General features: G+C 38.3%; 2 protein-coding genes and 1 pseudogene across 12 annotated transcripts; 1 reads left to right on the top strand and 2 right to left on the bottom strand.

Moving 5' to 3' along the window:
• Positions 1-7,517: 7,517 nt before the first annotated feature.
• Ptpn4 (protein tyrosine phosphatase non-receptor type 4) lies at positions 7,518-203,857 on the top strand. 11 transcript variants are annotated; one of them, XM_042257998.2, is made up of 27 exons: positions 7,518-7,656; positions 40,149-40,303; positions 83,125-83,232; positions 97,132-97,174; positions 97,272-97,350; positions 101,307-101,351; positions 101,687-101,739; positions 102,071-102,191; positions 106,000-106,087; positions 113,211-113,299; positions 126,042-126,105; positions 130,077-130,249; positions 141,094-141,162; positions 147,082-147,207; positions 149,162-149,320; positions 156,717-156,876; positions 158,643-158,726; positions 158,809-158,865; positions 164,529-164,685; positions 167,303-167,469; positions 169,178-169,268; positions 169,455-169,516; positions 173,625-173,771; positions 175,356-175,484; positions 178,620-178,768; positions 185,655-185,790; positions 203,764-203,857. In XM_042257998.2, exons 2-27 carry the CDS (start codon positions 40,166-40,168, stop codon positions 203,845-203,847), a joined length of 2,778 nt encoding a protein of 925 aa, XP_042113932.1. In that variant the 5' UTR covers positions 7,518-7,656; positions 40,149-40,165; the 3' UTR covers positions 203,848-203,857. The 11 variants fall into 11 exon arrangements, with proteins under 11 accessions (XP_042113932.1, XP_076403350.1, XP_042113930.1 ...); XM_076547235.1 differs by having other exon boundaries at positions 113,184-113,299; XM_042257996.2 differs by having other exon boundaries at positions 97,251-97,350.
• Positions 25,400-26,291, bottom strand: LOC102925693 (putative ribosomal protein uL10-like pseudogene; annotated as a pseudogene).
• LOC143267766 (N-alpha-acetyltransferase 10-like) lies at positions 80,085-81,237 on the bottom strand. The gene is made up of 3 exons (XM_076547243.1): positions 80,819-81,237; positions 80,476-80,608; positions 80,085-80,390 (listed from the first exon to the last, which is right to left on the bottom strand). Exons 1-3 carry the CDS (start codon positions 81,157-81,159, stop codon positions 80,157-80,159), a joined length of 708 nt encoding a protein of 235 aa, XP_076403358.1. The 5' UTR covers positions 81,160-81,237; the 3' UTR covers positions 80,085-80,156.
• Positions 203,858-214,364: the final 10,507 nt, after the last annotated feature.

The following is a 214,364-nucleotide window of genomic DNA, read 5'->3' as shown; positions in this document are numbered from 1 at the left end:
TCTCAGAAAACAAAAAGCAAACAAACAAAAAAGGAAAATATTTGCGTGGTGGTTTGAATAGGAATGGCCCCCATAAGGCTCACATATTTAAATATGTGGTCATCAGGGAGTGGTACTACTTGAGAGGGATTAGGAGGTGTGGTCTTGTTGGAGGAAATGTGTCACTGGGGATGGGCTTTGGAGTTTCAAAATCTCAAGCCAGGCCCATGTCTCTCTCTTCCTGCTGCCTGAGGCTCTAGGTATAGAACTCTCAAACTACTTCTTCAGCATCATGTCTGCCTAGGTGCTTCCATGCTTCCCAAAATGAAGGCAATGGACTAAACCTCTGAAACTGTAAGCCAGCCCCAATTAAATGCTTTCCTTTACAAGAGTTCCTGTGGTCATGGTGTCTCTTCACAACAATAGAACACTAAGACAACTTGTCTGGAGGACAGGGTCACCTCTTATCTATACTCCCAATATCTAGAAAGCAGTGAATAATATGGGATTTTTAAAATGAGCAGTGATTATGAGGACTATTTGTATTAATGTTTAATTATAAAGACTCAGATAAAGGTTAAGTGACTTATCATTAGCAAATTAGTGTCTAATGAATAAATGTATCTACACACATTGTATTTACATTTGGGGGCAGATAATAATCTTACACTAGGCTGTTGATGTTATTTAATTTTTCAGTCACAATCTGAGGTTCCCATATTTTAAAAATCATATAATTAAATATATGTTCATCTTGGAGCTCTGAGAAGGCTCAATGGTTAAGAGCATGTACTACTCTTAGAGAGGATCCAAGTTCATTTCCCAGCACCCACATCCAGCTGCTCACAACCCCCTGAAACTCCAACTCCAGAAGATATGACACCCTCTTCTGGACTCCACAGGCAACTGCACTGATGTGCACATACATACAGATACAGTCACATGATCGAAAATAATTTTATTATTATTGTTTTTTATTATTTTTTATTTTTTGTTTTGTTTTGGTGCCTGTCCTGGATCTTGCTCTGTAGACCAGGCTGGCCTCAAACACACAGAGATCCGCCTGGCTGTGCCTCCCAAGTGTTGGGATTAAAGGTATGCGCCACCACCACCCAGCTGAAAATAAGTTTACAATGTTTATCTTGGAAAGTCATTAACCTTCTCCAATATTTAAACTTACTATAATGGCCCCAAACTGACTGGCAGTGAAGACCCTGGCACACAAATTAACGGACACCAAAGTGCCTACTCATCAGAACCTGTGACTATGTGGCATTACACAGCAAAAAGGACTTTGTAGATGTAATTAAAGACTTTGAGATATGGGTCTTATCCTGGACCACCTGGCTGGACCCAATGCAATCAGAAGCTCAGCTTGTTCTCCTTTTTATCAGTTTGGCTCACCAGCCCATGGAGTGGTGCCACATATTCCTAGGATGGGTTTTCACAATTTAATTAATCCAGTATAGAAACCCCTCTCAAGCAAGTGTAGTGGGCCACACCTTTAATCCCACCACTGCGGGGAGAGGGGGGCAGAGGCAGGTAGATCTCTGAGTTCTAGATCAGCCTGTTCTACAGAGCGAGTTCCAAGACAGCCAGGGCTATGCAAAGAAATCCTGTCTCGAAAAACAGGCAAACAAACAAACAAACAAACAAAAACAAAAGCAACCAAAAAAAGAAAGGAAAAAAAAAAGTCTCTCACAGATCTGCCTAGAGGACTGTCTCTTAGGTGCAGCAGTCTTCCAACTGGACCCAAAGTCAGCTCATTTGGGCTAGTCTAGCTTGCCAGCTTGCCCGGATCCTGCCTCAGAGAGGGGCCTCCACACCCACCCAGAATTTACATGGATGTTGGGGGATCCAAAGTCTGCTTTTCATGCTCGCTTAGCAAGGGCGTTATCTACTGAGCCACTTCCTTGGCTCTCCCACACATCTAAAGAAATGAAATACAACATACGCAGTATGACCTCTTGTATCCACGGGAAAGAGATATACAATGTTTACCTCGTAGCAACACAAAACGCATTCTAGAAACTTGCACAAGAACTATTAATAGTGCTCATTTTTAAGGAGTGGCCCGGGTGTAAGAAATATATATGCGTGTAGAGTCCCGAGGCCTTTGGGTGTTTTTCCTTACAGCAGCTGTCAGCTTTCTTTGTGAGACAAGATCTTTCACTGGGGCCTGAGACTTGCCAAGTAGGCGAGGCTGGCCGGCCAGTGAGTCCCAGGGCTCCTGCTGTCTCCAGATCCCCAGAGCTGAGATTATCAGCACCCAACAACTGAGGTCCCTTGCCAGACTATGATTATGAGGTCCCCTACTCATAATCATTTGAAAGTCTGTATACCTTGCCGTGTGTGTGTGTGTGTGTGTGTGTGTGTGTGTGTGTGTGTGTGTGTTCATGTGACAACCATACTCAAGAAAGCCATCTGCCATAGTGCCTTTCGTTGGATCTGGCCAGCAAACCTTAGGGATCTGCCTGTCAATGCTAGGATTATAAGCATGGGCCACCATCCCTAGCATTTTTATGTGGGTTTTGGAGATCAAACTCAGGTCTTCACATTTGGAAGGAAAGTACTTTACTGAGGGCTTTACTCCAAGCCCTGAAAGTTCATGTACCTTGTATGCCTCACCTCAGAAGTTTAGACAAGAGAATTAAGTCATTCTTAACACGGGTATGTTTTAACGTTAAAACTCATGTCACCTTGAGCTGTTCCTAGCAAATGGAGTCTAATTTTCCTCGAGCATCACCTCCTTGGATGTCCTCATTGACCCCAAGGTGTTTCTGTCTTGTCTTTGTCTCTGCCTCTCCTGGTACTGGAAATCAAATCTAGGGCTCCGTTCATGCTAAGCAAGCACTTCAACATCAGCAGTGTTTTTATTACATGTATTTTGTGTGTGGTGCAATTTTGTGCCACAGCATGTGTAGAGGTCAGAGGGCAAGTTGTAAGAGTACGTTTTCTGCTTCTACCATGTGGCTTCTAGGCTAGAACTCAAGTCAGCAGACTTGGTGGCAAGCACCTTGACCCACGTAACCATGTCAGCAGCCCAGTCTTCTTTACACACACACACATATAATTTTTATTCTGAGATAGGGTCTCACTAAGTTTCTCAGCCTGGCCTTGAATTCACTCTGTAGTTCAGAAGTTAGGGCTTGAATTTGTGACGCAGTGTCGGGTTGCTCATTTATTTCAAAGGGATCCTTCCCAGTTATTGATGGTAGGGGAGCTTACGAGTCAGCTGTAATCAGTCAAAGTCTCTCCTGCCCTGTTGTTGCATGGAGCCACTGCCAAGGCCCGGGTGGCTGGGCTGGGCTGGGCTGTACAGGAGAGAACAAACGCCTGTTCCCTCCAGGGCCTGGCTACCCAGGGTTAGAAGTTCTGCCATCAGCCACTAAGTCTAAAAGGCCCAGTCATTCTTGCCTGCCAACCGCTTCCAAGTGCGGACAGAGCCCTTGCTCTTAACCCCTCGAAACAGAGCCAAGGGCAGACTGCAGACACAGGAAAACATCACAGTCAGGAGCGGTGGCTGCCAACATCCAGCAGTGTTTGCCAGTTCTAAGTTGAAAGGAAGAAGTCTTGCTAACTCCCAACTGTTTAATTACCTTAATTAAGTTTCTCAGGTGTATAGTATTAGATTAGGAATGAAATCCTTATTCACAAGGTTCCTATATCTGTAAAATGTAAGCAGTATACAAAATGAACCAAAAATGTAAAGTTTTATTAATATTATGTATGTAACATGATAGGTAATGTTTTCCTGAAATTAAATTGTCTCTTAGGGTTAAGAGTGTGAAACTCACTGCTGCGGTTGTAACTAGGGTCAGATGTAAAGTCAAGTGCAGCGTTTGGTTGCAAGGTTATCATTAGATGGGTCAGAATAGGCATTGAAATATATTAAATATTTTAAAGGATATAATTAAAATAAGAGCATAAATGTATTTTTTTTTTATAGAATTTGCAAGTACAGGAGCATTTCATCTGCCAAGTTCATACAGGGCCCTGGAGTCTCTGATCCCACCCCAAATATAGTGGATTAGAACCAGCTTCTTACTAATTGTTTTTGCACTTTAGAATGTGTTGTGTGTGCATGTTCCTGTACACATGTGCTGTGATGTGCATGTGTTGTGGCAGGCCCGTGGATGTCAGATGTCAACTGTCAGGAATCTGTTCTTTCCTTTCACCATGAGGCTCCTGGGACTGGACTCAGGTCATTAAGTTTGGTATCAAGTGTCTTTACCTGTTGAGGCATCTTGCCAGCCTAGAACCTCCACTTTAAACAAGATGTCTAGGTGATGGCTATTCAGATTAAATTCCTCATTGAGCAAATATAAACATGGGACATGGATGAAAGGTTTTTTTCTTTTTCTTTATTTTTTTTTTGTGTGTGGGGGTGGGAGACAGGGTCTTGTGTTGCCCAGGCTAGCCTCAGATTCATTATGTAGCTGAAAATCACTTTGAATTTCTGATCCTCCTACTTCCATTTCTTGAGTGCTGGAATTTCATGTGGGTTTTGGTTCTGTTTTGTTTCGGTTTTTTTTTTTTTTTTTTGCTGCTGAGGATCAAACCCAGGGTTTCATGAACGTAAGGCAAGCGCTCTACTGACTGAGCACACAGCCTGTAAAGCAACTCCGTTCTCCTCCTTTTCTTTTTCATCTCTTTGACAATTACTTGCTCCTTCTTTTCCAGGGCTGCAGGAAGGCAGTTTTAAGATGAACCTAGAATTCTCTAGGAATGCTTGTAAGTATTGGTAACTTCAAAAGGCCCATCTAGGTGACTTCCACTGCGGAGGCTCCCTTCAGGAAGTTCCTCTGTTTATGGGTAGGCAAATACATAAGAGACAGAGAACAGATTATGGCCTGGTAAAGGTTTGGGGAGGAGAAACTAGAGAATGAGCAGCAGGCATGGGATTCCTTTTGGGGGTAGCGATAATCAGTAGTGATAGTTCTGAGGTAGAGTCAGTGGTGAGGGCAGTACTCCTGGGAATGGCTAATGTGCCTGGATTTTTATGGGTGCCCTGGGGAATCTGAACACAGGGCCTTATGCTTGAACAGCAAGCATTTTACTGATTGGATTTTCTTTCCAGGCCCGATTTCTGTATTTCTTTGAAACTCTATCCACTAGTGATTCAAACATTTTGTTCTTTCCACCGACTTCTATTTCCCTGCCAGGCAGTGTCCTCGGGCATTCTGAGGGCTACGGAGATGACTAAGGATTTTGCCTTGGGTAGTTACAGTGATCAGATCATGGACTATGAAGTATTGTGCAGGAAAATGAACACGTGAAAAACACCAAAGGGATGTTTAAACCTACAGCTATCTGTGTCGCAGAAGGAAGGAATTATTTCTTACTGCTGAACTCTGGTGGATTCTCTTTGATCTTTTGTTGAAGGGATCCTGACAGAGGTGAGCTAAGGAGCATTTTAGCAATACCATGAACTAAGGATTTCAAAATGGAGAGCTGGAGGAAAGAACACATACTTAGGGAAGAATGAATGAGCACAGGCTAGAAGTGATATGGCTGTGTCCCTCCTGCATTCTGAGACAGGGTCTTACATAGCCCAGGCTGTCCGGGGACTTACTGTCTAGCTAATGATGTTCTTGAACTCCTGATCTTCTTGCCTCAGCTTTCCAAGTGTCCTAATGCTCATCACCAGTTGGACAAGAAAAAGTAGGAGCAGAGTGCTGTTTTCCGACGTTTTGCACACATTTTCCTGATTGGTAAAGTCATTTTGTTGACATGGAGAAAAGATAAGCTTTGCAGCATGTGGGTGCTGGGTACTGGGTGCTGGGGATGGAACCCAGGGCCTTGTGCGTATACTAGGCAAGTGCTCTTTCCTCAACCCCTGAAAAAACATCATCATCATCATCATCATCATCATCATCATTATTATTTTGGTTTTTTGAGATGAGGCTGTCCTGAAGCTTGTCCTGTAGACCAGGCTGGCCTCGAACTCACAAGAGATCTGTCTGCACCTGCCTTCCCAGTGCTGGGATTAAAGGCATGCACCACCACTACCCAGAGAAACAGTTTTTATAAAGATAGTCTCTGGGTGGGGGGGTACAAAGATTAAAATCAAGAACCAACAAGAAGCCTTGCCATAGAAAAGGGCATTGACACTGCCCCCTACCCTTGCAAAAAAAGAGTCAAGGACCTTCGAGATGGGTCAAAGGGTAAAGGAAAGGAATTTGCTACCAAGTCTTGGGTTCAATCCCTGGGACCCACATGGGATTACCAACTTCCAAACCTTGTCCTCTGACTTACACACACACACACACACACACACAATCATGTTTTGGGTATATACAAAATAAAGAAATGTGGAAAACTAAAAAAAAGAGGCCGAGGAAATGCGAGGGTACTCTCAAGCTCATGCTTTCCTCATTTCAGTGGGGGTCACCCAGTCCATAGGAATGTCCTTTCATCAGCAGGTTTGTGTCACCCAGAAAACATTAGAGTATACCCCCCTCAAAGCCCTGGCACGATAATACCAACTCTCCTTCTCAAAATGAATGACCGAAGTTGATTTTAAAAAGCAGTGTTCCTGGCACATGGAAAGCACCCATCCTTTGTTTTACCCAGGAACGCCTTTTGCTTAGGCTTTGTTTTCGAGAGCCTCTATTTAGGAGGAGAAATGATGGAAAACTGCACTTCAAAGCCTCTACCCTCTATCAGCACTCAGTTGGGACAACCTGAAGCCAAGAGGTCGAGTTTCCCCACTTTGCGCGGTCCCCTTCTTTTGTGTCCCTGGAGTCAGTAGGTACTCCGGGGAAGAGGGAGGAGGGACAGGGCTGACAGTCGAGGAGCCAATCCCGGCCTGGCTATGGGGTGTGGACACGGAGCCACGCCCTCCCCTCCCAGCCCGCTAAGCCCCGCCTCCCTCGCACCTGCGAGTGCCTGCGCTCCTAAGCAGGCGCCGGCGCTCCCAAGCCGGGTGGGAGGGGCGGGGGCGGGGGCGGGGGCGGGGCCTCACCTCTCGCGAGACCGCCTCCTGTTGCTGAGGCCGCCGTTCCGGGCCTCTGACTGGCCGGCGGCTGCGCAGCCGCCATGTTCGGTTGCTATGCTGCGGCCTAGGAGACGGGGTGTGCTTGCGGGAGGAGGAGGAGACGGAGGAGGAGGCGGTGGAGGCGAGGGAGGAGGAGGAGGAAGGAGAGGAGGAGACGAGGGAGGAGGGTGACCGAGCTTCTCCTTTGCACTCTCACACAGAGCCGCCTCCCCGGAGTCGCCCGCCGCCTCACGCCGCGCGCTTTCCTGCTCCGCGGACGCGACATTGTTCTTTAGGACTCCTGGGACCTGTCAGAGATCGGGGCTCCGGGACTTGAAAGAGACGTGACTCCGGCCCGCGGGCCGCGTGTTAGGGGGGACGACGGGACCGCGGCACTTTCGGGGCGCGTGTGAAGGGATTAGCTCATCTCGCCGCGAGGTGCGAGCGCGCGCCTCCCCGCGCACGCCGGCCCCGCCGCAGCCCCGCAGGATGACGGGGTGCTGGCGGCCCGCGGCCGTGGCGCGGCCCCTGTGGCGGCGGCTGTTCGCGGGGCGCTGAGGGGCGAGCACCCCGACGCGGACCACGCGCCTCTGCGCCCCCGCCGCCTCCCGGCTGGGCGCCCGGGGCCTCCTGGCTTTTTGTATTTGGATTTTTTTTTTTTTTTCTCCAGCCGAGAGGACGCGGCTGTGATAACGAAGGTAAGAGGGGCGCTTGGGGAGGTTCTTCGCTTGGCCTTCTTGGGTCCCCTTTGCAGACCGTGGGCGCGCACCTGAAGCTTGCAGAGCCAGGTAGCCGGAGCTACCCGACCGACTTCCCTTTTCTTATTGGGTCCGGGTACTCGGATCTCCCTGGGGGTTATAGTTGAAATCTCTGCTAGGGATGAGCGCACGGTGTAAGGGATGGAATAGATGTGAGATGGAATGTTCCAGTGTTCCTAAACTCAAGGTAAGGCTGGATTAGAATCTTCAGTATTCCATTTGTTCTAATAGTGTTTCGTTAATTGACTCTTACAAGCATTTTTTTTGCACGCTTCATGAGCACAAGATCCCTCCCATTGAACTTGAAAGTGTCTTGAGACTCTGCCAGTATCTACTTGTTTTTAGGAATTCTGTAGTTGGACCCCCAAAAAGTTGAGATGTAGAACAGATCCGAATCCTTCACTTAGATTTTCATGATGTTTTGGAATCTTCACTGCCTTCATAATGTTTAGATTCAGTGTGAGTCTGTAGTAAAGGACAGATCAGTGTTTGTGGCTTTTTGTAAACGTAAGCGCAGTGATCTTTGGCTTTCTGGCTTTAAAATTTTTGTTTCTGTGGCAGTGTTTGTTAATAGTTACTTACAGGAAAAATGGAGCATATGGATTGTTTTTTATGGTCAGGAACTCTTCTTACAAGATCTTAGTCACCTGAATTGTCCCAAGACAGACTTCTGAAAATCAATTCAATTCAGAGATTAAAGAGAAGCTGGATTTTTATTTTATTTTATTTTATTTTATTTTATTTTAAAGAAAGTTGAGATGCAGTTAAAATGCTTGTCTGGATGCATCTGCTGGGGTTACTTCAATAATAGAACAGCTTACAATTTCACTGATAATGCATATGAATGTTTCCCCGAAACTTAGGCTAGAGACTTTATGTCTGGCCTTGCATCACAGAGTGACATCAGTGTGTACAAGGACGATGTGTGGGGCTTTAAAAGCTGCTTGTTCCAGGAGGACCTGTCATTATCTACTAGCTACTTTTGGAATGAGCAGTTCAAGAAATATTGAGTGTGTGACCAGATCTTGGGTCCAGATGAAATAGCGCAGTTCATTGGTCACATTTAAAACATGGCTGTGGAGGAGAAACAAAAACAAAAAGCTGGTGTGTCTGACTCGGAAAGACAGCTGGGCTAGAAAGGAGGCTGGGGCGGTAAATGTCGCAGCCTTTTGAAAATCCTGCGTTTGTGAACGTTGTGTGTCAGAGGGGAAACAGGTTGTCCAGAAGGGGAGGGGGCTACCTTAAATAGTTATCCAGTATGCTTAATAGACTATAGCTAGATGAATTATGTAAATCTCGAATTTGAGGACACAAATTCGATGTTCTTTAAAAAAAAAGTCGGTTTGAAAGGAAAAGCTTATGAGTTAATATAGAACTACTTTTTTTCACTCATAATCTGAGATCAGTCATCTTGTGGACACCACCATTTTTTTTTTTTTTTTTTGCTGTTGTTTTCAGAATATATTTCTGCTCCAATTACCACAAAAGCTATTTTTGTGTCTTTTCACATTTTCTATGGTGTTCTTATCTTTGTTCATATTTTGTATTGACCATGTGCATGGATGGCCCCATAATATTGTGATCTTGTCTGATTTATAAGATCAACATAGTCATGTGTGTGTGTGTGTGTGTGTATTCATGTGTACATGACAATATAGACTGTTTCTAAACACAAGGAAGCATCACTGCATTATAGTTTTTCTTACTATTGAGTTGGTTAAAGTTTGTTAAGGTAGAGAATCAAATTCCTCAAAAGTAGTAACAGATGTGACTTACTCCAGGCTTCTAATAGCTTAGCTCCTGGGGGGGGCGGTAAATTATGTCAAGTCCTGTTTCCTCCTCCCCCACCGTGTCCTAATTGAGTATCTTTAAAATGTCCCTAGTAACATTGTTGCTTTAAATTTATGACACTAATTTCTAATTTAGGCTAGGCATAACACCAGCATCTATTGAACACATTTGCTAAAAATACTTTCTGGGTCAGATGTACTTAGAATGCAGCCTCAGGAAAATTCACTTGAACTGTTCTACTGTGACCAGTGTGGATATTATTATTTTTTTAAGTACTTTAATAAAAATTACAGAATCCTACAAATTAGTTTTTTATCAGTTTATGCATAGGTGCCACCTTTTTAATGTATAAAGTAAGACAGTAATAGAAAAAATGTGATCGCAATAGAAACTTTTTTCAGTTGTTAAGAAAACATAATGTGAACTCTTTTGACTCTTAAGTATTCTGGTTTGTTTACCAGAGTTTTAATTTAATAATCTTTGAAATGTTTTAATTTTATCTATTGTACATAGAATTGTAAAATGATGTACAGTTTGTATGGTTATTCATTTAGTATTTATGGCTTTTTCTCAGCTCTAAAAGAGAGAGGAGTGGTTATGTTTTTTAGTAAATTATCTTTAAGGAACAAAATAGGAGCTAGGTAACTTAAAGGAGACACTTATTCAGAGTACTTCTTTCCTCCTCTGAGAATTAGGTTGTTTGAAAAGTAAGAAATCCTTTTGTTATTGTTGTTGTTTGAGACAGAGTTTCTCTGTTGTAACAGCTCTGGCTGTCCTGGAACTCTGTTGACCAGGCTGTCCTGGAACTCTGTTGACCAGGCTGGCATCGAACTCAGAGATCTGTCTGCCTCTGCCTCCCCAGTGCTGGGATTAAAGGCATTCACCACCACTGCCTGACAAAAAGCAAGAAATCTTTCAAAAAAAAAAAAAAAAAAAGTAGGAATCTTGTTTGGTAGATGTTTAAGGGTAAGTGGTTTAAAGGTTTGTTTGAATTCTTCATATTAGGAATGCAAAAATGGTGAACTTGTTAGGAATGCAAGTCTATGTGACTTAATGGAGCTAAATATAAATTGTTGCTCATAAATGAAATTTGCTTATGTACTGGTTTACAACTGAACTGAGTTGTTTTGTTGTTTTTCTGGATTATTACATGCTACAGAGTTTTAAAATGATACAGTTCAGAGATGTTAAATTTACTGGCTTTGTAGAAGTACTATGAAGCCTTAAAGATTGATTTAGTTTCTGGAAGTTGGGTTTTTGGGGGATGGGGAGAGCAGTAAAGTAATGTAGAGGAACATATTATTATGTTTTCATATAATGTTCAATCACTACAGATAGTGAGAAGTAGTGTAGAATATTCTTTCCCAACATGGAACAGTTGTCTAGAAACTGTATGGTTTATTTTATATCCTTTGAATGACAACTCAGTATAGTCATATAAAATACAAGGGACATTTGTTACGTTCACAGTCATATTTTATTTCATGATTCCCAAATAGAAACATTGGAAGAGAGGTTACGAGTATTTGAAGAAATTGGTAAGAACAGAATGGGCTGTCTTCAGAGGAAGGCATTAATTTGGAAGGCTCACTTATTGTATCTTCTAACAGGATGTTCTGTAGACTAGTAGAAAGAAAAGGATCCTGGGGGGAAGAATGTTAATATTTATTATCTGTTAAGTTCCAGGCAGTGTACATAATCATCAAGTATACTTTGTGAGGTGTATGTTATGTCAATCTTGTGTCATCTGCTCCCCTCCAAGTGGAATTCAAACCATACCTGACTCTAAAGCTTATTCTTTAAAGCAGTGCAGTCCAATTACATTTTCTGTAGTGATGGAAATACTTTCCCTTCTTTCCCAGATTTATTGAAGTATAATTGACAAATATGAGGGAACTACTTTTTTTTTCCTACCCTGTTAGATATGGTAGCCATTAACTATGTATAAGTTATAGAACACTTGGACACATGACTCTGGTACATGTGAGAAATTGAGTTTGAAGTTGCATTTAGTTTTAATCATTTTAAATTTCTAGCCAAGCCGGGTGGTGGTGGCGGCGGTGGTGGCGGCGGTGCCGCACGCCTTTAATTCTAGCACTCGGGAGGCAGAGCCAGGTGGATCTCTGTGAGTTCGAGGCCAGCCTGGTCTACAGAGTAAGTTCCAGGACAGGCACCAAAACTATACAGAGAAACCCTGTCTCGAGGAAAAAAAACAAAATAAAACAAAACAAGAATATACATATATATATATGTATATATGTGTGTGTGTATATATATATATATGTATGTATGTATATGTATATGTTTGTAGCCAAATGTGGTTGATAGTTATGCAGTCTTGAGTAGCACAGTTTTTAGATCTTGCTTCCTAGAAAATCTGAGGTCTGGCATTCAGTCTTCCACAGGTTTAGTTATGACATCAAGGCAACTTACTTAGTTCTTGAGCTTCAGTTTAACCTGTTGAGAAGTGAAGGGATTACCACTGACCCCCATCTTGCTTTAAAGTTCAATAACTTCTTACAATGTGCAATGGCATTTAGTATTCATGAGCATTATTTCTGAAGGTGTTCTCCCTCTCCATTGTCCATTGTGTTCACTATTCATATAAGGAATTTATTTTTGAGAAGAATATAAACTGTACACAGAGGATAAAGGGTTATTTTCTGCGCATACTCCCATACACAGTTGTTTGGTGAAAGCATTGTGTGACCCAAACTATTCCTTTTTTTTTTTATTCCAACATAGAGCCAAGGTGATGCTAGGCAAGTTCTCATGCTACTGAACTACATGTTTTAATAAAAACTGAATCTTTAAAGATCCTATAACATTTTTGTTAAGATTAGCAACTTTAAAAAATAGATTTTCTGAACGTGGCACTGGACTCATGAAGCACAGGAAGGAAGCAGTCCTTGCCACCTCCCCATGTAAGATATATAGCAGCTCCTGGTACTCATCAAAGTGATTCTTAACCCGTTTGCTGGGCTTTGATGACTTTTCTCCCAGTTTGATCTTGCTGACTTGGGTTGTTAGTCTTGCTTAAAACAACAACATTGTGTTTCCCTTCACTCTTGCTTCCTCAATTGCAGGGTCTGCTGCTCTTAAGTCTTCCTCAGAACTCACCTTTTTGTTAGAAGGCTGCTAATTAATCCAGTCACAATGGTCTGGGTTTCAGACCCGGCAGTAAGTACCTTGGGGTTAATGTGTGATTATTTAGATAAAGCTTGTATATTCTTCGTTAATTAAAAAAAAGTTCATGTGTGTGTTCACAGCTGTGTGCTGGCCCATGCAGGCTCATGTAGAGGCCAGAAGGCGACACTGGGATGTCTTCCTCAGTCCTTTGTCTGCTGTAGTTTTACTTTTTTTTACACTAGGTTTCTCACCAAATCTGGATAGGAGTTTAGCTGTTCCAGCTAAACTGGCTGGCCAGTGAGCTTGTTTCTCTGCCTACTGCTTGAGTTACTGGTGCATGTCACCTTTTTCAGCTTTAGGTGTTAGGAATTCAAATTCAGCACCTTACCCACTGAGCGATCTCCCCAGACCCTCTTCTTATCTTTTGTAAGAATTTATCTAATAACATTTAAAACAAGGGTTGTTTCTTTTGTATTGCTCCATGAGTTTAACCCCTGTTTAGCATTTTTTTTAAAAAGAAAGTTTTATATAAAAAATTATTAACATTTACCCCAATGATATTTTTGTTTCTTTCTGGGCAACAGCACCCCCCCCCCCCCCCCCCCGTGCTGGTGTGTGTGTGTGTGTGTGTGTGTGTGTGTGTGTGTGTGTGTGTGTTTTAAAGTTTTGTGATCAAGATACAATTTTGAGTATAATATATTGGAAACATTGCATAGTGGAGACCTTTTAATATATGAAAAGGATCATGGTTGAAACCAGACAAATGAGTTTAAAAATCTGATCTTATAAACTGTGGCAAATTATATGACCTTTAAGCCAGTTGATTTTTTTTTTGTTTGTTTGTTAATTTGTTATTGAGACAAGGCCTCATATTGTAACTTAGACCTGAAACTTTTTATTAGCCCAGTCTAACCTTGAACAAATGCAATCTCTTTGTCTCTGTCTTCTGAGTGTTAGTGTGGCCTTCAATTGTAGTTGAGTACTAAGAATATATATATGAAGCATCTAGGACTATGCTTTAAGTACATAGCAGTTGGCATAGCAAAATTTTGTTTTATAGTTCCATATTCATGAACATAATTCAAATGATAAATGTTCAGATGACTTACTAAACTAAGTCATTTGCCTATTGTTAAACATTTTGTTTATGTTCTCAGTCTAAAACTAGAGGCCTGGGATAATGGTTCAGGGTTATCCCAAATATCTCTTTTATAAAAGTAGGAAAATAGTTGTACCTTCTTTTAATTATTGAAGTTTTGAAAAATTTGTCTTATTGGAGAACAATGGAGCAAGTTCCTTTACCTGTTAATCAAACATTTCAACTTCTGATATAATGGGAACAGTATTATGTATAAAGGTAAATGCAGTTTAATACTTTTCTTCGAGTTCCAATTCTAGGCTGATCATACCTAATCTACATACACAATTCAGAGTGACAGTGTATTAAGATCTGGGGGAAATGAGAATTGGCGTTTGGATATGGTCCTGAAGAATAAGTTGGAATTGATCAGGGTAGAACAGCATGTATAAAAGTCAGAAATGTGAAAGATTATGTAGTATGTTTAAAGAAACACAAGTTGTCTTACTGTGTATGTCCATCTCTAAGTGGGCATAGTTTTGTTCCTATGTGGGTTCTCTCTGGTAGGAGATGAAACCAGGTCAGATGACTCTTGTGCTTGGGCAAATTGGTCATAGCTACCTTTAGTATGCAGCTTCCTGTTGAGCATAGTAGAACCTTGAGGATGGTGTCTCTTGACTTTAAATCATCTCCTTGGATTATCCCAGTGTGATAAATGATTGTTTTATTTATTTAATGTCAAGTTGGGAAAAGTAGAGTTTTAGAAGTTCTAAATATTGGAACTTTTATCCACTCTACCTTGGCATCCCTACCATGTCATAAAAAATAAAATAAGCCGGGCGGTGGTGGCGCACGCCTTTAATCCCAGCACTCGGGAGGCAGAGGCAGGCGGATCTCTGTGAGTTCGAGGCCAGCCTGGGCTACCAAGTGAGTTCCAGGAAAAGGCGCAAAGCTACACAGAGAACTGTTTAGCTCAGTCTGATCCCAAACTTTAGTCCTCCTGCCTCAGCCTTATGGAGTGCTGAGGTTATAGGTTTGAGCTGCTATGCCTAGCTCCACTATCTCTTACTCTCCCTTCTCCATTCTCACTTCCCTTGGTACTTAATTTACTCATTGTTTTCTTTGTTAATGAATGTGGGAATGCATATATGAAATATCCTTTCATTTTTCTGCCTTGTAAATTGACATTAGCAGTAGGCAGCAGTTACAGATAATTTGGATAAGTAAATAAAATTAAGTATAAGTTTTAAAAGTATGGGTTCCTGATTTAGAGTTAATGGTGCAAAGTTTTATAAGGGTATCAAGACAAGAATTCTGTTACAGTGGTGCAGGTGAGGTATTATGATAAGGATTAGAGATGGGGAAGTAAAGAATGGGACTACATTTGGACCTGGGGGAAGGAGGAAAAACTACAAAGTTTGTGCTAAGATTTATCCTTTGGTAGTTCTCCTTTGGGGAGGAGGGCCAAATACTTCTGAGTATATTTAGTGAACCAGTTTTTTTTGCTGGCACCATGGTTGTCATAAGTTTACACTGAACTTTTGAAAATTGACACTTTGAAGCAATTTCGTACCTAATGAAAATTCTTAGACTATATATAAAGAACTCCTGAAACCCCTTCAACCACATTTTAATGTTGAACTAGCTATATACTATATGTGTATTCAAGATGAGCCTGGGACATCTTGTTGTTTTTGACTTAATAAAGTGGACTTGGTGATGTCCTTTCAGTGGGCCAGAGATTCTTCTGACATTGGAATTGATACTTTTTCTCTTTTACTGTATCTATTTTGTTGTTTTTTTGGAGACAGGATTTCATGTAGCTCAGGCTGATGTGAGATTTCTGTATAGCCAAGGACAACCTTGAAATTCTGATCCTCATGTCTGCACCTTCCAAATGTTGGGATTATAGCAATGTTCCACCATGCCAAATTTATGTGATGCTGAGGGTGGGACTAGGACTTTGTGTATGCTAGGTAAACATTCTACTGACCTAGTCATGTCCTCACCTCAGCCCCTCTTCCACTGTACCTAATTGGATTCTCATGGTTTGGTGAAACTACCTAATCTCTTTGCTGGTGCGTTCTCATCAATAGTTCCACATTTCTAATGAATGCACCATTTGTTTTTTTTTTTTTGTTGTTGTTGTTTGTTTTTTTTGTTGTTGTTGTTGTTTTTTTTTGGTTTTTCGAGACAGGGTTTCTTTGTGTAGCTTTGCGCCTTTCCTGGAACTCACTTGGTAGACCAGGCTGGCCTCGAACTCAGTTTTTTTTTTTTTTTTTTTTTTTTTTTTTTTTTTGGTTTTTTTTTTTTTTTTTTTTTGGTTTTTCGAGACAGGGTTTCTCTGTGTAGCTTTGCGCCTTTCCTAGAACTCACTCTGTAGCCCAGGCTGGCCTCGAACTCACAGAGATCCGCCTGCCTCTGCCTCCCAAGTGCTGAGATTACAGGTGTGCGCCACCACCGCCCGGCTTTGTTTGTTTTTTAAAGATTTATTTATTATGTATACAATGTTCTGCTTCTGCTTGCACATATCCCTTCAGACCAGAAGAGGGCACCAGATCTCATTCTAGATGGTTGTGAGCCAACATGTGGTTGCTGGGAATTGAACTCAGGACCTCTGGAAGAACAGCCAGTGCTCTTAACCTCTGAGCCATCTCTCCAGCCCCTGGATGCACCATTTGTAATCCGATTAGACTTTCCGAACCACTTGAGAGCAAGTTGTAGACAAAATTCGTAAATATCCTAGTCTCTGTTTACCAAAATATGGACAGTCTCCTACAGAATGCCTAATCAGGAAACAAGCACTCATAGAACACTAACTTCAGGTCCATAGATGCCAGTCATGTTTCCCCAGTGATCCAAATAGTATTTCTTTTTCCTTTCTAGTCCAGGAGCCAGTTTGGGACCATATATTGCATTTAATTGTCATGTCTCTTCACTCTTCTTTTTTAAACAAAACTTTTTTTGGCCTTTATTTTGTGTGTTTTACTATGTGCTAAGACAATTGTATAAAGGTCAGAAGACAACTTTTGGAAGTTGATTCTCTCCTTCCACCATGTGGGTGGATTGTTAGGCTTGGTGGCAGGCATTTTTCCCTTCTAAGTGATCTTGCTAGTCCCTCTTTACCCTTCTTGAATTTAGAGCAATTTTTCAGTAACCCTTCCTGTCTTTAATGACCTTGACAGTTTCAAATAGTACAGTCCTTTTATTCTGTAACATGTCCCTTTAGTAAAATGTTCCCAGTGGCTGCTCACATGCACACTGAGGACATTGTTGGCAATGTCCTCAGTGCACTACCCTGAGACAGTCTTGGCCCACCACTGTTTGTGTCTGACCTTGAACACTGTAAGCTCATGCTTGCTGACTGTTTCTACTCTGTAACTCATGTGAAGTCGTCATTTTCACCTTTTAGGTTTGGTTTTGTTTTTTCCTGTTCTCATACTGGACACCAAACCCAAAGCCTGTGCTTCCTAGGCAGGTGCTGTATTACTGAGCTAAATCTCTAACCCCTCTTTTGTGGTGGTGAGGATCAAACCTACGGCTTTTGCACACATTAAGGCCCACTGTTTTTAGGTGGAGAGACACCCAAGACTACCAATACCTCTCATCAGAGCTTAAACATTATCTCTTAGATTTACCCCCTGTCAGAGTAGACATTCTTTCACTCATTGATACAGATATATTCTCATGGCTCTGTTCCCGTTTGGTGGTTTTTTGTTTTTATTTTTTTTTGAGACAGGGTTTCTCTGTGTAGCTTTGCACCTTTCCTGGAACTCACTCTGTAGCCCAGGCTGGCCTTGAACTCACAGAAATCCGCCTGGCTCTGCCTCCCAAGTGCTGGGATTAAAGGTGTGTGCCACCATCGCCCGGCGCCCGTTTGGTGGTTTTTATTAGGTCCTGTGATTTGAAATTTTATTATTTCACTGTTGCAGATTTTGTAGTGGAACCCTTTGAAGTTGACTTGTCTCTTGGGCATGGCCCATCATTGGTGTACTTTCCAGTGTATTCCAAATCATCTTATATTTTCCTGTTCCAGCTGTGGGGTCATTCCTTCCTCCAAGGAGTCCTGATTTCTTTCAGTAGAGGAGGTGTTTGTTTAAACTGGTAAACCAGTAGTCTAGAACTCCAGAATTCTCTCCAGCCTTTTCTCTTGCTGTGTTTATGTTAGATTTTGTTTTAATTCTGTTAGTATGGGGGGTTTAGACCCAGGACTCAGGCATACTAGGCAAGAACCAATGACCTATGTCTCATTCTGTATTTATGACTCTTTTTTTCTCCATCAGCAAGAAATTGGTTCTTACCGTTCTTGAGTGTAACAACTCATTTGCTCAGTAATCTTGTGTGTGCTACTCTCCCAACCCCAGACTGGTGTCTTCCCTGCTAATGTCTCCTTCCTTGGTACTTCTGAGGCCCATAGTTCCTCAGGACATGCTGTCAGAGTAGAAACTTTCCATTTAATTTTTTTTCATTAATCATAACAAAAATTTGTAGAGAAGTTATACCTAGTTTGGAAGAGAACAAAGGTAGAATTCAGGAAGGTATATGTGTCAGTCTGATGAGACAGCTTAGTAAATTGCTTACTGTGGATATGTGAGGATCGAAGTTCAATTCCCAGCACCCCTGTAAAAAGTCAGGTGTAGTGGCACAAGTTTGTGATCTTAGCAGAGGTGATTCTTGGGGCTTTCTGTCCAGCCAGCCTAGACTAATTGGCAAATTTCAATTATCAGTGAGTGACCCTGCCTTAAAATACAAAGGGTAGACAGCTCCCAAAAATAACACCAAAAGTTGACCTTTGGCTTCTACATTCATGTGCAAACATCTGCATGACCTCTTGTGTATCAGCACACACATTCCTCCCAAACAGACACAAAAAGCAAATATACAAATAAATACATTTTAAAGTCACATGCCTTTTGGTCTGTAAGTGTAAATAGCAAGACAAATTTTTCAGATTCAGATTTGTTGCTACTAAAGTATCATTATACTCCTATACTGCAGTACCCTGACTACCCATGCAAGTCTGATTTGGAAGCCAGTGGATTTGAAGTTGCATAGGTTTTCTAGTTCATTGTTGAAATGTTGTTTTGTCAGTTTATGAAGGTGACCATTGTGGTCCTTACCCTCATCATTGAAAGATTAAGTGTTCTTAGATGGGAAGAGGACTGAATGAATGTAAAAGGTAGAGAATTTTGGGAAAGTGTCAAATGCTAAGTGAAAGATTAAGCCAGAAGTGCTGTGATTTGGACTATTGAGAAGTTATTGGTGACCTTAGCTAATTGGTTTTCAGGTAGATTTTGGCAAGCCAGCTGGTTGAGATATGGATTAAACATTAAGTTCTTTGGGTTTCATGTCAGGCTCTATAGATTTTTCAGAATAGGTGGGAATGTGGAGGTGGTAGTATAGCAGAGGAAGTCTTTTGAGATGTTGCTAAATTGATTCTGATTTACACTTATTAGAGACCTTTTGCTTTAGCAGAAGAGTTATAGAATAGGGCTTTATTAAGAAACAATTGAGGAAACTAGACATCATAAATACAAACCAGACAGTCCTTCAAGCAATTTGAGAAGAAGGACTGTCTGGACCAGTCTCTTAATCTTAAGAGACAGCATCAAGAAAAGCATCAGTTTTTAAGATTGCATGTATATAAACATTGTTGGGATTAAGGGAAAGAAAGGTTATTTGGAAGGCAGGTAAGCAGAACCTTATGGCAGTATCTACTATCAGAAACTGCTCTTGAGTTAACTTGGTAGATATCTGATCTTACAGGAATTTTGATCTCACTGTGACATTCAACTGTTAAATCAAGTTTTCCTTGAGTTGGGGTGGAGCTAGTGACTACTGACCTTGCTTTTTGTCTGGAGACCCAGTAAAGAGATGGGTCTCTTCACTGTACCAAAACCAAAAAGGAAGCGCCAAACTCAAGTCCCTGCCCTTTCCTTCCTGTGTCTCTTCTCTATCCAAATTGCTGGCTTCTCTATGGCCAATTAGGGTGGGCTAGTCTCTAGCTCCGCCCTCCATTCAAGGTAAACTTTGTTTAACAGTCTAGGATTATCAAGATCAAGTTTCCTGCAACAGTGTGGGATGGCTCCCTGCTCCCATTTCAGATGATTGTCATCTTAGTGAGTCTTTAGAATAATACAAGCATCATTTGTTAACTTTCTTTTTCTTTTTCTTTTTTTTGGTTTTTGAGACAGGGCTGTCCTGGAACTTGCTCTGTAGATCAAGGTGGCCTCAAGCTCAGAGTGCCTGCCTCTGCCTCTTGAGCTCTGAAATTAAAGGTGTGTGCCACCATGCCTGGCACTTTTTATTCCTACTCATTCTTAAGAAGCTTATATTGTCTTTCTTTAGATATAAATTAGAAATCTGTTGTACAGTTATAAGTGATATAGATCTGCTATTGTTATATGCAAATAATATAGTTAAAATATGTAGGTAAGTCACAGTTTCTAACTAACAGCTATACATCATCAGAACCCTCTCAGTTTATTTTATTCATTGTTTTCAGACAGATGTTTTATTTCTCAGGCTGGCTTGGAATTTATTATATAGTCTAACCCATGACTTGCCTAAATTCTGGGATTATAGGCACAAGTCACCATGCCTGGCTCCATTATTTTTAGAATCTCACTTCCTTTATTGAGTCAGTAATGTGGCTATTTGATTCAGATTTCAAAATAATATAAGAAGGTCTATGTAGAGGAGTTTGAACACTACTGCTTCTACCTTCCGTACTCTTCATAGTGTTCAAACTTTCCTTTTTGGACAGCATTTATGCAAATAAAAACAAAGATAGAGCCAGGCGGTGGTGGCACATGCCTTTAATCCCAGCACTCGGGAGGCAGAGGCAGGCGAATCTCTGTGAGTTCGAGGCCAGCCTGGTCTCCAAAGCGAGTTCCAGGAAAGGCACAAAGCTACACAGAGAAACCCTGTTTCAAAAAAACCAAGATAGATTGTAGTTCACTTGTTTGTGCGTGTAGAAACTAGCTTACTGTACAAGTGTTTTGTATTATATTTTTTTCTACACAAAATATACCTCGAAGATTATGATTTTAATATGTAGAGATTTCCTCTCTGTCCTTTCCAACAGAGTGGCATGCTTTATTAGCTAAATATAAAATGAAGGTAACTCATTCTGATTTCTTAAGCTCTTAAGGTTTTTGGCGCCGCCCTTCCGTATGAACTAGTGTTCCCACTGGCATTTTGCACTAACTGACTTTCTACATCTCAAATCCTCTAATGTTCACATAAACTAGCCTCTCAGATTTTGTGACCAAGTCTAAGCTTCTTCCTCATTTCCATAGCCACAGTGGAGTTTGGGTGTGTATGTAGAGGTCAGAGGACAACTAGGTGTTGAGTTGATTCGCCTCTTCCACAATGTGGATCCTGGGGGTTGAACTCAGGTTGCCAAGCTTGGTGGTAAGTGCCTATATCTGCTCAGCTATCTCATCAGCCCAGCTTGTGGTTGTTTCGTTTGTTTTTAATATATGTAACACATTTCTTTTTATACTTGAGTTTTCATCAGCATATTCTGTCACAGTTATGTAGTTATGAATTAAGCATAGTGTGGTGGCAGACTTTGATAGTGAGACAAGTCTGATCACCTATTTTGTATTACCTATGAATTGTAAGAAAGAAAGCTTTACAAAGTTTTTAATCTCTCTCTCTCTCTTGGTTTTTTCGAGACAGGGTTTCTCTGTGTAGCCCAGCTGTCCTGAAACTAGCTCTGTAGTAGACTAGGCTGCTTCTGCCTCCTGAGTGCTAGGATTAAAACCGTGCACCATCACTGCCCAGCAAGATAACTTTAACCTTTGAATTTTCTTTGTTTTGTTGTAGTGCTGAAATCAGAGCTTTGTCTTTGGTAGCCTCTTTAATTCTTGAAAAAAAAAATCAAAAGAGGAATAATATTTGGTGACCTTTGAAGATTATATGAAATTCAAACTTCAGTATCAGTAAAATTTTTTGGAACACAGCCACACTGATTTGTTTTTGTTATTTGTGGCTGATTTTATGCTATAATGCTAGAATTAAGTTGTTCCAATAAAGATCACTTACCTGTAAAACCTCAATTTTTAAAAATCTGGCTCAGGCTGGAGAGATGGCTCAGCAGTTAAGAGCATTGGCTCCTCTTCCAGAGGACCTGAGTTCAATTTCTAGCACCCACATGGTAGCTCACAACTGTTTGTAACTCCAGTTCCAGGGGATCTGATATCCTCACACAGAAATGCAGCAAAACACCAATACACATTAAACAAACAAACAAAAACAAAAACATTAATCTGGCTCCATACAGGAAAAGTTTTTAAAATTTTATTTTATGTACATATGAGTGTTTTGCCTATATGTATGTCTGTGCTACCATGTATATGCCTGATGCCTACAGAGGCCAGAAGTGGGCTTTGGATCCCTTGGAACTGGGGTTACAGAGAGTTGTGACCTGTCATGTGAGTGCTGGGAACTAGACATTAGTCCTGGAAGAGGAGCAAATGCTCTTAACCACTAAGCCATCTTTCCATCCCACTCCTTGCAGGACTGTTTTATCAGTTCTGGTCAAGAACATGCTTAACGGTTACTAGGATTGTATTATCCCCTTGTTGTGGTTGTATTTCCAATTATGTGATTAGATTTATTTACTTACTCAATTTTAGAGAGATTAGACTTTTAAATAATTAGGACTAGGAGGCTATGCAGAAATCTTGTAGTCTTGCAGTTAGTTCTTGTAGCCCTGTATTATGCAGTGGGAAAGCATTAACCAGAAGTGGCAACTTTAATTTAATTAAAAAACATTTGAGGCTGAAGGTAATTGTCTCAATGCTGGAGCCCTTGAGTACATATGTAAGGTCTGGGGTTCAGTCCTCAGTCCTCAGTAAAGACAATTCTTAAGCCATATAAATCACATTTTTAAGTGTTTAATCATATATGGCATGATTACCATAAAGGACAATATAGATTACAGAACACAAAACGTTCTATTCCTTTAACAGAAAAAGAAATCATAGTTCAGGAAAATGGAATGGCTACCTCAAGGAAGCTGTGGGTATTAAAATTTGGGATATTATCTCAGTGGCTTTCTAAGCATTCCAAATGTTGTTACTAAAAAGGCATGACCTCTGCTTTGCTTTGAAAACCCTCTTCTTCAACATAGTAACTTCAGAATACTTATTAACAGACCTAATAATTGGTGTAATAGATGCTCTGTTTTTGCTGCCTTGCTCATTCATTTGCATATACTCATTTTTGCATCAAAAACATTTTTCTGTTGTACAGCGACTTAGGAAGTCAATTTAGTAATTTTTTGTTGTTCTTTTTATTGTTGTTATTCTTTGAGAGGATAAGTGGGGGAAAGCTAAGTTAGATAAAATAGCAAAACTCTAATACTGATTGTCAACCTCCCTGGAAACCTCCCGCTCCCAACACATAGGAGCAGTGAGTTCTTGGATCTTAGTTTAACTTATTTTTGTGTTTGAGACAGGGTCTCACTGTGAAGCCCTGGCTGACCTAGAACTCTCTATGCTGGCCTTGAACTCAGCGATCTACCTAGTGCTGGGATTAAAGGTGTGTGCTAACATCTTAATATGTGACTTCATTCTATTTTCAGTTTTCTAGTAATGTTGAGGTAAATTATACAGTGGATCAAACCAAAGTTTTGGAAACCAGTGATGTCTCTTTTTCAATTAATTTAGACTCTTCCATGGGTGACAGAAAAACACAGTAAGAATTATTTTAGCTTGAAGAAGTAGAAGCCATTAAAATATGGTAGAAAGGGTGTCTTTGTGATTAAGTAGATCTGTTTTCAAGTGCTTCTAATTTTCTCCTAATTTTGCTTGTATAATCTTGGGCTAGTCATCTAATCCTTTTAGCCATGCTTTTGACATTTCAACACAGTATTCTCATTTGCAGAGTATGTGCTTGAGAACTGTGCACAAGTTAACACACACACACACACACACACACACACAGAGAGAGAGAGAGAGAGAGAGAGAGAGAGAACCCTCAATGTTTTCAGTTAGTTCACCGTTTTGTTTTGTTTTTCACATCTGTGTGCACAAATACCTTTTAAAAGAGTTCTCAGGAGAGCTATGGTCTGGAGCAAACCACTGCGGCCAAAGGGATGTTTTTTCTTCTGAGACTTGCTGCCAACCTAGTGAACACTATCAAGAACAACACTTTAGACCACTGTGGAGTCCGTAGTGGGGTACAGTCCTGGTAGCATGGTGTACATGGGGATCCCCAAGTAACCCTCAGGCCACATGAACCTACAGATCCATATAGCATCTGGATGACATCTGTACCATCATTCATAGCTGTCCTTGGTCAGCTGTTCCTGTGGGTTGCATGTTGGACATCTTTGCATCTTCAGAGACTATCGTTGTTTTAAGAATGAAGTGACAGACATGAGCTATTCAAGTTATTATTGGTACTTAACAAGCTATGCCAACACTTAGTGACATGATGCAATCACCATTTTAGTATTTGTAGATTCTGTGTGTGAGAAATTCCAATGTAACAGGGCCCAGGAGTGATTGTCGTTTTCTTTTCTACAACACAATATATGCTTACTAGGCTAGGAATGTCTGGGAGCCAGAATGTTTGGGGGCTGGAGAATCCATTTCTAGGCATCCTTGTTCAGATGTCTAGAAACTCAAACATAGGCTCAGCCAAGGCTGTAGATTAGAGACCTTATTTATAAACTCCCCATTGTGGCTGAGGGAGGGGGCCATGCTAGCTGAGTTTTGAGAGAAGTATTCTGAGAATGAGTATTCTCAGAAAATCAGATAGAAGGGAAAGCCTCTGATGGTCCTAGAGCTGATAAGGTTCCCCCCCCCCCAATATTAGCAACTAAACATCCTTCTACATGCTAGGCAAGCTTTATCCTTAACCCCTCCAAATTATTTCTAAAGTACTTCCTACTGCCTCAGTTAATATATGAGCTGTAGTAGATGCTGTGCTTTGAATAATTCCTGGACCACAGGGTGCTTAATTGACTAAACAAACACATTCATCTTTTGGGTCTGATACATTGATTTTAGCCTCAAATTGCTGGCATGCTAGATTTTATATTTTCTAGCAATGTAACACTGCCAGAGTTGTGCCCCTCTGTAAGCCTCTTTCTTCATCTTTAGAAATAAAGTTAATATCTCTCTATGCACCATTTATAAAAATAGGTTGACAGTATTAGGTATGCATTCCTAAGATATTGTATGTCTTCTACCTCTGGTTTTAAAGCTCAGTAGATTTAAGCAGAAGAAACTACTTGTGGGAAAGACTAGTATTGGATCTTAAATATTTATTTATTTGAGACAGTCTGTCATGTAGCTCTGGCTGGCCTTCAGCTGGCTTTGTAGTTCTAGATGACCCAGCATTTCTCATTCTCCTTCCTCTACTCCCATGTGTGGGGATTGGAGGTCCAGACTATCATGGCCAGCTCATAGTTTAGGTACTGAAGTTTTAAAAGTAGCATGCTGCCCCCTAGGGACAGCGATTGATTCATTCAATCAATCGTGGGAATTTCTGTTCTTCGGCCTGCAGCATAAGCTTGTATTTGGAATTAGTATGAGATGTTAAGCAGCATTTTTTTTTTGCTTGCTTTTATTTTCATTCCCCAACTTCCTTTTTAAAGAGAAGTAAGCCTTTATTTCTGTGTTTCTTAAATTAAGCTGGCTGAGTTGGTTGCCTCGAGGGGATTAGTCAAAGACCAAATCCCATATCCTCATCTGATTCCTCCAACTCTTCCTTGGCTTCAACCTTGTTTGGGGCTGCAGTAGCAGCAGAAGCAGCAGTGGTGGAGGCAGCCACAGGGGCAGCAGCCACAAAAGGGCTTGACCTTTTCAGCAAGTGGGAACGTGTACTCAGTCTCCACAGACAAAGCCAGGACCCACTTGTACCCATTGATAATAGAGTACATTGCACATCGCCAAGGAAGCAGTCAGGTAACCAGTCTGCAGACAAACACTGGCATCATTTCGGACGTCTTTCACGAAGCGGGAGTGCAGATTCTGCTCTGTGGTGTCAAGCACTTGGGGCTGTAAATGCTGCCATTGTCTAACACCTGTTGGATGATCAGCCCAAAGGAGGAGGAGATCTGGTCAGCTTATTCAGCAGTGTGGCTTCACTGGCTCCTACTTTGTCTCCAGTTTTTGTCATCTGCACATCACTCAGAATTTCAGTGGTCATTTTAGTGGTGACACCTAAGCCTGGAAGAAAAGGATATTCTGGGCTGGCACAGTTACCTCACACAGGGCAATGGCATCAGCACAGGTGGCAACCTGGTACCTTCTAATCGGCCAGCAGCATGCCCCTAATCACAGTGAGGTCCTCAAAGCCCACGTTCTCCCAGATATGGAGCAACAATTTCTTCAGAGCTGGGTTGTTTTCCAGATGCCCCGAATGACCTTGTGTATCATGTTGTTCTAGCCCATTAGCACCATAGCCTTCCCTCACAGAGACATGTGCATCTGCTGCATCTGTGTGGAGCCCGCGTTGTCTGCCCCCAAATGAAGCATTTTAGGTATTTATCCAAAAGTTGCATGCTTTTAAGGAAGTAGTTGGGCTTCTAGGCCATCCTGTCTTCCCTGGGCATCACAGTGGTGCGTCAGGGGTTGCCACCTAGGATTTAAAGGTGTCGTTCTAAAGAGGATGCCTGTTGATCCCCCTTTTTGTCTTTTTATTCTTCTTCTACTGGCACGTTCTAATAAATCTAGAATTCCCCTCTCCAAATTACCTGGGTAGTTTTATATTTTTATTAATTTTCCTTTTTGAAATTTTGCTAGTTTGCAAATTTCTTTTTTTAAAAGAGTAGGAACTCCAACTAAGTATTCATTCATAATAAAAGATTAGGTCAATGCCGGGCGGTGGTGGCTGGCGCACGCCTTTAATCCCAGCACTCGGGAGGCAGAGGCAGGCGGATCTCTGTGAGTTCGAGGCCAGCCTGGGCTACCGAGTGAGTTCCAGGAAAGGCGCAAAGCTACACAGAGAAACCCTGTCTCGAAAAACCAAAAAAAAAAAAAAAAAAAAAAAAAAAGATTAGGTCATAAATGATGAATTCTAATACTACAAATTCTATTAAATTAAAAAATATGGTAACATTTTTATCCACAAAACCAAGATCCCTGCTTCATGTTGTGGCATTTCAGAAGTTAAAGCGCACAGTTTTGTGGTAGTATGTGCTTTTGCTTCCTTGTGGGCTCACCACTGCCTCCCAGCTCCTGTTGGCTTTTTTCTCTTAAAGACACGGCAGGCAATTTCCAGTCCTCTTTCTTCTTTGATTGTCATACTTACTTTATTAAGTCAGTTGTTCTCAATCTTTGGGTCACTACCCCTTTGGGGGTCACCTATCTTATATCTTGCATATTAGATATTTATGATTCATAACAGTAGCAAAATTACAGTTATGAAGTAGCAACAAAATAATTTTATGATTGGAGGTCACCACAACATGAGGAAGGAACTGTATTAAAGGGTTGCATTGCAGCCTTAGGAAGGTTGAGAACCACTGATATAAGTGTATTTTACTCAGCATAACATCTCAAGGTTACTCTAAATTGTAGCTTGTGGCAGAATTTCCTTTCATCATGTAGATATAGATCATGTTTCACTTTATCCATTTACTGTGGACCCTTAGGTTGCTTCTTCTACCTTTTGACTGTTGTATAGTGCTGCCCTGAGCATTAGTGTCTAAACATCTCTTTAAGAGCTTTCAATTCTGTTAATATATTTATTTTTCATTGTTTTTGTTTGGTGGTAGTTGTTTTTCAATGCTGAAGCTCAAAATTAGTTACTTACTCTTGATAGATAGGTAGTCTACCATTGAGCTACATGTCTAGCTAGACCCCTATCCCCTTTTTAAGTAGTAGCTATCCAAATATGTGTGGAGGAAGATCTTGTCATGATTGTAGTTTGCATCTCCCCAATGATTGATTAGTCATAGTCATACTGAACATGTTTTGAGTGTGCTTATTGTCACTTGTATAGCTTTAGAGAAATGTTCATTTGAATGTAGTTGTGTATTTTAAATTAGATCTTTTGTTTTTTGATATGGCAGGGTTTGAAACCAGGGCTTCCTGCATGCTAAATATATTATCAGTGCACTACCCTCCCTGCCCTTCCTCCTTTTGTAGGCATCCTTTATATGTTCTGGACATCAGACCTATAAGAGATATGATTTACTAATCTTTTCTTATGTTGTGCTTTTTCTAATCATTTTCTTGATGCTATTCTTGATATGACGAAATTCATTTTTCCTATTTTTTATTGTCTGTCATTTTTGGTGTCATATCTAAGAAATGATTTCTTAGTCCATTATCATGAAACTTTTCCTATGTTTTCTTTTAAGAATTTTATAGTTTTAGGTCTCATATTTAGGTCTGTTTTAATTTTTATTTATGGTAAGGATGTAAGGATGAATCTTTTTTTTTTTTAAAGACTTTATTTATTTATTATGTATACAGCATGTATGACTGCAGGCCAGAAGAGGGCACCAGATCTCATTGCAGATGGTTGTGAGCCACCATGTGGTTGCTGGGAATTGAACTCAGAACCTCCGGAAGAACAGTCAGTGCTCTTAACCTCTGAGCCATCTCTCCAGCCCCGAATCTTTTCTTTTTAATAAGTGAATATTCAGGTTTTTCAGAACCATTTGTTGGAAAGATACATTTTCTTTATTGCTATCTTGTCATCTGCAGAGGTTTGTTCCTGCTAAGGTCATGTGCTAGAAGCTTGGTCCTCTATGTATTGTCGTTGTTAGGTATTTGGACCTTTAAGAGGTAAGGTCTGGTGGAAAGTAATTAGCCCCTTGGGGCACCATTGTCATGAATGGACTAATGTCTTTCTAGGTCAGTTCTTCAAGACTTTGGTCTTCTCGGAGTGAGGTAGGCTTCAAGACTGGGTAGTTAAGATGAGAGAGGGCTGCTCTGAGGCAGGCCAGGCTCCCTTCTTTATCTCTTTGCATGATGTTTTCTCTTTGCTACCTCTTTCACTCCACCATGTGGGGACATAGTATGAGGCCCTCCAGAAAATGAAGACATGTTGACACATGCTCCAGAATCTCCCTGCCTTCAGAATTGGGAGCCAAAATATTGCAGAGCGCTGTCCTCTGAGCCTAATAGCTGTCATTTTCATCAGAGCAGCTGTGGCTGCTGAGAAGAGACCACTGAGACTGGGAGTGCTGACAGTTAACATTCCCTCATAGAAGGAAGGAGTGGTGGGGAGAGTCTTTGAATCCTCACTTGAGATGCCAGCCTCCTGCCTGGTGGTATGAAATTCTACCCTAGTTGATGGCCTTGAGGTCTCAGGAGGTGTTAGAATATAGAGAGGATTGAAGGTTGACTAAAGGAGACTTGACCTGTGCAGCTGCCCGGAATCGTCATCTGTGCTAGGGGGAGACATTTCAGTGGTGCCGCTGCTTTGGAATCACGTGCTCCTGGAGGTCATTTGCCACCCACACTTGGTAAATAAGCCCAGTAAACTCATTGGTTCCCCACGCTGGACTTCTGTAGAATTGTACTTTGGTTTCTCTGAGGAGGCCTTTAAAGAAAAAGTAGAAGTTTATGTCTTCTCCAAAGGCAAATAAACTGCTCAACAAAGTATCCAAGGGCAGTGGTGGGCGGTGGTGGCGCATGCCTTTAATCTCAGCACTCAGCACTCAGGAGGCAGAGGCAGGTGGATTTCTGTGAGTTGGAGGCCAGCCTGATCTTCAGAGCGAGTTTCAGGATAGTCAGGGCTACACAGAGAAATCCGGTCTTAAACAAACAAACAAAAAAACAAACAAAAAAACAAAGAAAAAAGGTATCCAAGTGTAGTTTAGCAACACAAATAGACTGACACCTTTTCCTTATAGATAATGTGGGGTTCCTTTTGACCTTTATCCTTAAGTCTTCCTCCTAGTATTGCACTGTTTAGGCTGTGATAGCCTTTGTAATAACTTTTGAAATTAGGAATACTAGTTTTGTTCTTTTTCAAGATTTCTTAGCTCTTCGGAGTACCTTCTGAAGTCTGTATAAATTTTGGGATGGAAATTATTTTGTTTTTGCAAAACAGTGTCATTAGGACCTCAGTTGTAAAGACTGTATCAAGTGGTCCATAGATTACTTTGGGTGGATTTTTGAATGGTGTTATGAACAATTGTTTTAACAATTTTAGTACTGTTTTCGAATTCATTTGTACCTGTATTTCTTCTTTTTCTTGGTATTGTGTAGTGTTCCTATATAGTTTTACAGTTCTCTTTTTTAATTAAATTATTCGTATATACTCTTGGACACTTTGATAAACTGAATTGTTAATTTCCTTTTGGCATTATACATTGTTAATGCTTAGCAACCCAGCTGATTTTATTGCGTTTGTATCCAGTACCTTGCTAAATTTGTCTTTTTTGTGCGTGGTTTGTTAGGCTTTTCTCTGTGTAAGCTCATAGTTTCTGCAAATGAAGATACTTTTACCTCTTCCTCTCATTATTCTCTTGCATTGCATCTATGACTTTGATGCCTGTGTGAAACTACCACTAATAAGATGCTAATGGTGAGATTTCATTTATGCCCTTGGCTATATTGAATATAGAATATAATATATCCTTTTAGTCTTAGTCTGCTGAGATGAACAAAGTTCTGTACCTGCTGGCATCCTTCTCCATTTCCAGGAGTATGTGGGGAGCCTTTTAGCTTTTTATGGGTATCTTCTTCTCCAGTTTGCACTGTTTTTGTTTTGGTCATCTTCTTTTCCACCATACCAGTTACTGATATTTCTGGCTGCTATGTTATTAAATAATTACTACTGGTAATTTTTCAAAAAGTGCTCTTGATAAAAGGCTGTTTGTAGCAGTCAGGTTCTTAGATAAAATAAGCATGCTATGCAAGTAGGAATTTTTAGGTTTCTGTTAGAATGATTATAATGGTTTCTCCAAAAATGAGGACATGGAGGGAGCTTCATGACCTTACTTTTCTGATCCAGTATTGCAGGAATGTTTCTATAGCTTTCATACTACTGTTCTAAAACAAACAAATCATAGCAATGACTCCTGATGACATTCTGCAATACTCATAGATCCCTCCCTCCCATTCTTTTCCATTTTACCCCTTTTGTTGAAAATAGATTCTTTTTCCTCACATAATATAACCTGATTACAGTTTCCCCTCCTTCTACTCTTCCAAGTTCCTTTCCACCTCCCCTCCGGGAGCCCCCTCCTTTTCTGTCTCTTATTAGAAAACAAACAGACTTCTAAGGGATAAGACAAGACAAACAAAATAAAAGAGCCCAAGAGAAGGCACAGGAATCAGAGATCCATTTGTTAGAACACTCAGGAATCCCATTTAAAAAAAAAAAAAAAAAACAAGAGCTAGACTGGAAGCCATAATATATATACAGAGGACATGGTGCAGATCTGTGCAGGCCCTGTGCTTGCTGCCTCTGTCTCTAAGTTCATATGAGCCTTGACCATGTTGATTAGAGGGTGTTATTTTTCTTGGTGTCCTCTATTTCCTCTGGCTCTTAAACTCCACCACCTCTTCTGTGGTGTTCCCAAAGCCATGAGGAGAGGGATTTGATAGAGACATCTCACTTAGGGCTAAATGTTCCAAAGTCTCTTAATTGCATAATGTCTGGGTATGGATCTCTGTATTTGTTCCCATCTGCTGCAGGAGGAAGCTTTTCTGATGATGGCTGAGCAAGGCACTGATCTATGAGTATTGCAGAATGTCATCAGGAGTCATTGCTATGCTTTGTTTGTTTTAGAACAGTAGTATTTGGTTTTACCCTAGGTCCTGGGGCTATGTAGTCTCTGGTTCTTGGTTACTCAAGCATTGTCAGGTGTGGCTTCCATCTCATGGAGCAGGTCTTAAGTCCAATCAGACATTGATTGGTTATTCCCACAAGCTTTGTGTCACAATTGCCCTGCCATATAAGTCAGGATAGCATTATAGTTCAAAGAGTTTGTGGCTGGCTTGGTATTTATGTTTCTCTTTTGGTAGCATATTGAATGCCTTCTAGTACCAGAGACATTAGCTCGTAGGGGTGAAGGCTCTGTGTAGGCACCAGCTTGATTTCTCTGTGTTTAATGAGTTGTGAGGTATTATCTTCAGTGATGGGCCTTGTCATTTTGTGGAGAGCTCTTGGTAAGAGCCTGGGTTGAATGGGGATTCCCACAGGACTGACCCCATTGACCAACAACTCAATTAGATATAACCCAGCTCTGGTACTGGAAACTTCATTTGGTGACAAGAGATGGCCAACTGGGACTTTATCTCCCTTATTATTTGGCAATTTCATTTAGATCACAGTCTGTATTAGGTTTCCATACTACTACACAAATGGTCCTTAATTTTAGCTGTCTCTCCCTGTGTTCCCTCCCTCAGCTTCCTATTCCCTCCCCCCTCCCCCCTCCCTTCTTGATCTTCCCATTTCAGCACCCCCATCCATCCATAATTATCTATTCTATTTTCTTTTCCTATGTGTATTCCCTAGTCCTTTACTATATACATAACCTCTGTAGTTCTACAGATTGTAGCTTCATTATCATTGACTTAACAGCTAATATCCACGAATAAACAAATACACCATATTTATCCTTTAGGGTCTGGGATACCTCACTCAGGATGATGTTTTTCAGTTCCATCTATTATCTTCGAATTTTATGATTTTATTTTATTTTTTTAATGGCTGAGTAATATTCTATTATGTAAATGTGCACATTATCCATTCTTCTATTGAGGACATCTAGGTTGTTTCCAGTTTCTGGCTATTATGAATAGAGCAGCCATAAGCATGGTTGAGTGAAAGTCTCTGTGGTAGGATAAAACATCTTTTGAGTATGTGCCCAAGAGTGGGATAGCTGGATCTTGGGGTTGATTCCCACCTTCCTGAGGAACAGCCACACCGACTTCCATAGTGGCTGTACATGCTTGCACTCCTACTAGCAATGGGTGAGTGTTCCCCTTACACCACATCCTCACCAGCATCTTCAGACAGAGAAACCCTATCTTAAAAAACCAAAAAAAAAAAAAAAAAAAAAAAAAGAAAAGAAAAGAAAAAGAAAAAAAAAGTACCAACTCTTTGTTTCATTGATTCTTTCTATTGTTTTTTAGTTTTTTTCATTTTTTCAGTGCTCAGTTTGATTATTTTCTGCCATCTACTCCCTTGGGGTATGATTTCTTCTTTTTTGTTCTAGAACTTTCAGGTGTGCTGTTAAGTTGCTACTATGAGATCTTGCCGATTTTTTTTTATGTAGGCACTGAGTGCTGTGAACTTGGCCTCTTGTGTTCCGTAAGTTTGGGTATGCTGTGTATTTATTCATAGTCATTCAGTTCTATAAAGTTTTTAATTATTTTTATTAATTTCTCTTTCAACTCATTTATCATTCAGTAGAGAGTTGTTCAGTTTCCATGAGTTTGTAAGCTTTCTGTTGTTCCTGTTCTTGTTGATACCTGCTTTAATCTGTGGTGGTCTGGTAGGATGCAGGGGTTATTGTAGTTTTCTGTGTCTGTTGAGACTTGCTTTGTGTCCAAGTATGTAGTCAGTTTTGGAGAAAGTTCCCTGAGGTGCTGAGAAGAAGGTATAGTTTTTTGAATTTGGGTGGAATTGTCTGTAAGTATCTGTAAGGCTCATTTTGTTTATACGTCAGTTAGCTCCAGCATTTCTCTGTGTAGTTTTTGTCTAGATGACCTAGTTGTCTGTTGGTGGGAGTTGGGTATTGAAATCTCCCATTATCACTGTGTGAGGATTAATACCTTATTTAAGTTGTAGTAGGTTTTTGTTTTTTATTTTTTGATTTGAGTGACCTTGTGTTTGGTACCTAGATGTTAAGAATTGCAATGTCCTCTTAATATATTTTTCTCTTCGCTTTGAGTGTGTATTGCCCTTCTCTATCTTTTTTGATTAGTTTGGTTTGAAGTCTGTTTGTCAGATATTAAAATGGCTACACCAGCTTGCTTCTTATGCATTTATTTGGAATATCTTTTTCTATTATTTTATCCTGAGGTAATGTCTATCCTTGATTCCTTAATGTTAAGGTATGTTTCTTGGGTACAGAAGAAGGATGGACTCCATTTTTGTATCCCTTCTTGTAGTCTGTCTTTTTATTGGGCAGTTGTGACCATTGATGGTGAAAAGTATCAATGAGCTGTGTTTGTTGATTCTTGTTACTTTGGTTGGGTGTGTGTATGTGTGTTGTGTGCATGCTTTTGATTTGCTAGATTGGATTATTCCCTGTGTTTTCTTGAGTGTAGTTAACTTCTTTAGTTTAGAGCTTTCCATCTAATACCTTCTATAGGACTAGATTTATAGATAGATATCGCTTAAAGCCAACTATTGTAATTGAAAGTTTTGCTGGGTATAGTAGTCTGGGCTGGCAGCTGTGGTCTCTTAGAGACCGTAGCAATATATCCAGATGCTTCTCGCCTTTTGAGTCTCTGTTGGGAAGTCAGGTGTAGTTCTACTAAGGGAGTAGGAGAAGTTGGGAGGGGAAGATCGGTTTGATCCACTAGAGATTGGAGCTGGGCCTGGGGGGCTGCCACAAGTATTCTGCAGAGCTGGGATTGAGGCTGGGGGATTGGATTTGGAGGAACAGGGAGAAGTGAAGCTCTGCAGTCAGCCTATCTGTTTTTCTGGACAGTCTCCTTTGGTTTTTCAAAGGGCCTACATTATTGGAACGAGGGAATTGGGTAGAAATCCCATTAAAATGCTACAAAGCTCATGCTCAGTGAGGTTCAGTTGTTTGTTTTAAAATAAAGCTCTTCAGGGTGTAGCAAGCAACCTTCTTGCTAATTTCCAGACCTTTGAAAATGTTGATTTTTGACACTTTATCAGTGATCTTTGACTTTTGGAGGGCTGGGTTTCCAGCAGACTTACTTCCCCTTTTAGAAATGCTTCCTCCATCTTTTCTTTATTCTTTCCATATAAAGTTGGATGTACCAAATGTACTAAACTAAAGCCTTTCAGATGGCTACTTTTTGTATTTAAAAATTGGAAATTATAAAGATTAAGATTCAACAAATGGTAGCTTAATTACTTTCAAGTGATTGCTAAGATTTTTCATGTTCAAGTATATATTTATGTGGAACCTGAACTCAGCTCAGTGCTTTTTTTTATTGGATGAACATTTTATGTAGACTAATTAGTAAGTACTGTAACTAGGGTAAGTAACATTTATTAGTTACTAACATGAAAAAGGTTAGTCTTTCTTGGCATTTTTAAGAATCAAGAAGCTTGTTTCTAAGGTAATTATTTGTTTTCTTTTGTTGCTTTATACAAATGTTACTAATTTTCAGTGATACTCCATTTCTGCAAATATGATTATGGTGACAGTAATAGAAACTTGTGGGTTATTATTGTGGATATTGAAGAAAGTAGATGGAGAGAGTTGTCAGTGCTTTGCTAGATGCATTGTTTCATGGCTCTTTTTGAGCTTCTCCTTGCTCCAGTAATAAACTGTTAAACCCAAGCGATGTTAAATTATAACTCCATGTAACTTGTTGTTCTGGTACATAAGGTTGTTAGGAGCACTTAAGTGTCACCTTCTAGCTTCACATAATTACAAACTATGGTCATTTGATATTCCTTTATTGGTCTATACAGAGGTCAAATTACTAATTCTAATTTCTTTGTTAGCATTTTTGTTTTAGCTTTCTCAAATGAAACACAGAAAAGTAATAAAATGAGAAAATGGTTATTTAAATGACATTTGCTTTTTTAGTGTTTGGACATATTTTACTGACAAATTAGCAAGGAAATCCAGGGTTACCAGGCAAATTAGCCAGTAGAAGATCATTCTTTTAATTAATGATAAAGTTAATTTAGAATCCTTAGAAATAAGATGAATAATGGCAATACTTGTTAGAGTTGGTCATTTAAAGGAGAATAAACTAATAATTTGAAAGCTACATGTAAGAATGCAGGAAGAGTATTTGACTTTTAAGTCAGTGGACTCTCTTGAGTGAAATTGAAATCGTTGACCTCTTCAGCTTCTCCTCATGCTAAACTGTTCCTAATCCAAGCACTTCTATTGCCTCAGAACCCATCTTCCAGGAGATTGAAAGTAGGTATTGGAGATTTATAACCCTGGAAGCAAGAAAAGGAAGAGGCCAGAGGTAGTAACTAAGAAGGTTAGCTCAAGTTCTGGTTCTCCGTTCTTGTCTCTTCATTTCATGAAATTCAACTAGCAGTTGATTGTCTATTTTTAATGTAATTGATCATTTGCAAAGTCAAGAGATACACCATTTAGAAAAATGTTTTAGACCCAACCTAGTACTCCAGTTTTCAAATAAAGGTATATTGTTTTAATTATTAGGAAAGTAATGTAAACCAGAATTTCTTAGGGTAATTCTCAAGAAAAATTAAGAATCAACATAATATTCTTGTGAGAAAGAAGTACAACTTTATTAAAGGAAAGACATGATCATTTCATTCCTCTAGATTGTTTTAAAACCTTTGTTCTCTTGTATCCAAAGAGGATACAGTTGTTATTCTTAACATTTGGCCCTTATTTATACTAGGATATTTATTTGTGTTTGTGGTAAAAGTCTGTGGGTGTCTCAAGTTCTTTATATAAGATGATGAAATATTTGCATAAAGCCTGCACATATCTCTTTGTATACTTTTAAGTCTTCTGTATATTATTTATACCTAGTACAATGGAAATGTTTTTAAAGATTTATTTTTAAATTATATGTGCTTGTGTCTGTGTATCTGTGTAAGTTTTGTGGTATAGATTTTATATTTAAATCTGATTCATTGAGAACTTTTGAATATAAAACAACTATGGTATTGTCTGGTATTGGATAGCTTAGTAGGTGACAGTACACGCTGCCAAGTTTGATTACTCACCAGAATCCCCGTGGTGGAAGGAGAGCATCTGCTGCTGCAAATTGTTCTCTGACCTCTGCATGGGTGTCATGGCACACACACCCCATCCCCAAATAAAATTAGTTAAAAAGGGGGGGATGGCATTTCAACAATGATAGAAAGTTGTATATATACAAAATAACAAATGAGCCTCAGTCCACACTACCTCTCATTTTATATTCAAAAGTACTCTGAATCAGATTTAAACATAGAACCTAAACTGTAAAATTTTTAGAAGAAAACATAAGACAGTCTTTATTATCTAAGTTTGAGGATCTAGTCTTAGATGTGACACCAAAAGCATGGTTCATTAGAGTTGATGTGTATATTTGTTAAAAAACACAGCGTGGTGGTGCACACCTTTAATCCCAGCACTCTGTGGACACAGGCAGGCAGATCTCTATAATTTTTTTTAAAATTATTTTTATTTTATGTGCATTGGTGTTTTACCATGTGTGTCTAGTCCCCCAAAACTGGAGTTACAGACAGTTGTGAGCTGCCATGTGGGTGCTGGGAATTGAACCCAGGTTCTCTAGAAGAACAGTCAGTGCTCTTAACCACTGAGCCATCTCTTCAGCCCTAGATCTTTATGAGTTTAAGGCTGTCTTGGTCTACATAGAGAGGTCTAGGCCAGCTAGAGCTACAACAGTGAGAACCTGTCTCAAAAAAAAAAAAAAAAAGCAGAAAGAAAAGAAAACAAATTCCTAGCATGTTAATTTTTGACATTCCAGAACAGTAAATTGCTATTCCCAGGTATTCTCAGAGTTTTCAGAATTATATTTTAAACACACTTCAAACAATCTTTAGACTATATGATTTGAATGGCTAAAATTCTTGTTTGAAGAGTAAAATATACTAAGTTCAACAGTACTTACAGAGAAGTACATCCTACAGAAATATTCAATGAAAAACATAATTTAAAATTCATGTCTCCCAGTAAGATGACAGCCCTTCACATTGGCATGCTTGGTGGGGCACCTCACCACCCTGGGCATCTCTTCAGCTCACCTTTTGTAGTCTTTAGCATAACATTCTGTATGTATTTTGTTATATTTGTACATTTTAATTTTTGTTTAGTTTTTACACATGGGGTTATATTTGAAATTTAACATGTATTCTATCTATACATCAGGTAATTTGGTAACACGGCCTGTTTTAGTTCTTTTTGTATGCACCCTGCCATTCACCACTCTCACTTTCATGGAATTACTTGCCTTGTTCCTGATTTTAGGGTGAAAATGTTTAGACTCTAACTATTCAATTAATTAGGATAGGAGCCATATAGAATGCTGTAGCATGAATCTTAAAAGTTCTTATTAATAAAATCAAACCCAGAGCCAGGTATTGGGGTGAATGCTGGATGATCAGAGAAGCAGAACAAGCCACAGTCACCTCACCTTGCCAATTTCTTAGCTGATCCTCTTTCCTCAGACTGGAAGCCTCTGAGATCTCAGCTAAACTGCTGCTCAAAAGCCTAAAAGCTTAACCAGCTCTAGTTCCTGGTTTCCATGCTTCATATACCTTTCTGCTTTCTGACATCACTTCCTGGGATTAAAGGCTCATGTTGCCATGCCTGGCTGTTTCCAGTGTGGCTTTAAACTCAGAGATTCAGATGGAGCTCTGCCTCTGGAATGCTAGCATTAAAGTCGTGAGTGCCACCATTTTCTGGCCTCTATATCTAGTGTCTGTTCTGTTCTCTGACCCCAGATAAGTTTATTAGGGTACACAATATTTTGGGGAACACAACATCACCACACAATGCTTTTCTAGATACCCTTCCTTGAGGGTATCTAGAAAAGCATTGTGTGGTGATATTGTGCCCCTTTTCTTTGTTTGTTTTGAGAATTTTTATCATAAAAGTGTGATGTTTCAATCGATGCAGAAAAGCATTTCATTTCCCCCATTTGTTGTGGTTTCATTAGGTTTTTCTCTGTTCTCTGTTCTGAAGGAGGTTAGATTATTGGTTTGAGGCATGTCCCATTTTTCTGTTACATACATGCAGTCCTATAAATTTCCCTTATTAGTGCTGCTATATATGTAACCTGCAAGTTTTGCTGTATTATGTTTTCTGTTTTATTTAATTCTGTGTATCTTTTGTTCCCTTAAGATTTCTTGTTTGTCTAATGTGTACTTAGAAGTATGCTATTTACTTTCCTTGTGTTTGGAGACTTTTCTATTGTTAATTTGTAGTTTAATTCTCTTGTTCTCAGGGAACATACTTTGTGTAATTTCAGTTCCTTAAGTATATTTAGTTTTGTTTTGTGTCCCAAAGAGGCAAGAGGATCTCTGAGTGTGAGACCACCCTGGTCTACAGAGCAAGTTCCAGAACAGCCAGGACTATACGGAGAAATTTTGTCTTGAAAGAACCAAAATAGTAATATCTTAAATGTCTGTGTTTTTTCTTGCTCAGTATCCTTTATTGCATTGTCTTTAAGATGGAAGTTGTATGGATTTTAAATTTTGAGTCATGGAATGCCTGAAATGATTTTGTTTTTGTTTTTTTCTCTCTAATAATACTGTTAGTTTTCTGGGTATAGAATTCAGTGTTCCCGAATAAGTTTCTTTCAGAACTTTGAAAGTACAGTTTCATTGTCTTTTAATAGCTATCATTGACAAGTTTGTTCTTTTATAGGTGATCTATGTATTTCCTCCACTTATGTAAACATTGAAAATCTCAGAGAGGTACACATCTCACATGTCTGTAGTTCCAGCTATTTGGGAGGCTGAGGCAGGAGTTCCAGGCCAACCTGGGTACATAATGAGGCCCTGATACCTCCCTTTTCTCATAAAAAAAGATAGAGTGGTTGATTGAAATTGAAATAAAATAATCTTCACTATTGTTATTTGTGGGGCGTTTACCCACCACCCCCACAGCTTCCCAGAGTTTTCTTGAGTGCGATCAGCAGGAAATATTAGATAGAAGGATTTATAGCGGAGAATCTTGCGGAGATAAACAGATAGAAAATAAAGGATAGCCTCGAGAGGGCCTGGAACCTATTCCAACGGGCCCCGACTGTCTCTGGTCCAGGGTTTTTATAGAGACGCCAAGGGGTGGAGCAAAAGACCTCCTCCCCCAGCACAGCCAAGTGCAGACCATCTCAGACACCTGCACTCAGGCCCATGGTCCTGATCATCCTCTATTCGGACCTGCTGGGTAAAGCCACGAGGAACCCAAGAACGGGCTCCCACAGTTATTCTACAGTGTTTTTCTAAATAAAAAAAACAATAGTGATTGGAATGAAGCAGTCTTCTCCCTTGTTGTCCGTCTGCAGTATTTTTAGAACACATATCAGTGAGCGACACCCCACTTGCTGAGCTCTCCTGTGCCTTCCACCCTTTAAGCGCACGTATCTTGAATTGGAATATGACTTCCTGAAACTAACCCATTGAATCTTCTCAGTAGAATAGTGCAAGATAAAGTTCTTTAGGGTAGCTTGTGATTTTAGCTTTATATGTAATTTTATACTTAATTTTCTTAATCTTGACGTTTCAAAACGTGTAATTGTTTTCTGTCAATGTTTTAATTTAAAATACATATTAACTTTTTTTTTTAAAGCTATACTGTATCTTGTACCATTCCTTTTATTTAGTGATTCTTGTTTTTTAAACCTAGATCTTGTGTGGACAGTAATGACCGCACGTTTCCGATTGCCTGCTGGCAGAACCTACAATGTCCGAGCATCGGAGTTGGCCCGAGACAGACAGCATACAGAGGTGGTTTGCAACATTCTTCTTCTGGATAACACTGTACAGGCTTTCAGAGTTAATGTGAGTATTTTATTTTCTTCTCCTCCTTGCCTTAGCTTCTTCACCACCACCACCACCACCACCACCACCACCACCACCAACACCACCACCACCACCATCACCGTCTCTGGATATTAGTCTGAATTTAGATTTATTTTAAAACTAAAACCATTAAGTAATAGTACAGTTTGAACATTCTTAGTTAAGGAAGTCTTTTTGATACAAGTTTATATCCAGTATACCTGCTTATTCAAACTAGATCTTTCAAAAAGTGTGGCCCACTAACTGTTCACAAACAGCGGAGCATCCTAGTTCATGAACAGATCAGTAGTATGCAGGTGGTTTTATAATATGCATGAGGGTGTCTGAAAATAATTTGTCTTAAATACCTTCCTAATATGTTTCACTAAAGCCTTATTTGTACTGTCTGTGAATACAACTTTGGTTAAACAAAGATAAGTTATAAGACCGATCTTTCATAAGTATTGTCTGAAAAGCATTTATCCAACAAGTATTTGTTCTTGTTATTAATATCTAGCTTCAGCTGTTCCTCATTTGAGTTTCACCAGTGTGGTATGTTAGTATTAGTTCATTCATTTTCATTGCTGCATGCTATTCTTTTGTATGAGCATACCATAGTGTATCCATTTGCCAATCTCTGTTTAGTTACTCCATTTTTTTCCTTGTTTGTGTTTGGATTATTTCCACTATAGGCTCTTAAGTTCTTATACATGTCTTAGTAATAAATACAAGTATTGAGGTTCATAGAAGCTCCCTAGAAAGGCCTTATTCAAGGTCAGAAAGTCTGAGCTTGCTTTGCCAGCAGGACTGCATAATGAGATAATATGGCCAAGCGCATGGTTACCAGGTGTTTTGAAGGGTCTACACTTGTTGGTACTTAGTACCTGGACATTGAGAGGGGGAGATCTTTTGTTCCTCCCCTGGCTAATGTATAAAAAGCTCATCACGATTAAACTTGGGGCGACTGTGTATTAACCCAGGGCCTGTCCAAAGCTATCTTATGTCTCTATTTTCTTCATCTACTTCTATGATTCCTATCTAGCATTTCTTCCCTCTTCAAGGGACCCTTCGATAGGTTTGGGGCTGAACCCCAACACTGGGATGGACCCTGACATACAAGGATGCACATACCTTTTTTATTTTAAAAACTTCAAATCTGTAGTTGGAATGGAAGACTAGTATACTGAATATGGAGCTTCCTTTGCCCAGACTGAACTGGTGTTAACATTTTTACATTTACTTTCTCTTTTCTTCCTGAACTCCCTGAAAGTAAGTGGTAGACACACCAGTAAGTATTTAGCATCTTGAGAGTCTTCTAAATTTATACAATACCATTGTCATACCCCCAAAATTTAGCATTCTATATATGATACTATTTAATATATAGCCCATATTCATATCAAAGTCTATACAATGACATGTCATCTGTTTGTTTCCTGATTGTGTCTATCTGTACTTTGAAATCTGTGATTTAAAATTTTAATATTTACCAAGTACTTAAAAACAACCTTTATTTTACTTATTGTGTTCATGTATGATGTGCATGGGGGCTAGGGGGAGCACATGTGAATGTGGAAGTCAGAGGACTACTTTGTGGAGCTTGTTTTCTCTTTCTACCACTTCTACATGGGTTTTGGGGATCAAGCCCAGATTGTTAGACTTACAAGGCAAGCAAGTGCCTTTATCCAATCCAATGAACTATCTTGCCAGTCCTGTTTACTAGTTTTTTAAGCTTAAATTTTTTTTGTATGTTACTTAGTATGTAGCAGGATCACTAATTTACCTTTCAAAAAATCCTAAGTTTCATTTCACATTTGAAAACAAGTTGCAAAATAGTGGAAATACCATTATTTATGAGATTATTTAACCCAACAGCTCAGTGTACTTTCTAAAACTTAGATTTTAAATTTCTTGTTTCCTACTATATTAATAGATGAAGAGTAGATTGCCAAGTAGAAATTTAAAAAGTAAAGAGAATTCTCCTTCATAAAAAGTTCTGATTAATATACTTTCTGATTAATATAAACTATGTATCAGACAATTGACAAGGCTTTTTGCCCCTGTTATGGACTCATTAAGATTCTTTTGGAGGAACTGAGTGGTAGTGGTATACTCCTTTAATCCCAGCACTCGGGAGGCAGAGGCAGGTGGATGGATCTCTGTGAGTTCGAGGCCAGCCTGGTGTATAGAACTAATTCTAGGACAGCCAGGGCTGTTATACAGAGAAACCCTGTCTTGAAAAACCAAAAAAAAAAAAAAAAATGTCTTTTGGAGATATAAATTTAATAAATCTTATTTTAAGTTAATATGAACTTTATTTTTTAATTATAGGAAATATTTATTTAGAACTATTCTACAATCATAGTTTTATATTTGTTTATTTATGTTGTACTGTGGATTGAATCACGGCTTTGAACATGCAAGACAAACATTCTACCACTGGACTCTGTTCCCAACCCGTTTTCTATTTTTCATTTTGGGACAGACTTTCACAAAGTTGTGCTGAGCTGGCCTTGAACTTGCTTGCCCTTAGTTCACTCAAGCCTTGAACTTGGCTGCATTCCTGCCTTAATTTCCTGAGTTGGTGGTTGTCTTAGGGTTTCTATTGCTGTGAAGAGACACTATAACCATGGCAACTCTTATAAAGGAAAACATTTAATTGGGTAGCTCGCTTACAGCTCAGAGGTTTAGTCCATTATCATCATGGCAGGACATGGTAATGTGTGGTAGACATGGTGCTGGAGAAGGAACTGAGAGTTCTACATCTTGATCTGCAGGCAACAGGAAGTGAACTATTTGTCACACTGAGCATAGCTTGAACAAAGGAGACTTCAAAGTCCACCCCCACAGTGACACACTTCCTCTAACAAGGCCATACCTATTCTAACAAAGCCACACCTCCTAATAGTGCCACTCCCTATGAGCTGATGGGGGCCAATTACATTCAGAGTATAACAGTGGTTTTACAGGTCTCTATCACCAGCCTGGTTAGTCGTTTTTAAAGAGAAATTTGGGAATTTCTTTCTTCTAGTTATGATGCATTAATTAACAAGTTTAAAAATGGTATGAGTCGTTAGGCTACTTACAAAGAGACAGGACCCTCTTTCTTGCATATGCTCTCTCTCTCTTTCTTGCGCTCTCTTTCTTTCTCTCTTCCTTATTACAACATTGTTATATCATTAAATATTGAATAGTATTTATTAGGTGATTACTAACTCTTCTTCAATTTGACACATGAATTCCCTTAAAAAGTTTTTTGTGTGTGTGGGCATGCAGGAGACCTCAGAGGTCAGAAGAGACAGTGTCCCATAGAACTAGAGTGACAGACAGTTGTGAGCTGCCATGTAGGGAGCTGGGAACTTAACCTGGCTCCTCCGCAAAAGCCGCAAGTGCTCTTTACTGCTGAGGCATCTCTCCAGCACCACATAAATTCCTTTTTAAAATGTCTTTCACACATATTGTGTTACTTAAAAAAATTTAGTCAAGGACATAATTAACAAAACTAAAATTCAAAATTAGCAGATCCTTACTTTGTTGCTCCTTATGCATAATTGATGTTTATTTATTACTTACTGTTTATTGTTACATATGTTTTTAGTTTTGTGAGTTTTTTTTTCTTTCGTTTATTTGGAGAATGAGAATTTAGATCTCAACTCCATCCCCTTTCTGTATACAAACACTTCCCCTGTCCTCTTTCCAAAAACATAGTAGTTATGTAATAATATTAGGTTAGTTTAGTGTTTGTGTTCTCTAGAGGAAAAAAATCCCCAATTATCTGGTTTGAGTTTGGAGAGCCTAACTGCTTTGTCATCTTAGTGAGTAAGAGTAGGGGTCTGAGTGTTACCAACTATTCAGTGTGTAGACCTTCACTTACTACAATCTCACCTGTTTTCACTGTAGTAAAAATGAATTCTTCCTGATGTCCTTTAGCCCAGAGTTGAAGTTTATTTTCTTCAGAGCTTCCACCCCTAGCTCCTAATAACAAGGGGCAGTGGTTTGGTGGTGGTGTGTGAAGGGGAGTAGGAGTCTGGAGAATCTCTCATCAACAAACCTTCTCAAATCTTCTTCAAGTCTTCTCTGGACTTACTTTTTCAGAGATTATTTGTACTTGTGTTTTTAGAAAAATTGGCTTGCTCCTGGGCCTTTCTCACATTGTTAGCTTTGTTTTATCTACTTAGGTTGCTTTTAATTTTTGAAATTTTTGTTAATGTAGTCTCTTCCTTGCTTTGTTAATCCCAAAGATGCTAGGAGAAAAGATCACAAATTATCATGGCCAAAGTAATTAAAGCAAGACTTTTTATTCATGTACATAGTCTGTCTCTTCCTAAAATTGGGTTTCAGGAGATCAGCATTGGATGTGAAGAAGACATTTTTATAGCTCAGGGGTAGGGGGTTTCCAAATGGGGGATTTGGCCTGTAAAATAGATGGCATTACAGGAGCAGAACATAGCATAACAAGTTAGTCATAGCAACCTCCTGAAAGAAATACATGATTACAAGGTTGTCATAACAAGGAAGTCATAACAGGTAGTCATAACAACCTTTTGAAACAAAGGTAGGGTTGCAAGGTAGTTTCAAAACAAAGGCATGGTTGCTATTTCCAGGAACAAGCAGTACAGAACCATTTGTGGTTAAGTTTACAGGTGGGGGGCATAGACTAATCCTTGATAAACAGAAGTTTAATCATAAACAGGAATGACTCTATAATGTCTTTTAAGCTAATAATGGAGGCTTTTAAGCCTAAAATGGAGGCAGGCTGGTTCATCAGCTACTTTGTTATTTTAAGCAAACATTTTGTTTAGTCTCCCTCAGATTGATTTTCAACAGTGAGTGTCTCCCTTGAGAAGTTTATTGAATACAAAACTTTTAATAGTAAAATTAGCTGGTTGTAGTGGTGTATGCCTTTAATCCCAGTTCTTGTGAGGCAGAGGCAAGGTAGATCTCTGTAAATTCAAGGTCAGCCTGGTCTACATAGCAAGTTCTAGGAAAGCCAAACCCCATCTCAACCCTCCCCCACTAAAAAGTAAAATCAGGTATTAAAATAGAAATGGTCATTTTAGTGTAAAAACACATGGTAAATTGGTGAATTTTGGAATATATGAGAAATTGAACTTTGTATTATATGATAGAACTTACAGTCATGCTTTTAATTTGGAATGCCCTTTTCTCTAAAGTGTAATTGTATATTAAGCATGAGAAAACTATTAGTTAGATTTATAGTGTGAACAGTTGATCTAGTTGTTGCCTATTGCATTTTCATTGGGCAAGTGTAGTTCTTGGGTCTCATGTCGTATTTGAAATATATTGATTTGTTATTGAAAATGTCATTTCTGCTAAAAGGTAGGTAAAAATACCCTATCTAAGTTGGTTCACCTTTGTGTTAATGTTTGAAGAATTTTTTTCTTTCATCTTTTCTTTTTTCTTTCTGTATGCTGCCTGCCTTTCTCCCTTTCTCCTTCCCTTCCTCCCTCCTTTCCTGTTTTAAGTTTTAGAGACCCAGTTTCTCTGTGTAGCCCTGGCTGTCCTGGATCTCGGCCTGTACACCAATCTGGCTTCGAACTAAGAGATCCTTTTTGCCTCCCAAGTGCTGGTATGAAAGGTGTGTGCCACCACCGCCTAGCTTGCTTGCGCTTGCTTTCTTCTCCTTCTTCTTCTTCTTCTTCTTCTTCTTCTTCTTCTTCTTCTTCTTCTTCTTCTTCTTCTTCTTCTTCTTCTTCTTCTTCTTCTCCTCCTCCTCCTCCTCCTCCTCCTCCTCCTCCTCCTCCTCCTCCTCCTCCTCCTCCTCCTCCTTCTCTCCCCCCCCCCTCTCTCTTTCAGACAGGCTTGTTGGGTAGTGCTTGTTGGTTTGGTACTGACTATATAGCTTAGGATGGTCTTGAACTAATTGCAGTCCTTCCTCCTTCAAGACTCCCACAAGCTGTGACTATAGGTGTACACCACAACTTGTGGTATTATTTATGTGTATGTGTGGTATATGGGTGTGCACATGTATGGGTTCAACTTTGTATCTTTTAAATCTATAGTTCTCTACCATATTTTATTTACTTTTGAGATAAAGTCTTTCCCTGCACCATGAACTTGACATTTCAAGCTAGACTGACTGACCAACAAGCCCCTGCGATCTGCTTATCTCCCCTCCCTACTTCTTCAATATAAAGATTACAGGGACATGCCACAGTACCAATCCTTGAGGTGGCTGCTAGGTTTTCAAACTCAGTTTCTTTCTTTTTTTGGGGGTGGTGGTGGTTTTGAGACAGGGTTTTTCTGTAGCTTTGGAGCCTGTCCTGGACTAGCTCTGTAGCCCAGGCTGGCCTCGAACTCACAGAGATCCACCTGCCTCTGCCTCCTGAGTGCTGGAATTACAGGCGTGCGCCACCACCACCTGGCTCAAACTCAGTTTCTTATGCTTGTGTAGCAAGCACTTTACTCTCTGATTCATTTTCCCAGTTCCCATCTATCTATCTATCTATCTATCTATCTATCTATCTATCTATCTATCTACCTACCTACCTATCTACCTACCTATCTATCTATCTATGATGTGATAAAGGGATTCAAACTCAGGTTCTTATGCTTGTCTAGCAAGCATTTTAACTCTAAGTCGTCCTCCCAGTTCCTATTTATTTATTTATTTATTATCTATTTATTTTTAATGCAATAATGTAAGCTTGTATGGAGACTACAAGACAATCCTCAGTCATGCCGTCCACTTTCTTTGGGTCTATTCCAACTTTATTCTTACTCTGAGCATAGTAGTGTGTTTGAGTTCTCAACTCATGCCTCAGGTGCACATCAAAATCTCTTGACTCTGATTGAATCTGGAGTCCTCTGTCTTCCTAAAATCATGCAGCCTCTGAATCTCTTTCCTAGAATACAGATGAGGGCATTGCAGAATTTTGAAGTAGATCTTGGTAGCTTTTTCTCTTTGATCTTTCTTGTCTAATAATCCTACACAATTCACCTGCAATTATGCTTTTCATTCTATCACCCTAGCCAAGACTGCTTGCTACTCTCTTCTTGGTCAGTATTTTCTTAATATCATTGTTTAGGAAATGCCCATGAGAACAAAGCCAATGCAGAACTTAGCTCATCTGTTTTTTTTTTCCCCAAGGATCATAGGTTGTCTGATGTCTCTTTAAAAAAATACACATGGACACATTACACGTATGTATATATGTACACACCCCACACATATATCCAGCTTTTGTAGGTGTTTGTGACAGGACAGTATTTCAATACCAGCTACTCTGCCTAACCAAAAATGAAAGTCCTGATTGTGTTAAAATATAAGATTATGTCATTGTATGATGAGTTTTTCATTTGAAACATTTAATATATTTATGCATGTGTTCATAGATCTCTTCTTCATTTGATCAGGATAGATAATTGAGTGAAATAGGACTTGTGTCTCACTGATACATAAAACGTCTTGTAAAATCAAAATGGTCTGAAATATACTGATTTGATTAAGGGAATAAATGGTACTTGATTTCCAAAGATAGAACCCTGAGCAGCTGGGCCATTGATGAATTTGGTATTTTAGATTTCAAGTAAGCAGTCATTCACAGGATTTGAGATATAACTTAACCCTAGTTGAGCTAGGGTTAGTTTTTGTTAGAGAAACATCTTTCCGTGGCTAATCAATTGGTAACAATGAATTAGTTAACATTTTTTGTTTTTTCTTTATCTAGCCACCATTTTAAAACATTTCATCAGTATTTTATCCTATATTATTTGTTTCTCTATTATAGTTACAGTTTGTATGAAAATCTTAAGTGTAGTACCTTGTGACTTAACTCTGTAGTCTTCATGTCTATGAGCAGGTGTCTATATACATGTGTGTGCACGTTTATGTGTTTATGCATGTGGAGGCTAGAGATCATTCTTCAGTCCACCCTGTTTAGTAACATCTATCACTGGGACCTGGTTACAGCTCTCTTAGTGTTACATCTCTGAGCTCTTGAGCGCCAGTGGCTCTCATTTCTTAGGGTTCACATCTCTGCACTCTTAGGTAATAGCAGCTCTCAGCAGGTAGTGTTAAACAGCTTTCCCAGCTTCTCTTGGCAAATCTTGGAGCTTTTCTAGTAACTCTTTCTTTGCTCTGGGCAGCTCACTGGAGCACTTCAGCTGCCCTCTGGCTGCTAGGCATTTTCTGGACCAGCAGTCCTGGTGTTAGCTGCTCTTCTTGGTGCAACCAACTTAGTGTTTTCTATCAGCAGTAGAAGACATGATAAGCATAAATTCATCCGAGTGATGCTTTTATCAGGTAAATACAGTTGGTAATGCTAGGATGGAGGTCTCTACCTGACCCAATGAGAGTAAGAGGTAGACTGCATATATAGGAAATGGAGGAAGGCCCACATATTTACATTCCTTTTTCTGATGTCTGAAGTTTCTGCACTATCTTGCAGCCTGCAGGTTTACTGTTGCTAGCTGTCATGGGTTAGAGAGATTCTTCTTCTGACCAGAGTGGGAATATCTGAAGTGGTGGCTGCATGGCCCAGCCAAATCTTTTCCACACTGATGACAACTGGATTATGCAGCAGACAAAGAGAAGTCTTCTGGGATGGTCATGGGACACTTCAAAGCTGTAGTAGCAGATTTGAAGTCTCCTGGAGCTGTCATTGAGTATGTAGAATAGTAGGAGCTGTCAACAGCTTGGCCAGACCATTTAAAGTAATGACAGCTCCTGGAATTTCTGTGGCAGCTGTAGGCTGAAATTATAGCAGCTTCCTTAGATGAGACTTCAGGAGTAGTGGCAGTGCCTGTCATAGCCCAGCTGGGGTGGAGCTCCTGAGAGGTGTAAACAGTGGCTCTGAACTTAGCCCATTTTTGTACTGCCTGGAACAACTATATCCCAGTATAGGGTTTAGTGGCTGGTTTTGTGTGTCAACTTGACACAAGCTAGAGTCATCAGAGAGGAAGGAGCCTCCGTTGAGGAAATGGCTCCATGAGACCCAGCTGTAAGGTATTTTCTCAATTAGTGATCAGTTGGGTGGGGGGGCAGGCCATGGTAGGTGGTGCTGTCCCTGGGCTGGTGGTCCTGAGTTCTATAAGAAAGCAGGCTTACTTGATAACAGTGGTGAGGGGTTTCGTCCTGTGTCAACTTAGTGTGCCAGACTTTGTTGATTCCCTAAGGGAGGCCTTACCCTCTCTGAGGAGTGGATGGGGAATGGGATGAGGGAGTGGAGGGGGTGGGAGAAGGGGAGGGAAGGGGAACCAGGATTGGAATGTAAAATGGAAAAAAAAAACATAAAAAACAAACAAACAAAAATAAAGAAAGAAGGAAAGGAAGGAAGGAAGGAAGGAAGGAGGGAGGGAGGGAGGGAGGGAGGGAGGGAGGGAGGGAGGGAGGGAGGGAGGGAAGGAAGGAAGGAAGGAAGGAAGGAAGGAAGGAAGGAAGGAAGGAAGGAAGGAAGGAAGTAGGCTGAGCAAGCCAGGGGAAGCAAGCCAGTAAGCAGCACCCTCCCTGGCTTCTGCATCAGCTCCTGCCTCTGGGATCCTGCCCTGCTTGAGTTCCTGTCCTGACTTCCTCAGTGATGAATGGCAATGCTGAAGTGTAAGCCAAATAAACCCTTTCCTCTCCAACTTCCTTTTTTGGTTATGTTGTTTCATTGTAGCAATAGAAACCCTAAGTAAGTTGGTACCAGTGTAGTGGGGTATTGCTGTGATAGACCTGACCATGCTTTTGGGAGGATTATGGAAGGACTTTGGAACTTTGCACTAGAAGAGTCATTGAGTGTTGAGATCTCTGTGGGATGTTCTGTGGGAATTTGGAAGAATGTTGAAAGCAATATAGAGGATGAAGGCCTGGCTTGTGAAGTTTTAGAAGGAAGTTGAAAGACTCTACCAGGGCTGTTTGCTATTTTGATTTAAGATTCTGTGGTTCTGGTTAGCTGGGGCTGAGGAATCAGCTTTTTTAACAAGATACGAGAACTACTAAAGTGAAACTTTTGTATTATGGGACAATTGATGCTGGTTAGCTGGAGCTAATAAATTTTTAGTGATTAAGAAGAGACCAACATCACTGAGGTGAAATCTTCTGGGAAGTGTTTCCTGAGGGCACAGAGAAGCTGTATTCCATAATCAGCTAAGGTTGTTCCTCGTGCTGGCAACTGGACTTGGTAACGTGTAAGCATCACCTAGATTGTACTGTTTTGAAGACATGAACGGGTCATGGAGAGCAGCTGAGGCTCGGCACTGTTAGAAGTCAGGAGAGATCATTGGTAAAGGTGCAGCCTCAGTGGCGGTTGAAGCCCCAGGACTGAAGAGGTCATGCAAAGAAGTTGAGGCTTGATACCATGAAGATGGCCCATGAAAGGCTATTAGTGAAAGTGCAGCCCAGTTGCAGCAAGGGACCCCAGCATTTTGGAGATGCCGGTACCATGGGATGATCACCACCAAGAACAACAGCAGCAGTGGAGTGGGACCAGTTGGAGCCTAGAAGACAAACTATGTGTGCTGCAGAGGACAGAGCTGGAGAAGTGACCCAAGTCCTTTGGAGGAGTCCAGAAGATCATGAATCTCAGATAATTGGACATTGACGTATTTATTTATACTGTTGCAGTTTGTTTTTGCTTGGTTCAGATTGTAATGGTGCCCTAGTTCTTCCCCCTTGAAGAAAGTATTTAATTCAATTTTGATTTTTAAAGGAACCACAGATGAAAGACAACTTCTTTTAAAAGACATTAGATATTTTAAAGACTGAAATTTTGATGTGTTTGAATTTGTAAAGACGTGGGACTTTGAAAAGTATGATTTCAATGTAAGATATTGGGGATGAATAAGAAAGGAAGGGTTGTGGCTTAATAGTGATATGTTTGTGTGGGGGTAGCAGTCCAGTGGCCAAGTGTAAAGGAAGGACTCTATTCTTGTCATTGGAGGCCACTCTCCTCCCTCCAGCCAACCCCAATAGGTTCAGTTTTTTAGGTGAAGATAAGAACGTTCTAGAAATAACAATGCAAAGAATTTATCTGAATGCAAAGAATTCTTATGGATCACCCACAGAAAACAAAAACTAATTATTTAGAGGACCAAGACTGTATAGTCTACAGTTAGGTTTTCTTTCTAGTAAATGTAATCCATCGAGCACTTATTCTTGAGCTAATTCCCCTATAAATGTAAAGTACCCAGTTGGGGAAGATCATATGCATTGTATGCACATACATTACTTTTACAATCTTTGTCCTCACGTACATCATATACACACAGACACACACGTATATGTGCATTACAGAAATCTTACCTGGTAATTCTTTTTTCCTCCTCATTGGCAATTTGTTATAGTAATATACTTTCCTTTTAAATACTGTTCTTGGTACTGTTTTCTGACTATTTCATTAGTTCTTTGAAGTCTACATGTAATTAATTTTTAAAGTTTATTTTATGTGTGTGTTTTTGCTTGCATTTATGTCTGTGTACCACATTTATATCTTGTGTCCTTGGAGGCCGGAAAAGGGCATTGGATCCTCTAGGACTTGATGGTTATGAACTGCAGTGTGGGTGCTGGGAACAAATGCAGGTCCTCTGGAAAGCAGCCAGTGCTCTTCACTGCAGAGCCATCTTTTCAGTTCCCTAAATTTTAACATATTAATTTGTTTAATTTCCACAAAAGAAAGTAACAGCTGCTATATATGAAGAGTTAGTAATAGTATTGTGACATTTTTTTCTCAATGTGCAAACATTTCCTTTTGATTTGTTTATGATAAACATCAGAGCTGCTGGTTTTGGCTGCTGCTTTTTGCAACTTAAAAAGAAAATTCCCATGTAAAAAGAGATCTAGAAGAAGATAGACACTTTACATTGAATAACTACTTAATTTTAGCACTACGTTAGCTTCTATCCTGAACTCCTTATATATTTTTTTCTTTTTATAGTACTAGGTATCAAACCCTAGGTCTCGTTCATACTAAGCAAGTACTCTGTTACTGAGCAGTACCACCACCATGCTATCATGTATTTTATATGTCACTTAAAAATATTTTTAGATTTTTAAATTTTATGTATATGCGTATTTTGCTATGTGTTTATTTTTCTTTTTTATTTATTAATTTATTTTTCTATTATCAGCTTGATATAGTATAAATTCTTATCTTAATAGTGAAATGTTTCATTGAGGCTTGCTCAGTAACTGAGGTAAACCAAAACTTATTATAAGCCACAGTCATCCTAGGGCACCCCCTTCTATATATATAGCCTCCATGGTTCTGTGGGTTGCAGTCTGATTATTCTTTGCTTTATATCTAGAATCCACTTATGAGTGAGTACATGCCATGTTTGTCCTTCTGGGTTTGGGTTACCTCACTCAGGATGATTTTTTTCTAGTTCCATCCATTTGCCTGCAAATTTCATGCTGTCATTGTTTTTCTCTGCTGAGTAGTACTCCATTGTGTATATGTACCACATTTCCTTAAATCCATTCTTCAGTTGACGGGCATCTAGGTTGTTTCCAGGTTCTGGCTGTTAAAAATAGTGCTGCTATGAACATAGCTGAGCATGTATCTTTATGGTATGACTGAGCATTCCTTGAGTATATACCCAAGAGTGGGATAGCTGGGTCTTGAGGTATATCGATTCCCAATTTTCTGAGAAACCGCCATACTCATTCCCACAGTGGTTGTACAAGTTGCATTCCCACCAACAGCGGAGGAGTGTTCCCTTTGCTCCACATCCTCTCCAACATTGACTGTCATTAGTGCTTTTGATCATAGTCATTCTGACTGGTGTAAGGGGGTATCTCAGTCGTTTTGATTTGCATTTCTCTGATGATTAAGGATGTTGAGCATTTCTTTAAATGTCTTTCAGCCATTTGTGATTCTTGTTTTGTGAATTCTGTTTAGTTCTTTAGCCCATTTTTGTAAATTGGATTGTTCAGTATTTTGATGTCTAGTTTCTTGAGTTCTTTATATACTGTGGAGATCAGTTCTCTGTCAGATGTGGGCTTGGTGAAGGTCTTTTCCCATTCTGTTGGCTGTCTTTTTGTCTTATTGACTGTGTCTTTTGCCCTGTAAAAGCTTCTCAGTTTCAAGAGGTCCCATTTATTAATTGTTGTGCTCAGTGTCTGTGCTGTTGGTGTTATATTTAGGAAGTGATCTTAGGTGCCAATGCATTCAAGAGTGCTTCCTACTTTCTTTTCTATTAAGTTTAGTGTAACTGGATTTATGTTCAGGTCTTTGATCCACTTGGACTTGAGTTTTGTGCATGGTGACAGATATGGCTCTATTTGTAATCTTTTACATATTGAGATCCAGTTATGCCAGCACCATTTGTTGAAGATACTTTCTTTTTTCCATAGTTTTGGCTTCTTTGTCAACAATCAAGTGTTCATATGTGTGTGGATTAATGTCAGGGTCTTCAATTCGATTTCATTGAATCCAGTATGTTGGTTTTTATACCAGTACCAAGCTGTTTTTATTACTATAGCTCTATAGTACAGCTTGAGGTCAGGGATGGTGATGCCTCCAGAGGTTGCTTTATTATATGGGATTCTTTTAGCTATCCTGGGTCTTTTGTTTTTCCATATGAAGTTGAGTATTTTTCTTTCCAAGTCTGTGAAGAATTGTATTGGGATTTTGATGGGGATTGCATTGAATCTGTAGATTGCTTTAGGTAAGATTGCCATTTTTACTGTGTTAATCCTACCTATCCATGAGCATGAGAGATCCTTCCATTTTCTGATTTCTTTCTTGAGAGATTGAAAGTTCTTATCAAAAAGGTCCTTCACTTGTTTAGTTAGTGTTATCCCAAGGTATTATTTGTGGCTATTGTAAAGGGTGATGTTTCTCTGACTTCTTTCTCAGACCTTTTATCATTTGTGTATAGGAGGGCTACTGACTATTTTGAGTTGATCTTGTATCTTGCCACTTTACTGAAGGAGTTTATCAGCTGTAGGAGTTCCCTGGTAGAATTTTTGGGGTCACTTATGTATATTATCATATCATCTGCAAAATAGTGAAAGTTTGACTTCTTCCTTTCCAATTTGTAACCCTTTGATCTCCTTTTGTTGCTTATTGCTCTAGCTAGAACTTCAAGTACTCTGTTGAATAAATATGGGGAGAGTGGACAGCCTTGTCTTGTTCCTGATTTTAGTGGTATCACTTTGAGTTTCTCTCCGTTTAATTTGATGGTGGCTGTTGGCTTGTTGTAAATTGCCTTTATTATGTTTAGGAATGTTCCTTGTATTCCTGATCTCTCTAAGACCTTTATCATGAAGGGGTGTTGGATTTTTCAAAGGCTTTTTCAGCATCTAATAAGATGATCATGTGGTTTTTTTCTTTCAAATTGTTTATATGGTGTATTACATTGACAGATTTTCGTATGTTGAACCATCCTTGCATCCCTGGGATGAAACCTACTTGGTCATGGTGGATAATTTTTTTGATGTGTTCTTGGATTCAGTTTGCCAATATTTTGTTGAGTATTTTTGCATCAATGTTCATGAGAGGGATTGGTCTGTAATTCTCTTTCTTTGTTGCATCTTTGTGTGGTTTGGGTATCAGGGTAATTGTAGCCTCATAAAAAGAGTTTGGTAATGTTCCTTCTGTTTCTATTGTGTGGAACAATTTGAAGAGTATTGGAATTAGTTCTTCTTTGAAAATCTGGTAGAATTCTGTACTGAAACCATCTGGCCCTGGGCTTTTTTTGGTTGGGAGACTTTTGATGACTGTTTCTATTTCTTTAGGGGTTATTGGTCTATTTAAATAGTTTATGGTCTTGGTTTAACTTTGGTATGTGGTATCTATCCAGAAAATTGTCTATTTCTTCCAGATTTTCCAATTTTGTGGAGTATAGGTTTTTGAAGTATGACCTGATGATTCTCTGGATTTCCTCATTGTTTGTTGTTATGTCTCCCTTTTTGTTTCTGATTTTTTAATTTGTGTGCTTTCTCTTTGCCTTTTGGTTAATTTGGCTAGGGGTTTGTCTATCTTGTTGATTTTTTTTCAAAGAACCAACTCTTTGTTTCATTGATTTTTTTTTTTTTTTGTATTGTTCTCTTGGTTTCTATTTCATTGATTTCAGCCCTCAATTTGATTATTTCCTGGCGTCTATTTCTCCTGGGTGAGTTTGTTTTCTTTTGTTCTAGAGCTTTCAGTTGTGCTGTTAATTCATTGTTATGAGCTTTCTCCATCTTCTTTATGTGTGCATTTAGAGCTATGAATTTTCCTCTCAGCACTACTTTCATAGTGTCCCATAAGTTTTGGTGTGTTGTACTTTCATTTTCATTGAATTCTAGGAAATCTTTAATTTATTTCTTTATTTCTTCCTTGACCTATTGGTGTTTCAGGTGGCTGTTATTCAGTTTCCATGAGATTGTAGGCTTTCTATAATTTTTGTTGTTGTAATCTAACTTTAAGGCATGGTGGTCCTATAAGATACAGGAGGTTATTGCAATTTTTTTGTATCTGTTGAGATTTGCTTTGTGACCAAGCATGTGGTCGATTTTTGAGAAGGTTCCATGGGGTGCTGAGAAGAAGGTATATTCTTTTTTGTTAGGATGGAGTGTTCCATAGATATAAATTAAGTCCATTTGAGTCATAACATCAGTTAAGTTCTTTATTTCTCTGTTAAGTTTCAGTCTGGTAGATCTGTCTTTTTGGTGAGAGTGATGTGTTGAAATCTCCCACTACTAATGTGTGGGGTTTGATGTGCAATTTACGCTTTAGTAATGTTTCTTTTATGAATGTGTGTGCCTTTGTATTTGGGGCATAAATGTTCAGAATCCAGACTTCATCTTGGTGGATTTTTCCTGTGATAAATATGTAATGTCCTTCCTGATCTCTTTCGATTGATTTTAGTTTGAAGTCTATTTTATTAGATATTAGAATAGCTACACCAGCTTGCTTCTTAGGTCCATTTGATTGGAAAGCCTTTTCCCAGCCCTTTACTCTGAGTTAGTGTTTGTCTTTGAAGTTAAGGTGTGTTTCTTGTATGCAGCAGAAGGATGGATCCTGTTTTCTTATCCATTCTGTTAGTCTGTGTCTTTTTATAGGTGAGTTGAGACCATTGATATTGATGGATATTAATGACCAGTGATTGTTAATTCCTGTTATTTTTTTTTTTGTGTGTGTGTGTGTGTGTTAGTGTGAGATTATCTATTGGCTGAATTTTCATGGGTGTGTTTAGCTTCTTTAGGTTGGATTTTTCCTTCTAGTGCTTTCTGTAGGGCTGGGTTTGTGGACAGATATTGTTTAAATCTGGTTTTATCTGGAATATTTTGTTTACTCCATCTATGGTGATTGAGAGTTTTTCTGGGTATAATAGTCTGGGTTGGCATCTGTGGTCTCTTAGTGTCTGCATAAGATTTGTCCAGGACCTTCTAGCTTTCATAGTCTCTATTGAGAAGTCTGGTGTTATTCTGATGGGTTTGCCTTTATGTGTTACTTGTTTGTAGATGTAACCAATCGTATTATTAAAATAAGAAACACAGAGCCAAGGTAAAAGAGAAAAGCCGAGAGGTCAGAGCTCAGAGATAAAATCTTACCTCCTGCAGTGCTCCTAGCTTCCCCGAGAGAGGGAGGTACTTCCTGTGTCCCTGTTTAAATAATCTTTCTGTTCTGCCTTCTCATTGGTTGTAAACCCAACCACATGACTGCCTCATCACTGCCTGTAAGTACCGCCCTCCAGGTCTTAAAGGCGTATGTCTCCAATACTGGCTGTATCCCTGAACACACAGAAATCTACCTAGCTCTTCTAACCACCACGCTCTTACTATGGCTCTAATAGCTCTGACCCCAGGGCAACTTTATTTATTAACATAAAATTAAAATAACATTTCAGTACAAATAAAATATCACCACATTTCCCCTTTTCTATTTTAATAAAAAGAAAAAAGGCAAACGGTTATAACTAACAAAAGAAAAACTATATACAAAAGTACAATAACTATATACAATATATACAAGTAACAAATACCTAAACGATGTCTAGTCCATTTGTATTTGACAAATCAGAGAAAATAATTCCCTTATCTATCCTATTTTAGTAAGTCCAAAATGTATCTAATTCACTTTCTATCCTAATTAATCTTCAACTATAACTAACTAATCTTCAACTCCCTCAGAGACCCAAGAAGGAAATAATATTAGCTAACAAAAATAAAAACAGGAAGTGCACAAAAGCAACTTCCAAAAATTTTGTGAGTTGACAGAAACAGCCAGCTGCCTGGACAGTCACCTGAGGTTTCTCCACAGTGTTGGGGCATCATCTTCAGCCTATAGGCTTAGCGTATCTGACAGACTCATTTGTGAAGTAGGTTGTACACAAGGTCAACAGTTCAACCTCACACTGGGTGAGAGCAGTCCATGTACCAGAAACACCTGAATTCCACTAGTGTCATGTCATGATTCAGGATTTTAAATTCTGGAAATTGTTGATGGTTTTTGAATTCAGCTGTCCATTCTTCTTGGCTGTGTATATATGGCTTCATCTAAGCATGCCCTTCTCCACATCCCTCTATTAAATGCCAGTCTACTATTGAGAGGCGTGAGCTTTCAGTTGCTGTTCCATTGCACAACAGAAGCCATCGGCCCACTGCCTGTTCAGCTGTCTTCAAAGAAAAGGGCACTGTACCTTTTCCAGATTGTGAAGGCCACTTCAGGGATGGTGCCATATTGTCCTGGCCTCAGAAGATGCCTTCTGATAAAGCCATAACCATACTTGTTTTGGCAGGAATCGGTAGTCCTTTGTTTCGTGTTCTGTCTGTCCATTTTGTCCTGTTGATTTGAGGATACTTTGTTGTCCAGTGGCTAACTTTTGCCACAATGAAAATTAACTCCATATGCAGTTTCTTCAATGCCCATATTTTCTCTGAAGTAGATTGGTACTGCCAGGAGCTGACATGTCTCAAAAAAGAAAAATTTCTAAGTTATTAAAATATTTTAAATGCCATATTCGTTAGATCTCTGAAGGGTTTGAAGATGACCTGTCTAAAATATATCTGCTCAATTTTTAAAACATATCTAATATGATTACAATTTCTATTGTAATGTCTAACTACTAACTTTCATTTCTTTATATCCTAATAGTTGGTAATAATGTAAAGTATTTAAAACTAGTAATTGTCTTTTTCTTTTCTTTCTTTTTTTTTTTTTTTTAAACAAGAACCTTAAATCTAATCTCCTTTGCTTAGCCTTTTTCCTAACCCTTGACAACAACTTGTAACCAACCCCCCTAAACAATTGAAAATTATCCCAGACCCAAAACCCATTAAAAGAACCAAAAAACCACCTGCCCCACACCACTTCTTTGGCAATGTGGGTGTCATATTCTTAAAATTGCTTCCTGCTGGGTATGGGTGAAGTTATCTTTATCCTGAAAGAAAAATTTAGGTTAATTGTCAAATTCTAGGAAAGGTAACTATATCCTTCATTATTATCCAGTCTGTGTATAAAGCCAAAGTTCAGGGTTTATCTCAAGTCCTTATTCAAGTAGTCTTTGAGACTGGATCATCTCAGCTAGTCATCTCAAAATTGCTCTGAGCACCTTGTAGTTCAAAGCTGATCTGTAGATGATGTTTGTCAGCTTAGTGATATTATTATTGTCCACGTGGAATTGTTGTTGTTGTTGTTGTTGTGGGGCCCCATCTTCTTTCCGGAGACTTCAGTTGATGTTAGGCCTGGCCGTGATTTCCTGCAGAAAACTGATAAGAGACTCGAACACAAAGACATATATATGCAGCTAACTGAAGCCTTTTTTCTAGAATTAGTTAGTACTCTATATGACCATTCATATCTTAACAAAGTTTAAAATGTATATATATATTAATCTTGTAAATTTTGATATAAAATTTATACTTTAAGAAAAGTTTAAAGAATCAGAATAGAATCAAAGAGTTGAGATTAGTAATAGAATAGTCCCTTAATTAATTTGGCTTTTGTCCTGTCCCATAGCAGAAAATGGCTCTTTTATTCTGTCATGATACAGGGAGTTTGTATTTTCATTTTAACAACATGCTTGAGTTTAAAGAAGGAGAGAGCCATTCTCCAACTCCAAAGTCAGCTTTAAATTTTAATTGAACTGGGACTATTAGAAAACCAATAGTGTTAAATCTTTAGAGAAAAGCAGAAACAAACATTTAAGAAGACATAAAATTTTTTAGATAATATATACCCATATGCCATATACTCCAATATACTCTGTTTCCTGGGATAGATGATTTGTCCCTTTTCTTCAGTTGTCTCATTTGTCTTGTGTCCTTCAGATTCCTTAACCTTCATTCTCCTAAAAGACAAAAACAAAAACCTTCCCCCAAGACTAATTTTGGGGATGTTCCTTTTTGGCAAGTTATTATCTGATTAAATGAAAAGACATGTGTTACAGGTACAAGTTAGTTTAAATTGGATGTTCATGCTGGTTGATGAACTATCACCTCCTCTAATTAAGAGGTTTCTCTTGTTCAAATCGAACCTTTATCAATTTTGATGGTACCCACAGCTTATCTTCTCCTATAGAAACAAAAGCAAAACCTCGTCCCCAACGTAATACATACCCTGGCTTCCATTCTGAGGTCAGCACATCCTTAAAGTATATAGGCTGATTTAATTCTGTAGTTTTTTCTATTACCCAATGTCTCTCTGCAGCTGTTGTTCCTTTCTCATTGGCATTCAGAAAATTCAAAGTTAATAGAGCATTATGCAGTCTATTTCTGGGGGTTTTTGTTACTCCTTTCTGTTTATTTAGCATATCCTTTAGAGTTCTGTTTGACCTTTCTATAACTGCTTGACCTGTAGGATTATGTGGTATACCTGTAATATGCTTTATATTGTAATAAGCAAAAAACTGTTTCATTTTAACAGAGACATATGATGGAGCATTGTCAGTTTTGATTTGTGCAGGTATACCCATAATGGCCATAACTTCTAGCAAATGAGTGATTACAGAATCAGCTTTTTCAGAACTCAAAGCAGTTGCCCATTGAAATCCTGAATAAGTATCGATAGTGTGGTGTACATATTTCAGTTTTCCAAATTCTGCAAAGTGAAACATGTCCATCTGCCAGATTTCATTCCTCTGAGTACCCTTTGGGTTACATCCTGCTGGTAATGGTGTTTGATTATAGAAGGAACAAGTAGGACATTTCTTTACTATTTCTTTGGCTTGTTGCCAGGTTATGGGAAAATCCTTTTTTAAACCTTTACTATTGACATGATGTTTTTTATGAAATTCTGAGGCCTCCAGCACATTTCCTATCAATAATTTATCAATCTCATCATTGCCTTGTGCTAGAGGGCCTGGCAGACCAGTATGAGATCGGATGTGAGTTATATATAAAGGATGACTCCTTTTCCTGATTGTATCTTGTAATTGAATAAATAGTGAAGTTAATTCTGAAGCATCAGGGATAAATTCTGCAGTCTCAATATGTAATACCACTCTTTCAGCATACTGAGAGTCAGTTACTATGTTGAGAGGTTCTGAAAAATCCATTAATACCAACAGAATAGCATACAATTCTGATTTTTGCACTGAATTATAAGGACTTTGTACCACTTTACTTAAATTTTCTGATTTGTAACCTGCCTTTCCTTGTTTGTTGGCATCTGTATAAAATGTACGAACTCCAGATATGGGTTTTTGCCGTACAATTCGAGGCAAGATCCAATCAGCTCTCTTTATAAAATCAATTCTGTTGCTTTTGGGATATTTGCTGTTAATTTCTCCCAAAAAATTACTGCAAGCTCTTTGCCAAGGTTCACTTTCTGTCCATAATTTTTCAATGTCCTCCTTAGTTAAAGGTACGACAATTTCTGCTGGGTCTATTCCTGCTAATTGACGAAGTCTCAATTTTCCTTTCCAAATCAAGTCAGAGATTTTTTCCCCATAAGTTTTTAATTTTTTATTTGGTTTATTTGGTAAAAATATCCATTCCAATATAATATCTTCCCTCTGCATTAATATTCCAGTAGGGGAATGCCTAGAGGGTAAAATAACCAAAATGCAATCCAGCTTTGGATCAATACGATCCACGTGCCCTTCATGTACTTTCTTTTCTACCAAGGCCAATTCTTTCTCAGCTTCAGGTGATAATTCTCTTGGACTATTTAAGTCCTTGTCACCTTCTAAGGTTTTGAACAAATTAGTCAGTTCATCATTTTTTACCCCAACAATAGTTCGTAGATGAGAAATATCTCCAAATAATCTTTGAAAGTCATTAAGAGTCTGTAGTCTATCTCTCCTAATTTGCACCTTTTGGGGTCTAATTTTTTGTAGCTCTATTTTATATCCTAAATAATTAATAGAATCTCCTCTTTGTATTTTTTCAGGAGCAATTTGTAATCCCCAGCAAGGCAAAATTTTCTTTACTTCTTCAAACATTCTTTCTAAAGTATCTGCATTTGAGTCAGCTAATAAAATATCATCCATATAATGATAAATTATAGATTTAGGAAATTTTTTACGTATCACTTCCAATGGCTGTTGTACAAAATATTGGCACAGAGTTGGGCTATTTAACATTCCCTGTGGGAGGACCCTCCATTGAAATCTTTTAACCGGTTGAGAATTATTATAAGTAGGCACTGTGAAAGCAAATCTTTCTTTGTCCTTTTCTTGTAAGGGTATTGAAAAGAAACAGTCTTTTAAATCAATAACTATGAGAGGCCATCCTTTTGGTAACAGAGTAGGCAAAGGAATTCCAGATTGTAGAGAGCCCATCGGCTGAATTACTTTGTTAATTGCTCTAAGGTCTGTTACCATTCTCCATTTACCAGATTTCTTTTTAATAACAAATACAGGAGAATTCCAAGGGCTGGTTGACTGTTCAATATGCTGAGCATTTAGCTGTTCTTCTACCAGCTCTTCTAAAGCCTGGAGTTTCTCTGTTGTTAAAGGCCATTGCTGAACCCATACAGGCTTGTCTGTTAACCATTTTAAAGGTAGAGCTGTTGGTATTTTTGGAAGATTATCAGTTGTTGTGCCCTGTTCCTGTATAATATGGATGGCTGGTGACCACTCAAAATAATGCCTTCTAATATTTCTCTCAGAAACATGTGCTAGTTTATGATTTGTTTCTGAGATTGGAGGGATTTTAATCTGAGTATTCCATTGTTGCAACAAGTCTCGACCCCACAGGTTCATAGCTATGTTAGCGACATATGGTTTTAATTTTCCTCTCTGTCCTTCTGGACCTATACATTCCAGCCATCTTGCACTCTGTTTCACTCCAGATAATGTCCCAATTCCTAACAGTTGAACGTTTACCTCCTGAAGAGGCCAAGCTGGATGCCAAAATTCTGGTGCAATTATGGTAATGTCCGCACCTGTGTCTACCAGACCAGACAATAAAACACCATTTATTTTTATCGTTAATTTTGGTCTCTGTTCATTAATAGAAGTTTGCCAAAAAATTTTCTTTATGTTTTCTCCTGAATTTTCTATTCTCTCTTTTTCATCATCCTGACCAGCCTGATTTATTCCAATAGTCATTTGGTTATTTAATCGCTCAGAGCAGGGATTTCCTCTACAGCTGCAGGAAAGGTTTGAACTGGTTTTGCTATGGGGGCCTGCATGAGGCCCCTCCGGGAGTTTCCCGAAAACTGAGGCAAAGGATTACCCTGTCTGTCCTTTGTTGATCTACATTCGTTGGTCCAGTGTTTTCCCTTACCACACCTTCTGCATACTCCAGAAGGAAGGGGCATTCTGTTGCCATTGTTCCTTGAAGAAACATTGCTTCTAGGATTGACCTGTTTACAGTCCCTTTTAAAATGTCCTTGCTTTCCACACCCAAAACATCTAACACTCCTCAAACCTTTTGAAATTACTTCTCCTACCCACGTATCATGCTCATCAACCTCAACATTAATTGTTTCTCTAATCCAGTCTTCCAAAGGTGCAGATCTTGCCCTTAACGGCCTGATTATTCTTTTGCATGCTGCATTCGCATTCTCAAATGCCAAAGCTTCAATTATTGCCTTACTAGCTTCTGATCCTGAGACCATTCTGTTTACTGCTGAAGCCAGTCTTTCTAAAAAATCTGTGAAAGATTCTTTAGGGCCTTGCATAACCTTTGTGAATGACTCATGTTTTTTTCCTGGTTCATCAACTCTGTCCCATGCATTCAAGGCTGCCATTCGACATAAAATTACGGTTTGAACATCATATAAACATTGTGTTTGTATTGAAGCATATTGGCCTTCTCCAATAAGCTGATCCTGACAAACTTGTATTCCTTTATCCCTCCATTGTGTTTCTACGTTTCTAGCTTCCTCCTTAAACCAAGTCAGAAATTGAATTCTCTGGCTGGGTTCCAGAACAGCTTGTGCAAGGTCCCGCCAGTCCTGTGGTATAATCCTATTATATGTTGACCAAGAGTTTAACATTTGCTTTACATATGGGGAATGCATGCCATAAGATACTATTGCCTCCTTAAACCTTTTAAAATCCATCAGTTCAATTGGAGCCCAGATATTTTGTGTAGCCATTTGATCAGGCATCTGCTGTACGGTTACAGGATAAATTAAGGATGATTGTGTGAAAACAGGCTTTCTTTCTGTAACCTTATGATCCAAACTTGAACCAACTTCACTGTTAAAATTAACAGGTTTTTCTAAAGCTGTTATCCTGGCACTTAAATCGACTATCTTTTTAAATAGTAAAATGAGAATAAGCATGGTGATAAACTGCATAATTCCCATAATACTAATCTTTTCATATAGTTGTTCCATTGTCAGACTGCCTAAAATTTCAAACAAAACCCAATTTTCTTCCAATGTACACAGGAAACCCATTTTTTTAAATGTGGAAAAAATTTGTCTTTTAAATAGTTTCCTTTATGACTTACCAAATCTGCGTAGAACAGTAGAAATCCGAGCGAATTTCAAAACAGCCACCTAGAGTCCTAGGTGTAAATCCAGAGAGAGAGAGAGAGAGAGAGAGAGAGAGAGAGAGAGAGAGAGAGAGAGAGAGAGAGAAACAGAGAGACAGAGAGAAAGCAAGAGAGAAAGCAAAAGCGAAAGCGAAAGTGAAAGTGAAAGTGAAAGCGAAAGCGAAGGGGTAGCCGGCTAAAGCTTAAAGCCAGCCACTTGTTCCCTCTGAGCCGAGTCAAGGCTTGGCTTTACAGCCAGGGGCCCTGTTTAGCAGGGCAGGCCTGAGCTGTTTGTAGCACTGGCTTTAAGCAAGCAGCTCACAGTCCGGCCTGAGCCCAAGCAGACCTGGGCTGGGGCTAGGGAGCCGGCTGCTCCGGCTAGGGAGCCGGCCCCAAGCAGTTTTTAATGGATTCTTGTCACGTTGGGCGCCAGATGTAGATGTAACCAATCGTATTATTAAAATAAGAAACACAGAGCCAAGGTAAAAGAGAAAAGCCGAGAGGTCAGAGCTCAGAGATAAAATCTTACCTCCTGCAGTGCTCCTAGCTTCCCCGAGAGAGGGAGGTACTTCCTGTGTCCCTGTTTAAATAATCTTTCTGTTCTGCCTTCTCATTGGTTGTAAACCCAACCACATGACTGCCTCATCACTGCCTGTAAGTACCGCCCTCCAGGTCTTAAAGGCGTATGTCTCCAATACTGGCTGTATCCCTGAACACACAGAAATCTACCTAGCTCTTCTAACCACCACGCTCTTACTATGGCTCTAATAGCTCTGACCCCAGGGCAACTTTATTTATTAACATAAAATTAAAATAACATTTCAGTACAAATAAAATATCACCACACTTGTTTTTTTTCCTTTGCGGCTCTTAATATTTTTCTTTGTTCTCTGTGTTTAATGTTTTGATTATTATGTGGCGAGGGGACTTTTTTTGGATCCAGCCTATTTGGTGTTCTGTAAGCTTCTTGTATCTTCATATTTTTCTTTCTTTAGGTTAGGAAAGTTTTCTTCTATGATTTTGTTGAATATATTTTCTGTGCCTTTGAGTTGATATTCTTCTTCTTCTATCACTATTATTCTTAGGTTTGGTCTTTTCATGGTGTCTCAAATTTCTTGGAGATTTTGTATTATGACTTTTTTGTCTTTAGTGTTTTCTTTGACTGACGAATCTATTTTCTCTATTGTGTCTTCAGTGTCAGAGATTCTCTGTTCCATCCCTTGCATTCGGTTTGTTATGCTTGTTTCTGTAGCTCCTGTTCGTTTAGTCAGGATTTCTATTTCCAGCATTCCCTCAGTTTGTGTTTTCTTTATTGTGTCAATTTCTATTTTCAAATTTTGAATTTTTTCCTTCATCTATTTAATTACTTTTTCTTGACTTTCATTGATTTCTTCCAATTTTTTGTTTGTTTTTTCTTCCATTTCTGTAAGGGAATTTTTTATTTCCTCTTTAAGGGAGTTTTTATTTCTTCTTTAAGGGCCTCTGTCATCTTCTTAAAGTCATTTTTAGGGTTGACTTCTTCTGTTTCTTCTGCCTTGGTATGTTCAGGTCTTGCAGATGTAGAATCACCAGATTCTGATGTTGTCATATAGGTTTTTATGTTGTTGCCTGTATTTTTGCACTGGTGTCTACTCATCTCTTCCTCTGCTTGGTGCAGGCAGTGTCTGTGTCTGAAGGTTCCTCTCTTGTTCTAATTGTTAGTCTTGGTTCACTAGGAGTTCTTGGTTAAATTGGTGCTGTTGGGCTCTGTTTCTTCGGGGGCAGCTTAGTCCAATCAGTGTTAGTGGGTTCTGTCTCAGGGAGTAGTTGTTCTCAGTTGGTGTAGGGTATGCTTAAGATTTCAGTGGTTGTTAGGTTCGTAGGGGTTGGTTTTTTTGTTTGTTTTTTGTTTTTTTGGGTTTTTTTGGGTGGGGGAACAGGGAAAGGTAGTTGTCTGGTCCCTGGGACTCTGATGGGTAGGGCCTAGGGGCTAGAGACCTGACCTGCCGGTCTGGAGATGGGAGCTTACCTGTTCCCAGTCGGTGTAGTGTAGGCTTATGATTCTGGTGATCTGGTCTGGTAGCTGGCCAGTGCCTTCTTTTCTGTTCTCAGGTTACGTTTTGCTCATTTGTCAACTCCTCAGCTGATCTTGTTTCCTCAGACTGCAAACTGTAGGCTTCTGAATCCTCTCCCGGATGGATTTCATCTGAGCCTGGTAGTCTCACCAACACCTCCAAGTTGTTGGGTTTCGCAGGATCAGCAGCTGGTTCCTGGGTTGGCCTCAGACAGAGTGTTCAGATCCGTTCTGGTCTCGTCCCACGGAGATGGCTCCTTCCCTGGGTGTTGGGATTAAAGGTGTCCCCGTTCCAAGCTCTTGATTAAGAGCTTGTTTTCACTAACTCCTCAGCGGGTAATAGCTCAATTTCTGGTCTTTATTACAACTGCATCTGGGCTGCCGCTCCGCCTGCCTATGCCTGTTTATTTTTCAAATGTACGTACGCCTGTTGCCTGTGGTGTTTAGAAGTGGTCATTGAATTCCCTGTAACTAGAGTTAGGGATGGTTGTTAGCCACCATGTGAACTGAGCCCAGATTCCTGTAAGAGCAACAGCTGTTCTTAACCACTGAGCCACTTTCTAGCTCCAATGTCACTTATTTTTACTATTGTATAATTTTTTTTTATTTCACTTTCTTTTGAGACAGGGTCTTGCAGTGTAGCCCTAATTCACTGTATGCCAGATTGGCCTTGAATTTGTGGTGCTCTGTGAACTTAATATAATCTAGAATCTCCTAAAGATAGTCTTAGATTGTCTAGATCAGATTGAGCTGTGTAGCCAGAATTTCTGTGTCCCACCTGGCCCGCAACAGCTTATAAAATAAACACACAGAGGCTTATATTAATTACAAACTGTTTGGTCTATGGCTCATGCTTCTTGCTAGCTAGCTCTTACAATTTAATTCAACCCATTTCTATTAATCTATGTTTTGCCACATGGCTTTGTGACGTTACCTGTGTCCCATTACATCTTGCTTCCCTGGCTTTGTCAGGATGAGGTGGCTCAGATCCATAGGGTACATGAACAGCAGCTTGTCTTTCACTTCCAGTAAGCTTAGCTCCTTCTCTGTGGAATATGTTCCAGCCTGAGCTACTTTTGTCAGTGCTTGTGCTTGTTCAGTTATAGTGCCCCTGGAAGGTCTTCAGAAGTGTTACCGACCTTGACACCTCTGATCCCAGCAAGCCCACCCTTTTCATGGCTCCACCTTTTCCTTTCTTATTACATTTATTTAATTCTTTTGAGATGGGAGCACAAATACCTGGAGGTCAGAGAATAAATACCTCCTTTAACCATGTGGCTCCCAGTGATTGAACTTAGGCCATCAGGCTTGATGGCAAGGGCCTTTCTTTGCTAAGCATTGAGCCAGCCCCAGTCTCTTTTATTTTATTTAAAAATGTGTCCCGTAGCTTTATTTGACTGTTTTTCTGTCCTTTAATTTTTAATTATTTCATGAGTCTATTGCTACTTTGTATGTACTTGGAAAAATGCCTACTCATACATCTTGCTCATATTAACATTTTTTCCTACTGTTAAATAGTAAGAATTCTTTTTATATTCTGGGTGCAAATTACTAGTTACTAGCTTAGGTATGTGATTTCCAAATACTCCATTCTTTGTTCTCTGTGTTATCTCTTCATGGTTTTGGTGATATCTTTTAATAGAAAACTTGTAACCCTTGGATCCAGTTTGTCATATCTTTAAAAAAAAAAAAAAACCTGGTCCATGGTTGCTAGGATTTTAATTACTTTTTTTTTATATGATGTCAGGTATGTATCCAATTTTATTCCTCTGTACATGGACATCCACTTATCCTAGCATTATCATTGAAAGGACAGTTCATTCCTGTGTGAATGTTCTTGGCTCTTGTAACAGCAAATGCAGTAGTTGATTTCTGAACTCTCTGTTCTTTCATACTTAAATGTCTGTTGTTATAAGAGTATCACATCATCTTGGTTTCTGTAATTTCCTAGAAAATTTCAAAATTAGGAAATGTGAGTTCTCCAGCATCATTCTTTTCTGTATGTGTACATTTAAGATTGCTGTCTTGGGACTGGAGAGATGGTTCAAGTGATTAAGAACATACTGTTCTTGCAGAGAATCAGGTCCAGTTCCCAGGATCCATGTTGGGTGGCTTACAGCCTGCACTTAAATGCACACAAACACACCATACAAGTTGTTAAGAGATTGCTGTATTGGTGGATTGGCCACTTTGTTATTTATATTACCTCTTTGTCTTTTAAAAAGCTCTGAGGTCTTCTTTCTCTGATCTATTGTAGGCACACATATGACTTATGTTTGCATGGTTTATATTTTTCATTATTCATCATTTGCTTTCAACCTATGTGTATTATTATATGGTGTATCCAAGAAACTTAAAAATATATTTGAATTATGCTTGTGTGTTCAGCTAAAAATAAAATCTCCAGCACACAATAAAAATAAGTAAAACTTCAGTGTATATTGTCCTGGGGCTCATTAAAGAGCAAGCACTTTGGTTTTATCCCACATATGCAACACTGTGCAGGCTGGCAGTCCACATAAAGCGAAATACCTTATAAAAACGTGTTTCTATGAAAGCCTGCACTCTAGGTGGCAGCATTCTCAATGTAAGATAAAATAGGGGAAATAGGAGAATAAAGGCTTTTCTGCTAATTGTATGTGGAATCTAGATAAGTCATCTGAAAATTTGTAACTATGACACTGTCTTAATATGGGTCTGAAGTTTGAATTTTATACTATTTACTGTTTATAGAACCCCTAAATTGAAAATGTTAAAATTTAATGAGGTTAAAATAAAACAATAAAAGAACATACTCTTTTTTAATTTAAAAAAATTTAAAACTATATGTGTCTGAATATTTTGCCTAGATCATGTCTGTGCACCACATATATGGAATGCTTTCAGAGGTCAGAGGAGGGCGTAGGGATACCTGGAGCTGGAGTTACAGACAGTTCGGAAGCCACCATGTCGGTGCTGGGAATTGAACCTCCCTCTTCTGGAGCAGCAAGTGCTCTTAATCACCACTTTAGTCTTAATGAATGTAGTCTTAATCCTGACTAGAAATGATTCTCAGAGTTAATGTTTCTGGGAAGACAAGACCAGTCCAAATATTAAAGACACAAAAGCAGAATCAGTTCATTAATAGCAAGAGTTGGCAGAACTGTATTACAGCTATTTGACTTTCAAATAATACAACTATAGAAATTTAAAACCTAAATGATAAGAAGGGTACAAACGTAAGACAATAATATTTTATCCAGCACATCTAGATATTTTGTTGTAGGACTTCTTATTATCTAGTTTGCCATACTGCCTGAAAAGGAACTTGGTATTTTAGAGTAGCCTATCCTAAGTTATTATGAATTGCCAGCCTAAATACTGATTTTAAGTGGGAGGACTAAATATAATCAGCCTTCCATTTTTAACAAAAGAAAAACAACTATAAACAGTTCTGGAGTCAGTAACCTCAGATAGCTTATAACTCCTTCACTTACTACCTGCACGGTCTTGAAGTTTGCACTGTCTGTGCCCCAGCCTCTTCATCTCTAAAGCCTTAGAGCCATTAGGGTTATTCTGACAAGAACAGAATCTGACCGCATGCACTTATGCACTTAATAGGAGTATCTGGCAATAGTATTCAGTAAGTGTTAGCTATTGTTAATGTTATTATTAGGAATTTAGCTATATATAACTTCTTTATTAGGCCCTCCTTTTCTATATAGAAAAGTTTTGCATAGTTTCACTAGCCCTAAAACTATGAGAAAGTTTCATAATATATAGAAAATTTTAGTTTTAAATAGTATTTTGTATTACATCTTTTAATTTATTATGTATGTGTGTATATAGTATTTATTATGTAATATATATGAATGATTGTGCCTGTGGAGATAAGAAGACAACTGATGAGACTTGAATCTATCCTTCCACCATGGGCCCAAACTCGGGTCATCAGGCGTGGCAGCAAGAACCTCTTTGCCCTTTAAGCCATCTCACTGGTCTTTTATAAAAAGGTTCAATTTATTAAACTGAAAATTTTTTGCCCTAGCATTTTAATTCCACAGTGCTGACTCTTGCATCTTGTTGCTCATAAATACATAAGGATGTTTCTAGACCATCATTTGTGTTCTAAATCTAATATGAAAAGTTATTATTGAAGAAGTCATTTGAAGCATTGTCTGTGCAGGGAGGGGACTTTCTTTGTTCTTGCTTTCAAGTTCTATGGAAGAGACATTGGAGTATCCGCCCCATTCTTTCTTCTTTAAATCTCCATAGGAAGTGTTTGAAATGAAAACTAACACTTCACATATCCCTATAAACTTACCTCCTTGCTTATTATTGTGTGTGAATGTCTATGCAAATACATCTGATGGTCTTAATGAGCAAATTGTATGAAGTTTGAAGTTCTAGTGTTTGAAATCTCACTCATTGATCACCAATCATTGGAAGATTAAAAATAAAAATGTTGTGATTTTTTTTGTTATTTTCAGAAAAAATATAAATATTTTCATGATGAAGGCCAAAAAAAAAGGTTCAGTTTATGCTTTATTTTTTTTCTATTATTATTTTTTACTTCTATTTTATGAATGAGTTCAAGGTAAAAAAACTATTGCCACCGTGTGTGTGTGTGTGTGTGTGTGTGTATTCGTTTGTGTGCCTTTCTGTGTGTGCACATGGAGGCCAGAGGTAAACATTGAGTATCTTTCTCAATCATGTTCCACATTCCATATTTTGAAACTTTATCAAAACCACTATACATCTTTTGATGTTCCTATTGTCTGTTAGGAAGATCTGTTCCTGTAAGTGTTCTTCACTCAGAGGGTGATCAAACTCTATCTTCTGATAATGGCTGAAAAATTTCGGTCTTTTAAGAGCTATTATAATGTGTCATTGGGCTAAATATGGAGGGAACTCTCCCCAATATCTGCTGATCTTCAGGAGAGAATCTTTAGAAATAGGTACCTCAGGGACCATCTAGGTTAGATGATTACATTGTAAAATAAAAAATCCTTTTATTTTCCAGTGAAGATACACACATGAATATATGTATATTGGATCAAGTTATAGTTACTGCAAGGAGTCCCAATTTGGCTTTGGACTTTTCCTCTTTAGTACATCAGCCCCTAAGTACACTCATTCAGCCTTTGGTTCTATAAATCATAGCTCTGGTGTTGTTGAAGTAATAGTTTTCATAGTTTAGGATCAATGAAAACTGCTTTGTATAGGAACAAAAACTCATAAGAAACTAACCAGCCAATAAAGAATAGGTATAAATATTTTCTGTTTAACTTTTGCTATTCTGCATTCTAAAGAGTATAACTCTCTGTCTTTAGTTTGCAGAGCAGCTGCTCAATCTTCCCTTCCAGCCAGGTCTCAACACATCTCTCCTTGTTCTTGGCCTACCAACAAGAATCTTCATTTAGTTAGGCAGTTACTAGTAACAAAACTAAGTACATTCTGTCAAGGATAGACTTTACCTTTTTTTTTTTTTTTTTGGTTTTTCGAGACAGGGTTTCTCTGTGTAGCTTTGCGCCTTTCCTGGAACTTACTCTGTAGACCAGGCTGGCCTCGAACTCAGAGATCCGCCTGGTTCTGCCTCCCGAGTGCTGGGATTAAAGGCAAGTGCCACCACCGCCTGGCTAGCCTTTACTTTTTAAAGCACAATTTACTCTAAGTTATCTGTAGTGTTATCCTTTGAGCTTTAGTGATTCTCCCAAATGCCTTGTTTTTTTACTGGTCCTTATGTGAAATAAGAAGAACCGAAGGGCTGGTAATTCTTGCAGAGGGACTAAAAACCATACATAAACTTTAGAATTGTTTCAGTGTACTCTTTTGTCATTCACTGACTCAACTAATCAAATATTAATTAACTGGCTTTTTAAAACAGCCTACTGAGAATTGTTAGTTCATGATGAGTTTCTCCTGCAGCTGTTTTCTTTTTATTCTCATCTGAGCAATTTCATCTGCTCTATTTATCATCCTTTCAGTGGCAGCCTATAAGGAATATGACTATTCTGCACATTGCCTGGCCTTACAGGCTTTTCTTTGAAATGAGGGTAAAAACCTTTGTGACCTTGAAGCTCTGATGATCTGTGTGCCCACAAAACATTAATCCACATGCCTGAAAAGAAAAATTATATGGACAAAGCCAAGGTTTTGCTGCCAGCCTGAATGGTAGTTGGACTCCCTTGGACCATGGTTGATGTAGCCTTGTGCCTGATAGTGCTGGGTTCATGGAAAACGCTTCTTTAGGTGGTCATGTGCAGTCAAGGTGTCAGAAGCACTGTCTACTTGAGGGGAAATCTTTTCCAATGAGTTTATACTTATATATTCTTGGCTTTGACATGAATGGTAGGTAGTCTCACTGACATCTATGATGTCATCAAGGAATCTCTCTTATTTTCATGGTACAAAAACTTGGATATCTTTAGTGAATACAGTTTCTTTAACAACCATAGCCTTATTGCCAGCAAGTTTAAGTGCCAGACTACATAATTTTCTGACCAAAGTACATATTTTTCTAACATTTCTGTTTTGTTCCTTGCTTAAAAAAGAAAAGAAGAAGAAGAAGAAGAAAAAGAAAACCATCTCTCGATGACTGTTCCATAGCCTGAATGCTGGATTTCCTCCATCAGATTAATTAATGCATTGACTTTATATTTTGCTTCTCTGAAATTCTCAGGTCACAGACAAAATGCCAGCAAGTTCTTTGCCACACTGTACCATGAATGGCCTTTAGTCCATTTTTTTTATAGGTCTTTATTCTCATCCAAAACCTCATTAACCTGGTGTTCACTGTTTGTATTCCTGTTAGCCTTCTCCCACCTTTAAGTACTCCTGGCTTTGGCCTCTTCAGCTCTTGTCACCAAATTTTCTCACATTTCTCCCTTAAATAAATCCCACATGCTTTAGAAACCTATGGTTAGGTAATCACAGCATGTACTGCACTTTCCTGCTTCCAATTTCCCGTGTTAGTTTTTCACAGCTGTTACACCCGAAAAAAAATAAAGGACTTATTTTGGTTTCATTGTATCTTGGCTATGGTTAGGCAGAACATCATAATGGGGTCTGTAGTAGAACAAAGCTGCTTTCTTCATGGAAACCAAGAAGCAGAAAAACAGGAAGGATCTAAGGCAAGATGCAGCTCCTTGTGACATTATTTCTTTCACTGTCTGCAGTTACCACAACCTCCCCAAAGAGCACCCCCAGCTGAGTACCATCTCTTCAATATATGAGCCTGGGGAGAATGTTTCATATCTGAACCATAAAATCGACGTTTCTGTCTCTTGTGATGCCTACGTGACCTATGCACTCTACCAGCAAGAAGGCTGTCATTATATGTGGTCCCTTTACTTAAAACTTTCAGAACCATGAGTCAAAATAAAGGTCTTTTGAGTTAAACTTACCCAATTTGTTTTATTGTGGCATTGACAATAGAAAGTTAATGAAGCAAGGAACGAGCAGATTATTTTTTTCATTTGTATTTTTTAAATAAAGAGCTCCCACTTTTTCAGTGTGACCATATTAGGAAGAGGGACAAAGAGATCCAATGAACCCCTGAAGTCCAGCTTCCTCTTTCAAAGATTACTTTTATTTAATGTGTTTGAGTATTTTGCCTATATGTATCAATGTACAGCATGTGCATTAGTGCCCATGAGGGCCAGAATAAGACATCAAATTCCCTGGAACTGGTGTTACAAAGGGTTGTGAGCCATCATGTGAGTGTAGGGGACTGAACACAGGTTCTCTGCAAGAGCAGCCCATGAATGCTCTCAACTGCTGAACCATCTCAGTAGCCTCTCAGTTGTGTTTTTTAAATCTTCTTTCTTTGAAAGCTCATTGTTTTTGAAAATTAACTTCTCTCATGGACTGCAGTGTTTTTATATTGTTCCTTCTAAATCAGCAAGTGGCATGACCAGGAATCCATTTGCTAATCAAGACACACAAATACAACATTCTTGATGTCTCATTTTTTTTCTCACCCATAGTTACCTTTTTGCCAATCTGCTATTTTGGAATAGGTCCATTTTACTTTGTCATCTTTGATACTCTAATTTAGATCACTTAATATTACTATCAGGGCAATCATCTCTTAATTGAACTTTCTATCTTTATTATTAAATTTATTTTGTTTTGTTTTGTTTTATGTGTATTTGTTTTGCTGCATGTTTGTCTTTGTAACGTATGTGTGCCTAGTGCCCATAGAGGCCAGAACAGGGGTTCAGATCCCCTGGAACTAGAGTTATAGATGGGTGTGAGCCACCATGTGAACGTTAGAAACTGAACCCAGGTTCTCTACAACAGCAAGTACACTAAGCCATCTCCCCAGTCCCTTCTGTCTTATTCTTAACATCTCCATTTCCCTGTACAAAACCATATGGCAGTTTTTCTTTCAAGTATTGAAATCTTTTATGTGTTTTAATTAGTTCATTATTTGCATTTCAACTGAGGTATAGCAAGAAATGAGTCTACTCCATCTTGTTCAGAAGAGAAGAGTGCATTAGATTTACTGTAGTAGCTTTAAAAAGTAATGCCTAGACTTTTCCCTAGACCAATTAATCAGAATGAGAAAAGGGAAGAGGAGAGTATAGCAGTACTCAATTTTATTTTTAATGCAGATAGCCAAATGGACATTGAGTAGTATCATTTGAAGCACATACTTCCTTCCATTGGTTGTCAGTCTTAACACAGTTTTGACCAGTAAGACATGATGCATAGTCTTTTTGTGTGGTAACTTTACAAGTATGTTTGTTTTCTTAAACATTGTCATGTATGGGTATGCATCTTGGAGTTGATGATATTGCTGCTAAAGGCTCGCAAATACAGCCAGCACTGGAACACAAGCGAAGCAGAAGGGAGCGAACCTATTCTTGATTTCCTCTCATTGGCTGATTTAGCTCTGGAATCTGTTCTACCTTTATACTCTATATTATGAAAAAAATACGTCCTTTCAACTCTGAGATTGGTTCTAACTTTATTTAGAATCCTTCTGACTACTATAGTCAATGAGAGGAAATAATAGTGGTAAAATAATCATATTATGTTTTCTAGTGAACACATTTCTAGTGAACACACTGATGTGTTGAGCTATTTCTTTCAATATTAGACTTTATTTTGCTGTTCATGTATATCTGAAATAGTTGATACAGTTACTGTTTTTGTTTAATCCTTATAAATTTAGGCTGGGGAGATGGCTCTTGGGTGTCAAAGTATGCAAGTAGGAGAGCCTGAAATAAGATCCTCAATAAAATGCTAGCATAGCAGTACCTGTCCGTAACTCCATGCTAGGGTATTGAGACAGGAGGACCCTAGGGACTTACTGGCCATCCAGTCTATTCTAAATAGTGAGCTCCAGGTTCAGTGATAGACCCTGACTCAAAAATATGAGAGGGATAGGTGAGATGGCTCAGCATGTAGAGGTATTTGTTGACAATCTTGACCACCTGAGTTCAGTCACTGGCACTTACATGGTGGAAGGAGAGAATTGACTCCTGAAAGTTGAACTCTTACCCCCACATTTGTGCTATGGCATGTACATGTGCACTTGTATAGACACATGTAGATAAATGTAAAAATAATGTAAAGGATAAAAAGATACGGAGCACAAGAAAGGAGATATTTGACATCAACCTCTGACTTCCACATGCACACACTCAAATGGGTGATTCCGCATGCACACACAGAGATAGGTGCTTCCATATGCACACACACACAGAGATGGACACACAGATGGACACAGATGGGTGATTACACATGCACACACACATATGGGTAATTCTGCATGCCCATACAGATGGGTACTTCTTGCGTGAACACACACAGATGGGTGCTTGTGTATGCACACACACACAGATGGGTGATTCCACATGCACACACACAGATGGGTGCTTCTGCATGCGCACACAATTTTCTAATGGTGTCCCTACAAATTGTGTCATTTTATAGTTCTGTAGTTAAATAAGTATTTTTATCTTACTCATTGTTTTTTATATTTATTATCTACTCATGGAGTGTCATTATGATTTCTCATTTTTATTTCTATTATTATTGATAAACTTGTTAATTTCTGTTTCATCTATTAGGTTTTACTCATTATTTAGTAAATTATTCAATCATATCTTTTCTACCATACTTAGTGGATGTGGAACATGGGGATAATAATGTCTACATTACTGAATTAATAAGGTTAAAGTCAGATATTTTTAAAAATTCTGTACATAATTGTAAAGTTATGTTCTGTCAAATCAAAGGCCTTTCTCAAATTTCCTGCAAAGTTTTTCCATGTGCTGCCTTTTATGACTTCTACACAAAACTATTTTAAACTGTAGTCAACTTTCTAGTCATATTTGAGTATAAGAATTAAAGAGACACAGATACCATATATATATGTGTGTGTGTATATATATATACACATACATACATACATACATACATATATTAGTTATTTGTGGGGAGCCTACACATTTCTCTGTGGGAAGCCCACTCCCACTTTTTCCCCAGGGTACTCTTGAGGAGGGAGGAGTGAAAAATATTTAGATAGAAGGATAGAGGGAAGAGAAACAGATAGAAACACAGGATAGCCTTGGGAGGGCCTGGATCATTATTCACTAGCCCCTTCTGTCTCTTCTAAAGGGCTTTTTATAGAAATGCCAAGGGGTGGAGCAAAATGTCTCCTTCTAGCACAGCCAAGTGCAGACCCTTTCCAATTGCCTGGTAACTACACATGTGATCAAGCAATCCTCTTAATGCAACCCTATTGGGTAAAGCAAGCTCAGACCTCACTGGAAACCTTTGTGGGCCTCCACAATTCCCTCTTCTTGATATAATAAAGGGCCTCCCAGATCCCTCAGATAGACTGTGCTTGTTTTAGGTTGTCCTTATTGATTGATTTTTACATACATATATTCAGGAAGCTAACAAGAAGAAAGATGCCCGTCTTTGACCACCTCTGCCAAGAGGGGGTACAGAGCTTAACTCAGTTCTGACCCAGGTCCCGATTAAGAGCCTGGAAACATCCACAGTGATCTCCATAGCTGCCACACCTCCCAGTAAAGGAGTAGATGATAATAAAGATGGGATATCCTTTTGAAATGGGTCTAAGGTGACTACAGCAGTCTTAGCTGCACCAGGCCCTTTTCTAAATCAAAACTCTCTCCTAACAAATGTTCAATAAAATTTTCAAGAGACTATTTTGATTCCCAGGAGAAAACAGTCGTTTCAAAACACTTCAAAGTATCCACTTAACTAAACTAAAACCCATGCTAATTATAAAGACACTTTTTAGCTGTTTAAGTAGTTCATATATACATGTATTCCTAACACAGCAGTAGCTTTTCTGTACAAACTAACTCGATTGTGGGAGGCCTACCCCCTTGTGGGAGGCCTACTCCTTTATAAACAGAAACAGATGAGGAGTGGAAACTTCTAGGAAGAAGACAGAAAAGCTCCCCTAATTATGACACCATTGCTTAAGTTTTCCAGGGGCCATTGAGTCCATAAAATTATATTTTAAGCTATCATAGTGTTCAGATATATCTGAAGGTAAAAGAGTAATAAAAACTTTAAGATGCTTCTAATGTGATTGATTTGTTTTATCCTTTAAAAATTAATGTTACCTAATTTGTCTGGACTATAGAGATATTGAAGTAATAATAAAAAAACAATTCTAGTACGTATTTACACTTTTTTACAAACTTATATTGAACATTTACACTTTTTGCATATTTATAAGTAGCATGAACATCACTATACATATTTACACTTTTTACAAACTTACATTCAAAAGGAAACTCTACATAACTATTTTTGAAACTTATGCAAATATTTAGAAGGAATATATTAACAGCACCCTACATATTTACAACTAACATGAATATCACTATACTTACTTATACTTTTTACAAACTTATATTCAAAAGGAAACTCCATAGATCTATTTTACAAAATTTAGTAAATATCTAGAAGAATCTCTTAACTAACTTACATTCAAAAGCAAACTCTACAGGACTATTTTAAAAACTTTAGCAAACATCTGGAAGAGATCTCTTAACTGAACTATTATATTATCTTTCAACAAGACAGAGAGTTCACAAATCATGAATAATTACCATACTGAGCTGCTATAAAGCTCTTAGAAAAAACTTCCTGTGCAACTATTAGGCCTGTGGAGGAGTGTTTTTTGGAGCTGATATTCCTTTGTTGCACACTCCTCACCAAACTAACTAGCCAGCAAGCTTCTGAGGATACAATTTCCCCCTTTTTAATTTTTTAAAGCTGCTTCTTAAGATTGCCATGATGCCAGTGTTTCTCTCTTTCATTTCAAGTACAACCCAAGGTCGTTTTTTTTTTTTAATCTGCCTATAAGTTTTTTCCATACCTAAAGCAATTTCCCAGTGTATGGACCCCTTTCCCTTGCCTTCTTAAGGGTTTCAAAATGACTTGAGAAGCATCATTAGTGTCTTAATTGCCCCATGACAGGCATCACCTGTTTCTTGTTTCGGGAAGTAAAGGTAAGCTTTATAGCAGCGTTTGGGAAAAAAAACAAACAATGTTTTGAGCTGAAAAAGCAGAGTTTTTTGGGCAGCTTTTTGAAAGTTTTTGTCCCAGTCTATCTGCTTTTTCTCCAGGTCTGCTTGCCTATGCCCGCTTCATTTTTACAAACTACATTTCCCAAGCTGCCTTTTGGATCCAGGTGCAACCAATGGCGGGTGCGGCATTCCTGGTTCCTGTTTACACATCTGTGTTTGTACTGAAATCAGTATTTTGCTTTTTTGCCATGGAAGATTTTTGAGTAAAGATTAAGCTTTTCACCTGGCACTGTTCCCTGAGTGGGCATACACTCAGGTGCTTTTAGTGCCAGAAGCAAAAACACCTTGGGGCTTGCTCCTACCTTGCTGGGTCAGTGAAAGAAGATGAAAGTACTGGAAATAAAAGTTCCCCAGCCCCTCCAAAAAAGTAGCTTTAGCCTAGTGGTGGTGGTGCAAGCCTTTAATCCCAGCACTCGGGAGGCAGAGGCAGGCAGATCTCTGTGAGGTCCAGGCCAGCCTAGTCTACAGAGTGATTTCCAGAAAGGCGCAAAGCTGCACAGAGTAACCCTGTATCAAAAAAAAAAGAAAAAAAAAAGTTTTTTCAGCCTTTTCAGAGAGATTACCTCCAGGGTAGATTTTTATCTGCCTCCCCCAGATACAGAGTTCCTGCTCAGGCTCTGCTGACTGCTTTCTGTTCTGGGGGTAAGGACTTGCATCCCCATTTCTGTATGGTCAAACTTTGCTTCTGCTTTTTCCATGCTGCCATTGCAGCTAGGAGCTTAGACCCTGCTTTTTTTGCTGCAGGGAGGATCTCATAGCCTCCATGCTTCTTCCACGCCAGCAGCCCCTCACTGGGTCCCACACTGCTTCTGCTGCGGCTCCATCCTGGGGGCAGGCTCCCTCTGCTCGGTGGAAAACGGGCATAGCCTCTGGCCACGGGATTCTGGCTGCTGTTTTTCTAATACTGACTTGAAGGGGAGATTGCACTGGCAGAGAGCATTTGCTATGTTTCAAGAGGTTTTTTGTTTTTTCTAGGGTAATTATAGGTGATTTTTCCATTCTGATAGATGTTATTTCCAGGTAAATCTAATTTTTTTCCTTACAGAAAGAAAAAAAAAATCTGAAATGAAAAGACCTGAAGAGCTTTCAGAGGTTTTGTTTTTGATTTTATTTATTTATTTATCTATTTATTTATTTATTGTTTGTTTGTTTTTTTTTTTTTTTTTTTTTGGTTTTTCGAGACAGGGTTTCTCTGTGTAGCTTTGCGCCTTTCCTGGAGCTCACTTGGTAGCCCAGGCTGGCCTCGAACTCACAGAGATCCGCCTGGCTCTGCCTCCCGAGTGCTGGGATTAAAGGCGTGCGCCACCAACGCCCGGCTCTGTTTGTTTTTTTTTTTTTTTTTTTTTTTTTTTTTTTCACAAATTCCCCAAGGCCACAGGGTGACATTTATTGTAAAAGCACATGGGGTGAGGCTTGAACCAGGTGGGGCAGGGTCTAGGAGGCCGAGTCAGAGGCCTCTGAGCTGTCTTTGACATCTGTGCTCTCTGTGGTCTCACTGACCTCGCTGAGGTCCTTGCTGTCCCCACCACTATCCTCAGCAGCCAGGCCCTTCTCACGACAGGCCTCTCCCGAGCTCAGAAGCATGTTGCCTTTGCTCTCCGCCTTGTTCTCCATGGCCGCCAGCACCATGTGCCTGCCCTTTTCCTTCAGCTCCAGGTGCCGTCTCAGCTGCCGCCGGGAGCCCAGAGGGAAGCGGGTGGAAAGAGACAGGGCCTAAGTCTCCAGACAGGAGACAAGAGCCAGGCCCTGGGGCTGGCTCATCAGCCATCTGTGTAAGGTCCCGCTTCATTGCATATGCATCTTCCCCATCTGCATAGTATTTGGGCTCCACTTCACTGATCTGAAAGTTGAGAGTGTTGGAATAGAGATGCAGGGCAGCCCGGTTACTGCAGGGGAATAAGGCACTTCTGAGCTTCACAAACTTGGCCAGGCAGGTTGGCAGGCCATATCCAGGTCCTACCTTTCCCAGTCCTCCTTTCCCACTAATGCTACTTCCCATCTTCTTCTGAAGGTAGTAAACCCCAGAGCCCCTATCAATCGGGTACCTCTTCCTCCCCACTCCCCAACATTGCCCTTTCCCCCAGCTTGGCTTCCACCTCTTTCTGACATGCAGGGAGACATATTTGGCATTGAAGTTCTCTATCATGGCTCGAGAGGCCTGGTCCATCAGCTTCTGAGCAAGGCCAAGGCGCCGGTGGGAACGCTTCACAGCCAGTGAGGTGATATGTCCATGGGGTACATCATCTGGATCCTCTTCCATTTTGGCCAAGACGTACCCCACAATCTTCCCATTCTCATCCTCAGCAATGTAAGAGAGCTGGGGCCACGACAGGCCGTGGTAGAAGTAGTACTTCATCTGGTAGTTCTCCGGCAGGCAGAGCAGGTTGCAGTGCTGCATGTTCATCAGGTCCTCGGGCCTAGCATTGCGGATGTTCATCACGGCGGCGGAGCTCGCGGGTCCTCGTGGGTTGTGAACGCGCACGCTCAGCGGCCACTCAGAAGCACGGCACGGACGTTAGGGCTGTTTGTTTGTTTTTTGAGACAGGATTTCTCCACATACTTTTGGTGCCTGACCTGGATCTTGCTCTGTAGCCTAGGCTGGCTTCAATCTCACAGAGATCCGCCTGGCTCTGCCTCCTGAGGGCTGAGATTAAAGGCGTGTGCCACCACTGCCTGGCATTGTTTTGTTTTGTCTTTTAGAGAGTAATTGTTAAGTGTTTCCTAAAAATTTTGTTCCCCAAACTTGGCTTCATGGCCAAGAGGAAACTGAGTCTGATGGTGCAATGTTATCATACAGTGGCACTGTCAGCAGAGTGAAGGGTTTTATTTCACCTGCATTCGCCTCTGGGAAAATTCTTCCCTTACACTCAAGGTTTGCATCTAAGCTGTCCACAGGCCAAAAGCTTCCACAGGAATCTTTTTCTGCCTTTTTTCTTTAATAGTGTTTTCTTCATGGCTATGATTCTTTCCCAGAAGTCTGCGTTCATAGTCCTATAGTTGGAAAAATTAAGGATATAGCTCCTCTGTCTTGTTGCTATTTACCCTAAGTTTTTTCTACACTATATTCTTATATTCTGCCTTACTCTAAGCTATATTCTTATATTCTGCCTTACTCTAAGCTTCTTCCTACCCAATATTCCTAGTTCTACTCTTATTCTAAATTTCTTCTTACCCAATTCCTACACCTAATCCTATATTTTTACTTTTTATAGATAGAAATTAAGAGAGAGAGAGAGAGAGAGGGAGGGAGGGAGGGAGGGAGGGAGGGAGGGAGGGAGGGATTCACTGCAGCCTCACTTTTCACTTTGGCATTTCTTTCAGCTGCCTTACTTTACCTATACTGCCCAAAATAGAATACCCCTGTCTTCATTATACTACAAAACTGGACATGCCCACTGCTTCCTATGGCACCCCAACCCCCTTTCACCAAGTCCCTGGTCCCTGTTCCTGGTACCATCTGTTGGGGGGCTTACCCATTTCTATGTGGGAGGCCCCCTTTCACTTTTTCCCCAGGGTACTCTTCAGGTGGGAGGTATCAGAAATATTTAGATAGAACAATAGAGGGGAGAGAAACAGAAACACAGGATAGCCTCAAGAGGGCCGGGATCAGTATCTACTGGCCCCTTCTGTCTCTTCTAAAGGCTTTTTATAGGAATGCCAAGGGGTGGAGCAAAAGACCTCACCCTAGCATAGCCAAGTGCAGACCCTTTCCAGTTACCTGGTAGCCACACATGTGGTCAAGCAATCCTCTAATGTAGCCCTGCTGGGTAAAACAAGCTCAGATCTCACTAGGAAACCTTTGTGGGCCTCCATAGTTATTGTGGTAACAATATAAAATAACAAAAATACCATAATAATAGCCTGCAGGAGCCATTTTCAGTCCAGAGTTTTTCATCTTCATATTTATTACTTTTTCTATGAACAGTTTCCCTTAAAAGGTATTGACATATGAAGCTTTATTCTAAACCAAGTCATTGCTATATAAACAATGGCCATTGTAGTAGAAAAGGACAAAAAGTTATGCAAGGTTAAAAAACAAAGTGCATGGTGTGGTAGTGCACACCTTTAATCCTAACACTTGAGAGGAGGCAGAGGCAGGTGAATCTCTGTGATTTTCATGGCCAGCCAGGGCTTCTTTTTTTTTTTTTTTTTTGGTTTTTTTTCGAGACAGGGTTTCTCTGTGCAGTTTTGCGCCTTTCCTGGAACTCACTTGGTAGACCAGGCTGGCCTCGAACTCACAGAGATCCGCCTGCCTCTGCCTCCCGAGTGCTGGGACTAAAGGCGTGCGCCACCACCGCCCGGCTCAGCCAGGGCTTCTTAGTGAGACCCTGTTTCACAAAGACAAGGGCGAAAAAAGAATGTACAGCCTATTAAAGATGGTTTCGTATTATTTTTCTTGCAGAAACATGATCAGGGGCAAGTTCTGTTGGATATAGTCTTCAAGCATCTTGATTTGACTGAGAGAGACTATTTTGGTTTACAGTTGGCTGACGATTCCACAGATAACCCAGTAAGTTCAAGCAGTTGCCTTTCATTTCCTTGTAGTTTTTTTCTCTGTTCATTATATAAAGCCCTTTCTTATTTAGTGAGTTTTAACATCTTTAATTGAATAATTAGACTCAATTCCTTTGCCTGTTATGCTTGTTGTTTTAACATATCAGAATCTGTTCCTTTAAGGTATGTATAACTATAAGTCAACTTGTAAGTGTAGTATTAGTTTTATTGTGTCTCAGAGAACTAAAAAGTAAGACTAAGGCCTCTTGATCTAAAGAGAGAAAAAAAACCTTTAGATCAGCAGCTCTCAACCTGTGGGTCATGACCCCTTTGACAAGCTTCTGTCTCCAAAAATATTTACATTAAGATTCAAAACAGTAGCAAAATTACAGTTCAGAAATAGCAACAAAAATAACTTTATGGCTGTGGGTCACTACAGCATGAGGAACTGTATTAAGAGATTGCAGCATTGAATAGGTTGAGAACCACTGCTTTAGGTGTATATACATTTACTAAATTGAAATTGGAGTTGTTCAGTGATATTTCAGCTGTTGATGGATATTCTCTCAAAAGTCTTAATTTCTTACTGTAAATTGTTGAATTAAGAATATTTTATAAAGACACTTCTTACACAAGATACTCCATTTCAAAGCTGTGCAAATCCTCAATCTTAAGCTCCTTAGGTTTCTACCTACTTTTTAGTACTCCTGGTCATGGTTCTTCTGGTTAGAAACATTGGGTCAGAGAAATAGAGGATAAGACATGATGAATCATAGAGATGCTTTCTTTGACAATTAAGCATTATAAATTGCACTAAAGAAATATACTATTATGAACATAGCTGAAAGATACACTAACATATCTTAGTAGTTAGACTTGTGGTTAGACTATGACCGACTTAACAGAAACAGTCTATCCTTTTGATTAATGTAGTAGAGTTCTGTTTCTTTTCTTTCTCTGTTGAAACACAAAGTGTTTGTTATGTAGCCCACGTTGGCCTTATACTCAGTCCTCAGCCTCCCAGTGTAGAGATACAGGTGTGTACTACCACACTGGGTCAGGAGTATATTTTGCAAGAAATACTTGTACTATTTAGAAAATTTGTAGATTGAAGACCAGAGTTCTCTGAATCTGTGTTTTACTATTCTATTTATGGCGCTGGAAAGATGGCTCAGCTAGCTTAGTCCTCTTGCAGAGGATCTGGATTTGGTTTCCAGCACCAGCTCTGCAAACTCCTGTAACTCTAGTTCTAGGCGATCTGATACCCTTTTCTGGCCTGTATGGGTTCCTGTACACATAATACACAAACTCATGTGGGCAAACACAAAAATACATAAATAAATTCCAAATTCCATTATAAGGCTGTTTTAATAGAATGGTTATAGAATTTTAAATCCTAAAAGAGGCTTTGGAAATTTTCCAGCATAACACTCATATTTTTAGAAGTCATTAGTTGAATCTACGGAGTTAAAGCCCGAGTTACTTCTGACACTAATAAAACCAAGAATTTGTTTCTCCTAATTCCCTGTACTCATTTTTTACATGGAACTATTATTTCTACTACTGAGCTTTATATTTAAATATTCAGAAAGAGCTATCTATTGCCAGAATCTTTTCAAGGAAGAGACTTGAGTTCAGTTCTTATATTGTCCCACTATTAATTGGTATGTGTGCATGTGTGTTGCATGCATGCGAATGTGTGGGTGTGCAGGACAGAGCAGGAGATGTCTTTCTCTCTCATTCTGTACTTTGTTTTAAGATAGGATTTCTCACTGAACTGGAAACTTACTGTTGAGGCTAGGCTGGCTTACCAGCAAGCTTTCAGGATCTCTTTCTCCATCCTCTTAATGGGTTACAGGCAGAAGCTGCCATGCCTAACTTGTATGGCCTCATGCTTGCACAGCAAGCACCCTTGCCTACTGAGCCATCTCCCCAGCCTTTCTGATTGTCAATGTAAAGTTATCTGAAGGGTTTGAGGGTAATTTATATATTAAAAGAAAGGTTCAGAAATGATCTGAATGTAGATTTACAGTCTACGTGTACAGCTGGCTAAGTGAGATCGCTTTCACAGTTCTGCATGTATCCCATAGGCTCCCCATTAGTCACTGAACTCTTAAAACTGGTATTGTAACATTATTACAATGTTTTGCGCCAATTTTATAAACTTTACAGTACAATATGTGTTCCTTTTCTGAGACAAACCAAAGATATATTTCTCAAGGTTCTGCTGCTATCAGCAGTGTTGATGGAGGATTTTTTATACATTTGTAATAGATAGAAATAAACCTGAAAAAAAAGAAGAAAAAAAAAGTGGTGGAGGAAAAGGTGAACACTGCAAGAATACTCAAAAGGGCTGAGAGTTGCAAACGCCAAGATTGGCTTTGCATAGTAAATGGAATAGAACAGCTCTGAACTATAGCTTACTTTTCCTGGTTTGGTCTGACAGAATGATTGAATGCTTTTGTACAAAAATCAGAGCCTTAAAAACAAGGATTTGGTGAGATTGTAAAATGGTGTGCCACTTTGGCAAAACAGTCTGGTGGTTGGTCAAAATGCAAAACATTGTTACTCTGTTACTCAATAATTCTACCCTTAGGAATATAACCTCAAACTACTGAAAATGTGCACCTATGAAACATGTACATGAAGGTTTACAGCAGTGTGTTGCTAATAGTAAAAAAGTTAAAACAACTCAAATAGCTATCAAATACTGGAGAGAAATAAAATGTGGCTTATTCATACAATAGAATATTATTAAGACATAAAAATGAATGAGAAACTGACAAATTAAATGACTTTGGTGAACCTTCATAATTTCATTTGTAGATCTTTCCATTTCTAATTTATAAATACATTTGGGGTTATAAATTATAAATGTACTGCCTCCTGTCAACATTGTGTACTTCTATTTGATGATTTCTGTGTCAAATATTATATGGAAATGTTTCCAAGTATTTTCTGTATTAACTGTGAATGAATAGAACAAAATAAATTGCCTGTGATGGAAAAAAAAAAAAAGAAAGAAAGGAATAGAGTAACATTTATGAAGCTTGCATTGTGGTTAATCAACTGTTTTACATAATATCTCTTTTAGTTTTTACTATGATTAAAAAGAATCATTTAATTTTTAAGTGAAAAATAAATGCTTACAAGGCAGGCAGTAGGGGTGCACACCTTTAATCCCAGCACTCAGGCAAAGGTTGGTGGATCTCTGTGAGTTCAAGGCTAGCCTGGTCTACAGAGCTAGTTACAGGACAGCCAGAGCTACAGAGAAACCCTGTCTCGAAAACCCAAAATAAATACATACATACATACATACATACATACATACATACTACCTTATTCCTTTGTATAAATCCCAGAGCACCCAATTAATTAAGTCATAATCTTTTATCTTTATAAGCTCTTATTCTAGTAATTTGTTTCATTATTCCTAGTGTGCACTTTTATTTTTTTCCTGTCCAGTCTTTATTCTTTTGTTTGTTCATTTTTTTTTTTGTTCATTATTGCATGGCGAGGGATCACTAGGACAGTGCTGAATAGCAGTGATAGGGAGGTAACCTTGTCTTCCTCCCCATGAAGAAAGTATTGAATATTTCATTATCAATTATGCTATGAGCCCTAGATGCTTTTTTTAAAAACTAAATACGCATAATTGAAGCACCATTTATATAGAATAAAATTTAGTATCTATCATGAAAAACCATAAGAAATAGTACCCTTTTACTCTGAAAAAGAGTATTTGCTAAACACTGGCTGATATGCATTAGGAAACTGAAAGGCTAGTATATATCCACTGGAATCACTGAATTAAATATTCCTAATCAGCATGCTGGTGCAGATAAGAATTTCTAGGTGGTGGACTCAGCTACTTGAGAAACTGAGTTAGCTCATAGCTTCAGGGAACTACAGGGATACTGAAAGAGTTCAAGGCCAACCTTGATGAGATCCTATTCCAATATAAAAGTATAGAAAGGCTTGGGAATATAGTTCAGTGGTAATGCACTTGCCTAGCACATATAAAGCCTTCGATTCAATCCTTAAAACTACAGCATAGACAGATTGATGATTAATGATGGTTCTTATTTTTTTTAATTTTTTAAATTCATTTTACATACCAACCACAGATTCCCCTCTCATCCCTCCTCTCGCTCCTCTCCCCCCAGCCTCTCCCCCCTCGACCCACCCCCATCCACTCCTTCAAAAGGGTAAGGCCTCCCATTGGGAGTCAGCAAAGCCTGGTATATTTAGTTGAGGAAGGACCCACACACACACACAATCAAGGCCGAGCAAGACGTCTCATCATCGGTAATGCGCTCCAAAAAGCCAGCTCATGGACCAGGTATAGATCCTTATCCCACTTCCCGGGACCCCTTAAACAGACCAAGCTACACAACTGTCTCCCGTATGCAAGGGGCCTAGTCTGGTCCCATGCAGATTCCACAGCTGCTGGTCTAAAGTTCGTGAGTTCTTGTGAGCTTGGTTCAGTTGTCTCTGTAGATTTCCCCATCATGATCTTGACACCCCTTGATTCTCTTTGACTGGACTCCTGGAGCTTGGCCTGGTGCTTGGTTGTGGGTGTCTGCATCTGTTTCCATCAGTTACTGGATGAAGGCTCTATGATGACAGGGTATTCACCAATCTGATTCCTGGGTAGGCCATGTCAGGAACCCTCTCCACTATTGCTAGTAGTCTAATCTGGGGTCGTCTTTGAGAATTCCTGGGAAATTCCCTAGCACCCTTTACCCCGTAATGTCTCCCTCTATCCAGATATCTCTTTTCTTGCTCTCTCACTCCTTCGCTCCCACAGCTCGATTATCCCATTCCCCCATGTTTTCATCCCTTATACCCTCCCCTCTGTCACTCCACCCTCCATCCCCAGCTTACTCATGGAGAGCTTATCTGTTTCCCCTTCCCAGGGTAATCCATGCGTTCCTCTTAGGGTCCTCCTTGTTTCCTAGCTTCTCTGGAGCTGTGACTTGTAGTCTGGTTATCCTTTGTTTTACATATAGTATCCACTTATGAGTGAGTACATACCATATTTGTCTTTCTGAGGCTGGGTTACCTCACTTAGGATGATATTTTCTAGTTCCATTCACTTGCCTGCAAATTTCATAATGCCATTGTTTTTTACAGCTGAGTTATACTCCATTGTGTAATATGTACCACATTTTCTTTATCCATTCTTTGGTTGAGGGGCATCTAGGTTGTTTCCAGGTTCTGGCTATTACGAATAATGCTGCTAGGAATATAGTTGAGCCAAGTGTTCTTGTGGTATGATTGAGCATCCCTTGGGTGCTCAAGAGTGGTATCATTGGGTCTTGAGGTAGATTGATTTCCACTTTTCTGAGAAGTTGCCATACTGATTTCCAAAGTGGCTATGCAAGTTTGCACTCCAACCAACAGTGAAGGAGTATTCCCAAGCTCCACATCCTTCCCAACATAAGCTGTCATCAGTGTTTTTAATTTTAGCCATTCTGACAGGTGTAAGATGCTAACTCAGAGTTGTTTTGATTTGCATTTCCCTGCTGACTAAGGATGTTGAGCAATTTCTTAAATGTCTTTCGGCCATGTTGAGAATTCTCTGTTTAGATCTGTAGCCCATTCTTTTAATTGGATTGTTTGGTATTTTGATGTCTAGTTTCTTGAGTTCTTTATATATCTTGGAAATCAGTCCTCTGTCAAATGTGGGGTTGATGAAGATCTTTTCCCATTCTGTAGGCTGCCATTTTTGTCTTATTGACAGTATCCTTTGCCTTATAGAAGGTTCTCAGTTTTAGGAGGTCCCATTTATTAATTGTTGCTCTCAGTGTCTGTGCTACTGGTTTATATTTAGGAAGTAGTCTCCTGTGCCAATGCTTTCTAGGCTATTTCCTGCTTTCTCTTCTATCAGGTTCAGTGTAACTGGATTTGTGTTGAGGTCTTTGATCCACTTGGCCTTGAGTTTTGTGCATGGTGACTGATATGGATCTATTTGTAGCCTTCTACATGTTGACATCCAGCTATGCCAGCACCGTTTGTTGAAGATGCTTTCTTTTTTCCACTGTACAGTTTTGGCTTCTTTGTCAAAAGTCAGGTGTTCATAGGTATGTGGATTAATGTCCAAGAGTCTTCAATTTGATTCCATTGGTCCACATGTCGGTTTTTATGCCAATACCAAGCTGTTTTTATTACTGTAGCTCTATAGTAGAACTTGAGATCAAGAATGGTGATGCTTCCTGAAGTTGCTTTATTGTGAAGGATTGTTTTAGATATCCTAGGTTTTCTATTTTTTCTGTATGTAGTTGAATATTGTTCTTTCACGTTCTGTGAAGAATTGTGTTGGGATTTTGATGGGGATTGCATTGAACCTGTAGATTGCTTTTGGTAAGATTGCCATTTTTATTATGTTGGTCAAACACATCCATGAGCATGGAAGATCTTTCCATATTTTGATATCTTCAATTTCTTTCTTCAAGGACTTAAAGTTCTTGTCATACAGGTCTTTCACTTGTTTGCTTAGTGTTATTTACCTCAAGGTAGTGTATATTATTTGTGGCTATTGTAAAGGGTGATGTTTCTCTGACTTCTTTCTCAGCCCTTTTATCATTTGTATATAGGAGGGCTACTGATTTTTTTTTTTTTTTTAGTTAATCTGTATTCTGCCACATTACTGAAGGTGTTTATCAGTTGAAGGAATTCCCTGGTAGAATTTTTGGGGTCACTTATGTATACTATCATATCATGTGCAAATAGTGAAAGTTTGACTTTTTCTTTCTAATTTATATCCTCTTGATCTCCTTTTTTTTTTTTTTTTATTTTTTTTTATTTTTTGAGACAGGGTTTCTCTGTGTAGCTTTGCACTTTTCCTGCATCACGCTCTGTAGTCCAGGCTGGCCTTGAACTCACAAAGATCCACCAGCCTCTGCCTCCCAAGTGCTGGGATTAAAGGCGTGCGCCACCACTGCCTGGCTAATAAATTTTCTTTCTTTCTTTCTTTCTTTCTTTCTTTCTTTCTTTCTTTCTTTCTTTCTTTCTTTCTTTCTTTCTTTCTTTCTTTCTTTCTTTCTTTCTTCTTTCTTTCTTTCTCTCTCTCTCTCTCTCTCTCTCTCTCTCTCTCTCTCCCTCCCTCCCTCCCTCCCTCCTTCTCTCTCTCTCTCTCTCTCTCTCTCTCTCTCTTTCTTTTTCCTGATTTTAGTGGAAAAGCTTTGAGTTTTTCTCCATTTAATTTGATGGTGGCCGTCGGCTTGCTGTAAATTGCCTTTATGTTCCTTGTATTCCTGATTTCTCTAAGACCTTTATCAGGAAGGGGTGTTGGATTTTGTCAAAGGCTTTTTCAGTATCTAATAAGATGATAATGAGGTTTTTTTTTCCTTTCAGTTTGTTTATATGGTGTATTACATTGACAGATTTTCGTATGTTGAACCATCCCTGCATCTCTGGGATGAAGCCTACTTGATCATGGTAGATGATTTTTTTTTTAAATGTGTTCTTAGATTCGGTTTGCCAGGATTTCATTGAGTATTTTTGCATCAATGTTCGTGAGGGAGATTGGTCTATACTTTTCTTTCTTTGTTGCATCTTTGTGTGATTTGGTTATCAGTGTAACTATAGCCTTATTTTAAAAAAAGTGACAATGTTCCTTCTGTTTTTATTATGTGAAACAATTTGAGAAGTATTGGTATTAGCTCTTTTTTAAAATTATGGTGAAATTCTGCACTGAAACCATCTAGTCCTGGGATTTGTTGGTTGAGAGACTTTTAATGACTGCTTCTATTTCCATTGGGGTCATTGGTCTTTTAAATTACTTATCTGGTCTTGATTTAATTTGGGTATGTGGTACCTCTCCAGAAAATTGTCCATTTTTGTGGAGTGCAGGGTTTTGAAGTATGACCTGATGATTCTCTGGATTTCCTCATTGTCTGTTGTTATGTCTCCCTTTTCATTTCTGATTTAGTAAATTTGGATGTTCTCTCTCTGCCTTTTGGTTAATTTGGATAAGGGTTTGTCTATCTTTACTTTCTTTAAGGGATTTACTGATTTCTTCCAATTTTTTGTTTGTCTTTTCCTTGATTTCCTTAAGGGAATTTTTCATTTCCTCTTTAAAGGCCTCTATCATCTTCATAAAGTCATTTTTTAAGGTCATTTTCTTCTGCCTCTTCTAAGTTGGGATGTTTAGGTCTTACTGTAGTAGAACCAGTAGGTTCTGGTGGTGGCATATTGCTCTTTATGTTGCTAAATGTATTCTTGCACTGGCATCTACCCATCTCTTCCCCCAGTCGGTGCAGATGGTGTCTGTGTCTCAGGGAGCTGCTATTGGTCCATTCGGTGCTGGTGGTGTTTGTGTCTTAGGGAGCTCTTGGTACAGTTAGAGCTCTCGGTGTTTCAATCAGAGCTGGCCGAGTCTGTGTCTCAGGGACCAGCTGTGGTCTCCAGGGATGGGTGGGTTTGGGGAACAGAGTGGAGTGTGTAGATTACAAGGTCCTATGGGGGTGTAGTGGTGGTCAGGCCTGCCAGTAGAAGTCTTCCCTGCTGTCCTGCAACTGGGACTGCAGTTGGTGGGGTATGGGAGCACGGATTGTGCCTCTAGGCCTAAGACCGGTGACCGGCTGGGCAGACAGTGACTCACCTTTTGATTCAGTTGGAGCTGGCAGAGTCTTTGTCTCAGAGAGCAACTGCAATCTAGGCTGCTGGGTGGGCTTGGGGAACAGAATGGGACTTGTATTACAGAGTCCGAATGGGTGGGGGGAGTCAGGCGTGCCTGCAGGAGTCTTTGACTAATGATTATTATTAACAATACAATACAAACGATACTTTCTTGTAAACAGTCGTTTGCTTTTATAGTTTCAGCATACAGGATGCCAAGGAAGAAGGACTGTGAACACTTTTTGTGTGTATGTGTATATGAGTACAAGTGTGCCACAGCATAGTGGTGGCATTCAGAGAACAACTTGGCCGTAGTTAGTTCTCTCTTTCCACTATTTGGGTCCCAGGGATCTAACTTAGGTGGTCAGGTTTGTTGGTGCCTTTATTTACCAAGCCATTTTGCTGGTGCCCTACTCAGTTTTTAAAGTTTCCAGCTGTTTGTTTTTTGCTGTTGTTGGTGGAGTGCTCTTGGGTCTTTCTATACATGTGTATTTCATCTTTCAGCAAGAATTGGGGTGACTTGTATGTCTGTGCTTCTTTGAACCTTAGCTTTTCACCTATTTCTCCTGTCAGCTTTAGTTATCTAAGATTCTGCCTTCCTGTCTTCTGACATCTCAAGCATGTTGTCTGTATGATAAACAATTAGAGCTTGCTTACCCTTGTGCTAAAAACTAGAAAATTGTGAATCTCACCCACTGTAATTTTTCTCTTTTTCAACCCCAAGACTGGTACAATTTGTTTCTTTACAGATTGCTCTTCCAAATATAAAATATGGTTTATTTACTTCGGTAAATCTATCTCATAGTGTTGACTCCCCTCAAATGTCTTCTGTTTTCAACGGCTTCTTTTTCCACTTTTGGAAAAAGTCACATGGTACACCTGTGCTGGTATGTGCATACCACTAACTCAATTTTAAGAATTCCTTAGAAAGGGGAAATCTAAGGAGGATTAGTAGAAAAATCAAACCAGAGGAATACCTCCAGAAAGTAGGGAGAAGAAAGAGGATAAAGATACTATTTGAAGAAGTTAATGGCTAAAAGCTTCCCAAATTTGAAGAAACATCTGAATGGTTACAAACTGTTGGCAAACAAAGAGAATCTTGAAAGAAGTGAGAAAAAAAAAATGTCTCAACAGGTATAGAGGATCCTCAACTTAGTGAGAGATTTTTTAATAGAAAACTTGCAAGCCAGAGGCAATGGAATAATATAGTTAAAATACTGGAAGAAAGGCTGGGCGGTGGTGGCGCACGCCTTTAATCCCAGCACTCGGGAGGCAGAGGCAGGCGGATCTCTGTGAGTTCAAGGCCAGCCTGGGCTACCAAGTGAGTTCCAGGAAAGGCCCAAAGCTACACAGAGAAACCCTGTCTCGAAAAACCAAAACCAAAAAAAAAAAAAAAAAAAAAAAAAAAAAAAAAAAAAAAAAAAATACTGGAAGAAAACTGCAGTGAACCGACAGATTCTCAATCTAGCAAAATTACTTCAAATGTGAGGGAGTTCAGTATGGCACCTGTTGTCTTAGCACTTGGAGACTGAGACAGGAGGGTTGGGAGGTAACACCAGGCTGACCCCTTAGTGAGTGTGGTGGTTTGAATAGGAATGACCTCCATAGACTCATGTGTTTGAATACTTGAGTGTTTAAACTCTAGTCCAAAGGGAGTAGAACTATTAGGAGATATGGCCTTGTTGGAGTTAGGTGTGGCTTTGTTGGAGGACGTGTGTCACTAGGGAGTGAGCTTTGAGGGCTCGGAAGCTCAAACCAGCTCTGCCTGCTGCACACGGATCAGGGTGCAGAACTGTCAGCTCTTCTCCAGCACCATGTCTGCCTGCACACCACCACACTTCCTGCCATGATGGTAATGGACTAAACCTCTGAACTGTAAGCCAACCCCAGTTAAATGTTTTCCTTTATAAGAGTTGCCTTGGTTGTGATGTCTCTTCACAGCAATAGAACACTAAGACATCGAGATTCAGTTTCACTAAACAAAATAAGGTGCCAGAGGTGGAGGTTAAGGTATAAACAAAATAAGGTGACAGAGGTGGAGGTTAAGGTATTCTCCGATAAATTACAACCAAGGGAGTGCGTTACCACTAGATTTACCTCAAATGCTTATGGCAGGTCCTTCAAGTTGAAATGAAAAGGTGCTAGACAGTACAGCAGAGCTACAGTAAAAGTTTCCCCACTGCATTCATTACTTTTGTATTGCTGTGACAAAATGCCTAGCGGAACACTGAAGAAAACACTTGTTTCAGCTTCCAGTTCCCGAGATGTTGTTCATCAAAACATGGAGGAGCTAGTCGAGCAGAGCAGTTCACATTGTGGTGAACCAGAGACTAGATAAACATGGACACTAGCTGTTACAACCTGTGGCAGCTTCTTAATCCCCCACCAACTATTTGGAGTCAAACTATATATTTTGTCTTTTCTCCAAGATAGAAAGTATTCACAAAAAATCTTACAGAGAATTTCAAATAAAAATAAGTGTTTAACAAATGGGCACCAACATTTGAGGGAAGTCAACACTACAAAATAGATTTACCCAAGTGAACAAACAATATTATACAGGGAAGAGCAATCTGTAAAGATACACAAATAATACCAGTCTTGGGTTTAAGGAGAGGAATTGGATTTTTACATATCTTGACACATTAATAAGTCTACAATAAATATTAAAATAAAACATCTTTTGGGCTTCGAGACTGCTTTAGTTGGTAAAGTGCTTGCCATGCATAATGAAGTCTAGAGTTTGATATTACAGAAACCATATAAAAAGCTGAGCACAGCAGTACATATTTATAATCCCAACAGCAAGGAAGCAGAAACAGGAAGAGCCCTGTGACTTACTAGCCTTGTTTCAATAAATAAACAACGAGTGAGTCAATGAATGAATGAATGAATGAATGGGTCAGCAGGATTGCTCAGTTGAGTAAAGGTGCTTAATGCTGTACCCGATGACTGAAGTTTGATCCCTGGGACCCACATGGTAGAAAGAGAGAACTGATTCCTGCAATAGTCCTTTGACCTCCATGGTATATTTATGTGCTGCCAATAAAATGCAATTTTTTTAAAGTAAAATATTGAATTATTGAGGAAGACACCCAACATTGATTTCTGCCCTCCACATGTACCCACACACAGTAGTACTCACTAGCTAAGATAGAGTAGATGCTGTGGAAAGCTGATGTTTTCAACATAGCAGCAATAATATCAAGTATAATCAGACAGTCACATAATCTTTGTCTAGTGGAAGTTCTTACAGAAAATGAGCATATATTGCCCAAATTGGGGCACTTCACATCCCTGTGAGAGACCCAGTCTCAAAAAAAAAAAAAAACAAAAAACAAAAAAAAACGGTGAATGGCTCCTGAGGAGCAACATCCCAGATTATTCTCTAGCCTTCACATACATACACACTCATGTGCACGCATACATGCTCATGCATGTTCACAGGTATGCCCACGTACTTGTGAGCATGTTTGTACATTTGTATACACAGATGTGCACATAAAGTAAAATAGAATTTATAGTACTTGTTTTCAAAATGTACCCAAGGCTTGTACACATTTCTACACAAAATCGTGTGCTTAGATGTTTATAGCACTATTATTTGAAAGAGCAGACTAACTTAACCATTCAAAAGCGTCACATCTATGGATTGTAATATTAATCGAACAGCAATAAAAAGCAGTTTTCATTGATTAGTTTTAGTTGTCAACTTGATACAATCTAGAATCACCTGGGAAAGGAATCCCAGTGAGGGACTGTCTGAGTTGGCCTCTGGGCATGTCTGTGTGATTTTCTTGAGTATGTTGATTGATATGGGGAGGAAGGACCTAAAAGTAGGTGGCATCATTCCCCAGGTTTGGGTCCTGGACAGTACTAAAAGGAGAAAGTGAGCAAAGTGCAAGCATGTTCGCGTTATTTTATTGCTCTTTGCTCTTGACCATTAACGTGATGTAAATAGCTAGCTGCTTCAAGCTCCTGTAGCTGTGACCTCCCTTTTAGAGCGGACTTCAAGAGTGGACATAGAGCTAGGAGCTACAACAAACCCTTCCTTCTCTAAGTTGCTCTTGTCAGGGTATTCTATCACAAAAATAAGAAATGAGACTAAGACACAAGGACATAATGTTCATTCATTAGGGTGGCATTCATTTTAAAAAGCTTATGTTGTTGGGTACAGAGGTATGGTGGCACATGCCTGTACTTCTAGCACTCTGGAAGCTCTGGCAGGAGGTTTATAAAGTTCAAAGTCAACATTAGCTCTTAACTACTGAAACCAGTCTCAAAAGCAGAGCCCAACATACATTTATTTTGAATTTCTTTAATTGTGGTCAAGATGAACTATCTTTATATATTTAAATGCCATTTATTCCTTAGTTGTGAACTTAGTGTCCATTGCCTATTTTTTCTATTAATATTGGTCTTTTTTCTTATTGATGTATAAGATTTCCTTGTGGGTTGATTTGTTTGTTGAATTTTTTGTTTCTTTTCGTTTTTTACATTTACTTACTATGTGTGTTTGTGTGGTGGTTTGCAACTGTGCCACAGCACATGTGTGGAGACCAGAGGGCAACTTTTGAGACTCAAGTCTTCTTCCACCACGTTAGTGGTGGGGATTAAATTCGGGTCATCAGACTTGGCTGGAAGTGCCATTCCCACTGAGCCATCTCGCCAGCCCATTCTAGTTTTTGATGGTTCATTTACTTCCTGGATTTAATGATCTTTCGTATTTTTAACTGTGAATGCTGTCATTTAACAGCCAGTACTACATGTTACCATTGTTCCACCTTCCTGGCTTTAACCAAGAACCTAAGTCCTGTCTCACTGACGTCGTTCATGAGTGCATGTGTTCAGTTTCTCAGTGCTCACTATAACATTATTTCTAAGCTATGTCAGCCTCACACATTTATTTAATTAAGTATTTGTGCTTCTTATATCAGAGTATTTTAGTTCAAAGAACTGAACAAGGAAATCAGGCTTTGGGACAAAGTGTTTTATTTTGTCTTGCTCGGGGAACATCAAGGCAGGAGCCTGAAGAGGAACCCTGAAGGAAATTTGCTCACTGGGTTGCTCCTAGGCCCATGCTTGACTGCCTTGCTAATGCAGCCCAGGCTCGCCTGCCTAGCGGTGCTACTACCCTCTTATCACCAGCCATCAGAGCAATACAGTTTCTGATCGGATTCTTTTTCTACCTAACCCTTTTCCAAATGCAGTCTTCAAGTGGAACAGATATATAATAACCAATATGCTAGTTCCTCGGGGGAAAAAGAAATCTCTCTTCTTTATTTTTCAGAGGTGGCTGGATCCAAACAAACCAATAAGGAAGCAGCTAAAGAGTGAGCATGCTATTTACTTGCTATTTTGCAAATATGCCTTATAAAGATGATGGACTAATGTAATCTGATTAATTAGAGCTGTTTTTGTTAATTTTAGGAGGATCTCCTTACAGTTTGAACTTTAGAGTCAAATTCTTTGTAAGTGACCCTAACAAGTTACAAGAAGAGTATACAAGGTGGGTTTATGGAACTGTTTCTTTTGAAAACATTGGCAAAGATCTAATATGAAAAAAATGAAATTAACTAGGCAAAAATAAATGACCATGCTGAAAACTTGAACTTCTAATTTAGCATACTGAAAAGTTTATAAATTGTCCCAATGCAACTCTTTCCTCCCCGTTTGAATGACTGGAAGAACTTTCAGGAGCTGGACACCCAGAGCCACCTCATCCAGCCACTAACAGCACTACTGAAAGTAAACAGGGAATGAGATGGCATTGGAGTGTATCCAAGGCATGTTGCATAGTAAGAGTTTCTGGTGTATATATTTTTTCATGCAAAAGCATATTCTAGTTTTTTTCCTCTCTCTTTTTGTTGAGGAGAATGCAAAATTCCATATATGTATGTATGTATGTATGTATATGTGTATGTATGTACAGCCATCCTGTGAAGAATGTGTTTTTATCTTTAAGTCCAAAGAAAACACCCTGGATTTTATAACGGATGTTGTAGGAATAAAGCACATTCGGGCCTCTACATGCCCACCTGACTGCCTATTCTAAATCTCAGCACATCACTTCTACTTCAGAAAGTACTCACAAAGGACGTATAGGAGCCTTTCAGCAGTGTCCTTGAGAATCAGGTAAAATGTTTAGGGTAGAAATAAGAGAAGTAGTGACAGTCATTTGGTGAAATGCAGAATTAGTAATGTAAATGAAAAGAATTAGAATACATACCTTCTATACACTTCTCAGACATAAGACTATGGGTGAGTGGCTATCAGAATTTAGTGATGTTGATAGAATGGAGCAGCAGAAAAATAAAGCAATTAAATTTGTTCACAGTGCCATTCCTCGGTTTCTGTGGAGTTTGCAATAGTAAACCAAGCTTAATAAAAAAGAAAAGAAAAGAAAAGTCATAGTTTTTGAGAGTCTTTTCTGTTTGCTGATGTTGCTCTTTTGATAATGAGAAGACACTGGAGTACAGATGCCATATTAGGCAGCTGGAATATTTGCAATAGTAATAGAATCTAAGCTATTTTTTTTTTTTGAAAAACAAAATTGTGTCTAATTTACCATCATAGCTCTTAGGTTTTGTTGTTGCTTTTCCTCCCTTTAAAATCATACTTTATTTTAGGTATCAAAATACAATTTTCATACTAAATTTAGCAAATATGTTGTTGATGTTAAATATTTAAAATAATCTTTTATGATTATAAAATATCTCAAGCTACTAAAAGTTTTCCATGAACTCCAAGGAAATTAGCCAGAATTAATTAGCAATTTGAATTATAAAGCAGTATAAATATTCTAAGGTGAAGGTTCTAGGTAATCAGACTTTTAATATATAAGAAACACAATTCAAACATCAATTTTAAATTAGATTCTTAGCATTTTTATTGTTTATGATGTTTGTTAATATAAACAATTAAAATACTGTCAGTTATATTGTATTAGTTACTTCTCTTGTTGCTTTGATTAAATACTTGACAAGAAGCAACTTAAGGGAAGAAGGTTCATTTTGACCTGGCGCTTAGGATTGATTACAGCCCATCATAGCAGAGTAGGCCTGGCAGCAGGAGCAGGAAGCCGCTGGTGTTATCGTGGCTGTAGTCAGAAAGCAGAGAGGAAGGGGCCTGCCCTGTGACTCACTTCTAGCAAGGCTCCATACCTTCCACAGCAGCACCACCGGCTAGCTGGGGACCAAGTGTTCAAACACCTGAGCTATGGGGACATTTCACAGTCGGACAGCAGCCGGGTTCAATGTTTAATTCACACAGAAAACTGCATTTACTAACTGTGTGTTTATGTGTGTTACTAGCATGTACTGGAAACAATGAGGGTATGTTTCACTGATAATTGAGTCAACTTGAAGAGAGTTAACTTGTGCTCAAGCTATCAGTGCAGGAGATTATCTGTTTTCATTAGAAATAATGTTTAATTTCAAAGATCTTTGTGCCTTATCAGTATTGTAGTTGGTAAATTGTGGTACATGACTACATTTTATTTAATCATCGTAATTATACAAAAGTGATTCTCTACCCTGATTAGCAATTTATAATCATTTGGGAGAGCTTTAAAACATAGTAGTTGTCTATAACCCTAGATACTCTGATGTAATGTGACTCAGACAGCACCTGAGTAAAGACGTGTATAGTTCCTCAGGTAACTCTAGTATTATAGCAAGGGATCAGGGCTAAGAAGTGCATTCATGTGCGGCTGAAGAAGACGGCTCAGTGTTAAGAGCACATGCTGTTCTTGCCGGGACCCTACCTTGGTTCCCAGTACCACGTCCGGTGCTTCACAACTGCTTGTGACTCCACGTCCAGGCCATCTAGGGCACTCTTGGGGCCTCTGTGGGCACATGGACTCATGTGCACATACCCATACACTGATACAAGCGCATAGAGACAGTGGTTTCCAATTTTGTTTTTATGGATTGTCTGTGGGTGCAGTGTTTGTCTCCGTGTCTGTGTGTGTTTCTTGTGCTTTCTTTCTTTTTATTTTGTGTATGTTTGGATGTTTGTTTTGTCATATTCTGGTTTGTGTGTTTGTTTTTATATTATTATTATTGTTGTTGTTATTTAGATGCCTGTTTTCTAACAAGAGAGAGAGGAGAGGATCTGGGAGGAGTTGGGGGGAGGGGAAACCATAATCAGAATATATTGTATGAAAATATTCTATTTAAAAAAAGTAAAAGAAAGAAATAATTTACTGTGATGATCCTGATTAGTATGCCCTCAGCCACAGCTGCTCACTCTTCAGGAGTACTTTAGATTTCACAAAAAAAAGAAGTTTGCTATACCTGCTTGCTTTGAGATAACATTTTGAATTAGTGGGAAGAAAAACAGTGGCATCAAAATCTTCCATTGTGATAAATATACTTCAATATTGGCAAGTATCAGCATCATTAGAATTGAATTTTTTAAACTCCTAAAACATGTACTCCTAGCAAGTAATCTTATTTCCCTTTTACAAATGTAGAAACTAAGATTTGCCCAAATTTTAGAAATTTACCTCAAATAATAGGCTGCATTAGAACTTGAATTCTGGTTTTTACTAATAATTCCCTTTTTTGTTAATTGAATATAGAAATGATCTTTGATGAGTAAGTATTATTTGTGTAGGATTTTACAATTATAACAAGGGCATATATTACCTTTAACTCACAAGTATAAAACTGTTTTTGTACCAAAGACCTTTTAGATTTTTTTTCTTCTTCTTTTTAGTGATATTAGGCCTTGTACATGGGAAGCATGTGCTCTGCCATTGACTTATGCCACCAGTTTCATCTTTAATTTATGAAACCAAGTAGATCTGATAAAATTGTACTGTCTTGAATTAAGTAAATAACATTTATGTTTTGAGTTTTGACTTTTTAAAAGTTGAAGTTCTTAGACTCCCTGGTTAATGTTTGAAATCATGAAATTTATTATTATGCCAATATTATTCAGCACAGGTGGTTTTGTCCACATATTGACTAGCTTACCCACTGTCAGGGACAGAAGGACAGTGCCATTTTGTAAGCAGCCTCAGCAGCATGTCACAACATACTATTGTTCGTGTTGGAAGAAGCTGGTCATGTAACCACTCTAATACAAGAGCAATAGTAGGAGAAGGAATTTGGGTATTCTGATGAAAGTGTTTCTTCTTGCACAGATCAAATCTCAGACTGTTGCTCCCAAGTCTTCTCCCTGGCAGCAGAGATCTTAGAAGTCTTGAGTAGTTTTATAATAGAAAGAAGACATTCAAAATACAAAGTTCCATATATTGATGGATTTTAAAAACTTGTAGTCAAGTCACAAAAGCCTATTTGTGGTGTTTTTTTGCTAATGTGTACATATGCTGACTTTCTATGTGCTAATGTGTAGATTACAAAAGGAAATACTTTAATATTTAATTTTGTTAATGTAAATATGGAGTATATAAGAACTCAAATTGATGATTCTAGTAAATATCTTTCTCTTTTTAAGGTATCAGTATTTTTTGCAAATTAAGCAAGACATTCTTACTGGAAGGTGAGCTATTTTTAAGGTTTTTTTAATAGTATAAAAATACTTTAAATTCTATATTAAGTAATTTATGATTGATTGCTGTAACAAATTTAAAAAATGGTTATATGTAGTACTAGTTCCTTTTATCAGACTTTTTAGGGGGCTTCTTTTGTTTGTCTGAGACATTGTCTTATGTAGCCTGGGCTGGTCTCAAACTGGCAGTCATCTCAAATTCATGAGCCCAGCTTAATTAATTTAATTGTGGCTACAATTAATGCATATAGAAACATATGTAAACTACAGCGCATTTGAAATGATATTTATCCTTGGGTTCTGTATTTTCTTTTTTGTCTTACTAGATTGTCCTGTCCTTATAATACTGCTGCCCTTTTAGCTTCATTTGCTGTTCAGTGTAAGTATTAACTTACTTTTAAGTCAAGTAGCATATGGTTTTGTAGTCTGTATTGATAATATATTGCCTTTAATGCAGGAGTCCTTTAGATGTATAGAACGTAGAAACTACTGAGGAAATGCAGTGAAATGGCCAATTGGGTAGCAGTTTACTTTGATTCTTGAAACATTTTTTTATGATATTGAGACCCACAAGAATTTATTGCAACTTATTTAATGTGGTTACATTAAAATCATATATTCTTCTCAAAAATATATACAAATTAATGGCATTGCTGACTTAGTATAATTAAAATATTTATTAAAGCATGATATTTTCTTTTTCTTATTAGCTGAACTTGGAGACTACAATCAGTCAGAAAACTTGCCAGGCTACCTCTCAGATTATTCTTTCATTCCTAATCAACCTCAAGATTTTGAAAAAGAAGTTGCAAAGTTACATCAGCAGCACATGTAAGCATTTATTTAATTTTCTGCTTATTTGATAAGCTTTATTGACAATCTTTCTAGAAAGAGAAATGTTGTATATCATTTTTAATTTTATTGTTTTATTTACTTAATATAAAAGTTTGTTATATAACATAGAAAAATATTATGTAGGTGATTTATACTAAAAACATTTCAACATTTCATTGCTTATTTCACAAAATATATGAACCTTGCTTTCATTTAACAGCCATAAATTATATGTAGACAGAGTTTATTTGCTTATACGTAGCATTGTCAGTTCTTTAAGAAAGAATTTTAGGTGGCTGGAGAGATGGCTCAACAGCTAATTGTGCTTGTTGCTCTTACAAAGGACCCAAGTTTCATTCCCAGCACCCAGATCAGGTGACTCACAACTGTATGTAACTCCAGCTCCAAGGGATCTTGATGCCCTCTTTGGCCTCTATGGATACCCATAGTCAATGTACATACCCACCCATAAGTACACATACATGTAATTAAAAATAAAATAAAACTTTAATTTTAAAAAAGAAAATTCTAGAGTAATGTATGCATAATATATGGAGCAATTGACTTGATAATTGTCTTAGCTTTTAGGTTTTTGAAGGATGTTGATTGTGTTTGGTAATGACTGAGGAGGAGAAAAGTAACAACCCAATGCCGTCCTTTAAAGGCAGCTGACTTGTTTTAGTCACATTAGTGTTCAACTTTGAGTTTATTTTAGTCCAATATCTTGTGACATTTTTAAAAGATTTATTTATGACTTTATGTGTGTTTATTTATGAGTGTTCTGCCTGCATGTATGTGTATGGACCACATGCCTTCCTGGTACCCACAGAGGACAGACATGAGCATCAGAATCCCTGGGGCTGGTTGTGAGCTACCATGTAGGGAATTGAATCTGGCTCATCTTGAAGAGCAAGTGCTCGTAACTGCTGAGCCAACTCTGTAGCTCCTTGTGACATTTTTTCAAGAAGACCATTTTTGGGTTTTTGTTGTTGTTGTTTTTTGAGACAGGGTCTCTCAGCAGAGCCCTGACTGTCCTGGAATTTACCATGCATACTAGGTTGGCCTCATACTCAGAGATCCACCTAACTCTGTCTTCTAAGGGCTGGGATTAAAGCGTGCTCCATCACTGCCTGTCTTTAAGAGTTGTTTTTGGGAGGTGGTGGAGCATGCCTTTAATCCCAGCAATTAGGAGGCAGAGACTGGCGGATCTCTGTGAGTTCGAGGCCAGCCTGGTCTACAGAATGAGTTCCAGGACAGCCAGGGCTACAACAGAGAAACCCTGTCTCAAAACAACAAAAACAACAAACCAAAAAAATGTTCCTTTTTTTTTTGTTGTTGTTGTTGTTGTTGGCTCAAGTTTTGCTCTAACATGTGATTCAGCATAGTGACAGAACAAAGACAGTGTAGCTCATTGGCACAAGTCTGGACTAGAGTTGGACTCACTTCTAGTCAGATTACTTACTGTTTTAGAACTTTGCCCATCGTCCTGTTTGTGTTGCTCTATTACCCTATATAATTGAGATAATTAAAGTATCTTGAGTTAGAAATTCTGAATCTTTGTTTGTTTGTTCTTTAAGACAGCGTTTCTCTAAAGTGTATCCCTGGCTATTCTGGAACTTACAAACTCAGAGATCTGCCCGGCTCTGCCTGCTGAGTGTTATGATTGAAGGCACGCACCACTAGTACCGGCCAGAAATTCTGAGTCTTAAGTGGAAAACTTGTCATATAGCCTGTCTGAGTAAATGGTTTGAAGATAAATTGGAATTTTAAATTTTTCCTATTAAAAGTCCCTTAGAGCTGGAGAGATGGCTCAGAGGTTAAGAGCACTGACTGTTCTTCCAGAGGTCCTGAGTTCAATTCCCAGCAATCACATGGTGGCTCACAACCATCTGTAATGAGATCTGGTGCCCTCTTCTGGCCTGCAAAGATACTTGTAGGCAGAACACTGTATACATAATAAATAAATAAATCTTTAAAAAAAAAAAAGTCTCTTAAATAGGAAAGGACTTATATTTTTCACAAGCTAGTTCTGTTTGAAAAGCTGATTTATCAGATCTATAAACAAAAACAGAATTAAGTTTAATTGGAAGGACTGTTGGTGTTGAGGGGTCACATACATTTTGATCATGCATTGGCAGGTGGTTGGCTCCTTTCCAGTATCGGGGATGCAAAGGTTGATAGCTTAGCTTATAATACTCTGCTATATTACCTGCTAACACCATATACCTAAGGTCGTTAGAACTATCCATGAAATAGAGTTGACCTTTTAAAAAGACTGTATTTTAGAGTAGTTCTGAAATTTTTGTTTTAAGAATCACTAGAAATGTTTATTAAATGAGGCTTGGACCTCAGCCTCCCTGTGGAATTGTACTTATAAGCATCTCAGATGATAGACTAATTCTTCCCCATCAGTCAGTATTATACTATGTATTATATATTTTGAAATATATAGTAAAAATAAATAAATAGTTGAAAGGTTAAAAACAGAAAAAGGACAAACATTTAAAGGCTACAAAGTTGCTCTAAAAACCTCTTGATACTTTGTTTATGTATGTTGTGACAGTGTAGAATGTTAAAGTGTCCTGTAGGTTTTACGTGTGGCTGTGGTGTATAAACTGTTGTGAAAAAGGTTTGAGAGTTATGTCTGGAAGTTAAGTGCCTTTGTTAACAGTTGTAAGATCAGTTAGAAGTTTTAAAACTTGCTGTGTTATTTTCCTTTTTTCCCTCTTCTGTAATACTTCCCAATAGTTTCTTTCTAATTGCCACTGTCTTTTAAAATTATTTTTATTTATAATATTTCATCACTCTCCTCATTCCCTTTTCTCCCTCTACTCCCTCCAGTGTTCCTCTGACTCCCTCTCAAATTGATACCGGTTTTCTTTGTTATAGTTATCTATATACAAGATATATTATCCACATACATATACTTAGGTATGCATAAACATATGAATACAGCTTGCTGACTCTATTTAGTGTGCCCTGTGTGTGTATAATTTCTGGGCTGACAGACCATTTGGTATTGGATAACCAATTAGAGGGTTCATCCCTGGAAAAGACTGATTCTCCCCCCCCACCCCCCCAGCACATATTAGTTGATCTTTGTAGATTGGACCTCATGAGATTTCCCCCTTCTCTGTTAGCATGTCTATTAATACCACCATTGTTTAGGTCTTGTTTAAGCAGCTATATTTTTGAGGTATCATGAGTGAAGCTTTCCTATCATTTCTAGAAGACAGAATCTCATAGCAGACTTCCCTGGTCTGCTGGCTCTTGTAGTCTTAGCCCCCTCGTTCTCAATGTTCTCTGACCTTAAGTTCAGGAGTTGTGTTGTAGATGTATTTAGTGGGATTAGGCCCCCCATGACCCATTGCTTTTCTGCGTTACGACCTGTTATGGTTTGTTTGGTTTTTTGTTTGTTTGTTTTGTTTCGTTTTGTAATAGGCTCCATATCCTGTAAAGAGAAGCTTCTTTGATGGAGGAATGAGAGTAACACTTAACTGTGGGTATAAGGAAAAGTTTAAGGATGTAATGAGGAATTCTACTGGTCTGATCAAAGAATGGTAGTAGGTTCTCTCTAAGGTCCATGACCTCACGAGCCCCAGGACTCACTGTATTCTTATAGTCCTGGAAAATAAAGTAATCTAGTAAAAGTATGCCCTTGGAATAAGTTAGCTGTTACTATATAAAATAAAAAGAGGACTTCTGCTTGGTGGCTAGTGAGACTCTTCATTTCTTTCCATAATCTTTCTGTAATTTGGCAATTTTTACTATGGATCTAGTTTTTGACCTGATGTTTTCTTTACAGTGGCTTATCTCCTGCAGAAGCAGAATTTAATTACCTAAACACAGCACGTACCTTAGAACTCTATGGAGTTGAATTCCACTATGCAAGGGTAAGTAAAGAAAAACTACTTAGATGTTGAGCTTAGTATCAAAGATTTTAAAATCTTTTTGTCTGTGTACAGGGCTGGAGTGATTGAACAGGGTCTTGTATGAGTTGAGCGAGTACTCTTATGCTTATCCATACTAACTCAACTCTTCAAAATTTTAATTCCTTGAGAGATCTAGGTAACAGGATAATTTGTGTTTGCTGTTGACATAGTTACACTAAATTTTTCTTCTATTAATATTTTCACAATAGCATAAGTACAAATTGGTGGATTTTTTTTCCACATGGTTGTTTATGTTGCAAAAATCATGTTTGTAGACTGTAGGTGACAGTAGTTTTAGAATGTGTGTTTTATAAACAAAAGGTTGCTTTAGGAAAGTGCTTTTGTGTAAATCTCTGATAATTGTGATCATACAAGATGCTCTCATGTCACTGAAACTTTCGTTCTTGTCCTGATTGTTTCCAACATTGAGCTGTCTCGTGGTCAGTTTTTATTTGTAAAGCCCTAAATGAAGAATATCAATATGTCATGTTTGTATCTGCCTCCATCTCTTTATTAAAGTGAAATTTATAATCACTGGCTTTTCACTGTGTAATCTTTTTCTTGTGTGAAACATTTTTCCTTTCAGACACTACTACCCTCCTCCCTGTATTTGTGAGTAGCTGTCCACATGTATTTCTTCTTGTGAGTCTCCACGATTTAAATTCCTTTGAAGTCCCTAAAGTATAGCTATTTTCAGTAGAATTATAGTCATCAACTGAGTTTTTAATAATTAAATTAATATAATTTATTCCCTTAGACACTTTCTTGAGCCTAATTAGGCTAGTATTAGCCAGGAAGGGAGTTAGTAAGAGCCATGATTTCCCTTCTGTCAGTTATTTTGAACTTGCCTCAATATGCAGACACATGCAGGTGCAGAGTCCACTGGAAATACTCAGACTTCCATCTTGTAGTGCTTTTGTCCTTCAGGGTCTCACCCGGTCAGCGTCGTGGTAATGAGCTCTACTGGTTTTTTTTGTTTGTTTGTTTTTGTTTTTTTGTCTTGCTTGCTCTTCTAGGATTTAATCTCTTTTCTTTCCTTCCTTCCTTCCTTCCTTCCTTCCTTCCTTCCTTCCTTCCTTCCTTCCTTCCTTCCTTCCTTCCTTTCTTTTTCTCTCTCTCTCTCTCTCTCTCTGTTTCTCTCTCTCTGTCTCTCTCTCTCCCTCTTTCCCTCCCTCCCTCCCTCCCTTTCTCCCTCCCTCCCTTTTTGTTTGTTTATTTATTTATTTATTTATTTATTTATTTATTTATTTATTTATTATTTTTTCCCGAGACAGGGTTTCTCCGTGTAGTTTTGGCACCTGTCCTGGATCTCGCTCTATAGACCAGACTGGCCTCAATCTCACAGAGATTTGCCTGGCTCTGCCTCCTAAGATTAACTGAGATTAAAGACATGCGCCATCGCTGCCCAGCGAGCTCTACTTATGTTTCATAAATTGTATGTCTGTCTCACTTTTAAATCTGTCTCACTGATGGCTTGGGTTCCTCAAATGATTGATATCTTGTAATTCTTTAAGTGTCTCTTGAACTTTTTGCTTTTTTAAAATCATGGCCCTTCTCTCTCTTTATTTGGGGCTTATTGTTTTTCATCTTAGGTTTGTTACATACTCTCATTGGTGTTTGTACTGCTAAGTTTTGTTTTTTATTATGGGAAAGTTTACAACTGATGGAACTACATTTTTTGACTAGTTATGCTTTAAAATGGCCAGAAAAGGGAGTTTTACTCCTTTGCAGTTTTCTAAGTGATTTTTAAATCTGCAGAGATTCTTGGCAATTAAATGCAAAGAATATTAAACTTTCAAAAAATTTAAATGCAAGGTTAAATAAATGTAGCATTGTAATAACAACCGAGATCCAGATATTGGTGTAAATGCTGAAAGATCAGAGGAAACAAGCCACAGCCACTTCTCACCTCACCAACTTCTCAGCTGAAAGGGGAAGATATCTTCTCCACGAATCCTCAGACTGAGTGTTCCTGAGCCCTCAGCCAAAAGGCTGGTGAACTCCTGTGTCCTCCCAACTTATATTCCTTTCTCTGCCTAGCCATATTACTTCCTGTCTCAAACTTCCTAGTCCTGGAATTAAAGGCGTGTTACTTCCAAGTACTTAGATTAAGGGTGTGAGCCCTCACTGCCTGGCTCTGTTTCTCTTTTAGACTGGATTAACCTTGTATAGTCCAGGGTGGCCTTGACCTCAACAGAGATCCATCTGCCTCTGCCTCACAGGTGCTAGCATTAAAGGTGTGCACCACCACTGCTTGGCCTCTATGGCTAACTCTTTGGCTGGCTCTGCCTTCTGAGCTTCAGATAGCTTTATTTGTTAGAATATATTCAAAATATCACCACAGAAAACTCTCATATAACTAACTATATGGTTATTTAATGATTTAATTAAAGTAGTTTTCATTTGTTTAAACTGTTAGATTGTAAAACAGTTTCTGAGACAGAACTAAATGTAGAGTGTCAGGTTAAGAGGATTTAAATTTTAAATGGTTAGCTATTTAGGAGCATGTTTTATCCAAACCAAACCAAACAAAAAATGTCCCACACGGTGGACTACCATTTGAGTACCCAGTTGGGAACTTGAGGCAAGATCACTCATCCCAGGGCAGCCTAACTATAATATGCATAGGCATAGTAATATGATGCCTCTAAAAATATTTTTAAGGACTAGGAGAAGCATTATTTCTTGGATGTGCATACTAAGACCTCAAAAGATCATTCAGTAAATATAAAGGGAATTTTCCAAAAAGAGGAACACAGAAAGAAAACTTAAGTTTTAATTGGGTATCATAAGGAAAAGTGCATTTGAAATAACAAACGGGGGAAATGTTTGCTCTCTGCTTTCAAGTGGAGCAGTGTTATTTATCCCAAGCTCCTAGATTCAAATATGTTTTAAGCCATCATTGTGGTGGGGTATTCTGTGCTTTCCATAGCATTCACTCTAAGCATTATTTACTGCAATAAAACATAATGATACCTGTGTTAGTTATTTAGCTGCGTTGTGTTCTTACCCTGCAAGGAAACGTCACGAAACACGACAGAATCCGCTTATAAGAGTTTATTGGAAATACAGGGATAGAGAGTGTGCAGGCCTGTGGGAGAGACACGTGCCTGAAGAGGGACTGGGAAACATGGCACTCCACTTTTAAAACCGGCTGGGGGCGTGGCCAGGTCACGTCACTCCTCTACGCGTGTGTGTAGATCACATGGTCACGTTGCGCGCTTAAGTGACCATGTAACGTCATGGACCCTGATCACACGAGACCCCCTTGGCCCGGAACTTGCTAGGCGGAGACGTCCGGGTCTGCCGGGTAACCTGGCTACGAGAGACGCTTTGATCCGGAAATGGCTAGGCGGAAGTGTCCACCTGGTAAATAAACCCTTCAACCTGCCCTCACGAAACTCACAGGATAGTGGGGTGATGGAGGAGAAAAGCAAACGGATCTTGTATTAACAGTTCCGTCTGTGAGACTGAGGGATTGTGTGGTGGCAGCATGTGAACTAAAAACTAGCGCAGGGACAGCTCTTGTGGTATACTCCCTTCTGCTGATATAAAGAAGGGAGTTTGCCAAAAGTGTGGTCTCCTCCTCCTCCTCCTTCTTCTTGATACTGTTGAGCAATCACCACAAATGAAAGCTGGTAATCAAAAGAGAACACAGCACATTTGAAAAAATACAAACACAGTCGCTAAAGGGTTGTATGAATGATTGTATGAATGATAGAATAGGGAACTATAGAAAAGAGAAAGTCAATGATAGTTTTTTTGGGGGAAGGAAGGGATTGAGACAGACTTTCTCTGTATAGCCATGTCTGTCCTGGAACTCATTCTGTAGATCAGGCTGGCCTCAAACTCAGAGATCATCCTGCCTCTGCCTCCCAAGTGCTGGGACTAAAGGTGTATGTCACCATACCTGGCAGTCAATAACAATTTGAGGGTAAAACGAAACAGCCCCACCCCATTCCTCACCCCAACTCCTGCCACCTGCAACAGGTGGGAGAGCCAGCCTTTGGGGGGGTATGAGAATGGAAGAGGTGGTTCTGCCTCTCACCAAGTGCAGCAATCCAGAGAGCAGACCCTGCACCTCACCTGGGCAAAACAGTAGAGCTTGCCCTGGTGGTGTGCGTGTGAATGAGCTGGACTGGAGGGTGTGAGAGCAGGAGAAATGTCTGCTATATTGAGTGAGCTAGCCAGGGCAGTGCTGGAGAGCCCACCCAGATGGTGACCATGAGGGAAAGCTGGTGGGCTGACCAACCCAGCTACCATCCAGGCTCAGAACCAAGACTGTGAGATAGCCCACCCAACATCCACCTCATCTGTGATCAGCTAGAGCATGTAAAGGTTCCAGACCTGCAGATCCAAAGCTACAGGATCTCCATGACACAAGGCAACAATAGGATATCACAGAGGAGCCCCAGTGAGGGCCCAGTATAGTGTAGTGGGAGCCAGAGGCCTCAAACCAGACCAATGACTCATTGCAATGAGCACTTACAAGTATATATGTATGGACTAAAGGGTATGCTGTGTGACTTACTGGGCCATACTCCAGCTTCCATGCTGAGATTTTTGTTTGTTATGTTCTTTGGGCTTTTGTTTGTTTGCTTGTTTGTTTTTACCTTTTAAATTTTGTGTGTGGGGGGAGGTTAGGAGAGCAAAGGGACAGGGAAATGAGTGGGATTGGGATGCATGATGTGAAGCCCATAAAGAATCGATAAAAAGTTAAAAACTAAATAAAAGTACTCATACTAGGCAAAATATTGTGTTAGAAAGAGCAATGACATATAATAAATTCCTTTTGATTTGCTACTGATCTCCCCAAATCACAGTTTAGACATCAATTTTAGATCCTACCATTGCAGTCTCAGAGAGGATAAAAGTGTTGTTGAACCTTGCTATTAGAAATGGGATAAAACCATATTTATTCCTATAAAATATATATAGTTAATTAAAGGTGATTTTTAAAATTAAAAAACAAAACAAAACAGGATTTCGGGGGAACCACAAAGGGCTATTTCTTTTCAGATAGCATGTAGTATATATTCAGTTTTTTGAGTTTTAGCTCTTGCTTGGCTTTGTGTAACTGCTGCTACAATTGCAATGTGGAACAGATTTATCACTTCAAAGAAACCCATGCTGCTGGTATGCCTCTGCAGTCAGCTTTCCACTTAACCTTATCCTGTCTCTTGCTAATGCTGTAGTTTTTATCATTTCCAAAATGTCTTTTAAATGGGTGTGCCATTGTCATATACTGACAGAAATTAGGTATTTCAGATAAATGGTTTAAGAGACAGATAAATATGAGGAATGTGTGGATGTGAATTAAGGTTTCATAGAGAAGTTTATGATCTAGACTTCATTTTGGGTTGTTTTGATTGGGCAGAAAAACAAAGAACATGTGAAAGCAGCATTAATAAAACATGAATTATGGAATCTCAAAACATATCATCAAACTGAGATGGCCTAACTAGAATTGTTTTTTGCTAGTTAGGAGCAAGATAAAATGGAGTGTTATGGACTTGTATGCCAAGCTAAACAGCTAAGACATATTTGTACAGATTTTAGAGAACTATTCTTTCTACAGATGAGTTCAGTGAACAGATGACAGAAAAAGGCTCTACTCTTTATTATTTAGGTTCTTGTGGACAAGAAAAAATAACTGGTAATAATTAGTGGTATGAAGAAAAGCAAAAAAAAAAAAGAAGAAGAAAAGAAAGTATTAAAACTGCAGTTTAAAGGATTTGTTTCATTAATTTGGTCTGGCTTCAGGGCAGATGAATTACAGGAGGTAAAAACATGTTTGCTCTCAAGTGAAATGGCAAAACTATTTCAAAGATTGATTTCTAAGAAAAGTATTTAAAGTCTTTTCACTGTCCATAATGCAGACAAGTCAATTCAAATTGAGTTGTTACCTTAGTTAGGGTTTCTGTTGCTGTGAAGAGACACCAGGACCATGGCAAACCCTTATAAATGAAAAACATTTAATTGGAGTGGCTTACATTTTCAGAGGTTTAGTCCATTATCATCATGGTGTGACACGGTGGCAGGCAGGCAGACATGGTGCTGGAGAAGGAGCCAAGAATTTTCCATCTTGATCTGAAGGCAACAAGAAGTGAACTGTAATACTGGGCATGGCTTGAACATATGTGAGACCTCAAAGTCCACCCCCACAGTGACACACTTCTTCCAACCAGGTCACACCTACTCTAACAAAGCCACACCTCCCAATAGTGCCACTCCCTTTTAGCTTATGGGGGCCAATTATATTCCAACTACCACACTTGTCATCATATGAAAGCTCTCATGCATTCTTCAAAACGTAATTCACATTTCTTCTTTGTGATCTTTGACATTCCCCAAGAATTGTCTGTTTTGTTCTTTCATGATATTAATACATATTATTAGTTATTGGATTTCCCATTGTAGTATAGGTATTTTATTATAGATTACCCTTGACCCAAAAGTTCTGATCATAAGAGAAATCATTAGATTATTTGTACTTTAGGGCAATGATTTTTTTCTTTTCTTTCTTTCTTCTTTGTGTGTGTGTGTGTGTGTGTGTGTGTGTGTGTGTGTGTGTGTGTGTGTGTTATACATGTCCTTACATATGTGTGGATGTACCTGGACATGTGTACATGTGCATAAAGAGACCCAAGGTTGATGTCAAGAATCATCCTTGATTGCTGTTCTTCCTTATTCATCTAGGCAGGATTCAACCCGGAGTTTGCTTATATGGCTAGTCTTGCTAGACACTTGCTCAGGGCATCGATCGCCTTTCTCCTCCTTCAAAGGCTGGAATTACAGATGGGCTGCCAAGGCCGCCTGGGTTTCTGAGGGTCCAACTCTGGTCCTCATGCTTGTGCAGCAAGTGCTTGACTGCTAAGACATCTCTCCAGCTTCCAGATTAGAGAATTTTAGTACTGCCGCATTGAAGCTTATTTGAAATTTGCCTTTTATGAGCAACAACAAACTATTTGGGTTTGTAATTAAGTGTAATTTAGTTTTTTGTTATCTTTGTGATGTTATGTGTTTAAAAAAATTAATCCTGTTTTAATTATTTTAGATTGTCATGTCTTTATTTATTTTGAAGGATCAAAGTAACAATGAAATTATGATTGGAGTAATGTCAGGAGGAATTCTGATTTACAAGAACAGGATACGGATGAATACCTTTCCGTGGTAAGAATTTCTACAAATACTTTTGCTTTTATCATAATATTACCAAATATAATAATTCACATTAAATAACCCTTAAACTGTTTTAATCTTGTCAGCTTACTTGTGTGGTTCAATTTATACTTTATTTTGCTTACTGGAAATGAATCAAAAGACACCAAGATAATTTATTTCAATATGGCTTCTTAATAGTATTACTGATTCTCCTTCCTAGAGTATTTAAATATTATCATAAGAACACTCATTTTGGGGCTACACTTGCTGTTTCTATTTAAATGCATCCACTGAAATGCCGGTTTATTAGCTGAAAGGTACATGGCTACTGAACCAGCAACCCAGCACTACAGTGGTTTAAACTGGCACAAGCAAAGCATGTAGGTTCCACAAAGGCTTTACTCTCCTGCTTCCTTTGTCTTACCCTCTGTCATCTTTTGTTTGTTGTCCTTGCTCTCATTGTCCAAGATGAGTCACCACTGATTTATGATTTCTATATCTCAAAGCAAGGAAAGAGAAAGCATTTTATGTTTCTTCTTAAGGGATAAATTAAGGATTATAAAAATCACTTTGATCATATCACTAGTAATCAAGGTTATTTTGCTCTTTTAAATAAAGTGACTTTAGGGGAAGAAACAAATTTCAAATCAGTACATAGTATCATTATGTTTTTTTTGTATACCTCCTAAAAGATTTGATCTTGTTTTTTTCCAGTATCTATTATTTTAACAAGCTTCTATAATAAGTTACTTTAATAATACTTTGGTAGAATAAAAACAGAAGTATGATAGCTAACAAATAAATGTCTTAGGAAGCAATCATAACTCTGCTTTTTTTAAAAAAAAGCTGTAATTGTTGGGCGGAGGTGGCACACACCTTTAATCCCAGCACTCGGGAGGCAGAGCCAGGTAGATCTCTGTGAGTTCAAGGCCAGCCTGGTCTACAGAGCGAGATCCAGGACAGGCACCAAAGCTATGCAGAGAAACCCTGTCTCGAAAAACAACAAAAATCTGTAATCCCAGGACCTTTGTAATGCAACACTTTTGAAATACTGTATTACTGATGGAAATGCAAACAGATACACTAACTTTGGAAACTGGCCGTTTCTTTAAAACTGAAAAAAAAAATGTATTAGGCAGTGCTTTAGAGGAACAGAAAGGAAGGAGGAAGGGAATGGGGAGGAAGAAGAGAGAGAAAAAGGGAATTTATTAGATTATCTTACATGATAGTCTTAACAGTGGCCATCTGCTTATTGGAGTGGTAGAAAAGCCTAGAGTTCAGTCCGAGAAGCTCAGCTGTCTCAATCCAATGCTGGGGAGCATGGAAGTTCCCTGCAAAGTTGTTGCTATTGAATCTGTATCAGAAGACTGAAGAGCTAGAATGTAATGTCAAGAAAGAATAACAGGAGCAGCATCTGTAGATGAAGTCGTGCAGCAAGAAGCAGGGGAGGCAGGAGTACATCCTGAACCTCTAGATCTGGTTGCTGAGGATGGGTCTTGCCCTCAGTTAATCCTCTCTTGGAAACCCCTCATAGACTCTCCTAGACATATGTCTCCTTAGTGGCTCCAAAACCAATTCTGATGATTAATCTTGGTTGTCAAATTAATGGGAATAGAATTACCATGGAAACAAGCCTTTTGGCCTGCCTGTGAGGGCCTTTCCCCATCTGGCTAATTGAGGTGGGAAGACCCTCTTAAATGAGGGTGGCAGCATTCTCTGAGCTGGGGTCGTGGACTGAAAAGAGTACAAGTAGCAACCTCATTTATTTGTGTTAGCTAACTGGGGAGTGGATGTGGGGAGCTGTCGCCATGCCTACTCTGCCAGGGTGAACTGTAATTTCAAACTGTGAGCCAAAATAATCCTTTCTTTCCTTAAGTTGCTTCTGTCACAGCAACAAGAAATTATACATATCAGTGATACCAGGAGTCAGGTTGTTGCTGTGATGATCCTGACTGTGTGGTTGTTAAGCTTGTGGAACTAGTTTGTCGGAGAAAGGTGTGGAAGAATTTAGACTTTGGGATTAGAAAAATCCCAGAATGCTGTAAGCAGAACTTTATGAGTCATTGTGATGGAAGTTTGCAAGGCCAGGCTACAGAGGGAACTGGATGGACAGTGGAGGCCTGGCTCATGAGGTTTTAAAGGGGAACAAAGACTATATGGGGAACTGAGCTAGAGGCCTTTCATGTTATATTCTGGCAAGGAAAAAAAATCTGACTTTATTTGGCCCATGTCCTGAGAACTTAAGTCGGGCACATTTAAAAAGAGCAGGCTAATTTATTTGGCAGGGGAAATTTCAAGACAATATTGTATTCAGACTGTGTTGTTTACTGTTTACAGCTCTTCTTCAGGTAACAGTGACAAAGAGTAAAATATGGAGCAGAGAGATATGAAAAATGTAGGTTTGTGAGGAAAAGATTACAAGTATATACAGAAAAGGCAGGTTCAAAGCAGCCGTAATCATTAGAAATTAGTCCCATTGAAGGAAAACCTTCACACTGGTTCAATAGGAATTGGTATCCTGTAGAGAACAGTCTTATTAAATAAGAAACACAGAGCCAACTACAGAGTTAACAGCTGAAGAGGTCAGAGCAGTAGCTGAGAGCTGAGCTTACCCTTCTCTGCCGCTGTTGTGCTTCCCCTCAGAAAAAGACCTACTTCCTGTGTGTCTGTCCTTTTATTGACTTTCTGTTCTGCCTTCTCATTAGTTGTAACCCCAACCACATGACCTCCTTGTCACTGCCCGTCTGTACAGACCTCTCTTCTATGGTTGGTATTGAGATTAAAGTCGTGTGTCTCCATGCTGGCTGTATCCTTGAACACACAGAGATCTGTCTAGCTCTGCCTTCCAAGTGCTGGGATTAAAGGCGTGTACCACCACCGCCCAGCTTCTGCTATGGCTTTCTATTAGCTCTGACCCCCAGGCAACTTTTTTATTAACATACAAATAAAATCACATTTCACTACAAATAAAATATCATCATATTTCCCCTTTTCTATTTTAATAAGAAAAAAGGAAAAAAGTTATAACTAATATAAGAAAAACTATATACAAAAGTACAATAACTATATACCATATATACAAGCAATAAATACCTAAACAATGTCTAGTCCATTTGTATTTGACAAATTCAGAGAAAATAATTCCATTATCTATCCTATTTTGATAAGTCCAAAATGTACCAGATTCACTTTCTATCCTAACTTATATTACTAACAGAACTGTCTTATAACGTCTTTCAAATTTATACACTTACACCTCTTTAGTGAGTTTCTTTTCTTAAATTCTTAACAAGGAAAACTGTGACTATAACTAAGTAATCTTCAACTCCCTCAGAGACCCAAGAAGGAAATAATATTATCTAATAAGAAAATAAAAACAGGAAGTGCATGCAAGCAGCTTCCAAAAAAAAATGCCACAACCACACTTGTTTTGGCAAGAATCGGTAGTCCTTTGTTTCATGTCCTGTTTGTCAGCTGTTGATTCGAGGATACTTTGTTGTCCAGTGGCTAACTTTTGCCACAATGAAAGTTAACTCCATATGCAGTTTCTTCAATGCCCATATTTTCTCTGAAGTAGATTGGTACTGCCAGGAGCCGACATGTCTCATAGTCATAACAAAAAAGAAAAAATTTTCTAAGTTATTAAAATATTTTAAATGCCATATTCTGTAGATCTCTGAAGGGTTTGAAGATGACCTGTCTATCTAAAATATATCTGCTCAATTTTGAAAACATACTTAATATGACTACAAGTTCGATTGTAATGTCTAACTACTAACTTTCATTTTTTTATATCCTACTAGTTGGTAATAACAACATTCAAGGATCAGCAAATTGCATTACATTGTTAAATGAACTGTATAAGTACAATATCTTGAACAAGATTAGAAATATATATATGGCATTTTCTAACAGTCTCAATCTCAATATAATTTTTATGCAATATAAAAAATCCAATCCAATGTAAAGTATTTAAAACTAGTAGTTGTCTTTTTTTTTTTTAAACAAGAACTTTAAATCTAATCTCCTTTGCTTAGCCGTTTTCCTAACCCTTAACAACAACTTGTAACCAACCCTCCTAAACAATGAAAATTATTCCAGACCTAAAACCCATTAAAAGACCAAAAAACCACCCTCCCCACACCACCTCTTTGGGAATGTGGGCATCATATTCTTAAAATTGCTTCCTGCTGGTTATGGGTGAAGATATCTTTATTCTGAAAAGAAAAATTTTGGGTTAATCGTCAAATTCTAGGAAAGGTAGCTATATCCTTTGTTATCCAGTCTGTGCATAATGCCAAAGTTCAGGGTTTATCTTAAGTCCTTATTCAAATAGTCTTTGAAACTGGATCATCTCAGCTAGCCCTCTCAAAATTGCTCTGAGCACTTTGTAGTTCAAAGCTGATCTGTAGATAATGTTTGTCAGCTTAGTGATATTATTATTGTCCACGTGGAATTGTTGTTGTGGGGCCCCATATTCTTCCTGGAGACTTCAGTTGATGTTAGGCCTGGCCGTGATTTCCTGCAGAAAACTGATAAGAGACTCGAACACAAAGACATGTATAAGCAGCTAATTGAAGCCTTTTGTCTAGAATTAGTTAGTACTCTATATGACCATTAATACCTTAACAAAGATTAAAGTGTGTGTGTGTATATATATATATATATATATATATATATATATATATATCTATCTTGTAAATTTTGTATAAAATTCATATTTTAAGACAAGTTTAAAGAATCAGAATAGAATCAAAGAATTGAGATTAGTAGTAATAGAATAGTCCCTTAATTAATTTGGTTTTTCTCCTGTCCCATATCAGAAGATGGCTCTTTCTTCTGGCATGATACAAGGAGTTTGCATTTTCCTTTTAACAACATGCTTGAGTTTAAAGAAGGAGAGAGCCATTCTCCAACTGCAAAGTCAGCTTTAAATTTTAATTGAACTAGGACTACAAGAAGACCAATAGTGTTACATTTCTTTAGAGAAGAGCAGAAACAAACATAAAGGAAGACATAAAATTCTATAGATGATATACCAATAGGTCATTTTACTCTGTTTCCTGGTATAGATGATTTGTCCCTTTTCTTCAGTTGTCTCATTTGTCCAAGTGTTCTTCAGATTCCTTAGCCTTCATTCTCCTAAAAGACAAAGACAAAAATCTTTCCCCAAGACTAATTTTGGGGATGTTTCCTTTTGGCAAGTTATTATCTGATTAAATGAAAAGACATGTGTTAATGGTATAAGTTAGTTTAAATTGAATGGTCATGCTGGTTGATGAACTATCACCTCCTCTAATTAAGAGGTCTTGTTCAATTCGACCCTTGAACAATTTTGATGGTACCCACAGCTTATCTTCTCCTGTAGAAACAAAAGCAAAACCTTGTCCCCAAGATAATACGTATCCTGGTTTCCATTCTGAGGTCAGCACATCCTTAAAGTATATAGGCTGATTTAATTCTGTAGTTTTTTTTCTATTATCCAATGTCTCTCTGCAGGTGTTGTTTCTTTCTCATTAGCATTGAGAAAAATTCAAAGTTAATAGAGCATTATGCAGTCTATTTCTGGGTGGTTTTATTACCTCTTTCTGTTTATTTAGCATATCCTTTAGAGTTCTGTTTGATCTTTCTATAACTGCTTGGCCTGTAGCATTATGTGGTATACCTGTAATATGCTTTATATTGTAATAAGCAAAAAACTGTTTCATTTTAACAGAGACATATGATGGAGCATTGCCAGTTTTAGTTTGAGCAGGTATACCCATGATGGCCATAACTTTTAGCAAATGAGTCATTACAGAATCAGCATTTTCAGAAATCAAAGCAGTTGCCCATTGAAATCCTGAATAAGTATCGATGGTATGGTGTACATATTTCAGTTTTCCGAATTCTGCAAAGTGAAACATGTCCATCTGCCAGATTTCATTCCTCTGAGTACCCTTTGGGTTGCATCCTGCTGGTAATGGCATCTGATTGTAAAAGGAACAAGTAGGACATTTCTTTATAATTTCCTTTGCTTGTTGCTAGGTTATGGAAAAATCCTTTTTTAAACCTTTACTATTGACATGATTTTTTTTTATGAAATTCTGAGGCCTCCAGCACATTTCCTATCAATAATTTATCAATCTCATCATTACCTTTTGCTAGAGGGCCTGGCAGACCAGTATGGGATTGGGTGTGAGTTATATATAAAGAATGACTCCTTTTCCTGAATTTATCTTATAACTGAATAAATAGTGGCATTAATTCTGATGCATCAGGAATGAATTCTGTAGTCTCAATATGTAATACCACTCTTTTAGCATACTGAGAGTCAGTAACTATGTTGAGAGGTTCTGAAAAATCCATTAATACCAACAGAATAGCATACAATTCCGATTTTTGAACTGAATTATAAGGACTTCGAACCACTTTACTTAAATTTTCTGATTTGTAACCTGCCTTTCCTTGTTTGTTTGCATCTGTATAAAATGTATGAACTCCAGATATGGGTTTTTCCCACACAATTCGAGGCAAGATCCAATCAGCTCTCTTTATAAGATCAATTCTATCACTTTTGGGATATTTGCTTTTAATTTTTTCCAAAAAATTACTGCAGGCTCTTTGCCAAGGTTTACCTTCTGTCCATAATATTTCAGTGTCCTTCTTAATGAAAGGTACATCAATTTCTGCTGGGTCTATTCCTGCTTATTGACAAAGTCTCAATTTTCCTTTCAAAATTAAGTCAGAGATTTTTTTCCACATAAGTTTTTAATTTTTTATTCCATTTATTTGGTAAAAATATCCATTCTAATATAATATCTTCCCTCTGCATTAATATTCCTGTAGGAGAATGCCTAGAAGGTAAAATAACCAAAATGCAATCCAGCTTTGGATCAATACAATCCATGTGCCCCTCATGTAGCTTCTTTTCTACTGATTCCAATTCTTTCTCCGCTTCGGGTGATAATTCTCTTGGACTATTTTTTTTTTTTTTTTTTTTTTTTTTTTTTTTTGGTTTTTTCGAGACAGGGTTTCTCTGCGTAGTTTTGCGCCTTTCCTGGAGCTCACTTGGTAGCCCAGGCTGGCCTCGAACTCACAGCGATCCGCCTGCCTCTGCCTCCCGAGTGCTGGGATTAAAGGCGTGCGCCACCACCGCCCGGCTCTCTTGGACTATTTAAGTCCTTGTCACGTTCTAAGGTTTTGAACAAATTATTCAGTTCATCATTTTTTTACCCCAACAATAGTTCATAGATCAGAAATGTCTCCAAATATTCTTTGAAAGTCATTAAGATTCTGTAGTCAACCTCTCCTAATTTGCACGTTTTGGGGTCTAATTTTTTGTAGCTCTATTTTATATCCTAAATAATTAATAGAATCTCCTCTTTGTATCTTTTCAGGAGCAATTTGTAATCCCCAGCAAGGCAAAATTTTTTTTGCTTCTTCAAACAGTCTTTCTAAAGTATCTGCATTTGAGTCAGCTAGTAAAATATTATCCATATAATGATAAATTATAGATTTAGGAAATTTTTTACGTATCACTTCCAATGGCTGTTGTACAAAATATTGGCACAGGGTTGGGCTGTTCAACATTCCCTGTGAGAGGCCCCTCCATTGAAATCTTTTAACTGGTTGAGAATTATTATAAGTAGTTAGTTTGAAAGCAAATCTTTCTCTTGTCTTTTTCTTGTAAGTGTGTTGAAAAGAAACAGTCTTTTAAATCAATAACTATGAGAGGCCATCCTTTTGGTAACAGAGTAGGTAAAGGAATTCCAGATTGTAGAGAGCCCATTGGCTGAATTACATTGTTAATTGCTCTAAGGTATGTTACCATTCTCCATTTACCAGATTTCTTTTTAATAACAAATACAGGAGAATTCCAAGGGCTGGTTGATTCTTCAATATGCTGAGCATTTAACTGTTCTTTTACCAGCTCTTCTAAAGCCTGGAATTTCTCTGTTGTTAAGGACCATTGATGAACCCATACAGGCATGTCTGTTAACCATTTTAAAGGTAGAGCTGTTGGTGTCTTTGGAAGATCATCAGTTCTTGTTCCCTGTTCTTGTATAATATGGATGGCTGGTGACCATTCATTAGAATAATATCTTCTAATATTTCTCTCAGAAATATGTGCTAGTTTATGATTTATTTCTAAGGTTGGAGGGATGTTAATCTGAGTTTCCATTGTTTCAACAAGTCTCGACCCCACAGATTCATAGCTATGTTAGCCACATACAGTTTTAATTTTCCCCTCTGTCCTTCTGGACCTATACATTTGAGCCATCTTGCACTCTGTTTTACTTGAGATAATGTTCCAGTTCCTAACAGTTGATCGTTTACCTCCTGAAGATGCCAAGTTGGATACCAAAATTCTGGTGCAATTATGGTCACATCAGCACCTGTGTCTACCAGACCAGACAACAAAACACCATTTATTCTTGTTAATTTTGGTCTTTGTTCATTTATAGAAGTTTGCCAAAAAATTTTCTTTATGGTTTTTCCTGAATTTTCTGTTCTGTTTCATCCTCCTGAGCAGCCTGATTTATTCCAATAGGCATTTGGTTATTTAATTGCTCTGAGTAGGGGTTTCCTCTATGACTGCAGGAAAGGTCTGAGCTGGATTTGCTGTGGGGGCCTGCATGAGGTTCCTCTGAGATTTTTTCAAAGACCGAGGCAAAGTATTACCTTGCCTGTCCCTTGTTGATCTACATTCGTTGGTCCTGTGTTTTCCCTTACCACACCTTCTTCATACTCCAGAAGGAAGGGGCATTCTGTTGCCATTGTTCCTTGAAGAAACATTGTTTCTAGGAATGCCCTGTTTACAGTCCCTTTTCAAATGTCCTTGCTTTCCACATCCAAAACATCTGACATTCCTCAAACTTCTTAAAATTGCTTCTCCTATCCATCCACATATCATCATGGTCATGAGACTCAACATTAAACGTGTCTTTAATCCAATCTTCCAAGAGTGTAGATCTTGCCTTTAACGGCTTGATTATTCTCTTACATGCTGCATTCGCGTTCTCAAAAGCCAAAGATTTTTATCTGACTGGCTTCTGAATTCTGGACCATTTTCTTTACTGCTGAAGTCAGTCTTTGTAAGTAATCTGTGAAAGATTCTTTTGGGCCCTGTATAACCTTTGTAAATGATTCAATTTTCTTTCCTGGTTCCTCAGCTCTGTCCCATGCATTCAAGGCTGCCATTCAACATAGAATTAGGGTTTGGATATCATATAAACACTGTGTTTGTATTGCAGCATATTGGCCTTCTCCAACTAGCTGATCTGGAAGATTTGTGTACCTTTATCCCTCCATTGTTTTTCTGTTTTTAGCTTCCTCTTTGAACCACATTTGCCACTATAGTTGTGCTCTGGGTTCCAGAACATCATGTGCCAGCTCCCTCCATTCCTGTGGTATAATCTTAGTATAAATTGACCAGGAGTTTAACATTTGCTTTACATATGTGGAATGCATGCCATAAGGTACTACTGCCTCCTTAAACCTACATACATCTAACATTTCAACTGGAGTCCAAATATTTTGTGCATTAACTTGACCAGGTTAGCTGCTGTAAGATTACCGGATAAATTAAGGGTGATTGTGTGAAAACAGTCTTTCTTTCTGTAACCTTATAATCCAATCCTGAAACAGTTTCACTGCTGTTTCTGAATCTGAATTTCTCTATAATTAATTTTAACAGGTTTTTCTAAAACTTTTATCCTGGCACTTAAATTGACTTATCTTTTTAAATAGTAAAATAAAGATAAGAAAAGTAATAATGTGCATAATTCCATCAACATTAATCTTATATAGTTGTTCCATTTTCAGACTGCCTAAAATGTTATCAAACAAAGACCAATTTTCTTCCAATGTACACATAAAACCCATTTTTTTAATGTGCAAAATATTTTCTCTTTTAAATAGTTTTTTCCTTTAAAATATCTGATATCTTAATTCACTTATCAAGTCTGCGTAGAACAGTATAAATCCAAGGGAATTTCAAAACAGCTACTTAGTGTCCGAGGTGTGGGGAGAGAGAGAGAGAGAGAGAGAGAGAGAGAGAGAGAGAGAGAGAGAGAGAGAGAGAGAGAGAGAGAAGAGAGAAGAGAGAGAGAGAAGAGAGAGAGAGAAGAGAGAGAGAGAGAGAAAGCATACCCACAAGTTCTGGCTAAAGTTAAATCCAGCCACGTGTTCCCGCTTGAGCCGAGTTGAGCTCCAGCCACGTGTGTTGGCATTTCTGTGTAGCGGTTGCAGTTACAGTCAAGTGCAGCTGACTGATAGCTCCAGCAGGCCTGACTTGTTCGTAGCACCAACTGCGAGTAAGTGATTGTAGCTACTGTCAGGCCTGGGGCCTAGGGAGCCGGGCTGCCCAGCCAAGCCAAATGGTTTTCAATGGATTCTTGCCACGTAGCGCCAAATGTAGAGAACAGTCTTATTAAATTAGAAACACAGAGCCAATTGCATAGTTAACAGCTGAAGAGGTCAGAGCAGTAGCTGAGAGCTGAGCTTACCCAACATAATTTTGAACCATTTTCATTATCCCCAAAAGATTGTTCGTTATAAATCATTTTGTATCCCTTGTCTTGCCTCTTACTTCCAGCCCTAATCATATTTCTGTTCTGGATATTCTAAAATGAGATAATATATTGTGTGTTTGAATAACTTTTAGCATGTTCTTGACATTCATCTATCCTAGAACAATATATTAATCAGTGTCTCTTTCTATTGTTGAATGATACTCTATCCCTTAGTTATAATCTATTTTGTTTCACAGCTCACCAGTTGTTTGTTTCTTTTGGCTATTAATACTGGTTCTACACTGCATATTTGTGTAAGTGTTGGTAGGGGACATATACAAAGGACTAGGATGGCTGGGTTGGCCAGACTTTTTTTCTCATGCTGCAGTATGTCACCTTCCATCCCCACTGGGTTATGTGCTATGTTAATTTCACCATAGTCTCTCTACCATTTATTGTTTGTCTTTTGGCTTAAAGCCATCCTGGTGGGTGTGAATTGATACCTCATTTTAATTTTAATTTTAATTTGTATTATTTTATGGCTAATAATGTTAAACATCTTTTCAAGTGCTTCTTGTGTTTTCATCCTCTTTGAAATACTCAGATGGGATTGAATTTATGTGTGTACTATTTATAAGAGATATATATGAAATATAAAGATGCAGGTTGGTTAAGTTCACTCTAGAAGATAAATCAAGAGCATGAAAATCAAAAGAAAAAGTATTATAGCTATCTTATTATACAAAATAAGTATTATTCATTGCTTGAGAGATATATTTGTAAGAAACACCAGTCATACAAGTAGACTTTTGCTAGAGACCATCATCCAGTGTATTCATTGTTTGATGTTTTCTGGTATTTGTAAAATGAAGATAACTAGAAATTAGATTAGATTTTCTCTCTCATTCATTTAGAAATGATCAGCATTTTTTATTTGTTGCTTGTGTGAAGGTTAATGTTTAAATGTAAAAGTGTATGTAGTAGCTCTGTGTAGGTTTTTCAATGACTTACTTTCTTTCCACAAACACAGGCTGTTTTATCCAATCGTCTTTTCACTTTCTGGAAATAATAACCTCTCTTATATAAGAAAATAATATATCCATGTTGTTATAGATCTGTGTAGTAAGAGTATAAGATGTAATAGTAAAACAATGAATTTCAACCCTGGGGTTGGGAATTTGGCTCAGTGTTATAGAACTTGACTGGCATGTGCAAGGTGCTGGATTCAGTCCTCCAGCAACACAAAGGTCAGACCTAAAACCTAAGCCTTAAATTTACCCCCTCTAACTGGATCTGCCAGAGTATGACTGGTATGTATTTCTGTCTTCCCAAGTGGCTGAGATTGGATTAGTTTATTCTCTGAGAGTCCTCACAGCTTCTTAATGGATACAGGTATGAGTCATGCGCATCAAAATGTAGAATTACTGTGAAATAATAGAAATGTTAAAAAATTGGGTTCCAAATTACATTTTACTAAGATTCAGTCTCTTGGGCCTCATAGCCTTTGAGTGTTACAGCTCCAAAAGATCTTTACTTTTTATATGGTTACTATAAGAAACCAACCCAGCTTGAGTCATGGATTGTACTAATGGAATGTTGAGAAATTAGTGTTATATAATTTACATGTATTGAGGCTGGGTGTGGTGGCCACAGTAGAGGCAGAGGCAAACCAGACTGGTCTATATAGTGAATTCCAGGGTAGCTGAGCCTATATAGTGAGACTCTGAAAAAACAAAAATGTTACATATGTTTTTAAAAGGTAATGTATAAGGGTGAGATATAAGTAATTATGGTTTCTAAAATGAAAAATGCTTTATAAAACTGAAATTTTACACTTTCCCTTACATATGCTTTGGAGTGTTAAAAGTTTTAAATGTTATTTATATTTGTTGAGATTTTAATTTTTGGTGAATATTTCTATAGTTTGATAAAAATTTCCTCAGTTTAGCACCTAGATTTTCTTTTGTTTTCTAGGCACCATAAACTTTACATTATTGATATGTTATATGTATTAGAGATTATATAATAAAATGTGAAGGTATTGGTCCACATTAAACTTAAGATCCTGGCCATGAAGTTAGGATGGAGCAAGGGTGGTGGTATCAGGGAATTGGAGGTACTGCTGAATAGATTGATTAATATTCATCCTATAAATGTATGAAACTTCCAAAAATCATATCTATAATTTCCCCAATTTTTTTAATATTTCCATCTTTCGCCAGTAATTTTGATTACTCCAATTCTCTTTTATGCAGGTTGAAGATTGTAAAAATTTCTTTTAAATGCAAACAATTTTTTATTCAACTTAGAAAAGAATTGGTGAGTATTGATCTAATATTTATTGATATTTTAAGGTTGCCTACTCATAGGGGGAGAAGATGGCTGAATTTGTATAGGTCTTATACAAGTGCAAGAATATGGGTTTGATGCCTAGAACCCAAATAAGAAAGCTGCATGGATAATCTAGCAGTGAGGAGGCAGAGACAGGCTGACCCATCCAGCTCCCAGCCTGCCAGTCTAGCTTAATGGGAGAGCTCCAGGCAAATGAGAGACTGTCTCCAAAAATAAGAGACAGTAATTTTGAGAAATAACACCTGAGATTATCCTCTGACATCCTAACATAATGTGCGTATGTGCACCCACATGCATATAAACACACACACTGATAATATTTAAAACTTTCTGATACTGTAGAAAATACTTCTGATTTTCTTCCACATTAAATCCATTAGGACTTCCTTTCATAGGAAAGCTTATTTCATTTTGGGAGTGCTGAATATTTAGTTTCTTGTTCATGGACTTACATCTTGTATCAGAATGTTAGTATAGTGTTAAAACAACTTCATCTTATAAATTATTTTACCTGTTTGATCAAATTAAACTAGCTTTGCCTGGTATGGTGACAGAAACATGTAACCACAAGCATGCAGGAAGACTATTTGAAGCTATCCCGGGTTATAGGGCAAGACTCTGACACAAAACACATACATATTTACAAACATGAATATGCAATGAAACTAACCTTGTTCTTTGGTTTGCATTATTTTTTATAAATCTTTGCAAATTAATATATGTTTTAAGATGTATATGTGTAAAATTTTCTTAAAATCTTGAAAATGTATTTGAGTTAGCTGCCATATCCACTGTTAGAGGATAGTGTCCTGTTTTGTGATTATAGTTTATCATTTATGTTTATTAAATATGGGAGATTTTCTAAAATAGAATTTTTATCAAAATGAAATTTAGTATGGGAAAGTATTTAGACCTTAAGTATATACTTGATAAACTCAGATTAATATATAGAGCATGATCTAGTCCTGTGCTGATGGAGCTGATGTCCACTTGCAGGTACTGATCTTTCCAACACATAAGTAGCATCATTCCAATTTTTCTGCCTTGAATTAGTTTACACTCATGACATGTAAATGAAACCATACAGCATGTTCTTTTTGCTTGCCTTCTTTCCAACTTAAGTATGTGAAATTCATATTGTTGTACTGACATCCATGATGTTGCATGGTTTGTTCCTTAGTGTGTGGTATTCCACTAAGTGCATATGCCATAAACTAGCAGTTCATTCTCCTGTTAGTGGGCAGTTTTACCATTTCCCAGTGGGGAATATTATAACTAATGCTGGTACAGAACAGTCATATCGTGTGTGTGTGTGTGTGTGTGTGTGTGTGTGTGTGTGTGTGTGTGTGTGTATGAGTAAATATCCAGAGAAAGAAATATAATAAATCTTGTCCAGAAACTAGAGAACAGATATTTTACTTGGAGTAACTATAGAGAGTATGTAGTAGACAACTTTTCTAGTTTACCTGATTGTGGTGGATATGTTATCAGTAGTAATAATAATAATAAGTTATGAAATGTAACATTTTTGTGTATATGCCTGGTAATATATGAAACATTTTTATTATTTAGTTCTCATGCTTGTTCTCTGAGAGACTGGATCAGTTAGTACTGTTTACCTGTGAGTAACAACAGCATCAAAAGTCAACTAGTGAGTGCTAAAAGTCCACATACAGACATACTCTGCAGAAGTTCACGTTGCCAATGTTTTCTCTGTAAAACATTTGTGTGTTTTTAACTATCCAAACTTACAACCAGATGCAGTGATACACACCTGTAATCCTTGTGCTCAAGAGACACAGGCAGTAGGGTAGCTTTTTGTTCAAGGATAGCCTTGGTCTGCATAGCAAGTTTCAGACCAAGTAGAGCTGCATAGCAAGACTTTGAGCCAAAACAACAGCAGCAAAGCCAAACTTCGATTTGTTACCCTTACTCTTAGATACTTTATGTCCATTGTTTACAAATTGGAAAAAAATGTTGTTGCATTTCAAATACAGTTACAGTATTCACGTTATATACAGACAATTTGAAGCAATTGTTTTAAAGGGAGGTAGCATATGTCCCTCTTAGAGCACACACACTGAGAGTGTTACTGTACTATACTCTGTTAGACATTCTGTCATTTTTCATAATGTTTATTGTATATAATACAACATATAAACTGATAGTGTATGTACAAACACTTGTTAATGGTACCTTTAATTTTCTAGTCACCAGTAAGTTATGCTTTAATCATTTTACCTTTTAATATGAAAATATATGAACATTTTTGTCATGATTTAATTATGGAAAAGATTTTCATGATGAAAATAGTTCTTGAATAAAACATAGAGGGAGTTCTTTTTAACCTTGAAGATAATTATTGGTAATTTTAGATTGTTTCAAAACTGGTAAATGTTCATTAAAAGGTCTCATTAAGAGAGTTAATTAAGGTAATGAAGAAGTAGTGTGGACTATATATGAAGTACACATGCCCCCTCCAAGTCCTTGCATATATATGCTGTCCAACAGAAAAATATGCCAGTGACTTGAATACCACTTCAGGAAGGACAGTATCCACATGGTAGCCAGATACTTAACAAGGTTGAGGCAAGAAGGTTGTGAGTTCAAAATCAACCTTTGCTGCATAATGTGAGGGCCTGCCTCAAAAACTACAATAAGGTACACATGGTGGCCCATCCCTCTAATCCCAGCACTTAAGAGGCTAAGATGGGTATTGATATAAGTTCAAGGCTAGCCTGGTCTACAGAAGAGGCCATGCTTTACATCTCTTCCCTCCAAAATCCACATGGCCATTAACATGAAAAGTTGTTGAATTTTATTAGTCATCAAGAAGAGGTACATGTCATAACCAAAATGTTCCACTCCAACATGTCTATCAAGACAATGAAAGACTGAAAATAGATGAGGGTGGTACATGCTTATAATACATCTCCCAAAAGATAAGACAGGAGAACTGTCATGAATTCACGTCCAGCCTGAACTTGATAGTGAGTTCCAGGCCAGCTTAAGGTACAGTGTGAAATCCTGTCTCAATAAACAAGCAAATACAAAACAAAAATGGAAAATGACTGAAGCTGGGTAGTACATAGAACACACACTATTGTTGGGAGGAAGTATTAACCACTCAAGCTAAACATACATGTTATGATCTAGAAACAGAAATAAGTACATATGTGTACAGACACTTGGAATGTATATATACAACAACACTCATCTATCCCAAATTGGAAATATCAATTGTCTATAAACATTAAAGTAGATAAGCTTTTGTGGATATATTATAATAGAATACAATGAAAAATGGAAACAAGGATGACGAGTTTGTGGTCATGACAGTTAAGTGATTATCATTAGAAGATAATCTAGTGGAAAAAGGCAGCAGAGGGTATTACCAGGTAGCACAGAATGATATGTCTCATAGTCTGCACTGAGTGGTCGATCGCACTGTCTGGAAATCAGAACTGTTACTCAGGAGATAGTCCTTTGTGTAATGTGATTTGTGTGGAAAAAGAAAAACTAGAGAAATTGTTCTATTTTAGTGCTAGTCAATTTTTAATGTGATTTTGTAATAGTACTTGGAGGTGTTGAATGTTCCTATTTTTAATCAAGACAGAATTACAAATTGTGGGCCTATTACAAATTTAACTTATGGTCCAGGATTATATTTTGAAGCAGAATTATTGCTAATAAAATTTGAAAATAATAAAAAAATTTAAACTTATTTATATAATAGAGAATAAAAGTCCCTGAAAGTTGTAATATACTAAAGTGCACATTTTACAGATCTTTCCCTTTAGTTTACTGAGTTTTTGTTGAATAAACAAAATCACTGAGGTAGAGATTAACATTTGCAGGACTTGCATAATTAATCTGTCAAAAGAATGATCAGATCCTGATATTTTCCCACATTCTCTGAACTTTGTCATTGTATACAGCATGAATCTAGAGAAACCCTACTGGGATTTAATATGGTGAATTACAGAGCATGTAAAAATTTGTGGAAAGCGTGTGTAGAACATCACACATTCTTCCGCCTGGATAGACCACTTCCACCGCAGAAGAACTTTTTTGCACATTATTTTACCCTGGGTTCCAAATTTCGATACTGGTAAGTACTACTTTATACTAAGATTTTATTTGGAGAGAAACCCCCCCCCCCCCCTTAGATTACAGCTCTAGGCCTAGAGAGATGGCTCGCAGGTTAAGAGCACTGGCCTCTCTGTGTTCCGGAAGGACACAGGTGTAATTCCCAGACCTACATGGCAGCTCACAGTATCTGTAACCCCAGGTCCTGGGCATCCATCATCCTCTTCTGGCCTCCAGGAGAACCAGGCATGCCTATGGCACACAGACATGAGACAGACAAAACACCCAGATACATAAAATAAATTTAAAAAATAAATTCATTAATGATCTAGATCCAAAGCAATAGAATCATTGTTAGTCACAAAACCTACAGAGTCAAAATCCCCATGGAATCCTGTCTGTATGTCTATACCAATGTGTCGTATGGTGTCTTGTGATGCACACTAAGCTTGAAGACCTGTGCTTGTGATTGTGCTGTAGATAATTATTTTATAAAGTAATTAGCCACATTTGCATAGTTACAATCGACAGATTTTATAATTCCCAGTATATTTATTATATACATGGAAACTTTTCTATAAGATATGTTTTACTTTATTTTAAAAACTAATACATATTCTATAGAGGTATAGTTATTTTTTAAAAATCTACAATTTAGCAGTTTTTGGAGCTATCCAACCAGACATTCAAAACAACCATTAAGCAAACAAACAAAAAAGATTTAAGTTTTTGAACAGTAACCCCAGGTCCTGACATTTTCCTGTATTCTTTGTCTGTAATTCAGCATAAATCCAGAGAAATAACTTTTCCCAATTTATTTTCTTTATTTTTATTTCATGTGTATGGGTGTTTTGCCTGCATGTATATCTATGAACCATGTGTGTGCAATGCCCACAGAAGCCAGAAGAGTTCCCCTGAATTTGGAATTATAAATAGTTGTAAGATGCCGTATGGGTGCTAGCAATCAAACCTAGGTCCTCTAGAAGAGCAGCCAGTGCTCTTAGCTGCTGAGCCATTTCTCCAGTGCCCCTAAATGTATGTTTTTCTCTTTAAGGTAATTTTTATGAGCACATAATGAGGTGTAGTGTGGCCTTTGATGTGCTTGCAGTATGTAGTCATCAGAGATATCCCCAACCTCAGATGTGTGTCATATTATGTCCCCTGTGTTGGGAATGTTCTAAACTCTGTCTACTACCTATTTTGAAATTTACAATTAATGTCAATCATAGTTGATCTTGTGTGCTATAACATATGAGAACTTATTCTTCCTATTCAGCTATGTGTTTTGGCATTTATTGACTTTTGTTTTTAATTCTCCCAAAGGCAACAGTTTTTGGAAAATAACTTTGAAGAAGGCCTGATTAGTCTTAGCTGTAGAAGTCTAAAGTGACACATAAAAGCTAGTTTTAAAGTGAAATCTGTTAAGACTCATGCAGAAAAAGTTACTAGTGATTTAATAGAATAAATGGTATTGATTTTACCTGTTTTTTGTTTTTGATTTTCCATCTCTAATATTTTATGCTAGAAGAAATTGTTATATAAGAAAAATGTTTGGATATTCCTCCAAAAGGTTAATAATATAAACCCCAACATTTATAAATGCTCAACTTATAATAGTAGTAAAAATAATAACAGCATTCATACATGATATATCACTTAAAATGCATACCTTTCACCCCAAGGGAAAAAAATCTCTAAGTACGGGAATTCAATATCAACCATGAAGTAGAATTTAATTTTTTTCTTTTTACCCAAAACCAAAACACAGCAAATTCTTAAGTAGCTTGATAATGTGTTTTAGCAAAATCTTTTTTATTTTCCTAAAAACAATATTCAGAAAGGTAAGGTGTAGTACTTGCCATGTTAAAGGTTAAATAGACTGAGGAAGAGAGTGTCAGGCCAGTGGTGACAATCAAGGAAATGCAGAGACTGCTTGTACCTGCTCATACCCTCAGCCGGGACAGGAATGTCCTGTGCACACTCTGAATGGGAGGACATTGCAAACCCTTCAAGATACTCCTCAGTTTAATTCCTAAGTGACCAGCAGTGACATTATGCAAGGACACACACACCGTTTCATTTAGGCCACAAAGAAATGAATAGAGTGTAGTAACCAGCCTCCAGTTGCAGTTCAAACAGGTCTCAGATAAAATAAGAAAGAAAGAAGCTTAACAACTGTCTATGTATAGAAGGAAAGAAAGAAAGAAACGAGGACTGGAGGCTGGAGAGAGAGCTAGCTCAGTGGTTAGGAGCGGGTGCTGCTCCTGTCGAGTTCACTTACTAGCTCCCTCCCATGCCACCACCATCCTCAGCTGCTGTGACTTCAGCTCCAGTGGGATCAGTGCCTCTGCAGGTGCCTGTAGTCATGTTAATAGACACACGTGCACACATGATCAAAAATAAACAGAAATCTCCTTTTAAAGGAAAAGAAACTAAAATCAGCTAAGAAAAAAGCAACAACCATTCAGGCAGTTACTCCCTTTGGTAACATTGGCCTAGTATTAGCACAATTCACACACACACACACACACACACACACACACACACACACATATATTAATAAAACTAAGATTATGGATATTTTTGAAATTGAGTAAAATGTCTTAAAATAACTATTGGAGCATTCACATATAGTAAACAACCATGTTCAAGTTTTAACATTTGGGAGTTGAATTCCTTTGAGTGAAGATTCAATCAAGGTAGCAAACATGCTCATTATTTATGTCTCCCTTTAACTCCTTTTCCCAACCATTTGTCGTTAGGCAGTTGCTGGTCTCTTGTCTCTTTAAATTGATTTTCATTTTCTAGGTTCTTATATAAATTGAAACATACTTTATAATGTGACCACTTTTACTCAGCACAATTATGTCATCTCATCCATGTTGCTTATATCAGTAGTTCTCTTTTATTGCAGAGTACTATTCTATTTTTATTTTTATTTTATTTTATGTTTGGTTTTTTGAGACAGGATTTCTCTGTGTAGTTTTGCACCTTTCCTGGAACTCACTGTGTAGCCCAGGCTGGCCTTGAACTCACAGAGATCCGCCCACCTCTGCTTCCCGAGTGCTGGGATTAAAGCTACTGTATAAATAGAATTTGTTTATCCATTCGCTTAATAATGGGTTTCTCTGTTTAGTTTTGGTGCCCGTCCTGGATCTTGCTCTGTAGACCAGGCTACCTTGAACTCACAGAGATCCGCCTGCCTCTGCCTCCCAAGCGCTGGGATTAAAGGTGTGCACCACCAACGCCCGGCCCAGGTTTGGGCTATTATAAATAAAGCTTCTGTGAATATATATACACATATGTACATATATGCATTTATAAGGTTTTATGTGTACATTTACTTTGTTTTCTTGGGTCAACAACTAGGAGTAGAATGGCCAGGTTATATGGCTGAGGTATGTTTAACCCATTAAGGCACCTCTAAATATGTCTTCAAAGTAATTATGCCATTTATATACAGTACTGCAATGTGGAGGAGTTCCAGCTCAGGGCTGGTGGTATAGCCTAATGGCAGAGAACTTCCCTAGGATGTGGTAAGCCCTGGGTTCAATCCCCAGCACTGCTTCAAAACAGTGTGGAGTTCCAGTTCCCCCATGGATTGATTCATCAGTGTTTGCTGTTTCCATTGTTTACCTGGTTCTTGAACAGCATGGGTCTTATTTTGATGAAGTTGAGTTTGCCAGTTTGTCCTTTTATGAATCTTATCTTTTGTTGTCATATTTGTGAAAATGTTGTCTAACCTAAGGTCACAAAGATTTATTCTGCCCCGCCTGCAGGGCTACAACGGGTTCTCGACCACACTAAGCAGGGAATGTAGGGACAGGAGATACAAAGGAAAACACACCAAGTCTAGATTCTGATCAAAGTGCCGCTTTATTTTCTTACAGAAAGGTTTATATAGTTCCTGCAGGGTTTGGGGAGCAAGAAGCTGTCATCTGCATAAGGTGGGGCAAGCTAACAGGATGTTTGTATAGGATGTTTACAGGGTGAGAGGGTCAAGGGCTCTGACTCAATGTCCTGTTTTAGGCAACCTGACTGTAAGATGATCTAGTTCCCTGTCTTATGGGGGTCTGTATTTTTCCACTAACTAGAGATTCTGTCCTTGTCCCTGACATTATTCCTTTATTTTCTTGTAAAAGTTGCACAATTTTAGCTCTTACATATAGGTCTGTGGATCATTTGGATGTAATTCCTCTATTTGATGTAAAGTAAACATTGAAATTCATTGCCCATGGCTGTTCAGTTGTTCTTTTGTACTTTTGTTGCTCATATTAGTGTGGTCTTGTTTGTTCACTTTATGACTAAAGCATAGAAGATTCACTGTTCTGATTTTGTTCTTTTAAAAAGGTATTTTGGGTGCTCTAGGTTTTTTTGTATTTCCATTTGAATTTGAGAGTTATTAATAGTATCTCTTCCTAGATTTAAAAAAAAAAAGCTTTCAGCTGGATTGTGACTGCGTTGATGATATCAAATTTTGGAGGACTGATTATCTTAAAAATACTGGTTGTTTCCAATCATGAAGCTCAGTGTGTCTTCTCTAAAGTTTTATTTTGTATCTTTCAGCAATGTTTGTAGTTTTGGGTGCCCATGTCTTTCAGGTCCTAATTAACCTTAAGTATTTTTATACTTTTATTCTAAATTATATTTAGATATTTCAGTATTGGTTGCTCCTGCCACTACAGAGAATTACTTTTGTTTTTATTATCAGTCTTGTTTTGTGAAAAGTTGTGAAACCCTGTGGAAACCGTTCTTAAGCTTCCAAGGGCTTTTCTGCTTAGAGGATGAAGATGGCTTCAGTTCTTTGTTTGTAATATGATGCCTCTCATTTCTTCCATGGAGAACCTTTTTACAGTGTTGTATGATATTGTGGTCAAGTGTTGTTTCCTCTTAGGGGAAAGCATGTAGTTTTCCACTATTAAATATCATGTTGGTTATGAACTTTTAAAAAAAATAACGAGTATATGACATGTTGAAGAAGTTCTCTTTCTCATTTGCTGAATGTTTCTATCAGGATTAGATATTGGGTTTTGTTAGATGCTTTCTCTGTAATTGTTGATATGATTTTCCTTTTAGTTGTTAACATAAGGAATTTCATTGTGAGTTTCAAATGGGAAACTAGTTCCTTATTCCTGGGTTAAACCTCACTTGCTCATAGAATCCTTTTTATATACTGTCTGATTTGACTTACCAAAATTTTTCTGGGATTTTGCATCCATACTTATGAAGGATATTAGTCTACAGTTGTCTTTCGTATAATTATGTCAGGTTTTAGAGTCAGGGTAAGGTAGGCTTTAGTGAAAGAGTTGAAAAAATTTAAATTTTGTGGAAGGTTTTGCCTAGTCCAAATATCATTTCCCAGTGATGGTATTACAGGTGCAGGCTGCCACACTGGCTTTTTCTGGGTTCCAGGAGAATGAGCTCAGGTCCTCATGATTGTGTGACAAGCACTTGACTGACTAAGGCATCTCTCCAGCCCTTCCTTCATATGTTTGTTTGTCTGTTTTTCCTTTTGTTTGTTTGTTTTTTTTTTTTTGAGATAGAATTTCTCTAAGTAGTTCTGGCTAGCCTAGAACTCACTCTGTAGACCAGGCTAGCCTTGAACTCACAGAGATCCATCTGCCTTTGCCTCCAAAATACTGGGGTTAAAGGTGTGTGCCACCATTATCTGGCTCTTACTTAGGAAGTAAATGGAGTAAATGTTTGATAGAATTTATCAAGGGGTAGTTTTTTTTATAGAAAGTTTTTTTTTAAACAGCACATTCCAATAATTTACTAGATAAGCCATGATTTTTTTTTTTTCTTGAAGAAACATTGGTAGTTGGTATATTTCCTTCCATGTAAGTTGTTGACTTTATCGTCATAAAGTTCCTAATGACCATCATTATCTTTTTAAGTCTGGAATGTATAGGAAGGTTACTTTACTTCTTTCCTTCTTGCTTGTGTTTTGTCCCCCACCCCCACCCCTCCCCGCCACCACCTGCAATCAGTCTTGTTAGAATCTCATCAGATTGGATTATTTTTAAACAATCCATATGCCAAATAAATTTTTTCTTCAGACTTATGTAGCTCATTTTTAAAAATGAGATGGGTATGGAAATGCCTGAATTTGGTAAGCTTATCCAGATTGCCATCCAAGTAAGTTTAAAGCCAACATTGTAGACATTTTTCAGCATTCAAAATCCCCGGCATCATAAGATCTCTGAATCAGGAATTAGAGAGATGGCACAGTGCTTAGAGCATTGGCTGCTCTTACAGAGGACCTGGTTTGGTTCCCAACATCCACGTGGTCGCTCAGAACTGTCTGTTACTCCAGTTCCAGGGGTTCTGATTTTCTAGAATAATACGCTTTTCCAGTGTGAAGTCACTCTGCACACTTAGGGATTAATAAAAGAAAAAGCTCTTTATATTAGCTCACATCTGGCTCTGGGTAAAACCTAAAAAGAAAATGGCCTTGATTAGAAGATTTTGCTAACTTTTATATACACCATAGGTTAAGCATTTCATATAAACTGTCATTCTTTAAATTTCTTTCAGGCTCCAACTGCAGGTCAGGTTACACTTTGAACAATTTAAACAGAGACAGGAGACTACAAGTCTCCTTATGCACTTAGGCAGATGGGAGATTTACACAGCAAAGATGTTGGATATTGCCTGGATTATTTTAAGTACACCTGTGTCACTCTTTTTCAAATAATTCTTACCAAAGGGCTTCTTGCCCATCTGGCAGAATTATGCTTTTCTCAAGAGTAGGACTGGGGGCTTTATGATAGACCAGGACTTTCCTTTTGGTTGTGACATTGCACTGTATCCTCGCTGACTGTTGGAGGCATGTCCTATATAGGGATGTGCATAATGGCTGACTATAAGTCAGCGTTGTCTCCATTGTTCTAGGAGTGGAGTCTAATAACTAGTCAGTCTTTATGAGCAAACATTTATATCCTAGCATCCTAAACTTTGCTTATCTCTAACATTCCTGGTTAGCAGACTACTTATTTGGGGGATATTTTGGAGTCAGTGGCTCCCTTTGCTAAATTCTACTTTGTGTGACTTATTGTGTCCTAAGAAAATCTATTAGTAAATCTTTTACAACATCAGTTCTATTCTTTTTTCTTTATTATTTAAAACAATTTTTAAATTTAAATATATTTTGATCATATTCTTCCCCTCCTCCAAGTCCTTCCAGATCCTCTTTTCCTTCCTGCATACCCACCTTTAAGTTCTTTCTCAAAAAACAAAACCCCAAAACAACCTCAAGACCTCCCAACACCAAGAGATCAAAATAACATCCTCCCCAAAAACCCTACCAAACTGTAACCAAATAAAAGTACATACACACACACAAAATTTGGAGTCCATTATATTTTGCTCAACTACTCCTCAACTTGAGGTCTCAAGTGGTTCTCAATGTGTGGGTCCTGACCCTTTTGAGGATAAATGACCTTTTTACAGGAGTCGCATATCAGATATCCTGCATATCGGATATTTATATTATGCTTCATATTATGTTATGAAGTATCAACAAAAGTAATTTTATGGTTAAGGTCACCACAACATGAGGAACTGTATTAAAGGGTTGCAACATTAGGAAGGTTGAGGACCCTTATTCTATACCCTCTATGGTTCTATGGATTGTAGCTTAGTTATCATTAACTTAACAGCTAATAACATATAAATAATAACATATAAACGACATATGCCATATTCATCTTTCTGGATCTGGGTTACCTCTCTCAGGATAATTTTTTCTAGTTCCATCCTTTTGCCTGCAAATTTGATGATATCATTGTTTTGTTTTTGTGTTTTGTTTTTTGTTTTTCGAGACAGGGTTTCCCTGTGTAGCTTTGCACCTTTCCTGGAACTCACTTGGTCCCCAGGCTGGCCTCATACTCACAGAGATCCACCTGGCTCTGCCTCTCGAGTGCTGGGATTAAAGGCGTGTGCCACCACTGCACAAGTTTTTTCTATGTCACTGATATCCTCTTCTGGCCTTTGAAGGCACTACCCGTGCATGGCACACATACATACATGTAGAGAAAACACTTACACAAAATAAAAATTAAAATATAACTGAGTTTAAAAAAAATAGTAAAATCAGGCCAATTAAGTAACTCAAGAAAATAACTCAAGAAAAATTCTGGTGAAAATAACAGAATAAAGAATGGTTAAGGGTAGTGGTGGCGCATGTCTTTAATCCCAGCACTCAGGAGGCAGAGCCAGGCGGATCTCGGTGAGTTTGAGGCCAGCCTGGTCTACAGAGCAAGATCCAGGACAGGCAGCAAAACTACCTTGTCTCGAAAAACCAAAAAAAAAAAAAGAAAAGAAAAAGAAAGGTTAAGCACTTTACCAATAGGGTTATTCCGTAGCAACTGTCAGAATGACCAGAGAAAGGAGTTAAAATGATAAAAAGCCTTTTAAAATGAAAAGATAATCTTTAAAAAGGAAGATGTAGGTGAAAGGAAGTATTTGAGTCCTCATGGACAAAATTTAAAGCATGCATATTTTAAATACATATGTCAGCTTTTAAGGTTTTTCTAAGTCTTTTCCAACCAACAGCAACCCCTTCCTGAGCATATATGTACTGTAATCACAGTATAAGACTATGTCTATATTTCTAGCTTTTCTAAGTGAGTATATAAGAAGTTCCAGAATGATTTTTATCTTTTTGTGATGAAATTTCAAATTTAAGACTAGCTTACATTTTAGTTGTTCATATATATATATATATATATATATATATATATATATATATATAATTTGAATTACTGCAGTAAGCTTATGTGTATGTATTTAACAGTTGGTACTTCCTCATTGCTTAAATTCATACTGTCACAATTTGGTATTATAATATTGTTACAGATTTTTAATTTATTCTGACTCTTAAAGAGTATGTTATGAAAAATATGCAATGTAAATCCTTTTCAACAATTAATTGTTCCTGCTTGCTATGAACTTTGACTTGTTAATCCAACCTTTTGAGCAATAGAGTTGTATTTCAATCTACTTTACTGCCATATTAATATCTCAGTCAGTACTGAATTAGAGAAACTCAGAGCTCTTCGATATTTCATATAAAAGAAAATTAATCCTGAGACTTGGTTACATAGGTATTTAAAAACAAAACAAACAAATGGGAAAATAAGTTGAAGAGGGGTGATTATTTAGAAGCAGGTATGCAGGAGAAGTAATGTGCAAGGGTCCCTTTTGGTCTGCATTCCCTGAGCCTAAACCTGCTACTACACTTCAGAGATACTGTCCTGGCCAGTCCAGCTAGTCCTGGACCTGTCACAGAAGTACTGCTTCATCAAGATGTCATGCCTCTGCCCTTTGTTCCCAGGACTTGTGAAGCGGCGCCAAGCACTTGCCAGTACTGCTTTGCCTTTTTCTTACTTTTATGACCTTCCTCCTACACATTGTGAAATTAGAACCTAGCAAAAAGCTAAGTGGGAAAGGAATTTAGAAAATGGGATGTGTTCACTTAACAGCCCCATGAAAAATGTAGCAAAGCACAGTGGGACAGAATTAAGGCCTGTGACAGCCCATTTCATATTGTGTTTGGACACAGGCCATATATATTTCTAGTGAAGTTTAAGTTCCATGTTTGTAGTTCTTAACTTTAGAATGTATTGGAAGCACTTTTTCATTATTAAATCTGAATAGTCTTGCAAATGAAGTAGTAAAGTCAGCATGACAAATGTCTAACTGCATACAATTCTTTCCCTAATGGACATGCCCAAAATAAACAGAGATCAACTCCCTCCCTCCATGGTAAGCAGTGGCTAGGAATACTGATGTTATTGTTTTACCTAAGATGTTGAAATATTATTGGCTAGAAAGTAGAGCTGGGAATATTGACAAGGTTTATTGCTTTCTTAACCTCCTCTGTTTACACATATGCTTATTGCTATTCTATATATCCAAGGGATAAAATGCATTAAACTAGTAAACCTGAATATATAGCCTTCTTAGAGGAAATACATTTTTCTAGGAAACATTTTTTTTCATTAAACATCAATCATGCCATTTAGTTCATAACTATTTAAATTTGTCCTAGGAATATAGTCTGAAATTTGCTTATGTGGCTTAGAGAACATGTGTTTGGCTACTTCTATATCCATTAAATATCTATATTTATAAATGGTTCTACTTTCTGTACTTGAAATTTGTGTTCACTCACAACTCAGTAACAGGTTGCCGTCACCAATTCACTGAGAGTTAGCTACTCTTCCATTAACACAGTTAGCTGAACATACTGATGTACCACGGATAAGGACCAGAATTCTCCTCTGTATACACAGGGTGCTTTTTAGGCAAATCAGCTTCAAGATGGAAATAGTGCCCAGCATCCCTAATATTTCTGACCTCATTTCTTTCCTGTATTCAAAAATCTGAAATTTCCAGTATTGTGAAATGGAGAGAGTTGATAGGCTGTCTTCATAGATGTAATAATTAGTAGTAGAAAAGGAAAGAGAAGAGACCACACAGTTTAGCCGGTCAATTAAAAGTCATGGAGACGTTAGCTAATTCTGCTCTGTAGGGTAAGTCAGGGCTGTGGAGCTTGGTTGATACAGGGCACCTCAGACTCTAGAGAGAGCATGTAAGCAGACACAACAGGAAAGGGGTACCTGTCATCAAACTCGTGTCTGGTGGACCCTTCTTGTAAGTTGAAGAACTGCTAAGCTTTGTTCATCCAGACGGAATGGAAAGTAGTCCGTCCAGTCTCTTCTTCTTACTCTGCTACTTTTATTGTTGTTCTTGTCATCAGAAATGTCTTGTCTCTTATAAAATTGTAGTATAGTCATGCTTTATGCTGTCATTTTATCCTGTAGTCCCCTTTAAGATATTATGCATATTTATATATTTCAGTGGAAGAACTGAAGTCCAGTCAGTTCAATATGGCAAAGAAAAGGCAAATAAAGACAGGGTATTTGCAAGGTAAGTCAATTCTCTTTTAGTATCTGGGGTGTTTTGTTTGTTTGTTTGTTTGTTTTGTTTTGGGGTTTTTTTTGGTGTTTTTTTTTTCCGTTTTTACATTTTAAGAGTTTATTTTGTGGTGTATGCAGGACACACACACACATACACATACACACACACACACACACACACACACACACACACACACACACACACGAAGGTCAGAGAACAACTTTGGGGAGTTGGTTCTCTCCTTCCATTATTTGGGTCCCAGAGTTGAACTCACATTGTCAGCCTTGGCAGCAAGCATCTTTATTTCCCCATTAAAGCTATTTCACCAGCCCAATGGATATCTGAGTTTTTTAGAAGGATAAAATTTTTTAGAAATGGGGACTGGAGATGGCTCAGTAGTTCAAAGCACTTACTGCTCTTATAAAAGATCCAGTTCAGGGGATCTGATGCCCTTTTCTGGACCATGGACTCGTGCATGCATGTAGTGTGTGTGCATGCACTCAGGTGCACACATATACACATAAACAACTTTTTAAATTATTAGAAACCCTTTTTTTTTTTGGTTTTTCGAGACAGGGTTTCTCGGTGTAGCTTTGCGCCTTTCCTGGAACTCGCTTTGGAGACCAGGCTGGCCTCGAACTCACAGAGATCTGCCTGGCTCTGCCTCCCGAGTGCTGGGATTAAAGGCGTGCGCCACCACCACCCGGCTCTAGAAACACTTTCTAAATGATCTGCTAAGTACACAGTACACTGCGTTTATGAAATGGAAACTAGTTTGTCTAGTATCCTGATTCTTTTTTGTTCCATATTTATAAACCTTAATCATGCATTGAGTACAATAGGTTTTAATAGGCCAAATCAAGTATTGCTAATACAACCTTTTATTGAAAACTTATTCTCCTGTTACATATTTTTTGAGAAATGTACTGAGTCCTATTATCCAGCCCATTTCTATATTTATTTAAATCATGCTATTAAAAGACAAGTTGCTCTTGATTTGCCTTTAAAAAAAATTATCTTCTTTTCATTAAAATTTGTTAGGGCCAGTTTGCTTTTTAGTGATAAAAATGATACAATCAAATTTACATTTCAGAAAAGTAGTTCAAGATAGAGAATGTGTTAGTAAAATGTAGATTGGATACCTAGTGACTAATTAGGAGATGATTACAGTTATCCAAGTAAGAATAATAAAGACCTTTACTCAACAGTAATGGAGGATAGGGAACAAATTTGAGGGAACTAGCATCAGCTGCTGACCGAGGTGCAATAAAACAGGTCTTTGTTCCTAATGGAAATTACTTCAAGAGCAGAAAGCTCTGAAGAGTTCTATGTCTGGCATCTACTGCTACTAGAGACTTGGAAGCTTTCATAAAGACAACAAAAGAATTTTACTTAGTCAAAATTTTATTCTAAATATCTATCCAAAAGTCCTTCCAGCTTTGTGTTTCTAGAAGAAATAATTTTATGTTTGGCTTTGCTTTTTCTCTTTTCATTCCTTCCAAAGTAAAAATTGCTCCCTGTTTCTAGCAATGGGTGACAATTCATTATATTCTAAAGACCCAACAGTATCAAGTGACTTGAAGAATAAATCATCCAAGACAGCCCTACAAACTTTGTGGTATTAGTCAAGATTTTTCCTTGCATACACTCAAGAGTGCGTGCGTGCGTGCGTGCGTGCGTGCGTGCGTGCGTGAGTTGTGATTATCTTGAACACCACTGCTCCAATTAGAAAGTTGTATAGACCTGGAAAAAGAGGATTTCCTTAATAAATGTTGTTATTAAAATGTTTTCTGGCTGGGCAGTGGTGGCACAGGCTTTTAATCCCAGCATTGGGGGGGGGGGAGATTGGGGGGGGCAGAGCTGGGTGGATCTCTGTGTTTCGAGGCCAGCCTGGTCTACAGAGCGAGATGCAGGACAGGCACCAAAACAACACAGGGGAACCCTGTGTTGAAATCTGCCCCCTAAAAATGTTTCCTGTACATTTGTCCATAAAAATAATTTACTTCTTGTTAACACTTGTCAAAATAATAATTTCAATTTAGAAAGAATTTGTTCTGGCTTTTTATACTGCCTCTTATTTGTAGTACTCCCCTATGTCTAGAAATCAAATTATTGTGTTATTTTAAATGTTTTTAACATACTAGATTTTAGAAATATGCAGATATGCCTTCATCTTCATTGTTTTGTATATTCATTATTAAATGGTACAAAGTTTATATATATACCTGTCTTTGTTTGTTGGTGTGTGTGTGTGTGTGTGTGTGTGTGTGTGTGTATGGGGCGTAGGTGTTGCTTTTTAAAGGTGCTAGGTTACCAAATCCAGGGTCTTAAGTATGCTAGGCAAGAGTTCTACTTGGATCCATATGATCTCGTCCTGGGGAGCAGTTTCAATAGTGCTAGACTCTCCTAATGATTGCTCCCTCTCTTTAAGACTATATTTCCTGAGATTGTTCTATGTAAGACTCTTCCCTCATACAGAGCTACTACAATTCTCTAATGGTCTTACAAAGTGTTAAGTTATTTTGGTTAAGAATTCCAGATTTCTTGTCTCTCAGAATTTTAGATGGCAGTATAAATAGAAAGTTAAAAAAGATCTTTAAATTTTACATGAAAAATTTTACCAATAATTATCCCCCATTTCTCCCTTATATATTAACTCTTTGAATTGCTTTCACACTTTTCAGTTATCACATAATATTATCTGAGGAAGAGAGGAAAATAAGGTTCTGTTCAACAGAAAAATAAGGTGCCATGGTCAAAAAATAAACTCAACCACATTGCTAACAGTGTGGTATTTTTTTCTCTGAAATTTCCGAACAGAACAGGAAACATAGACAGCAAACTTGAGTGGGTGGGTCTCTGAGGTTAAAACTGTTAATAAATTAAAATGCCTGAAATTTAGTTTTAAACTCTAGACATTTCCAAACATGTTTAGTTCGTTACCAAGAATAAAGTGTTCAGACAGTTTGTACTAGGTAAGTATGCTGGATTTTCAAATGATTTTTTCCCCGTCTCTTAGTTAATTTATCTTCATTGGCTCTCATAGCTTACATTTAGTCTATTTATTATATGAGGAAAGAATAGTTTGTAAATATTAAATATTATCACTAAGAGAACTAAAGGTGGTAAATTATGGTAAGTTTAAGATTTTATTTTTTAAATTGAAGACATTATATAATATTGTCATTTGTGTGACTAACTGAAATATGTGTGACACCTCCATTGTGAGAGACTGTGTCAACTGGTGTCCTGAGTTCAAGTCAAGAAGTCCTGTGACTTAAACTCATAATGATAGGAAGAAGTATCTGTGGTTAAATTACTTTGACTTTACCTTTGGAAAATGAAATTTGAGTCCATATTTTTGTTTATTTGTTTGTTTGTTGGTTGGTTTCTTTGTTTTACCAGTAACACTACGTCTCTTTTAGAACATGCCCATTGGTTTTAGAGTTAGAAGAGATTAGACCAAACCAAGAGTGTTTGGCTATGAGATACTGAAATGATAGGATACTTGTATGATTTAGATTTTAAGTATTTATTATTCATAACTTAACAAACCTTTAAGACACTAAAACATTGCACTGAAAACTATACTGTTAAGTCATAGAATTGAAGTGATAAGGAAGGACGTAAAGACTTTATTGCACTAATGAACTTAGATATTGAGTATAGAAACTTAAGTAATTTTTCTAGAATAGGCCAGAATTAGCATTCAGTGTATCTAGTAGGCATGTTTATTTTAATATTTCCTGCTGTGGACCTAAACCACCGTGGAATACCCTTTGCTGAGCATTGCTATTCTCTCAGGCCATTCTGTTTGTGTAGTTAATGTGTCACAAAGGAAATTTTAGGCTACAACTGCAAATTTAAACACAGTAAATGAATTTGAATGATCTTATGTTTGGATGTATTTGGATTACTTAAATTTGCATTTATTTTGTGCCTTGTCTGATATTTTTTCTTAATTTATATAAAAGTATGTACATAGTACATGACAAGAGGGAAAATTACCGACAATTTTTAAGGCAAAAAACTTTCAGTAATCTAAAAAGTACATATAGTACTAAGTACAGTCTTTATTATTATTGGAAAAAATCTGAAAATAAAATTCATAGAATGAAGTTTTTTGGTTTTTGTTTTGTTTTTTTGTTTGTTTGTTTTTTTTTTTTTTGTTTTGTTTTTTTTTTTTTTTGAGATGGGGATTCTCTGTATAGCTTTGGATCCTGTCCTGGAACTCGCTCTGTAGCCCAGGCTGGCCTTGAACTCAGAGAGATCAACCTGCCTCTGCCTCCCTATGCCTGCTGGGATTAAAGGCGTGTGCCACCACCACCACCACCACCACCACCACCACCACCACCACCACCACCACCACCACCCAGTCTCAAATGAAGATCTTTGAATAGAATGGGCCAACACTGAAAAAAGTTGGTTGCCTTTTAATATATGTTTTTATAAGTTCTTTTTGAATTTTGTATAATGTATTTTGATTTGTTCACCTTCTTTCACCCAGCTCTTCCTAGACCCACACCTTACTTCCTTTCCCCTCCAACTTTGTGTTTGTCATGGTTTTGTTTTCTTCATCAAGACCAATTTGTGCTGTCCCAAATATTCTTGGTAGACTTATCAGCTTCTACACTGTTAGAGGAAACTGATCCTTCCTCTCCTGGCAGCCAAGAACTGCCAGTAGCTGCTCCGCTGGAGCGGGGTTGGGTCTGCCTAGGGCTGGCACAGCCCTGGTGTGTGCTGCCGTCACGACCACTTTCAGTTCCTGGGCGTGGCAGCCCTGCTAGCAGTGTTTCCATTTCAACCTTTAGGATTGAATTTTGCAGTAGTGTGATGGTATCTGTTTGTTTTATTGTGATGCAACAAAATAACATACATGACTTTTATGGGTCTTTAATTTATTACTGAGATTAAAAGTCATATTGGGTGATTTAAGTCACTTAATTCATATAATTAATTTTCACAATAATTCTACATATCAAAAAAGTACACATTTATGTAGAAGAGTTTTGAGTAGTACTTGAATTTGCATATTAAAAACTTTTGTTATTCCTAAAATTCTAAGGATTTATGTCTCTGAATACAGTTATACCATTTGCTCTGTGGAGATTAGCATCTTTATTTCTTGGCAGTCACTTAATTCTGTTTTATTACTGTGATAGCTGACAATAGATAATAAAACATATCCTTTTGTGTTGGGGAGTTCACTCAGTGAATGGGAACCATTGCTGCTCTTGCAGAGGACTAAAGTTTATTTCCCAGAATTCCTCCAGTTCCAGGAGATTTGATACCTTCTTCTCACCTCTGCAGGCACCCACACTGACATGCATGCACACATACACATAACCAAAAATAGAAAAAATCTTTTAAAAACATCTTTTTGTTACCCACCACAAGATATAGTAGTTTTAAAATGTTTTTATAAAAAGAAAGGGAAAGAAATTCACTGTCCATACTCTACATAAAAGAGAAAAATTATAGACACAGTATGTATGATTATCATTTTTGGCCCTTCCCTCACTGAGGCAGAGGTTCAGAATTAAAAGTCATTGAGAAGATAATGTGGTGAGACTTGTTCAGTACACCTCACAATAAACAGCACTCTGAGTACTACAGAATAGACATAAGCAAAGATCTATAACTTTGGAATTCGAGAAAATGTTTGGTAGCAAACTTCTCCTTTGCTTTTCTTTATTTCTTTTTTTAATATTCCTTGTTCTCTTATTCTTTATAACCCCACCTTTTTTTGGTCATATAAAGCAAATATATCCTGTTTGAAATTATTTGAAAAATACTATCAAAACAATGAATTTCTTATAAGCAAACCCTTTGAATATGATCTATTAAAATAAGTTTTAAGATTTGACTCATAGGCACATGTTATATAAAAACAAACCTTTTCTATGTATTATTCAAATTTTTCTACAGATCTCCAAGTAAGCCTTTGGCACGGAAATTAATGGATTGGGAAGTAGTTAGCAGAAATTCATTATCTGATGACAGGTTAGAAACACAAAGCCTCCCATCCCGATCTCCACCTGGAACTCCCAATCAGTAAGTGCAAACCAGCATCATGCTTGCATTTTGCTTCTAAGTTATTGGCTACATATTTTATTGCCTTAAGATTATAATATATAAAAATTTAAATCCTTTGATCAAATTTTCAAAAAAATAGTTTTATTGTATTTGTGTGTGTGTGTGTGTGTGTGTGTGTGTGTGTGTGTGTGTGTGTGTGTGTGTGTGAGGGCATATGCGTGTATGTAATAGTGGGCATATAGAGAGTAGAAGACAACTTAGGGGAGTCAATTCTTCCACTCTATGGGTCCCTAGGATTGAAATCATGTATTCAGGTTGGGTGGCAGATGCCTTTACTTGGTTAGCTCCCTCACCAGACCCAAACATGATTGGTATTACTTCAAAGCATTATTCCTCTTTGCTTGCTGCTTACTGTTAAGGTGGCCTACAATAATAGCTTTAGGGAATGAACGAATAGATTGAAGGACAACCTTTACTTTCCTTAGCAGTTGGCTTTCACAGGAAGGGTAATTAAGGATTTAGTCATGACTTTAAAATTTCATAGAACTGTTCTATGAAACTGTCCATTTCCATGTAGATCTCCATCTGGATTTTGTTTTGTTTTTTGAGATGTGGTTTCTCTGTGTTAATAGCCCTGGCTGTCCAGGAATTCCCTATGTTGATCAGGCTGACCTTGAACTCACAGAGATCCTCCTTCCTCTGCCTCCCAAGTGGTGGGATTAAAGGCCTGTGCTGCCACCACCTGGCTCCACCAGGATTTCTAAAGGGGTATAAATTGTTTGAAAATGCTTTGTCTGAGTGATTGTTATTCAGTGCTCTAGCACTTCCTGTGGCCTAGGAAAAGATTTCTGACCGTAGCCCCATAAGCTCAAGTAGAGCTGGGTCAAGAATGGTGAGGTGCAGCTCTAACCATGTGTGTACTGCAGTCCAGCATTTCTCACAAAGCTGCCAGGTTTGGGTATAGCTAAGAAGAAGAAAGGGAAGACCTCCTCAGGTAGCCTGTGTTAGAAGAGGGAGGGAGGGGAAGGGCAGAGAACAAGGCTAGGGAAGGGGGGAAGGAGTGTAAGAGGGATGAGCTAAATAATAACAGGAGCTCTGATGAAGTTCTCTAGGAAACGAAATCATTGTTTTTTTAAAAGATCTTTTTTAAAGATTTTTTTTTCTTTTTCTTTTTCTTTTTTTTTTTTTTTTTTTTTCCCGGAGCTGAGGACCGAACCCAGGGCCTTGCGCTAGGCAAGCACTCTACCACTGAGCTAAATCCCCGAAATTAAATAATTTTAAGGATGATCTGGAAAAAAGACAGTATAGCACGGTGATTAAGCAGTGGCTCTAGAGTCAATATTTAAATCTTGAAGTTGATTTCCATCCCGTTTTTCTCATCTGCAAAATCCTATTTGTAGAAGGACACAATGGCACATGCCTTTAATCCTAGCATCCTTGTTATATAGTAAGTGTCCTACAGTCTTAATATGGAATTAAATGACAGCAAATGAAAGATACTTAGAAAAATGCTGTTATTAACTATTGCAATTAATAATTAAAACGATGATATTTATGTAACTGCCAGTTAGGATAGTGGGGTTCTTCATCATCTAGTCATAGGAATTCAAATTCCACAAATTAAAAACATCAAGAAGAAAGAATAATTGAGTCTAGAATCTACTTTGAACATTTATTCTAGTCAGTTTCATAAATGTTGAATAAGGCATCAGATTAATAGTGACTAAAACCCAGTAACACTAGGTAGAGAAAATAGTGAAGTATAAGGCCTTATAGCAGATTGTAGACTGCAGTTATGTCTTGATTTTGTGTTCTTTCTGTTTATATCATAGCGTTTATATCACTGTTTTCAACAAGTCTTTAAAACACACACAAACATATACCCACTTTCTCATGAAACTATATAATCAAAAACCATGGAAAACTCAAATTAAAGTATACTTTTGTTTAGCCTTTGTTTCTCTTCATTTAGTCGGAATTCTGCATTCACACAAGAGGGGACCCGGGTCCGGCCGTCTTCAGTTGGTCATTTGGTAGACCATGTGGTTCACACATCCCCCAGTGATGGTTTTGTAAATCAGAGATCTCCATCATCAACACAAGCTAATAGCATAGTTCTGGAATCATCACCGTAAGACCCCTTTTCATTTTTTCTTGTTAATTATTTATTTTCAAATACCTTAAATTGCTTCACTTGAAATAATCTTGGAAATTAGAGTACTTGATACAAGGTTACTTATATAATTATGAATACATATTTGTAAATGTATTTATTTGTCCTTGAAATGTCTTGTTTCTTCTTGCCTCTCTTCTCTTTAACCCTCTGGTTATTGAATATTTTTTAGTTTTAAGAGTATACTCTCAAATATTTGTTCAGGTAATATAGCAATATAGTCAGGGAGTAGGAGAATTTAAGACAGTCTTCTTGACTTTTTTTAAAGGAAAGAAACCGTAAATATGAACAGAATATATAACAAAAAGAATCAAGAGAAGAGTAAGTGAGATGGTTATTACACTCAGTTATAGAATGCATGCCCACATGTTTTTTTTTTTTTCTTTTTCATATTTTGAGACAGGGTCTCCCTATGTAGTCCTGGCTAGCCTTGAACTCAGTGATCTAATGTCTCTGCCTCTCCTCAAGTGTGTGCCACCACTCCTGACTATCCACATCGTTTCTAAAGTATGTTCCTACTATTATTTTTATACTGATTGATATATTATATCAATAGCTTCTTATTTCAGTATTGATAGCCATCAGTCTAATGCATAATCTGCATATCCTCACATTAATATGCAACATCTTGATTTATCAGCTTATGTAGTGGAGATAACTCATATACATTTGACATAATTGAAGGACAGTACCTACACAATAACAGATGAGTAAGAAATACTCATCTGTTGAAGAGAAAGGAGTATATAATACGGTATGTAATGAATGTGATCACTCTTTAAGGACAAATAGATCTTAGGGTATGGATAAAAGAGAGATGAAGAGGTCTGCAAAGTGTTACAGCTCTTCTGGAAACCATGACCTCCTATGTCAGCCATGGTTGTACTTAGGCCAAGCCAAGCTAAGCTGCCAAGACATGTAAAAGTCTAGCCTTGGTAACTTAGGTTATTTTAAGAAGACATTGTGTTTGTCTACATTATAAAGAATGAAAGAATATAACAGATATATCATACACAAATGAAACAAAAACTGAGTTGACAAGAGAGCGAATTCATAGAAATTTAATATTTTATTACTTTAAAAATGATAACATTTTTGTTGGGTTTTGACAATCGTATTTTCTGAAATTGAAACTTTAAAAGTATGAAGTAAATTTTAAGACCTAACCAAAAATAATATTTATATATTAATTATATCCTTGAAAGTTTGCATGTATTTTCTAAACTGCCTGTTTAACTTACCTTGAGCACTAACTAGTGTTTTAGTCACTTTTGTGCATAACTGACCAAATACTTGAGAGAACCACTTAAGATAGGGAAAGATTTGTTTTAGTTCACAGTTTCATAGATTTCAATCTAGAATCCTTGGCTGTTGATTCTGTGCCCTTGGTAAAGCAGAACATTACGGCAGCAAGGGCATGCAACAGAGACTACTCACTCATAGTGGTCTGGAAGCAGAGAGAAAAGCGGAAAAGCAGGGACTGGGTACTCACCTAGAGTCTACCCTCAGTAACTACTTTTTGTAGGTAGGTCCTTCCTGCTAAAGTTTCCACAACCTCCCAACATAACTGCCTCAATCTAGGAACCAAATATTTAACATATGAGCCCAAAAGGAGTATTTCGTGTCCAAACTGAGTCATCTGTCTAATATAGTGTTTATTTAAAAGGTTCTCTCAGCATCAGTATAAATTAGCCAAAGAGTATATTTAAACTGTTTTAACCCATAGAAATGTGAATTTAACAATTTTTGTAAAGTATCCATAGCTGAGAACTGCTACTATTATGCCCATACCCATCAGCTTTAAGCACTCAGCTATTCCACAGCAGACCATTGATCCTGCTATGTATTTTGGCCAGAACAAGAATAAGAGAAGTTTCTCTGACTCTATTGCCAACTAATTTCAGCCTCACACACCCTTTTCTTCTAAGCCTTTGGTTTTGAGGCTAAATTCTGAGTAAACAGCTATTTGCAAGGCCAGAAAAATCTTAGATTTGGCGGCTATGTAATGCCTACATTTTAGACATTGGTGAGGTTTCACCAAAGGGTGTCTGTTTAAATTTGCCTTCATACCATGCAGGCCATGGTCTAAGCCTGTATTCATGATCATAGAAATACTTTCTGGACTAGCAGTGTTTGAATACATTTCCCCTCAGAATCTTGTCTTCTTGACAGTTGAAAGGAACAGAAACAAAACAAAACAACAAAAAAGGAACCTGTGATCCCTGGTCACAAAGGTAGATCTTTTTTTTTTTTTTTTTTTTTTTTAAATTTTCCAGAGCTGAGGACCGAACCCAGGGCCTTGTGCTTGCTAGGCAAGCGCTCTACCACTGAGCTGAATCCCCAACCCCTCGAAGGTAGATCTTAAGGAAGCTTTTATTGAAGAGAAAGGGTACATACCCTGATGCAGTAATTAATAGAGCTACCAGAATTTACAATATTTGTGGGTTACCAAAGAAAAATGGGGAGAATATGAGAGAGGGGAACGTGTTGGGAATGGGGGGGGTTGGGGAGTTAAGATGGATATGAACAAGTTTGAATAAGTATGAAATTGTCAGATAGTAAAAGATATTCTTTTTTAAAAAATTTAGAGTGTTTAGGCTCTGAATTGCTTTACACAGACACCTAGGTGAGTGGGCATTATTGTGGACTTATACTTAGTTATATTTTGTGCCAGATTAGAAAACTTCATGACTTCCCTTAGCACAAACTTCTCTTGGAAGCCATTAAGCCACACTATCCAATTTGATTCCCCTACCCCACCTCACCCCCCGCCTCTCGACTACCTCCCTAACTACCAGGTTTCTAGCAGCCACCTTCTAAAGAAGTTCATGCCTCTACTGCCAAGGGAAAGAATGTATACAAGGTTGCTGCTGTCATGACCTTTCTGTTATTGTGGGTTAAATTGTGCTGTCGTAGCAATTGAGCCTCACTGACATAGAAGAAATGTTTGTTGCTGTCATCGCTGTCTGTTCATCATTCATCAGTTGTGGCTCTGTTCCATGTTATCTTCATACCAGGCCAAGTCTCTGTTTGGGGCATGGCTAGTCTCATGGCACGGAAGACTCTTCAAGGAAGAAGAGCCATAATGAATCAGGATCTGTTTCTTAAGGCTTCCCTTTGAAGATGACACATGCCACTTCAATCCAATTTTATCCACTAAAGCAAGTCATATGGACAGGCCTGATGTCATCCCTGGAGGAGGGCAAAGGGTAGTCTTTAAAATGATAGCATCATTTCAGCATCTATTATCAGTTCTCCAAGTGAGTAATGCTGGGTTAGCTCTTGGTTAGCTCTATCCTTGGGTATATGAAGAACCATTTTCAGTGCTGGAGAGATGGTTTACTTAAGAACACTTGCTGTTCTTGCACAGGACCTGGATTCAGTTCCCAGCACTCACATGACAGATCATGACTATCTGTAACTCAGTGCCAAGGAGTCCAGTGCCCTCTTCTGGCACTATAATGCATTTGATATACATACATATATGTAGATAAAACACTCAAACACATAATAAATTTAAGAAAGAACCAATTTTAATTAGATATTGTAGCATACAACTTAAATCAAAGCACTCAGGAGACAGAAGCAGGCAGTTCAAGACCACCCTGGATACAGAATGAGACCTTGTCTCACAAGGGAAACACCCCCCCACACACAATTAATAAAAAGAAAAACAAAGCCGGGCGTTGGTGGCGCACGCCTTTAATCCCAGCACTCGGGAGGCAGAGCCAGGCGGATCTCTGTGAGTTCGAGGCCAGCCTGGGCTACCAAGTGAGCTCCAGGAAAGGTGCAAAGCTACGCAGAGAAACCCTGTCTCAAAAAAAAAACCAAAAAAAAAAAAAAAAAAAAAAAAAAAAAAAAAAAAAAAAAAACCAAAAACAGAAAAAAAAGAAAAACAAAACAAAACAAAAACTCATTTTTTTTATCATGCTGGGGAAACTGGAAATTCACATGTAAAAGACTGAAACTAGTTCTCTTGGTCTCACTCTGTACAAAATCAACTCAAAATACATCAAAGACCTTAATATAAGATCTGAAACTAATGGCAGAAGACCAATGGCAAGCACTTCAGACAAGTGTGGACAGCACGTTTCTGAATCGCACTCCAATAGTTCAGGAGAATAGGACGGCAACAATTGACAAACAGAATTGCATCAAATTAAGAAGTTCTGTTCAGCAAAGAAACAATTTTCAGAGTGAAGAGACAGCCTATGGAATGGGAGGAAAATCTTTGCAGATAATCATCAAATGGATCAGTATTCCGAACAAATAACGAACTCAAACAAAACCAAAGGAACAAATAATCTAGTAATGAATAGGCAGATAAACTGACCCAATAGTTCTTAAAAAGAATTACAGACCCTTGAGTACTTTCATTCATATGGCCTGTTTTCACTCTTGATCATCACCTGACCTATCTTTTCACTCTGAATAAAGTTATGTTGCTACTCTAATCCTTGAGTACAAATGGCCCATAAACACATGAAAAAAATTCAACAACATAGTAAGCCATCGGGGGAGTACAACCCAAAACTCTACTGATACTCCATTTCATCCCGATCAGAATGATTATGATAAAAAGAGCAAACAAGTGCTGGCAATGCGGAGGTTGTGTAAAAGAACCCTTGTGTGCTGTTGACGGCAACGTGACATAGTGTGACTGCTGCAGAAATCAGATGATCCTCAGAAAACCTGGAGATACAGTTACCATATGATTCACCCTTAGTACTCCTGGGAACCAGTGTCATCGTACACTAACGATAACTACTGACCCACGTTCACTGCGGGTATTCACAGTAGCTGAATTATGGCATCAGCCAAGGCGCCCATCATAAGAATGGATAAACAATATAGATATATTGAACATATAGGATATGTAGACTATAGATACAATGAAGTATTGATTATTCAGCCATAGGAAAAAATCATGTTTGTAGGGATTTGGATAGAACTAGAGATCATCATGTTAAATCAGCCAGACCAAAGAAGAGAAATAAGTTTTCTGTCATGTGTGGAATCTTAATTTAAAAGGAAACTGTTGAGAAAGGACTAAAGCCAAGGAGGACATTAGGACAAAAGAGGATAGTGGAGAACAATGTGAGAAAAATACATAATATACATTGTATATACAAAAACAGCACAGTAAAACTTTTGATCCATTAAATTTTTGCATTTAATATATGCAAGTTTTTTTTTTTTTTTTGGTTTTTTGAGACAGGGTTTCTCTGTGTAGCTTTTGCGCCTTTCCTGGAACTCACTTGGTAGCCCAGGCTGACCTCTAACTCACAGAGATCCACCTGCCTCTGCCTCCCGAGTGCTGGGATTAAAGGCGTGTGCCACCACCGCCCGGCAATATATGCAAGTTTTAAGAGGAAAAAAGATTCCCATTCCTGCTGTCTTTTTTCCAAGCTTACTTTCATGGATGCCAGCATAGTAGGATAAAAGTTGAACATTGGTTCTTCCTTCTGGAAGGCCCTTGTGGAAAATCACAAGTTAGGTTCTATAGACTATTGGTTCTTAAAAGTGATTTCTACCTTGAAATCTCTTGCTGAATATGTAGCTATCAATTCTTGTTGCCACAAATTAGAGAGCTTTTAATGTTTATAAGTTGTTGTCTTCTCATCTGACAAGATTCTATGAAGTTTTCTCTCTTCAATGATGACCTTAATACTCTAGTCTCTGTCCCATGATTGCATTTATTAACCTCATGAGCCATGGTAAAGGAGGACAGTAATTTAAGGTCATTAGACTATACCTACCAGGAGGTTTTTTCTGTTCAACATCCAATTCTCAGAGTTTTGTTTTGTTTTGTTTTGATCTTTTATTTTGATCCTATAATATAAGTTCATGATTTCTCCCTCCCTTTCCTCCCTAAAAACCCTCCCATAAATTCCCCCCTTGCTCTTTCCAATCCATGGTCTCTTTTTTCATTAATTGTTACATATGTGTGTATGTGTCCATATATATAATATATATATGTGTATTGTGTATATATAATGTGTATGTGTCCATATATAATATATGTATATATTATGCATATATATATATTATGCATATATATATATATATATAATATGTGTGTGTGTGTGTGTATATATATCTCCCACACTGTCTGTAACTGGTCTGTATGTTTTCAGGGCTGACCGTTGATATTGGATAAATAACTGGTGTGCTTGTCCCTGGAAGAGTATTACTCCCACTCACAACATTCCTTAGTTATCTGTAGTTCTTTGTGTAGAGTTCAGGCCTTGTGAGCTTTTCCCCATGCCCTTTGGATGTCTGTTGTTGTTGTCCTTGTTTAGCTCATGTACAGGCAGCCATGTTGGTGAGTGTGGCTTCTGATATTCCTAGGAGATACAGTCTCACAGAACTCTCTGGCTCTTTCTACTCCCTTTTCTGCAATGTTCCCTGAGCCTTAGGTACAGAAGTTATTACGTAGATGTATCCACTGGGACTGGACTCTACAGCTCTGCATTTTAATTGGTTAGATTTTTTGTAACGGTCTCCATCTGTTACAAAGAGTTTTTTGATGAGTGAGAACTACACCTATCTGTTTGTATAAGGACAAATATTTAGAGTGTATTTCGGGATTATGCTAGTTTAGTAAAGTAGTGGTTATAAGTTCTTGTCCAAGATCCATGAGTCTAGTAGCCCTAGGTAATTGACTAGCTTCCCAGTACCAAGCACGATTTCTCTCTTGTTGAGTGGATCATAAGTCCAATTAGAAAGCTGTTGGTTACTACTAAGATGTATGCCACTATATACCCTTAGGGATTATTGTGCCTTGCTGGTGGTTGTGGTTCACGGGTGCTATAGTTAGGTAGGACTGGTTGTTGCCTTCCTCCTTTGGAAGACTGCTTAGAGCTTTCTTGAACCATGAAAGCTCTTCCTCAGTGAGGAGGCATGAAGTTAGTTCCAGCTCAGGGAGCCTCTGGGCCATGGGTCTGAAGTACATGGTGTCCACAGGAATAAAGGCTTACCTTCCGAAATTCTATTTTGGCTTCTCTTTGCCTACAATACTCTCTGGCTACCCATGCCTCCATTGAAAACATTAAACAAACAAACAAACAAACACTGTTTTGGAAAGGTGTGTACATTATTACAGTAAATTAATAAATATCTTCATAGGAATGAATACCTTTAAGGTATTCAAAAATTGCTTATTGGTTGATTAAAAGCAGATTTATAATTTAAAATTTTTTTTATTAAAAAGTTGCATTTCCAAGTAAATATATTCAAAGCCTTTCTACACTAGACATGGTTGGTATCTGGATTGCTTGACCTAATTTAAATAAGATATTTCCATCAGATGATTACAAAAAATATTCATTTCTTCCCCCCTTTTCTTACCTAGATCACAAGAGACCCCTGAAGATGGGCAGCCTCCAGCTTTACCACCCAAACAATCTAAGAAAAACAGTTGGAACCAAATTCATTTTTCCCACTCTCAGCAAGATCTAGTAAACCATACTAATGAAACCTTTGATGTGCCCTCCTCCCCTGAAAAGTCCACTGTAGGTAGCCTCACTCTGGAACTTTTAAAAGCCTGAATGCAGTTTTATTTTGAACCATAGCATGTTTTAGTTGTAAATTATAGTACTTTGTCTTTTTTTCTGATTCTTGGATCATGATTTACACCATTATGGTATTATCTTTTTCTTTGTAAAGTGCCCATTGCTTTGAGTTAATGTCTTAACAACTTGGTGTTAATTTCAGTATACAAAATATACATATACTTCCAGAACAAATTCTAATAATTCAGTCAATACTTGTTTTAATATGTAATTTCTTAGTGCAGATATATCCCCCAACGTTTTAAAATTTGTTACAAATCTAATAGTGTATGTGCATTCTACAACTTACAAAATAATTTATAACTTTTGCTTCTCCAGAATATGCTTTTATACAATAAAATGATGAGTTGTTAGAATCTTAATGGTTTATTAATTACTTTCTTAAGATTTAAATAAGCCATAAGTGAGATTACCAGTTTAAGAATACACTGTGTTCCTAAAAAAGCAAGCACAGTTATATGTAGATATGTTTCAGGAAATGTAAAGAGACATTAGGAAATTAAATAAGATGCAAAATGGAAAGTCCATCGTAGGCTTCAGCATCTGGTGTCAGAGGCCTTTGATTACTGCACTCCCTGCCTTGTTTATTTACTCAGAGCTTCTCCCATTACCAAAAGTTGAAACCCTTCCATTTTTCACATGTACTGTTCCACTACAATAGATTTAATCAAAAGAGATCAGAATTCTTACCAAAAATGACAGCTCTAGTACTAACTCTATGGTGATGTTTATGTGTCTCTTCTTGCATGCATTGATTTAGTCATGGTTACTGAACTTGTATTTTGATGGTAGTGGGTATGCAAAGACAATTAACACATGGCAGTTGTTATTATATAACTTACAGTCTGGTTTGTTTCTTTAAAAAATCTTTAGTAAAGGCCAGAAGATAGCTTAGTTGGTTAAATGATGGCTACACAGGCACTCAGAATGTATAGACAGGTGGAGCCTTGGGGGCTCATTGGTCAGCCAGCGTAGCCCTACATGCTAAGTCCCTGGTTGCAGTGAGAGATGCTCTCAAAAGGCAAGATGGACAGCACCTGAGGAGTACTGCCCAAATTTGCCCTCTAGCCTCCACAGTTAGGTTCCCACACATCTGCACACACATGTGCACCTGCACACACAACCGTGCATGCACACATATATATGAATATTTAAAAAACACAAACTAGAGAATCATCAAGAAATGTGTGTAGTTACCTAAATAAAGGCTCTAGAAACTGAGCCTCCAGTCCACCAAATTATAAGAATAAGGAAGATTAAAGGAGACGGAGAATATGCAGGCAGAATAGAAGGAAAAGTAGGCAACAGGATGTAATAAAGGAACCCAAAGAGAAAATGATCACTCTTGTTAAATGCTACAGGTAATTCAATAAGATAAGGATTGAGACTTAACTCTGGATTTAGCAATGGGAAAATATTTGTTGTCTTAATCTAGTCATGGAATAGTGGAGATGAAAATCTGACTAGTATTACATAAATGAAAGGAACGGGAGATGACAAATATTTCCCGTTTGCCAGTGTTCTTGCCAGTAGAATGGAAGGAAGAATGAGAGACTGTATCTTCAAGTTATTAGTCAAAGAAACTTATTTTCCTCAGTTAACATTTTTCTTAGAATTTTATTTATTTGCATACCATAGATAATACAAGCAGATATAATATATACTTTATTTATAATCTGAAAATTCTTTATTTTTGTCTTTTCAAGCCTAATGGTGGAATTCCACATGATAATCTTGTTCTTATCAAAATGAAACCAGATGAAAATGGAAGGTTTGGGTTCAATGTAAAGGTAATCTGGAATTTGTCATAATTAGTTTTTATATTAGGATGTTCTTAGTTTGGTAGTATTTAACTTTCTTTGTGTTTTCCAGGGAGGATATGATCAGAAGATGCCTGTAATTGTGTCCCGAGTAGCACCTGGAACACCTGTAAGTTAGCCTAAATTTTTTGTGCATACTGTTTTTAAGAATATATGCTTTGGGGCCAGGTGGTGGTGGCACATACTTTTTAATCCTAGCACTTGCGAGGCAGAGACAGGCGAATCTCTGTGAGTTTGAAGTCATGAGGCCAGCCTGGTCTACAGAGCGAGTTCCAGGACAGCCAGGGCAACACAGAGAAATAAACCTTGTTTCGAATAACAAAAAACAATATATACTTTGGGATCATGTGTGATGGTTGCCTGTCTTTAATTCCAGCACTCAGGAGGCAGAGGCAGGTAGATCTCCATTGAGTTCAAGGCTTGCCTGGTCTACACAGAGACTTCCAGATCAACCAGAGCTACAAACAAACAAAAGACAAATATACTTTCTAAAATGTTTTTATGTGTATGAATATTTTGTTTGCGTGTATGTCTGTACACCTTCTGTGTATGTGTGGTGCCCTCAGAGGTCAGAATGCAATGTAGCATCCACATGGAACTGGAGTTATGGTCAGTTGTGAGCTACAATGTGGGTCTTAGGAATGGGTCCTCTACAAGAACAGCAAGGGCTCTTAACTGCTAAGCTGTCTCTCCAACCCCATTTGTACTTTAAAAAGAATTAGTTTTGCATGTGTGAGTGTTTTGCCTGCCTGTATGTGTGTATCCCACATGCGTGCTTGCTGCCTGTGGAGACCAGAAGAGGACATTGTATCCCTTGGAACTGGAGGAAGAGCAGCACGGACTTTAACAAAGCCATTTCTTCACACCACACCACACCACACCCCCTTACTTTACTTTTACTTTAAAAAAAAATCTTTGAGATGCATTGGCTGTTTAGAACACTGGCTGCTCTTCTAGAGGACCCAGGCTCGATTCTCCAAACCCACATAGTAGCTCACAGCTGCCTGTAACTCTACTTCAAGGAGATCCAGTGCTCTCCACAGGTATCAGGCATTTTTGTGGGGCATAGACATAGATGCAATCAAAACACTCATACACATAAAATAAAAATAAATCACTTTTATTTGCTTAAATAAAGGAAGAAAGTTAAAATTTACTTTTTAACTTGTCGAGTGCCAAATGTGAAATCTCAATGCTAAGTTGCAGGGAAGATAGATTTTATTTGACTCTCTCTCTTAGAAAGAAGCTATCACTGGCTGCAGTGCTAAAGGGTTCTGTCCAAGTAACCTCCTCAGTCAGCAAATGCAGAGGAAGATGGAGTTCATCAGAATTTTGTTGTGCCTAGTTGCTTTACATTATTTGCCTACTTTTTGCTTTAAAATTACTTTTTTTGTTGTTTTGTTTTTGTTTTTTTTTCGAGACAGGGTTTCTCTGTATAGTTTTGGTGCCTGTCCTGGATTTCACTCTATACACCAGGCTGGCCTCAAACTCAGAGATCCACCTGGCCCTGCCTCCCGAGTGTTAGGATTAAAGGCGTGCACCACCACCGCCCGGCTTAAAATTACTTTAAATGAAAATGATATGGGATTATTTTTGAAATTCTAATATGTACATTCTAAAAACATTGAACCTGTAACAGTGAGTCCCCCTGTTACTCATCATTAAGCTTCCTCGGTCTGAATTTTCTGATGAATTTTCTGTTCATCATTGAATAATTCTTATTGGTGTGTTATCTGGAAACATGCTAAACTATTAGCAAGCTTTCTCTTGGAAAAAATGGAATTACTGGTATTTTTCACTTTCTTTTTTTCTTCCTATTTAATTATCTGAATCATGATTTCGAACATGCTTTGCTCTTAGGAGGTGTATGTATTGCTGGTGACTTACTCCCTTCTGCGTGTAGAATTATGCTTTTGAAATGTTGGTTGCATTTAAAACATATTGAAGCAGTAGAACTTACTCATTTTTAAATTATTTCATTAATTTAGATATCACCACAGTCTTCCATGCTGTGACCTTTTTTAAAAAGATGATTAGAGGAAACATAAGTTTTGTCTTGTTCTGTTGCTTTTCCAAGACAGGGTTTCCAGGACAGAGTCCTAGAACTCACTCTGTAGACCAGGCTGGCCTTGAACTCAGAAATTTGCCTGCTTCTGCCTCCCGAGTGCTGAGATTAAAGTCTTGAGCCACCACCCCAACCCCCTACCCTACCGTCTCTCCCACCCCCTGGCCAACCTAGTTCAGCATTTTAATGTCCGTCTTTTTCTTTTAATTGTGTGTTGGGTACCTCAGAAGTAGATAACTCACATTAAAGTAATTGTTTTCTTTCTGTATGGAAATTTTGTAATCGACGTCTGTTCCTTTTATGAAATTTATCTAATATGCAGGTGTTTTGACTTTTCAGATCAGAAAGAAATGCAAATAAAAACTGATATCTGACAAAAGGCAGGTTAAATATGAGAAAGTTCCCATCAGTGATAGATGGGTATAATAAAAGACTCATAGAAGACTTCTATCCTCTAATACATAGACCACTTCCTCTTTTCTGTCAGAATACTACCCAACAGAGTAATATGATAGGACAACTCTTTCTGTTGAAGTAACATTTCTCCCAGTGCTGTAGCAACCATTCTGCTTCATTGTGGGTATCCTAAACACACACTTTTAAAAGCATAGAATCAAACTGATACATAGATGCATGTCCCTACATAAAGGACTATGTAGACGTTTGCCATCTACTTCGTTGAATAAATAGCCACCAAGAAAAACCTCACAAACAAACAATAAGGTTGACATTTGAATATTTGAGATTTAAAAACATTTGATTGAATTAACCTCATTTTTATCTTCACAACTCTAGAACATAAATCAGGATAAGTACCTCCTTGTTGCATTTCTCAGAGTGTTGGTCTCTAAGATTACACATCTCATAAGCAGTGGATGAGCTTAATCTTTACAGCAGTGTTCTTGACACTGGTCACACTACTTGGCTGAGTATTATGAAACTGTTTGCAGTAAGTTTCAGTAAGTTGGATCCATTTCTCCTCCCCTTTGTCTCAGCCTTTCTTTCACTACCTGCCTGCCACCTTTATGCTTGGTCTCCTATGTTTCCATAGAGCATGTTAGTCATTATGGAGTACCCAGGGGTCTGGGGATAATGCTATGTCCCGAGTGGGATATCTGAGGGAAAAAATCTCCGTACACTTTATTCCTCTAAGACAAAACTTTATCTACTCAGCTACAGCTCCGTCAGGCATTCAGGACAAGAATAAATCTAGCTACACTAAGTTCTTTATCCGTCTACTTTATTTCTCTGGGATGAAATCCTGTCTACATAGCTTCAGTTCCATCCTGATATTCAGTTCCTCTTTGCCTCTCTTTTACTGTTCCCTCAAAGTCCTGCTAACAACTAAGCTCTTATGCTTCCTGCCTCATCTTCATCCTCTGTTTCTTCTCCCTCCATCCCTACTTGCTCTCTACTCCTGGCACTGATGAACTCTACAAGAGTTCTGCCTTACTATCTACTTTACCTCTGTGTAATTCTCTTTTCCCTTCTCTGCCCACTCAGGAATGTTGCTCTACCTTCCACCTTGATATGTACAAACCTCTTTTGTACTCAGTCTGTTGCTCTAGAGAACCACTAGGCCTCAAGACATCATTTGCACAAGAAACAAAGCTATGCAGCTTCAGCCAGCTTGTCTCCTAGGCTCAGCAGGGGAGTTAGTTACCCTTTTGCCAAATGGTCTGGGTATGTTTGAATTTCATAGCTGAAGACAGCTGAAATTTTAAAGGCTGGATAATACCAAATATTCATAATAAATGGCTTGCCTTTTGACAGACCCTTGGCCAGTCAAAGTATAGCTTTAATACAGAGCTGAATCTCTATTATATATTCTTGTGGATCTACAATTCATATTTCCGTTTCTTTTATTTCTTTTATATTTTTAATTAATTTTTTTTTTAAATTTTATGTGCATGGTGTTTTGCCTGCATGTGTGTCTGTGTGAGGGTGTTGAATCCTGGCATTACAGACAGTTGTAAGCTGCCATGTGGGTGCTGGAAATTGAACCCTGTCTTCTGAAAGAGCTGTCAGTGCTCTTAACTGCCAAGCTCTCTCTCTACCCCTGTGTCCTTTATCTTAATTACTGGGTGATATTTCTCAGTATTCAGGCAATCTTTATTGCAGTAGTACAGAACTGTAAAGATGGCCATGCAAGGTGAAATCATGCGATGGACTGGTAACCAGTTGGAAAAATTACACTGTTTTCATGACTTTTAGATCTATTTTCTATTAAAGTCTTTTGTGCTGTTATAAAAATATTGAGGAACACAAGAAATGTGTTCGGTAGTCCAAAACATCAGAAATATTGAAAAGTAGTGTTTCAGTTATTTATGAGTCCTTATCTCAAGTAGTTTGAATAGTACGTTATAAAACTGAGACTACAGAATGAGTCTCTTACCTTATATTAGCAAAGTATCATAATCCTTCATGTTTGGATCTGCTTCCAGTGTTTTGTTCTTTGACACCTTGGTGTTGTGAAAATAACTGATTACTTAGAGCTCCAGACAGCAGAATTACTCACATTTCCATCATCCTGTCTTCTCAGGTCAAAGGTCACTTCTGGGGTCTATCATATTTTGTTTCTTTACTTAGCTTTCATTTTCATCTTTTCTGGCTGGTTCCTCTTTTAGACTATTGTATGGTTTTTCCACTGAGAATCAAAGAGAAGCACATCTGTGTTCTTTACTTCTTGGTCACAAACTGACAAGTGTGATGTGTTCCTTCTTGGTCTTTTAAGAAATTTTTTGAAATTCATTTTTATTTTATATGTATGGATATTTTGCTTGCATGTATGTCTGTGTAGTACATGCCTGCAGTACCTCTGGAGGCCAGAAGAGGGCATCTGACTCCCTCTTAGAACTGGAGTTACAGAGGGCTTTAGGCGGTTTTAACTCCTGTAACCACACCCAGTGTGGGTGCTGGAAATTGAACCTGAGTCTCTGGAAGAGCAGCCAGTGCTCTTAACCAATGAGCCATCTCTCCAGCCCCAGTACTTGATTTTGAGATAATCATTTGGACTGAAGCACTAACAGTATTAACTTTATGCAGTAATTCACAGTGTGTCCTGAAAACTAAAATTTTGTCATTTAGAAACTACTGTTATTTAAGCTGTGGGAACTAAAATTGTATATATTTAAACAGTACAAAAGTAAAGGCTGCTTGTATCTATGAATTTTGACATCTTTTCTGAATCTCTATGAACATGATCTGCCATGAGGAAGGAATTCGTTCAGTGAAGCTGTAAAACAAAATAGAATATTTCTGCTTTTTAAATAGTTGAATGTGTGTGTGTGTGTGTGTGTGTGTGTGTGTGTGTGTGTGTGTGTGTGTGTGTAAACCAGAGGCTGACCTGTTCCTCAGTCACTTTCCACCTTATCACCTTAGTTTTTGAGATGGTGTCTCTCACTGAACCTGGAGCTCCCTGATTGGCATAGTGGCTAGCCATCAAGCTCCAGGGGTTCTGCTCTGTCTTCCCAGTACTGGTTACAGGTTCACTGCAGCATTGATGGTCATCTACTTTCTGGGTATTGGAAGTCAGGCCCTTAGGCATGCCTAGCAAGCACTTGCCTGACTGAGCCATCTTCCTAGCCTTGCATGGATGCTTTTCTATATGTAGTTGTAGTCCTCCTGCTATAGTCTATAAGAAGTAAATTTCCATATTTTCAGGATACCATGTGCATATCTGAACATTTTTCTACAATGTATTGCAGGCTGACCTCTGTGTCCCTCGATTGAATGAAGGAGATCAAGTGGTACTGATCAATGGTCGGGACATTGCAGAACATACCCATGATCAAGTAGTCTTGTTTATTAAAGCTAGCTGTGAGAGACATTCTGGGGAACTTGTGCTTTTAGTTCGACCTAATGGTAAGTCCTCCATTTAGCCCTGAGTATTTGTCATAATTTGTTACTGTTTATTACTGGACCTGGTAGCCAGAGGAGGCTTCTTTAAGCATGTCAAGTGAGTTCTTATTCAGATGATAGTGACGTCTATCATTCTTGGAGAAAACAATCCAAAATCTTGGTTCTCTTATCTCCCATTCATAGTATGTTCACTTCTGTTGGCCCAGTGGCTTTCGTACTGTTTTCCAAAAACTCCACCAACCTGATATACTTGAGGCCTGTGTACTTGCTGTGTGCTCTGCTCAGTAAACAAGTCTTGATTTTTATGTAACTCACGTTCTTGCTTCATTCAGGAAGGCTTTCTCTGCTTATTCTACCATACCTAAAGTGGCTTTCCTCTTCAGCCACTCTAGTAGTAGTGGTATGTAGTCAGTGAATATTTGTTTAATGAGTAAGTAAACTCCACCAGGTGGTGAGAGCACGCACTTTTAATCCTAGCACTCAGGAGGCAGAGGCAGATGGATCTCTGTGTGTTCTTGGTGAGTTCCAGGACAGCCAGGGCTACACAGAGAAACCCTCTCTTGGGAGGAATAGGGGGAGGAAATCTGTTCTACTTATAGAAAATTCCAATATCAAGCTATAGTCAAAGCAACAACAAAGCAGTTTTAACTATATTTTCCGTAGGTGATGCCCTCCGGACTAATCATGTCAAAGCCTCATCTGGACATACTAGCATTATTGCATTTATAGTCACTGTGGCACTATCACAGTAGCCCTGTTAGGCAGGAAGCTGTGTCCACCAGCAGATATGTGAACAGCAGCAGACATGTACTTATGCACAGACTTGTATTTTAAAAGTGTAAATGTAGAGGAGCATAGTTATTATTGTAGGAATGAATATGATTGAAATCCATTGTGTTCATGTGTGAGAATGTCACAGTGAGATGTATTTTAAAGAAAATTGGATAAAGCAGACATTCTCTTTCCTCTTCTGTATTTTGTGTTCTTCTCCATGTATAATCCTAGAATTGGCTTTCTAAGAATATTAAACAGGCATTAGTAGATTGTTCATTTTGAGGAATTCGTTTGTTTAAGCTTCATACTATGTGTTTTCTGTCACAGCTTCAAGTTGGGAACAATAACAATCTCTCAGTTTTGCCTTTTTGTTCTCAATAGCTCCTGTAGCTCTCAGTGACAACAATTAGTAGCTATTGAAAAGTTTTCTATCTAGGCTGTTGTCTAATGTTCTCACTTATTCATCAGAGCCAGCAAACATGATAGGTAAATTACTCTCAGCTTATAGTTGAAAATATTCTCAAACATTCAATTACCTGCCTACAGGTTCATGTTGGGCACAGAGCCAGAATATAAACAGAAGTTTCTATCATGGCAAAGGCCTTTTTGTAATTTGGGTTGTTTCTTTCATACTGTAAATTCCAAGAGGACCCAGCTAAACCTTGAAAAGGATTCTAGACTGAGACCTCTGCTCATTTTCAATGTGGATTTATCATCTTTTTTTTTTTTTTAATCCCAAGTATGTTACATGATGTTTCCTAATCCAGCAAAATGGCTAAGAGGCAGTCATTTGCAGAGAATAGACACACTTACATATGGATGGACCGTTCATGAGTGTGTTAATAGAGCCCATTCTGAAGAATGGAGTTAAGGAGCTGGAGATGGCTCAGCAATTAGGAGCATTTGCTGCTTTTACAAAGGACTAGAGTTTGGTTTCCAGCATCCACATGGTGGCTCACAATGGTTTGTAACTCCAGTTCCAAGGGCTCTGATGCCTTCTTCTAGTATCTGTAGGCACCAGGCATGTACTCGGTATACATATACACATTCAAGCAAAACACCCATACATGTAAAGACAACAAAAATCAAATTTTCATTAAAATGGAGCTGAGAGGGAGAAGTGACGGTAAGTTGTAGGTCTGGCATTTATAGGTCCAACATCTGGAATCTGAACTCTCCTTATACTAACAGAGGATGAAGTGTATGTAGAGACTAAGTCAAGGAGAAAGGATGGAACAAGTTTGTTTAGCTTTGTGTTCATTTTACATGTAACTTATCAGATGATAAAAGCCAACATATCCATACATATAATAGTGTACAGACTTTTGTTTGTGCTATTGACCCATGTCCTAGAAATTAAGGGGAGGTCTATTCAGATCTGCAGCTCAACACTGCCGCATTTTCTTTATTTTTTGTAAAGATATATTTGTGCGTGCGTGCGTGTGCACGTGCGCGCGCACATCTCATGGGCACCGGACCCCAAGAATGTCAGAAGAGGATATCTATCCCTTGGAACTTATTAATGGGAGGTTATGAGCTGCCATGTGGATGCTGGGAACTGAACCCAAATCCTCTGCAAGAGTAGCAAGTCCTCTTACCCTCTCCAGTTCAGCCTCATTTTCTTAATGTCTCTTCACATTTTAAGCATATGGCTAAAGAACCCTTCTTTTCACCAAATATACCCAGACCATTTGGCCTTTCCACTCCACAGCCGTCCTTGGTTCCTACACAATGGCATCAGTTCGATGCAGAGGAATTATTAATAACTGAATCTATAGAAAATAACTGCTAATTTCTTCCTGAATTCTATTAAGATTCTTGTGTATGTTTTTTTGTTTTCTTTTAGCTGTATATGATGTAGTGGAAGAAAAATTAGAAAGTGAGCCAGACTTCCAGTATATTCCTGAGAAAGCCCCATTAGATAGTGTCCATCAAGATGACCATTCCCTGCGAGAGTCAATGATCCAGCTAGCTGAGGGACTTATCACTGGAACAGTACTGGCACAGTTTGATGTAAGTGATATCATTGTATTAAATCAGTATGTGCTAATTAGTTTGAGCGTGGTAAGAGCCTAACCTACTGTGTATTATGATTTATAAGGTAACATGATAGCCTTAGAACTGGTTGACATTGAGTTCTAAAATGTAGTTTTTTAATTTATTACCATAATACTAATTATGCCTAAAAGAATGATAAACAGCTCTGATGGTGGCGCTGGTTACCAGGGGAAAGGTCACTGTCACGACAGAACCCAGTTGCTTAGTAGCGGAGAGCTTTATTAGGAGGAGGGGGGAGCAGGGACAAAAAGACCAGGCCTGGGAAAGAACATGTATGGAGGACAGAGAGAAAGATGGGGGAGGGCAGAGAGAGAGAGTGAGGTCTGCATCCGGCTTTTTAAGGGCTCCCAGTGAAGCGAGCTTATGCAGCTACATCATCCATATGCTGACTGTCTGACCATGCCACACGCACGTAGTCGCCAGCGCACACTGATGTAAGACTCAAGACCCTTTGCTTAACTCCTGAACTGCGCATGTGCAGTCATATAGCTGGAGTGAGGGCAGAATTCTAACAATGCCTATATAAATAAATGTCGTTTTGAAAAAAGGATAAGAGCCAGGCATAGTGGCTTATACCTGTAAACTCGTCATTTGCAAACCTGAGGCAGGAAGATGTTCATGACTTCAAGGTCAGTCCACAGTAGTGAGCTCCTGGCCACCCTAAGCTATTGAGTGAGACCCCTCTCAAAATTTAAAAGAGTAGTAAAGACATCTTAAATGGTTTTCCCTGTAATTTACTAGGTCTTTTATGAAAGGTAGTGTATTGTATACTTAAAGCTTGAGCAAAGTCAGGTGTGACAGCACACATCATTTGCTGTTCTCACATCCACAGCAGTGGATTTTCTATGAGCTTCGGGGCATCCCAGGCTACATGTAGTAAAGACCTCATCTCAAAAAATAAACAACACTCTCAAGTTAAAGAAAATCACTTTGGTGTTTCAAGTTCATATTTAGTCACATTTAGCCTTTCTCTAGTTTTGTTTGTAACAGTCTTAAAACCCCTCAGATCCTTATCTCAGAAGTACAAGAATACTTCTTCACTGCTAACCTTTATTTTGATTAGTGAGTATATAGTGACTTTTGAATGTCTATATTTAAACTAGACATGTCCAGCCTGTGGCCCACAAGCTGTATACATCCAGATTAGTTATTTTATAAATTCAGTTCAACACATTTGTAGATGGCAGTATCTTGTCATAGTGAACTTAATTTGTTTATCTTTACTAAAACTATAAATTTTCCCATGAGTTTAAAAAAATGGCCATCATTATATGTTGTTTTCTAGTATATGTTATATGTAAATGCTTATAATAAAGCATATAAGACATGTATCTTTTTTTTCTTTTAAAAAAAATCTCAGTTTTTATATTGTGAGTCCTTCTAAACTAAAAGAAAGCCAAGTGTTCTCTGCAGATTTGCTATTCAAATATCAGGTACTTTGATGAACAAAATTGTTTTCAGATTTTTCAGGGTATCATAGATGTATAATGCATGTCAAGAGCTACAGAACTGATACAGTTCTGGGCTAGCACTCTACTCCTTCAGAGAGTATCGTAGTGTGTTGGGGGTAACAGTGTTTCCTGTTAGAATAGAAGCTAGTCTGCAAAATCAACAGAATTATTGATAACTTACTGGACTGTTTCTCGCTTGTTTGTTTTTAAAGCAACTGTATCGGAAAAAACCTGGAATGACAATGTCTTGTGCCAAATTACCTCAGAACATTTCCAAAAATAGATACAGAGATATTTCGCCTTGTGAGTATCTTTTAATTCTTACCATCATTAAGCTTAATCTTTTAAATAAAACTTTATTAAAAATTTTTATGGCCAGAATGTGGATCAGTGGTAGAGCATTGTGCTTAGCATGTGCCAGGCTTTGGTGGTTTAATCTGAAATATCAAAGCAAAAAAGGAATCCATTGTTTCTTTTAACATTTTTTAGATGATGCTACACGGGTCCTCTTAAAAGGTAATGAAGACTACATCAATGCAAACTATATAAATGTAAGTTTTTTGTTATGCTTTTGTTATTTGAAATAATTGAAACCATTGTAGTAATTTTTAAGGTTAATTCCTTTTTATTGAAGGTCTAACTTTGATAGAATATTAAAACTTGAAGATATGGATATTTTATCAAATTAATGTTTTAAAAAGTAAAGCAAGGCTATTTTGTGGTGGCACACGCTTTTAGTCCCAGCACTCAGGAGGCAAAGGTAGTTGGATCTCTTGAGTTCAAGGCCAGCCTGGTCTACAGAACAAGTTTCCAGGTAGTCAATTCTACACAGAGAGACCCTGTCTTGGAAAACCTAAAAAAAAAAAAAGAAAAGAAAAGAAAGAAAGAAAATTAAGCCAGGTGTGGTGGCTTTAATCCCAGCATTTAGAAAGCAAGACTGGAGGCTCTCTGTGAGTTCAGTGCCAGCCTGAACACATAGAAAGCTCCAGGTCAGGGCGCCAAGGCCTCAGGGTGGGTCCTTGTTCACCTCCCCCACTCAAAAACTCTAAAATAATGATGATAAGGGAAAATCTTTATATTTTGATACACTTAAGAGTACTAAGATTAACCGGGCGGTGGTGGCTCACGCCTTTAATCCTGGCACTCAGGAGGCAGAGGCAGGCAGAGTTCGAGGCCAGCCTGGTCTACAGAGTGAGATCCAGGAAAGGTGCAAAGCTACACAGAGAAACCCTGTCTCAAAAAACCAAAAAAAAAAAAGAGTACTAAGATTAAATGACAGTCTGAATTTTTAAAATGCTGTCCAGTTAAAATCTTACACATAGACTGGGCCTTGTTAGCACACATGTAAACCCAGCACTTGAGAGGCTGGGTTAGAAGACTGCCAAGTTCATGACTAATGGGACTACAAAGCAAGACACCCTGTCTCAGTTAAAACAAAATGGATGTAAGGCAGAAGAGAAAATGTAAGCAACATTGAATATTGTAAACTACATGGCTATTTTCAATGTCTATAAAAGTAGAGAGAATAGTAAAGAGAGTCCCTTGTGTATCTGTCACCTAGCTTTAAAGTCTGTTAACAAGTGGCCAATATTTAATTATTTAAGTGATACCCTGTAGATTTTTTTTTTTAGCCAAAATATATTACTTTATGTACCTCTCACTATTTGAGGTAGTCGTAGATTCTTTCTACAAAGTTTGTACAAATGATGAACTAGAGAATTAGTGAATCATCATTTCTAGGGTAAATAGAAAGTTAGGTTTTTATAAGTATATAGTCATATTTTCATCAGTTAATCAATACCTAACTTCATTTAAAGACTTACTTAATATTGACATTGTTGATTTGTTAACTTTGAACACATAGCCAACAGCATTGAAGTGTAACTCATACTTGAAGAAAGCTAATCTGTACTTTCTCCATGAGGAATAATATCATCATGGAGATCTTCTGGCACCTCAGAACACTAGACAGCACTTCCTCATTGTGATTGTAAATGGTGCAGTTCCCCACCATAAACACAGAAATGTGAATATATGCTACTGCACAGTACTGGCAGCTGCTTGTGGGCAGTCTAAGAGGGGAACAAAACAGAGTTGCCTTATTTGGTGTCAGCTGGAAACATGCTTATCCAGTGACTCAAATTGTTTGCTTTCCTAGTATGCCTACAAATGACCAGCAAAGCGCTCCTCCTGTTTTCAAGTTACATAGGAACTTTAGCAATTATGGGGTAGAGAGATGGCAAAGCAGTTAAACTTGCTGTGTGACCATGAAGACCAGAGTTAAGATTCTAACAGCCACCCATATAACAAGATGAGTGTCCTGTAACCCTGCTTCTGCGGTATCAGAGTTAGGAGGATTGTTGGGGCTTGCTGGCTTCCATCAAAAAATTCTAGACTCAAGCTCCAGGTGCAAGGAGAGACCCTTCCTCAAAGGAGCAGGAAGAGAGTGATGCAAGATGACACACAACTCCTCCTGCTGGAGGAGCTAATGACTTTTTTTTTTTTTAAGCAAAACTGGAGCTAGAGCGATGGCTCAGTGGTTAAGAGCACTGACTGCTCTTCCAGAGGACGTGAGTTCAATTTCCAGCACCTACATGGTGGCTCAAAACTGTCTGTAACTTCAGTTTCAGGGGATCTGACACCCTCACACAGACAGACAGACATGCATGCAGGCAAAACACCAATGCACATTTCAAAACAAAGCCACAATACTAATATAAAACTTAGAAAAATAATATCAAACACACTTAAAGTATACTTGATTTTCACAACAAAGTACAAATTTAAACTGTATAGAAGTATTATTATTTACCTATGAAAGTGAAAGACCAAAATTTTATGATAACATATGCAAGTTCAGTTCTTCATATGAAGCCTTAGGTTCAAGTATGCTTTGGGACTCAAAGTTTTTAGATTTTTTTTTTTTTTTTTTTTAAAGAATATTCGGGGTTGGGAATTTAGCTCAGTGGTAGCACTTGCCTAGCAAGCGCAAGGCCCTGGGTTCGGTCCTCAGCTCCGGGGGGGGGGGGGGGGATAATTTTCAGTCCCTGTACCAATGCTATAGGAAATAATGTCCCTAGCAGACTATAGTTTAAGAACCCTGTAATTATTATATTGATATTATATAAATATTCTGAGTCAGAATAACTTTTAGGTCAATCAAAGTCAGATTTTGCTGTCAAATGCTTTCAAGTGAGGTCAAGTTTAAAATGCCTTCAAGTCAAGACATGGTTTCAAACACCAAAAGCAGTTTTGCATGTCAGACTATTGGTATTCTTAGAACTATAGATAAAGGGCCGGGCGGTGGTGGCGCACGCCTTTAATCCTAGCACTCGGGAGGCAGAGCCAGGCGGATCTCTGTGAGTTCGAGGCCAGCCTGGGCTACCAAGTGAGTCCCAGGAAAGGCGCAAAGCTACACAGAGAAACCCTGTCTCAAAAAAACAAAAAACAAACAAACAAACAAACAAAAAAAAAAAAAAAAAAAGAACTATAGATAAAGGATTATAGATATATTAATATTAGCAAATATCAATGGAAATACATTCCTGAGTGTTTTTGGTTGAAGTGTAGGTTGGTAAAAATGCTCTGAAGAGCAGTATGGTATTGTCAGAATCAGAAATCTGCATACCTTTTGATCCAGTATTCTCATTTCTTTCTGTTGCCCTTATAGATAGGCCTATTTTCACATTTGCTAAAAATGTCAAGATTAGAGAAGTATTCAGTTTAACCTTGCTACTGCTAACAAACATTATTAATGTTTTTTTATGTCTTAAATTATGCCTTAAATGTCTTTTAAATAAATTACAGGCTTTTTTTTAAAAGGGCTGTTAAAAGAAAGAAATTTAGGTACTAATTTTGGCATTATCTTTCAAACAATAGGACCATATATACTGTGCTATCATTTTAAAAAAAGTTTTACAGAAAAATAGGAAAATAGTTGTTGTGTACAGTCTGTCTATGTGAAAGAGGTACTAGAAACTAGAAAAACAAATTACCCTCTGATAATAACTGGAAGGTGGTTTGAGAGGGAGACTTCAAGTATACAACGTTTGGTATTCTCTGAATTGCTATGTGTAGATATCACCTTGTTAAAATCAACCTCAAATGTAGTTCAATTGTGATTCTCCAATATTTTTTGTCTTATTTCATTCTATAAATAATTTTAAACATTATTCTAATAGCTCTTCACATTGTTTTATGAATATAATTCAGCTAAAATGCATTATTTTTTCCTTAGGAAATTTACCAATAAACTATTTATAGATACTTTTTAAAAAATTCTTTGCAGACCCTCTGCCTCTAAAACAAGTTTCTCTGTGAAACTATCCTTTAAGCCACAGTGGTGCCAGATATGGTCATACATTCCTATAATATCTGGGATTCTGGGCTACATTGTGAGACTTTGTCTCCAATAAAAAGTAGTGTTTTGGAAAAAAATGTGTTTTTATATTACTCTTTCCAACAATTGAATGATGAATATGTATGACTTTGGACATTGCCAGGAAATTTCTTTTACAGATGAAATTATTAATGAGGATTATTGTATTAATCAGTTTATTGAAATAAGTTATGTTCAGTTTAACATTAATGGATGGTTCTCATCTTCCCAATCATAGGAAAAGTCAAAATGCAAAAATTTTAATATCTTTTTCTTTTTAGATGGAAATTCCTTCTTCAAGTATTATAAACCAGTACATTGCTTGTCAAGGGCCATTACCGCACACTTGTAAAGATTTTTGGCAAATGACTTGGGAACAAGGCTCCTCCATGGTTGTGATGTTGACCACACAAGTTGAACGTGGCAGAGTAAGCTGTAGTTGAATCTGACCCATTACTTGGGCTCTTTTCAAATTACATTGTGTTTATGGACTCAGAATACTCTTTTGTAGCCTTTACTCTTCTCTTATGGTTCCATGATTTGAATTATTATAGCTAAATACTTCAGACTGCGCCTAACACCATACTTGTGATATAAATGTTACATTTCTTATCATTGTATTTGTTTAAAATCATGTATATCCAAGAGGCCTGTTTATGGAATATGTAAAGATTCCTTACAGTTTAACAGTTAAATGACAAGATCATTTAAAAACGTGTTAAAGGATCTAAATAGACAGTTGCCTAAGATGATACACTAATATCTGTTAAGCACGTAAGAAGATAATTGGATATCAAAAGGTAAATGTAAATCGAAATCACAGCGAGACGCTACTTTATATACAGTACACTGATTAGAATTAAAGGGAGCCAGATAATGACAAGTGTTGGTGAGAGAGTGTAGAAAATGCAGCACTGCTCTGCTTACAGACTGGAAAAGTGAGACATGGTATTTCTGTAAGTCATCAATTTCAGTACTACATATACTCAAGGAATTGAAGATACGTCCATGCCTTCCCAACATTAGCCATGAAATGGAGATTCACATACTCTAAATCAAATGTAATATGTTCAAATTACTGAAGACTATTTGGTAATAGAAATAACTGAAGTATTGTTACTAGAATTTGGGTGAGCCTGGAGAACATTATACTAAGTGAAAAGTTCTAACAACAAAAATTATTGTATGATTCTACTTTTATGAAACATCCAGGATTGGCTGTTCCATAAGTATAAAAAGTAGATTAGTAGATGCCTAAGTCCATGTTTGAGAAAGGATGGAATGGAATAGAGTGCACAGCAACTACTAATAAGTATGGGGGTAGTTTAGGGTATAGTGAAAATGTTCTAAAAGTGGTGAGCGTAATGGTTGCACAGTTCTTTGAAGTGCACTAAAAGCAATTGCACTTTAAATGGGTGAGCTATATAATAATCAGGCTGGGATTATGTAGTACAGACCACACATGTGCCCACACACCTGTGGTAAAACTCTATCAGAATAAAGCCAAACAGGATTGTAGAAATGTGAATAATGACTGGGCAAGATGGCTAAGTCTGTAAACTGCCTGCCATGCAAGCATGGGGACCTGAGTTCAGATCTCCGGCCCCCATGGAACAGTTAGGTACGATAGGTGTATTTGTAGCCCTAGAGCTGGAGGGGCAGGGCAAAGACAGATCCCTGAGCTCATTGTCCAACCAGCTCATCTAGCCAAATTGGATGCACTCCAAGTACAGTGACAGACCCTTTCTCCAGAAAAGTTACAGAGTGATGGAGGACACCCAACATTGACAACTGTGCTACATGTGTGTACATGCACACTCATATATGTGCACACACATTCATACAATATCAAACGCACACATTAAAACATTAGTAGTTGGAAGATCTAAGTGAAAGGTGTATTTTCTGTAAATTTGGAAGTTCTTAAAAATTTAAATACTTGGAAAGTTGGAGAATTTAAATTCCTACACCTAAAAATGTATTTTTGGGTATTCAATCCTGTTGATAATCAGGTTAAATGTCACCAGTATTGGCCAGAACCCACAGGAAGCTCATCCTATGGATGCTATCAAGTCACCTGCCACTCTGAGGAAGGAAATCCTGCCTATATCTTCAGGAAGATGACACTGTTTAACCAAGAGGTAAGAAGTCAAGAGTGTCTGTTCAGAAGAACTGATATAAAGATTTTGAAAACCAAAAGTTTTTAGCTTGAGTAATAGATACCAGGAAACAAGAATTACTCAACTGTTGGTTAGAAAAACGGTCCAGCAGTAAGAACACTTGCTGCACAGTCTTCAGGACCAGAGTTCAGATTCCAGCGCTGACATCACAAGCTGGGCATAACTGCAAGTGCCGGTAACCCCAGCTCTGAGAAATCAGACAGAAGGACCCATGGGCTTTCTGGGTTCCATCATAAAGGGCCAGGTTCAGGGAGAGACCCTACTCTAAAGGAATGATTCTTCACACATTCACATAGATACATACACACATAAAGTAAGTATCATCTGTTTGCTTTAATGGGGTAATTTGGAATTATACAAATATTACTCTTCTGTATTATCATAAATGTATTTTCCACTTCTAGTGGTAAATGTGATAATCAGTTAATTGGGATTTTGGCAAATATTATTATTACTGTTACTAGTTTGCGTATTCATAACATTTGCTTATAAAAAAATTTTAGTGCATGAGGCTGGAGAGATGGCTCAGAGGTTAAGAGCACTGACTGCGCTTCCAGAGGTCATGAGTTCAATTCCCAACAATCACATGGTGGCTCACAACTGTCTGTAATGAGAGCTGATTCCCTCTTCTGACGTACAGGCAAACTTGCAGAAAGAATACTGTTTAATAAATTAGATAAATCTTAAAAAAAAAAAAATATGTAAGCTGGGCGGTGGTGGCGCACGCCTTTAATCCCAGCACTCGGGAGGCAGAGCCAGGCGGATCTCTGTGAGTTCGAGGCCAGCCTGGTCTACAAAGTGAGTTGCAGGAAAGGGGCAAAGCTACACAGAGAAACCCTGTCTCAAAAAAACCAAAAAAAAAAAAAAATATGTAGTGCAGTCAGTATTAGGAAAGTATTTGGATTTGTCTGGGGCAATAGGTAAAGCCATTGAAAGATGTCAAGTTGTTTTCACTTTTCCCAGTGGTAGAGCAGAGCGACATCACGATAGTCTGGGTGATGTGGGAAGAAGAGGTCGCAGGCAGGGCCTTTGACAGTGAACCCATTGCAGCTTTCTGACCGCCAGCTCTTCTTAGTTCTGCCACGGTCATTCCTCTTGGCTTCCAGTGCCAAAAGCAGACCCTGATTGACGAGTCCCGGCTTGGCCCCCTGGTTGGAATATGTATGGGAAGGACATCATGCTGGTAGTCCTGGCAGGCTCTAGAGATGGTCTGCCTCAGATTCACTGCCCGTAATTCCTTCTTTCCCTGACAGCTGCCCATCATTTTGTGTCACTTTGTTTTTGGAACAGGGTATTACTACATAGACCTGGCTGGCCAGAAACTGGCTGCCTCTCCTCCCAAGTGCTGGAGTTAAATGTTTGCACCACCACAACCCAGCAACACTGCCTGTCATTCTAAAGGGCCAAAAGACAGAATAACTGCAGCACAAGCCGTGACGGCCCTGCCTTTTCCATCAGCAGTTAAGCCCTTGAACGTGGGAAGCACCTCTCCTCCAAGGGTGTGATGGTGACAAGTGAGGTAGAGCCTGTCTCACAATAGAAGGAAGGAAGCAGGAAGCTGACACTGAGGGAAGCCAAAGTTAGGGGGAAAGTGACAGTCCATTCAAATAAGAGTCAGTTACGTGTTTGGTGGCATCATGTGTGATCCGTATGTAGGCTGAACCATTAAGATAGTTCTTCATTTTCACCTTAACCAAGAGGGAGGGAGAGAGGGAGGTGTGTGTGTGTGTGTGTGTGTGTGTGTGTGTGTGTGTGTGTGTGTGTAATGATTTCTATCTTCAATGGCCTTTTTTTAGAGTCTATCTATAATTAGCCATGGCATTTTTATTTGTATATGCTGAGTACCTTAGAACTTGCAAAGATAAATTAATTTTAAAATTTGAGCCAAATATAATCGACAAAAGAGATTTTCTACAAGTATAAATGCACATACATTGCTAGACAACAGACAGGTAGGTACTACTCCCAAGTCTTGATTAACTTTTACTTCCGTGTTCTCCCTTGAATGGAAATGGCACCCCCAGATTGAAGTATGCTGAATGATAGTTACATGTTTGAAAGTGTTCGAATACTTAGCTCAAATAAATAGTTCGATTGTATTTAGTCTTTTCATAAAGCCTTGTCAACCTAAAGATGGTCCTGTGGAGCAGTAGATGTCATGTCATTTTTCACATGAATGAAGGAAGCTCTGAAATCTTAAATGCTGTAACTGGCAGAGTCGAGATTTGAGCCAAGGTTCTTAATTAGTTCCATCTACCATTGCTTCCTCCCTCACCAAGTAGAATTAATCCTTTCTCAACTTGGTGTTTTTATTACATCTCATTTCTAATCTATGTGTATTGGGAGTTTTTATTTAAAAATGTATCACACGTGTGTGTGCAAGTGCTTGTGCTTTTGTCGTGATGCACCCGGGGAGGGCAGACAACTTTTAGCATCTGGAATCTTTTCCACCACAGGAGTCCCAGGGTTTGGACTTAGCTTGCCATTCTTGGCCACAAGCATCTTAACTGCTGAGCCATTTTACTCTCCTGGGACTTCCCCCTCTAGTCTTGATAATTGCACTTGTCTCACGTAAAGATTATCTCATTTTTTTAATTCATACTCACACAAAGGTTTTTACTTTCCCGTCTTTGCTCACCTGGAATCTCTTTAGGTAACCCTTTAAGTAGTTCTCTGACCTGAATTTATTTCTGCCTGTTGATTTGACTGCCGTGTTCAAAATTCTTTATAGATACAGAAGCTGAGTTAGAAAAGTGTAGTAATATGACAGGCGGTGGTGGCGAGCACTCAGGAGGCAGAGGCAGGTGGATCTTTTGTGAGTTCGAGGGCAGCCTGGTATACAAAGCGAGTTCCAGGACAGCCAGGCTATTACACAGAGAAACCCTGTCTTGAAGAACAATATATATATATTGTTCTTTATATATATATAAATTACTAGTCCTCAAAAGGATACAACTATTTCTTTGAAATATTGGATTTTAGTGAGTTTATACACTATGGCAAGAGGGAAAAGGAAGGTGGTTTTTGTTTTCCTTCTAAAAGTAAAATGGCATGGAATTCTTATGTCAAAATGTGTACCTTTTCATTTTCATTTAGAAAAATGAGAGTCGTCAACTCACTCAGATCCAGTACACAGCCTGGCCTGACCACGGAGTACCTGACGACTCCAGTGACTTTCTGGACTTCGTTTGTCACGTCCGGAAGAAGAGGGCTGGGAAGGAAGAGCCGGTTGTTGTTCATTGCAGGTACTTGATTTCCTGTCCTTAGGAAGTGACTGACGGGCTGCTGGGAGCACGTACTGTACTTGGCCTTTTATGTCATTAATACTGTGGTATTTAGAGCCAGAGTCTGCTCTGACGGTGGGAGACAAAGGAAATATTCGAATATAACCGTGTTAGAAATGATGGAAAGGGAAAAAATAGCTGTTTTTTAGTTCTTTTCCTATTTTAATATCTCTGAAATTGGAATTGTCTTACAATTGATTGTAACTTAGAGCTGATGAAATACTTCCTTTATCTTCATGTGTTTGTGTTGGTATAACAAGATATTCAAAACTGTTATTTGTAAAAGCAGGCATGTAGTGTTCAGTTTTAGACTGCGAGACTAAGTGTGGCCAGCAGAGGCCCCTAGCACACAAACAAGGGGAGCTAATAAAGTGAACTTAGATAGCCTGTGGGCCTCTGGAGCTTAACCACTATGGAAAGTATCAGATCCAACTGGTCATCTTTTTTTCTTTTTCTTTCTTTCTTTCTTTCTTTCTTTCTTTTTTTTTTTTTTTTCTTTTTTTGATTTTTCGAGACAGGGTTTCTCCATGTAGCTTTGCGCCTTTCCTGGAACTCACTTGGTAGACCAGGCTGGCCTCGAACTCACAGAGATCCTCCTGGCTCTGCCTCCCAAGTGCTGGGATTAAAGGCATGCGCCATCACCGCCCGGCTTCTTCTTCTTTTTTTTTTTTTTTTTTTTTTTTTTTTTTTTTTTTTTTTTTTGCCCATAGGCTTTCTCTAGATTTTTTTTCGCTACTGTATTTTTGGTGCTATTTTTAACTTTATGTTACTGTCTCCACTTCCCCAGTTCTGGGGTTTACATGTGTACTACCATCCCTGCCTTAAAAAACAAATAAATAAATAAAACTTTTATGTTTTTATTTTTTAATTCCCTTTCTTAGGTCTATCTGTTTATGTTTTTCATTATTCAGTAAGCTTTTTTTTTCTTGATTTTAATCTTCTGTTTTTTCATCTCCCCTTTTATAACTTGTCTTTACTCTTCTTTTTCCTTTTATTTAACTTTTTTTTTTTTTTGCATCTGTTTTCTCTCCTTTCCTGGCTTTTTCCTTCATCTCATTCATTACTATTTCCATGTTTGCTCTAAATAATTTTTTACTTCATAGTATACTTTCCATTAGTTTTGCCATTTTCTCTTCTTTGGTCATTGATGGTATATTATAGGCTTTGATCAATTTTGTTTGTTTGTTTTTGTTTTTTGAGACAAGGTTTCTCTGTATAGCAATGGCTGTCCTAGAACTTGCTGTCTAGACCAGGCTGGCCTTGAACTCAGAGATCTGCCTGCCCCAGCCTCCTGAGTGCTATATTAAATGCATGCGCCACTACTGCCCAGCTGGGCTTTTGTCAATTTTAACTGTACAACATATAGTGTGGTGTTACTATTGATAAACCAATTTGTTTCCATCTCCCTTAGTGGTATTGGGGGTCTAGCCTGCAAAAGTAGGCTGCTCACTAAGCAGACCCCCAAAGAAAACTGGAATAAAAATCCACACCAATGGAAGCACCAATTAGGACATAGAAATACTCCTCCATTACTGAATTCAAAAATACTAAGACAGAGAAAATGGTGGGTGAATTTGCTGGGCATTGGTGACATACGTCTTTAATCACAGCCCTTAGGAGGCAGAGGCAGGCAGATCTCAGTGAGTTCAAGACCAATCTGGTCTACAAATTGAGTTCCAGGACAGCCAGTAATGTTACCTGCCTCGAAAAAACAAAAACAACAAAAAAAAGTTGGGTGAATTCAAATGTTTTCCTATATAAACAGATGAATGAACTAAGGATTTGATATCAGGACTTGGGAAGAAAGCTGTCAACACAGGAGAAAGTAAGCAAAGTGGATGGAAAAGTTAATGTGCACATGACTGAGGAATTCATCTAAGAAGTTGAGGTTAATCAAACAAACAGACCTGGTGAAAATGAAAAACTCAGTAGAGCAAATGTGTCAAGAGGATAGTGAATGCAGAAAGCCTCACCCACAGCCTAGACGAAGCAACAGCAATACAAGAAGAGCAGGGTTGTGGACAAATGTGAAGAGTGCTCTACAAACATGATGGCCTGAAAGAAAGTGAGCAGAAAGGCACAACCACGGCTTTCCAACCCGTAAGATGTGGTCTAGAGACAGAACCTAGGAGTCCCTGGGGTGGAAGGAGTCAACATAACAGCTAATGGTCTAGAACGTGTATTCAATGAAAGTCTAGCAGTTTTCCAAATCTAGGGAAGAAATAAACATCGAAGCCCAAGAGGTATTTAGAACCCCAAATAGCATGACAAGGGAAGAACCTCTCCATGGTACAATGTACTCAAAATGCCAAAATATAAAACAAACAACAATATTAAAAAAAACTCTAAGAGAGCATAGTAGGTACAGATATAGACACGGGGATCTTTGTGAGTTTAAGGCCAGCCGGGACAACATAGTGAGCCTTTCTCAAAGAAAATAAAGCAAACTATAGGTAAAAAAAAAAAACAAAAACAAAAACCAGCAACTCACTTATAAAGGCAAACCTAGGAACTGGAGAGATGGCTCAACAGTTAAGAATACCGGCTGCTCTTGCAGAAGGCCTAGATTTGATTCCCAGCGCCCACGCAGTGGCTCATAACTGTCGATAAGCCTAGTTCCAGAGGATTTGATGCCGCCTTCTGACTTCCTTGGGCCAGGAATGCATGTGATGCACACACATAATACATACACATATACCTCAAAATAAATAAATCTGAAAACCATGGTTGAGATAGTAAATTGTTTGGGGCAGAGTGGGGAGGGGGCAAGCACACCAGACCTTGCAACAGAAATTTTAAGAGCCAGAAAAGCATAGAATGCTGTATTTCAATCCCTGAAAGTGAATAACCAATAAAACTGCTATATCCAACAAAGCTACCTTTTAATATGAACAGAAATAAGGACATTTCAGCACTAAAACAGTTTTTGACCACTAAGTCAGCATTGCAAAAGATACTTAAAGGAATCCTAAGAACAGGGGAGTAGGAAAGATAGATTCAATCAAGAGAACACAGCAAAGAGTAAGTTTCATGAGAGGACTAAATGAACAAAGGATACCTAAACCCATCATACCATGTTCAACATAGTAAGACAGTGAAATTCCTAATGCAGATAGGGAAAGGGAAAAGAGCAACATTAGTCTAACCAGTCACAACAACAACCAGCAAAGGGAGGCTGAAGGGAAAGAAAAGGGAAGAGAAGAAGACAGATGAAGAAAGCAAAGACAGAAGAAGCGTGACCCCAACATAATAACGACTAACTACAACACACCTAGAGCCAACATTATACTAACTGCAGGAAACCTGAACACATTTCCTCTAGTCAGGAACAACTCACATAGTCAGTATAGCGCTTTATACTTGGTCCAGTATAATCTCAAAATCTTAGCTAGACTAATGAGACAAGAGAACAAAAAAGATAGAAATAATGAAGGGAAAAAGTTAGATTAGCCCTAATTTCTGGTCACATGATCCGATTTTTGAGAGACCTTAAAGATTCCATGAAAAATTTAGCTCTGAAAAACACTTAGTAAAGTAACAGGATTTAAAAAAAAAAAAAAAAAGAGCATACAAAAACTAGGTAGCTTTCATATATATCAGTAACAAATTTGTCAACAAAGAATTCAGGGTGGGGGAGTTCCATTGACAAAAGCTTCAATAAATAAAAGACCTTACAATAAACATAATTAAGGACATTAAAGGCTATTCCAATAAAACTATTTAAATACTGAAGAAAGTGATTGAAGACCCTGAAAGTTGAACAGACCTCCCATACTCATGGAGTGCCAGAGTAATTGTAAAAATGTCTGTGCTGCTAAAAGTAACTTACAGACTGAACATAATCCTGGTCAAAATTGTAGTGACCTTCTCCACAGAACTGGAGCAGATGATCCTAAAACTCACATGACCCAAATAGCACACCCACCCACCCACATCATAAGCAGAGTGCATCACAATACCTGATCTCAAGTTATACTATATTGCTATAGTGGCAAAACCAGTGGAATACTGGCATGAAACAGACATGGAGACCAGTTACTTCTACCATTTTACAAGATTGAGACATACTTTTTTCTTTGGTAATATTGGTCTCTTGTTAATCACAAATTATTCTTCAGCCCCAGCTGACAAGAAACAGCCAATTCTTTTTTTTTTTTTTTTTTTTTTTTTTTTGAGACAGGGTTTCTCTGTGTAGCTTTGTGCCTTTCCTGGAACTCACTCTGTAGCCCAGGCTGGCCTCGGACTCACAGAGATCCGCCTGGCTCTGCCTCCCGAGTGCTGGGATTAAAGGCATGTGCCTCCACAACCTGGCTGAAACAGCCAATTCTTAATTCAAAAATATCATATAAACAGCTCTGATCGGCTGCTTTTGAGAGACTCCAATTCCCTCTGAAACTTTGTAAGTCAGGCCTCCATCATCTTTGTTGCTCTTAGCATTATCTTCCAACAACTCATTAAGCTCCAAATACTCAATGACTTTTCCAGGTCAAAGCTCCAAATTTTCCACCTTTCTCCCATAAAATATCCCAAAGCATAAAAGCTACATAGGCCTATCACAGCAAGGCCTCAGACTTAGTACCAGTTTCTGCCCTATTTTAATTTTCTGCTGTGATAAAACACTGACCAAAAGCAACTTGGGAAGGAAAAGCTTTACCTTAATAGTTGACTTTCCATCATGGAAGAAAGCCGGGTCAGGACCCACAGCAGAACCCTAGAGGCAGAAACTGAAGAACTACCGCAGTGGGCACTCCCTTGCATCTACTGACTTGCTCACCGACTTTGGTTACATAGCCTGGGTACCCCTGCCAAGGACACTGCTCACAATTTCTTAATCAGCAATTAAGAAAACGTACCCCTCAACACATGCCCACAGGCCAGTCCAGTGGAGGCAGTTCCTCAATTGAAGTTTCTTCCTAGGTGACTCTGGTTCCTATTGAACTGATAAAAAGTAACCAGCCACACATATATTAGAGAAAAGACAACCTCCTCAATACATGGTGCTGGAAAAACTGGATGTCTACTTGTAAAAGAATGAAACTAGATTCATATTTCTCACTCTGCATAAATATCAGTTTAAAATGGATCAGAAAACCTTAGTAATCTGAAACTCCTAGAGGAACGCATAGGTCAATATTTCATGGCACAAGCAGGAACTTTTTGAAAAAGAGTAATAGCTCTGGAAGTAATGGCGAGAACCAACAAATGGAATTGAATCAAATTTTAAAGCCTCTGCACAACAAAAGAAAAAATCAGTGGGGTGAAGAGATGCTGTTTGCCAACTGGAGATCTGCCAGGATTAATATCTAGAACGATCAAAAACAAAATATCTACTCAGAAGCTAACAGTTCTCAAAAGAATGTTCAACATCCTCTAGTTACCAAGGAAATAAAAATTAAAACTAGTTTGACATTTCATCTCATTCCACTCAGAATGGCCATCATCAAGAAAATATTTGATGATGAGGATGTGGAGAAAGATGAACCCTCATTCACTGCTTCTGAGACTATAAGTTGCTCCAGCCTCTGTGGAAATCAGTATGTAGGTTCCTCAAATATTGAACTATCATATATACCACTGTTCAGTATACACTTGAAGGACCAGTGCCACGTCAACACACAACAGAGATGTCTGTATTTATTGCTGTACTTTTTACAATAGCACAGTATGGAACCAGCCTAAAAGCCCAACAACAGATGAACGAATGAGGAAATGTGGTGCGTGTGTACAGTGAATTCAGTGTAAAGAAGAATGAGGAAATGTGGTGCGTGTGTACAGTGAATTCAGTGTAAAGAAGAATGAAAATGCCATTTATAAGCAAGTTGATAGAACTGGAGATCATCATAGTAATTAAAGTAAGCCAGGTTTAGAAACACAGATTTTGAATATTTTTGTGATATTTACTGTAAGAAGAATACATATGACATGCAGGTAAGAAGGGGACTACAAGAATGAAGGGAAAAGATGGAAGGGAAGAGGAGAAGTTAATGGGAAACATGGAATGTTCCATGTTTTTATCATAGAGAATCTAGATTTAAATATATATATATATGACATGAAAGCAAAAAAAGGTACTGATGGTAGAGGGAGACCATGAGAGGTGTAGTGGGAAGAGGTTAAATATGAGCAAAGTATCGTGTTATGCATGGAAAATGTCATGAAACCCATCATTATGAATTCTAACTAAAAAAAAAAAATTAAGAGGCCAATGTCGGGGCTGGAGAGATGATGGCTCAGTAGTTAAGAGTACTTGTTGTTGGTCAGAGGACCAGGGTTCAGTACCCAGCACTTACATGGTGACTATCAACCATCTGTAACTCCTGTTGCTGGGCATGTCACCACCTTCTGACCTCCGTGGGCCCCAGGCACATGCACTTGGTGCACTTGCATATGTGCAGGCGAAACACTCATGCACATAAAAATAAAATATTTCTTTAAAAAACAAGTAAGATGCAGCGTCAAGAACGGTGAGGCATTATGGCTTCTTTATAGTAAAGAAATCTTCAGTAGCTACCATAGTTATGCTTATAGATTTTGTCTTGGGCAGTTTTTTTTTAAAAGTATCTCAATGGTAAGTTTGATATAAATTAACTTTGTTTAAAACATTACCTTATAAAACATAATTGTCACTTATGTATTTGTTAATGTATTATTTTAGATCTACTTTGCATTTTAAAATGGTTTAAAATATTTAACAGTTGACTTGTTCGCTCTATGAAATAAAACCTTAAAATGAAATTGTTTTTCTTTGTTGTGATTTGATACTTCGATATTTCTGCAGAAAAGCCACAAGTTTAACAATTGTACCACTGAAACTTTGCACATCTCTCTCTCTCTCTTTTTGTTTTAGTGCTGGAATTGGAAGGACTGGGGTTCTTATTACTATGGAAACTGCCATGTGTCTCATTGAATGCAATCAGCCAATTTACCCACTAGATATTGTAAGAACAATGAGAGATCAAAGAGCCATGATGATCCAAACACCTGTAAGCACTATACTTCATATGTACATGTATCTCCTAAACATGGTGGATCTTGTTATATCCTCATTCTCTATCTTTTTTTCTTACACACAGACAAACACACTTACATATGACAGTATCCTACTATGTAGCCAGGCCGCCTACAACTCACTGTGTACCCCAGGCTGGGCTCCAACTCCTCAGCCTCCTGACAAGTATATGCCATAAAGTCTACCTCTAAATTATACTTTATCTCTTTAATTCTTACTCAGAAGCTAATATTTCGTATTATAATGGTCACCACCACTTGGTATTAGACATAACTATACAGTGGAAGGCTGCCATGTTCATCCTTTTAGGTGTCATCTCTGTTTGCTTTTTTGTTTTTTGTTTTGTTTTGTTTTGTTTTGTTTTGTTTTTTTGAGACTGGGTTTCTCTGTGTAGCTTTGTGCCTTTCCCAGAACTCACTCTGTAGCCCAGGCTGGCCTTGAACTCACAGATATCTGCCTGGCTCTGCCTCCCGAGTGCTGGGATTAAAGGTGTGCACCACCACCCCACCCCACCCCCACCCCCGGCTCTGTTTGCTTTTTATGCTGCAACAGCAGCAGATACCTATGGCCTACAATGTCTGAAATACTTACTACCTGGCCTTTTACAGAGACAGCTTTGCCAAACAACATGTAGATGGCTTCGCGTGGTAACTCTTTTGAGTCTTTTCCTCATGGAATGCTGTCAGTGAGAGCATCCCTAAACTGGAGAGTCTTTGGTTTCTCAAGACAGGGTTTCTTTGTGTAGCTTTGACTGTCTTGGAACTCACTCTGTAGACCAGGCTGGCCTCGAACTCACAGAGATCCACCTGTCTCTGCCTCCCAAGTGCTGGGATTTAAGGTATGTGTCATCACCGCTAGGCTAAATTGAAGAATTTTAGTAGGACTTTTTTGGGGGACCAAAGCTGTGGTGGAAAAACCTTTCTTTTTCTTAGGAACTTAAATTGCATAACAATGACAAAATTCCTAGAAATTAAGCTGCTTATTCATTATATTCTCCACTGACTTTTCATTCTGCGTTAGAAATCAACAGAATCAAGAAACTTTAGAATTAGTGTTAAGATTGGTTTTTGTATTAATTAAACCAAAGTGAGATGTTGGCATTGTTAGTGGCAACAAGTTTACTTGATGCTGTCTAGCCTAATCACTCTAAAAATGACAGTCATTTTCTAAGCTTCTAAATATAGAAAATCTCAAACTTACTCAAAAGTTGACATTGTAATATAATAAAAACATTATTAAATACCCAACATTTGCCAACTCATTTTATTTATTACACTCTCAATTTCTTATTATTTAAAACAAATCTTGGATGTCAGAAATATTTTAATATGTATCTAAAAGATAAGAATTGTATTTTTTTCCTTAAGGTTTATTTATTATCATGTATACAGTGTTCTGCTTGCATGTATGCCTGCAGGCCAGAAGAGGGCACCATATCTCTTTATAGATGGTTGTGAGCCACCATGTGGTTGCTGGGAATTGAACTCAGGACCCCTGGAAGAACAGCCAGTGCTCTTAACCTCTGAGCCATCTCTCCAGCCCAAGAATTGTATTTTTCTTTAAAAAAAAAAATACCATTATCTCACCTAAATTAAATTATAATTCCTTAATATTATCAAATAGTGTTCAGTTTTTCAGTTTCATAAAAACCTCACTTGTGAAATTTAGAACAACTTTATTATATAATTCACATGCCATAAATTTACCCTTTTAAAGCTTTACTTCAGTGGTTTTTCAGTACGTCGCAGGGTTTACCATCATCTCAATTTTTAGAACATTTTCATCATCCTATTAAGAATCTCCTTACTCATTAAGCACCTATTCCTCCTTGTGCATCCCAGGGACCAAACTTAGGTTATTTTTTTGCTGATACCCTCCTTAACTATCCCTTAGCCCCAGGCTAAGCAAATATGAATCAGTTAATGTATACTGCAGTGTATATCAGCACTTCATTCCTTTTATTACTGACTAATTTTTCATTATATGGGTCTAGCACATTTTGTGTGTTTCTCTATTGATAGATGAATGTTTAGATTGACACTGTTCCATGAGCACTTATGTGTTCTTATTCTGTTGGGTGTACTCAGGAGTAGAGCTGCTGGGTCAGTGAGCTGGGACACATCTGACTACTGAGCTGCATCCTCAGTCAGAGGCAACATATCCAATAGTGGAAAGTAAGGGTTCCAGGTCCTTACCATCATCAACATTTACCTTGTTTAAAAGAGAGTTTGTTTTGTATATGAATATGAAGTGTTATTGTGACTTTGATTTGCATTTTCTTAATAGCAATGTCAAGTGTCTTTTCTGTAAAAATTGTTTTGGTCATTTTTTTTGTCATTTTGTTGGATTTATATTTTCTAGATACAAATCTTACATGGAATCTATGTTTTCAAACACTTTCTTTCTTTTCTGTTTTTAAAATGTTCCCATTTATTTCGTGTGTGCTACTTATATGTGCATGGGTATGTGCATGCAATGGCTCACCTGTGAAAGTCAGGGGTCTACTTACAGAAGTAGATTCTCTTTTCCTCCTTGTGTGTCCCTGGGACAGCTTGCTGGCCCTTTTGTGGGGGAGTTTTGTTGTTGTTTTGTTTTATTTTACTTTGTTTTTCCTTAATGGTGTCATTTAAGACGCAAATTTAGGTTAGGAATTAAGTACCCATCACCACATAAATAAATAACCAAATGTTTTTAACTTTAATGAAGTCTGGTATATTTTTTGATTTTTCATTGTAGAGGTCCTTGGTTAGGTTTATTCCTAGATATTTTATGTTCTTTGAGGCTCTTGTGAGTAGGGCGTACCCATGATCTCTTTCTCAGCATGTTTGTTTGTGGGCTATAGTTTTTTTATCTCAGAAAACCAACTCTTAGATTCAGTGATTCTTTGTATTATTTTTTTTCAGTGATTCTTTGTATTATTTTTTTTCTATTTCATGATTTTCTACTCAGATTTTTTATTATTTCTTGCCATATACTAGATTTGAATTTGTTTTGTTCTCATTTATACAAATTCTTGAGCTGCACATCATTAGTCATTAATTAATTTGTGCTCTGTCTAACTTTTAATGTAGGTGCTTGTAGCTATAAATCTTCTTTATAGGACTGCTTTTAATGAGACCCAGAGGTTTTAATAGTTTGTGTTTTCATTTTCATTTAGTTCCAGGGATTTTAAAATGTCTTTCTGACTTCTTCTTTGACCCAGGTGTCATTCAGTTGTTTCATCTCCATGAGTTAGTGTGTTTAGGAGAGATTTGTTTACTGCCAGTGAGGTTTATCGCATGAAAGTCAGATATGATACATGGAATTCTTTCAGGTTTTTTAATTTGTTAAGATTTGTTTTGTGTTCCAGGATGGTCTATTCTAGAGAACCTTCCATGTGCTGCGGAATAGAATATATATTCTTTAGTATTTGGTAGTATATTCTGTAGTTATCTGTTAAGTCCATTTGATGTATGATGTTATTTAATTCTGATAATTATTTTTTCACCAGATGACCTGTCTATTGGAGAAAGTGTGGCATTAAACTCACCTAATATTAATAGGTTGATATTAATCTGTGTAATACACTTTTTATGAGTTGAGTGCCCCAGAGTTTGGTGCAGTTATGTTGAGGATTGTAATGTCTTCTTGGTTAATTGTTCCCTTTAGAATGAAGTATCCTTTATCTCTTCTGATTAGTTTTAAAGTCTGTCTTGTCATGTATTAGGATAGTAATGCCTGCTTGTTTCCTGGTCCCACTGCTTGGAATTCTTCTTTCCATCCTTTTATTTTAAAGTGGTACTTATCTTTAAAGCCAAGGTAAGTTTCTTGTAGACAGCCAAGGATAGATTTTTGTGTCTGTTTACTGGAGAGTTGAGGCTATTGATATTTCAAGTTGTTATTGAAAGGTGTGTATTGATTGCAGTAATTTCATTTATTTATTTATTTATTTAATTTGGCTGTTTGTATTGTTAGTTGTACCTTGTGATTTGGGAATTATAGCTTCGTTTGTTTCCTTTCTTTGGTCTCTTTCTTTCTATGCTTACTCCTTTCTTCAGGCCTAAGCATTGCTTCCAGTATTCTCTTTAGGGCTGGTTTGTTGAACACAAATTCTTTTTGCCTATTTGTATCATGAAAAGGTTTTCTTTCTCTTTCAACTATAGCTCACAGTTTTGCTGGTTTCCACTGAAAAATAATCTATTATTATTTATATGTGGCTTGTGTTTTTTCTCTCGTTGCTTTCTATACTTTTTCTTTATGTTTTGATCCATTCCATTTGTAAGGCCTTCTAACTTTTCTAATTGGGTTACCAAGTTTTCCAATTCCAACTTCATTCCAGTTTGAATTCTCTTTAATATTTCCCTTAATTGAACCTTAGTTTTCCAACCCTGTATATTATCTTGGTTCATTCAGCCTTATTTGTATTTTTCTTGTGCAACACTCAGGCATTTATTCTCTTTAAGTTTATTTTCTTCAGGTTCATTGAGTTATTTCATTGTATCTTCTTTTATTTTGTTTTGTTTTTGTCGTGTGTTGTCCCCCCCCACCCCCACCCCCACCCCACCCTACACACACAGAGTTTCTCTGTGTAATAGCTCTGGCTGTTCTGGATCTCGCTCTGTAGACCAGGCTGGCCTAGAACTCACAGAGATCCGCCTGCCTCTGCCTCCAAAGTGCTAGGATTAAAGATGTGTGCCACCACACCTGGCCTATGATTGTTCTTTTAAGTTTTGGGTCCTGAGCTTCATCTAGGTAATTCTCATTAGACATTATAGGACTAATCTATAGGACTGCTATATTTTTGGCAGGGACTGATAGACTTTTTCTTGGGTTTTCATTTTGCTTTCATTTTTATGAATTTTCAGAACTTTACAGAATTTTCATTTATTCTGATGTGGATACAGCATAGGATGTGCAGGTCAGGCTAGGCCTGAAGTTTGGATATGGCGAGAATGGGATGAAGTCAGGTGGATACAGGGGATTAGACTGACATATAGGAGGCTGGAGACTGGGGACATTGTGGTAGGGGCTCATCAGACTAGGCATCAGATGTAGGATCTAGACTAGATCTGAGGATTTGGAAGGGTGCTGACGAAGTAGGGTCTGCCAGGGCACATTGGGTTGGTCTGGGCTTGGAGGTTGAGTGTGGCTCAGGTGGGGTGAAGTCAGGTGCACAGAGGTTTTGGGTCCCCCCCCCCTTTTAATTGTGATAAAATACACATAACAAAACTCACCATTTTAACCATATTTTATATATGCATTTCAGTTGTATTGAGTATATATAGCCTATCGAACTAGGATTTTTTCATACCCATTAAACAATTCTTCATACCCATTCTCTCAAGCCTCTAGTAACCACCATTCTACTTCTTGTTTCTGAGTTTAATGTATCATATAAGTATTCATACGTACTTGTCTATTTCTGACTGCCTTAGTTCAGATAAATATCTTCATAGTTGACCCATTTTGTAGCTGTGTCAGAATCTCCATTCTTTTCAAAGATGAACCATATGCCCTTGCTTCATATACTACATTTTGTTTGGTCATTTCTCTGAAGGTAGGCATGTGGCTTGTTTCTCACTTTTGACTATTATGAATAAAGCTGCATGATGGAGGGTATATAGAATTTTGAGACTGCAGTTTTTTTGTTTTGTTTTGTTTTGTTTTGTTTTTCAGATCTGTACCCAGAAGTAAAGTTGCTGGGTCATAACAATCACAATGGTTGTTTTTAGTTCAAATAATGGCCTTGTCTTAGTTAGGGTTTCTATTGCTGTGAAGAGACACCATGACCACAACAACTCTCATAAACAAAAACATTTAATTGAGGTGGTGGCTTACAGTTCAGAGGTGTAGTCCATTATCATCTTGGGAAACAGCGGCATGCAGGAAGACATGGTGCTGGAGAAGTAGCTGAGAATTCTACTTCTTGGTCTGAAGGCAAAGTGGTCTATTTCATTGGGTGTAACACAAATTGCTAAACAGTCTTATTAATAAAAAATCCAGAGCCAGATGATGTGCTAAAAGCTGAAGGGTCAGAGAAATAGAGCAGCAAGCCACTAACTAGTTCTTGTTCTTGTCCTTGTCCTTGTCCTCCTCCCCCTCCTTTTTTTTTTTTTTTTTGGAGACAGGGTTCTCTGTGTAGTTTTGGTGCCTGTCCTGGATCTCACTTTGTAGACCAGGCTGACCTCAAACTCACAGTTCTGCCTGGCTCTGCCTCCCAAGTGCTGGGGTTGAAGGCATGTGCCATCACCCAGCAATCCACTAGTTCTTACCCATACAGAATCCTCCACCCAAAGAGAGCGAGCTCATCTCTCTGCCCAGCTCTATCAGTTCCTGTCTGTCTGTACAGACTCCAGACCTTTATGGCTATTTAGTGGCTAGCTCCTCCTTCTGATTTTCAGACAAGCTTTATTTGTTAGAGCACAAATAAAATATCACCATATTGAGACCCTGTCTCGAAGAAGAAAAAGAATCAAAAAGAAAAAAAAAGTTGTGTATGTAAACATATTTGGTGTGTTTCAACCCATATCGAGTTACTTTTCTCAATGATGCCCAAAATTATCCTGTGATTTGGCCAGTGGGAGCCTCATTCTGGGTTCCTAAGTCCGTTTCTCAGGACCATAATAACTTCAGCAACTTCCTTGCTGTCAAAAACATTGCTAAGCCAGGCTTTGTATTTTATGCTCCAGATTTAGGAACAGTAACTTTTCCAATAATTCTTGGTTCTGTTTATTGAGAAATTATTTTAGATGCTACTCTCTGAGTGCTTGGGTGGGGTATTGTTATTGTTGATATGTTTCTCTCAATTGTCAGAGATAGGAAAATACACTTATGTAATATGAATTGAGCAATGGTATTTTTTACTTAACTTTCTTTACCCTTTTCTCCTTGTTTAACAAGAATACATGTCACAGTTTCAAAATGACAGTGCTGACATCACATACACAGAACGGTTATGAAGAGTTCTTGGTTTCCCACAGTTCTCTTTGAACTTGGATGTAACTACAAAACATAGTCAGTTACTGTCTTAAAATTGCTCCAAATAACTGGTTATGTCATCAGCTAGATACAGGCATGTTGATTTGTTATAGGATATCGTCCTATATTTTTATATCTTATATCTATAAACATATTTATATTTTAAATCTATAAACATAGAAAGGTAGGGGCTGGAGGGATGGCTCAGTGGTTAAGAGCACTGCCTGCTCTTCCAGAGGACCCAGATTCAATTCCTAGCACCCGCATGGCAGTTTACATTTGCCTATAATTCCAGTTCCCGGGGATCCAACACCCTCACACAGACACAACAACAATGCACAGGAGGGAAAAAAGTAAATAAGTCATTCAAAATGAAGAAGAAAGTTGTATTTGATGGAGTCTGATCTCTGTCCCTCTCCTTCTCCCTTTTCCCTCCATCCTTTCATGAAAACATTTTTTTTTTTCAATAATTGAGTAAAACTGAAATTTATTATATGCCACAGTCGTCCTACGGACCTCCATGCTATATATATATAGCCTCTATGGTTCTATGGGTTGTGGTCTGATTGTTCATTTTATATCTAGAATCCACCAATGAGTGAGTACATACCATAACTGTCTTTCTGGGTTTGGGTTACCTCACTCAGGATGATATTTTCTAGTTCCATCCATTTGCCTGCAAATTTCATGCTTTCATTGTTTTTCTCTGCTGAGTAGTACTCCATTGTGTATATGTACCACATTTTTTTCATCCATTCTTCCGTTGATGGGCATCTAGGTTGTTTCCAGGTTCTGGCTATTACAAATAGTGCTGCTATGAACATAGCTGAGCATGTATCTTTATGGTATGTATCAGCATTCTTTGGGTATATGCCCAAGAGTGGGATGGCTAGGTCTTGAGGTAGTTTGATTCCTAATTTTCTGAGAAACCGCCATACTGATTTCCATAGTGGTTGTACAAGTTTACATTCCCACCAACAGTGGAGGAGTGTTCCCTTTGCTCCACATCCTCTCCAACATTGGTTGTCATTGGTGTTTTTGATCTTAGCCATTCTAACAGGTGTAAGGTGGTATCTCAGAGTCGTTTTGATTTGCATTTCTCTGATGATTAAGGATGTTGAGCATTTCTTTAAATGTCTTTCAGCCATTTGTAGTTCTTGTTTTGTGAATTCTCTGTTTAGCTCTTTAGCCCATTTTTTAATTGGACTGTTCAGTGCTTTGATGTCTAGTTTCTTGAGTTCTTTATATATTGTGGAGATCAATCCTCTGTCAGATGTGGGGTTGGTGAAGATCTTTTCCCAATCTGTTGGCTGTCTTTTTGTCTTATTGACTGTGTCTTTTGCCCTGCAAAAGCTTCTCAGTTTTGAGAGGTCCCATTTATTAATGGTTGTGCTCAGGGTCTGTGCTGTCGGTGTTTTATTTAGGAAATGGTCTCCAGTGCCAATGCGTTCAAGAGTGTTTCCTATCTTCTTTTCTATTAAGTTTAGTGTAACTGGATTTATGTTTAGGTCTTTGATCCACTTGGACTTGAGTTTTGTGCATGGTGACAGATATGGATCTATTTGTAATCTTTTACATATTGACATCCAGTTATGCCAGCACCATTTGTTGAAGATACTTTCTTTGTTCCATTGTATAGTTTTGGCTCCTTTGTCAAAAACCAGGTGTTCATATGTGCATGGATTAATGTCAGGGTCTTCAATTCGATTCCATTGGTCCGTATGTCGGTTTTTATACCAGTACCAAGCTGTTTTTATTACTATAGCTCTATAGTAGAGTTTGAGGTCCGGGATGGTGATGCCTCCAAGGGTTGCTTTATCGTATAGGATTCTTTTAGCTATCCTGGGTCTTTTGTTTTTCCATATAAAGTTGAGTATTTTTCTTTCCAAGTCTGTGAAGAATTGTGTTGGGATTTTGATGGGGATTGCATTGAATCTGTAGATTGCTTTTGGTAAGATTGCCATTTTTACTATGTTAATCCTACCTATCCATGAGCATGGGAGATCCTTTCATTTTCTGATATCTTCTTCAATTTCTTTCTTTAGAGATTTAAAGTTCTTATCAAACAGGTCTTTCACTTGTTTAGTTAGTGTTATCCCAAGGTATTTTATATTATTTGTGGCTATTGTAAAGGGTGATGTTTCTCTGACTTCTTTCTCAGCCCTTTTATCATTTGTGTATAGGAGGGCTACTGATTTTTTTGAGTTGATCTTGTATCCTGCCACTTTACTGAAGGAGTTTATCAGCTGTAGAAGTTCCCTGGTAGAGTTTTTGGGGTCACTTATGTATACTATCATATCATCTGCAAATAGTGAAAGTTTGACTTCTTCCTTGCCAATTTGTATCCCTTTGATCTCCTTTTGTTGTCTTATTGCTCTAGCTAGAACTTCTAGTACTATATTGAATAAATATGGGGAGAGTGGACAGCCTTGTCTTGTTCCTGAATTTAGTGGTATTGCTTTGAGTTTCTCTCCATTTAATTTGATGTTTGCTGTTGGCTTGCTATAAATTGCTTTTATTATGTTTAGAAATGTTCCTTGTATTCCTATTCTTTCTAAGACCTTTATCATGAAGGGGTGTTGGATTTTGTCAAAGGCTTTTTCAGCATCTAGGGAGATGATCATGTGGTTTTTTTCTTTCAGTTTGTTTATATGGTGTATTACATTGACTGATTTCCGTATGTTGAACCATCCTTGCATCCCTGGGATGAATCCTACTTGGTCGTGATGGATGATTGTTTTGATGTATTCTTGGATTCGGTTTGCCAATATTTTGTTGAGTATTTTTGCATCAATGTTCATGAGGGAGATTGGTCTGTAGTTCTCTTTCTTTGTTGCATCTTTGTGTGGTTTGGGTATCAGGGTAATTGTAGCCTCATAAAAAGAGTTTGGTAGTGTTCCTTCTGTTTCTATTGTGTGGAACACTTTGAAGAGGATTGGTATTAGTTCTTCTTTGAAAGTCAGGTAGAATTCTGCACTGAAACCATCTGGTCCTGGGCTTTTTTTAGTTGGGAGACTTTTGATGACTGTTTCTATTTCTTTAGGGGTTATTGGTCTATTTAAATGGTTTATCTGGTCTTGATTTAATTTTGGTATTTGGTATTTATCCAGAAAATTGTCCATTTCTTCCTGGTTTTCCATTTTTGTGGAGTACAGGTTTTTGAAGTATGATCTGATGATTCTCTGGATTTCCTCATTGTCTGTTGTTATGTCTCCCTTTTCATTTCTGATTTTGTGAATTTGGGTGTTCTCTCTTTGCCTTTTGGTTAATTTGGCTAGTGGTTTGTCTATCTTGTTGATTTTTTCAAAGAACCAACTCTTTGTTTCATTGATTTTTTGTATTCTCTTGTTTTCTATTTCGTTGATTTCAGCCCTCAATTTGATTATTTCCTGGCGTCTATTTCTCCTGGGTGAGTTTGTTTCTTTTTGTTCTAGAGCTTTCAGTTGTGCTGTTAATTCATTGGTATGGGATTGCTCCATCTTCTTTATGTGTGCATTTAGAGCTATGAATTTTCCTCTTAGCACTGCTTTCATAGTGTCCCATAAGTTTGGGTATGTTGTACTTTCATTTTCATTGAATTCTAGGAACTCTTTAATTTCTGTCTTTATTTCTTCCTTGACCCATTGATGTTTCAGGTGGGTATTATTCAGTTTCCATGAGTTTGTGGGTTTTCTATAATTTTTGTTGTTATTGAGTTCTAACTTTAAGGCTTGGTGGTCTGATAAAATACAGGAGGTTATTCCAATTTTTTTGTATCTGTTGAGATTTGTTTTGTGTCCAAGCATGTGGTCAATTTTTGAGAAGGTCCCATGGGGTGCTGAGAAGAAGGTATATTCTTTTGTGTTAGGATGGAATATTCTGTATATATCTATTAGGTCCATTTGAGTCATAACATCTGTTAGGTCCTTTATTTCTTTGTTAAGTTTCAGTCTGGTAGATCTATCTTTTGGTGAGAGTGGTGTGTTAAAATCTCCCACTACTAATGTGTGGGGTTTGATGTGCGTTTTAAACTTTAGTAGTGTTTCTTTTATGAATGTGGGTGCTTTTGTATTTGGAGCATAAATGTTTAGAATCGAGACTTCATCTTGGTGGATTTTTCCTGTGATGAATATGTAATGTCCATCCTGGTCTCTTTTGATTGATTTTAGTTTGAAGTCTATTTTATTAGATATTAGGATAGCTACACCAGCTTGTTTCTTAGGTCCATTTGCTTGGAAAACCTTTTCCCAGCCCTTTACTCGGAGGTAGTGTCTGTCTTTGGAGTTAAGGTGTGTTTCTTGTATGCAGCATATGGATGGGTCCTGTTTTCTAATCCATTCTGTTAGTCTGTGTCTTTTTATAGGTGAGTTGAGACCATTGATATTGATGGATATTAATGACCAGTGATTGTTAATTCCTGTTATTTTTTTGGTTGTGTTGTGTTGTCCTTCTGTGGTGTATGTTGGTGTAGGATTATCTATTGCTTGATTTTTCATGGATGTGTTTAGCTTCTTTGGGTTGAATTTTCCCTTCTAGTGCTTTCTGTAGGGCTGGGTTTGTGGACAGGTATTGATTAAATCTGGTTTTATCCTGGAATATTTTGTTTACTCCGCCTATGGTGATTAAGAGTTTTGCTGGGTATAATAGTCTGGGTTGGCATCCATGGTCTCTTAGTGTCTGCATGAGGTTTGTCCATGATCTTCTATCTTTCATAGTCTCTATTGAGTAGTCTGGTGTTATTCTGATGGGTTTGCCTTTATATGTTACTTGGTCCTTTTCCTTTGCAGCTCTTAATATTTTTTCTTTATTCTGTGTGTTTAGTGTTTTGATTATTATGTGGCGAGGGGACTTTTTTTTTGGATCCAGCCTATTCGGTGTTCTGTAAGCTTCTTGTATCTTCATAGGTATTTCTTTCTTTAGGTTAGGAAAGTTTTCTTCTATGATTTTGTTGAATATATTTTCTGTGCCTTTGAGTTGGTATTCTTCTCCTTCTTCTATCCCTATTATTCTTAGGTTTGGTCTTTTCATGGTGTCCCAAATTTCCTGGACGTTTTGTGTTAGGACTTTTTTGTCTTTATTGTTTTCTTTGACTGACGAATCTATTTTCTCTATCGTGTCTTCAGTGTCAGAGATTCTCTGTTCCATCTCTTGCAATCGGTTGGTTATGCTTGTTTCTGTAGTTCCTGTTCGTTTTGTCAGAATTTCTATTTCCAGCATTCCCTCAGCATGTGTTTTCTTTATTGTCTCAAATTCATTTTTCAGATCTTGGAATGTTTCTTTCATCTGTTTAATTGCTTTTTCTTGGCTTTCTTTGATTTCTTCCCATTTTTTGTTCGTTTTTTCTTCCATTTCTTTAAGGGAGTTTTTTATTTCCTCTTTAATGGAGTTTTTCATTTCCTCTTTAAGGAAAGTTTTTATTTCCTCTTTAAGGGAGTTTTTTATTTCCTCTTTAAGGAAAGTTTTTATTTCCTCTTTAAGGTAGTTTTTCAATTCCTCTTTAAGGAAAGTTTTTATTTCCTCATTGAGGGAATGTTTTATTTCTTCTTTAAGGGCCTCTATCATCTTCTTAATGTCATTTTTAGGGTTGATTTCTTCTGTTTCTTCTGTCATGGTATGTTTAGGTCTTGCAGGTGTAGAATCACTAGGTTCTGATGTTGCCATATATGTCTTTATGTTGTTGCCTGTATTTTTGCACTGGCGCCTACTCATCTCTTCCTCTGTGAGGTGCAGGTGGTGTCTGTGTCTGAGAGTGCCTCTCTTGTTCTAATTTTTAGTCTTGGTTTAGTAGGGGTTCTTGGTTAAATTGGTGCTTTTGGGCTATTTCTTCAGGGGCAGCTGATTTCGATCGGTGAATTATATACTTATAATTCTGGTGATCTGGTTTGGTGTCTGGGTAGCGCCTTCTTCTGTGTTCTCAGGTCACTTTTTGTTCATTTGTCAACTCCTCAGCTGATCTTGTTTCTTCAGACTTTAAACTGTAGGCATCTGAATCCTCTCCCAGATGGGTTTCAGCTGAGCAGGGTAGTCTCACCAACACCTCCAAGTTGTTGGGTTTCACAGGATCAGCAGCTGGGCCCTGGGTTGTCCTCAGACGGAGTGTTCAGATTCGTTCTGGTTCTGACCCACGGAGATAGCTTCTTCCCCAGATGTTGGGGTTAGGGGCGTCCCTGTTCCAAGCTGTGTCTGCTTGTCTCCGTCCCTGGGCCTGTTTACCTCTGCAGTCCGCCGCCGGGCCTGTATGTCCCTGTCAGCTGCCGCTGGGTCTGTCTGCCTCTGGGGGCCGCCACCGGGCCTGAATGTCCCCGTCGGCCGCTGCACGTCTACCTCAGCGGGCTGCCGCTGGGCCCGTCTTCCTCCACAGGCCGCCGCCACAGGCCTACCTGCATCTGCTTGTCTTCGCCGCCGGGCCTGTCTACCTCTGTGGGCCGCCGCTGGGCCTGAATGTCTCTGCCGGCTGCCGCCGGGCCTGAATATCTCTGTCGGCTGCCGCCGCTGGGCCCGTCTACCTCAGCGGGCTGCTGCTGGGCCCGTCTACCTCCGCGGGCCGCCGCCGCAGGCCTACCTGCGTCTGCTTGTCTCTGCCGCCGGGCCTGTCTACCTCTGTGGGCCGCCGCTGGGACTCTCATGAAAACATTTTAAAGATTCATCATATTCTTCCTTTTAAAAAAAAGCTAACCTAGCCTGGTGCACACCTTTAATCTCAGCACTCGGGATGCAGAGCCAGGTAGATCTCTGAGTTCAAGGCCAGTCTGGTCTACAGAGTGAGATCTAGGACAAGCACCAAACTACACATAGATACCCTGATCTTTTTTGTGTTTGTTTCTTTGTTTGTTTTTCAAGACAGTTTCTCTGTATAACAGCTCTGGCTGTCCTGGAACTTGCTTTGTAAACTAGGCTGGCCTCGAACTCACAGAGATCGCCTGCCTTCTCCTTTTTTAATAAATGTTGTACATTTTATCCCTCGCATGTTAATTTTTTTTTTCCAAGACAGGGTTTTGCTGTGTAGCTTTGCACCTTTCCTGGAACTCACTCTGTAGCCCAGGCTGGCCTCAAACTCACAGAGATCTACCTGGCTCTGCCTCCCGAGTGCTGGTATTAACGGCGGGCACCACCACTGCCCAGCGCATGTTAATTTTTTTATGTGGCACACAGAGAGAGACAAAGAATAAATGTGCAAGTATGTATGGAGGCCAGAGAAGGCTATTAGATGTTTTTCTTTGTCACTCTTCACTTGATTCTCATGAGTAAGGGTCTCACTGTACCTGGAGCTCATCTGGCAGCCAGCAAATCGTAATGTTCTGCCCTGACACCCCCATAAGTGCCCATCCTTTCAAGTGGGTGTTGGAGACAGGAATCCAAGTGCTCATACTTGTTCATATATTCTTACCTTCTGGGCTATCTCCCCAGTCCCTCCTTGCCTTTTGTTTTGCTTTTTTATTTTGCCTTGTCTTCTTGAAATGGGCTGGTCTGGTATTCATTATGTAGCCCATGCTGGCCTTGAATTTATGGAACTCTTGCTTCAGTCTCCCAGTGTTTAGTGTATGTGTAAGCCACTTTGCCTGAATTACCTTGCTTGTCTTCACTTAATAAAATATCCTGACACATTGCGTGGTGCACATGCCTTTAATCCCAACACTGAGGAACTCAGGGACAGGAGGATCTCTGTGAGTTTAAGGTCAGCCTTTTTTTCAATGTTCAAATACATCCATGTTGCCTACCATATTAATACAAGCTACAAAGAAATCCTACAGGATAATACAATATTAATTGATCATTAAAGTATGTGATATCATCCAGCACCCATTCATGCCAAAACTTCTTGGAAAAACAGGATCAGAAAGGAACTTCCTCAACTTGATAAGAAACATCTGTCTATTTGTCTATCTATTCATCTATCTATAAACCTTTCAACAAATAATACCACCCTTAGAGACCAAGTGTTTCCCCTAAAAGCCTCTGTTACCAATCCCACTCAACAAAGTGTTGGAAAACCAGTGAAACTTGCTGGGATGAATTTCTAGGTTATTCCTTCTGCATAATAGCAGAGACAAAAGCCAGGAGAGAGGAATATAGAATAAAGGAATGGAAATAGTTCTTTCACAGGTCACAAGGACTGGTTAAATGGGATTATAGATTCAGATACACCTTTCTTCTTGTCATTTATACCTCTGCGAGAGGGAAAATCAATCTTCTCCAATAGAGTAACATTGGATATATCAACCACTTGAGGGCAGGCCTCATGTTCAGGAGTAGTTGACCAATAATATATAATAGACTCACAGTTTGTGTGTATGTATGTGTGTGCTTTTATTACAGTTTGGTGTTTTGTTTTGTTTTAAAAAAAAAATCATTTTGCAACCCTACCTTAGTTTCAAAAGGTTATTTTGACCACCCATGACTACCTTGTTGTGACTACCTGCTGCTGTGACTCCCTTGTCATGCCCACCTTGCACCATGTCTTTGTTTCAGGAAGTTGTTAGGAGTCACTTGTTATGCTTATGCTCTGCTCCTGCAACCCTGACCATGTGGTAGAATATTATTTTAAGGTGTGTTCCCTTTGTTTATGCTCTGGAACATTTGTTTAATGATGCAAAGACCTATTACATTTGTTTGATTGACTAAAACTAGCTGACAGGAAGTACAGGTGGAGAAGGGCTTTTAAGTGAGGGCTGGGAGAAGGATGCCTGGCTTTTTAGGAGATGTCTGAAAGGAGAAATTAGCTACTTGCTATTCAGCTTCTCTGAGCGAGCAGAATTCCACCTCATCCTCTGAATCTTGAGTTTTTTAGATGGACAGAAATTTAGATAAATTCGTTTGTAGCTTTGAAAGAACCAGTGCCTAGGGGACTAGAATCCCTTCAGGCTGTGGCCCTTGCTGCCGATCACTGCGGGTAGAGGCCGAGCTGCAGTTGCTGATTAGGACAGCCATTGTTTTATGTATGTATGTGTTTGTTTGTTTGTTTGTTTGTTTGTTTGTTTGTTTGTTTACTATCAGCTTGATACAGTATAAATTCTTATCTTAATAGTGAAATGTTTCACTGAGGCTTGCCCAGTAATTGAGTAAAACCAAACTTATTCTAAGCCACAGTCATCCTAGGGTCCCCCCTGCTATATAGCCTCTCTGGTTCTGTGAGTTGCAGGCTGATTGTTCTTTGCTTTATATCTAGAATCCACTTATGAGTGAGTACATGCCATGTGTTGTCCTCCTGGATTTGGGTTACCTCACTCAGGATGATATTTTCTATTTCCATCCATTTGCCTGCAAATTTCATGCTGTCATTGTTTTTTACTGCTGAGTAGTACTCCATTGTGTATATGTACCACATTTTCTTAATCCATTCTTCAGTTGAAGGGCATCTAGGTTGTTTCTAGGTTCTGACTATTACAAGTAGTGCTTCTATGAAGAGTTGAGCATGTATCTTTGTGGTATGACTGAGCATTCCTTGAGTATATGTCCAAGAGTGGGATGGCTGGGTCTTGAGGTAGATTGATTCCCAATTTTCTGAGAAACCGCCATACTGATTTCCACAGTGGTTGTACAAGTTGCATTCCCACCAACAGTGGAGGAGTGTTCCCTTTGCTCCACATCCTCTCCAACATTGACTGTCATTGGTGTTTTTGATCGTAGCCATTCTGACAGGTGTAAGGTGGTATCTTAGAGTCATTTTGATTTGCATTTCTCTGATGGCCAAGGATGTTGAGCATTTCGTTAAATGTCTTTCAGCCATTTGTGATTCTTCTTTTGTGAATTCTGTTTAGCTTTTTAGCCCATTTTTCAATTGGATTGTTCAGTATTTTGATGTCTAATTTCTTGAGTTCTTTATATACATTGGAGATCAGTCCTCTATTAGATGTGGGGTTGGTGAAGATCTTTTCCCATTCTGTTGGCTGTCTTTTTGTCTTATTGACTGTGTCTTTTGCCCTACAACAGCTTCTCAGTTTCAAGAGGTCCCATTTATTAATTGTTGTGCTCAGTGTCTGTGCTGTTGGTGTTATATTTAGGAAGTGATCTCCTGTGCCAATGCATTCAAGAATACTTCCTACTTTCTCTTCTATTAAGTTTAGTGTAACTGGATTTATGTTGAGGTCTTTGATCTATTTGGACTTGAGTTTTGTGCATGGTGACAGATATGGATTTATTTGTAATCTTTTACATATTGACATCCAGTTATGTCAGCACCATTTGTTGAAGAGACTTTCTTTTTTCCATTGTATAGTTTTGGCTTCTTTGTCAACAATCAAGTGTTCATATGTGCGTGGATTAATGTCAGGGTCTTCAATTCGATTCCATTGATCCGTATGTCGGTTTTTATGCCAGTACCAAGCTGTTTTTATTACTATAGCTCTATAGTACGGCTTGAGGTCAGGGATGGTGATGCCTCCAGAGGTTGCTTTATTATATGGGATTCTTTTAGCTATCCTGGATCTTTTGTTTTTCCATGTGAAGTTGAGTATTTTTCTTTCCAAGTCTGTGAAGAATTGTGTTGGGATTTTAATGGGGATTTGCATTGAATCTGTAGATTATCAGCCTTTTTTATACAGCAAGTTGATGGCAACTTAAATGTCCTAGATTTTTTTATTTTAAAAGAGTGAGTATTTTAAGTTACTTTTCAAGTTTATTTTTTGAATTAGATTTTCTAGAAGTGAGATTGCTTGATCCAAAGGTAAAATAATACCATTTGATTAGATGCTTTCAAATTTCTGTTTACAGTTTCAGTGTTTTCACATTCCTACCAGCAGTGTCTTGAGGTTTCCCAACAGAGTATATTATCACTTTTTGCCCATCTGTTGGTAAAAATTGTATCTCTGTGCTTTTTTACTTTTCCTTCTTTTTCTTTCTTTCTTTCTCTCGCTTTCTTTCTTTCTTTCTTTCTTTCTTTCTTTCTTTCTTTCTTTCTTTCTTTCTTCTCTCTCTCTCTCTCTCTTTCTTTCTTTCTAATAAACAAGTGAGATACTAGTTTTTGGTTTTCTGAATTTCATAATGATTCTGCTTTTCTATTTATGTTTTTCAGAGTCAGTACAGATTTGTCTGTGAAGCTATTTTGAAAGTCTATGAAGAAGGCTTTGTTAAACCCTTAACAACATCAAATAAATAAGAAAACAAAACGGTTGGGATAAGTATTGGGAAACTGATTTTTGTTACATTCATTTTGCCATTATACTGCTTGCAGGAAATGGCATCTCACACAAAAAAGTGAAGAACTCAAACAAACTTTGAAAACTTCAGCACTATTGCACTTTATGTTTAAAAAAGTCACTCAAAACCTATAACTCACTATTTTGACTGTTTTGTGCTTTGCTCTGAACACATAGTGGAGACTGACTATGTTCAGGGTAACTTATGGAATTCGAGGCGGTGCCATGCGTCCCCTCTGTAGAATTGCCCCAGACAAGGCTCAGAATTCTCATCTCTGTTACACACCTGTACCTTGAAAGCAAAAAGGAGTAAACATCAGGAATCTGCTCTGGTCTTTCCAGTGGTTCATGTACTTACTCTCCTGATTACCGGATTTTAGTTTCAACCGTTAGCAATACCATTCTCAACATAGCCAGTACACTGCCTGTGGATGCAGCACAGCTTCCTGACATCCCAGTAGGGACCTGCTGTTGAGAAGAAAAGGGGAACGGGCTGTTCCCAGGAAATGCTGCACATGCCCATTACCAGCATCTTAGAGAACTATAACTATGAATCTATGGATTTTCTTGGATTTAATAATGTAACTTATATTTATCATAAGGTTGGCTTATTCCAAATCATGTGATTTCACATTCTTGATGTAAAGGAATGCATGTATCGTGTCTTAACCCCTTAAGTGCCTTGAGATTTTATTGTCTAATGAAAAGGCACTCATTTGACCCCATAGGAGGTATGTATACTGTACATTCTCATAGTTTTATGAATTTTTAATAAGTTCACAGTGTAAAAAAACAGCTTCTTATGTTGAGAGTTATACAAAGAAGGGTAAGGAAATTCTGTTCTTACTCAGTGCTTGCTTGTACTTTGCCATAAAAGCCAGGATATCTGTGTTCTGCTGAGAGTGCATTCTGCTGCTATGGAATTGTTCACAATCTGTACATTCCTTTACTGAGGAACAGGGGTTAAAGTTCTGCAGCCTACTGAAAAAGAGGGGTTATTCTTCAAATTGCACATTTACTTTATTCCCTAACTTAAAAAGTGATGTAACATGTACATTAGAGATCAACATATTAACACTCTGAGCTCCAGTTACCAAGTTCAGTGGTTGGGTTTCCTCCTGTCGGAAGCTGAAGTGCTGCCCTCCAGCACTCGTTCCCTTCATGTCAGGCTGCTGTTCACACTGCTCTTTCTTTTCAGTTTTGTTTTTTGTTGGTTTTCTGTTTTGGTTTAGTTTTTGTTTTTTGGGTTTTTTTTTTTTTTTTTTTCAAGACGAGGTTTCTCTGTGTCACAGCCCTGGCTGTCCTAGAACTCACTCTGTAGCCCAGGCTGGCCTTGAACTTACAGAGATCTGCCTGCCTCTGCCTCTTGAGTGCTGGGATTATGTGCTGCCACCGCCTAGCCACAATGGTCTTTTGATTGGAATTCTTCAGACAAGGAATTAAATACTATTGACTTCTTCTAAATGTGACCCCAAAAATAGTAAAATGCAGGTTTTCTTGTCATTTTTTGTATACAGTAATATTAGCTAGTTCATATATGAAAATTATAAGCCTGTTTAGTGAGGCTTTTGATTGTCCATTTTGACTAAAGATTCAATTCCCATTACAGATGTGTGTATTTTCCTTGTTGGCTTCATTTGTTTTTAAATCTATGGAGATAGAGCTTCAAAATTGCTCAATTTAATGTGAGAATTTGCTCACCTACTCAAATGTTGTTTTATATGGATATAGTTAAAATAGGCACATTTGCTAGTGGTTTCAGAATATTTCTGTAGTCTTAATAAAACATAGGTCCCAATGGTAAATAGTTTGGACTGCTATTTAGTTGGGGGAGGAGTGCCATACATTTGAAAATCTTTAGTAAAATCTAAATTATCCATTCACATATTCAGAATAGGTGTGAACAAAGCGGCATATTCAGAATCCATAATAGTAAAATTCAGAAGTTAAGCTCCTAAACATTAATAGCCAGGGTACCAAATAAATTGTCTTTCACAAATATTTTTTGTCTTATTTTTTAAAGAAAGACATAAACATAATCTTTATGTCAAATGGAAGTTCTCCTATTCTGATTTCACATGCAAGACAATCTGAGCTAGTCAGTGAAAGGTAGCTTCACTCAAACATTCCATTGTCTGCCAGAGGCAAATGTAATGGAGGCTATCATTTCAAGTTTAAAGGGGAAATGAAGTTGGAGATCTGTACATTGTAGAGCTACTTTATTTCCTGTACAAATTGTAGTCTAAATTTGAAGTGTCTGTCCTTGCCGTATGGATAGAATATGACAACCAGAGACAGGCAGAGAAAAACTGTGTGGAGGCGAAAGGCAGAGTCATGTTCACTGGCTCTTTCATCTGCCGCTTTGTTCACACCTATGTCGTTAACACTGGTGTTGGCAGTGAGCATTGCTGGCTTTAAATTATTGACAAGTGGAGAATTCCACTTCAACTTCTGAGAACCGCCCTCTGTCAGCATTTTAGTGTAAAAACAGCCCTTAGACCATTTGTTAGGACCTTAAGCTACTATTACCTTTACAAACTGTTAATGTGGATATGCTAACTAAACTTTCCTAGTTCTCTAACATATAACACTGTCCTTTACACCTAAGCATTTAATCAGTTTATTAATCTTAATAGATTTCTAGAAATAATGGTAGTTTTCATACAAGTACTGCTAGACTTCATACATACTGATTTAATATTGTGTTAACAAAAAACAAATTTCTTGAATCAAACTACTTTTCCATTTCAGTAGCCACCCTTAGACCCACACCCTGACAAACTCAAGAAAGAATGCATTTATTCTGACAAGTGAAAAATCAATATTGGTGAATCAGGGGCTTTTGTACATGCTAAAGAGTAAATGTGAATATTTTCACTCTCCGAGTTCAGACAATTTTTCTGTGTTTCTTTCCAGTGTTTTATTGAGCATCTGGTTTTCATTAGCATCGACTAGATACTCTATAGTATCTAGGAGTATTTGGAGTAGACTTTCGTTCACAAAAGGAATAGATTGTGCTTATAATCCATCCATTCAAAAGTGAGCCCAAGAAAAACTTTTGTGTTACCTACTGAGGTAAATAACTGGGAAAGGACAATGATTGATCATTTTGACCTAAGAATAAAAGTAACGTATATGAAAATTGCACTCAGAGGCAGAGACAGGTGGATCTCTGTGAGTTTAAGGCCAGCCTGGTCTACAGCCAAGGCTACACTGAAAAACCCTCTCTCGAAAAATCAACATCAAAAAAAGACCGTTATTTGAAGGTTTTGGGTACTACTGTGCATGCCTTCACAGAAAAACGTCAGTACATTGGTTTGCATGTGTGCTTCATAAAGACGTGTGCACAGACGGAATGAACTTTTGACCATGGGGTTGTTTATATCTCTTGGCAGGTCTGACCAAGTCTAAGTTGTTATCTGAGCAAAAAAATCTCTTGTCTCACTAGAAGTGATACTACAACTTGATATCTATAAGAAGGTGAAAGATGTGTGTCCAGTCTCTATTTCTTTACGATAGGAAGGACCAGAGGCCCAGCAATTAATTTAACAGTATCTGGTCATCTTCCAGTTTTCCAATTCTCAATCTAGTGTCGCTGTATTAGACTAGAACTTCAGTAAATTGTGAATGTGATAAATGCTTATAAATTTTATCTCTTTGTACCTGGGAAGCACGCGCAGTGTCGTCACTTTGAAACTTTGACCCCTTAGAGGTTGAAAGTAGGCTTCAAAAGTGATGCTCATTAGGATGTGGGCCAAGTTTGCTCGTGGTGCCTCCCTACCGGACGGACACGAGCTCTTGTGAAGTAGTTAGCCTGATACACATACAGTAAGCCAACTGAACTGCAAGGAGGAAGGCAGCGTTAAAGCACTTCAAACCTAGAACTGAGATTTAGAACTTAGGTCTACTTACAAAATAATTTATATTCATAATGTGAACATGTGATAAAATTGAAGTGTGGCCTGTTTATCAGGAAAAGAGAAGGAAACACTAATTTATAGCAATATGCTATCTAATGTCTGTTTTGAATAGTCTGATGGTAAAGTTGCCAAAGTAGTTTTGAATTCATGTAAGTTGTTTATACCACAAATGTGGGATATGTTTACAGGCTCTTTGTAGTACTTATTTTGTAGTTCTGATGAATTTGTATTTAAGTCATTTATAATAAATATATGATGATAAATATTTGCTGGAATAAACATCTCAGTAATACTGCAAATCATACCTAAATGATCCCCCAGTCTGCTTTCATGCAAGGTGCTGCATCCACAAAGCAAGTACTCTGTGTCGACATTGCTCACGTCCCACATGTGCACCAGCCATCCACCTGCCATTCCTGGAACAGTCATTGTGGTGCTTCCTCCAAGTCAAACAGCTGCGTTAGTACACTTCAGTGATTGAGTTTACCAGACGTGAAATGACCGCTATGGTGACAGACACTCACTTGTGTCTCAGTGTGATCACAAATTGTAGCAACTTTGTGAAATTCTTAGAGAATTATTATAGACATAAAAAGAAATTTACAGAATCTTAAAACTTTTTTGAGGGCTAATTGCTAAGAGATAATTTCATCAATTTTAAGAATATAGGAAATCAATCCCAAAATTCTATGTTTCAGGTTCTGCTTTTTACCACAATTCTTATTTTTCATGGATTTTGCTTACTCTTAGTAGCAGTTATTATAATAAACTTCTCTATGTTGATATAAACAACAACCCATGTATTCCAGCCCATAATTTCATGCCCTAGGTGAATTTGTTTGGAGTAGATACCATAAGGTTACTTTCTGTTTCCATATATAAATGTGTTGCTGCTTATTTTACATTTTTTCTGCTACGGTATACTGTTGGTTTCTAAAGCCATTGTTTATTTTTTTAGTCCTCCAAAGCTAAATGGGCAGCCATTAGTCATAGCTGTTTGACAGCAATCCATCTGTATTAGCTAGGTATGGTTCAGTACATAAACAAGTAAGCCAGTAGTACTTTTAATTTGCAGAAGGTTGTTAGCAATATTGCAAGTTAAAAACTACACTGTTAAGGAAAAGTTCAAACGTTTAGCTTTCTGGAGCCTTGTAAAATTTCCAGTATAAGAATGAAAAAGAAAGCCTTGTTAAGGTCATAAAAGTTTCAATTAAACATTGTAGAGTTTTCCTATTATTATGTAAATGATATACAGAAAATATTTTTCTATGAACAGAAGGTTAAAACTGTTAACTTTAATTTCATTGTTTAAAAGGGATAAAACGATATTTGTATGTCTTTCATGCTGTAAAGAAAATGAATGTATCTTTCAAATGTTAGAGTTATTACTTGATTCTAAGTATATGTGTTTAAAAAGAGAGAGAAATCTGCAAAAGAGTGAAAAGAGTGTTACAAGTCATTGTGTAAAATGCAATGGTGGAAGAAATGGAGTTTCGTTATAAATGATCACTGTCAAAGCATATATAGTGTATAGTGTACATTCATTTCACATTGCTTTGTTTTGACTTCTGAAATTTTCCTTAAAAATTGTATGTACTATTTTGAGTGTAAAATATTTTAATTCTATACTTGGGTGTGGAAGAATGTCTGTGTGTTAGGCTAAGTGTGCTGTTGCATGTGTCTACCATGGAGGAAAGTTCCCAAGCTTTGTCATTGTCGCAGCCACCAATGGGGGCATCATTGTAAGAATGTGAAGCCAGAATCCCATGCCTAAGAGCCACTGCAGTAATTATGTGCAGAGGCCTCTGACCCTGCTAGTGAGTTTCCCTTTCTATCTTCAGTGATGTGGATAGTAAGACCACTGGGTCCAACGCTCGTGACTTATAACAGTAGTAGCTTGTGTGCTTACAAGTTTATTCAGCTAAGTGAAAACTCTTCACTTTAAACCAGTACTTGTAGGCATGATTAATTAATTTAGTGATTGCCAATCATTAAACTTTATGAAATTGGGAAGTCATTGTTTTAATGCTTTCTAAACCTACATACTAATTTTAACTCATCGTGATGTACCCTGAACAACCAAAAGGTAATCCAAGGTTAGTGTCAGATTTCCTCAACCCCAGTGGTTACAAAGTTTGGCACTCTTAACTCTGGTAACTTAGAAGTCACACTGTTAGTAAAGTCGCTGCCAGCGATCATCAAGGAAGTAGCTTTCTTCAACCTTCGGCCCAAATAGTTGCTGCTTTGTGGTTTCCCTAGATCTACTATATGTCATTACATCCACTATTGTCATAATTGGGCCTATTTCACCTTTGTTTTAATATTTGTTTTCTGCTTATAAGTTGCCATCCTGGGCAAGGATGTTTCAACCTAATTCTGTGATCTCTGGATTCATCTTTCCCACTCTTTCAGTGAATTCGCAAGACACCTCATTCCTGAATCCTGTAGAGTAGGTCAAACTTCAGTGCTAAAATTGATTTCAAATAGCACTTTATTTCATGCTTACTACTGACTTAATTTATACATTAAAATATCTATCCTAGGCGTTTTGTAAATACAGATAAAAATTGATTAGTATTAGAGTTTATTAGATTGGCCCCAAGTTTAAATGCTTTATAATGATCTCTTGATCTTTGATATTTAAGAGGTAACGTATGTGATTTTAGCTCTGCGATTTTTCTGTAATTTGTGTAATACAATAGAGGCTGCCCAGCTGACTGTGTTGCTGGACTCAGTTCTCTCAGCCGAGCTTGGTTTAATAAAATTGTTTCTGCTCTGCATTTTGTGGACATCACATGAATTCTTGGAAATCCGTTTGTTTTCAGTGTAGTACCTAGATATTAAGTGGATCCTGTACCACAAGTACATAGTTGATGTAGAAGACAAAGGGCAGAATTTATGACGCTGTAACAGTTTATATTAAGCTGTTTTTATATTCTGCCAGTACAATATATCTGCTGTAAAAAATAAAAGTTGCCTACCCCAGTGTTCTCCAGCATCAGAACATACCCCTTATGAACTATGTTGTAGTCTTTTCAAATAAGGAAAGCTAGTCCTTGTTTTCTACAGTGTAGGTTTAACTTTAGGACTGATAGTTTATACTTATCAGTACTATTTTCAAACAGTAGTTTTAAAATTATTTCTGTGTAGAGGATATTTTAATTTGGGAACTTTCTTTTCTTGTAATAGGTGCTATATGTAAATATGGAGTGAGAAGTTTGCTTGGTTCAAGGTCTACTTTATTTCCTTACTAAAATGTTTTTCATTTCTGTTTCCATTTCATGTTTTGTACTGAACTAATAGCAGAATGGAATTAGTCCCTTAATGTTGTCGACTACCTTTTCTCCCAGTTGTACAAAACTGTCTCCGTATGCTTGGTCTCGTGATGAAGGGCAGAGAAGCTAAGAATGGGAACCGCAAGTGCACAAGCTGGAGTTTGGCCAGCACTGGGTTATCTGAGATGCTCACTGTATACTTGTCACCGCAGCTCACCGTGTGCTTGTCCTCATTCAAGGAAAGTCAGAATTCCTGACGTCCGTGGTTTTCAGCAGTCTACACATGCCAACAGTGAGCAGGATAAAATGCTGGTTTGCATCGAAACTGTTTTAGTCCTAACATCAGTTTATGTTATGTGAAATATTTTGTTGGGCATATTTCATTTTGATTAAGTAGTTGTTCAGATACAAATGTGAAAAGGAAAAGAAAAACCTCTAGTTGTTAATGTTCAATTGAAAAATAAAGATGTGCTTTAGTAATCTAATGACTTCATTTCAAGATTATTTTATGGGGATTTATTTTTGGACTCTGCTAGCAATGATTTTAGTCATTAATGAGTGATCAGTTAGAAGGGATGGTTGAATGTTCAACATGATGTGTATTTCTAGAATTAGTAGCACACATAGTGGCTCTTGAGGGAGTGGGGAGAATAGAGGTTTAAAGAGAATTAGAAAATTAGAGAGAGAGAGAGAGAGAGAGAGAGAGAGAGAGAGAGAGAGTATTTGGTATATATATGGTGTATGGACATGTACATATGCTGAAACAGCCACATGTGCTCATACTTGTGGAAGCTAGGGGAGGGCATCTGATGTTGTCCTCTGCCAATCTCCACCCTATTCTTTTGAGGCAAGATCTCTCACTAAACCTAGAACTTAATGTTTTTCAGCGAAACTGGCTGGCCAGCAAGCCTGTGATCCCTGTCTCTAGCAACCCCAGCATGAGGTTGCAGGCACACACACCTGTGCTCAGTTTTTACATGGGTTCTGGGAATCCTAACTCAGGTCCTCGTGCTTGAGCAGTAAGCATTCTTTTTTGTTTTTCGAGACAAGGTTTCTCATGTAACTGTCATGGCTGTCCTGTAACTCACTTTTGTAGACCAGTCTGGCCTGGAACTCACAGAGATTTGCCTCCTGAGTACTGGGATTGAAGGCATGAGCCACCACTGCCCAGCTGATCAGTAAGCATTCTTACCCATCAAACAAACCATCTCCCCACCTAGAGAATGAAAGTGTCCCCAGTCTCCTTCATTGTGGCCATGCCTCCTCCAGTAACCCCAGAGCAAGACCTGGTCACTCAAAAGATTTCTCTTGAAGTCAGCCTGGATCACATCTTCCCAGGTATGCCATCTTGCATCTAAAAGAGAAAGGGAAGTCAGGCATGCTGTCTTGCCTGTTAGAGGAAAGGAAGAAGTAAAGACTACTAGCTCCACTCTGGGTTTGGTTTGGCTTGGTTTGAGGGGGGTGCATGTTTTATGTAGCCTTGGCTTGCCTCGAACTCAATAAAGCGCCTACTTCTGCCTTTCAAGTGCTGGTATCAAGGGCTGCACCACCACATCCCTGCAACCGCTAACTCTGTTTTAGGTGCGTACATGACAAAGGACTCATTACGACAAGGCCTGTGCAGTGACACAGTGCTGGAGTCCCAGGTGCTTCCAAGGCTGAGGTAGGAGGGTCACTTTAGGACAGGAGTTCAGGGTCAGCCTGTGCAACACAAGGAGACCCTACGTCAAAAACAAGAGAAAGAAGAAACTATGAGAAACATTTTGAGGAAGATCCAAGATGATTTATGGCAGTCTCGTGCCAACTCACCATCTCTGAGAAAAGCCCCTCAAACCTGGTGAAAAGCACAGATTTGTAGAATCCTAGTACTCCAGAGACTGAGGCAGGTGGATTCAAACTGTGGGCTCTGTAAGCCCTACCTGCCCAAGGTTCGGGTAATTTCCTGGAATACTGGGAGTTGTAGTTCTTAGAAAAACAACAAAACTACATGGGAGATAAATGGCCTTGTGGTTTTGTCCTTAAAAAAACAACAGTTGTGTTGTGCCACTTGCTGGGAACCCGCGGTGGAACTGACCAGAGTCCATTTTTCTGGCCAGCACTTAATTAAAACTTGCTTCAATTTTGGTTCCAAATTGTGGAACTGGTTTTTCTTGTGCAAATTTCAGATTAGCAGCAACTCTGAGCTATATGAAGCCTTGGGGCAGTGGAAGCCCTATCACACCAATGATGACCTCTTCATTATATTTTCTTCTAGGGAAAATTGTATATTTGTATATGCATATATATTTATGCTTGCAGGATTGTATGATACAGCCTGCAACTTTCCATTTTTCATTGTGGGATATTTGCATGTTAGCATATTCACATCTGTCTCATTCTTTAAAACATTATTTGCAGGGTGAGGGTCATGAATGTACTTGCATAGATGTACTTGCACAGCACTCATGTAGTGGTCAGAAGCAAACTTGCAGGTGTCGGTTCTCTCCACCATGTGAGACCTGAGATCAAGCTCAGGGCATCATGGTGGTGTCTTTTCTTACAGAGCCATCTCACCAGCCCTATTTCATTCTTTTTACATTTTATAATTACTAATTTGTATGTGTGTGCATCTACCAGGTGAGCTAGATCCCTACCCTACTCCCCCTTTTGGATACTAGTTTTGCTTTAAAAACCTGTACCAGGCATCAGAAATGATACTGGTTTCCTGGTATTGTCCCTAGTCAGCCAGAAAACTTCAGTTTGTACTCTCTCCACCCCAAAACCCTGCTATGCATAGAGCTATGTGTAGTACTCAGCTGTTGCTCCATTGGCCCCAACTGAGGTGCCACACAAGTGACTAGCAGTATTCTGGCAACACCAGGCAAGATCCCCCAGACCCTCTGTCCACACCCTTTCCCTCCTCCGTGTCCCTCCTCCTGCTCTTGCTCCTTTGGTTTTAGTACCGCCCTTGAGCAGGTCCACACAGGCCTTTGTCCTTGCTGTTTCTGCTGCTCTTCCAGGATGTCTACTGGGCTCTCTCCTCACCTGCTTCAGTCTGAACTCAATGTCGCTGTCTTAAGAGGCCTTCCGCCTTGCTGAATTGGTAGCCCTCATCCCCTGTCCCTGCTCCCTGCTATTACTTTACTAGCAACTGACCAACCATGTGTATTAAACCCAGGACTTCATGTACTCTAATGGAGGTATATACAGCCTTCCTCCTCCTCCTCCTCCTCCTCCTCCTCCTCCTCCTCCTCCTCCTCCTCCTCCTCCCTACTCCCCTCCTCTTTCAGAAAGTGTTAGGTA

The sequence above is a fragment of the Peromyscus maniculatus genome, chromosome 11 (assembly GCF_049852395.1).
Source record: "Peromyscus maniculatus bairdii isolate BWxNUB_F1_BW_parent chromosome 11, HU_Pman_BW_mat_3.1, whole genome shotgun sequence".
Lineage (NCBI taxonomy): Eukaryota > Metazoa > Chordata > Mammalia > Rodentia > Cricetidae > Peromyscus > Peromyscus maniculatus.
The sequence above is the reverse complement of the archived record's forward strand: the minus strand, read 5'-3'. Positions and strand labels throughout refer to the sequence as shown.

Bases quoted from the DNA above. Each gene is read 5' to 3' on its own strand.
- Ptpn4 (XM_076547242.1), top strand. From the start codon at position 40,166: ATGACCGCACGTTTCCGATTGCCTGCTGGCAGAACCTACAATGTCCGA. The intron at 102,192-105,999 runs GTAAGCATTTAT...TTTTCTTTACAG, and splicing joins AAGTTACATCAGCAGCACAT to TGGCTTATCTCCTGCAGAAG. The intron at 158,866-164,528 runs GTAAGTTAGCCT...AATGTATTGCAG, and splicing joins GAGTAGCACCTGGAACACCT to GCTGACCTCTGTGTCCCTCG.
- LOC143267766 (XM_076547243.1), bottom strand. From the start codon at position 81,159: ATGAACATCCGCAATGCTAGGCCCGAGGACCTGATGAACATGCAGCAC. The intron at 80,609-80,818 runs GTGGAAGCCAAG...ATTCCCCTGCAG, and splicing joins TCCCTGCATGTCAGAAAGAG to TAACCGGGCTGCCCTGCATC. The intron at 80,391-80,475 runs GCCCCAGGGCCT...TCCCGGCGGCAG, and splicing joins CACAGATGGCTGATGAGCCA to CTGAGACGGCACCTGGAGCT.